At 39.6% G+C, this 288,358-nt stretch overlaps 17 protein-coding genes, 4 long non-coding RNA genes and 1 other non-coding gene across 26 annotated transcripts in view; 15 read left to right on the forward strand and 7 right to left on the reverse strand.

Moving 5' to 3' along the window:
• Positions 1–4,298, forward strand: part of LOC125490769 (achelase-2-like) — a 7,452-nt gene extending 3,154 nt beyond the window's left edge. The window contains exons 3-5 of the mRNA XM_048631037.1: positions 1–121; positions 342–493; positions 3,892–4,298. The exon at positions 1–121 is cut by the window's left edge and continues 15 nt beyond it. Of these exons, the coding sequence (XP_048486994.1) occupies positions 1–121; positions 342–493; positions 3,892–4,029 (411 nt within the window). The 3' untranslated portion in view covers positions 4,030–4,298. The remainder of the gene's footprint in view (positions 122–341; positions 494–3,891) is intronic.
• Positions 4,299–10,238: 5,940 nt separating this feature from the next.
• On the forward strand, positions 10,239–20,221 carry LOC105391644 (trypsin, alkaline B). Of its 2 annotated transcripts, none has more exons than XM_048631031.1 (10): positions 10,239–10,527; positions 12,008–12,141; positions 15,275–15,363; positions 16,086–16,386; positions 16,559–16,703; positions 16,933–17,084; positions 17,320–17,463; positions 17,618–17,680; positions 18,075–18,163; positions 20,110–20,221. In XM_048631031.1, exons 1-7 carry the CDS (start codon positions 10,479–10,481, stop codon positions 17,455–17,457), a joined length of 1,008 nt encoding a protein of 335 aa, XP_048486988.1. In that variant the 5' UTR covers positions 10,239–10,478; the 3' UTR covers positions 17,458–17,463; positions 17,618–17,680; positions 18,075–18,163; positions 20,110–20,221. The 2 variants fall into 2 exon arrangements, with proteins under 2 accessions (XP_048486988.1, XP_048486987.1); XM_048631030.1 differs by lacking the exon at positions 20,110–20,221 and adding an exon at positions 19,873–20,034.
• LOC105396708 (trypsin CFT-1-like) lies at positions 19,488–21,760 on the forward strand. The gene is made up of 6 exons (XM_048631116.1): positions 19,488–19,492; positions 19,955–20,237; positions 20,410–20,545; positions 20,780–20,931; positions 21,280–21,369; positions 21,737–21,760. Exons 1-6 carry the CDS (start codon positions 19,488–19,490, stop codon positions 21,758–21,760), a joined length of 690 nt encoding a protein of 229 aa, XP_048487073.1.
• Positions 21,761–21,905: 145 nt separating this feature from the next.
• Positions 21,906–67,880, reverse strand: LOC125490794 (trypsin CFT-1-like). Its single transcript, XM_048631117.1, has 6 exons — positions 67,848–67,880; positions 67,277–67,359; positions 65,387–65,660; positions 29,956–30,124; positions 29,312–29,463; positions 21,906–22,221 (listed from the first exon to the last, which is right to left on the reverse strand). The coding sequence occupies exons 1-6, from the start codon at positions 67,878–67,880 to the stop codon at positions 22,123–22,125; spliced, it is 810 nt and encodes a 269-aa protein (XP_048487074.1). The 3' UTR covers positions 21,906–22,122.
• Positions 40,001–46,116, forward strand: LOC125490768 (achelase-2-like). The gene is made up of 5 exons (XM_048631036.1): positions 40,001–40,104; positions 41,339–41,639; positions 41,820–41,955; positions 42,176–42,327; positions 45,764–46,116. Exons 1-5 carry the CDS (start codon positions 40,016–40,018, stop codon positions 45,899–45,901), a joined length of 816 nt encoding a protein of 271 aa, XP_048486993.1. The 5' UTR covers positions 40,001–40,015; the 3' UTR covers positions 45,902–46,116.
• Positions 48,640–52,791, forward strand: LOC125488578 (trypsin CFT-1-like). 2 transcript variants are annotated; one of them, XM_048631035.1, is made up of 6 exons: positions 48,640–48,986; positions 49,943–50,051; positions 50,513–50,795; positions 51,237–51,372; positions 51,607–51,758; positions 52,067–52,791. In XM_048631035.1, the coding sequence occupies exons 1-6, from the start codon at positions 48,980–48,982 to the stop codon at positions 52,199–52,201; spliced, it is 822 nt and encodes a 273-aa protein (XP_048486992.1). In that variant the 5' UTR covers positions 48,640–48,979; the 3' UTR covers positions 52,202–52,791. The 2 variants fall into 2 exon arrangements, with proteins under 2 accessions (XP_048486992.1, XP_048486991.1); XM_048631034.1 differs by having other exon boundaries at positions 48,940–48,986; positions 49,943–50,031.
• Positions 53,742–63,640, reverse strand: LOC125490771 (trypsin Blo t 3-like). Its single transcript, XM_048631039.1, has 3 exons — positions 63,519–63,640; positions 56,205–56,356; positions 53,742–53,855 (listed from the first exon to the last, which is right to left on the reverse strand). Exons 1-3 carry the CDS (start codon positions 63,568–63,570, stop codon positions 53,757–53,759), a joined length of 303 nt encoding a protein of 100 aa, XP_048486996.1. The 5' UTR covers positions 63,571–63,640; the 3' UTR covers positions 53,742–53,756.
• LOC125490711 (granzyme B-like) lies at positions 67,846–76,281 on the forward strand. The gene is made up of 3 exons (XM_048630810.1): positions 67,846–68,045; positions 68,453–68,586; positions 76,088–76,281. Exons 1-3 carry the CDS (start codon positions 67,997–67,999, stop codon positions 76,178–76,180), a joined length of 276 nt encoding a protein of 91 aa, XP_048486767.1. The 5' UTR covers positions 67,846–67,996; the 3' UTR covers positions 76,181–76,281.
• A 1,512-nt stretch (positions 76,282–77,793) lies between these two features.
• On the forward strand, positions 77,794–81,210 carry LOC125490713 (trypsin Blo t 3-like). Its single transcript, XM_048630814.1, has 4 exons — positions 77,794–78,373; positions 79,982–80,126; positions 80,320–80,471; positions 80,850–81,210. Exons 2-4 carry the CDS (start codon positions 79,982–79,984, stop codon positions 80,985–80,987), a joined length of 435 nt encoding a protein of 144 aa, XP_048486771.1. The 5' UTR covers positions 77,794–78,373; the 3' UTR covers positions 80,988–81,210.
• Positions 81,211–81,948: 738 nt separating this feature from the next.
• Positions 81,949–86,941, forward strand: LOC125490712 (trypsin, alkaline B-like). Of its 2 annotated transcripts, XM_048630812.1 has the most exons (7): positions 81,949–82,077; positions 82,459–82,583; positions 84,892–84,980; positions 85,463–85,745; positions 85,918–86,053; positions 86,288–86,439; positions 86,800–86,941. In XM_048630812.1, exons 1-7 carry the CDS (start codon positions 82,029–82,031, stop codon positions 86,929–86,931), a joined length of 966 nt encoding a protein of 321 aa, XP_048486769.1. In that variant the 5' UTR covers positions 81,949–82,028; the 3' UTR covers positions 86,932–86,941. The 2 variants fall into 2 exon arrangements, with proteins under 2 accessions (XP_048486769.1, XP_048486768.1); XM_048630811.1 differs by lacking the exon at positions 81,949–82,077 and having other exon boundaries at positions 82,342–82,583.
• A 482-nt stretch (positions 86,942–87,423) lies between these two features.
• On the reverse strand, positions 87,424–103,104 carry LOC119691794 (trypsin CFT-1). The gene is made up of 6 exons (XM_048631118.1): positions 103,072–103,104; positions 101,386–101,465; positions 100,712–100,985; positions 89,456–89,624; positions 88,802–88,953; positions 87,424–87,746 (listed from the first exon to the last, which is right to left on the reverse strand). Exons 1-6 carry the CDS (start codon positions 103,102–103,104, stop codon positions 87,648–87,650), a joined length of 807 nt encoding a protein of 268 aa, XP_048487075.1. The 3' UTR covers positions 87,424–87,647.
• Positions 95,817–97,701, reverse strand: LOC125490715. Its single transcript, XR_007267857.1, has 2 exons — positions 97,546–97,701; positions 95,817–96,152 (listed from the first exon to the last, which is right to left on the reverse strand). It is a non-coding gene; the product is annotated as an uncharacterized LOC125490715 (long non-coding RNA).
• An 82-nt stretch (positions 103,105–103,186) lies between the features above and the next one.
• On the forward strand, positions 103,187–107,820 carry LOC125490795 (trypsin CFT-1-like). Its single transcript, XM_048631119.1, has 6 exons — positions 103,187–103,269; positions 103,898–104,031; positions 105,987–106,075; positions 106,798–107,098; positions 107,271–107,415; positions 107,645–107,820. The coding sequence occupies exons 1-6, from the start codon at positions 103,221–103,223 to the stop codon at positions 107,818–107,820; spliced, it is 894 nt and encodes a 297-aa protein (XP_048487076.1). The 5' UTR covers positions 103,187–103,220.
• An 846-nt stretch (positions 107,821–108,666) lies between these two features.
• LOC125488525 lies at positions 108,667–109,947 on the forward strand. Its single transcript, XR_007267858.1, has 3 exons — positions 108,667–108,875; positions 109,276–109,638; positions 109,811–109,947. It is a non-coding gene; the product is annotated as an uncharacterized LOC125488525 (long non-coding RNA).
• A 50-nt stretch (positions 109,948–109,997) lies between these two features.
• LOC125490714 (trypsin Tyr p 3.0101-like) lies at positions 109,998–110,906 on the forward strand. Its single transcript, XM_048630815.1, has 2 exons — positions 109,998–110,332; positions 110,681–110,906. The coding sequence occupies exons 1-2, from the start codon at positions 110,072–110,074 to the stop codon at positions 110,813–110,815; spliced, it is 396 nt and encodes a 131-aa protein (XP_048486772.1). The 5' UTR covers positions 109,998–110,071; the 3' UTR covers positions 110,816–110,906.
• Positions 110,907–111,306: 400 nt separating this feature from the next.
• On the reverse strand, positions 111,307–118,140 carry LOC105395448 (trypsin CFT-1). The gene is made up of 7 exons (XM_048630813.1): positions 117,981–118,140; positions 116,839–116,966; positions 116,327–116,409; positions 115,673–115,946; positions 114,966–115,134; positions 114,308–114,459; positions 111,307–111,622 (listed from the first exon to the last, which is right to left on the reverse strand). The coding sequence occupies exons 1-7, from the start codon at positions 118,015–118,017 to the stop codon at positions 111,524–111,526; spliced, it is 942 nt and encodes a 313-aa protein (XP_048486770.1). The 5' UTR covers positions 118,018–118,140; the 3' UTR covers positions 111,307–111,523.
• Positions 118,141–122,218: 4,078 nt separating this feature from the next.
• LOC105395447 (inositol 1,4,5-trisphosphate receptor) lies at positions 122,219–212,749 on the reverse strand. The gene is made up of 63 exons (XM_048631075.1): positions 211,812–212,749; positions 203,125–203,221; positions 202,515–202,585; positions 200,829–200,944; positions 188,000–188,119; positions 186,239–186,356; positions 184,995–185,107; positions 184,421–184,537; positions 183,620–183,733; positions 183,164–183,276; positions 181,318–181,464; positions 180,509–180,593; positions 179,959–180,119; positions 179,345–179,510; positions 178,573–178,716; positions 177,996–178,140; positions 177,328–177,484; positions 175,450–175,564; positions 174,194–174,372; positions 172,831–172,986; positions 170,663–170,860; positions 169,969–170,075; positions 169,190–169,275; positions 168,293–168,403; positions 167,897–168,048; positions 167,296–167,343; positions 165,536–165,698; positions 155,305–155,443; positions 152,694–152,821; positions 152,092–152,223; positions 151,083–151,220; positions 150,467–150,600; positions 149,656–149,725; positions 149,101–149,216; positions 148,529–148,664; positions 147,854–147,999; positions 146,742–146,892; positions 145,147–145,267; positions 143,904–144,046; positions 143,418–143,599; positions 142,929–143,040; positions 142,225–142,333; positions 140,724–140,864; positions 140,221–140,312; positions 139,797–139,926; positions 139,136–139,246; positions 138,201–138,343; positions 137,635–137,815; positions 137,084–137,189; positions 136,571–136,694; positions 136,105–136,203; positions 135,695–135,832; positions 134,863–135,055; positions 134,318–134,440; positions 133,567–133,739; positions 131,918–132,082; positions 126,735–126,912; positions 126,141–126,200; positions 125,762–125,931; positions 125,161–125,326; positions 124,552–124,712; positions 124,026–124,190; positions 122,219–122,733 (listed from the first exon to the last, which is right to left on the reverse strand). The coding sequence occupies exons 2-63, from the start codon at positions 203,205–203,207 to the stop codon at positions 122,644–122,646; spliced, it is 8,151 nt and encodes a 2,716-aa protein (XP_048487032.1). The 5' UTR covers positions 203,208–203,221; positions 211,812–212,749; the 3' UTR covers positions 122,219–122,643.
• On the forward strand, positions 157,084–163,520 carry LOC105383543. Its single transcript, XM_038110315.2, has 6 exons — positions 157,084–157,155; positions 158,834–159,022; positions 159,823–160,030; positions 160,576–160,709; positions 161,551–162,558; positions 163,163–163,520. The coding sequence occupies exons 2-6, from the start codon at positions 158,840–158,842 to the stop codon at positions 163,397–163,399; spliced, it is 1,770 nt and encodes a 589-aa protein (XP_037966243.2). The 5' UTR covers positions 157,084–157,155; positions 158,834–158,839; the 3' UTR covers positions 163,400–163,520.
• Positions 182,489–182,627, forward strand: LOC119691865. Its single transcript, XR_005254039.1, has one exon. It is a non-coding gene; the product is annotated as a U4 spliceosomal RNA (small nuclear RNA).
• On the forward strand, positions 191,844–194,829 carry LOC119694753. Its single transcript, XR_007267906.1, has 3 exons — positions 191,844–192,574; positions 193,277–193,486; positions 194,125–194,829. It is a non-coding gene; the product is annotated as an uncharacterized LOC119694753 (long non-coding RNA).
• A 3,104-nt stretch (positions 212,750–215,853) lies between the features above and the next one.
• LOC105385503 (membrane-associated guanylate kinase, WW and PDZ domain-containing protein 2) lies at positions 215,854–243,040 on the reverse strand. Its single transcript, XM_048630877.1, has 23 exons — positions 242,354–243,040; positions 239,788–239,987; positions 239,304–239,401; positions 237,690–237,789; positions 237,088–237,219; positions 236,493–236,619; positions 235,264–235,371; positions 233,447–233,541; positions 233,075–233,199; positions 230,932–231,033; positions 230,125–230,233; positions 228,542–228,655; positions 228,078–228,220; positions 227,100–227,358; positions 226,540–226,623; positions 225,924–226,044; positions 225,384–225,471; positions 224,722–224,857; positions 217,923–218,047; positions 217,364–217,449; positions 216,931–217,017; positions 216,422–216,546; positions 215,854–216,081 (listed from the first exon to the last, which is right to left on the reverse strand). Exons 1-23 carry the CDS (start codon positions 242,566–242,568, stop codon positions 215,912–215,914), a joined length of 2,949 nt encoding a protein of 982 aa, XP_048486834.1. The 5' UTR covers positions 242,569–243,040; the 3' UTR covers positions 215,854–215,911.
• A 31,635-nt stretch (positions 243,041–274,675) lies between these two features.
• LOC105382816 lies at positions 274,676–276,759 on the forward strand. 2 transcript variants are annotated; one of them, XR_007267880.1, is made up of 3 exons: positions 274,676–274,815; positions 275,991–276,247; positions 276,647–276,759. It is a non-coding gene; the product is annotated as an uncharacterized LOC105382816 (long non-coding RNA). The 2 variants fall into 2 exon arrangements; XR_007267881.1 differs by having other exon boundaries at positions 275,991–276,112.
• Positions 276,760–288,358: the final 11,599 nt, after the last annotated feature.

Here is a 288,358-nt window from a genome sequence, read left to right on the forward strand (position 1 = left end):
TCAAGCCCCCTCGGCCTGCGGCGCGTGGGGCTGCGCACGGTGGACCGAGACACCTGCGCCGCGCGTTATTCGATCTTCTCATACAACAACATGCTCTGCGCGGGGCTGCTTGGTGTTGGAGGTAAGCTCGTATATCCGACTCGTCGATAGGCTGGACCGACTTTTGCAGACGATTGACGAGTATTGTCGAGTGCGTTTGAGGTTTGATGAAAAACTGACTCCGCAACGAAGCCAAATGTCGAGTATTTGTGAGATTTGCTGAAGTTTGTGTTCACACACGTTCGATATTTTCCAGACTCGTCATACCTAGCTCGGCTAACAATAAGAGTTTGACCCCACAGGAGCCGGTATTTGTTCGGGTGACTCCGGTGGTCCCCTGGTGTACAACGGGGTGGTGGTGGGGGTGACCTCATTTTCGGTGACATGCGACGATTCCTTCTACCCTCAAGTGTTCATGCGCGTTTCTAGCTACACCAACTGGATCAACAACACTGTAAGTAGTTTAATGAAATATAGAAATAGAACAGCGTACCCTTGCACCCCACGGCTGAGAATGCCCCCCCTTAAAGAGTTTCTTCTCTTAACATTTCTTTAATATGCTCGTTGATTTTAATAGTTGGGTAGATGTACAGCGTGATGGGTATGAAAGTGTATTGGGTAAGTTTGGTGACGTAAGAGTGAATGAGAATGGCAGGTATCTTCTGGATGTTTGCTTAGAAAGAAACCTTGTAGTTTCTAATTCTATGTTCAAGCACAAAAAGATACAAATGTATACATGGCAACGACAAAATGAAAGGAGTATAATAGACTTTGTGATTGTGGATGAAAGATTACGCGTAAACGTTGCTGATACTCGAGCCTATCGGGGTGTCAATGTTGGAACGGACCATTTTCTGGTTGAAAGCCGGATTCGTGGTCTGTTTAATTATTGGCGACACCGACCTCAAGTATCAACAACAAATTTAGAGCGTATCAAAGTAGAAAAATTGCAAGATCATGTTAGTAAGTAAAGAGTATAGAAGAAGTTTGAAAGAAAACTTAGAGAGCACTAATATCTTAGATGAAAATGATTTAGAAGAAAAATGGAAGCGTTTGAAAGACAATTTAGTAAATACGGCGGTGAAATTATGTGGAGTGAATAAAAGAAAGAAGAGTGGTAAGAGGGAGCTTACTTGGTGGGATGATGAATGCAAAAAGGTAGTGAATGAAAAGAAGATGGCATGGTTGGATTTGTTGTCTAAAAAAGCCAACAACAGAATGCAAGGAAATCAGGGAATGGAAGATGAAATGAAAGAAATTCGTGAAAAGTATGTTTTACTAAAGAAAAAAGTAAAAGAAGTGATTGAAAGGAAGAAAAAGGCATTAAAAGATGAATGTGATAGAAAATTCTCTGACAACTTTCGAGCGAACAATAAATTGTTCTGGAAGTTGGTAAGAAAGGCTCGAGGGAAGTCAGAGAATACAAATCTGCATGTGATAAGGGATGAAAATGGAGATGTTTTGAATGATGAAAATAAAGTCCTTAAAAGATGGAAAGAATATTTTGAAAGTTTGTTTGAAAGCACAGATTGTATGACTGTAAGTGATGTAGAGGTAGAAAGTGAAAGAATTATACATGAGGAATACAAGATAAGTATGAAAGAAATTATGGATGCATTAAAAAGAATGAAAGTTGGCAAATCGGCCGGGTATGATAGGGTATCTTTAGAGATGCTAAGAGCGGGAGGTGGAGTGGCTGCAAGTGAGCTTTACCAACTCTTCAATGAGTGCTGGCTTTGCGGTACGGTGCCACGCGACTGGTGCAGAGCGGTCATAGTTCCTTTGTATAAAGGAAAAGAATCACTCCAGACCTGCAACAGTTACCGCGGCATCAGCCTCTTAAGTATAGTTGGTAAATTGTATGCAAAAATATTGATTGAAAGGGTAGTGAAAGAGACCGAAGAAAAGATCTGGGATGTGCAAGGTGGTTTTCGAAAGGGGATGGGATGTACGGATCAAGTCTTTTCTCTACGAAGCGTCACAGAAAAAGTCCTTGCAAAGCAGCAAAAGGTGTTCTGTGGCTTATGATAGAGTGAGGAGGAATGATTTATGGGAGACACTATCCGTTTATGGAGTGTCTGGCCACCTGACGCGGGCACTGGGGTCCCTTTATAGGGAATCTAGTGCGTGTGTCAGGATAAACGGAGCCTACACTGACTGGTTTGGTATCCACAGAGGTGTTAGACAGGGATGTGTGGCTTCGCCTTGGCTGTTTAATTTATTTATGGATAGTTGTCTCAAGGATATGAAAGATGACGAAAGAGGTTTGCGAATAGGAGAGTTGCTTCTTAAGTGTTTCCTGTATGCTGACGATCAAGTCATACTTGCATCGTCGGTAGAACAGCTGCAACAACAAGTAACTCTCATGCATGAAAGTTTTAAAAGGAAAGGAATGAAAGTGAATGTTAATAAGACGAAAGTTATGGTGTTTGAAAGAGAGGAAGAGGTAACTGAATGTAAGATCACGATCGAGAACGAAAAAGTGGAGCAATTGAATGAGTTTGTTTATTTGGGTAGTCTGTTTACGAGGGATGGGAAATGTGAAGGGGATATTGAAAGAAGAGTGAAAGCGGGAAATAAAGTAAATGGGGCCTTCCACTCTTTCATGAGGAGTCAAAACGTGTCTCAAAAGGCTCGTTTGGCTGTTCATGGGGGAGTGTTGGTCCCTACACTAATGTATGGAAGTGAAAGCTGGGTTTGGCAGAAGAAGAATGAAAGTAGGGTAAATGCTGTTGAGATGCGCTCTCTAAGAAGTATGTGTGGACTGAAACTGAATGATAGAATAAGGAATAGTGTTATAAGAGATCGAGTTGGAGTAAAAGAAGACGTAGTGACCAAAATTGAAAAGGGAATGTTGAGATGGTTTGGTCACATTGAAAGGATGGATGAAAGAAGACTGACGAAAGAAATTTATTGTGCGGAGATGTATGGTTGTGTCGGTACGTCCTAGGCGAAAGTATGTCGACCAGATAGGCGACATACTCAAGAAGAGCCAAATTAGGAGTTTCCGAAACCGACGTGCGTGTATGAAGAGACTTATGAATGTGGAGGAAGCGAAAGAAGTATGTCAGGATCGTGGAACGTGGAGATCCATAGTCTCTGCCTACCCCTCTGGGAGACAGGCGTGAGCATATGTATGTATGTGTACATTTCTTTATGACGAACAAGAAAATATTTTTGTTATCATACCTATACCCTACCTAATACGTAAAATTATATCATCATCATCGTGGCCTTGTACGTCTATGACAGACGATTTAGTTAGTGTCTGGAACACGATTTTTCGTGACTATATAAGCCGATACGGGAGCGGCAAGGCCTCCCGCAGGATCTACAAGTGAAAGTGCAGCTAATGGTCGGTACACGACTGTGACGTTTTTGGCGCTTGAGGGCGAGATCAGAAAACCAGGCGTCGTCGTGAATTTTACGGCCGTCGAACACGTGCTTTCGCCATGCATCCCTACCCTCAGCGAGTTTCTCCCAACTTTGATAATCGATGCCAGAAGCAGCCATATCCCGCTTGACGCAATCTTTGAATCGCAGTATGGGTCGCCCCAACCCTCTCTTAGCATTTGCCACAGCGCCAAGCATAACACTCCGCGGCAGACGAGACGTTTCCATTCTGTGCACATGCCCTAAAAAATTATAAACGCGAAAGTTTTTAAGTAAGTACATACCTAAGTATGTTGAGCAAATTTGATGAAATAAGGTAGGTTGATGAAGTAGGAGCTGATACCCTCGATTTACATTATAATTTTAAACTTTCCACTGAGCGCCCCCCAGTAGGCGCGGTGATTTCCGTGATACAGGGTAACTCCTGGCTGGAAGGGTGCATTCATTAATCAATTCCAGGTAAGTCAAAACCAGGTTGTGGTTGTGGACAAGAACAGTCACAACACCGCCGTGGCAGCTGACGTCACCAGGTTGATGCTACTCGTCTTCGCAACGTCAATTGGGATTATGTATTCCAAAATCTCATTATTTTTTTAAGTAGGTAGCTACCGATGATAGTTTTAATGTCTAAATTTAAACTTATTGTGTTTAAATTATAATATTAATATTTTTTATAAATTTATGTTTAAAAAGTGGCTTTTTAGGCAAATACTGTAAGTTTTGCATTTCCGTTTATAATGTTTTTTTTTTCTTATTATACATATAGGATGTTCTCGGAGTGGTAGGTATATTGTTACCTGAAAAGGGGTGACTCAGACTCATTCTGAGAAACTTTTGTCAGGTAGTTTAACTTGATTGTGTTGATGACTTTGAAATTTTGTCTTTTATTGAAATTAAATGTATTTTTAACAACTTATGATTGTTTATAAGTATCTTTCCTTTGCCCCCTTTGGTATATTAATACTATGTAGGTACGAATAGAAATCATAAGTAGGTATATGAAAAAGAAATATGCGAAACGTTTTACATATTTGATGTGTCCTAGAGTCCACTTGCAAAGCTAAGGGTCTTAAGGGGACCATAAATAGCTACGTTTACCTTAAATAAAATTTACACCGCGGTGTTGTAAAAAAACGTTATATTAAGTAACTACTAGCTGTTCCCGCGAGCTTCGCTTCGCCTTAAAAAGTTTTCCCGTGGGAATTCCGGGATAAAAAGTAGCCTATGTACTTTCTCAGGGTCTAGACCATAATGTATACTAAATTTCATTCCAGACATTGTACAGACCTTAGAATAACAATATACGAACGAGACGGTAAAGTAATTTATGTTTACTGGCGTATTCGACGATGTATCTGTGTCAGTTCATTATATACTTATGTACAATACCTAGAAACTTACGTAGCGTAGGACATACAATACAGTGTGTTAAAAAGGATAGACAAGACACTAAGAGATGTAGATGTTGACCTTTACTATAATTATTTACCACTATTGCAACACCTTGTACTTTAACGTCCGTCAACATTGCTTTGCCGTAGACAAGTAAAAAAGCTACAATAAATAATATTGCGATGGCCATGGCTTGGCCATCGCAATTTTTACTTAGGTACTTTTGAGACTGGAAATAAAAAGGAAAGTGATGGTTTTCAGTATGAAGTTACTAATAATGACTGTCCTATTTTACCATGGTAAGCTTTATTATTTACGGTAGTTGCAAGTACGGTAGAGTAAAATTGGATTTATCTATTATCTATGTGTATATGTGGTAGGTACTTTATACTAAGCTCCTTCAGTTTTCAAAGGTAAAAGAATGTAATCTTACTAATTTTTTATTTATATAGTTAGGTAGGTATACTAAATCAAAGTCTATTTAAAAAGTAAAAGAATTGTTATTTCTTTATTACCGATAGGGTACAATCAACCCCCAGTAAAAGATAGAATTATTTTTTTCAACATTATTAGGAAAGGAAAGAATAAGCCAGATGATTGCCGACCTCCGATAGGAGATGGTACCCAAAGAAGAAGAAGAAGAACATTATTAGGCATGTATTAATTACCTACCTTAAGAATGACAATTTTATCTTTATGCGAACCATACATTTTTTGCGATCAGGAATTTCTCATAAAAATTATGGACTACGTGTAGGTAGGTATATAATTATGTTTTCAGGGAGCTGTGAGGACATGGTGACTGTGAGGGAGCCCTCCGCGCCCTCCGCGCCCCCCGCCAACAGGATCGTCGGGGGACGACCCACCACCGTCGAGGCATACCCATACATGGCGTATTTAAGATCATTATATACGGTAGGTAGTTAGGTACTGCTGCTTAACCAGACACACCAAGCACCGAGCAATGAAAAGGTTAAATTTTCATAATACCAACACCAAACAGGGAAGTGATGTTGATGTGACTGTGACCGTAGGTACACACTTGTACGGGTAGGGTCAGTGCGTCTCAGTATGTCTGAGAAATACTTCTCAAATGTTCTAAAAATTAAAATAATGAAGGTTTCAATATCCATAATGATAGTTATTTGTTGGGAGTTCTGATGTAAGTTATCAGATCATATGAAAATTATGTGACATTACTTACTAATGATTTGATTTAGTATAACTAATTAAGTAGATACGTCAGTTTTCAGGGTTTTAAACTTCCACGGTATAATAAAAAAATAATAAAAAAAAAATTATTTAACTCTTCGTTGTACAAATATTAAAAACATAACATTGTACAATTTTATAAGATTTTAACTAAAAAATAATCATTTATAATTTTATGGTTTTATGTTGCAGAATCAGAACATCTCATATGCCATTTAATAAATTTAGTTTTAACATGAAAAAAAGGGACAGTCCGAATTGTACTTTATGTGACAAGGAAGAGAATCTTCTTCACTTTGTTCTTGAGTGTAAAATTAACGTACAACCCCGACTTGATTTCTTACACGACACTCAGTGCACGGCCGGGGAGCTCCTCTTCCTCGTGCACGGCATCCTCAGCTCAAGCCTCACTCTTGATCACAGTGGCCGGTTCCTTAGTTTTATCATTTACTCCCTAACCTTAAGACAATATTATAAATCTGTAGGTTAAGTTCTATTCCCATAGTTGAACTACTAAGTACCTACTATTTTTGATAATTATTTAAGGATTGTTGTTTTTTGTTAGTTTTTAAGCCGACTTAATCTTAGGATGTATGGCTTATAAAATAAATGAGATTATAAAAAAAAATCATTTATAATTTGTTTGACAGCCAACTTTTACCATGTATTTCTGTTTCGATGGTAAGGCCCCAAAACTTTAGTTAAATTTGATTAGGAGGAAGGTTCTACAAATTAAAATTATGAAGTTACCTTTCTTTTTGTCAAACCAGGATGCGTTACTTACGGGCCTTTTCGGTGCTGGACACCATTATATTTTTAATTATTCTTAATGTTCTTTTGTTTGATTCACTTTTAATTTAAATTTCGTTTTTTATTTTATTTTTTTGTGTACTTATGTTATTACTTACTATTTTTTGGTGTGTGGTGCTAGACACCGAATAAAGATTTTTTATATTTTATCTTTACCTAGGCGTCATAGCGCAGCGTCATGTGAGCGCTCTGACGCGCGCTGGTAATACTTTCTGTTTGACGTAGCCTTATGTTATTTTGAATTTGCGGTTAGTTATTATATAGCCCTCATTGTAACGTTCTTTATCACTGTATTTGCAGATGCGTGGTCAGAGGCTGCTGGGGGGTGTCTGTGGGGGCGTGATACTCACACAGCACCACGTGCTCACCGCTGCACACTGCTTATTTCGGTATTAAATTCCAAAATTTTGTAAGTACTTAGTTATTCTCTAAATTATCATGAACGTCTCACTATATTTCCCTTTCATTAATTTACGAGCTGCTCCCAAGAGCTTCGCTGCGCCTTTAAGGCGCTATTATACGCAGAACTAGCGCAACCATTAGATAAAATTCGTAACATCCGTTTGAAAGCGTTAGATTAGGAGGTAGGTACTAAAATTGGCGACGAAGACGCCAGCGGCGGAGCTATAATAGTAAATATAATTTCCTTTACGGTGGAGGCGTACGTACTATACGCTGGCGTCGTGGACGCGGTCCAAAGGAAGTTGTCCCGGCTCTGAGGCTGTTCCTCCACCACCGCCGTTACCGGAAGGTAACGTGGCCATGAAGTGTCCGAGCGCCGTCATCCTTCATGTCGTTCTCGCTGACGGAGCGTCACGGATGGTGATGGTTGTGGTGGACAAACGGCCTAAGGCATCGTGTAGCGCATATATTTACTATTTTAAATATCGAAATAGTCAGTCCAAAAGAGAACCCGATGTGAATTGTGTTACAGGTGTGAACCCTTTGCCACTGCAGTGTCAAGTCATGCGGCGAATGATCTAGGTACTTTACACCATACCATAAAATCTTACCAGAATAATCAATGACACTACAGCTGTTACTGGCACTACTATCTTGAGGGCATCTGAAGTAGTCATTCGCGTCGGATCTACCTGCAATGACCGCGGAGGCTCAGAGCATGCGACGTCCAAGACCGTGGTTCACAAGGACTTCAAACATTCGATGGGTTTCGACAACGAAGTGGCAGTGTTGGTGCTGCCGACCAGTATGAGCAACTACCGGAGCAGCTCGGTGCAGCCAGCCGTCATCCCCCCGGGGGGGTATGTGGTCCCGGACAACGCGTCTGTGGTAGCTGTCGGGTGGGGACTGACTGATGTGAGTATCTAACACTTCACCTTCCGGATTTTATCGACATCTATAGGTAAATAATGACCTAATTTCGTATTTGATAATAAACGGATATAAACCCCATGTTTCGCATGATACCCCAATGAGCCCCTAGGTCATTTCTGTCGGCTTCCTATACCACTACTGTAATACTCCGTAGATGAACTGCAGCAAGTCAAGCCCCCTCAGCCTGCGGCACGTGGGGCTGCGCAAGGTGGACCGAGACACCTGCGCCGCGCGTTATTCGATCTTCTCATACAACAACATGCTCTGCGCGGGGCTGCTTGGTGATGGAGGTAAGCTCGTATATCCGACTCGTCGATAGGCTGGACCGACTTCTGCAGACGATTGACGAGTATTGTCGAGTGCGTTTGAGGTTTGATGAAAAACCGACTCCGCAACGAAGCCAAAAGTCGAGTATTTGTGAGATTTGCTGAAGTTTGTGTTCACACACGTTCGATATTTTCCAGACTCGTCATACCTAGCTCGGCTAACAATAAGAGTTTGACCCCACTGGAGCCGGTATTTGTACGGGTGACTCCGTGACCTCATTTTCGGTAACATGCGACGATTCCTTCTACCCTCAAGTGTTCATGCGCGTTTCTAGCTACACCAACTGGATCAACAACACTGTAAGTAGTTTAATGAAATATATAAATAGAACAGCGAGGTACCCTTGCAGTCCTTGCACCCCAGGGCTGAGAATGCCCCCCCTTAAAGAGTTTCTTCTCTTAACATTTCTTTATGACGAACAATAAAATATTTTTGTTATCATACCTACACCCTACCTAATACGTAAAATTATAAAAGCGAAAGTTTTTAAGTAAGTACATACCTAAGTATGGTGAGCAAATTTGATGAAATAAGGTAGGTAGGAGCTGATACCCTCGATTTACATTATAATTTTAAACTTTTCACTGAGCGCCCCCAGTAGGCGCGGCGATTTCCGTGATACAGGGTAACTCCTGGCTGGAGGGGTGCAATCATTCATCAATTCCAGCTAAGTCAAAACCAGGTTGTGGTCGTGCACAAGAACAGTCACAACACCGCCGTGGCAGCTGACGTCACCAGTTTGATGCTACTCGCCTTCGCAACGTCAATTTGGATAATATATTCCAAAATCTCATGAATTTTTTAAATAAGTACCTACAGAAGATAATTTTAGTGTCTAAATTTAAACACATTATAATTTAACTTATTTTGTAATATATGTATATTTAAAAAGTGGCTTTTTAGGTAAATACTCATGTAAGTTTTGCATTTCTGTTTATAATGTTTTTCTTTTCTTATTATAGGTACACATAGGATGTTGCCGGAGTGGTAGGTATATAGTTACCTGAAAAGGGTTGACTCAGACTCATTCCGTGCAACTTTTGTTAGATAGTTTAACGTGATTATGACTTCGAAATTATGACATTTATTGAAATTAAATGTATTTTTAACATCTTATGATCTTTCCTTTGCCCCCTATTGTAAATTAATACTATGTCGGTACGTATAGAAATCAGAAGTAGGTATATTAAAAAGACGTATGTCGAAATATGCGAGACTTTTTACATATTTGTTGTGCCCTAGAGTTCACTTGCAAAGCTAAGGGTCTTAAGGGGAACATTAATAGCTACATTTACCTTAAATAAAATTTACACAGCGGTGTTGTAAAAAAACATTGTAATATTAAGTACTAGCTATACCCGCGAGCTTCGCTTCGCCTTAAAAAATTATCTATTTTTATTTAAGTGGGAATTCCGGGATAAAAAGAAGCCTAGTTCTTTCTCAGGGTCTAGAGTCTAGACCTTACCTATGTAGGTATACTAAATTTCATTCAAATCCGTTCAGTAGTTTTAGCGTGAAAAGTAACAGACAGACACAGTACTTTTGCATTTATAATATTAAGTTAGGATAATATAAATCATAACAAAATTTCCCATATTTTACTGTACAGACCTTAGATTAACAATAAACGAACAAGACGGTACAGTTATATATTTTTACCTACTGGCATATTCGACGATGTATCTGTATCAGGTGAGTACTTATGTTACAATACCTAGCTAGCAACTAGCAACTTACAAAGCGTAGGAAAATATAGTGTGTTAAAAAGGATAGACAAGACACAAAGAGTTGTAGATTTTCACCTTTACTATAATTATTTACCACTATTGCAACACCTTGTACTGTTATATCCATCCTCATTGCTTCGCCGTAGACAAGCTAAAAAGCTGCAATAAATAAAATTGCGATGGCCATGGCTTGGCCATCCCAATTTTAACTTACTTTTGAGACAGGAAATAAACAGGAAAGTGATGGTTTTCAGGATGAAGTTACTAATTATGACTGTGCTATTTTACTATGGTAAGCTTTATTATTTACGGTAGTTAAGTATGGTAAAGAAAAATTGGGTAGATATCTACATCTATGTGTCTTTGTAGTACTTTATACTTAGCCCCCTTCATTTTTTAAAGGGAAAAAATGTAACCTTGCCGGTTTTTATTTCTATAGGCATTATTCATATACACTTAATCAAAAACTATGTAAAAAGTAGAAGAATCGCTATTTCTTTATTACCTATAGGGTACAGTCAACCCCTAGTAAAAGAGTGAGAATTTTTTCTTCAACATTATAATATATATGTTACTGTAAAAGCCCGAACAACGGTAAAACCTAAGATTTACCAACTCTTAATGGTAAGAGCCCGAAAGATTTTGCTATTCGCACTTTTACCACTATTCACTTGGTAAATCTTAGGATTTACATTAAGGCACGGTAAATGTTGAAAAAGCCAGGTTATAACTTATAACCTCCGTAGTCGAACAAAGCGTCCGTAGTCGAGCGGGCTTCAGTGATCGTAACTGATCACTGAGGTTTAGCAACAACCAGCATGGTCAGCCATTGGATGGGTGACCGATTTCAAGTAGTTCTTTTCTGGATGCTTTCGTACTTCGGACGGCACGTTAAGCCGTGGGTCCCGGTTGCTGCTTCGGCAGCAGTCGTTAAGCCTAGTCAGAGGACTTCGGGCGGCTTGAAAACGTCTGACAGTCGGGTTGCCCACTTACCCGACAACTCGCTCAGCACAAGCTTGCTTGTGTTGGGGCCCACCAACCCGCACTAGGCCAGCGTGGTGGACTAGATCGAAACCCTTACTTCATTAGAAGGAGACCCGTGCCCCAGCAGTGGGGACGTAATGAGTCGTGATGATGATGATAACTTATAACTAACCGAACTTAAGAAATATTTATTATTGCAATCTACTTTACTCGACGCGACGTCAACAATAATAATACGTGAAAATTATTTTACTTCCGGTTTCCGTGTTTAAATTATCGTTCAGTGAATGAGTGAAAATAAAGTTATTTTCCTATAATCCAGCATTCAATGATAATTCGCATCTATTACTATACACATAAATACCATAATCCGGTGAATTACATCGCCCAAAAGTTGATGAATGACCTTGACCTCCGATTTCTTTTCGACAATAATAAATGAATAGGTCATAATTAATCTTTGTTTTATTCCCAAAACCAACTTTTACTAGGTGTCAGTGGTAAAACCTAGCATTTACCAAATTCTAATGGTAAAAGCCCGAAAAAAATGACCCATTTTCACAAATTCATACATTTACCAACTCATGTTGGTAAATCCTAAGATTTACTGGTAAATCCTAGGATTTACCGTTGTTCGGGCTTTTACAGTAACATATATACTGTATTAGCTTACCTGACTTAATGTCAATTTTAACCTTATTATTTACGATCCATACATTTTATGCGATCAGGAAGTTCTCATTAAAAATATGGACTACGTATAGGTTAGTATATAATTATGTTTTCAGGGTGCTGTGAGGACACGGTGACTGTGAGGGAGCCCCCCGCGCGCCCCGCGCCCCCCGCCAACAGGATCGTCAGGGGACACCCCACCACCGTCAAGACATACCCTTACATGGCGTATTTAAGTTCATTTTTTACGGTATTGCTTCTTTACCAGACTCACCGACATAGTATGCAGTAGTAGAGTAGCTTAGTTTGGAGCTGTCGACGACGCGAGCAATGAAAAAGTTAAATTTCATAATACCGACACCAAACAGGGACGTGATGTGACTGTGACCGTAGGTATACAGTTGAACGGGTAGGGTCAGTGCGTCTCAGTATGTCCGTTAATTCTCAAATAATTTTGTTCTAAAAATTAAAATGATAAAGGTATTCAATATCCATAATCAAGTTATTTGTTTGGAGTTCTGATGTAAGTTATCAGATCATTTCAAAATTATGTGACATTACTTACTTATGATTTTGGTTATCAATAATTAAGTAGAAATATAAGCTTTTAGGGATTCAAACTTTTACTGTATATTTGTTTTTAAAAAACCAGTTTTATGTGTTTTAAATTAAAAAAATAATTAATTAGAAAGCGTTTGACAGCCAACTGACAGCGTTTACCATGTGTTTCTGTTTTTGATGGTAAGGGCCCAAGACTCTAGTTAGTCCTATTTATGAGGTAGGTAAGTCCTAAAAATTTAAATTATGAAGTTACCTTTCTAAAGGCTCTGTCAAACCAGGACGCGTTACTAGCGCGCGTCATACGCAACGCGACGCTAGCGCTGGCGCTCTGTTTACCATTGTAGTTGTAGCGGCCTATTTTGCGTATTGAATTTGTCCTATATTTCTGGTGTTTAAAATAAGGAACAACCGCTTTGGAATACTGATATAACGTATATTGATAAATAAGTCAGTTACAATGTAAAATATTCGAGGAATTGGGGTAGGGAACAATTCAACCAATCACAGTGATAATGCTTCACGCCATCTACATCGAATCAGGTGGCAATATTTGTAGTAGTACCAAGCTTGCCACTAGATGGCGCTGTTCCGGTCTTCCTCGACGAGTGGAAATATGCTCGTGTATGCTCGCCGCAGCACTCCCGTCGCAGTCTGGATGTCGGCCACCCTGGAGACGTCGTCCTTACCGCGGATGGACTTGATGATGCGGCCCATATGTCAGTGGGGGGAGATTCTTATCTCTGATGATGACCATCGTGTTAGGTCTCAACTCCTCAGTATGCTCTCGCCATTTAGCGCGGGTCTGCAGCTCGGATATGTACTCGTTAGCCCATCGTGACCAGAAGTGCTGCCTGATCTGCTCCGTCCTCTGCGGTAGCGTGAGAGCCGTGTTGCCGGGATGTCGGTGTAGACGTCGAACAGCGGCGAGATCAGGCTCCGGCCGACCAAGAAGTGTGCAGGACTAAGTGGGAGAAAGTCAGTGGGATCTGTGGACGTAGGTGTTAATGGTCGGGAGTTGAGGATGGCTTCTATTTGCGCTAATAACGTGCTAAACTCTTCGAATGTTAAGTTTACATTGCCAACTACTTGGCGTAGATGGTATTAATTCGGATATCCGTAGTCATTTAAGCGAGTCATATGACCTAACCCACACCTAATCTAAAAGACGTTCTTATTAAGGCGTCGTCGGCATAGTAGGTAGCTCCTAATTAACTATCTAATCTAATATTCCTAAGTTCCTAGCATCTTAAGTGTTTTTCTTACTTTTCGTTTTCGCTTGTAAGTTTTGAGTAGGCTCATTAACAATAAACAGTGTACTTAGACGTGGCGCTTGCTGCTGTTATTATTATGTAATAATTATAGTTTATTTTTATTTTTGATTAGAACTACAAGTCATTACTTTTTGTCACTATAGGTGGGAACCTATTAATGGCATTTCCGTGTTTTGTAGAATTTTATAATTTTGTTACCATATAAGTTGACGCAAATGCTGTTGGTTCTCCATGAACAATATAAATAAATAAATACCTAAATAACCTTTCATACTCGTGTAAAAAATCGCTGTATAACGCTTTATGTTGAGGCGAGCGCTGCAATCGCTTTTCTAGCGCTAAAAATCTACGTTCAGCCTGAAAATACGTGTCTCCCTAGGTCTTAGCCGGTTTTTTCATAGGAATGCGTACTATGCACTGAAAACACGTTATTAGCACAAATGAGGACGAGGTTGGGAAAGGGACAAGATGTCGTGTTTGCTGGGAACGACGATACTTCCTTTGGCTTGACTGCTAGTCCTTGATTGGAATTACGTCTGCGTTACGTCTCCTTCAGGCACCTGGTGTGACCCGCTTGGCTTGACCTTGACCTCGCTGATGCGTAGTTGTGCGAGATGGTTGCGTGGCAGGTACAACTGACCTCCGTTCTTGGTGCGTATTCCGGGGGTTCCAAGGTAATCTTCAGGAATCAGCGTAATCCTTGTAAATATATGGCTCGTAAGGTCCGGAGCATGTAGCGGCCTAATTTGCGTTTTAATTTTTGTCCTATATTTTTCTGGTGTTTGAAATAAGGAACAACCGCTTTGGAATACTGATATAACGTATTTTGATTAAATAAGTCAGTTACAATGTACAATATTCGAGGAATTGTGGTAGGAAACAATTCAACCAATCACAGTGATAATGCTTCACGCCATCTACATCCAATCAGGTGGCAGTATTTGTAGTAGTACCAAGCTTGCCACTAGATGGCGCTGTTCCGGTTTATTTGGGCCCGAACAGTAGTACAACACATCATGGCGTCATAGCACGGCGTCATGTTAGCGCTCTGACGCGCGCTAGTAATGCTTTCTGTTTGACGTAGCATTAAGTTATTGTAAGTTATACATAGCCAGTGGCGGATTAAGAGCATCGGAGATATGTAACATAGCCCTCATTATAACGTACTTTAGAGCGGTGGTGGTGTAATGGATACAATGGATAAGGCCTCGTCCTCTCAATCAAGAGGCCGTGGGTTCAAATCCTGGCCTGTGCCAATGAATTCTTTCAATTAAGGAGTTTAAGTATAATAATACCACGTGCTCTTACGGTGATGGACAACATCGTGAGGAAACCTGCACATCTAGATTCTAGATGTGTATCCTAAGTGCATTGTACTTATCCCAAAACGGCGATATGGTTCGCAACCTATCACGGGAGTACAAAAATGTGCTGCGAAAAGTGGGTGGCTCGCTTGTGAGCCACCTCTGACTACCCCTTCGGGGATTACAGTCGTGAGTGCATATGTATGTATATGTATGTATGTAACGTACTTTATCGCTGTATTTGCAGATGCGTGGTCAGAAGCCGCTGCTGTTAAACTGTGGGGGCGTGATACTCACACAGCACCACGTGCTCACCGCTGCGCACTGCTTAAATCTGTAATAAATTCTTAATTTTTGCACATACTTAGTTACGATTTAGCGGTCAGCTATATTTCACTGTCATTAATTTACATGCTGCCTACAAGAGCTTCGCTATTATACGCAGAACTAGCACCGCCAGTGGATAAAAAATAGTAACTTCCGTTTGAAAGCGTTTATTCCAAAAACTGCCAAGGCCACCCCCTCGTCATGCTAATTCTAATTTTTAGAACGGCCATCGTTAGCAATTTTTAGATTAATTTCTAGATTCAAAGCACAACGGATTAGCCGCAATAGCGACTATAAACTATTATAACTAGGATTATTTCCTTTATGGTGGAGGCTTACTTACTGTACGTAATTCTCCGCTCGCTGGCGTCGTGGACGCGGTCTAAAGGAAGTTGTCCCGGCTCTAAGGCTGTTCCTCCACCACCGCCGTAACCGGGAGGTGATGACGTCGCCAATTTTGTGATATCATTTAACATGGCCATGAAGTGTCCGAGCGCCGTCATCCTTCATGTCGTTCTCGCTGACGGAGCGTCCCGGATGATGACGGCTGTGATGGACAAACGGCCTAAGGCACCGTGTAGCGCATATATTTACTATAATATAAAATATCAAATTAGTCAATCCAAAAGAGAAGCAATGTGAATTGTGTTACAGGCGTGAACCCTTTGCCACTGCAGTATCAAATCATACAGTGAATGATCTATGTAACCATACCTATAAAATCTTTCCAGAAAAATCAATGACACTACAGCTGCTACTGGCACTACCATCTTGAGGGCATCTGAAGTTGTCATTCGCGTCGGATCCACCTACAAAGACCGCGGAGGCTCAGAGCATGCGACGTCCAAGACCGTGGTCCACGAGGACTACCAACATTCGATGGGTTTCGACAACGACGTGGCAGTGTTGGTGCTGCCGACCAGTGTGAGCAACTACCGGAGCAGCTCGGTGCAGCCAGCCGTAATCCCCCCGGGGGGGTATGTGGTCCCGGACAACGCGTCTGTGGTAGCTGTCGGGTGGGGACTGACTGATGTGAGTATCTAACACTTCACCTTCCGGATTTTATCGACATCTATAGGTAAATAATGACCTAATTTCGTATTTGATAATAAACGGATATAAACCCCATGTTTCGCATGATACCCCAATGAGCCCCTGAGTCATTTCTGTCGGCTTCCTATACCACTACTGCAATACCCCGTAGATGAACTGCAACAAGTCAACCCCCCTCGGCCTGCGGCACGTGGGGCTGCGCACGGTGGACCGAGACACCTGCGCCGCGCGGTGGGGGCAGGAGGTCCCAGAACTCCCCGACTCCATGCTCTGCGCGGGGCTGCTTGGTGTTGGAGGTAAGCTCGTATATCCGACTCGTCGACGGGCTGGACCGACTTATGCAGACAATTGACGAGTAATATCAAGTGCGTTTGCGGTTTGAAAAACCGACCCCGCAACGAAGCCACTACAAATCGAGTATTTGTGTGATTTGCTTAAGTTTGTGTCCACACACGTTGGGTAGGTATTTCCCAGACTCGTGAAGTCGTCATAGCTCGGCTAACAATAAGAGTTTGTCCCCTACAGGAGCCGGTATCTGTATGGGTGACTCCGGTGGTCCCCTGGTGTACAACGGGGTGGTGGTGGGGGTGTCCTCGTTTGTTAAGACATGCGACGATTCCTTCTACCCTCAAGTATTCATGCGCGTCTCTAGCTACACCGACTGGATCAACAACACTGTAAGTAGTTTAATTAAATTATAGAATTATACAGCCTTGGGGCGGTGCCCCGCTATACTGAAGCCTTGCACCCCACGGCTGAGAATGCCCCCCCTTGAAGAGTTTCTTCTCTTAACATTTATTTATGACGAACAAGAAAATATTTTTGTTATCATACCTTCCTAATACGTCTAAAATAGGTAGGTAAGTAGGAAGCTGATACCCTAGATTTACATTATAATTTTAAATATCCCAGGTAAGTCAAAACCAGGTTGTGGTTGTGCACAAGAACAGTCACAACACCGCCGTGGCAGCTGACGTCACCAGGTTGATGCTACTCGCCTTCGCAACGTCAATTTGGATAATGTATTCCGAATTCTCATTATTTTTTTAAGTAGGAGTAAGTACGTACCGATGTACATACCACGGTATAATAATAAAAAAAAAATTATATTATTTATTTAACTCTTCGTTGTACAAATATTACAAACATTACATTGTACAATTTTATAAGATTTTTATTAAAAAATAATCATTTATAATTTGTTTGACAGCCAACTTCTACCATGTATTTCTGTTTCGATGGTAAGGCCCCAAAACTTTAGTTAAATTAGGAGGTAAGTTCTAAAAATTAAAAATTATGAAATTACCTTTCTTTTTGTCAAACCAGGATGCGTTACTTACGGGCCTTTTCGGTGCTGGACACCATTATATTTTTTAATTATTCTTAATGTTCTTTTGTTTGATTCACTTTTAATTTAAATTTCGTTTTTTATTTTATTTTTTTGTGTACTTATGTTATTACTTACTATTTTTTGATGTGTGGTGCTAGACACCGAATAAAGATTTTTTATATTTTATCTTTATCTTGGCGTCATAGCTCGGCGTCATGATAGCGCTCTGACGCGCGCTGGTAATGCTTTCTGTTTGACGTAGCCTTATGTTATTTTGAATTTGCGGTTAGTTATTATATAGCGCTCATTGTAACGTACTTTATCACTGTATTTGCAGATGCGTGGTCAGAGGCTGCTGGGGGGTTACTGTGGGGGCGTGATACTCACACAGCACCACGTGCTCACCGCTGCACACTGCTTATTTCGGTATTAAATTCCAAAACAAATTGTTACAATAAAAGGGTTTAAATCTAATGCAGCTGTCATGACTTCTGGTGTTCCACAGGGTTCCCTCCTGGGTCCATTACTTTTCCTAATATTCATTAATGACCTTGCAAGCATCCTTAAATGTAACAGTCTACTCTACGCCGATGATTTGAAAATCTTTAAAAGTATAAAATCTAACAATGACTGTCAGACACTGCAAGCAGACCTTGATACTTTAAGTGCATGGTGCACTGAAAATAAAATGTCCCTCAACGTAAATAAATGTTTTGCCATGTCTTTTACAAAGAAAAAAAATAAAATTAGCTACTCTTATAAAATTAATGACAATTTGCTTGTTACCAAATCGTCAGCCAAAGACCTAGGAATAATCTTTGATACCGAACTTTCCTTTAGAGAACATTTTCAATACATAATAAACAGATGTAACAAACTGATAGGATTTATTTTTAGAATTACAAAAAACTTTAAGAATCCCCGTAGTTTAATTCTCCTGTATAACTCTCTCATTAGAACTATACTTAAATATGGATCTACTATTTGGTCACCCTTTTACCAAAATCACATAAATAGTTTAGAGGCCTTACAACGGCGATTCCTTAGATTTTTGAGTTACAGATATGACCTTAAATATAAATTAACCAACTATGATTTGAGACTCAAACATTTTAATTTTACATCGTTATATAATCGACGGCAAATACTAGATCTTTGTGTACTGCATAAGATAATTCATGGGAAGTTGGATACTAATATTTTACCGAATATACACTTTAATTGCCCTAGACGAACCCCTCGTAACATAAAACCTTTTTTTATACCGGGTCACAGAACAAACTCCACAGTTAATACACCAGTACACAGAATGTGTCAACTATATAATAGTTTAATCAGCAGTCATAATCATATTGATATATTTGGGTCATCATTACCTGGGTTCCGTTATGCAATAAAATTGCTTTACAATAATGAATGAACACTTGTTAAGTACATAATTAAACTACTTATAGTATATACATACCTAATTACGTTGTTTGTAAGCCAATATGTATACTGTCTTAGAATTAAAACTAACCTAATTAACGATTTAGTTTAACTAGTTACCTCATAGATTTAAAATTAAGTTTAAAATATAATTACTAACCTAAACAAATGTTTGTGTAGCAAACTACTCTAGCATGTTTTTGTTACATAGTTTTGGACTGTTATTTACATTAAGATCCACAAGCATGAATTTATAAGAATGTGTTAATAACAATCTGTTTTTGTAACTTTCAATAAATAAATAAATAAATAAATAAATAAAATGTTGTAAGTACTTAGTTACGATTTAGCGGTTGGCCATTCTCTAAATTATCATGAACGTCTCACTATATTTCCCTTTCATTAATTTACGAGCTGCCCCCAAGAGCTTCGCTGCGCCTTTAAGGCGCTATTATACGCAGAACTAGCGCAACCATTAGATAAAATTCATAACATCCGTTTGAAGCGCCAATTTTGTGATATCATTTAACATGGCCATGAAGTGTCCGAGCGCCGTCATCCTTCATGTCGTTCTCGCTGACGGAGCGTCACGGATGGTGACGGTTGTGGTGGACAAACAGCCAAACGCACCGTGTAGCGCATATATTTACTATTTTAAATTTAAAATAGTCAATCCAAAAGAGAACCCGATGTGAATTGTGTTACAGGTGTGAACCCTTTGCCACTGTAGTATCAAGTCATGCGGTGAATGATCTAGGTACTTTACACCATACCATTAAATCTTTCCAGAATAATCAATGACACTACCATCTTGAGGGCATCTAAAGTTGTCATTCGCGTCGGATCCACCTACAATGACCGCGGAGGCTCAAAGCATGAGACGTCCAAGATCTTGGTCCACGAGGATTACAAATATTCGGAGAGTAAAGACAACGACGTTGCAGTGTTGGTGCTGTCGACCAGTGTGAGCAACTACCGGAGCAGCTCGGTGCAGCCAGCCGTCATCCCCCCGGGGGGGTATGTGGTCCCGGACAACGCGTCTGTGGTAGCTGTCGGGTGGGGACGGACTGATGTGAGTATCTAACACTTCACCTTGCGGATTTTATCGGCAACCATAGGTGAATAATGACCTTATATCCTATTTGATAATAAATGGAAATAAACCCCATGTTTGGTATGATACCCCAATGATCCATTTAGTAATTTCTGTCGGCTTCTTATACCACGACTGTAATACCCCGTAGATGAAATGCATCAAGTCAAGCCCCATCGGCCTGCGACTCGTGGGGCTGCGCAAGGTGGACCGAGACACCTGCGCCGCACGTTATCCGAGATTCTCATACAACAACATGCTCTGCGCGGGGCTGCTTGGTGTTGGAGGTAAGCTCGTTTATCTGACTTATGAAGTCGACAGGCTGGACCGACTTATGGAGACGTTTGACGAGTTCTATTGAGTGCGTTTGAGTTTTGATGAAAAAAAGACCCGCTTCAAAGTCACAGGATTCATGAATGTTTGTGAGAAAGTTTGTGTCTGTCCACACACGTTGGATATTTTCCAGACTCGTCAAGTCGTCATTCCTATCTTGGTTAACAATAAGAGTTTGTCCCCTACAGGAGCCGGCACTTGCAAGGGTGACTCCGGTGGTCCCCTGGTGTACAACGGGGTGGTGGTGGGGGTGACCTCATTTGCGATGAGATGCGCCGATTCCTTCTACCCTCACGTGTTCACGCGCGTCTCTAGCTACACCAACTGGATCAACAACACTGTGAGTAGTTATAATAAAATATAGAAAGATAAACTGTATTATCACAAAAACTTGAAACATTGTTTAATAAGTGTTAAAACGATAGTTTGGAGATTTATTATGCGTTTGACAAAACTCTCGTTAAACATCTGTTAAGTACTGTCTTTAGTTCTTGTGGTAAGGCTCACAGACTTGGGTCGCTGCCCCGCTGTACTGCACCCTTGCACCCCACAGGTGAAAATGAAGCCCCATAAATAGTTTTTTTCCCTTAATACTTATTTATGACATTTTTAATCTTCCACGGTAAGCAAGTAAGTAGGAAGCTGATACCCTCGATTTACATTATAATTTTAAAAATAATTTTTCCAGTTACGACAAAACCAGGTTGAGGTTGTGCACAAGCTCAGTCACAACACCGCCGTGGCTGCTGACGTCAGCAGTTTGATGCTACTCGCCTTCGTAACCTCAATATGGATAATGTATTCCGAAATCATTTATTTTTGAATTAAGTACCGTACCGATGATGATTTAGGTACGATTTATTTTCTAAATTTATACAGAATAATTCACAAGTTTGGAAATTCATATTGAAAAAGTGGCTTTTAGGTGAGTAGATATACATATTTTTTGCATTTCCTTTTATTATGTTTTTTGTTCTTCTGAGCAACTTTTGTTAAGTAACTAGTTAACTCGATGATGTTGATTATTCGACATTTTCTCTTATATTAAAATTAAATATATTTTTATAACAGCTTATAAATGTTTTTTTTTATATCTTTCCTTGCGCACCCTTTGTGTATATTAAGTATACCTAATTTTATTTCAGTATGATATGTACTCGAATAATTGAAAATTATATTTAAAAATATGTTACTTAAGAAGAAATATGCGAAACGTTTTGCATACTTGTTGTGCCCTAGAGTTCACACGAGCTAGGAGTCAAAAGGGGCGTTAATAGCTACGTTTACCTTAAATAAAATTTTCACAGGGGTTTTGTAAAAAAGCATTGTTATATTATACTTAATATAAAAAATACAAAATTACCCATATTTTCTTGTTGTAGGTTTATAAATCGACTCTTTGTAACTAGTTAGTGTCAAAAAAGTCGGAATTCCAGTGTCCCAATCTTGAACTTCTAATTAAGAGGAAAGACAGTTCATTTAAAATTTTCAAATTCCCCATAAATTATTATTGCCCTAAACTATTTTAGAATCACATTTTGGTATTATTTGTTAGGATGATGGAAGTCACCAAGGAGACTAGCAGGAGGAAGTTGACGCTCACTGTCGGCGCGCCGTTGTACCTTTGTACCTGAAACAGAATTGTAAATTAGGGACTTGTGACATGGTAGCTTCACTCTTTCGGATTCCAAAACGTTAGAAAGTATCACGTGCTTACGTGGGAAATTCTATACTATTTTCGATACAAAGTGTTGGAATTTAATACAACTATTATTTATTAATTTACTGTGGTAAATACAGAGAAAACTCAATTAAACTTTTAATAGGTTATTTATTACGACCATTACTTGACGCAGAGAAAAATCAAGAGTGACAGTAGTGACATTGACGTGACAGCTGACATTGACATGACAGCTCATTGACGTTGACGTTTTGTTGACGTTTCATGATGAGTTGCGTTCCATTTTTCCATCATCCTCTCCTGAACGCAAACCCATGGCTTTACAGCAAAACTCATGCTTGGTTCGGTGAAGTCCTTTTGTGAGGACGTCAGCAGCCATCTCATCAGTACTTTTGTAGTGGACTTCGATCTTCCGACTGGATACCTTCTCTCGGATGAAGTGGTACCTCACGTCAATATGTTTACTGCGGGCATGGTAAACATCACTACCTGAAAGCTTAATTGTACTTTGATTATCACAATACATGATAAATGGCTGGTCCGTTTGTTCAGACCAGAGCTCACGGTGTAACTGGCCGAGCCACAGTGCCTCTTGTACTGCAGAAGTTAGAGACATGTATTCAGCCTCTGTGGACGATAGGGCCACGGTCAACTGCCTTTTAGAAGCCCAACTTATAGCAGCTCCCTGAAACAGAAAAACATGACCAGTGCACGAACGCCGGTCTTCTATATTCGATGCCCAGTCTGCATCACAGTAACCAACAACATTTTCTTCATTCTTCTTGTATGTTAGTTTCATGTTTGATGTTCCTTTTAGGTATCTGAGCACTCTTTTTAATGCTATCCAGTGTTCTTTAGTGGGCTTGCTATTGAAGCGGCTTAACATATTCACTGCATATGTTATATCTGGTCGTGTACCTTGAGACAGATATAAAAGACATCCAACTGCTTCATGATATGGTATGTCAGTCCTGACTTCATCATCACTCTTGGCCGGTATCAACTTCATGCTGACATCACAAGGTGTGTTGACTGCTTTGCTTTCTGCCATTCCAAAGCGTTGTAATATTTTCTCAATGTACAACGACTGATCTAATGAAATTTCATCTTCTTTTCTTGTTATTTTCAAACCAATACAAAATCTGGCTTCTCCTAGATCTTTCATTTTGAATTTTTGAGTTAATTTTTCTTTTACAGTATTTACTGTTCCTTCTCTGTCCGTGACAAGCCAATATCTTGAAGTGCAGCATTCAATTTTATATTCCACTGTCGGCTCGCTTGTTTCAGACCATAGATGGATTTTTTAAGGTGGCATACACTCTTGCTGTCCTTCTCATACAAGGGTGGCTGGGTCATGTAAAGTTCCTCCTCTACATCTCCTTGCAAAAATGCTGAAATGGCATCCATTTGATGAATTTTGAGATCATACTTAGCTGCTGTAGCTACTAGACATCTGAGGGAAGTGTAACGGACCACTGGGGCAAATACTTCTTGATAATCTATATCTTTTCTTTGCTTATACCCTTTTATTACTAGCCTGGCTTTATATTTTGCAATCTCTCCATTTTCATTTCTCTTAGTTTTATACACCCACTTGCAGGGTATGGCTCTCTTTCCTTTAGGCAAGTCAGTGAGAATCCAAGTATCATTCTCTAACAGTGACTCATATTCTACATCCATGGCATCTCTCCATTGCTGAGCTAGTTCGCTTTTCAATGCTTCTTCAGTACTCTGAGGATCACAGTCCAGCACACTCATTGCGGATTCATTGCTTAAGCACATGTATGACACAGGATCTGATTGATCAGCTTGTTCTCTTAACTGTCTCCGTGTTCTTACTGTGACATTTGTTGATGGTGACAATGGTCTGCTTGGTACATAGTCTGTGTCTTCGAATTCATCTGATGAACTAGAAACTTCTATAGTTGCATCTGCGACTGAAACATTTAATGGGGCTCTATTATCATCATGGGTATGTACAATTTCAACTGCAGCTGGTTTACTCGGTGTACAAGTTGTATTTGACTGATATCTTTCATTAGTGCATGTTTTATCTTTAACGTTGTCTGTTTCTATGGAGATTTTCGTCTGTTGGACCGTATCTTCTAGAAATACAACGTCTCTGCTCATTATAACGCGCTTATTTTTCGGGTCTATGAACCTGTAGCCTTTTGTAGTATCACTGTACCCAACAAAAATTAACTCACGTGATTTGGGGTCCCATTTCTGCCTCCTTTCCTTGGGTACATGTACCATAGCTCGACAGCCAAATACCTTCATGTGACTGATGTTGGGCTTTGATCCGGTCCATACCTCATATGGAGTGGCATCTGACGACAGCCCCCGACAGGGAGAGCGATTTACAATGTATGCAGCAGTCGATATGGCTTCTGCCCAGTATTCTTTCTGTAAACATGCATTAAAAATCATACATTTAGCCTTTTCTACAAGTGTACGGTTCATTCTTTCTGCTAGCCCATTCTGCTCCGGAGTGTATGGGTTTGAAGTTTGATGAATAATACCTGCAGATCTCAGAAAATTATGGAAACTGTGGTTAACATATTCTTTACCATTATCAGACCGAATAATCTTTATCTTTCTGTTTAACTCATTTTCCACCTGATTTTTAAATTCCTTGAACTTTTCTAAGGCTTCACTTTTGTGGGTCAACATGTATACATACACTTTTCTGGAATAATCATCTATAAAGGTGAGAAAATACCTGGAACCTCCAATAGACTTGTTCTCCATCGGTCCACATACGTCTGAGTGGACTAGCTCTAGCAGTTCAGATGCCCGGGAGCCCCCATGGTTGAACGGTTGTCTGGTCTGTTTCCCTTCCAGACAGGAAGTGCATGCTGCGTCTTCTTTCTGCGTGGATAATTTCATACCCTCGGCACAGATCTGTAATTTATCTAGGTCATTGTAATTAATGTGGCCCATTCTTTGGTGCCACAAGAAGTTACTGTCCCCTTTTGAAGTTACTGATGATAGGGCTTGGTGTAGATTGGTGTTAAGTCGATATGTGCCATTTACACGATCAGCTGTTGCTGCAATCTCACCATTGCTATTCCTTATAATACAGCCTTTCTCATTAAACTTGACAGTACAGCCACTTTCAATAATTTTACTGACAGATAGCAAGTTTGTAGCTAAGTCTGGTACATAAAGAACATCTTTTACCTGTATGTTGTTGAGCGAACTGTTTGGGCCCTTCACCCCTATGATAATGTTCCCAGTTGATATAACTTTTAGCACCTTATCATCTGCCACTCGCACATGGGGTACCTTGGGTGCCGTCTCATTTTCCAGCCACACTCGATGTCTAGACATATGTGCAGATGCTCCAGAATCAATATACCAGTTGTTTTCATCGTTAACTGAAACAGCTGAAAAAGCAGCTACAAAACTGGTATTAGTATTTTGATTACCATTCTTTTTGTTCTTGGTTCTACAAAACTTGCTATAGTGACCATATTTGTTGCAATTAAAACAGCGGGGACCTTTTGATTTTCCTCTAGAATTTTCTCCATATTTATGTACAATGAGTGCTGAATTCTCAGTCGGCTTAATGTTTACATCCTGTAAAATCTTAGTTTTGACCAAGTCTGCTGTTATGGAAGTGCCCGAGCTTTCTAATGCCATGAGCATAGGTTTATATGACTCCGGCAGCCCAGCTAGTAACAATGTACCCAGCCATTCATCATCAACTTTGAAGTTTATGTTACGGAGCTTGTGTGCAGTGGACATAATTTTATTTACGTAGTCCTCAACACTTGAACTGCTATCTAAAGTGGTTGTTATCAGAGATTTTAGTAAGCCAACCTTTCGTGTAAGACCTGAGTCGCTAAAAGCTTGTTGCAAATTGAGCCATACCTCCTTAGAAGTGGTGCATTCCTCGATGTGAACATAATTTATCGGGTCAACTAGCAGGATTATCTTCGACTTTGCCTTTTTGTCCTTCTTCTGGTCAACGTTGGTTCCTTCAACACACTCCCAGAGCTCTTCATGCTCTAAATATGTTTGTACTGCAAACTTCCAGGTCGAGTAGTTGTCACGGCCAATTAATTTGTCGATGCTGAATGCACTTGCATTTGACGACATGTCTTGATTGTATTACAACAAATAACTTAAATGTCCTGTTTGCCGAAATTTCGGCAATCAAGTTGTGCCGGCCGGCGGACAATAATGTTATCTCGTGATATTTTTGCAATCACGCACTTAATACCTGAAATTTGTTAAAAACCACGCTCTGCTACCATGTTGGAATTTAATACAACTATTATTTATTAATTTACTGTGGTAAATACAGAGAAAACTCAATTAAACTTTTAATAGGTTATTTATTACGACCATTACTTGACGCAGAGAAAAATCAAGAGTGACAGTAGTGACATTGACGTGACAGCTGACATTGACATGACAGCTCATTGACGTTGACGTTTTGTTGACGTTTCATGATGAGTTGCGTTCCATTTTTCCATCATAACTACACGAACTAAGATGACGTAAACCGAGGTTGGAAAATCCTATAATCGCTGGTTCCTTAAATTATCGCGAACTTGTTTTGACAATGATTTTCGCATACAAACTATGTTAATAGGTAATGTGGTGCCACTCTTGAAAGGCAATGTATTGCGTCTGTCTTGCGTTCCCAACATAAAAAAAATTAAAACTTCTCTTCAGAGGCGTTTTTCCAAAAAGTCAAAATACTAATAAGATCAGCTAGGTAATGCCTATTTGGAGAACCTAGAAACAATAATATTAGGTCCTTACATATGAAATTGGCGTTTTCTATAGGAGGAACATAAAGTCGTTTTTTTTTAAATGAAATATATTAAATTAATCAAAGTATGTACCATTGCTATGTATGCACTTTTGCCATCTCATAGGTAGTTCATTGATCCCCTTACTAAAAAAACTATTCGGGCGGGAATCAATAAAATCTTTGAAGGCGGTTTGGACTGCCCCATCGGAGTTGAATTTTTTTCCTTGCAAGTAGTTATCCAAATTGCGAAAAAAATGGTAATCTGTTGGAGCAAGGTCCGGAGAGTACGGTGGATGTCTAAGACATTCTAATTGAAGCTCCTCTAATTTGGTAGCCGTCTGTTGTGCAGTGTGTGGTCTAGCGTTGTCCTGAAGCAGCAGTGGCCTAGAGCGATTGACCAGCCTCGGTTGTTTAGCAGCTAGCTTTTCCATCATGGTTTGCAGTTGCTGACAATAGATATCTGCCGTAATCGTCTGGCCAGATTTAAGAAAGCTGTAGTGAACGACACCGGCACTAGTCCACCAAACACTTACAAGCAACTTTTTTTTAGTCAATTTTCGCTTAGGGCAGGATTTGGCTGGTTCGCCAGGGTTCAGCCATTGCGATGAGCGCTTCCGATTATCGTAGAGGATCCACTTTTCATCACAGGTAATGATTCGATTTAAAATTCCTTCATTATTGTGCCGGTTGAGTAACGTAACGCAGCAGTCGACGCGCGTTTGTCGGTTTGCTTCACTCAATTCATGAGGTACCCACCTTTCAAGCTTTTTCACCTTCCCAATTTGCTTCAAGTGGATTAGAATAGTTTTATCACTAACACCGGAGCCTGCAGCTAACTCGGACGTGGTTTGCGATGGATCCGCTTCCACAATAGCCTTCAATTCTTCATTATCAACTTTGGTCTCCACGAGGCTTGTTCTGCAGGTCGAAATTTCCAGAACGAAAACGTTGGAACCAAAAACGCACTGTGTTTTCTTTTGCGACACCGTCACCATACACATCATTAATCCTTCGAGCCGTTTCTGCAGCACTGGTGCCACGGTGGAACTCATACTCGTAAATAACGCGATATTTCAAGTTTTCCATTTTGTAAACAGAGTGACACAAAGAAAAAAACAAAAGAAGAAAAAACAAATGAATTAGGGGGTTTGAAACACAAATGCATGAGTAAATAGCTGTATGAATTTGAATTTGGAATTCCTAACCATAAAGGTAATATTTGAGATCAAAGTGGCCAGTACGACAAAACGCCAATTTCATATGTAAGGACCTAATATAATGCCTACAATTTTGAAGTTAACTTGCAGAAAGGCCCAATCTGGCTTTTTCGGTCAAAATTTATTTTTTGATAAAATAAATTCTACATTCTGGGTGGGTATTTAGTATGTACTTATACAGTACAGACCCCCTACTCTTAAAAGGCAATGTATTGCGTCTGTCTTGCGTTGTCAACATTTAAAAAATCATAACTTCTCTTCAAAATCGGTTAAACAAAAAGTAAAAATATTAATATTAATATTAAACATTTAGGTAAGTAAGTACTATGTTTATATATTTATACCTAATGCAGAGCCTTTTATTACGGGTTTACGAAAATCGAAAAAAGTTAAGGTTTTCTTCTATCATATGGGCCCCTAGTAGTTAGTTACGGGTTATGCAATTTACAAAAATGAAAAAAGTTTTGATTAAAAAAGTGTCGTATCATTCTATCGGCGGGACAATCGACTGTTGATGAACCGTTCAGAGAATCAATAAATTTTGTATCTGAGATTGAAAAAAAGACTTTAGTTACTACAAGGTGGACCAAAAGAAGTCATACAATGTTGTTTGCCTCTCATTTTTTTTCTTCACATATGGGCGATATTGCAGGGAATAATGACAGATAAAACGAAAAACAGGCGACCCGAAAACTCAATAAGTATAATACACAATTATTCCGAGTACCTATATCACACACCATGGCTTCTGAACTTGTATTCTGCATTTGTTTTGTCCACAAATATCAAACAGATTTGAAATTGGCAGCCATTTGTACAAATGAGAGTAACTTCCAATAGGGTGATGACTTTCGGCCCACCTTGTAGACGTAAGTGCCAATTTCTCCATTGTCGGTTATCTAACCAACATTGATTGATTTATAAATTAAACCTCATCTCCATAACTATAAAATTCATGACAGATGTGTCAAATGTTAACCACTACTCCCTGGTTATGCTCTAACCGAGAATGGAGAAATTTTCACTAAAGATGACAGAAGGAAATGCCACTCACAGTGCTGGTGATCCAGGTGGTGTAGCTGGCGACCCGTGCGTAGACCCCCGGGTACGAGGGGTTCCCGCAGCCGGCGCCCCACGAGGTCACCCCCACCACCACCCCGTTGTACACTAGTGGGCCCCCGGAGTCACCTTGACACGCGTCCGCACCTGGGGGTCAAACATTGTATTTTACGACGGCCGAAATAAAGACGGTCGGTGTTGATCGGTCTTTAGTTTTAGCTCGTTAGTAAATTGGAATGGGTGTTTTCGGTGGATTTATTAGGCATTGTAGGTACTTTTTACACGGCCACGACCAGTGGTCAGTGAACCTGACTGTCGAAGGTCCTCGATTTAAGGTGAAGTGTGCAGTTTGCGCCCTCATCATGCTACATATTTCCAATTTATACAATCTACAGAGTCTATGGACAGCAAAATTGTCCTACCGTCCAAAAGTTATTTATTGAGAACCTCTCAATATACTTTTATGAACGTAATAGATAAAAAAATAATCCTGCTAGCCGAGGCTGGGCCAAAGAACTCGTTTTTCCACCTAGGATAGCAAGCTACTGTTAATAAGCTAGTAAGTACTTTTGGCTTTGTATAGATAAATCTATCTTCTCTTCTAAACATCGTTAGTACGAAATATGGGTTTGATGTTACCTCCAACATTGAGCAGTCCCGCACACAGCATGCTAGTAGTAACAGGGAACATGTTAGCGTTGCCCTGCTGAGCTCCGAGTGCGCTGTAGCGAGCGGCGCACTCTGAGCGGCTCACTTTACGCACGCTCACGTGGCGGAGGCTCGGCGACACTGACGAAGCTTCGTTCTCCTGGAGATAAGGATACAGTTATAGTGGGATTGGTAAGCTCTTGATGGGTGTAGGGTGGGTAGATATAGGTAGGTACTTAGGAATACTTAAATACGTAACTTGTCCAAAGAAGGATCTTCTGCTTTTTCTTGATATTTTTAGTTATGTACGTATTCATTGATTAAAGGGCATTGGGCAAGGATGAGCATGATATTATTCTTCTTCTTCGATAAGATCGTGTCAACGACAAACTAACAAAGTCGCTAAATAATACATGCCCAGAACTGGGCCACTGATACTGCACCGCTGGTAGCGGTCATGAGCTCTTCCCGCGTACAGGTGTAGGGACACGCGGGGCATGAAGTAAGGTGCACCATAGTTTGTGGCGCTTCACACAAGCAGTTCAGATTTTGTGCATCCGTGAATCCAACTAGCCATATTGTCCTTACTACGACTGACCTGTGTTCGAAGTCGGTTTAAAGACTTCCAGTTCTCCCAAGGCAAGTTATGTCCAGGTGGGAGGTTCTCTGACAGCTGCACAAATGGGGTTGGAAGGGACACTTTTTGACGCCAGAGAGCACACCTCGCTTGCGCTTGGCCAGTGTTCAGTGGATCAACACATTTCATAAAGCTGCGTCGACTTGGCAGCCTTGCATGGGATGTCGTGTGTCGTCCATTTTGGCCCTTTCTGCGGAACTTTCCACAGTCCTGCGGACGTCCGGGGGCGCTATGCCAGCCAGTGGATAAAGCAGCTGTACCGGAGTCGGTTTTAAACAACCAGTTATAATCCGGCACGTTTCATTAAGTGCAGTATCCACCAGTTTGGCGTGGGCAGATCGACCCCATACTGGACACGCATATTCTCCTACGGAGAACGCAAGCGCCAGTCCAGACGTCCGCAGCACCTGTGGTGAGGCTCCCCACTTTGTGGTTGTAAGGCGCTGTAGAATGTTGTTGCGGGAGTGTACCTTCTTTTTGACATTTTCACAGTTCTTGCGATAGGTGAGCGACCTGTCCAGGGTATTCTGATGAAATCGAAGAGAGTCCCAGGGGGCTTGTATACTGAGGTGACGGTGCAGTATCCGAAATCGATGGTGATGACTTCTATCCCATTCTGGGTTGTACATTTAACTGACCTTGTGCTTATGCCGAGAGTAGCAAACACTGCGTTACCGTGTTTCGGGTGAGAAGTCTCGGCAATAAGCTCAAGTCCAGGGATGTGTGGTCGGCTCTGAGTCTCGTCTCTGTGGGTCGCCTGCACACACATCACATCGCACTGCGTTGTACGGTGTAGGTCGGCGAGGATTTCGGACTTATTTGCAGAGAAACCCTCGATGTTAATAGAGACTACCTTCAGAGCCGGCGCTAGAGCTGGACTCGGTTTGTCGTCGTGATGAAAGGATTCGCCAATCTTACGATTGCCCAGGGTGCAGGATTTCTTTCAGCATGATATTAAAAGTTTAACATGAAAGCTTTAATCCAAATTATTCCTTAGAAGAAATGGGAGCAGATCAGGGTGGTTCTGTTTACTTGATTTCTTCTAACTATAAGGCGAAGTAAAGTTACATTAAGTACCTAGGTATGCAAGACTATAGTCAGATTTGCACTGGGATGGCATACATAAAAACTACAGTAGTAAGAGTAACTCTTGTGCTGACTGTAAGTATAGTTAGGTTCATAAAATATACTCACAACAGTCCTGCCCCAGCCAGTAGCGACGACGGACGCGTTATCCGGCACCACATATCCAGATGGCGGCACAATGGCCGGTCTCACAGTCGAGCTATTAAACCTCCGGATCCGGGACGCCAGCACCACCACCACGTCGTTATTACTGGTCGGGTTGTTGTACGACTCGTGCAGGACGATGGTGGACACCTTGTGGACGGATCCACCGGACATGGAGTAGGTGGACCCGACTCGGAGGGTGAAGACTGAGGGGCTGATGGCTGCGCCGTCCGGGCTGGAAAGATTGAAGGATGCGTTTAGGGGGAGGATAAGGTGGGTTGTGTGGTTTGCGTGTGGCCATTCGATGATAATAGGGTAAGTATATTTTGTAGAATGTAGCATGAACCCTACGACGTTTGATTGCAGATCCTTACGTCAGGTAAATAAAGTAGATTTTCCCTTCACAGGCAAGCATAGTGTGGAACACCCTACGGCACGGGCAACAGGACTTTAGACAGTGTGGAAATGGGGTTACCACCACCGACATATAAGCAATTAACAATCGTTAGCAGCATCGCTCGCTTGTTAAATCTCACATAATTTGTATGAATCTGACAGATTTTTCACCGACGCGCGACGCTGCTTATGAATGAGTCGGTGGTGGTACGGTAGCCGGTAGACCCCTCTAAGAAGAAGAAGAAGAATACCTTGATGAAGCAGTGCGCGGCGGAGAGCACGTGGCGCGCCGTCAGCACCATGCCGCCGCAGTTCGGCTGACCGTTCGCCAGCACCTGGAATACATCAACGAATTATTATATTACTTACTAACTAGCTGTGCCGCAAGCTTCTCTTCGACTTAAAAAGTTATCCCGTGGGAATTCCGGGATAAAAAGTAGCCTAGTTCTTTCTCAGGGTATAGAGTCTAGACCTTACCTATGTATACTAAATTTCATTCAAATCCGTTCAGTAGTTTTGGCGTGAAAGAGTAACAGACAGACACAGTACCTAATTTCGCATTTATAATATTAAGTTGGGATAATATAAATCATAACAAAATTTCCCATATTTTACTGTACAGACCTTAGATTAACAATAAACGAACAAGACGTCCCCCCCCCGCGCGCCATCGAACTGTACGGACGTGTTTACATAACGCTCCTATACAATCACAAAAATAAAGTCGTTTATCAACAAATTTTACACCAATAGTTTTATAAACAAGTAAATAATACTTTATTCCTCCTAAATCAAGAATCTGTGTGTGAAATTACAGTGTGTGTGAACCGTGAAGTGCGTTAGTGCTAAAACTAAGGTCTAATTCACCGACCTACCCCACACAAACCAAAGTAAACAACACTAAGCAAGCGCCTGAATTTATAATCATAGACATTCATAATTTCTACGTTATTGCCTGCAACTGGCACTCTTTTCTCCATCTGATCTTCAGCCTGTATTATAACAATGCTTCGCTCACCGCCCAAGGAAACGAGCACCAGCAAGTCCAACACGTCGCCCTCGCGCTCCGACTCTGATATCCCTAAGCTGTGTAAACAATCGCAACCATTGCATAACATAACAGACAATTCTACCAAAGGACGAAATGCAAAACGCCGCCGAGCATCAGGTGAAAGTTCAGCTGACAGTAATAACTTGTCCGATTTTAAAAATGAAATTAAAGACATGATTAAGGAGATGATGTGTGACCAAAATTCCCGATTAGACACTTTCGAGCGTTACATTAAGGAGATTAAATGCCACTACACAAAAATCCAAGATACTAACAACACTATAGAAAAATCCATGAACTACATGTCAGATCAGCTTACCTCATTGGAGGCCAACATTGCCTCCCTGGATAAAGAGCGGAAAACTATGTTACTTCAGCTGTCTTCGCTACAGGACAAAATATACTCGTTGGAGCGAGATGCGATTAAAACTTCGATTGAAATTCGCAATGTGCCGAAACAACCACATGAAACAAAGGATCAGCTCTTCCTTCTTGTACAAAAAGTAACAAAAGCACTAAGCGTCGATCTTCAAAGCACCGAAATACGGGACGTCCTGCGACATCCCTCAAAGAAAGAACAAAAAACCTCCACTGTAACAATTGAGTTTTGTAACACGCTGACGAAACATCGCCTTCTGGATTCAGTAAAGGATTTTAATAGACAAAACTCAACAGAAAAACTTAGTTCTTCAACCATTGGTATCGACAACCAAAAAACCCCAATATACATCGCCGAGAAACTTACGCCACATGAAAAACAGCTCTTCTTCGTCGCATATTGCTGGACATCGAATGGGCGTGTCCTCATTAGGAAAGATAGTACGAGCCCCTACGTTGTAGTTAGAAATGAGTCACAACTGGAAAACATGTCTAATGCTAATAGTAATTCTAGTAAATGACTAACAGATTTATCCAATTGCGTGTATAACCTAAACTATATTTACAAAAAAAAATATGTTATTTGTATTTGTTACCATGTTTAAAACTTGTAAACTATCACACTCACACATTCTTATAACACTCACGATAAAAAACATACTTATTAAAAACTACTCACTACATTATTTGTCTATTTTCACCTACCTAGTTGCTACATATTCATATTGTCAATATTTACACACCTACCTAACTAAGTATACCTACTCACTTGTATACATGCTATACATGCCTACAATACCAGCCTTTTTACCTTTTAACTCTGTCTTTCATCAAAATAATTCGCTATGAATCATACAATGAACTTGAGTACAGATATCGACCTACTGTCTTTATCTGATGTTTTCAGGTGCATTCCGGAAAACTGTCTAAGCCACATAAGTGATCCTAATAAGCTACTAAAAATCTTTACTCAAAATATCCGATCAATAAATCGAAATTTTTCTAGCTTAGAAACTCTATTGCATCGAATACCTTTTGAAAGTGATGTACTAGTTTTGACCGAGTGCTGGTTACCATGTAAAACAAATTCTACTATACCTATCTTAACTAATTATTCTATGCACCAAACTACAAAACACTTAAATCAAAGTGACGGGGTAGTTATTTATATTAAATCACACCTTTCCTTCTCCACTGAAGAGATAAATTTCAATAATAAATGCGCATCTGGCCTCATTATTAAGTTGGGCACATCTACAGCCATAGTGTGTATTTATCGATCCCCTTCAAATGAAAATATTGATGACTTCTTGCTATCCCTAAAATACATACTTCCCTCGCTATCCTCGTTCAAATCAGTAATCTTAACTGGTGACATTAATATCGGTATTGAAACTGCGACAAAAGATTCACGTAGGCACGATTATCTCACAATCCTCGCGTTTCATGGCTACCTACCAGCTCATACCATACCTACACGAGAAAACAGCTGCCTCGATCATCTCATACTACGAACAAAACTACCATCTACCACCCTAGTTATTGAAACAACTGTAACCGACCACTTTGCCACCTTGTTATGCCTTGAGACTAAATATCCTCGTTGTTTTACCGCCTCTGTGATTACGTCAACAAACTATGAAACCCTGGATGAGACCATGAAATGCCTAGATTTATCTCCTATTTTCTCTATTGAAGACCCAAACGTAGCTACAGATGCCATAGTACAACAACTTTCTCAGGCTATTCAGGTAAATAGTACTGAAAAGTCAATAAAAAAAAACAAAAGAATATTTAAGCCATGGATCACACCAGGATTGCTTAGATGTATGCGTAACAGAGATAATATGCATAAAAAAATGAAGAAAACTCCTGAAGACGAGATTCTTAAACTAACATATAAAAGATATATAAATTTCTGTACAAAAATTCTTAAAAAGGTAAAAAGACAGTTTGATACACAGGAACTAAATAAAGCAGGTAAAAATAGCAAACTACTTTGGAAATCCATAAAAAATATTACAAATACTTCGAAAAATAAAGAATCTCCTGTACAACTTCTAGATACTTCATCTTCAAAAACAAACTCGTGTAATTTTATTAATCATTTCTTCGTAAATATTGGCAAAAAACTGGCAGATAATATTGAACATATTAAACCAAATATAACCCCTCCAAAATCTATATATCCAAACAAAAAAACCTCGCTCTCTTTAATGCCAACAGATCCCGATGAAATCATTTCGATTATTCGCTCCCTGAAACCTAATGCCGCCACTGGCCATGACGGTATCTCAACCACTTTTTTAAAAAGATACTCCCCACTTCTTGCTCCGTACCTATCCCACATTTTCAATAACTGTTTCCTCACTGGCATTTTCCCTACTGCCTTTAAAAAGGCTATCATACATCCCATATATAAAAGTGGGGACAGAAGCGATATTAACAATTATAGACCAATTGCCATCCTCACTTCTCTTTCGAAAATTCTTGAACGCCTCATCAACAATAGACTCATCAACTTCCTTGAAAAAAACAACATACTGTCAAGTCAACAATTTGGCTTCAGGAGGAACAAATCAACAAACCATGCAGTCCATGAGCTAATAAATAATATTGTAGAAAACATCAATGGTGGTAAAAAGGTGTTAACTATCTTTGTTGATTTGGCTAAGGCTTTCGACACTGTCCCCATACCTATGTTGCTACTGAAAATGGAGAAAATGGGAGTTCGGGGCCAGCAACTTCATCTTTTTTAGGACTACCTGCCGGGACGTTCTCAAGTTGTTAAAGTATGCGATTATATAAGCAATGAACTACCGATTTCATACGGAGTCCCACAAGGGAGTATCTTGGGCCCAACGCTGTTCCTTCTATTTATTAACGATCTCTGTAATTTGCATCTTCCCCAAGGTACCATTGTCTCTTTTGCTGATGACACCGCCGTAACTTTTTCCGCCAAGTCATGGGAGATGGATGGGATTCAAGTTGTAGCCCAAGAGGGGCTTAATAGTCTTCTAGACTGGCTGGTCTATAATTCTTTAACTATAAACACATCTAAAACTAAATATATAACTTTTTCCCTTCGTCAAACATCACAACCAAAAACGGCAATAGCTCTTAAAGCACACACATGTAAAAATCGTACCCTAAGCCACTGCAACTGCCCGAAAATACTGCAAACAGATAATATCAAGTATTTGGGAGTAATTGTTGATAAATATCTAAATTTTAAACTTCACATAGAACATGTTACTTCTAGAATTCGTAAGTTGATCTATGTATTCAAAACTCTTCGTCATGTAGCGAAACCTATGTTATTGCGCGTGGTTTACTTTGCACTATGCGAATCAGTTATTTCATATTGCATAACAGTATGGGGTGGGGCTGCAAAAACTATACTGAAACCACTGGAAATAGCCCAACGAGCTATTCTTAAAATTGCTACTTTCCGCCCAATTCTCTTCCCCACCGCCGAACTATATAAAAATGTCCAGGTTTTATCAGTTAGAAAGATTTTCATCCTAAACACAATTCTCCTCCAACATTCTGTCACACCTTATTCAGAAATAAAGAAACGTCGCAAAGATAAAATATGTATATTACCACCTTCAAATTTTGCGTTCACAAATAGATTTTTTTATCACCTAGGCCCATTTTTGTATAATAAAATAAATGCATCCCTCCCAATTCATCCTCTAAGCCGCTACGAAGCTAAAACCATAATCAAAAAATACCTTTTACAGATGACTTACGATGAAGTTGAAATCTACCTCTCTGGTTATGCATAGCATGTTTGTTTTTTATAACGTTACAAGTTGACAAATATACACACATACACTTATATCTGTATAATATAACACAACTCACACACACGTACACACACACACACACACACACACACACACACACACACACACACACACACTATTTTATAAATTTAACGCTACTTTGAAATTAATTTGAATTGAATTTGATAATGTAATATTAATCACATAATTATAAAAATCAATAATCTAACTGTAAAATAATGTACAATTCCTTGTTATTCTTCTTTAAATCCCGATACACGGGGTCGGGCCTGTTGTTCCTTAATACAGGTTTTGTGTAAACCTATCAAGGACGACAGCTTATGTACATTTTTTAAAATAATTCTAACATTAACCATAGTTGTTTTAATTAAGTTAAAATAAACTAACAAACTATTTAACTACCTGATTGTGCACGTATTTAAAACTGTACTGTAAAAAATTCAATAAATAAAATTATTAAATTAAATTATTAAATAAAAGGCAGCTCTACGATTTATATATTTTTACCTACTGGCATATTCGACGATGTATCTGTATCAGTTCAGTACTTATGTTACAATACCTAGCAACTAGCAACTTACAAAGCGTAGGAAAATATAGTGTGTTAAAAAGGATAGACAAGACACAAAGAGTTGTAGATTTTCACCTTTACTATAATTATTTACCACTATTGCAACACCTTGTACTGTTATATCCATCCTCATTGCTTCGCCGTAGACAAGCTAAAATGCTGCAATAAATAAAATTGCGATGGCCATGGCTTGGCCATCCCAATTTTAACTTACTTTTGAGACAGGAAATAAACAGGAAAGTGATGGTTTTCAGGATGAAGTTACTAATTATAACTGTGCTATTTTACTATGGTAAGCTTTATTATTTACGGTAGTTAAGTATGGTAAAGAAAAATTGGGTAGATATCTATATCTATGTGTCTTTGTAGTACTTTATACTTAGCCCCCTTCATTTTTTAAAGGGAAAAATGTAACCTTGCCGGTTTTTATTTCTATAGGCATTATTCATATACATACACTTAATCAAAAACTATGTAAAAAGTAGAAGAATCGCTATTTCTTTATTACCTATAGGGTACAGTCAACCCCTAGTAAAAGAGTGAGAATTTTTTCTTCAAAATTATAATATATATACTGTATTAGCTTACCTGACTTAATGTCAATTTTAACCTTATAATTTACGATCCATACATTTTATGCGATCAGGAAGTTCTCATTAAAAATATGGACTACGTAAAGGTTAGTATATAATTATGTTTTCAGGGTGCTGTGAGGACACGGTGACTGTGAGGGAGCCCCCCGCGCGCCCCGCGCCCCCCGCCAACAGGATCGTCAGGGGACACCCCACCACCGTCAAGACATACCCTTACATGGCGTATTTAACTTTATTTTTTACGGTATTGCTTCTTTACCAGACTCACCGACATAGTATGCAGTAGTAGAGTAGCTTAGTTTGGAGCTGTCGACGACGCGAGCAATGAAAAAGTTAAATTTCATAATACCGACACCAAACAGGGACGTGATGTGACTGTGACCGTTAACTTAACGACATTTAACTTTTTCATTGCTCGCGTCGTCGACAGCTCCAAACTAAGCTACTCTACTACTGCATACTATGGGTAGGGTCAGTGCGTCTCAGTATGTCCGTTAATTCTCAAATAATTTTGTTCTAAAAATTAAAATGATAAAGGTATTCAATATCCATAATCAAGTTATTTGTTTGGAGTTCTGATGTAAGTTATCAGATCATTTCAAAATTATGTGACATTACTTACTTATGATTTTGATTATCAATAATTAAGTAGAAATATAAGCTTTTAGGGATTCAAACTTTTACTGTATATTTGTTTTTAAAAAACCAGTTTTATGTGTTTTCAATTAAAAAAATAATTAATTAGAAAGCGTTTGACAGCCAACTGACAGGGTTTACCATGTGTTTCTGTTTTGATGGTAAGGGCCCAAGACTCAAGTTAGTCCTATTTATGAGGTAGGTAAGTCCTAAAAATTTAAATTATGAAGTTACCTTTCTAAAGGCTCTGTCAAACGGACGCGTTACTAGCGCGCGTCATACGCAACGCAACGCTAGCGCTGGCGCTCTGTTTACCATAGTAGTTGTAGCGGCCTAATTTGCGTATTGAATTTGTCCTATATTTCTGGTGTTTAAAATAAGGAACAACCGCTTTGGAATACTGATATAACGTATATTGATTAAATAAGTCAGTTACAATGTACAATATTCGAGGAATTGGGGTAGGGAACAATTCAACCAATCACAGTGATAATGCTTCACGCCATCTACATCCAATCAGGTGGCACTATTTGTAGTAGTACCAAGCTTGCCACTAGATGGCGCTGTTCCGGTTTATTTGGGCCCGAACAGTAGTACAACAAATCTTGGCGTCATAGCGCGGCGTCAAGTTAGCGCTCTTACGCGCTCTAGTAATGCTTTCTGTTTGACGTAGCATTAAGTTATTTTAAATTTCCGGTAAGTTATACATAGCCCTCATTATAACGTACTTTATCACTGTATTTGCAGATGCGTGGTCAGAAACTGCTGCCAGAGGCCTGCGGGGGCGTGATACTCACACAGCACCACGTGCTCACCGCTGCGCACTGCTTACATCGGTAATAAATTCCAAAATGTTGTAAGTACTTAGTTACGATTTTGCGGTCGGCCTTAATTATCATGAAGGTTTCACTATATTTCCCTGTCAGTAATTTATAAGCTACCTCAAAGAGCTTCGCTGCGCCTTTAAGGCGCTATTATACGCAGAACTAGCGCCGCCAGTGGATAAAAAATCATAACTTTCGTTTGAAATTGCCGAAGATACCAGAAACGGCCATCCTTAGCCATTTTTAGATTAACTTCTAGATTCCAAGCACAAGGGATTAGGAGGTAGGCATAGAAGTAGAAAAAAAGACGGAAGGAATCTCGCGAACTAAAAAGTGAGGCACCCAGAGTAAGTCAGTCCGTACTCCATTTAAAATCAACGGCCAATCAATTGAAGATGTTGACACCTTCACCTAGCTGGGAAGCAAAATCACACCAAATGGTGGAACTGACGAGGATATCGGCAACCGCATCAACAAAGCCCGTGGAGCTTTTGCCATGTTAAGCCCAGTGTGGAGGTCTTCCGCATTCCGTCTCCAAACCAAGATCCGCCTGTTCAAGGCGTGCGTAAAGACCGTTCTCCTCTACGGTTGCGAAACTTGGAAGAAAACGGTTCAAACAACGAACAAGCTACAGGTTTTCGTAAACAGATGCTTACGCAATATCCTAGGGATCCGTTGGTTTGACTTTGTCTCCGAACTTTGGCGCAGAACACATCAAAAACCTGTAGCAGAAACCGTAAAAGAACGCAAATGGAGATGGATAGGAGACGTTCTCAGGCGTACTGAAGACGTCCCAAAAGAAGCGCTGACATGGCACCCCGAGGGCGGTAAACGAAGACTCGGCAGACCGCGAGAGACATGGCAGCGCTCTGTGAAAAAGGAAATGGGCCAGGCGGGGATGTCTTGGGCGGATGTCTCTGAGCTGGCCCAAGATCGTAAAGAATGGCGGCGCTTCACTTCGGCCCTTTGATTCCCAGCGGAGATTGGGAATAAGGAAGTAAGTATAAGTAGGTTCTAAAATTGGCGACGAAGACTATCTATAAAATTGAATAGAATATTCTTTATTTTACACTTAAAAATATTACAATTTCAAAATTTTTATATAAAATAGTACAAAAATAACAAATTAGTCAATCCAAAAGAGAAGCCGATGTGAATTGTGTTACAGGTGTGAACCCTTTGCCACTGCAGTATCAAGTCATGCGGTGAATGATCTAGGTACACCATACCTATAAAATCTTTCCAGAAAAATCAATGACACTACAGCTGTTACTGGCAATACCATCTTGAGGGCATCTGAAGTTGTCATTCGCGTCGGATCCTCCTACAATGACCGTGGAGGCTCAGAGCATGTGACGTCCAAGACCGTGGTCCACGAGGACTACAAATTTTTGATCAGTTACGACAACGACGTGGCAGTGTTGGTGCTGCCGACCAGTATGAGCAACTACCGGAGCAGCTCGGTGCAGCCAGCCGCCATCCCCCCGGGGGGGTATGTGGTCCCGGACAACGCGTCTGTGGTAGCTGTCGGGTGGGGACGGACTGATGTGAGTATCAAACACTTCACCTTGTGGATTTTATCGGCATTTATATGTAGGTAAGTAATGACCTAATTTCTTATTTGATAATAAACGGATATATACCTACCCCATGTTTGGCATGATGCCGCAATGAGCCCTTGAATCATTTCTGTCGGCTTCCTATACCACAACTGTAATACTCCGTAGGAGAACTGCAGCAACTCAAGCCCCCTCGGCCTGCGGCACGTGGGGCTGCGCACGGTGGACCGAGACACCTGCGCCGCGCGTTATTCGATCTTCTCATACAACAACATGCTCTGCGCGGGGCTGCTTGGTGTTGGAGGTAAGCTCGTATATCCGACTCGTCGATAGGCTGGACCGACTTTTGCAGACGATTGACGAGTATTATCGAGTGCGTTTGAGGTTTGATGAAAAACTGACTCCGCAACGAAGCCAAATGTCGAATATTTGTGAGATTTGCTGAAGTTTGTGTTCACACACGTTCGATATTTTCCAGACTCGTCATACCTAGCTCGGCTAACAATAAGAGTTTGACCCCACAGGAGCCGGTATTTGTTCGGGTGACTCCGGTGGTCCCCTGGTGTACAACGGGGTGGTGGTGGGGGTGACCTCATTTTCGGTGACATGCGACGATTCCTTCTACCCTCAAGTGTTCATGCGCGTTTCTAGCTACACCAACTGGATCAACAACACTGTAAGTAGTTTAATGAAATATAGAAATAGAACAGCGTACCCTTGCACCCCACGGCTGAGAATGCCCCCCCTTAAAGAGTTTCTTCTCTTAACATTTCTTTATTATGCTCGTTGATTTTAATAGTTGGGTAGATGTACAGCGTGATGGGTATGAAAGTGTATTGGGTAAGTTTGGTGACGTAAGAGTGAATGAGAATGGCAGGTATCTTCTGGATGTTTGCTTAGAAAGAAACCTTGTAGTTTCTAATTCTATGTTCAAGCACAAAAAGATACAAATGTATACATGGCAACGACAAAATGAAAGGAGTATAATAGACTTTGTGATTGTGGATGAAAGATTACGCGTAAACGTTGCTGATACTCGAGCCTATCGGGGTGTCAATGTTGGAACGGACCATTTTCTGGTTGAAAGCCGGATTCGTGGTCTGTTTAATTATTGGCGACACCGACCTCAAGTACTTATCAACAACAAATTTAGAGCGTATCAAAGTAGAAAAATTGCAAGATGATGTAGTAAGTGAAGAGTATAGAAGAAGTTTGAAAGAAAACTTAGAGAGCACTAATATCTTAGATGAAAATGATTTAGAAGAAAAATGGAAGCGTTTGAAAGACAATTTAGTAAATACGGCGGTGAAATTATGTGGAGTGAATAAAAGAAAGAAGAGTGGTAACTCTTCTTTCGCGCGCGCACATAATTTCAGAGGGAGCTTACTTGGTGGGATGATGAATGCAAAAAGGTAGTGAATGAAAAGAAGATGGCATGGTTGGATTTATTGTCTAAAAAAGCCAACAACATAATGCAAGGAAATCAGGGAATGGAAGATAAAATGAAATAAATTCGTGAAAAGTATCTTTTACTAAAGAAAAAAGTAAAGAAGTGATTGAAAGGAAGAAAAAGGCATTAAAAGATGAATGTGATAGAAAATTCTCTGACAACTTTCGAGCGAACATTAAATTGTTCTGGAAGTTGGTAAGAAAGGCTCGAGGGAAGTCAGAGAATACAAATCTGGATGTGATAAGGGATGAAAATGGAGATGTTTTGAATGATGAAAATAAAGTCTTTAAAAGATGGAAAGAATATTTTGAAAGTTTGTTTGAAAGCACAGATTATATGACTGTAAGTGATGTAGAGGTAGAAAGTGAAAGAATTATACATGAGGAATACAAGATAAGTATGAAAAAAATTATGGATGCATTAAAAAGAATGAAAGTTGGCAAATCGGCCGGGTCTGATAGGGTATCTTTAGAGATGCTAAGAGCGGGAGGTGGAGTGGCTGCAAGTGAGCTTTACCAACTCTTCAATGAGTGCTGGCTTTGCGGTACGGTGCCACGCGACTGGTGCAGAGCGGTCATAGTTCCTTTGTATAAAGGAAAAGTATCGCTCCAGACCTGCAACAGTTACCGCGGCATCAGCCTCTTAAGTATAGTTGGTAAATTGTATGCAAAAATATTGATTGAAAGGGTAGTGAAAGAGACCGAAGAAAAGATCTGGGATGTGCAAGGTGGTTTTCGAAAGGGGATGGGATGTACGGATCAAGTCTTTTCTCTACGAAGCGTCACAGAAAAAGTCCTTGCAAAGCAGCAAAAGGTGTTCTGTGGCTTATGATAGAGTGAGGAGGAATGATTTATGGGAGACACTATCCGTTTATGGAGTGTCTGGCCACCTGACGCGGGCACTGGGGTCCCTTTATAGGGAATCTAGTGCGTGTGTCAGGATAAACGGAGCCTACACTGACTGGTTTGGTATCCACAGAGGTGTTAGACAGGGATGTGTGGCTTCGCCTTGGCTGTTTAATTTATTTATGGATAGTTGTCTCAAGGATATGAAAGATGACGAAAGAGGTTTGCGAATAGGAGAGTTGCTTCTTAAGTGTTTCCTGTATGCTGACGATCAAGTCATACTTGCATCGTCGGTAGAACAGCTGCAACAACAAGTAACTCTCATGCATGAAAGTTTTAAAAGGAAAGGAATGAAAGTGAATGTTAATAAGACGAAAGTTATGGTGTTTGAAAGAGAGGAAGAGGTAACTGAATGTAAGATCACGATCGAGAACGAAAAAGTGGAGCAAGTGAATGAGTTTGTTTATTTGGGTAGTCTGTTTACGAGGGATGGGAAATGTGAAGGGGATATTGAAAGAAGAGTGAAAGCGGGAAATAAAGTAAATGGGGCCTTGCACTCTTCCATGAGGAGTCAAAACGTGTCTCAAAAGGCTATTTTGGCTGTTCATGGGGGAGTGTTGGTCCCTACACTAATGTATGGAAGTGAAAGCTGGGTTTGGCAGAAGAAGAATGAAAGTAGGGTAAATGCTGTTGAGATGCGCTCTCTAAGAAGTATGTGTGGACTGAAACTGAATGATAGAATAAGGAATAGTGTTATAAGAGATCGAGTTGGAGTAAAAGAAGACGTAGTGACCAAAATTGAAAAGGGAATGTTGAGATGGTTTGGTCACATTGAAAGGATAGATGAAAGAAGACTGACGAAAGAAATTTATTGTGCGGAGATGTATGGTTGTGTCGGTAGAGGACGTCCTAGGCGAAAGTATGTCGACCAGATAGGCGACATACTCAAGAAGAGCCAAATTAGGAGTTTCCGAAACCGACGTGCGTGTATGAAGAGACTTATTAATGTGGAAGAAGCGAAAGAAGTATGTCAGGATCGTGGAACGTGGAGATCCATAGTCTCTGCCTACCCCTCTGGGAGACAGGCGTGAGCATATGTATGTATGTGTACGTTTCTTTATGACGAACAAGAAAATATTTTTGTTATCATACCTATACCCTACCTAATACGTAAAATTATATCATCATCATTGTGGCCTTGTACGTCTATGACAGACGATTTAGTTAGTGTCTGGAACACGATTTTTCGTGACTATATAAGCCGATACGGGAGCGGCAAGGCCTCTCGCAGTATCTACAAATGAAAGTGCAGCTAGTGGTCGGTACACGACTGTGACGTTTTTGGCGCTTGAGGGCGAGATCAGAAAACCAGGCGTCGTCGTGAATTTTACGGCCGTCGAACACGTGCTTTCGCCATGCATCCCTATTCCCTACCCTCAGCGAGTTTCTCCCAACTTTGATAATCGATGCTAGAAGCAGCCATATCCCGCTTGACGCAATCTTTGAATCGCAGTATGGGTCGCCCCAACCCTCTCTTAGCATTTGCCACAGCGCCAAGCATAACACTCCGCGGCAGACGAGACGTTTCCATTCTGTGCACATGCCCTAAAAAATTATAAACGTGAAAGTTTTTAAGTAAGTACATACCTAAGTATGTTGAGCAAATTTGATGAAATTAGGTAGGTAAGTAGGAGCTGATACCCTCGATTTACATTATAATTTTAAACTTTCCACTGAGCGCCCCCCAGTAGGCGCGGTGATTTCCGTGATACAGGGTAACTCCTGGCTGGAAGGGTGCATTCATTAATCAATTCCAGGTAAGTCAAAACCAGGTTGTGGTTGTGGACAAGAACAGTCACAACACCGCCGTGGCAGCTGACGTCACCAGGTTGATGCTACTCGTCTTCGCAACGTCAATTGGGATTATGTATTCCAAAATCTCATTATTTTTTTAAGTAAGTAGCTACCGATGATAGTTTTAATGTCTAAATTTAAACTTATTGTGTTTAAATTATAATATTAATATTTTTTATAAATTTATGTTTAAAAAGTGGCTTTTTAGGCAAATACTGTAAGTTTTGCATTTCCGTTTATAATGTTTTTTTTTTCTTATTATACATATAGGATGTTCTCGGAGTGGTAGGTATATTGTTACCTGAAAAGGGGTGACTCAGACTCATTCTGAGCAACTTTTGTTTGGTAGTTTAACTTGATTATGTTGATGACTTTGAAATTTTGTCTTTTATTGAAATTAAATGTATTTTTAACAACTTATGATTTTTTATAAGTATCTTTCCTTTGCCCCCTTTGGTATATTAATACTATGTAGGTACGAATAGAAAGCATAAGTAGGTATATGAAAAAGACGTATGTTGAAATATGCGAAACGTTTTACATATTTGTTGTGTCCTAGAGTCCACTTGCAAAGCCAAGGGTCTTAAGAGGACCATTAATAGCTACATTTACCTTAAATAAAATTTACATCGCGGTGTTGTAAAAAAACGTTGTATTAAGTAATACTAGCTGTTCCCGCGCGCTTCGCTTCGCCTTAAAAAGTTTTCCCGTGGGAATTCCGGGATAAAAAGTAGCCTATGTTCTTTCTCAGGGTCTAGACCATAATGTATACTAAATTTCATTCCAGACATTGTACAGACCTTAGAATAACAATATACTAACAAGACGGTAAAGTAATTTATGTTTACTGGCGTATTCGACGATGTATCTGTGTCAGTTCATTATATACTTATGTACAATACCGAGAAACTTACGTAGCGTAGGACATACAATACAGTGTGTTAAAAAGGATAGACAAGACACTAAGAGTTGTAGATTTTGACCTTTACTATAATTATTTAGGGGCCGTCCATTAATCACGTGAGGTCGTTTTTCTCATTTTTTTACCCTCCCCTCCCCTCCCCCTGGTGATATTTGGTGAGGTTTGGGACCAACCCCCCCAACCCTCCCTCCCCCCCCCTGGATCACGTGTATTTTTTTGGAAGTCTATGTAAAGGCAATTTTTGACTAGAAAAAAAATAGGTCATACTACAAATCGTTAAAATTTTTGCGCCGTCCAAAATATCGGTTCAGAAATACCTAATTTTTGACAAAAAATTAATACACGTGATGTCTAACGAGAACCCCCCCTCCCCCCTCGTGATGTTTCGTGAGGTTTTCAGTACCCCCCTCCCCCCCCCCTTTGAGCCTCACGTGATTAATGGACGGCCCCTTACCACTATTGCAACACCTTGTACTTTAACGTCCGTCAACATTGCTTCGCCGTAGACAAGTAAAAAAGCTACAATAAATAATATTGCGATGGCCATGGCTTGGCCATCGCAATTTTTACTTAGGTACTTTTGAGACTGGAAATAAAAAGGAAAGTGATGGTTTTCAGTATAAAGTTACTAATAATGACTGTGCTATTTTACCATGGTAAGCTTTCTTATTTACAGTAGTCATGAGTACGGTAGAGTAAAATTGGATATATCTATTATCTATGTGTATGTCGCAGGCATCTGGTTTAATCTCCTGTTTGATTGAACCGCTAGCCCGTTCATTGGATGACGCTGCTTAGTTGTATGACTAGGCCGAACGTTGATTGCGTTGAAGCGTCACAAAAAGTCCAACTAGGTAGCTGACTTAAAATCAGTCAGGTGGTGAACAAAACGAATATGACGTCTAACAGCTGACACAAAAAGCACCTATATTGTTAGTTTTTTGCAAATAAATTAGCTTTAAAGTGCGTTATTTGTGTTAAAATAGTGTGACAACATGGATTTACCTATAATAACGCCGCGGGCGGATAGTTTCAAAGAAAAAAATGTGGCGTAACTGGCGACGAATTGAGAACCTCCTCCTTTTTTTGAAGTCGGTTAAAAAAAAAAGATCTTTCTGGATAGACGAGTACATTTTAGAACGTTCAGAAGTAAATTTGTGCAGGGCGACTGAGTGAGGCAAAAAAAAAATCTTAAGTTTTCCTACAAAAAAATGCCGAGGCGGATAAAAAATTTACTATTCCACCGGTTCAGAAAAGAACAAAGGCCGGCTTTCGTACTTTAAATCATATTTCTTAAGACATGAAATCAACATGTGAAAAGATGGCTCAGTACCGTTCTAGGCGTACGTCCTAAAATATTTTTATGTAGGTACTTTTTTAATCCTCCAACCTAAAGCCCAAAGCCTGCCGCCCCGGGCTGTAGCCCTTTTAGCCCTAGGGTAAATACGCCCCTGAGTGTGACAACATGGATTTACCTATAATTACGCCGCGGGCGGATAGTTTCAAAGAAAAAAATGTGGCGTAACTGGATAATTATAAACAACAATATGAAGATACGTTTATTGTTATTGTTTAGTTAATTTGTGAGATAAGAGCTTTGTAACATAGTCTTTTTGTTGACTCTTGTCTGTTCATGTTCACCCTAACCAGACATTACAAAGTTGCTATACTATATCCCATTCAACGACTCCGCTGAATGACGTTCAGTCATGACGTCGAACGTTACAATCAACGACTTGACGAGTTGTCCTTTAGTCATACAACTGAATAGCGCCATCCAATGAACGGGCTAGTGGTTCAATCAAACAGGAGATTAAACCAGATGCCTGTGACATTTATATGTGGTACTTTATACTAAGCTCCTTCAGTTTTCAAAGGTAAAAGAATGTAACCTTACCAATTTTTTTATTTATATAGTTAGGTAGGTATATTAAATCAAAGTCTATTTAAAAAGTAAAAAAATTGTTATTTCTTTATTACCGATAGGGTGCAATCAACCCCCAGTAAAAGAGAAAAATTTTTTTTCAACATTATTAGGCATGTATTAATTTTTACCTACCTTAAGAATGTCAATTTTATCAACTAACAAATTTAAAAATTATGGACTACGTGTAGGTAGGTATATAATTACGTTTTCAGGGAGCTGTGAGGACAAGGTGACTGTGAGGAAGCCCCCCGCGCCCCCCGCCAACAGGATCGTTGGGGGACGACCCACCACCGTCGAGGCATACCCATACATGGCGTATTTAAGATCATTATGTACGGTAGGTACTGCTGCTTTACCAGACCCACCGACATAATTATGGAAGCTTCGTTTGGAGCTGTCAACGCGAGCAATGAAAAGGTTAAATTTTCATAATACCGATACCAAACAGGGAAGTAATGTTGATGTGACTGTGACCGTAGGTACACAGTTGTACGGGTAGGGTCAGTGCGTCTCAGTATGTTCGAGAAATAATTCTCAAATGTTCTAAAAATTAAAATAATGAAGGTATTCAATATCCATAATGATAGTTATTTGTTGGGAGTTCTGATGTAAGTTATCAGATCATATCAAAATTATGTGACTTTACTTACTAATTTAACTATAACTTATTAAGTAGATACGTCAGTTTTCAGGGTTTTAAACTTCCACGGTATAATAATAAAAAAATAATAATAATATTTATTTAACTCTTCGTTGTACAAATATTACTAACATTACATTGTACAACTTTATAAGATTTTAATTAAAAAATAATCATTTATAATTTATTGTTTGACAGCCAACTTCTACCATGTATTTCTGTTTCGATGGTAAGGCCCCAAAACTTTAGTTAAATTAGGAGGTAAGTTCTAAAAATTAAAATTATGAAGTTACCTTTCTTTTTGTCAAACCAGGATGCGTTACTTACGGGCCTTTTCGGTGCTGGACACCATTATATTTTTTAATTATTCTTAATGTTCTTTTGTTTGATTCACTTTTAATTTAAATTTCGTTTTTTATTTTATTTTTTTGTGTACTTATGTTATTACTTACTATTTTTGATGTGTGGTGCTAGACACCGAATAAAGATTTTTTATATTTTATCTTTATCTTGGCGTCATAGCTCGGCGTCATGTTAGCGCTCTGACGCGCGCTGGTAATGCTTTCTGTTTGACGTAGCCTTATGTTATTTTGAATTTGCGGTTAGTTATTATATAGCCCTCATTGTAACGTACTTTATCACTGTATTTGCAGATGCGTGGTCAGAGGCTGCTGGGGGGTGCCTGTGGGGGCGTGATACTCACACAGCACCACGTGCTCACCGCTGCACACTGCTTATTTCGGTATTAAATTCCAAAATGTTGTAAGTACTTAGTTACGATTTAGCGGTTGGCCATTCTCTAAATTATCATGAACGTCTCACTATATTTCCCTTTCATTAATTTACGAGCTGCCCCCAAGAGCTTCGCTGCGCCTTTAAGGCGCTATTATACGCAGAACTAGCGCAACCATTAGATAAAATTCGTAACATCCGTTTGAAGCGCCAATTTTGTGATATCATTTAACATGGCCATGAAGTGTCCGAGAGCCGTCATCCTTCATGTCGTTCTCGCTGACGGAGCGTCACGGATGGTGACGGTTGTGGTGGACAAACAGCCAAACGCACCGTGTAGCGCATATATTTACTATTTTAAATTTAAAATAGTCAATCCAAAAGAGAACCCGATGTGAATTGTGTTACAGGTGGAACCCTTTGCCACTGTAGTATCAAGTCATGCGGTGAATGATCTAGGTACTTTACACCATACCACAAAATCTTTCCAGAATAATCAATGACACTACCATCTTGAGGGCATCTAAAGTTGTCATTCGCGTCGGATCCACCTACAATGACCGCGGAGGCTCAAAGCATGAGACGTCCAAGACCTTGGTCCACGAGGATTACAAATATTCGGAGAGTAAAGACAACGACGTTGCAGTGTTGGTGCTGTCGACCAGTGTGAGCAACTACCGGAGCAGCTCGGTGCAGCCAGCCGTCATCCCCCCGGGGGGGTATGTGGTCCCGGACAACGCGTCTGTGGTAGCTGTCGGGTGGGGACGGACTAATGTGAGTATCTAACACTTCACCTTGCGGATTTTATCGGCAACTATAGGTGAATAATGACCTTATATCCTATTTGATAATAAATGGAAATAAACCCCATGTTTGGTATGATACGCCAATGATCCCTTTAGTAATTTCTGTCGGCTTCTTATACTTAGACTTAGACTTGTTTGCCGACTCACTCAACACCGTGTTGAGAGCGTGTAAAAGTATGGCAGAGATCGGAATGAAAGGTTCGTCCATTATGTAAACGTACTTAAGTAATATAGTTAGGTATAGTAAATGATGTTAAGATATAAGTATAATGATAAGTTTACAATTTGTAGTTTGTGTTTTTAGAAATAACCATATGTAACGCCATAGGTCTCTAGCCTGTAATGTTATGTATGATGTGTAAATAAATAAATAAATAAATAAATATACCACGACTGTAATACCCCGTAGATGAAATGCATCAAGTCAAGCCCCATCGGCCTGCGACTCGTGGGGCTGCGCAAGGTGGACCGAGACACCTGCGCCGCACGTTATCCGAGATTCTCATACAACAACATGCTCTGCGCGGGGCTGCTTGGTGTTGGAGGTAAGCTCGTTTATCTGACTTATGAAGTCGACAGGCTGGACCGACTTATGGAGACGTTTGACGAGTTCTATTGAGTGCGTTTGAGTTTTGATGAAAAAAAGACCCGCTTCAAAGTCACAGGATTCATGAATGTTTGTGAGAAAGTTTGTGTCTGTCCACACACGTTGGGTATTTTCCAGACTCGTCAAGTCGTCATTCCTATCTTGGCTAACAATTAGAGTTTGTCCCCTACAGGAGCTGGTACTTGCCTGGGTGACTCAGGTGGTCCCCTGGTGTACAACGGGGTGGTGGTTGGGGTGACCTCATTTGGGAAGGCATGCGACACTTACTTCTACCCTCACGTGTTCACGCGCGTCTCTAGCTACACCAACTGGATCAACAACACTGTGAGTAGTTATAATAAAATAAAGAAAGATAAACTGTATTATCACAAAAACTTGAAACATTGTTTAATAAGTGTTAAAACGATAGTTTGGAGATTTATTATGCGTTTGACAAAACTCTCGTTAAACATCTGTTAAGTACTGTCTTTAGTTCTTGTGGTAAGGCTCACAGACTTGGGCCGCTGCCCCGCTGTACTGCACCCTTGCACCCCACAGGTGAAAATGAAGCCCCATAATCTTCCACGGTAAGCAAGTAAGTAGGAAGCTGATACCCTCGATTCTCATTATAATTTTAAAATTATTTTTTCCAGTTACGACAAAACCAGGTTGAGGTTGTGCACAAGCTCAGTCACAACACCGCCGTGGCTGCTGACGTCAGCAGTTTGATGCTACTCGCCTTCGTAACCTCCATATGGATAATGTATTCCGAAATCATTTATTTTTGAATTAAGTACCGTACCGATGATGATTTAGGTACGATTTATTTTCTAAATTTATACAGAATAATTCACAAGTTTGGAAATTCATATTGAAAAAGTGGCTTTTAGGTGAGTAGATATACATATTTTTTGCATTTCCGTTTATTATGTTTTTTGTTCTTCTGAGAAACTTTTGTTAAGTAACTAGTTAACTCGATGATGTTGATTATTCGACATTTTCTCTTATATTAAAATTAAATATATTTTTATAACAGCTTATAAATGTTTTTTTATATCTTTCCTTGCGCACCTTTTTGGTATATTAAGTATACCTTGTAACGTAGCGCCTTAGGGGCGGCTAGCTCAGGGGGTGCTACGCTAACATAAATGAACCTAATGACTGATCATTTGGGTTACCTATCTGAGTGGAGTTTTGATTGAAACAACTGATTTGGTTTTACGAATACAACGAGGATAAAATCTTTGACTTTTATTTATATATATAATGCTTAACCAACGACACGATATAATTACAACATACGGCCCAGACTATGAATACGACCAAGAACCGATAATCTAGTTTTATTGACAATTCTGACGCGACTCGTTATGCTTTTGGATATGACAATTATGCTTGCGGCTGAAGGCCCTTTTACAGAGAGGTTGAGGAAGCAGGGGTGGAATAAATCCGAATCCGGCAGTTCCTTTTGGTTCTGGGAGCGACGCGATCGATCGAACCGCAACCAGACTTAGTAGACGTGCCAGGTCTTTCGAGAACTCCGTAGTTCCACCAGGCTCTTGCAAACGTGTGCGGGGGAAGACCACAACGCAAGCTTGAGGAAGGCAGACTTACTGAGCCGGTCTATGTCTTAGCGCACTAGACCTCCGGAAGCGACGCGGTCGACCGAACCGCAACCAGAGCTAGGTGTGAGCACTAAGACGACCCCACGAGTATTGCCTTTCTGTCCGCGCGTGCGCCCTTTTATATGCGGCTTCTGTAGTGGGGAGTGGCGGCACGCGGCGGCGGCGAATCTTGTTTACTTCAGTGGCAGTGGAATCTTCCATGACGTCATCGAGTGGAAGCAGCGGCGGCGGCGGATGTTGTTTACTTGCTCGCGGCCGTGGAATTTTCCGTGACGTCGCGCTGTCTTATTGTTTCTATGGTGCGCGGGCGTCACAACCTAATTTAATTTCAGTATGATATGTACTCGAATAATTGAAAATTATATTTAAAAATATGTTACTTAAGTAGAAATATGCGAAACGTTTTGCATACTTGTGCCCTAGAGTTCACACGACAAGCTAGGAGTCAAAAGGGCCGTTAATAGCTACGTTTACCTTAAATAAAATTTTGACAGGAGTTTTATAAAAGCATTGCTATATTACACTTAAATATAAAAAAATACAAAATTACCCATATTTTCTTGTTGTAGGTTTATAAATCGACTCTTTGTAACTAGTTAGTGTCAAAAAAGTCGGAATTCCAGTGTCCCAATCTTGAACTTCTAATCAAGAGGAAAGACAGTTCATTTAAAGTGTTCAAATTCTCCATAAATTATTATTGCCTTAAACTATTTTAGAATCACATTTTGGTACTATTTGTTAGGATGATGGAAGTCACCGTGGAGACTAGCAGGAGGAAGTTGACGCTCACTGTCGGCGCGCCGTTGTACCTTTGTACCTGAAACAGAATTGTAAATTATGGCTCGTTGACACAGTGCGAGCTGCTGCCTGGCCAGTAGACAGCTACTCGGTTTGTGTACTCGTACGCCAGTAGCTCAGCTCGCCTTTGCTGTCTACACGACACCCAGTCCAGTGCGAGTCGAGTCACGGCGTAGTACACAAAATCACGCTACTGTCCAGCTGGCACTGGCGAGCTACTGCCGAACGCGTCCAAACGATGCGAGTGACGGCCGAGCCGCTGTCATGGGCGAGTTGCTGCCGGCGAGCAGGCGAGTGAAAACAAAAAATGATGAAGTAACTCGGATGCGAGCTACTGACCAACTCGCACGTACGAGTTACTCGTAAGTTACGTCCAAACAGTGCGAGTTACTGCAGTGCAAAACGAAAAAAGTTAAGGTTTTCTTCTATCATATGGGCCTCTAGTAACTAGTTAGTTACGGTATGCAATTTAAAAAAACGAAAAAAGTTTTGATTAAAAAAGTGTCGTATGATTTCTATCGGCGGGACAATCGACTGTTCATGAACCGTTCAGAGAATCAATAAATTTTGTATCTGAGATTGAAAAAAAGAGTTTAGTTACTACAAGGTGGATCAAAAGAAGTCATCCAATGTTGTTGGCCTCTCATTTTTAGGGTTCCGTAGCCAAAATGGCAAAAACGGAACCCTTATAGTTTCGTCATGTCCGTCTGTCCGTCTGTCCGTCTGTCCGTCTGTCCGTCTGTCACAGCCGATTTACTCGGAAACTATAAGTACTACAGTGATGAAATTTGATGGGAATATGTGTTGTATGAACCGCTACAAAAATATGACACTAAATAGTAAAAAAAAGAATTGGGGGTGGGGCCCCCCATACATGTAACTGAGGGATGAAATTTTTTTTTTCGATGTACATACCCGTGTGGGGTATCAATGGAAAGGTCTTTTAAAATGATATAAAGTTTTCTAAAAACATTTTTCTTAAAGTGAACGGTTTTTGAGATATCAGCTCTCAAAGTCGTAAAAAGTATGTCCCCCCCCCTCTATTTTTATAACTACGGGGTATAAAATTCTAAAAAAAATAGAGGTGATGCATGCTAATTAACTCTTTCAACGATTTTTGGTTTGATCAAAGTATCTCTTATAGTTTTTGAGATAGGTTGATTTAACTGTAATATTATATTTGCTGCTACGGAACCCTTTGTGCGCGAGCCCGACTCGCACTTGGCCGGTTTTTTTTCTTCACATAATGGGCGATATTGCAGGGAATAATGACAGATAAAACGAAAAACAGGCGACCCAATGATTTCAAAAGGAAGGATAGGCCCTTCAGAACATTTTACTCAAACCTTCTTCATACAAGCAAAATAACTGTTATCTGTCATAATTTGTTTGAACTATGTCAGTGCCTAGCAACTATCTTGACGACGTAACCTTGTACGTGCGTTAATAATTTACCATCCCGGACATTGTTTTATTATTTGCAGGCGCCATATCAATAGTTTAAGACAAATCCAACTACTAAAATTAAAACTGTTTTGGGCTGTAGACCTGTAGAGCGTCCCGTACAAATGGACTAAAAATGACGCTCCAAAACGTATGTGTGCAACAAGAAAATGTTCTCGGAGGATAGTCAAGAAAAAATGACGTCCGCACAAGGTTACAGCGCGCAGCCATTGTAGACTTTGGTAGTAAAATAATTATCACTTTATAATGTGTTTATTACTTAATTTAATGGTAATTACCGATGATACGATATTCGATGTTTCTTTTTGACCTTCGTATAATGGTTTTTGCAGCCTTTCACAACACAACTACATATTTATCACAAGATTCACAAGACCATCTCTCGGCCACAGACAACTGTCGACTGAGGAGCGTTGGCCCTAAAATTACGATTTTAGGGCCAACGCGCGGGTGCCATTTTTTTGAGTGGGAGGCCCTGTCCTTACGCTAGTAATATATATGTCAATGAGGCGACCCGAAAGCTCAATAAGTATTATACACAATTATTCCGAGTTCTTGGGGAGTACCTATATCACACACCATGGCTTCTGAACTTGTATTCTGCATTTGTCTTGTCCACAAATATCAAACCAATATGAAATAGATTTGAAATTGGCACTGATTTGCACAAACGAGAGTAACTTCCAATAGGGTGATGACTTTCGGCCCACCTTGTAGACGTAAGTGCCAATTTCTCCATTGTCGGTCATCTAACCAACAGGGTTTGATTTATAAATTAAACCTCATCTTCATAACTATTAAATTCATGACAGATGTGTCCAAAGTTAACCACTACTTCCTGGTTATGCTCTAACCGAGAATGGAGAAATTTTCACTAAAGATGACAGAAGAAAATGCCACTCACAGTGCTGGTGATCCAGGTGGTGTAGCTGGCGACCCGTGCGTAGACCCCCGGGTACGAGGGGTTCCCGCAGCCGGCGCCCCACGAGGTCACCCCCACCACCACCCCGTTGTACACTAGTGGGCCCCCGGAGTCACCCTGGCAAGCGTCCGCGCCTGGGGGGAGAAATGTCCTCGTCAAACATTGTATTTTACGACGGCCGAAATAAAGACGGTCGGTGTTGATCGGTCTTTAGTTTTAGCTCGTTAGTAAATTGGAATGGGTGTTTTTCGGTGGATTTATTAGGCATTGTAGGTACTTTTTACACGACCACGACCAGTGGCCAGTGAACCTGACTGTCGAAGGTCCTCGATTTAAGGTGAAGTGTGCAGTTTGCGCCCTCATCATGCTACATATTTCCAATTTATACAATCTACAGAGTCTACCGACAGCAAAATTGTCCTACCGTCCAAAAGCTGTTTATTGAGAACCTCTCAATATACTTTTATGAAATCAAAACCTCCGGCAAGCAGGAAGACATGCTTCTAAGAGACCCTGCGGGCAACACGTTATCCCCCCAAGAGTCGGCGGAACTCCTAGCCAAGACATTCTACCCAGATGACTCCGTAAGCACCGACCAACTATTCCATGCGGAACTGAGAGAAAAAACAAAGAACATACCTCAGGATCTTAAAGATGACGATCCACCATTTACTGCCGCAGAAATAGACCTCGTGCTACAAGCAATGAACGCAAAAAAAGCCCCCGGATCCGATGGCTTCACTGCCGATATCTGTGGCGCAGCCATTCAGTGCGATAGGGAGGTGTTCATGGCGATAGCCAATAAGTGCTTATCGTTTAAACATTTCCCATCCCAATGGAAAACGGCCCACGTGGTTATCTTGCGGAAAGCTGGCAAAGAGGACTATACACACCCAAAATCCTACAGACCAATAGGGTTACTCTCAGTTCTCGGAAAAATTGTTGAAAAACTAATGGTCAGTCGCCTCCAGTGGCATATCTTCCCGACGCTTAACATAAAACAGTACGGCTTCATGCCTCAGAGAGGAACCGAGGACGCCCTCTATGACCTCGTAGAACACCTAAGAGAGGGAATAAACAGTAAAAACATCGTCATTCTCATCTCCCTGGACATAGAGGGTGCTTTCGACAACGCATGGTGGCCCGCTTTAAAACATCAACTGACAAAGAAAAGGTGCCCACGAAATCTGTACGAGATGGTATGCTCTTATCTCAGTGACCGAAAAATCAAGGTCAATTACGCTCGTGCAGCATGTGAGAAGGGAACCACTAAAGGATGTGTCCAAGGCTCCATAGGAGGACCGACGTTCTGGAACATCATACTCGACTCACTGCTACACAAACTAGAGGCTGAGGGAGTGTATTGCCAAGCTTTCGCAGATGATGTGGCCCTTGTCTTCACAGGTCAAGCAGTAAACACCCTAGAGGAGTCAGCGAACAAAGTACTAAATGGAATAGTGGAATGGGGAACTCGGAACAAACTCAACTTCGCACCGCATAAGACCAACGCGATGCTACTAACAAAGAAGATGAAGTACGATCTACCCCAACTATCCATGGCTGGCACAAAAATTAATCTCGTAGAGGAAATAAAACTGCTGGGCCTCATCATAGACCGCAGGTTAACTTTTAAAGCTCATATTACCGCTCAGTGTAAAAAGGCAGCGGATATTTACAAACAGCTAGCGCGAGCGGCGAAAGTAACCTGGGGACTTAACGGTGAAATTGTGAGGACAATATACATCGCAGTAGTGGAGCCCATCATGACATACGCCGCAAGCGTCTGGTCGGAAGCCGTTGAACTGGAAATGAACAAAAAACAACTGTTCTCGCTGCAAAGAGGTTTCGCGCAGAAAATATACAAAGCCTACCGAACAGTGTCGCTCACATCTGCACTGGCACTATCGGGATTGCTGCCTCTCGATCTCAGAATACAGGAGGCAGCAAATCTGTACAAATCCAAAAAACTTTTGTCAACCGACTACCTCCCGCCAGGCAAAGAGCTCGAACGGAAAGTAGGGTACCTGGACTTACCACATCCGTCCACACTTACCTCTACCAACTACGAGTTCTTTGAAAACACCAACCCGTTGCATACCGGTTCCCAAATCTTCACGGATGGAAGCAAGATAGAGGGAAAAGTCGGCGCCGCCCTATGTTGGTGGGAGGATGGAAAAGAAAAACTGTCCGAGACTTTTGGTCTCCACCCGTCGTGCACGGTCTTCCAATCGGAACTTTATGCCCTTCACAGGGCAACAAGACTGGTGAGCTCTAGTACGGATAACAAAGTGAACATCTTGAGCGACTCGAGATCATCACTCGATCTGCTCCGAAATCCGAAACTGAGCCACCCCCTGGCAAGAAGCATAAAGGAAAACATTGCGAGGGTCGTGTGCGAGGGCAGGGAGATAAAAATGTTCTGGCTGAGGGCACACATTGGAACTGCCGGGAACGAAAGAGCCGATGAGCTCGCCAAAACGGCAGCTCTACAAAGCACCTCCCACGACTATGACAAAGTCCCCCTGTCCTATGTCAGGAAAAAGATCAGAGAGGAATCGGTCCGGAAATGGCAAGACCGATATGCGACATCCAGTACAGGAGCAGTCACGCGTAAATTCTTACCGGATGTCAACCAAGCTTACCGGATTACGCGAAGTGCCAAACTGACCCCTGCTCACGTACAAATGCTGACTGGACATGGGGGGATGGGAGAGTATTTGTACAGATTTAAACTCAAAGAAAGCCCAGAATGTGAATGCGACCCCAACATCATTGAATCGGTCTGGCATATAATTCTCGACTGCCCCCGTTTCCTTGCTGCAAGACAAGATCTGGAGACATTGATAGACAGGAATTTGGTGGAGTCAGAATTAAAAGATATTCTGGCAGACACCAAGCATAGACCTCATTTTCTATCTTATTCAGATCGTGTCTTCAGAGTAGCAGCCAGGAGAAACAGCACCATACCCCGCCCCGACCCGCAATCAATACCAGTATATCAAGCCTCAGTCACAACCATCACAGCACCACCACAAGCAACTCCTAAAGAAACAGCAACACATCAGCTGTTGGATTGTGGAGAAAAAGGAGAAGCTAGACTAAGACTCCGAAGCGTGGCTCTGTTCATGGACGGAAGCAGTGAAAGACTCGGCATCAGCTTCTGTATCTCAGGGACGCGAAAGAGCGTGGCCATATCACCCGGCCTAGCCTCTCTCCTAAATGGGAGCACATCGAAGGCTACCATGAAGCGTAAAGCCTACGACGCATTGCCAGTAACCCTAGTGGGAAATCAGCCCTGCAGACTAGTGCGATGGCGTAACAAGACCATCGCACTATTCGAGTGGGCCGACGACACCCCGTTCGTTCAGGCATGCTCATGGCTCAGTAAGCTTGGAGAGATAGCGCTAGACAGTAACGTCCCCAGGATAATAAGCGTAGACGCAATGGTGATCGAGTATAGGAAAGGCGAAATTGTTGACCAGCTGGGTTGCCTAAAAGCCTCAAAACATCATGAAATAGTGGTGTACGAGGACAGAGGCGAAGATCTAAGCTTTCTCAAAGGTCATATACTTGCGAGGGGCATTGACAACTGCCACCAACAAGCCGAATACTTGGTCACCGGATCTGAACGCCTACAGGAGAGGATGACCGCTGGGGCTGTCGCCGCTTCAGAACAACAGAACATGGAAAGGAGGATGCACAATTTAACATCGCAAGGGCGTGTCCAAGGGTTCCTCCAGGCTTTTAAAGCAGCTGCCTCAAGCCTTATAGGAAAACCACAGAGGACACCCGAGAGGCGCCAAATCTCCAGAGAACCTAAAACTGGAAAAAGGCTTGCCCAGAGGAAAATTACTCGAGCGGATATGGGCCAGGTGGTCCCACCGAAGCTGAAAACAGCTACCACCTCAAACGACCATCTAGAGAATGCCGCCATCGAATTTATGGCAATTACAACCGCCACAAAGCAGGTAAATCTCTTGTCCTGCAAAACGATCATGCAGACCTACAGGCAAGAGAACGAAAGCCGGCTAAAAGTTTTACTCGAGGAGGCCGAAGCCTGCATATACGATAACAGTAGTTGCCAAGTCCTCAGAGGCAAAATGACTGGAGCGTATATGGCGGCTTATAGCGAGGAATGCGGATTCGTGCCCTGGGAACGCAACATCCCGAAACTCACTCTCCCACACAACAACCAAATGGTGGTCGTAGCTCAGTGTTCCAGGATTATGCTAGAGGACAAAATCCTAGCAAAAGCGGAAACCATTAACGCTACCTGGAATAGCTGGACGATGCCCACCATCGCTTGGGTGAACGGGGTACCTGGATGTGGGAAGACAACCTGGGTGGTAAATAACTTCGATGTGAGCAAAGACACCATTATCACCACGACAACTGAGGCGGCCGTCGATATACGAAACAGGCTAGCCTATAGGATCGGGGACATGGTTAGAACTAGGGTACGTACGATGGCATCAGTCCTAGTAAACGGCTTTAGAGAACATGTCGGATGCCAACGCCTGATAATTGACGAGGCCCTGATGAACCATTTCGGGGCAATCGTAATTGCCGCCCGCCTGTCCCGTGCCAGTGATATTGCTCTAATCGGAGACATCAACCAGCTACCGTAAATAGACAGAGAGAACCTATTCGAACTAAGGTACAGTCGCCCAACACTGGTAGCAAACATCACCCAGGAGCTGTTGTGCTCATACAGAAACCCCATGGATGTTGCATACGCCCTAAGAGAAGTATACTCAGGCATATACGCAGCCACAACGCGTATCCAATCCCTGCAGCTGAAAAGGTTTACAGACGCAGCAATTCCAAAATCCCAAACCAACACTCTATTCCTGACGCATACACAGGAAGAAAAAGAGACCCTGACCAGCCAAGGGTTTGGAGAAGGAACGGGATCACGCGTCTTAACCATACACGAAGCACAGGGATTGACGTACGAATCCGTCATTATCATAAAAACAAAAGATAAAATAAAGTTGCACGATAGCATACCTCACGCAGTAGTGGCGCTGTCGAGGCACACCTCCGCCTGCACCTACTATGCGGATGACACCGAGGACGCTATCGGCAACCTCGCTAGAACGGCAATAACAGCACCGAAGAAACGGATCCTCGAGTACAACCTAAAGATGGCAATAAAAAATCGGGACAAAGAGGTCGTTGCCCAGCAATCAAGGCTTTTGGCAACGCAAAATGGAGCGGAATAGGAGAATTTTGATTTTAATTTTATATTGACGGCCAAACCGTATTGCATGTATTTTATAGTTTTGTTATGTATAGTATATAGCATGTGGGTGATTCTTCGGGGACCGTATTTTCAATACAGTCTTGCTCTATCTCTTATTGTAACCAATCTAATTTTTTCAGTAAATGCTGTTTCAGTACTGGAAAAAATTATTTGAAGTGTGTTATTCTGATTCATATAGGGCGTCCGTTTGCCAGCTTGAGGAACAAAATGTTCTGTATCACATTTCCCTTTTAATTTATTAATATAAATTAAATTTTTATAAAAGTACAATGACATTTCCTTTGACAAAAAAAATATTTAATACTTATAAATACGTAAGTTTTTTAATGAATCAATAATTAAGGAGTGTCCGGCATGTAGTACTGATTCATATGTCGTAACATGTTGATGACCATACTTGGTCATGTAGTGGCAATGGGAGTCTGGCTGTCCACTCGCTGGAAGCCAGCTCTCCAACGCACCGGCCAGTAGATGGAGGTGCTCCTAGTATGCCTACATCCAGGTGAAAAGAAGGTCAATGTCTGATTCATATGGTATTGGTTCAGGTAACCTTCTGATTAATATTCCTCCTGTAAAAATTCTGTTTTCTGAGTATGATTCTTCAATGTGAGTTTCATGTAATGCTCTTGGATTACAGATTTATGAAAAAAATATACAACACTATAGCGTGAATGTATTATGAACTACTTAAGGTTTTATGCAAAATCCTGATTCATGTGTATATGATTCATACGGTAAAAAACCTCATCCTATACAGGATGTTCAAAAAGTTTACGTCTTGCCTTGGAGGGCTGATAGTACAGATTAGGAGTGACCAGAATATCGCTATATGACCTTAGTAAAATGTCGATAGTTTTTGAGATATTGACACTTTTATAAATTTTATGAAAATACTCGCCCCAGATCAACTTTTTGCATGTCACTGGTACAAAATTCAATATTTTAAGTTTTAATTTTATTTTGCGTAACCTTCTATAGTTCTTCTATTGATGACAGTCCAAGAAAATGACGAGAAATGCTATATGTTTAAAACAAAGATGGTTTTCCATGGTGTTCTTTCTTCTTTTTCTGATTCATATGGCAACAAAAAATTGTAACGTCAATAACTCAAAAACTACTTGATAAAAAAGGGTGCCTTTTCCAGTTATATGTTATTTGCTATATCCATTTTCATATCAACATACGTTATAGAGCTAAAAATGAAATTAAAAAATGGCCATATAAATCAGACGAAGAATGGAATTTCGAAGAATCACCCATGTATTGTATAGTTTTGATATGTAGGTATTGTATAGTATATCATGAATTAATATTATCTGTATAAGAACTAACCAATAAAATTAAGATAGTTTTAAGAACACTGTCACACATTAACACCAGGCAAAACAACAGCGATGACAAAAGGAGTGTGTGGCCACTGACAGGCGTCTGTTAAGTTCTCTGAAGACAGCTGACACTGGCCCTACCCTTCAAATGTTTGTTGCCATTATAATTGTAAGTGTGACTGTGTGAAACAAAGAAAAAAAAAAAAAAAAAAAAAAAAACAACTGGGGGTTTTTAGTCGGTTAAAGGCCGACACTACCTGGGTCCCCTTCCCAGGTGTCTGTGTAGATTTTCCTCCAGGAGTGCAAAAAAAAAAAATAAAAAAAAAATTATTAATAATATATAGGTATATATATATAAAAGATAAAATATATATATTATAAGCTTCCACATTGAGTAGTGAGTAGTTAAAAGATGAAGACAAAAAACAACCAAACTCTCACAATATATTGATCTCTCAAAAAGGCACGGACATAAAGTCTGTGGAGTGATAATAAAATCTTTTAAAAAAAAAAAAAAAAAAAATACTTTTATGAACGTAATAGATAAAAAAACATCCTGCTAGCCGAGGCTGGGCCAAAGAACTCGTTTTTCAACCTAGGATAGCAAGCTACTGTTAATAAGCTAGTAAGTACTTTTGGCTTTGTATAGAAAAATCTATCTTCCCTTCTAAACATCGTTAGTACGAAATATGGGTTTGATGTTACCTCCAACATTGAGCAGTCCCGCACACAGCATGCTAGTAGTAACAGGGAACATGTTAGCGTTGCCTTGCTGAGCGCCGAGTGAGCTGTAGCGAGCGGCGCACTCTGAGCGCTCACTTTACGCACGCTCACGTGGCGGAGGTTCGGCGACACTGACGAAGCTATGTTCTCCTGGAGATAAGGATACAGTTATAGTGGGATTGGTAAGCTCTTGATGGGTGTAGGGTGGGTAGATATAGGTAGGTACTTAGGTATACTTAAATACGTAACTTGACCAAAGAAGACGATCTTCTGCTTTTTCTTGATATTATTAGTTATGTACGTATTCATTGATTAAAGGGCATTGGGCAAGGATGAGCATGATATTATTCTTCTTCTTCGATAAGATCGTGTCGACGGCAAACTAACAAAGTCGCTAAATAATACATGCCCAGAACTGGGCCACTGATACTGCACCGCTGGTAGCGGTCATGAGCTCTCCCCGCGTACAGGTGTAGGGACACGCGGGGCATGAAGTAAGGTGCACCATAGTTTGTGGTGCTTCACACAAGCAGTTCAGATTTTGTGCATCCGTGAATCCAACTAGCCATATTGTCCTTACTACGACCGACCTGTATTCGAAGTCGGTTTAAAGTTCCAGGTCTCCCAAGGCAAGTTATGTCCAGGTGGGAGGTTCTCTGACAGCTGCACAAATGGGGTTGGAAGGGACCCTTTTTGACGCCAGAGAGCACACCTCGCTTGCGCTTGGCCAGTGTTCAGTGGATCAACCCATTTCATAAAGCTGCGTCGACTTGGCAGCCTTTGCGGCGCAGCGATGAAGCCATGCATGGGATGTCGTGTGTCGTCCATTTTGGCGGAACTTGCCACAGTCCTGCGGACGTCTGGGGGCGCTATGCCAGCCAGTGGATAAAGCAGCTGTACCGGAGTCGGTTTTAAACAACCAGTTATAATTCGGCACGATTCATTAACTGCAGTATCCACCAGTTTGGCGTGGGCAGATCGACCCCATACTGGACACGCATATTCTCCTACGGAGAACGCTAGCGCCAGTCTAGACGTCCGCAGCACCTGTGGTGAGGCTCCCTAGTTTGTGGTTGTAAGGCGCTGTAGAATGTTGTTGCGGGAGTGTACATACCTTCTTTTTGACATTTTCACAGTTCTTGCGATAGGTGAGTGACCTGTCCAGGGTATTCTGAGGGAAGAACTCGAAGAGTGTCCCAGGGGGCTTGTATACCGAGGTGACGGTGCAATATCCGAAATCGCTGGTGATGACTTCTATCCCATTCTGGGTTGTACATTCAACTGACCTTGTGCTTATGCCGAGAGTAGCAAACACTGCGTTACCGTGTTTTGGGTGAGAAGTCTCGGCAATAAGCTCAAGTCCAGGGATGTGTGGTCGGCTCTGAGTCTCGTCTCTGTGGGTCTCCTGCACACACATCACATCGCACTGCGTTGTACGGTGTAGGTCGGCGAGGATTTCTGACTTGTTTGCAGAGAAACCCTCGATGTTAATAGAGACTACCTTCAGAGCCGGCGCTAGAGCTGGACTCGGTTTGTCGTCGTGATGAAAGGATTCGCCAATCTTACGATTGCCCATGGTGCACCACGGGGAGGTTCCTTTCAGCATGATATTAAAAGTTTAACATGAAAGCTTTAATCCAAATTATTCCTTAGAAGAAATGGGAGTAGATCAGGGTGGTTCTGTTTACTTGATTTCTTCTAACTATAAGCCGAAGTAAAGTTACATTAAGTACCTAGGTATGCAAGACTACAGTCAGATTTGCACTGGGATAGCATACATAAAAACTACAGTAGTAAGAGTAACTCTTGAGCTGACTGTAAGTATAGTTAGGTTCATAAAATATACTCACAACAGTCCTGCCCCAGCCAATGGCGACGACGGACGCATTATCTGGCACCACATATCCAGATGGCGGCACAATGGCCGGTCTCACAGTCGAGCTATTAAAGCTCCGGATCCGGGACGCCAGCACCACCACCGCCACGTCGTTATTACTGGTCGGGTTGTTGTAAGACTCGTGCAGGACGATGGTGGACACCTTGTGGACGGATCCACCGGACATGGAGTAGGTGGACCCGACTCGGACGGTGAAGACTGAAGGGCTGATTGCAGCGCCGTTCTGGCTGGAGGGATTGAAGGATGCGTTTAGGGGGAGGATAAGGTGGGTTGTGTGGTTTGCGTGTGGCCATTCGGTGATAATAGGGTAAGTATATTTTGTAGAATGTAGCATGAACCCTACGACGTTTGATTGCAGATCCTTTCGTCAATTAAAGTAGATTTTCCATGGAAGTAATAAGTACTTACGTACAACAAGATGTACTTTCCCTTGAAAACTAACAAATGTCAAACAAAATATATACATATATATTTGACAACAACAATAAATAAACAACCATTATCACGAACAGGCAAGCATAGTCTGGAACACCCTACGGCACGGTCAATAGGACCTTAGACAGTGAGGAAGACCACAATGGGGTTACCACAACCTAAACATAAGCAATTTTATTAACCCTAGAGTGCTCGCGCTATGAGCATTTTGCCGCCCTCAGCAAATAATGTTTATTATTTTGTGAACTATACACTTCTCAAGGTCCAGCGTCCATGTAGCTGCCCTCTCGGTCTTCTTCTACATGTTACGTAAATTTGGAGAAATTCAGTGCACAGGTTACAGCAGGAAGAGAGAATTGAAGAGAGTGTGTCGCACGGGGCGGCACACTCGCGTCAGTGAAATTAAAGTAATTTTTTTACAATTGTTTTGAAATATTGTTCGTTTTTCAGTGTTTTTTGGTAATAATAATGTAAATTAGATTTAAGTATGTGTCTATTTCAGTTTACATTCGATTTACGATATAACTTTGTTAATTTACTAACAAGTTAATTTTACGAAGAATTTACCTGGAAAAATAGCTCTGCCTATAACTACACCACGTATAACAATAGAATCTTAAATATGGACAGTACATAAGTGTTTTTTATTGGTCCGGTGGTACAAATCTCCCGTTTTGTACCACCGGACCAACAAAAAACACCCTAAAGAAGAGAGGGTACATGCCTATAACTATGTCCATATAAGAAAAATAGCAGGTCAAAAAAAGGTGCAATACATGAAGAAAGTTAATGTGCAACGAAAACTTTGTGTTCATGTTTCAGTACTGTGTTGCTAAAATAAATGCTGTAGATGACGATAACGTCTAATTTTTTTAATAATTTTGAGATTTGTTGATTTTGTGTGGCTTAAGACAAATTTATACCTAAAAGATCAAAATTTTTCCCAAGGCATGAACGATAGCTCATATATTGAACAAATAAAATATAAAAACTATAAATATTACTTTTTCTAACACCATATGATTCATTTTATTCAAATTATATGCATTTATAAGTTTTCCTAATTATTAAGTGTCCAAAAAATACATTTTAATATGGGCGGCAAAATGCCGCCACGCGAGCACTCGCGTCACAAAAAATGGCGCGACTACTCTAGGGTTAACAATCATTAGCAGCATCGCTCGCTTGTTAAATCTCACATAACTTGTACGTACAGTAAAGGGCAGAAAGACCTGACCCCTCTCAGAAACATTGTTACTATGAGAGGGGGGTCAGGTTTCTCTGCACTTGACCGTACCTGACAGATTTTTTACAGACGAGCGGCGCTACTTATGGATTATAAATTGCTAATGTGTCGGTTGTGGTACGGTAGCCGGTAGACCCCACTAAGAAGAAGAAGAAGAATTACTTGATGAAGCAGTGCGCAGCGGAGAGCACGTGCCGCGCCGTCAGCACCATGCCGCCGCGGTTCGGCTGACCGTTCGCCAGCACCTGGAATACATCAACGAATTATTATATTACTTACTAACTAGCTGTGCCGCAAGCTTATCTTCGACTTAAAAAGTTATCCCGTGGGAATTCCGGGATGAAAAGTAGCCTAGTTCTTTCTCAGGGTATAGAGTCTAGACCTTACCTATGTATACTAAATTTCATTCAAATCCGTTCAGTAGTTTTGGCGTGAAAGAGTAACAGACAGACACAGTACCTAATTTCGCATTTATAATATTAAGTTGGGATAATATAAATCATAACAAAATTTCCCATATTTTACTGTACAGACCTTAGATTAACAATAAACGAACAAGACGGTACAGTTATATATTTTTACCTACTGGCATATTCGACGATGTATCTGTATCAGTTCAAGTTACAATACCTAGCAACTAGCAACTTACAAAGCGTAGGAAAATATAGTGTGTTAAAAAGGATAGACAAGACACAAAGAGTAGTAGATTTTCACCTTTACTATAATTATTTACCACTATTGCAACACCTTGTACTGTTATATCCATCCTCATTGCTTCGCCGTAGACAAGCTAAAAAGCTGCAATAAATAAAATTGCGATGGCCATGGCTTGGCCATCCCAATTTTAACTTACTTTTGAGACAGGAAATAAACAGGAAAGTGATGGTTTTCAGGATGAAGTTACTAATTATGACTGTGCTATTTTACTATGGTAAGCTTTATTATTTACGGTAGTTAAGTATGGTAAAGAAAAATTGGGTAGATATCTATATCTATGTGTCTTTGTAGTACTTTATACTTAGCCCCCTTCATTTTTTAAAGGGAAAAATGTAACCTTGCCGGTTTTTATTTCTATAGGCATTATTCATATACACTTAATCAAAAACTATGTAAAAAGTAGAAGAATCGCTATTTCTTTATTACCTATAGGGTACAGTCAACCCCTAGTAAAAGAGTGAGAATTTTTTCTTCAAAATTATAATATATATACTGTATTAGCTGACCTGACTTAATGTCAATTTTAACCTTATAATTTACGATCCATACACTTTATGCGATCAGGAAGTTCTCATTAAAAATATGGACTACGTATAGGTTAGTATATAATTATGTTTTCAGGGTGCTGTGAGGACACGGTGACAGTGAGGGAGCCCCCCGCGCGCCCCGCGCCCCCCGCCAACAGGATCGTCAGGGGACACCCCACCACCGTCAAGACATACCCTTACATGGCGTATTTAACTTTATTTTTTACGGTATTGCTTCTTTATCAGACTCACCGACATAGTATGCAGTAGTAGAGTAGCTTAGTTTGTAGCTGTCGACGACGCGAGCAATGAAAAAGTTAAATTTCATAATACCGACACCAAACAGGGACGTGATGTGACTGTGACCGTAGGTACACAGTTGAACGGGTAGGGTCAGTGCGTCTCAGTAAGTCCGTATGTAAATAATTTTGTTCTAAAAATTAAAATGATAAAGGTATTCAATGTCCATAATCAAGTTATTTGTTTGGAGTTCTGATGTAAGTTATCAGATCATTTCAAAATTATTTGACATTACTTACTTATGATTTTGATTATCAATAATTAAGTAGAAATATAAGCTTTTAGGGATTCAAACTTTTACTGTATACTTGTTTTTAAAAAACCAGTTTTATGTGTTTTCAATTAAAAAAATAATTCATTAGAAAGCGTTTGACAGCCAACTGACATCGTTTACCATGTGTTTCTGTTTTGATGGTAAGGGCCCAAGACTCTAGTGAGTCCTATTTATGAGGTAGGTAAGTCCTAAAAAATTAAATTATGAAGTTACCTTTCTAAAGGCTCTGTCAAACCGACGCGTTACTAGCGCGCGTCACACGCAACGCAACGCTAGCGCTGGCGCTCTGTTTACCATAATAGTTGTAGCGGCCTAATTTGCGTATTGAAGTCCTATATTTCTGGTGTTTAAAATAAGGAACAAACGCTTTGGAATACTGATATAACGTATATTGATTAAATAAGTCAGTTACAATGTACAATATTCGAGGAATTGGGGTAGGGAACAATTCAACCAATCACAGTGATAATGCTTCACGCCATCTACATCCAATCAGGTGGCAGTATTTGTAGTAGTGCCAAGCTTGCCACTAGATGGCGCTGTTCCGGTTTATTTGGGCCCGAACAGTAGTACAACACATCTTGGCGTCATAGCGCGGCGTCAAGTTAGCGCTCTGACGCGCGCTAGTAATGCTTTCTGTTTGACGTAGCATTGAGTTATTTTAAATTTGCGGTAAGTTATACATAGCCCTCATTATAACGTACTTTAGAGCGGTGGTGGTGTAATGGATACAATGGATAAGGCCTCGTCCTCTCAATCAAGAGGCCGTGGGTTCAAATCCTGGCCTGTACCAATGAATTCATTCAATTAAGGAGTTTAAGTATAATAATACCACGTGCTCTTACGGTGATGGACAACATCGTGAGGAAACCTGCACATCTAGATTCTAGATTCTAGCGGTCTTATTCATAAAAAGTTACGGGAGACCTATAGGCCTGCTATAAGCAAATGTCAAAAAAACTTTATTCATAAACGAACAATAGCGCTAAAGAACTCTCCAACTGATTCGTAAAACCTTGATATGCTAAAGTTGGCTGGACCCTACTATACACCTTCCGTAAACCTCCTATTGTACAAAAACATGGCGGCCGGTCAACAGCTGTTCTGCTTTATTGACGATTTGACATTTGTTGTGAGTTAATATTTGCCTATATTTGCTGAAAATATGTTGCCATGGTAACGTAAAAATTTAATATTTTTTTGTGGGTTTTGGCTTGGCCACTGCGCCTTTAAGCCAACGTAAACTTTTTTAAGTGCCGCGCCGTGGCTAACATAGATAATAGAGATTGATAAATGAATGAAAGTTTTCGCTATTTTTGTTTATGGTTTCGTCAGACCGGCAACTTAATAGGGTAAATGTCAAAATGTTTGGTCTGTGAAATCTATTAGCATCACTATAGATATTGAAGGTACGGAACGATTATGAATAGAGATTTTTATGAAACCTCAAATAGGCTTAAAGTGTTCCGTAGCTATTGAGCTCAGTAAACCTACTTTAAGGTTTTTTTATGAACAAGACCGTAGATGTCTATCCTAAGATTTCTAAGTGTATTGTACAGGAGTTATCACGGGAGTAAAAAAATGTGCTGCGAAAAGTTGTCGGCTTGCTCGTGAGCCACCTCTGACTACCCCTTAGGGGATTACAGTCGTGAGTGTATATCGCGGGCTTCATGCCAGAGGGGCGTATCTGCATCGACCCTACTTTTCAGGAGAGCAAAAAAACATCATAACTTTGTTAATAAGTAATCGAGCTTGCTATTATTTTGCATATAGCTTGATTAATTATTCTTTGATTTTATTAAAACTCAATTTTCATAATATTTATGCTTTAAGTACATTTTATGGCGTATACGTCTATCTGACTTGACGGAAATTATTGTATTGCTATCCCATTTTTATCATATTATGTATAGGAATAATGGGCGTATAAACAAACTTTTTTATTTGTTTTCCAATTATATTCTATATACATATTTTATTTGGTTTACGAGTACACTTAAATCATTTAATATACTGATAGAAAAATATGATCAAAAATATAACTGCTTCTATTTTTTTCGAATTTCATACGCCCTTTTGCCATGGCGTAATTTAATGGATGTTCTCAATTTGAGAAAGATGATACGGCTATAAAAAAACAACAAACTATTTAAGGAACTAATAAATACATGGCAAAGCTGTAAATACACAGAATAATTTATTAGAAACAATAAGAGTACAAAATAAAACAAGAATGACTATTAAAAAGAAATTTACTCTATATCAAGTGAACATAAACACAAAAAACTCCTTAAATAAATGATGATGCGGTCACCTCTGCACGTTGTACATATACACAATTATTCAGCAAACAATTTTACTTCTACTTTGCACATTCCTTTTACATAATTTTGCCTTATTTAAACTTATTCATAATATTAAGATGTTTAGTTACTAAAATTATTTAATTAGATGCTTAAGTTTCTCTATGTAACTTTTTAATCTGAAACACAGGAAAAACTATGTTATTTCCTAGTTCAGAGCAGTATTTCACCTACCTTTAGATTTAAGAGTTGACCTATTTTTAAAATATGTATTACCTATAGTTATCTGAATAAATAAATTTATTCTATTCTATTATTCTATTCTAAATAAATAACAGAGGGCTGGGGCTGGAACTTCGCAGAAATGCAGGAGCTTTCCTTGGTGTCGGCATTGATAATATTAGTGCTCACATGGTCAACCCTATATTGGACGTCATTTTACCGCATATCACCAATTTGATGAACCTTTCCCTCCTTTCCAGTTCGTTTCCCAAGATATGGAAGAATGCTTTCATTCTTCCTTTGCCAAAAGTACCTAATCCAACGTCCCTGTCCCAATTCCGACCTATTTCAATTTTACCTTTTCTCTCAAAAGTCCTTGAACGCCTTGTCTTTGAACAGTTTTCCAGTTTCCTTTCCGATATCAGTCTCCTTAATCCCTTCCAGTCTGGCTTTCGTCCTGGCCACGATATCTGGCCGATGATATCCGAGCTAATATAGACAACCGAAATGTTACTGTCCTTACATTGCTGGATTTCAGCAACGCATTTAACACGGTCGACTTTGATTTACTCATTGGGATTCTTCGCTCTCTTAACGTATCTCCGGCAGTCACTAGTTGGTTCGAGTCTTATCTCAAGGGGCGTCAGCAGCGTGTACGTACTGACACCGATTGTTCTTCCTGGTGTTCTGTGCTTGCTGGCGTTCCCCAAGGTGGCGTTCTCTCTCCTTTGCTTTTCTCTTTGTTTATCAACATCTTAGCTAGTAAACTTACCTCTCTCTACCACCTTTATGCAGACGATCTCCAGCTCTATACTGGTGTACCACCTGAAAACTTGGATGCAGCTGTAACCCTCATCAATGACAACTTGGAGATCATCTCTAGGTGGGTTAAGTCATTTGGGCTGTTACTAAACCCTACTAAGTCTCAGGCAATTGTAATCGGCAGCCCTCGCATGTTGAACAAGATAGATTTCACAGCTGCTAGAAAGGTCAGGTATGATCAAACAGACATACCTTACGTATCATCCGTAAAAAATTTAGGCGTGATCATGGACATAACCCTCTCTTGGATCCCACAGGTCGACGCAGTGAGCAGGAAAGTATTTGCATCTTTCCACAGTCTAAGACGCTTGCAGTACTTTCTACCGTTTAACACCAAAATTACGCTGGCACAGTCTTTACTGCTCCCGATTCTCGATTACGCTGACGTAAGCTATCTTGACCTCACTGAAGAGCTGCTCAACAAACTCGAACGTCTCCAGAACTTATGTATCCGATTTATATTCGGTTTACGTAAGTATGATCATATTTCAGAGTATCGTGCTCAATTAAAGTGGCTCCCAATTCGTCTTCGCCGGAATACTCATATTCTCAATTTGCTATTCAATGTATTGAATAATCCAGCTTCCCCTGAATATCTGAAGTCAAAATTTTCTTTCCTAAGTTCGCATGGACGTGCGTTGAGATCTAATGAGAACAAGATGCTCAGTATACCTGAACATAACGCTGCCTCTTATGGCGATTCCTTTGCTATGAAGGCGGCGTGCCTGTGGAACAGCTTACCTGTGAGCGTGAGGATGTCACCATCAATTGCAACTTTTAAGAAGAGTGTGAGGAATCATTATTATCAAACACTAGGTTGGTAGATATTATTATATATTTATGTATTATTATGTTTATGTATTATATTATATTATATATTGTAGGTATAGGTATGTATTATAATTTAAGTATATTAGTAATTATTCTATTTATTGTAACATAGGTAGTTGTTTAAGGTTTAGGCATTAATTAAATTATAGGTAGATATCCCATTTTGTTAGTTTAAATTAAAGTTGTTATTTTTGTTATTGTTTACATACCTAAATTTATTATTGTACATTTTAAGAGCTTACATTACATACTTTCGATAACCACCAATCAAAGGTTGGCTGGTAGAAATTGCTTTTTAGCAATAAGTCCGCCTTTGTGCGCAAATTATAAGCTATGTTTTTTAAAATGCTTCTGTGTAAAAATTGGTTTTGTGTGCAATAAAGTGTATATAAATAAATAAATAAATAAACTCTTTCTTCAATCAAAAAGAAGCCCCAAAGAAGGTGGACCTGCTTAGGAAGGCAGTTTAGACCTTTGGGATATGCACAAAGGTTCCACTCGAGAGAACCAGGTGCAGGTACATTCACCCCCACAGAGAATAGAATAGGAGGTGGACTGGCTGCACCAGCAGGCCGGACTTTGTCACGAAAAATGAAATCGATTTCATCATCATGACTGATGCATATTCAGAGATATCTCAGTGATCAATCGGTTTAATCACCGTATATTCAGAGGAACTCTAAATATCGACCTAAAGCTTGAAAAACGGCGACTGATCAAGTCCACCCTCTGACCAACTCTGCGCCAGACCACTGCCGCGTCCGAATGGATTCAGCTGGAGCTAAAACAATGATTTGACGTATTGGAAACTACTACAGACATTGAAGAAGCCTACAACGAAGTGGTCAATGCAATACAGGAAGAAGGCACTAGGTTCTGTGCAATGTAACACACGGGAAGAAAGTCTAAGCTATCAGGGGAGACTCTTGGACTTACGGACATAAAACGGCTTGTGCTGGACCATTCCGTCAGAACTAGAGGCTCTCAACAAAATGATACGCAAGGCTATTCATCGTGACCTCCGGTGCTTTCAACACACAGCGGATTGAAGAAGCTACAAAACCGGGGATCGAATGTCTTTGCTAAGCAACTTGAAGGGACCCTAATGACAAAATTGTCAACCAGCCGTAGCAAAATCGACGATTCTAAGCTGGAGATACTCGCAGGGATCAAGGACATCTATGCCCGATTGTACGCTTCACATGCGCAACAGCCAGAACCCCGGATGTGTAAAAGAGACAAATTGCTCTTAAAAACCTATAGACTGATCACACTCTTGACCACGTGAATAAGATGTTTATGTACATTCATAACAGTCATCACAAGACTTGATTTGATGAATTTCACCGTCTATTTCTTCAGTTATAGCACCGTAGACCACATACACAGAGTTCGGCAGATTATACAGAACAAGGAAGAATATAATCAGCTTCTGTATCTAGCTTTCGTAGACTACGAAAATTTTGACTCCGTCGAGATCTGGGCTGTTCTGGCATCCTTGCAGATATGTCAAATAAATTGACGATCGAGGCGCTGAAGTGCCTAATGACACTGAAACTATTACTGACCAAGTATAGAACCAGCCACAAGATCTATCCATAGGTAAAGGGCCGTGAGGGAGGAGGACGTAATTTCTCCGATACTGTTCCGTGATGCATTGGAAGATGTATTTAAAACTATGGACTGTAAAGGACAAGGCATCAATATCAACAGTAAAAGCATATTCTCATTATATTTTGTTAGCAATATGCACATACAGTTCTCCCATATTAATAATGCGCATGCAAATCTTCGCAAACTGTCGTATTCCCGGAAACACCCGAATCATTGAATCGTAAGAGCACTTGCATTTTGATCCTTGTTCGAAAGAAATAGTAGTCAATATCATGTGACACATAATCGAAAACAATTTGGGCGGTCGGTGGCTGTCACCGATCAGTCAAGGGTCTCAAGGTCAAGATCAGTATTACTTTTGTGGAATTATAAAGAGCTGCAATTACACATCGTTCTTGTTATTTTTTTCAAATGTGAATTTAATTTCAACTTTAATTATTTTTGACGATGCCATATTATGAGGCACATTTAAGAATAAAATATACGTCACATTGATAGACTTCACTTTGCCAATAAAGCCACACCCAAAAGACCAAGTTTGTAATTGTAATATTATTGTGAATGATCAGCGCTGTAAATACTTTTGAACTGAGATTTTAATGTAAACATTTTTATTAATGTGAAATAATCAGTGCTGTAAAACCTGTATTTGAAATCCATTTCTCCTTATAATATAAATCTTGTGTTATTCAAACCTTTTTTCATCCATCTTTACATCAGTTTCAGTAAGACACTTGAAAAGTACCTACTGTAACATTTTCGAAGTAAATTTTAATATTATGGAATATTATGAATTATCGAATCAAATTTCGTTACTGATAAATCAATTATCTTTTTTAGCACCAATTACATAATTCTACTAAAATTTCATGAAGAAAATGCACTTAACCACTCTAAATACATAATAGTTTTCTAACGCTCGGGAATACGACCGTTGCCGAACAATGACGAAGATTTCTATGTGCATTATCAATTTTGGGGAACTGTACGTCTATATGACATGGCGATAATTATTTGAATGCGCCCCACTGATGTTTATAGTTTATACGCCGTCTATACGCCTCTCTGACATGGCAAAATTATTGAACTGCGTCCTACTGATGTTTATACGCCGTCTATACGCCTTTTTGACACGACACAAAATTATTGTTACATCGTATACGCCTTTATGTTATTTATTAATATCTCAAAATCTAGTTTACTGAAAATTTCAAATAAATTACAGAACGTGTATTACTAGTATAGGAATCGATTGGCATGAAAAACGCCAAATCGATTTTTTGCGCTTACGCCCCCCTGGCATGAAGCCCGCGATATGTATGTATATGTATGTATGTAACGTACTTTATCGCTGTATTTGCAGATGCGTGGTCAGAAGCCGCTGCTGGGTAACTGTGGGGGCGTGATACTCACACAGCACCACGTGCTCACCGCTGCGCACTGCTTAAATCTGTAATAAATTCTTAATTTTTGCATATACTTAGTTACGATTTAGCGGTCAGCTATATTTCACTGTCATTAATTTACATGCTGCCTCCAAGAGCTTCGCTATTATACGCAGAACTAGCACCGCCAGTGGATAAAAAATACATAGTAACTTCCGTTTGAAAGCGTTTATTCCAAAAACTGCCAAGGCCACCCCCTCGTCATGCTAATTCTAATTTTTAGAACGGCCATCGTTAGCGATTTTTAGATTAACTTCTAGATTCCAAGCACAACGGATTAGCCGCAATAGCGACTATAACTATTATAACTAGGATTATTTCCTTTATGGTGGAGGATTACTTACTCTACGTAATTCTCCGCTCGCTGGCGTCGTGGACGCGGTCTAAAGGAAGTTGTCCCGGCTCTAAGGCTGTTCCTCCACCACCGCCGTTACCGGGAGGTGATGACGTCGCCAATTTTGTAATATCATTTAACATGGACATGAAGTTTAGTGTCCGAGCGCCGTCATCCTTTACGTCGTTCTCGCTGACGGATGGTGACGGCTGTGGTGGACAAACGGCCTAAGGCACCGTGTAGCGCATATATTTACTAAGATATTTACTATAGCTGCTGCCTGCCAGCTTCGCTTCGCCTTAAAATTATTTTGCCGTGGATGACTCCCGAACTACCTACCCAATAACATGCCATGGTGGTATTAAATTAGATGAAAGTTGACAAATAAGTACGAAGATACTTGACTAAAAATGATTTTCATGACTTCATTGAGCAAAGACTTGTATAGCAATGGCAGGATAGTAATTTATAAATGTTTAATTTCAAGCATCTAACTTATGCAGTTTTGGTTTTTTCATACCACTTATTTTTTTTCACTTTAACTCCCATTTTTCAAAACAAAACCATAACTTTACTAAGGTGTGCAGACATGTTAGATTGAAAACATCTAGGTATCTTGCAATGTCCCATTGTAACTAAGCTTTACGGCTGTTAATTAACAGCATGCAAATTTAATCACGCACGTGGGATAGCACGCCATTTTCATATTCATATTCATTTATTCAGTTCAATACATCGTCATACATATAATCATAATTAATAATAATAAAATAAAGTAAATCACAAGTAAGTAACAAACTTTTTTGTGATTATGTAGTGCCTAAATACAAAATATAATGTTTTTATCTTCAAAAATGACGAACTTCATACAAAATATGAACCCCTATTTCATCCACTCACAGGTCGAAGTTTCAAAAACGCTAGAACAAAATGTTCAATTATTGCTCATCAAGTGCTTAAATATAAAGTTTATTTAAAAAAGGTCTACCCCGGCCGGGAATCGAACCCGGGAACCTTCGGCTTAGCAGTCAGGGTCACTAACCACTACGCCAATCAGCCGTCATATTTTTTTCTTTTAAAATGAAGTTTTAACCCCTTACAACCTCCGTTTCGCAATAAAAAGTAGCATATGTTCTTTCTCAGGGTCTAGACCATATGTATACCATATTTCATTCAAATCCGTTCAGTAGTTTTGGCGTGAAAGAGTAACAGACAGAAAGACAGACAGACAGTTCCGGATATAACCAACAGATGGCACTAAAAGCGCAATACAGAGAGCTTGTATGGAACCGAGGCCAATTAATATGAAATCCTACATCGCGGTATTAAAGTTTTTCAGTGGTCAGAAATAAATACAAAACCTAATTATGTTAAATCTATTATATAGTAGGAGAGTCAGACAGTGACTTTCGCATTAATAATATTAGTTAGGATTAGGATAATATAAAATATCAAAGTAGTCAATCCAAAAGAGAAGCAATGTGAATTGTGTTACAGGCGTGAACCCTTTGCCACTGCAGTATCAAGTCATACAGTGAATGATCTAGGTACACCATACCTATAAAATCTTTCCAGAAAAATCAATGACACTACAGCTGCTGCTACTGGAACTACAATCTTGAGGGCATCTAAATTTGTCATTCGCGTCGGATCTACCTACAATGACCGCGGAGGCTCAGAGCATGTGACGTCCAAGTTCGTGGTTCACGAGAGCTATACCTTACCTTTTAACGACGTGGCAGTGTTGGTGCTGTCGGACAGTATAAGCAACTACCGGAGCAGCTCGGTGCAGCCAGCCGCCATCCCCCCGGGGGGGTATGTGGTCCCGGACAACGCGTCTGTGGTAGCTGTCGGGTGGGGACTGACTGATGTGAGTATCAAACACTTCACCTTGTGGATTTTATCGGCATTTATATGTAGGTAAGTAATGACGACCGAATGGCGTAGTGGTTAGTGACCTGACTACTGAGCCGATGGTCCCGGGTTCGATTCCCGGCCGGGGCAGATATTTGTTTTAACACATATATTTGTTCTCGGGTCTTGGATAATAATAATAATAATAATAAGGTGGTGGTTGGTGTCACATTTCATATAGAGTAATGCTGTCAAAGGGCCTCTACATGTTGGCTTCGGCCCCATGCACGCCTTCCAAATGTCCGGGACCCCATGGTCCCGAGATGGAAACGACACAACATAATAATAATAATAATAAAGCGGCAGGGCAGCTTGTGGCGAGCTGTTGGGCATTAGCGACCCCACCCACCCGATGCCGGGGAGAACCCCTGTTCCTCATCTCTGGCTTGCCTTTATTGGTTGTCCAGAGTGAACACTGACGAGGAACAGGATCTCCCACCTCTTGCTTGCCTTCATTGGCTGGCTTGAGTGGTGTACCGCTAGAGCAGAAATGCTCGGAGGAAGGAAGTATATCCAGTAAGTGCTTGTAGGGGTCTTGACCGGCATCCGCGATTGCTCTGAGAGCCTTGGTATACCTCTCCACCCTCAGCACCTCATGCCATGTTGCCCCCTTGTTGCTACGTCACTGTAATGTGCTAGCGACTGTTTTGGGGGGCCCATTTAATGTGTGTGCGAGTCACCCCCTGCCTTTTTATCCGTATGTGAAACATATAGGTCCAGGCAGGGGCCATAGTCCTTCCATAGTCCCAGATACCCAGTCCATTTAGCACCCCATTCCATAACCCTGTATTCGTTTTGTCCATATCCTACAATAGTCCTGCACTCACCGGGGATTTTCCTTGGGTTTACTTCTATAGTCTAAACAGGGAAAATCGTCGGTTGGTGTCACATTTCATATAGATTAATGTTGTCAAACGGGCCTCTACATGTTGGCTTCGGCCCCATGCACGCCTTCCAAATGCCCGGGACCCCATGGTCCCGAGATGGAAAAAAAAAAAAAAAAAAAAAAAAAAAAAATAATAATAATAATAATAAATATGTGGGGACATCTCACACACGGCCATCCGACCCCAAGCTAGGCAGAACCTGTGTTATGGGTGTCGGACAGCTGATATATCTACACAAATATATAGATAGATACATACTAAATATAAATATCAACACCCAAGACCCGAGTACAAATATCTGTCATTAAACAAATATCTGCCCCAGCCGGGAATCGAACCCGGGACCTTCGGCTCAGTAGTCAGGGTCACTAACCACTACGCCATTCGGTCGTCAAATGGATGTGCCCGTAAAATGGCAATAGGCCCGCCCCCTATTACATTGGGACTAACATAACACTCTGGCGAAAAGTGGGTGCAGCAATGCACCTCTGCCTACCCCGCAAGGGAGTACATTAGTACAAGGCGTGAGTGCGTGTTTTTTTTTTGTGTAAGTAATGACCTAATTTCTTATTTGATAATAATCGGATATATACTTACTCCATGTTTGGCATGCTGCCGCAATGAGCCCCTGAATCATTTCTGTTTGCTTCCTATAACACTACTGTAATACTCCGTAGATGAACTGCAGCAACTCAAGCCCCCTCGGCCTGCGGCACGTGGGGCTGCGCAAGGTGGACCGAGACACCTGCGCCGCGCGGTGGAGGCAGAAGGTCCCAGAACTCCCCGACTCCATGCTCTGCGCGGGGCTGCTTGGTGTTGGAGGTAAGCTCGTATATCCGACTCGTCGATAGGCTGCACCGACTTTATGCAGACAATTGACGACATTGACGATTATTATAGAGTGCGTTTGCGAGTTGTGAGAAAGTTTGTGTCCGTCCACACACGTTGGGTATTTTCCAGACTCGTCAAGTCGTCATACATATCTCGGCTTACAATAAGAGTTTGTCCCCTACAGGAGCTGGTACTTGCAAGGGTGACTCAGGTGGTCCCTTGGTGTACAACGGGGTGGTGGTGGGAGTGGCCTCGTTTGTTAAGACATGCGACGATTCCTTCTACCCTCATGTGTTCACGCGCGTCGCTAGCTACACCGACTGGATCAACAACACTGTAAGTAGTATAATGAAATATAGAAATAGAATAGAACCTTGGGCCGGTGCCTCGCTGTACTGCACCCTTGCATCCCACGGCTGAGAATGCCCCTTTAAAGAGTTTCTTCCCTTAACATTTCTTTATGGTGAACAAAAAATATTTTTGTTATCATACCTATACCTACCTAATACGTAAAATTATAAACACGAACGTTTTTAAGTAGGTACCTAAGTATGGTGAGAAAATTTGATGAAATTAGGTAGGTAAGCAGGAGCTGATACCTACGATTTACATTATAATTTTAAACTTTCCACTGAGCGCCCCCAGTAGGCGCGGCGATTTCCGTGATACAGGGTAACTCCTGGCTGGAAGGGTGCATTCATTAATCAATTCCAGGTAAGTCAAAACCAGGTTGTGGTCGTGGACAAGAACAGTCACAACACCGCCGTGGCAGCTGACGTCACCAGGTTGATGCTACTCGTCTTCGCAACGTCAATTTGGATTATGTATTCCAATATCTCATTATTTTTTTAAGTAAGTAGCTACCGATGATAGTTATGTCTAAATTTAAACACAATAAGTTAACATATTTTTTTATAAATTTATGTTTAAAAAGTGGCTTTTTAGGCAAATACTCATGTAAGTTTTGCATTTCCGTTTATAATGTTTTTTTTTTCTTTTACATATAGTATGTTCTCGGAGTGGTAGGTATATTGTTACCTGAAAAGGGGTGACTCAGACTCATTCTGAGAAACTTTTGTTGGGTAGTTTAACTTGATTATGTTGATGACTTTGAAATTTTGTCTTTTATTGAAATTAAATGAATGAATTGAAATTATGATTTTTTATAAGTATATTTCCTTTGCCCCCTTTGGTATATTAATACTATGTAGGTACGAATAGAAAGCATAAGTAGGTATATGAAAAAGACGTATGTAGAAATATGCGAAACGTTTTACATATTTGATGTGTCCTAGAGTCCACTTGCAAAGCTAAGGGTCTTAAGGAGACCATCAATAGCTAAGTTTACCTTAAATAAAATTTACACCGCGGTGTTGTAAAAAAAACGTTGTATTAAGTAACTACTAGCTGTTCCCGCGAGCTTCGCTTCGCCTTAAAAAGTTTTCCCGTGGGAATTCCGGGATAAAAAGTAGCCTATGTTCTTTCTCAGGGTCTAGATCATAATGTATACTAAATTTCATTCCAGACATTGTACAGACCTTAGAATAACAATATACGAACAAGACGGTAAAGTAATTTATGTTTACTGGCGTATTCGACGATGTATCTGTGTCAGTTCAATATATACTTATGTACAATACCTAGAAACTTACGTAGCGTAGGACATACAATACAGTGTGTTAAAAAGGATAGACAAGACACTAAGAGTTGTAGATTTTGACCTTTACTATAATTATTTACCACTATTGCAACACCTTGTACTTTAACGTCCATCAACATTGCTTCGTCGTAGACAAGTAAAAAAGCTACAATAAATAATATTGCGATGGCCATGGCTTGGCCATCGCAATTTTTACTTAGGTACTTTTGAGACTGGAAATAAAAAGGAAAGTGATGGTTTTCAGTATGAAGTTACTAATAATGACTGTGCTATTTTACCATGGTAAGCTTTATTATTTACGGTAGTTACAAGTACGGTAGACTAAAATTGGATATATCTATTATCTATGTGTATGTCGCAGGAATCTGGTTTAATCTCCTGTTTGATTGAACCGCTAGCCCGTTCATTGGTAAGAATGTAACCTTACCAATTTTTTATTTATATAGTTAGGTAGGTATATTAAATCAAAGTCTATTTAAAAGTAAAAAAATTGTTATTTCTTTATTACCCAGAGGGTACAATCAACCCCCAGTAAAAGAGAATTTTTTTTTTCAACATTATTAGGCATGTATTAATTACCTACCTTAAGAATGTCAATTTTATCAACTAACAAATTTAAAAATTATGGACTACGTGTAGGTAGGTATATAATTACGTTTTCAGGGAGCTGTGAGGACATGGTGACTGTGAGGGAGCCCTCCGCGCCCCCCGCCAACAGGATCGTCGGGGGACGACCCACCACCGTCGAGGCATACCCATACATGGCGTATTTAAGATCATTATGTACGGTAGGTACTGCTGCTTTACCAGACCCACCGACATAATTATGGAAGCTTCGTTTGGAGCTGTCAACGCGAGCAATGAAAAGGTTAAATTTTCATAATACCAACACCAAACAGGGAAGTAATGTCCCAAGTAACATTTTTGGTTTTAGAAAGGTTTTGAAAAGGTTCTAGAACCTTTGTATGGAAATCAACTCGTAAGTCTTAGAAGGCTCAATAATATAATATTAATAATATTATATTAACCTCCTGAGTGCAAAAAGGGCCCACGTTTTAGAACCTTTCTGAGAGCTACAGCAAAACCTATAGCTCAAACCCAGAACCTTTTGATCTAATTACACAGAACCTAAATATTACCTTCACAACCTTATTATAACGTTAACATAACCTTGGAAGACAGCTTTTAAGTTCTAAATTAGTCTTAGATGTAACTCTACTATAACTTGAAACATATTTGATGGATATTTGTAATGCGTTTCCAGGACTCTCGGGTTTTGAAATGTTTCTGTGAAAGATTTTATAATAATTATAATAAATGGCGCCATTACCTGACACTTTCCAAGATTCAAAATGGCTAACTTGTAAGTGTTGTATTAATAAAGAATATAGTAAGTAGTCAGGCTGAAGTCAGGAAATATGAAAAACTTGTGTGACTAGCACTTTATCGTGATACTTTAGGATAATAGTTCTGTATACGTAACGGGCCTTTTGTAAATAATAAATTTGAAGATATTTTAATTAAAAAAATAGATAAAATTTTATGTTTGGTTTAAAGTTATATTCGAAATAAAAGAACTGTCTATATAAAAAACATATATTTGGAATTATATAGCACACGCTACTGAATTTTCACCTAATTAATTAAAATGTATCTTTTTGCTTAGTTTTTATTTTAAATTTCAGTGAAAAAATATGGCGGCCGTTAGGAAATTACTTAAAAGCATTAAACATATTTTAAGGATGACTCTAAAGCTTTAAAATATTCTTGAAAGACTTAAATCATGCCTTTAGCTCATAGCCAGTGCATAATGCTTTTGGTTTTCACCAAGTAGTCTTAATTTGTTTGCCTAGACAACTCTCATCAGCCTAAAGGTTTAAGATAGGTTTTAAAAATTACTTATAAGTGATTTCAACATTCCATAACTGTATGGTTGTATCGAGGTTAAAAATTTAACCTTAAGCTCTCACTTTAGCATAAATGCTAGCTTTTCTAGAACTTAATCAGGAGTCTACGACAACTATAAGATCCTAGAACTGTATGCTCTTGAAACACAAGTTAAAATAACGTTAATTTAAACTCTTATCAGCAGCTCCAAGGTTGTATTAATAAACAATTGGTTTTAGGACTTATTAATCATTCCCAAGTACTCAATATGACCAGATAGCAAAGCATTAACCTTTTCACAACCCTTATAAAACCTAAAGGCATTTCTTACAACCTAAGCTCGAATGAAATGTTACTTGGGGTTGATGTGACTGTGACCGTAGGTACACAGTTGTACGGGTACGGGTAGGGTCAGTGCGTCTCAGTATGTTCGAGAAATACTTCTCAAATGTTCTAAAAATTAAAATAATGAAGGTATTCAATATCCATAATGATAGTTATTTGTTGGGAGTTCTGATGTAAGTTATCAGATCATATCAAAATTATGTGACATTACTTACTAATGATTTGATTTAGCATAACTAATTAAGTAGCTATACGTCAGTTTTCAGGGTTTTAAACTTCCACGGTATAATAATAAAAATTTAAAATAATATTTAACTCTTCGTTGTACAAATATTACAAACATTACATTGTACAATTTTATAAGATTTTAATTAAAAAATAATCATTTATAATTTGTTTGACAGCCAACTTCTACCATTTATTTCTGTTTCGATGGTAAGGCCCCAAAACTTTAGTTAAATTAGGAGGTAAGTTCTAAAAATTAAAATTATGAAGTTACTTACCTTTCTTTTTGTCAAACCAGGATGCGTTACTTACGGGCCTTTTTGGTGCTGGACACCATTATATTTTTTAATTATTCTTAATGTTCTTTTGTTTGATTCACTTTTAATTTAAATTTCGTTTTTTATTTTATTTTTTTGTGTACTTATGTTATAACTTACTATTTTTTGAATTGTGGTGCTAGACACCGAATAAAGATTTTTTATATTTTATCTTTATCTTGGCGTCATAGCTCGGCGTCATGTTAGCGCTCTGACGCGCGCTGGTAATGCTTTCTGTTTGACGTAGCCTTATGTTATTTTGAATTTGCGGTTAGTTATTATATAGCCCTCATTGTAACGTACTTTATCACTGTATTTGCAGATGCGTGGTCAGAGGCTGCTGGGGGGTTACTGTGGGGGCGTGATACTCACACAGCACCACGTGCTCACCGCTGCACACTGCTTATTTCGGTATTAAATTCCAAAATGTTGGAAGTACTTCGTTACGATTTAGCGGTTGGCCATTCTCTAAATTATCATGAACGTCTCACTATATTTCCCTTTCATTAATTTACGAGCTGCCCCCAAGAGCTTCGCTGCGCCTTTAAGGCGCTGTTATACGCAGAACTAGCGCAACCATTAGATAAAATTCGTAACATCCGTTTGAAGCGCCAATTTTGTGATATCATTTAACATGGCCATGAAGTGTCCGAGCGCCGTCATCCTTCACATCGTTCTCGCTGACGGACCGTCACGGATGGTGACGGTTGTGGTGGACAAACAGCCAAACGCACCGTGTAGCGCATATATTTACTATTTTAAATTTAAAATAGTCAATCCAAAAGAGAACCCGATGTGAATTGTGTTACAGGTGTGAACCCTTTGCCACTGTAGTATCAAGTCATGCGGTGAATGATCTAGGTACTTTACACCATACCATAAAATCTTTCCAGAATAATCAATGACACTACCATCTTGAGGGCATCTAAAGTTGTCATTCGCGTCGGATCCACCTACAATGACCGCGGAGGCTCAAAGCATGAGACGTCCAAGACCTTGGTCCACGAGGATTACAAATATTCGGAGAGTAAAGACAACGACGTTGCAGTGTTGGTGCTGCCGACCAGTGTGAGCAACTACCGGAGCAGCTCGGTGCAGCCAGCCGCCATCCCCCCGGGGGGGTATGTGGTCCCGGACAACGCGTCTGTGGTAGCTGTCGGGTGGGGACGGACTGATGTGAGTATCTAACACTTCACCTTGCGGATTTTATCGGCAACTATAGGTGAATAATGACCTTATATCCTATTTGATAATAAATGAAAATAAACCCCATGTTTGGTATGATACCCCAATGATCCCTTTAGTAATTTCTGTCGGCTTCTTATACCACGACTGTAATACCCCGTAGATGAAATGCATCATGTCAAGCCCCATCGGCCTGCGACTCGTGGGGCTGCGCAAGGTGGACCGAGACACCTGCGCCGCACGTTATCCGAGATTCTCATACAACAACATGCTCTGCGCGGGGCTGCTTGGTGTTGGAGGTAAGCTCGTTTATCTGGCTTATGAAGTCGACAGGCTGGACCGACTTATGGAGATGTTTGACGAGTTCTATTGAGTGCGTTTGAGTTTTGATGAAAAAAAGACCCGCTTCAAAGTCACATGATTCATGAATGTTTGTGAGAAAGTTTGTGTCTGTCCACACACGTTGGGTATTTTCCAGACTCGTCAAGTCGTCATTCCTATCTTGGCTAACAATTAGAGTTTGTCCCATATAGGAGCCGGCACTTGCAAGGGTGACTCCGGTGGTCCCCTGGTGTACAACGGGGTGGTGGTGGGGGTGACCTCATTTGCGATGAGATGCGCCGATTCCTTCTACCCTCACGTGTTCACGCGCGTCTCTAGCTACACCAACTGGATCAACAACACTGTGAGTAGTTATAATAAAATATAGAAAGATAAACTGTATTATCACAAAAACTTGAAACATTGTTTAATAAGTGTTAAAACGATAGTTTGGAGATTTATTATGCGTTTGACAAAACTCTCGTTAAACATCTGTTAAGTACTGTCTTTAGTTCTTGTGGTAAGGCTCACAGACTTGGGCCGCTGCCCCGCTGTACTGCACCCTTGCACCCCACAGGTGAAAATGACAGCCCCCCCCATAAATAGTTTTTTTTCCCTTAATACTTATTTATGACATTTTTAATCTGCCACGGTAAGCAATTAAGTAGGAAGCTGATACCCTCGATTTACGAGTACATTATAATTTTACAAATAATTTTTCCAGTTACGACAAAACCAGGTTGTGGTTGTGCACAAGCTCAGTCACAACACCGCCGTGGCTGACGTCAGCAGTTTGATGCTACTCGCCTTCGTAACCTCAATATGGATAATGTATTCCGAAATCATTTATTTTTGAATTAAGTACCGTACCGATGATGATTTAGGTACGATCTATTTTCTAAATTTATACAGAATAATTCACATGTTTGGAAATTCATATTGAAAAAGTGGCTTTTAGGTGAGTAGATATACTAAACTTATTTTTTGCATTTCCGTTTATTATGTTTTTTGTTCTTCTGAGCAACTTTTGTTAAGTACTTAACTAGTTAACTCGATGATGTTGATTATTCGACATTTTCTCTTATATTAAATTAAATATATTTTTATAACAGCTTATAAATGTTTTTTTATATCTTTCCTTGCGCACCCTTTTGGTATATTAAGTATACCTTATTTAACTTCAGTATGATATGTACTCGAATAATTGAAAATTATATTTAAAAATATGTTACTTAAGTAGAAATATGCGAAACGTTTTGCATACTTGTTGTGCCCTAGAGTTCACACGACAAGCTAGGAGTCAAAAGGGCCGTTAATAGCTACGTTTACCTTAAATAAAATGTTGACAGGAGTTTTGTAAAAGCATTGTTATATAATACTTAATATAAAAAAATACAAAATTACCCATATTTTCTTGTTGTAGGTTTATAAATCGACTCTTTGTAACTAGTTAGTGTCAAAAAAGTCGGAATTCCAGTGTCCCAATCTTGAACTTCTAATTAAGAGGAAAGACAGTTCATTTAAAATTTTCAAATTCCCCATAAATTATTATTGCCCTAAACTATTTTAGAATCACATTTTGGTATTATTTGTTAGGATGATGGAAGTCACCAAGGAGACTAGCAGGAGGAAGTTGACGCTCACTGTCGGCGCGCCGTTGTACCTTTGTACCTGAAACAGAATTGTTAATTATGGCTCGTTGACACAGTGCGAGCTGCTGCCTGGCCAGTAGATAGCTACTCGGTTTGTGTACTCGTACGCCAGTAGCTCAGCTCAGTGCGAGTCGAGTCACGGCGTAGTACACAAAATCACGCTACTGTCCATAGCTGGCACTGGCGAGCTACTGCCGAACGCGTCCAAACGATGCGAGCAACGGCCGAGCCGCTGTCATGGGCGAGTTGTTGCCGGCGAGCAGGCGAGTGAAAACAAAAAATGATGAAGTAACTCGGATGCGAGCTACTGACCAACTCGCACGTACGAGTTACTCGTAAGTTACGTCCAAACAGTGCGAGTTACTGCAGTGCAAAACGAAAAAGTTAAGGTTTTCTTCTATCATATGGGCCTCTAGTAGTTAGTTACGGTATGCAATTTAAAAAAACGAAAAAAGTTTTGATTAAAAAAGTGTCGTATGTCGATTGTCCCGCCGATAGAAATCGGCGGGACAATCGACTGTTCATGAACCGTTAAGAGAATCAATAAATTTTGTATCTGAGATAAAAAAAAAGACTTTAGTTACTACAAGGTGGACCAAAAGAAGTCATCCAATGTTTTTTGCCTCTCATTTTTTTTCTTCACATATGGGCGATATTGCAGGGAATAATGACAGATAAAACGAAAAACAGGCGACCCGAAAACTCAATAAGTATTATACACAATTATTCCGAGTTCTTGGGGAGTACCTATATCACACACCATGGCTTCTGAACTTGTATTCTGCATTTGTCTTGTCCACAAATATCAAACAGATTTGAAATTGGCAGCCATTTGCACAAACGAGAGTAACTTCCAATAGGGTGATGACTTTCGGCCCACCTTGTAGACGTAAGTGCCAATTTCTCCATTGTCGGTTATCTAACCAACAGGGATTGATTTATAAATTAAACCTCATCACCATATCTATAAAATTCATGACAGATGTGTCCAAAGTTAACCACTACTCCCTGGTTATGCTCTAACCGTGAATGGAGAAATTTTCACTAAAGATGACAGAAGGAAATGCCACTCACGGTGCTGGTGATCCAGGTGGTGTAGCTGGCGACCCGTGCGTAGACCCCCGGGTACGAGGGGTTCCCGCAGCCGGCGCCCCACGAGGTCACCCCCACCACCACCCCGTTGTACACTAGTGGGCCCCCGGAGTCACCCTGGCAAGCGTCCGCGCCTGGGGGGAGAAATGTCCTCGTCAAACATTGTATTTTACGACGGCCGAAATAAAGACGGTCGGTGTTGATCGGTCTTTAGTTTTAGCTCGTTAGTAAATTGGAATGGGTTTATCGGTGGATTTATTAGGCATTGTAGGTACTTTTTACACGACCACGACCAGTGGTCAGTGAACCTGACTGTCGAAGGTCCTCGATTTAAGGTGAAGTGTGCAGTTTGCGCCCTCATCATGCTACATATTTCCAATTTATACAATCTACAGAGTCTACCGACAGCAAAATTGTCCTACCGTCCAAAAGTTATTTATTGAGAACCTCTCAATTTACTTTTATGAACGAAATAGATAAAAAATTATCCTGCTAGCCGAGGCTGGCCCAAAGAACTCGTTTTTCAACCTAGGATAGCAAGCTACTGTTAATAAGCTAGTAAGTACTTTTGGCTTTGTATAGAAATCTATCTTCCTTTCTAAACATCGTTAGTACGAAATATCGGTTTGATGTTACCTCCAACATTGAGCAGTCCCGCACACAGCATGCTAGTAGTAACAGGGAACATGTTAGCGTTGCCCTGCTGAGCCCCGAGTGCGCTGTAGCGAGCGGCGCACTCTGAGCGGCTCACTTTACGCACGCTCACGTGGCGGAGGCTCGGCGACACTGACGAAGCTTCGTTCTCCTGGAGATAAGGATACAGTTATAGTGGGATTGGTAAGCTCTTGATGGGTGTAGGGTAGGTAGGTAGGTACTTAGTTATACTTAAATACGTAACTTGACCAAAGAAGACGATCTTCTGCTTTTTCTTGATATTATTAGTTATGTACGTATTCATTGATTAAAGGGCATTGGGCATGAGCATGATATTCTTCTTCTTCTTCTTATCGTATCGACGACAAACCAACAAAGTCGCTAAATAATACATGCCCGGAACTGGGCCACTGATACTGCACCGCTGGTAGCGGTCATGAGCTCTTCCCGCGTACAGGTGTAGGGAAACGCGGGGCATGAAGTAAGGTGCACCATAGTTTGTGGCGCTTCACACAAGCAGTTCAGATTTTGTGCATCCGTGAATCCCCACCTAGCTATATTGTCCTTACTACGACGCGTGTTTTGAAACTATACAAGGCCAGAACGCACCCATAGTGTACTAGCACTGTATAGTTTCAAGTGAAAAAAAAAAATATTGTACTTGAAAATATACACGATTTGTGCGTACTAATCGCGTATACTTTCAAGTTGGGATTTGCTGAATCGTACTTGAAAATATACATTGCTATTACGCATATTGCTTGATTGGCGTACTTGTCGCATATAATTTATACCTACATGCTGATTCTAATTTACTTATCTATTTCGGTAAATGTAAATGACTACAATTGACTTGTTCTGCCTGTCATACCTATAAAATGATAATAAATGAAGATGAACAAGCTCTAATTTGATTGATAAATTGATATTTATAGCAATCATACTTGCAAGTAAGCATACCTACTAATATCTTATTATTTAAATGAATTAAGAGTAATACCTAGGTACTACACTCCTGAACGGATAAGACTAGCTTAATGACGCCGTCGGCAATAGTAAAGTGCATTTAACAGCGCATCAAAATATTATTATAACCAACTAAAATAGTAAATTTTGATCAAATTTTAAATTTAATGGTTTTAAAAAATTAGGGACATTTGGTGTTGACTTTTTGCTACTTGGACTTATTCATTGCTCGTGAGTGTAGTAGGTATTACCCTATAGACCTATTATAGACATATTTTTCATCAAGTTTTGAATTCACCGTAATTGTCTTTTATGAATTGTTCTACACCCTCTTATGAGATAATTTTTACTATTAACAACAGTTCTACAGTTTAATATCAATTTACTTTTTAACTTACGGTGTACTTAAACAAAAAACACGTTACGAAATTAATGCCAAGTGCGGAATGATGATGCAATGTTTAGAAAGCAAAAGACTTATTGCTATTTCGCATGAAAGAAAGAGAGAGCAACAATTCAAAAGGGCTACCTGGTAACTAATCACGTATAGTTTCAAGTACTCGCATTGCCGCTTGGCGCTTGAAAATATACACGATTAGTACGCAGTGGTAACTGCTGCAGTATATTTTCAAGCCATAATTTTGGCTCAACTTACTTGAAAATATACGCGATTAGTGCGTAATGGCCTTGTATACTTTCAAGTAAATCATGGCACCATTTTAATTTGAAAATATACGCGAGCAGTCCCAACCTCTGCGTTCTGGCCTTGTATAGTTTCAAAACACGCTACTACGACCGACCTGGACACCATTATATTTTTTAATTATTCTTAATGTTCTTTTGTTTGATTCACTTTTAATTTAAATTTCGTTTTTTATTTTATTTTTTTGTGTACTTATGTTATAACTTACTATTTTTTGAATTGTGGTGCTAGACACCGAATAAAGATTTTTTATATTTTATCTTTATCTTGGCGTCATAGCTCGGCGATAACCTTTTCATAACTATCACTGTCATATCGACACCGAATAAAGATTTTTTATATTTTATCTTTATCTTGGCGTCATAGCTCGGCGTCATGAACGGCGAATAACTGTGACACTCTTTAAAACAAAAAGGCTTGTTGTTGTCCAGCTAAGGAAGGTTATCTACTTCAGCGACCTGGTATTGCATTCTGAAAGAACTGCGAAGAGTTAATATTATGACTAATAATTATTACTTATTTAGAAAGTTTTCAGCAAACTCTAATAAATCAAGCAGCTACCATGTCACCGCTGCCCGGTTATAACTCTGTACTAGCTTAGTAGATATATATACCAGTTTTAGCCTTCAGCTAGAGGCCAGAGAGCTCCTAAATGAGATGCGAGTACGAGCATGACACAAGTAATTTTTTACTTGGTAACTAGTTACGTAACTAACTGAAAGATCCATAAAACAGTTGAGGATTACTCAAAATGGAATTGTGAAAACGGCACGTCTGCATCTTAACCAGTCAGTCTAAGTAGTTTCAGCAGATACAGTGTTGAAAAATAGTTATGAATCGTTTGCGCCAGAATCGAATTAAAAATACATTTTCATTAGAGAAGCCGTTTAGGCATGAATAGGTACTTCCACCCTTTGGATTGTGCTCCAAATGATGACCTTCGAAATTCATAGAAATTTAATGACGACTGCCATTGTTTATTATCTAGCCCCGTACATTGAGTAGGGCTGCGGCTACACGTGATGTGATACACAGTACACAGTAGGTATATGCATGTTCCCAGAATAGTGGAAGTTATAATTTTACCAAAAGGTAGTCGTCTCGTGCAAGAGCACCGTTACTCGATTTATTCGATACACAACTAGTAGACAGCTGCTGCGTAGGAGGTTCACGCATTTTTCAACAAAGAGCCCGGATACACACTCACAATCCACTGGGACATAAGGAAGACAGCTAATATAGTGCCACTCAGAAACCGCGATGACACTCCGATCATGATCACCCGACAGTAGGATCATAATAAATTCGGTAACTTGTGAAGCGGTATGGTATAGCAACAGCGACTTTCACGAAATCAGGAATTAGCTCAGTGCTTTTAGGTTGAACACTCGCCGGTGGGATTCACTTTGCTCACAGCCGAGAAAAGAAAAGACTCAAAGCTGGAATCTGCCGATGTGTCATGACACTTAAGATAGTGTCTGGGGGGTCACTTTATATGACGAAAAACGAACTTTCAGTGCACTGCGGCGCGAGCCGCTCTATCTGTTTGTATGTATTAAACGTGCCGATTGCACGACAGCTCTCGTTCGTTCGTTTCTCATCAGTATAGAGTAACGCTCCTGTACTTACCGTGCGTCACCATTCCCATGAGCAGTCCAATGATCTTAAGGCAGTTTAGAACAAAAGCTGCATTAGACAGTTTCTTCAGCAGAAACATCGAAATAAAAAATTGATTGCACAACTATCCCCAGGAGCAGTCTACAGGTCACTTTGGGCAGTTCAGAAGAAAGCTGCTTTAATAGAATACCCTACCTCAGCGGAGGCATCAAATCGAAGTGCTATAACACTTTTAGAAGCGGTGCACGTTACCCGATTTGTCGTCATCCATGCCGATGCGGCTACGGCGACTGCAGGTGGTTACTCAGGCTTCGTTGGTGTGCCCTTGTATGGCTAACATGACCAACCTTGGCAGTAAACGTTCGTCTGCATATGCCAAAATCACTGATGAATAGCGCACGTTACTCGATACCTTCTAAATAAGTCACTCATAATGATGGCTGATGATGATGATGACCGTGCTAGCAATAGTGCAGGCGGTTCCGCTGAGCATAAAATCTCTTCCCAGACAGGGGGCGTTTGGATCTGGCAACCAGAACAGGAGTGCCAGGTGTGCGCAGCGATGCAGGTGGGACAACACAGCCGCCAGGGCAGGAGTGCATGGCTGGGTCTATGCAGCGATGCAGGTAGCACAAACCGGTGGCCAGGGCCAGGACCGGGTGTACGCTGCGATGCAGGTGGCACAAAACGGTGGCCAGGGCCAGGACCGGGTGTACAGCCGCCAGGGCAGGCGTGCATGGCTGGGTCTATGCAGCGATGCAGGTACCACAAACCGGTGGCCAGGGCCAGGACCGGGTGTACGCTGCGATGCAGGTGGCACGAGACGGCGGCCAGCGCAGGAGCACAGGACCGGGTGTATGCTGCGATGCAGGTGGCACGAACCGGTGGCCAGGGCAGGAGCGCAGGGCCGGGTGTACGCTGCGATGCAGGTGCCACGAGACGGCGGCCAGCGCAGGAGCACAGGGCCGGGTGCAGGTTACACGAAACTTCAATTTCACCGAATCGGCCTGCCTACCCTCAGCGGGTAGGTACCGGCGGATCACATTACTCGCCGCACATGCCACAATGTCCCAACATACTGAAACTTCTGCTTCCTGTAAAAAATCCTATGACGGTCCTGGAAAGCTCCTGTTTGTAAAGCCTTACATAAGCTATAATCAAGTGCATTATTGTAATAGCAAAGTTTTTATCAACTGTTTTCTAAAAATATTAGAAATTGAGGGTAGAAAAATATATTTTTATTATTTTTTCCTGTATAAAATTAACATATGCTTTACTTAAAGCGGTCATTAATGTAAGTATCTAGCTCAAGCGCCACTAGTAAGACCGGAATATGTGATCAATCATCACCACGACTATTGAATCGGACCCTACTGCGTGGGATAAAAACCCCAAGCGCCGGAGCATTATGACCAGTGGCTGAGCTTTTAAAAGCAGTAAATAATAGCATTTTACTCACGGCTTATCAACTCAAACCTTCGTTGCGAAATCCTCAGCAATGGCTGCGTGCGCAGCAGCCGGCAGGCCCCGCGCCGCCTGGTCCGCATCACGCTACAGCTCCCGGCAGCGAGGACTCCGCAAATTCAATATTATATTTTTCCCCGTCGGAGCGAAGCCGACGAGAACCGTGGCTACATTGAGCCATTTTGCCGAAGTGTTCACTTCAAAAATCAAAAACCAACTGAGGCGCGCGGGCGACTCACTCTATTTATATAGGCACCCGCACCTTGCAAATTAAAGGTGGAGAGAAAAATGGACTTTATTTAACTGTCACTGTGACCCTTATGATGCCGAACACGGAGAAAGTCGAAACGCCATATCTCACAATGTTTAACTAGGTTTCAGATAGGCTCAGACTACATAATAATATTGTGAAAAGTGAAATGTCATTAGCATGGCGAAGACGGCGGCGCGGCGGCGACTGCTTAATGCTTTTCGTCTATGAAACTACGAGGTATTGACGATTGAAAATTTGGAATACTATACATCGGCAGGGTGAGTGATGTCTCTCAAAAACTAAGAGACATGGAGCACTTTTGAAGACCACTTCCTGGCAGTAATTTTGCTTAGTGGGTCTACCTTACTACGATCCACTGATGTCGATAAAGTCGTGAAAGCAAAATTACAGCAAGAATGCCAGAGATGAGAAGTGATAGAAGAATCAGCCACAGCGCTTGTAGAAAAGAAATGTTATAAACTATGAGAATAAGTTTCTCAAGAAAGTACATGGTGATGCTGACATTTTCTAAGTGATGGACTCGGGTTGCACAGCAAATAGCAGAGAGCTGTCATCTGAAGGTTCCGCTGCTAGTGCAAATCCTCCCAGTCAGCAGGTTTTCTCTACAGAGAGGCGAAGCGTGGTTGTTGTTTGTATTTTTGTATCTTTATTTTGTTGTTATTATGCTTCATTAAGGGCCACTATTTAGCACAAAATGGAGTATGTATTATTATATAGATACTGATTATATTTTTGAATGTTTTTAGTTTCTATTATACTTTTGTTTTTGTAGCTTAAGTTTGTGAATTAGTTTCAAGTTTAAGGAGTAAGGTCACAGTACATATTATTATACTAGTTTAAGGGCCACTGTTGGAATAATGATATAAACTAGTACAACCTTATTGTGTGATTGTATTCTATTTAAGAAAAGCAATGTGCTCTATGTATACAACTGACATCTTCCTTTTTATCGTCTTACCTGTCTAACCGTGTACATCCAAACAAAAATCCAAATTACAAAAAGTAATCTAGCTGTTTTCACTTACGCCTACCCAATAGTTACCGCCTGATTTCGTAATAAAAGTTTTTCCCTAACAACGTTTTTGTTATTGCCACTATTGTGTCAACTACTGGGACATTTACCTTAAGTATACCTAATTTTATTTCAGTATGATACTCGAATAATTGAAAATTATATTATTTAAAAATATGTTACTTAAGTAGAAATAATTATGCGAAACGTTTTGCATACTTGTTGTGCCCTAGAGTTCACACGACAAGCTAGGAGTCAAAAGGGCCGTTTTTAGCTACGTTTACCTTAAATAAAATTTTCACAGGAGTTTCGTAAAAAAGCATTGTTGTATTATACTTAATATAAAAAATACAAAATTACCCATATTTTCTTGTTGTATTTATAACAAGTTGTAGGTTTATAAATCGACTCTTTGTAACTAGTTATTGTCAAAAAAGTCGGAATTCCAGTGTCCCAATCTTGAACTTCTAATTAAGAGGAAAGACAGTTCATTTAAAATTTTCAAATTCCCCATAAATTATTATTGCCCTAAACTATTTTAGAATCACATTTTGGTATTATTTGTAAGGATGATGGAAGTCACCAAGGAGACTAGCAGGAGGAAGTTGACGCTCACTGTCGGCGCGCCGTTGTACCTTTGTACCTGAAACAGAATTGTAAATTAGGGACTTGTGACATGGCTCTTTCACATTCCAAAACGTTAGAAAGTATCAAGTGCTTACGTAAGAAATTCGATACTATTTTCGATACTAAGTAACTACACAAACTAAGTTGACGTAAACCGAGGTTAGAAAATCCTATAATCGCTGGTTCCTTAAATTATCGCGAACTTGTTTTGACATTGATTTTCGCATACAAAATATGTTAATAGGTACTGTGGTGCCACTCTTGAAAGGCAATGTATTGCGTCTGTTTTGCGTTCCCAACATTAAAAAAATGATAACTTCTCATCAGAGGCGTTTTTACAAAAAGTAAAAATACTAATATACCTAATCAGCTAGGTAATGCCTATTTGGAGAACCTAGAAACAATAATTTAGCCTACAATTTTGAAGTTAACTTGCAGAAAGGCCAAATCTGGCTTTAAGGTAAAAATCTAAAATAAATTCTACATTCTGGGTGGGTATTTAGTATGTACTTATACAGTACAGCCCCCCTACTCTTGAAAGGCAATGTATTGCGTCTATCTTGCGTTGTCAACATTAAAAAAATCATAACTTCTCTTCAAAATCGGTTAAACAAAAAGTAAAAATATTAATATTAACATTAAACATTTAGGTAAGTAAGTAAGTACTATGTTTATATATTTATACCTAATCCAGAGCCTTTTATTACGGGTTTACGAAAACGAAAAAGTTAAGGTTTTCTTCTATCATATGGGCCTCTAGTAGTTAGTTACGGTATGCAATTTACAAAAACGAAAAAAGGTTTTATTAAAAAAGTGTCATATCATTCTATTGGCGGGATAATCGACTGTTGATGAACCGTTCAGAGAATCAATAAATTTTGTATCTGAGATAAAAAAAAAAGACTTTAGTTACTACAAGGTGGACCAAAAGAAGTCATCCAATGTTGTTTGCCTCTCATTTTTTTTCTTCACATATGGGCGATATTGCAGGGAATAATGACAGATAAAACGAAAAACAGGCGACCCGAAAACTCAATAAGTACGAGTATTATACACAATTATTGCGAGTTCTTGGGGAGTACCTATATCACACACCATGGCTTCTGAACTTGTATTCTGCATTTGTCTTGTCCACAAATATCAAACAGATTTGAAATTGGCAGCCATTTGCACAAACGAGAGTAACTTCCAATAGGGTGATGACTTTCGGCCCACCTTGTAGACGTAAGTGCCAATTTCTCCATTGTCGGTTATCTAACCAACAGGGTTTGATTTATAAATTAAATCTCATCTCCATAACTATAAAATTCATGACAGATGTGTCCAAAGTTAACCACTACTCCCTGGTTATGCTCTAACCGAGAATGGAGAAATTTTCACTAAAGATGACAGAAGGAAATGCCACTCACAGTGCTGGTGATCCAGGTGGTGTAGCTGGCGACCCGTGCGTAGACCCCCGGGTACGAGGGGTTCCCGCAGCCGGCGCCCCACGAGGTCACCCCCACCACCACCCCGTTGTACACTAGTGGGCCCCCGGAGTCACCCTGGCAAGCGTCCGCGCCTGGAGGGAGAAATGTCCTCGTCAAACATTGTATTTTACGACGGCCGAAATAAAGACGGTCGGTGTTGATCGGTCTTTAGTTTTAGCTCGTTAGTAAATTGGAATGGGTGTTTTTCGGTGGATTTATTAGGCATTGTAGGTACTTTTTACACGACCACGACCAGTGGTCAGTAAACCTGACTGTCAAAGGTCCTCGATTTAAGGTGAAGTGTGCAGTTTGCGCACTCATTATGCTACATATTTCCAATTTATACAATCTACAGAGTCTACCGACAGCAAAATTGTCCTACCGTCCAAAAGTTGTTTATTGAGAACCTCTCAATATACTTTTATGAACGTAATAGTAAAGTGTAAAGTAATATGTTAGCGAGAACATTTTCTCAATGCTCGATTCAGGTTCGCATAACCCTTTTTCATGCTTACTGCCAGGCGTTCTACACTGGCCAGCTATGGTGGAACTACACGCAGCGTGCCATGAACACTCTGCGTGTTCAGTATAATAACGCATTTCGATGTATGCTGAAACTCCCCTGGCGGTGTAGTGCCTCTGCCATGTTTGCCACGAATGGGGTCAAAGACTTCTTTGCCTTGATGCGTAATCTTACAACTTCATTTCACAATAGAATTGTTAACTGTAATAATGAAATTATTAAAACTATTTTTGTAACTGTTTACCAAAAAACCACACCGTTCTGTGGCCTTAAGACTAATGATAAAATATGTAAAATGCCTAATCAAACTGTTCAATTTGTACCACACTCTCTCACAAACTAATTCGATTCAATTCTATGACATTAAATAAATCTCGTAATTTTTGTTCATAACAATTTAATAATAATTTAATTTAATTGCTTACTTTATAATTGTAAATTAAGTAACAATTAATGTTAAATGTAAATTTTTATGTTTATTATGTTAAATGTAAATTTTGATGTATTATGTATGTATGTATGTATAACTATGGGACCTGTGCCTGAAATAAAATGATTTTTTTTTTTTTAATAGATAAAAAAAACATCCTGCTAGCCGAGGCTGGGCCAAAGAACTCGTTTTTCAACCTAGGATAGCAAGCTACTGTTAATAAGCTAGTAAAAGTACTTTTGGCTTTGTATAGAAAAATCTATCTTCCCTTCTAAACATCGTTAGTACGAAATATGGGTTTGATGTTACCTCCAACGTTAAGCAGTCCCGCACACAGCATGCTAGTAGTAACAGGGAACATGTTAGCGTTGCCCTGCTGAGCGCCGAGTGCGCTGTAGCGAGCGTCGTACTCTGAGCGGCTCACTTTACGCACGCTCACGTGGCGGAGGCTCGGCGACACTGACGAAGCTATGTTCTCCTGGAGATAAGGATACAGTTATAGTGGGATTGGTAAGCTCTTGATGGGTGTAGGGTGGGTAGATAGGTAGGTACTTAGGTATACTTAAATACGTAACTTGATCTTCTGCTTTTTCTTGATATTATTAGTATTCATTGATTAAAGGGCATTGGGCAAGGATGAGCATGATATTCTTCTTCTTCTTCTTATCGTGTCGACGACAAACCAACAAAGTCGCTAAATAATACATGCCCAGAACTGGGCCACTGATACTGCACCGCTGGTAGCGGTCATAAGCTCTTCCCGCGTACAGGTGTAGGGACACGCGGGGCATGAAGTAAGGTGCACCATAGTTTGTGGCGCTTCAAATATAAGCAGTTCAGATTTTGTGCATCCGTGAATCCCCACCTAGCCATATTGTCCTTACTGCGACCGACCTGTGTTCGAAGTCGGTTTAAAGACTTCCAGGTCTCCCAAGGCAAGTTATGTCCAGGTGGGAGGTTCTCTGACAGCTGCACAAATGGGGTTGGAAGGGACACTTTTTGACGCCAGAGAGCACACCTCGCTTGCGCTTGGCCAGTGTTCAGCGGATCAACACATTTCATAAAGCTGCGTTGACTTGAAAGCCTTTGCGGCGCAGGGACGAAGCCATGCATGGGATGTCGTGTGTCGTCCATTTTGGCCCTTTCTGCGGAACTTGCCACAGTCTTGCGGACGTCCGGGGGCGCTATGCCAGCCAGTGGATAAAGCAGCTGTACCGGAGTCGGTTTTAAACAACCAGTTATAATTCGGCACGTTTCATTAAGTGCAGTATCCACCAGTATGGCGTGGGCAGATCGACCCCATACTGGACACGCATATTCTCCTACGGAGAACGCAAGCGCCAGTCCAGACGTCCACAGCACCTGTGGTGAGGCTCCCCCCTTTGTGGTTGTAAGGCGCTGTAGAATGTTGTTGCGGGAGTGTACCTTCTTTTTGACATTTTCACAGTTCTTGCGATAGGTGAGTGACCTGTCCAGGGTATTCTGATGAACTCGAAGAGTGTCCCAGGGGGCTTGTATACTGAGGTGACGGTGCAGTATCCGAAATCGATGGTGATGACTTCTATCCCATTCTGGGTTGTACATTTAACTGACCTTGTGCTTATGCCGAGAGTAGCAAACACTGCGTTACCGTGTTTCGGGTGAGAAGTCTCGGCAATAAGCTCAAGTCCAGGGATGTGTGGTCGGCTCTGAGTCTCGTCTCTGTGGGTCTCCTGCACACACATCACATCGCACTGCGTTGTACGGTGTAGGTCGGCGAGGATTTCGGACTTGTTTGCAGATAAACCCTCCATGTTAATAGAGACTACCTTCAGAGCCGGCGCTAGAGCTGGACTCGGTTTGTCGTCGTGGTGAAAGGATTCGCCAATCTTACGATTGCCCAGGGTGCACCACGGGGAGGTTCCTTTCAGCATGATATCAAAAGGTTAACATGAAAGCTTTAATCCAAATTATTCCTTAGAGGAAATGGGAGCAGATCAGGGTGGTTCTGTTTACTTGATTTCTTCTAACTATAAGCCAAAGTAAAGTTACATTAAGTACCTAGGTATGCAAGACTACAGTCAGATTTGCACTGGGATGGCATACATAAAAACTACAGTAGTAAGAGTAACTCTTGAGCTGACTGTAAGTATAGGTTCATAAAATATACTCACAACAGTCCTGCCCCAGCCAATAGCGACGACGGACGCATTATCTGGCACCACATATCCAGATGGCGGCACAATGGCCGGTCTCACAGTCGAGCTATTAAAGCTCCGGATGCGGGACGCCAGCACCACCACCGCCACGTCGTTATTACTGGTCGGGTTGTTGTAAGACTCGTGCAGGACGATGGTGGACACCTTGTGGACGGATCCACCGGACATGGAGTAGGTGGACCCGACTCGGACGGTGAAGACTGAGGGGCTGATTGCTGCGCCGTTCTGGCTGGAATTATCGAAGGATGCGTTTAGGGGGAGGATAAGGTGGGTTGTGTGGTTTGCGTGTGGCCATTCGGTGATAATAGGGTAAGTATATTTTGTAGAATGTAGCATGAACCCTACGACGTTTGATTGCAGATCCTTACGTCAGGTAAATAAAGTAGATTTTCCCTTCACAGGCAAGCATAGTGTGGAACACCCTACGGCACGGGCAACAGGACTTTAGACAGTGTGGAAATGGGGTTACCACCACGGAAACATAAGCAATTAACAATCGTTAGCAGCATCGCTCGCTTGTTAAATTTGTATGAATCTGACAGATTTTTCACCGACGCACGACGCTGCTTATGAATGAGTCGGTGGTGGTACGGTAGCCGGTAGACCCCTCTAAGAAGAAGAAGATCTACCTGATGAAGCAGTGCGCGGCGGAGAGAACGTGGCGCGCCGTCAGCACCATGCCGCAGTTCGGCTGACCGTTCGCCAGCACCTGGAATACATCAACGAATTATTATATTACTTACTAACTAGCTGTTCCCGCAAGCTTCGCTTCGACTTAAAAAGTTTTCCCGTGGGAATACGGCGATAAAACGTAGCCTAGATGTGTTAATCCAGGGTGCCAGCAAACTCCATAAGTACCTACCAAATGACAATGGGCGTTTTGGGACCTATGTCCAATAAAGATGAGTCATACATCGTTGGATAGCTCTTTTCAAGTGAGCAAAAAAATATTATGACGACAAATCCGTATAAGTTGTCCATTTTGAAATATATTAGTCGGAAGGAAGTATTTTTCTATGGCATTGCACTCTCTCTCCTGATGACAGTTAGGGCCTAATACACGTAAACACGTATTATTAAAATGGGAGAAAATCATTTCAACTGGTTTTATTTGCCTAGATAATAAACTAATATAATATTTATTATAATTAATGATGATAATTTTGTTATAAAAATTAAAAATGAATGTGAAAATATAACAAAAACATAATAAAAAATAACGAAATACCTATAACAAAATTACAGAAATAAAATATAAAAACTTACAAGACGACGTATCACTCATTTCCATTGGTGCTGGTCCCAGCTTCCATAGATTTGTGTCCATCCTTTTGTAAACAGTTTAATTCAATAATTTTAAGTTTTTTAATTTAACATATTTTTTATATTTTTTTATTAAAAAGTGTCTTTTTAGGTATCTACTTACAAAAGTTTTGCATTTCTGTTTATAATGTTTTTCTTTTCTTATTATAGGTACATATAGAATGTTGCCGGAGTGGTAAGTATATATAGTTACCTGAAAAGGGGTGACTCAGACTCATTCCGTGCAACTTTTGTTAGATAGTTTAACGTGATGATGACTTCGGAATTATGACATTTATTGAAATTAAATGTATTTTTAACAACTTATGATTTTTTATATCTTTTCTTTCCCCTATTGTAAATTGATACTATGTCGGTACGTATAGAAATCATAAGTAGGTATATTAAAAAGACGTATGTAGAAATATGCGAGACTTTTTACATATTTGTTGTGCCCTAGAGTTCACTTGCAAAGCTAAGGGTCTTAAGGGGACCATTAATAGCTACATTTACCTGAAATAAAATTTACACAGCGTTGTTGTAAAAAAACATTGTAATATTAAGTACTAGCTATACCCGCGAGCTTCGCTTCGCCTTAAAAAATTATCCCGTGGGAATTCCGGGATAAAAAGAAGCCTAGTTCTTTCTCAGGGTCTAGAGTCTAGACCTTACCTATGTATACTAAATTTCATTCAAATCCGTTCAGTAGTTTTAGCGTGAAAAGTAACAGACAGACACAGTACTTTTGCATTTATAATATTAAGTTAGGATAATATAAATCATAACAAAATTTCCCATATTTTGCTGTACAGACCTTAGATTAACGAACAAGACGGTACAGTTATATATTTTTACCTACTGGCATATTCGACGATGTATCTGTATCAGTTCAGTACTTATGTTACAATACCTAGCAACTAGCAACTTACAAAGCGTAGGAAAATATAGTGTGTTAAAAAGGATAGACAAGACACAAAGAGTTGTAGATTTTCACCTTTACTATAATTATTTACCACTATTGCAACACCTTGTACTGTTATATCCATGCTCATTGCTTCGCCGTAGACAAGCTAAAAAGCTGCAATAAATAAAATTGCGATGGCCATGGCTTGGCCATCCCAATTTTCACTTACTTTTGAGACAGGAAATAAACAGGAAAGTGATGGTTTTCAGTATGAAGTTACTAATTATGACTGTGCTATTTTACTATGGTAAGCTTTATTATTTACGGTAGTTAAGTATGGTAAAGAAAAATTGGGTAGATATCTATATCTTTCTTTCTCTTTGTGGTACTTTATACTTAGCCCCCTTCATTTTTTAAAGGGAAAAAATGTAACCTTGCCGGTTTTTATTTCTATAGGCATTATTCATATACACTTAATTAAAAACTATGTAAAAAGTAGAAGAATCGCTATTTCTTTATTACCTATAGGGTACAGTCAACCCCTAGTAAAAGAGTGAGAATTTTTTCTTCAAAATTATATATATAGGTACTGTATTACCTTACAGTGCCACAAACTTATCTGTTCCGGTGAGAGCTCACGTAAATGTCTAATATTTCTTAATTCTTTAAGATGTTAAGTTTTACCGTAATGGTAATTTACCCTTGCGGTTTTAATAAACCCATCTAATCTATATCAATATATAATTTATTAGTAAATAATGAGATATGGACCAATTTAGTGAACTGTCACCGGAACAGATAAGTTTGTCGCACTCTACCTGCCTTAAGAATGTCAATTTTAACCTTATAATTACGATCCATACATTTTATGCGATCAGGAAGTTCTCATTAAAAATATGGACTACGTATAGGTTAGTATATAATTATGTTTTCAGGGTGCTGTGAGGACACGGTGACTGTGAGGGAGCCCCCCGCGCGCCCCGCGCCCCCCGCCAACAGGATCGTCAGGGGACACCCCACCACCGTCAAGACATACCCTTACATGGCGTATTTAAGTTCATTTTTTACGGTATTGCTTCTTTACCAGACTCACCGACATAGTATGCAGTAGTGTAGTAGCTTAGTTTGGAGCTGTCGACGACGACGCGAGCAATGAAAAAGTTAAATTTCATAACACCGACGCGTATTTGTGCTGTCTGAAGCGCAACAAAATCGAGAATAGATCACCCTGTAGAGCCGACCATCTGCAAATCATTTATTGATACACCAGTTGAAGATGGTTGATTAGCCTCGAAAGCTACCCTTAATCGCGTACTAGTGCTGTGCTCGCGAAACACACCGTGGCGTGTTAGGAAGTAATTCGGATATCCGTAGTCATTTAAGCGAGTCATATGACCTAACCCACACCTAACCTAAAAGACGTTCTTATTAAGGCGTCGTCGGCATAGTGGGTAGCTCCTAATTAACTACTTATCTAATCTAATATTCCTAAGTTCCTAGCATCTTAAGTGTTTTTCTTACTTTTCGTTTTCGCTTGTAAGTTTTGAGTAGGCTCATTAACAATAAACAGTGTACTTAGACGTGGCGCTTGCTGCTATTATTATTATGTAATAATTATAGTTTATTTTTATTTTTGATTATAACTACAAGTCATTACTTTTTGTCACTATAGGTGGGAACCTATTAATGGCATTTCCGTGTTTTGTAGAATTTTATAATTTTGTTACCATATAAGTTGACGCAAATGCTGTTGGTTCTCCATGAACAATATAAATAAATAAATAAATAAATACCTAAATAACCTTTCATACTCGTGTAAAAAATCGCTGTATAACGCTTTATGTTGAGGCGAGCGCTGCAATCGCTTTTCTAGCGCAAAAAATCTACGTTCAGCCTGAAAATACGTGTCTCCCAAGGTCTTAGCCGGTTTTTTCATAGGAATGCGTACTATGCACTGAAAACACGTTATTAGCACAAATGAGGACGAGGTTGGGAAAGGGACAAGATGTCGTGTTTGCTGGGAACGACGATACTTCCTTTGGCTTGACTGCTAGTCCTTGATTGGAATTACGTCTGCGTTACGTCTCCTTCAGGCACCTGGTGTGACCCGCTTGGCTTGACCTTGACCTCGCTGATGCGTAGTTGTGCGAGATGGTTGCGTGGCAGGTACAACTGACCTCCGTTCTTGGTGCGTATTCCGGGGGTTCCAAGGTAATCTTCAGGAATCAGCGTAATCCTTGTAAATATATGGCTCGTAAGGTCCGGAGCATGTAGCGGCCTAATTTGCGTATTAATTTTTGTCCTATATTTTTCTGGTGTTTAAAATAAGGAACAACAGCTTTGGAATACTGATATAACGTATTTTGATTAAATAAGCCCGTTACAATGTACAATATTCGAGGAATTGTGGTAGGAAACAATTCAACCAATCACAGTGATAATGCTTCACGCCATCTACATCCAATCAGGTGGCAGTATTTGTAGTAGTACCAAGCTTGCCACTAGATGGCGCTGTTCCGGTTTATTTGGGCCCGAACAGTAGTACAACACATCATGGCGTCATAGCACGGCGTCATGTTAGCGCTCTGACGCGCGCTAGTAATGCTTTCTGTTTGACGTAGCATTAAGTTATTGTAAGTTATACATAGCCCTCATTATAACGTACTTTAGAGCGGTGGTGGTGTAATGGATACAATGGATAAGGCCTCGTCCTCTCAATCAAGAGGCCGTGGGTTCAAATCCTGGCCTGTGCCAATGAATTCTTTCAATTAAGGAGTCTAAGTATAATAATACCACGTGCTCTTACGGTGATGGACAACATCGTGAGGAAACCTGCACATCTAGATTCTAGATGTGTATCCTAAGTGCATTGTACTTATCCCAAAACGGCGATATGGTTCGCAACCTATCACGGGAGTACAAAAATGTGCTGCGAAAAGTGGGTGGCTCGCTTGTGGATTACAGTCGTGAGTGCATATGTATGTATATGTATGTATGTAACGTACTTTATCGCTGTATTTGCAGATGCGTGGTCAGAAGCCGCTGCTGTTAAACTGTGGGGGCGTGATACTCACACAGCACCACGTGCTCACCGCTGCGCACTGCTTAAATCTGTAATAAATTCTTAATTTTTGCATATACTTAGTTACGATTTAGCGGTCAGCTATATTTCACTGTCATTAATTTACATGCTGCCTCCAAGAGCTTCGCTATTATACGCAGAACTAGCACCGCCAGTGGATGAAAAATAGTAACTTCCGTTTGAAAGCGTTTATTCCAAAAACTGCCAAGGCCACCCCCTCGTCATGCTAATTCAAATTTTTAGAACGGCCATCGTTAGCGATTTTTAGATTAATTTCTAGATTCCAAGCACAACGGATTAGCCGCAATAGCGACTATAAACTATTATAACTAGGATTATTTCCTTTATGGTGGAGGCTTACTTACTGTACGTAATTCTCCGCTCGCTGGCGTCGTGGACGCGGTCTAAAGGAAGTTGTCCCGGCTCTAAGGCTGTTCCTCCACCACCGCCGTAACCGGGAGGTGATGACGTCGCCAATTTTGTGATATCATTTAACATGGCCATGAAGTGTCCGAGCGCCGTCATCCTACATGTCGTTCTCGCTGACGGAGCGTCCCGGATGATGACGGCTGTGGTGGACAAACGGCCTAAGGCACCGTGTAGCGCATATATTTACTATAATATAAAATATCAAATTAGTCAATCCAAAAGAGAAGCAATGTGAATTGTGTTACAGGCGTGAACCCTTTGCCACTGCAGTATCAAATCATACAGTGAATGATCTATGTAACCATACCTATAAAATCTTTCCAGAAAAATCAATGACACTACAGCTGCTACTGGAACTACCATCTTGAGGGCATCTGAAGTTGTCATTCGCGTCGGATCTACCTACAAAGACCGCGGAGGCTCAGAGCATGCGACGTCCAAGACCGTGGTCCACGAGGACTACCAACATTCGATGGGTTTCGACAACGACGTGGCAGTGTTGGTGCTGCCGACCAGTGTGAGCAACTACCGGAGCAGCTCGGTGCAGCCAGCCGTCATCCCCCCGGGGGGGTATGTGGTCCCGGACAACGCGTCTGTGGTAGCTGTCGGGTGGGGACTGACTGATGTGAGTATCTAACACTTCAACTTCCGGATTTTATCGACATCTATAGGTAAATAATGACCTAATTTCGTATTTGATAATAAACGGATATAAACCCCATGTTTCGCATGATACCCCAATGAGCCCCTGAGTCATTTCTGTCGGCTTCCTATACCACTACTGCAATACCCCGTAGATGAACTGCAACAAGTCAACCCCCCTCGGCCTGCGGCGCGTGGGGCTGCGCACGGTGGACCGAGACACCTGCGCGGCGCGGTGGGGGCAGGAGGTCCCAGAACTCCCCGACTCCATGCTCTGCGCGGGGCTGCTTGGTGCTGGAGGTAAGCTCGTATATCCGACTCGTCGACGGGCTGGACCGACTTATGCAGACAATTGACGAGTAATATCAAGTGCGTTTGCGGTTTGAAAAACCGACCCCGCAACGAAGCCACTACAAATCGAGTATTTGTGTGATTTGCTTAAGTTTGTGTCCACACACGTTGGGTAGGTATTTCCCAGACTCGTGAAGTCGTCATAGCTCGGCTAACAATAAGAGTTTGTCCCCTACAGGAGCCGGTATCTGTATGGGTGACTCCGGTGGTCCCCTGGTGTACAACGGGGTGGTGGTGGGAGTGGCCTCGTTTGTTATGACATGCGACGATTCCTTCTACCCTCATGTGTTCATGCGCGTCTCTAGCTACACCGCCTGGATCAACAACACTGTAAGTAGTTTAATTAAATTATAGAATTATACAGCCTTGGGGCGGTGCCCCGCTGTACTGAAGCCTTGCACCCCACGGCTAAGAATGCCCCCCCTTGAAGAGTTTCTTCTCTTAACATTTATTTATGACGAACAAGAAAATATTTTTGTTATCATACCTTCCTAATACGTCTAAAATAAGTAGGTAAGTAAGAAGCTGATACCCTAGATTTACATTATAATTTTAAATATCCCAGGTAAGTCAAAACCAGGTTGTGGTTGTGCACAAGAACAGTTACAACACCGCCGTGGCAGCTGACGTCACCAGGTTGATGCTACTCGCCTTCGCAACGTCAATTTGGATAATGTATTCCGAATTCTCATTATTTTTTTAAGTAGGAGTAAGTACGTACCGATGTACATACCACGGTATAATAATAAAAAAAAAAATATATTATTTATTTAACTCTTCGTTGTACAAATATTACAAACATTACATTGTACAATTTTATAAGATTTTAATTAAAAAATAATCATTTATAATTTGTTTGACAGCCAACTTCTACCATGTATTTCTGTTTCGATGGTAAGGCCCCAAAACTTTAGTTAAATTAGTAGGTAAGTTCTAAAAATTAAAAATTATGAAATTACCTTTCTTTTTGTCAAACCAGGATGCGTTACTTACGGGCCTTTTCGGTGCCGGACACCATTATATTTTTTAATTATTCTTAATGTTCTTTTGTTTGATTCACTTTTAATTTAAATTTCGTTTTTTATTTTATTTTTTTGTGTACTTATGTTATTACTTACTATTTTTTGATGTGTGGTGCTATACACCGAATAAAGATTTTTTATATTTTATCTTTATCTTGGCGTCATAGCTCCGCGTCATGATAGCGCTCTGACGCGCGCTGGTAATGCTTTCTGTTTGACGTAGCCTTATGTTATTTTGAATTTGCGGTTAGTTATTATATAGCCCTCATTGTAACGTACTTTATCACTGTATTTGCAGATGCGTGGTCAGAGGCTGCTGGGGGGTTACTGTGGGGGCGTGATACTCACACAGCACCACGTGCTCACCGCTGCACACTGCTTATTTCGGTATTAAATTCCAAAATGTTGTAAGTACTTAGTTACGATTTAGCGGTTGGCCATTCTCTAAATTATCATGAACGTCTCACTATATTTCCCTTTCATTAATTTACGAGCTGCCCCCAAGAGCTTCGCTGCGCCTTTAAGGCGCTATTATACGCAGAACTAGCGCAACTATTAGATAAAATTCGTAACATCCGTTTGAAGCGCCAATTTTGTGATATCATTTAACATGGCCATGAAGTGTCCGAGCGCCGTCATCCTTCATGTCGTTCTCGCTGACGGAGCGTCACGGATGGTGACGGTTGTGGTGGACAAACAGCCAAACGCACCGTGTAGCGCATATATTTACTATTTTAAATTTAAAATAGTCAATCCAAAAGAGAGCCCGATGTGAATTGTGTTACAGGTGTGAACCCTTTGCCACTGTAGTATCAAGTCATGCGGTGAATGATCTAGGTACTTTACACCATACCATTAAATCTTTCCAGAACAATCAATGACACTACCATCTTGAGGGCATCTAAAGTTGTCATTCGCGTCGGATCCACCTAATGACCGCGGAGGCTCAAAGCATGAGACGTCCAATACCTTGGTCCACGAGGATTACAAATATTCGGAGAGTAAAGACAACGACGTTGCAGTGTTGGTGCTGTCGACCAGTGTGAGCAACTACCGGAGCAGCTCGGTGCAGCCAGCCGTCATCCCCCCGGGGGGGTATGTGGTCCCGGACAACGCGTCTGTGGTAGCTGTCGGGTGGGGACGGACTGATGTGAGTATCTAACACTTCACCTTGCGGATTTTATCGGCAACTATAGGTGAATAATGACCTTATATCCTATTTGATAATAAATGGAAATAAACCCCATGTTTGGTATGATACCCCAATGATCCATTTAGTAATTTCTGTCGGCTTCTTATACCACGACTGTAATACCCCGTAGATGAAATGCATCAAGTCAAGCCCCATCGGCCTGCGACTCGTGGGGCTGCGCAAGGTGGACCGAGACACCTGCGCCGCACGTTATCCACGATTCTCATACAACAACATGCTCTGCGCGGGGCTGCTTGGTGTTGGAGGTAAGCTCGTTTATCTGACTTATGAAGTCGACAGGCTGGACCGATTTATGGAGACGTTTGACGAGTTCTATTGAGTGCGTTTGAGTTTTGATGAAAAAAAGACCCGCTTCAAAGTCACAGGATTCATGAATGTTTGTGAGAAAGTTTGTGTCTGTCCACACACGTTGGGTATTTTCCAGACTCGTCAAGTCGTCATTCCTATCTTGGTTAACAATAATAGTTTGTCCCCTACAGGAGCCGGCACTTGCAAAGGTGACTCCGGTGGTCCCCTGGTGTACAACGGGGTGGTGGTGGGGGTGACCTCATTTGCGATGAGATGCGCCGATTCCTTCTACCCTCACGTGTTCACGCGCGTCTCTAGCTACACCAACTGGATCAACAACACTGTGAGTAGTTATAATAAAATATAGAAAGATAAACTGTATTATCACAAAAACTTGAAACATTGTTTAATAAGTGTTAAAACGATAGTTTGGAGATTTATTATGCGTTTGACAAAACTCTCGTTAAACATCTGTTAAGTACTGTCTTTAGTTTTTGTGGTAAGGCTCACAGACTTGGGTCGCTGCCCCGCTGTACTGCACCCTTGCACCCCACAGGTGAAAATGAAGCCCCATAAATAGTTTTTTTCCCTTAATACTTATTTATGACATTTTTAATCTTCCACGGTAAGCAAGTAAGTAGGAAGCTGATACCCTCGATTTACATTATAATTTTAAAAATAATTTTTCCAGTTACGACAAAACCAGGTTGAGGTTGTGCACAAGCTCAGTCACAACACCGCCGTGGCTGCTGACGTCAGCAGTTTGATGCTACTCGCCTTCGTAACCTCAATATGGATAATGAATTCCGAAATCATTTATTTTTGAATTAAGTACCGTACCGATGATGATTTAGGTACGATTTATTTTCTAAATTTATACAGAATAATTCACAAGTTTGGAAATTCATATTGAAAAAGTGGCATTTAGGTGAGTAGATATACATATTTTTTGCATTTCCGTTTATTATGTTTTTTGTTCTTCTGAGCAACTTTTGTTAAGTAACTAGTTAACTCGATGATGTTGATTATTCGACATTTTCTCTTATATTAAAATTAAATATATTTTTATAACAGCTTATAAATGTTTTTTTTTATATCTTTCCTTGCGCACCCTTTGTGTATATTAAGTATACCTAATTTTATTTCAGTATGATATGTACTCGAATAATTGAAAATTATATTTAAAAATATGTTACTTAAGAAGAAATATGCGAAACGTTTTGCATACTTGTTGTGCCCTAGAGTTCACACGAGCTAGGAGTCAAAAGGGGCGTTAATAGCTACGTTTACCTTAAATAAAATTTTCACAGGGGTTTTGTAAAAAAGCATTGTTATATTATACTTAATATAAAAAATACAAAATTACCCATATTTTCTTGTTGTAGGTTTATAAATCGACTATTTGTAACTAGTTAGTGTCAAAAAAGTCGGAATTCCAGTGTCCCAATCTTGAACTTCTAATTAAGAGGAAAGACAGTTCATTTAAAATGTTCAAATTCTCCATAAATTATTATTGCCTTAAACTATTTTAGAATCACATTTTGGTATTATTTGTTAGGATGATGGAAGTCACCAAGGAGACTAGCAGGAGGAAGTTGACGCTCACTGTCGGCGCGCCGTTGTACCTTTGTACCTGAAACAGAATTGTAAATTAGGGACTTGTGACATAGTACCTTCCACCATACCTTCACTCTTTCGGATTCCAAAACGTTAGAAAGTATCACGTGCTTACGTGGGAAATTCTATACTATTTTCGATACAAAGTAACTACACGAACTAAGATGACGTAAACCGAGGTTGGAAAATCCTATAATCGCTGTTTCCTTAAATTATCGCGAACTTGTTTTGACAATGATTTTCGCATACAAACTATGTTAATAGGTAATGTGGTGCCACTCTTGAAAGGCAATGTATTGCGTCTGTCTTGCGTTCCCAACATAAAAAAAATGAAAACTTCTCTTCAGAGGCGTTTTTCCAAAAAGTCAAAATACTAATAAGATCAGCTAGGTAATGCCTATTTGGAGAACCTAGAAACAATAATATTAGGTCCTTACATATGAAATTGGCGTTTTCTATAGGAGGAACATAAAGTCGTTTTTTTTTTAAATGAAATATATTAAATTAATCAAAGTATGTACCATTGCTATGTATGCACTTTTGCCATCTCATAGGTAGTTCATTGATCCCCTTACTAAAAAAACCATTCGGGCGGGAATCAATAAAATCTTTGAAGGCGGTTTGGACTGCCCCATCGGAGTTGAATTTTTTTCCTTGCAAGTACTTAGTTATCCAAATTGCGCAAAAAATGGTAATCTGTTGGAGCAAGGTCCGGAGAGTACGGTGGATGTCTAAGACATTCTAATTGAAGCTCCTCTAATTTGGTAGCCGTCTGTTGTGCAGTGTGTGGTCTAGCGTTGTCCTGAAGCAGCAGTGGCCTAGAGCGATTGACCAGCCTCGGTTGTTTAGCAGCTAGCTTTTCCATCATGGTTTGCAGTTGCTGACAATAGATATCTGCCGTAATCGTCTGGCCAGATTTAAGAAAGCTGTAGTGAACGACACCGGCACTAGTCCACCAAACACTTACAAGCAACTTTTTTTTAGTCAATTTTCGTTTAGGGCAGGATTTGGCTGGTTCGCCAGGGTTCAGCCATTGCGATGAGCGCTTCCGATTATCGTAGAGGATCCACTTTTCATCACAGGTAATGATTCGGTTTAAAATTCCTTCATTATTGTGCCGGTTGAGTAACGTAACGCAGCAGTCGACGCGCGTTTGTCGGTTTGCTTCACTCAATTCATGAGGTACCCACCTTTCAAGCTTTTTCACCTTCCCAATTTGCTTCAAGTGGATTAGAATAGTTTTATCACTAACACCGGAGCCTGCAGCTAACTCGGACGTGGTTTGCGATGGATCCGCTTCCACAATAGCCTTCATTATCAACTTTGGTCTCCACGAGGCTTGTTCTGCAGGTCGAAATTTCCAGAACGAAAACGTTGGAACCAAAAACGCACTGTGTTTTCTTTTGCGACACCGTCACCATACACATCATTAATCCTTCGAGCCGTTTCTGCAGCACTGGTGCCACGGTGGAACTCATACTCGTAAATAACGCGATATTTCAAGTTTTCCATTTTGTAAACAGAGTGACACAAAGAAAAAAACAAAAGAAGAAAAAACAAATGAATTAGGGGGTTTGAAACACAAATGCATCAGTAAATAGCTGTATGAATTTGAATTTGGAATTCCTAACCATAAAGGTAATATTTGAGATCAAAGTGGCCAGTACGACAAAACGCCAATTTCATATGTAAGGACCTAATATAATGCCTACAATTTTGAAGTTAACTTGCAGAAAGGCCCAATCTGGCTTTTTCGGTCAAAATTTATTTTTTGATAAAATAAATTCTACATTCTGGGTGGGTATTTAGTATGTACTTATACAGTACAGACCCCCTACTCTTAAAAGGCAATGTATTGAGTCTGTCTTGCGTTGTCAACATTAAAAAAATCATAACTTCTCTTCAAAATCGGTTAAACATAAAGTAAAAATATTAATATTAAACATTTAGGTAAGTAAGTGAGTACTATGTTTATACCTAATGCAGAGCCTTTAATTACGGGTTTACGAAAACGAAAAAAGTTAAGGTTTTCTTCTATCATATGGGCCGCTAGTAGTTAGTTACGGTATGCAATTTACAAAAATGAAAAAAGTTTTGATTAAAAAAGTGTCGTATCATTCTATCGGCGGGACAATCGACTGTTGATGAACCGTTCAGAGAATCAATAAATTTTGTATCTGAGATTAAAAAAAAGACTTTAGTTACTACAAGGTGGATTAAAAGAAGTCATCCAATGTTGTTTGCCTCTCATTTTTTTTCTTCACATATGGGCGATATTGCAGGAAATAATGACAGATAAAACGAAAAACTGGCGACCCAAAAACTCAATAAGTACGAGTATTATACACAATTATTCCGAGTTCTTGGGGAGTACCTATATCACACACCATGGCTTCTGAACTTGTATTCTGCATTTGTCTTGTCCACAAATATCAAACAGATTTGAAATTGGCAGCCATTTGCACAAACGAGAGTAACTTCCAATAGGGTGATGACTTTCGGCCCACCTTGTAGACGTAAGCGCCAATTTCTCCATTGTCGGTTATCTAACCAACAGGGTTTGATTTATAAATTAAACCTCATCTCCATAACTATAAAATTCATGACAGATGTGTCCAAAGTTAACCACTACTCCCTGGTTATGCTCTAACCGAGAATGGAGAAATTGGCACTAAAGATGACAGAAGGAAATGCCACTCACAGTGCTGGTGATCCAGGTGGTGTAGCTGGCGACCCGTGCGTAGACCCCCGGGTACGAGGGGTTCCCGCAGCCGGCGCCCCACGAGGTCACCCCCACCACCACCCCGTTGTACACTAGTGGGCCCCCGGAGTCACCCTGGCAAGCGTCCGCGCCTGGGGGGAGAAATGTCCTCGTCATACATTGTATTTTACGACGGCCGAAATAAAGACGGTCGGTGTTGATCGGTCTTTAGTTTTAGCTCGTTAGTAAATTGGAATGGGTTTATTGGTGGATTTATTAGGAATTGTAGGTACTTTTTACACGACCACGACCAGTGGTCAGCGAACCTGACTGTCGAAGGTCTTCGATTTAAGGTGAAGTGTGCAGTTTGCGCCCTCATCATGCTACATATTTCCAATTTATACAATCTACAGAGTCTACCGACAGCAAAATTGTCCTGCCGTCCAAAAGCTGTTTATTGAGAACCTCTCAATATACTTTTATGAACGTAATAGATAAAAAAAATAATCCTGCTAGCCGAGGCTGGGCCAAAGAACTCGTTTTTCAACCTAGGATAGCAAGCTACTGTTAATAAGCTAGTAAGTACTTTTGGCTTTGTATAGAAAAATCTATCTTCCCTTCTAAACATCGTTAGTACGAAATATGGGTTTGATGTTACCTCCAACATTAAGCAGTCCCGCACACAGCATGCTAGTAGTAACAGGGAACATGTTAGCGTTGCCCTGCTGAGCCCCGAGTGCGCTGTAGCGAGCGGCGCACTCTGAGCGGCTCACTTTACGCACGCTCACGTGGCGGAGGCTCGGCGACACTGACGAAGCTTCGTTCTCCTGGAGATAAGGATACAGTTATAGTGGGATTTGGTAAGCTCTATCTAGCTAGATGGGTGTAGGGTAGGTAGGTAGGTAGGTACTTAGGTATATATATAATACGTAACTTGATCAAAGAAGACGCTTCTCGATCTTCTTCTGCTGATTTCTTGATATGTAGGTATTCATTGATTAAAGAGCATCGGGTATGGATGGGCATGATATTGACAGGTTGTCATGAATGTCAGCTTTATCCATTGACTTATATATTACTAAATCCTTTTGCAATCATTGGCTTTATCCCAAATTATTCCTTAGAAGAGATGGGAGCAGATCAGGGTCGGTGGTTCTATTTACGTAACTACTTGGCTCTACCTATAAGCTGATGTAAAGGTCTACTTTTACTGACTACAGTCCGTATAAAAGATAAATTTATGCCACCCCAGCACAAACGCGGCGAAAGTAGTTACATGAAATGAAAAATAGGAGACAACAGTTTGCACTGGCATACATAAAAACTACTCTTGAGCTGACTGTAAGTATATGAAAATATACTCACAACAGTCCTGCCCCAGCCAATAGCGACGACGGACGCATTATCCGGCACCACATATCCAGATGGCGGCACAATGGCCGGTCTCACAGTCGAGCTATTAAAGCTCCGGATCCGGGACGCCAGCACCACCACCGCCACGTCGTTATTACTGGTCGGGTTGTTGTAAGACTCGTGCAAGACGATGGTGGACACCTTGTGGACGGATCCACCGGACATGGAGTAGGTGGACCCGACTCGGACGGTGAAGACTGACGGGCTGATGGCTGCGCCGTTCTGGCTGGAAAGATTGAAGGATGCGTTTAGGGGGAGGATAAAGTTGGGTTGTGTGTTTTTCTTGTGTTTTCAGCTCCATTAGGGTAAGTTACCTATTTAGTACCTATACTTTGTAAAACACAGCCTTCCTAAGCTTGGACCATTTCCCACCTCGCTTGTCCAGTGCGGGTTGGGGGGTTCACATATCGTGCGCCAAATCTAGATAACTATGCACGATTCCTCACGATGTTTTCCTTCGCCATAAAAGCGATGGTATACATTGTACTTAAATTCAAAGAACTCATTGGTACATGTCAGCGCCGGGATTCGAACCCACATCTCTGGCGTCAGAAGCGGGCGCTTACCCGACTGAGCTACCACCGCTCTAAGAAGAAGAAGAATTACTTGATGAAGCAGTGCGCGGCGGAGAGCACGTGGCGCGCCGTCAGCACCATGCCGCCGCAGTTCGGCTGACCGTTCGCCAGCACCTGGAATACATCAACAAAGAATTAATATAATTAGGGTCATATCTGTAGAAGTAGATGATAGTCACCATAGGAAAACAAACGTCATCATGACTTTTATTCTCAAAGTGGAGATCACAAACCAGTACAAGTACAGCGTGGTATGCTCTCCACCCCGTTGGAACGAAGACCAGCTATACTTTATACTTATAGGTTGTACCAAGTGGTATGAGATGAGTAACTATACCTAACGCTGAGGACAGAGCTCTAGCGCACCTATAGTGATGCGTACCTACATAAATATTATGTTCAGTGGACGATTGTTGGCTATTAGCTAATGGTAACCACTTCTTCGAGAGTCATATTCGGGGCGTACGGAAGGAGCTTGCGAAGCAGGGTGGGGCAAAAGAGGTATAATGGGTCATTTTCAAAAACTATTGTAACAAGACATACCTGTGCCATGTAAGGATATACTTCGATGGTGGTGGGGAGTCCCCCAATAATCCTATTCTGGCTGTCCGCCAGCGGGGCCGCCGCGCCGGCGGTCGGCTCTCTGACAGACACCGTGTCTTCACAGCTCACTGGAAAGGGTTAATTATTGGTAGCAGGTTCATATTATTCTGTTCTGAAGGGCTAGTACGGGGCGCATTTAAGACGTGACCAAAGTTCTCCGTCGCGCTCGCTCTTGAGGCTGCGCGATGTGAGTTAGTGCGATGCAAAACTTATGTCACGTCTTAAGTGCGTCCCATGCTACTAGCCCTGGTCAAATATAATTATATCTAACTACTATTATACATATCCATCTTCTTCCAATGAAATTGCATACATTTAGGTACAATCTACAGTTACCCACATAGGTAACTAAGTATTGTGTTAATTATTTCGACGACAATAAAGATTTGATAAGGATAAATTGATCGTATCATCGATTAGGATTTATGATACCTGCGGCCGCGTATCGTAGGAAGTTTATATATAACTATGTATTTAAGTAGGTAAATGCAGTAAAATCTCATGCTAGATAGAATTAAAGGGCCACTGTACAGTCAACAAATAAGATCAACACCACCCCCAGCGCAAGCAGTCTGATCCGACTGATTGTCGATAAGAGCTGGATGACTAATACAATTTCCTATAATTAATAAACAAAGAATGTGATATAAATAATTATTACTCAGAATTGATAAAAAGAAGATAGATAGGTAAATTACGTTTCTTGAAATTTTGTTATCATCTTAATCTAGTTACTAATTATATGAACTGATAGCCTAGGACGCTAGCACCTACCTACCTACATAATTATCTCTTCGTATGACCAGGAAGGTTCATCTGGCCTGACAAGCTACGTAGGAACGGGTGCTGTGCAATCATACGTTTAACACAACGATATAGAGTGGTGGTTAGGTTACTGTTCGATCGGTAAGTACCTAATTAAACACCTACCCACCTACCTACACTAAGCCCTTTGTTCATGCAGTGTTCGGTGGATCGAGATGTGTCGATTTTTAGGTTAGCAAGTAGGTATTATTACTTATTAAAATTTCAGCGAAAAAATTAAAGATAGGCATAAAGTAGGTATTTGTGTGAGCACTTACCGTAATAAAATAGCACTGTAACAATAAGCCACTTCATTTTTATACAATTTCAGTCTATTACGCTTTGTAAAAAAATAAACACGCAAAAAGATCTCACAAGACACCTAGCTATCGGATGTCCAGCTGTTGACTGCAAATACTGTAAGCCCTTGATTGTACCTACATTAGGTTGTCTTATCAACTGATAAGCTTTTATCGACAGTATCGATATGGGCGTAAAGCCACGAGTACGTACAGTGGAGGACACATCCAGCGTAACATTGGGCGGCGACTCTTATTTCTGGACTGTTAGGGTTTAAATAGCTCTAGACGTTTGACATGTGATTTGGCTTTCACTGTACTTACGCATAAAGTGCGGATCCATTCTTTGTTTTAGGATACAAATCCTAATCCTAACTATCCTAACTAATATTATAAATGCGAAAGTAACTGTGTCTGTCTGTCTGTCTGTTACGCTTTCACGCCAAAACTACTGAACGGATTTGAATGAAATTTGGTATACATGTGGTCTAGACCCCGAGAAAGAATATAGGCTACTTTTTTCCCACGGGAAAACTTTTTAAGGCGGAGCGAAGCGCGCGGGAACAGCTAGTACTATATATAGCTCCATTAGGTACTTAACTACAATAAGGGCCTGTTTCACAATGTCTGTCTAAAAATAATGACAGATTGTGACAGCTTGTATTTTAACCGACAGGTAGCCATTATCCAGAAATTGTGAAACGAAAAAATCTCTCAATTTTTATCTTATTATTAATTATCTTATCGAAATTAGGCAACCAAAAAAATATTTTGTATTTTAGTCATTGTGGAAGTACTTACTAGCAAATATACAAGTGAATCAGTGACCTCCTCTATCAAGGATATACAACAATCTATGAGCAAATATTTTTAAAATATTACCTATATATCGGTAACGGTATATGACATGGCCTTACTATTATACTATACTATTGGTAGGCAGGTTCAGTTTTTATCTGATTCTAAGGCAACAAATTTAAATGAGGACTGTCAAATGTTATTAATTGTTAAAAAGTATGATTTGCAGTGGCAAAATTTATAGCTAAATATTTATAAAAATTGATTTTGTACTTATCATACATAGTCTGAAGTTAGAACCAGAGAGAGATAGAGAGTTATTTTTCAAGTGGATAGTCTTACAAGATGTTTGCAATACTCAAGAGTCAAGACAATGTCTACAGTGCGTCATTAGCTCATGATACTGTGTGAAATATGACTGCATATAACACAGCGTTTTTTTTTCATATTTAAAATATATATATAACAACAACAACACTAATTTTTATTGGTCTACGTAATATAATCACAACCTATCACATCCCCACTGCTGGGGCACGAGTCTTCTTCCAATGAAGGAAGCTTTATAAGCCTTAGTCCACCACACTGGCCTAATGCGGGTTGGTAACTATGTACTTAATATTAAAAAGAAAAAAAAAACTTGTGTGCCATGTCTTTATTTTTGTAAGAAACAAACGAACACATTATTATTGCAACCATCACATAGATTATCAGTAACAATGATAAAGATACACAAACTTAAAAATAAAAAATAAAAGTTACACTAAAGTAGATAAAAAAATATTTATGAGAAAATATGTCAAGATATTTATAGTAAGACAGACAAGAATGGTAAATATTACTGAGGAATGTAGTTTAGAAAATATATTTTTTATCTGTAAATAGGTTTTTTAATTATTTTATGAATTTATTTGGTACACCATTTCTAAGCGAACTTTTTTAAAATAGTAAATACAACACAATCAAATAATAAGAAGTAATGGTCTTGCTTTCTTTAGTTTTCTTTTTACAGCAGTTATTTTTTAAATATGATCATGTTAAAAGGAATGTTATATATAAAATAGTAAATATAAATGCATAAGATAAAAGATCTAGATGATTAAAATTTAACAGTGTAAATAGATTTATGGATTGTATAAAATAAATTACGCAATATTCTCGTAACACAAATGCATATTTTGTAGGTATAATAAAATTGAAATCGTATTTTTTTTGTTTGATTAATGATTAAGTAAATAAATGCCTTTAATAAATATACAACTTAACGACCCAATGTTGATTAATTATTACCGAGTATATAATTTAATTTTATTCAAAAAGTGTGTGTTTCGTTATTTAACTTAATACAGTGAATAAGTAAGTTTGTTCGTTAGAATTTGAAATATATGTATATTAATTCATAATTAGTAAAATAAAGACTTTCAAGTTTAACAAAATTACAGGATTTTTTCAAGACATGATTCAATTAAGTATTTTCAATTCGTACGAGGTGAAAATGGCACTGAATTCTTAGTACTACACTAAGAAATAACGATACAATATTGTAACTTCAGTTAAATGTAAGTATTTGTGCTTCATTATAACGTAATCAAAGAGTTTAACAAACATGTTTTAAATACTTACCACATCTTATCAGCTAAAGATAAAATATTAAGTGTCAATCGAATAGTATATTGTATATACCTTTTATGTACTTATCCCTACATATCTATATCACCCCAAACATGCTTAAAAGAAACAATGACAAAAACAAAGACCAAAAAATCAACGGACTTTAAGTACAAAAACAGATTTAAATCTTAAAAGATAAAGGTTTTCCTAAATAGATTTAACTACAGTATTATAGGTAACATTTTTGAGCTAAATTTATCGCACTTAGGTATTGCCCCTCGGTATAAAAGGGCTTATGTCAGAAAGACGATATGGTTTAATCTCAGAATACAAAATAACTCCAAAACCATTACGTTCAGAATAGCTTATGTTATGTAAAACTGTGGAAATAAAATATTTTTAAAACAAATAACGCAACCAAATTCATAACTTTTCAAGTTATAACTTTTCCAAATGAATATTATTATTATTAAGACCAGTACCGCAATTTTTAGTTCTCTTTTAAGAATACTCCCATGACATTTTTGAGATATTTCATATTTAGAGATTACTACGGGACATAAGCCCTTTTTAAATAACAATTTCATATACTCTATTTTCTAAATACAATGAACACTAGAAGAACATTTGTTCTAAAACACTTCAACCCTTAATAGTTTTAATTTTATTTTATACTAACAGCAGTTATATAATATATTCTTTATGAATTTTGATAATTATTCGAGTCTATGTCTTAAATTAGAATTCAGAAAAAAAAACAAGGAAAGTTATAAAATGCGAACGTTATTGTCAAAATTCATAAATATTTGAAGTTATAGAAGTAACAGTTTTCAGTGTATAAGATTAGATATAAGTACAATATAACATTCTAAGAACATTTTGTATAAAGTTTCTAAATAATTTTCGAGCAAAATTGTTAAGACAAGTGTTGTATATACCCTATTAAACAATATATAAACATAAAAAATGAAAAGAGAGACTGCTAGAGATTCTGTGAACTTTCGGTAAGTATGTATAAGACAGATCAAAAGACAAGAAATAAGTATTTAATATTCATAGTTGTGTGAAATTATTTCAAAAGAATGTGATAGAAAACCTTAAAATAGGTTAAACTGAGCAATAAACATCGCACAAAATTGACATAAAAAGAAGACTTTCACACTGCCATAAATATATGTAGGTATATAGTAAGCGATTACGAAGTTGATGAGAAATCACTTTAAATAGAAAAGTGTATAAAAATGTAGAATGCCGAAGAAGTATAATACAAAAACTTTCGTAACTTTGTGCGTCACTCAACACATCAGCAATCACTTATGTGCAAAGTATAAATTCGACACTACTTTTCGTTTTAAAACTATTTCATTTATGAGCAAATAATAATAAATTAAATTAAAATATATGAATAGTCAATGGAAGGTCTGGATTCTGGATGTGAGTAAATATGGCCGATTCTCATTAAAATATATAAAGATTCTGATGAGAATATAGAAGACAAATAATATATTATTAACACCTGTAAAATCTGAGACATAATTAGGTACGTAATCCTTATATCGATAACGACATCAATGACTCATTCCCGTGTCATACATAGAATGCGTTGTGACTACCATGCCCATCGGAAAGTTATTCAAATAGCTATCTGGACATATGACGGCTTAGGTTTAGGTTCTCATATTAGATCAATCGGCACATTGTTAATATCACTCGCATTCGAGAATACATTGATACCTAGACAATTCCATACGTGTATTATCCTTATAATTATAATATACACCAGATCTATGACTTTTGATTTCAAAACCATTCAATATAGATATCGAAAGTGTGAGTTGACATGATTGTAAACGCAAGGGTCCACCTGACAGCATTGCACAAAACGGACGCATCGCATTCTGTATTCTTTCTATACAAACTCACACAAGTGCGTCCATTTTATCGGCATTGCATACATTTATGACCATCCGTTTGGTGCGATACGTACGATACCAATAGGTGAACGATTACCTGAACTAAATATTATTATTTGTTGGTACACTGATATCTATAATGAGAGACAATGGAGGCGATTCTCAACGCTCCAACTCTAAATTTAAAACTTTTATTTATTTATTACCTATTCGAATTCATGATTTTTTGCGTAGGTAATCTTCCACGTGAAATATTCAAAACAAATATAACACAAGTCTCACAACGAGTAGTGTAACTCACGACCTCCTATTTCTCCGTTCTAAGGCGGCATGTTCATTTGTAGGTTCAAGTAGGCAGACGTGGAATTGAGGAGCCCAATCCTTTGCTTCTGCTTCCGTTGCTCTGTCATCTGTTGAGTAAATACTTATTTAGAAGGGTAGAATACTGATTTATGGTCTTGAACCTATTGTCATGTTGTGTCCGCTATTTAATTAAAATAAAATAAAAAAGCCTTTATTTCTACCATAAAAGATTAACATTAAATTAACAAGTTAGAGTAATATGGCCCTCAAGTTACAAGTAAATCACACTTAATATCATGCTATAGTAAATGTCCGCTATTTAGTGTTAATGTGGTGTAGTAAGCTTGAAGGGGTCTTTTAAACGACTTTATAGGACCGGCTGCACTTTTAAAACTATTCCCGTGAGGTTTCCAGGATAAAAATAGCATATACATCCAGGGTTTCAGCTTCCTGATAACAGAACCTTTTATTATAATCCATTCAGCCGTTTTCCCCTTACAAAGTAACAAGCATCCATCCATAATTACAAACTTTGGCGTTTATAATATTAGCAGGAAGTAGGATTACTGGCTATTTTGGCCATCCTTTATGAGCCCCACTATACCTGTCTCTGTCTGTAGGGTCGAGGAACATACCTTATATTGTGACGGCCGACTGGTGTAGTGGTTAGTGACCCTGACTGCTATGCCGAAGGTCCCGGGTTCACGTAATACAGGCTCTGCCTAGCTTGAGTTCGGATGGCCGTGTGTGAGATATCTCCACATATTATATTACCTAGCCGCGCTGCACGAGCCGCCTGTAGCAACCTACCTGCCCGCGCAGCACGAGCCGTCTGCAGCAACGCACCTATCCGCGCAGCACGAGCCGCCTGTAGCAACCTACCTGCCCGCGCAGCACGAGCCGTCTGCAGCAACGCACCTATCCGCGCAGCACGAGCCGCCTGTAGCAACCTACCTGCCCGCGCAGCACGAGCCGTCTGCAGCAACGCACCTATCCGCGCAGCACGAGCCGTCTGTAGCAACCTACCTGCCCGCGCTGCACGAGCCGTCTGCGGCAACCTACCTGCCCGCGCTGCACGTGCCGTCTGCAGCAACCTACCTGCCCGCGCTGCACGTGCCGTCTGTAGGAACATACCTTATATTTAGACGGCCGACTGGTGTAGTGGTTAGTGACCCTGACTGCTATGCCGAAGGTCCCGGGTTCACATAACACAGGCTGTGCCTAGCTTGGGTTCCGTTCGCCGTGTGTGAGATCTCGTATTATATTACCTGTCCGCGCTGCACGAGCCGCCTGTAGCAACCTACCTGCCCGCGCTGCACGTGCCGCCTGTAGCAACACACCTGCCCGCGCTGCACGAGCCGTCTGTAGCAACCTACCTGCCCGCGCTGCATGAACCTACCTGTCCGCGCAGCTCGGTCAGCAGCCCCGTCAGCGCGTGCACTGCGGCCTGGGCTCGCTCGAGCTGCCCGTGCAGCGCGCGCAGTTCCAGCTCCGCCCCGTCCCCCTCCGCCCCCCGCGCCAGGGATAGGGCGCGCAGGCGCGGGAACCATTCTAGGTTGGAGGTCTGTTGGGGAAAGATTTAGGTCAGATGAAGATAGTTTGTTTACGAAAAATATACATGGTTTTGCCAGTAAAAAGTTTTAAGGGATTTGGACACGGCATTTGAGAGCGCTAATCATGTTATACAATTACTCAGTAGAGTCTATGACTGAGTACCATAAAGTAAGGATAGTGCCACATGATAATATGTTGCTCGATGATATAGACCTGTGACGCCATCTATCATCTTGGGCGTCGCACAATCTGTTTTAATTCGCTAATGGTTAAATTACGAGATCGATGACGTTTATGCACTGTGTGCAAGACTGAATCCAAACAGCATATAGTACGAATGTAAAAAGTGCCGTTATAAATTCGCATCTCACCTTGATACAAGTGTGCACATAGCTCTCGGGGCCAGTAAACTCTGTCGGGTCCTTCACTCTGACCAGCACCATGAAGTAGAGATAGTGCCACATGTTGTGTTCACTCGCGATGTGCTCTTCAAATGATACGGTCTTGTTGTCGAATGCTGAGCGGTTCAGGCCTAAGGGAAAAGATAAATATAGAAAAGATAATAAGAGGTATTATTGTTTTGTCGAACCGAGGTAGCAATATGGGTATTTAAAAACTGAGTGTGTCTGTCTGTGGTCCCGTACATCATTGATTGTTTTATAAATAATGTCACATATAGCTTTATACGAGGGGTTAAACGTAAAATCAACCGTCTCTCTGCATATTTGTCTAAGTAACAGTTTTTATGACAGTACTACACAAAATAAGCATTATTTACAATGTAACTTAGCACGTTCATACTATCTTTAATTCTATCTTAAGGTCCAGCAATCCGCGCTGAGCCCGCGTGGTGGACTAAACCCTTCCTTCATTGGTAGGAGACCCGTGCCCCAGCAGATGGGACGTGATGGGTTGTGATTATACTATATCTTCATTTGTGTACACAAACAAATAACAGAACTTAAACAACTAATACGTACCACAAATGAAGCAAGTATTCTTCAAAATCAGCTCCTTCTGCTGCTTCTCGCTCCTGAGGTCGGCGAACGTGTCGATGATGACACCGAAGATGAGGTTCAGCACGATGATGATGACCACGAAGAAGAAGAGAAGGTCGTAGACTACTCGAGCGACGTATAGCGGCTCCTGTGGAGGGGAATTTTGTGGTTATTCCAAAGGTCCACGATGTATAGTCAAGGGAAAGGATAATTTTGTACTTATTTTAAAAGTGCAGGTTTATAATAATCAATGGTATTTTTGGGGCAAAATATTTATGACGGTCTCAGCACCTTCTTGATTCTAATGCTTTTGCTGCATTTCAACTTGTTGCGTTTAGCTAAACATCAAGGAAAACATACTGTAAATTTTGTGTAGCACACGCACGGCACTGAATAATGGTTTTCTTTCTTTCTTTCATAATATGCAAATGTCTGTTTACAGTCTTTCAAAAGCAGCAGCCTACTGTTTTCCCCAGAGCGCTAAACAAACATTTTCATTATTTTATTAGTTTAGGAAGCGAGACAGATACACAAATTTAACAGGAGTGTAAAACACGCAACAATAAATCCCCAAAACACTCACAAAGCTAGCCGGAGCTCTCAGCACGTCTCCAATACCGCCTCCATTCCTCAGCCCCTGGTTGAGGGTGGTCACGATGCACATGATGAGTGAGTCACAGGACCGCTCCTTCAGCTCGCCCCCGACGGAGACGAAGCGGGGGCCGCGCTTGCATGTGGAGGAGGTCGAGCCGTCTGGGTGTGAAATGTGTGGTTGTAAATTTTATTTATTACATAATTTTTACACAATGTTTTGGTTCGCATACAATTAAATAATAATTAAAACCATATAAAGGTTTGTAAAATTCACGACATTGTGGAAAATTATCGTAAGTGATGACTTCAGGAAAGTGTTAACGAAAGTCGCAAATATCACACGGCTAAAAATGATTTGATGAAATTACCGTTTAAGTATTTTGAAGCTGGATCATCGATACAGTTGTCTATGTTGAACGATTCATCATCTGAAAGTTTTATAATATTAAGTACAGATGAAAATTGAAATAAATTAGAGTTATAAGATATCACAAAACTAGAATATGTCATTAAAGTATTTATACAATTTAGTTTTAACAAGTTTAGGAGTAAATATAGTGTCAGTATTGATTTACTAAAAGACTTGATTCACTAGCACGAAACAAATAAAAGAAGATGAAACTTCCAAAATCTACTTTAGCGTTATTTCATAAAAACATAAAATTATTTCACTGAAATACACTCACGAGCAATGACAAAGTTCCACTCACGAAATGGCGACACCAAACGACACCATTTTGATGATGAGATGAACAACGACAACAAACATTTAATTAAAAGAAATATTAATTTAATTTAATTAAAAGTTTTAAGTAATATTCTGATGCGTCGTTAAAATAATGTATTTAAATATTGCCGAATAAGTTAGCTTTAAAACGTTTAGGAGTAATTTAGTGCTATTAACAATGAAACCTTTTCATTGCTCACAAGTGCAATTTAAAATTCAAAAAAATGCAACTCACCATCCAACTGATCCACTTGCAGAAGAAAGTGATCCCTGAAGAACATGTAGCCAACGATACTGAACATGTAGACCAGCACGAGCGCCAGCACCGCCGTGAGCAGGATCGAGCGGCCGTTGCGCGTCACTGAGCGCATCACGTTCAGCAGCGTCTCTTCACGGTACACTATGTCTAGTAGCTGCGGGGGCGAGCCGTTTACACCCCGAGTACACCCATAGTGTGTGCCGTGTGCCAAATCAACGATAGCTAATTCATCAGGACGAATAGCAAGTACAAGTATCAAGTGTAAGAATTCACCATTCATACCGACGAATAGCAAGTACAAGTATCAAGTGTCGCGAATTGCGAATTCATTGAGACGAATAGCGCATTCTTATATCAAGTGTCTTAATTGCGAATTCATTGAGACGAATAGCGCATTCTTATATCAAGTGTCTTAATTGCGAATTCATTGAGACGAATAGCGCATTCTTATATCAAGTGTCTTAATTGCGAATTCATTGAGACGAATAGCGCGTTCTTATATCAAGTGTCTTAATTGCGAATTCATTGAGACGAATAGCGCATTCTTATATCAAGTGTCTTAATTGCGAATTCATTGAGACGAATAGCGCATTCTTATATCAAGTGTCTTAATTGCTAATTAATTGAGACGAATAGCGCATTCTTATATCAAGTGTCTTAATTGCGAATTCATTGAGACGAATAGCGCATTCTTATATCAAGTGTCTTAATTGCGAATTCATTGAGACGAATAGCGCATTCTTATATCAAGTGTCTTAATTGCGAATTCATTGAGACGAATAGCGCATTCTTATATCAAGTGTCTTAATTGCGAATTCATTGAGACGAATAGCGCATTCTTATATCAAGTGTCTTAATTGCGAATTCATTGAGACGAATAGCGCATTCTTATATCAAGTGTCTTAATTGCGAATTCATTGAGACGAATAGCGCATTCTTATATCAAGTGTCTTAATTGCGAATTCATTGAGACGAATAGCGCATTCTTATATCAAGTGTCTTAATTGCGAATTCATTGAGACGAATAGCGCGTTCTTATATCAAGTGTCTTAATTGCGAATTGATTGGGACGCGTCGCGCATTCCTCTTGCTTTCCCCTGCATCTCTGTTTGCTAGACATCATGGCTGGTGTATCGTACTGCTTCCCCCCTGTGGTCGCTGCGGCTAGTCTCTGTGTGCGTGTCCCTGTGTGTGTGTGTGTCGCGCATCTCTGCACGGGGCTCCTGTGGCTGACACTGCACGTGTAGACCAGCACGAGCGCCAGCACCGCCGTGACGTACCGACGCATCACTGAGCGCATCACGTTCAGCAGCGTCTCTTCACGGTACACTATGTCTAGTAGCTGCGGGGGCGAGCCGTTTACACCCCGAGTACACCCATAGTGTGTGCCGTGTGCCAAATCAACGATAGCTTATTCATCAAGACGAATAGCAAGTACAAGTATCAAGTGTAAGAATTCACCATTCATACCGACGAATAGCAAGTACAAGTATCAAGTGTCGCGAATTGCGAATTCATTGAGACGAATAGCGCATTCTTATATTAAGTGTCTTAATTGCGAATTCATTGAGACGAATAGCGCATTCTTATATCAAGTGTCTTAATTGCGAATTCATTGAGACGAATAGCGCATTCTTATATCAAGTGTCTTAATTGCGAATTCATTGAGACGAATAGCGCATTCTTATATCAAGTGTCTTAATTGCGAATTCATTGAGACGAATAGCGCATTCTTATATTGTGTGTCTTAATTGTCTCGTGATTGGGACGCGTCGCGCATTCCTCTTGCTTTCCCCTGCATCTCTGTTTGCTAGACATCATGGCTGGTGTATCGTACTGCTTCCCCCCTGTGGTCGCTGCGGCTAGTCTCTGTGTGCGTGTCCCTGTGTGTGTGTGTGTGTGTCGTGCATCTCTGCACGGGGCTCCTGTGGCTGACACTGCACGTGTAGACCAGCACGAGCGCCAGCACCGCCGTGAGCAGGATCGAGCGGCCGTTGCGCGTCACTGAGCGCATCACGTTCAGCAGCGTCTCTTCACGGTACACTATGTCTAGTAGCTGCGGGGGCGAGCCGTTTACACCCCGAGTACACCCATAGTGTGTGCCGTGTGCCAAATCAACGATAGCTAATTCATCAGGACGAATAGCAAGTACAACTATCAAGTGTAAGAATTCACCATTCATACCGACGAATAGCAAGTACAAGTATCAAGTGTCGCGAATTGCGAATTCATTGAGACGAATAGCGCATTATTATATCAAGTGTCTTAATTGCGAATTCATTGAGACGAATAGCGCATTCTTATATCAAGTGTCTTAATTGCGAATTCATTGAGACGAATAGCGCGTACTTATATCAAGTGTCTTAATTTAACGCATTCTTATATCAAGTGTCTTAATTGCGAATTCATCTCGACGAATAGCGCATTCTTATATTGTGTGTCTTAATTGCGAATTCATTGAGACGAATAGCGCATTCTTATATCAAGTGTCGCGAATTGCGAATTCATTGAGACGAATAGCGCATTCTTATATCAAGTGTCTTAATTGCGAATTCATTGAGACGAATAGCGCATTCTTATATCAAGTGTCTTAATTGCGAATTGATTGGGACGCGTCGCGCATTCCTCTTGCTTTCCCCTGCATCTCTGTTTGCTAGACATCATGGCTGGTGTATTGTACTGCTTCCCCCCTGTGGTCGCTGCGGCTAGTCTCTGTGTGCGTGTCCCTGTGTGTGTGTGTGTGTCGTGCATCTCTGCACGGGGCTCCTGTGGCTGACACTGCACGTGTAGACCAGCACGAGCGCCAGCACCGCCGTGAGCAGGATCGAGCGGCCGTTGCGCGTCACTGAGCGCATCACGTTCAGCAGCGTCTCTTCACGGTACACTATGTCTAGTAGCTGCGGGGGCGAGCCGTTTACACCCCGAGTACACCCATAGTGTGTGCCGTGTGCCAAATCAACGATAGCTAATTCATCAGGACGAATAGCAAGTACAAGTATCAAGTGTCTTAGTTGCGAATTCATTGAGACGAATAGCGCTACCTAATATCAAGTGTCTTAATTGCGAATTCATTGAGACGAATAGCGCATTCTTATAGAAAGTGTCTTAATTTGACAATTGATAGCGACGAATAGCGCATTCTTATATCAAGTGTCTTAAATTGAGGATTTAGAGTGACGAATAGCGCATCCTCATAAATAGTGTCTTAAATTCAAAGAGACGAATAGCGCATTCTTACAGTAAGTATCTTAAATTGTTGATACGAACAGTGCATTCTTGTAGAAAGTGTCTTAAATTGACAATAACGACGAATAGCGCATTCTAATAGAGTGTCTTAAATTCATATTGACGAATAGCGCGTTCTTATAGAAAGTGTCTTTAATTGGGGATTTAGAGTGACGAATAGCGCATTCTTATAGAAAGTGTCTTAAATTCATATCGACGAATAGCGCATTCTTTAACGAAAAATACTCATTAAAAAACGGCGATACGGCTCGCGACCTATCACGTGAGTACAAATATACAGCGCTTGCGAGTCACCTCTGACTACCGCTTCGGGGATTACAGTCGTGATAAAATGTATCCCCCTTATTCATAGAGAAGTTACAAAACGTTTTAACTAATAAACTGTTTTGTCCCTCTCCAACAAAGAACAATTTGTTCTTTGACAGAGAGGGACAAAACAGTTTATTAGTTAAAACGTATTGTAACTTTTCTATGAATAAGGGGGTATGTGTGTATGTATGTATAAAGGCCAATAGCAAATTGTACTATGTAGATATAAGCAAAAAGTTGAAAAGATGCTCGAGGACTTTCTTTCGCCATTTCTTTCCTCCTTAATCACGGGGCCTTTGTGAAATGGTGGTAGAGTAATATTATGACTATTGACAAGTAATTGTAAAATTATACGTCAAAATAAACGATATTTAATTTCATAGCGCATTGATATGTAGCGTCTTCAGGGTCAACACTCGGCACACGGCAACGGGAGGATTTGGTCTGCGGGCATAAAACTTGCGACGGTGGGGCGGCGCGACGGCGATGTAATCAAATGCATTAAAAACATACCCCCTTAGGGCCAGTTTTTGATCCCTTGTTAACTCAACCATTGGTCAAAAATGCCGATCATTAGTTAAATATCAACAAAATTCGTATGCAGCTGTCATGCTTGACACGTGACTTGACTAATGGTTAAAGTTGACCACGGATAAAAAAACTGGCCCTTATTCGTAAAAAAGTTACTGGACGCTTTAGCTATTGTCCTCTGTCACTTTCTGACAGAGAACAATTTGTTCGTTGATAGAGAGTGACGGAACAGTTCAATAGCTAAAGCGTCCGTTTTTATGAAAAAGAGGGAAAGCCTATATTTTTATTGAGTACGTATGATGTATGATTATCATAAACGGAAGACGGCAGAGCCCTGCCGTCACTCCGCCAGTCGTTAGTTTTGTACCCGCAGAATTAGTTTTACAAACAGGGCATAAATTTGTTCTACTGCATTCATTCTTACTTGGCACAAAAAAAATTGAAAGGTTTGAACTATCAAAAATCATTAATTTCGTGATTGATTTTTGGTTAATCAATTTTGATTTAAAAAAATACTCAAAGACGTTTATCTTTTGCGCCAACTAAGAATGAATGCAGTAAAGGTCACACTTTGTAATTATTAGTATACAGAGTGTTGCAATTGTAGTAATTATAATAAGGGGGGTGAAGGTCAAGGGGATTTTCTGAACAACTTTTGTTTTACTTGGAATTTCGCGTAAATAATAATTTAATGTCCATAGAAACTTTGTTGATCACGTGACTTTAATTTGACAAAAATTGTTCAGATGACCCTTTGAGTCACCCACTTTCACCATAGTAAACCACTTTTGCAACACTATAAAGAGTGTTGCAATTGCAAAAGTGGATTCATCATCAGCCAATAATCACCTACTGCTGGACATGCCTCTTACATGGAACGCCAATCCCTCGGGGCCTTACCACATAAACCTAGACACTATTTAACATATGTTTAGCGCTGTCAAACGCCTACAAAATCTGGCAAATTTAGTTTTAAACACTAGTTAAACAGTATTTAAGGTTGGTAGTACAATCGGTGATTTACTAAGTTGTGTCAAAACCACAGTATCCAAATCATCAAACATCACACTCACCAGCACAGAGAAGAAGAAGGGGTGGCTCGCGATGGCCATCAGACAGAAGAGTAGATAGGCACAGTGGTAAAGCAGCTCGCGGTCGCCCAATACGGCCCGGGGTGACTTCCAGAGGGTGCCCTGGTTGCCCATTATGCTGACCAGGTGGATGCCCTTCACTATTATCTGGAAGGGGAAAGGTGTGTGTTATGAATCGGCAGATGTGTTGGTCATTATTAAGTCAACAAGTTGCGGTATCCGGTGCCCTAAAAGTGGTGGGATTAATTCTGAAATCACGGAAAAATCTACGCAATTCATGAAGGAAAAGCAGTTTTCAATTTGTTTCTATAATTATTTTTCTTAATAATTTAAAATTTTAAACGGTACAATGAACTAAAGTGGTTTGCAATGGAAACCAGCAATCATGTAAACAAACCAAATTGTCACGATTACTCCGTAATCACATACATTTTCGATCAATTTATGAACATAGTCTGATTTCAACGAACACACCATTGTTTTCACATTATCTTCAACACGATTTAACTTGTATTTATAAGTTAAATTTGTTAACGCAACGTAAAAATTTCGAAGTATTTGACAAGCTGTCATCTTAGTTTTTTACTCATCGAACTCTATTAGTCATTGAAAAGTTAGTGTTGTTCGTAATCTGAAGTTATCTTTTATTTTTAATTTAATAAATTATTTTAATTTAATATTATTTGAATACAATTTTAAAAAAAATCAAGAGCTTAATATAATTAACCAAAACGAAAAAAGGAAGAGGAAGAAATGAAAAAGCTCGACGGCATTTTAGACATGGCAAGCGATGACATAGTGGTTCCATTTATAATTACGGTCACCGGCGACACTTCTGATAGTGATGATGACGAAGACGAAGATTTAAATTTGTTTTAATAAACACTTTTTTTTATATATAATCAGTTTTATTTTATAGTCTATGGCTTATATATTTAATCTAATTAGAACACTATGACATCACTATGGGCATAAACAATACGCTGTCAATGTCAGTCCGCCATATTTGTTTACATGATTGTTGGTTTCTATTGCAAACGACTGTACTTTCACTTTTACAGCGTAGCGTGCTAGCTAGACCAAACTTAGTCAGGTACCCGGTGCGCCTTGCGTTGCCGGTAATACTTCACTTGAGTCAGTTTCTTTCATGCTCCCATAATGAAAGTCGATTACAGGACCTGCTGTCTACAGGTCCACTGATAAACTCCCCACTCACAGTGAGCATCCCCAGGGTCCACAGTGCGGGCTCGGGCCCCGCGCAGTAGATCAGCCGCACCACCAGGCTCGCCAGCAGGGTGCGTACTCCGGACGCCCTCGGCAGCAGGGTCACCAGCGCGCCGCCGGCCAGATACTCATAACACAGGCTCTGCCTAGCTTGGGGTCGGATGGCCGTGTGAGATGTCCCCACATGTTTATTTTATTTGCTTCGCTCCGCCTTAAATAGTTTTCCCGAGGGTATTCCGGGATTAAAAGTAGCCTATGCTCTTTACCAGGGTCTAGACTAGACCATATGTATACCATATTTCATTCAAATCCGTGCAGTAGTTTTGGCGTGAAAGAGTAACAGACAGACAGACAGACAGACACAGTTACTTTCGCATTTATAATATTAGTTAGGATAGTACACTCACAGTGAGCATCCCCAGGGTCCACAGTGCGGGCTCGGGCCCCGCGCAGTAGATCAGCCGCACCACCAGGCTCGCCAGCAGGGTGCGTACTCCGGATGCTCTGGGCAGCAGGGTCACCAGCGCGCCGCCGGCTAGGAACACCAGCCACACGACTAGGGATGCGTGCTGGCCGAGTTCTGGAAGAAAATGATATTAGTAAGATAGTATATACCTATTCGTACAGGGTATTATTAGACCTACTCGGACTTAAATTACACTTAGGGCCTGTTCCACAATGTCTGGGTAGTGGCTACCTGTCGGGTAAAATACATGCTGTCACTCTCTGTTATTATTTTTTTGACAGTGACAACATGTATTTTACCCGACAGGTAGCCACTACCCAGACATTGTGGAACAGGCCCTTAGAGGACTTTAAATTGGGCTATAATGAAAAAGGTATACATGGGACTAGTGATGCACCTATTATAGGCATAATATGAAAAACATACTTTCATAATTATTGTCAAGGAATTCTTCTTCTGAATGTTTCAACTGCCGGTTTTTGGTTAGACTAATCGTTTTGGTATATTATCATGTATCTCAGCTTGGCATGTAAGGTGGAATTTTATAATGGCTAGAATGCGGAGCAGTATTTTTTCATCAGAAGAGACCCACAATAAAAGTGGCTCAGTATGTCGAACACATTAACCTAGCAACGGAATCGCCAGTGATAAAATTCCATCCTGAAAAGTGCATTTAAATAGTAGCTACTCACTCGGCGTCTCCTCTTGAAAGGGATAGAAGAAGGCGACGATGACGTTGATGAGAACAGCGAAGTTGAACAGGATGTTGCTCCAGAGGGACATGTACGACGACACCCAGAAGAGGAGCGGCTGGCCTGTGGGTGCAATTGTAGTCATTAGTTGAGTGTGAGTACAGTTTGAGTACAATGCACTATCACGGTAGTTTAATATCTGTAGAGTCGTAATAAGATGAGTAGTTGTACAGTTTATCTATTTAAAATAAATTCTAAATAAATAACACAGGTTGTCTGTGACAGTTTGGATCTACGAAGTGGGATGACTTGTTAATTTAAGATTGTTGGAAATTCGTGAAATTAATACTTTATAATAAGTAGGTACTTTATTGAACATGAGATCAATTATGTAGGTATATTATTGATCTTTTAATTTATTTTTCAGACGAATGTTTATCTAACACTCAGTTTGTCGTACAAATATCTGTACCGTAAAAACAAATATTAATAATTTTTATAATTTTGGCGCCTGAAAGACATGAAAAGTCGTAAAACCCAAGTACCTCTGAGTTTCTTCTGCCACTTCATCTCATGATGCAGATGCTCCAGTCTGCTGAAGAAGTCTGCCACCTTGCTGCCCTGGTCATCTCTCTCCGCTGTGGCTAGAACCCGGTGTTTACTCTCCGTGGGGAGGTACTCGCATATCTCCGGGATCGGGAAGACGATTTGTTCCATGCTGCGGTCTGTTCGGACTATCTGTTGGAGGTGGGTTGGAGGTTAGGTTAGATTCGTGATTTTAATCATGAATATTATACAGGGTGTTGCAAAAAGGGTATACTAAGCCGAAACTTACATGTGCAGCATGTTATATCTAAGCCCGAAACTGAAATCAGAATTTCAAAATTCGCGAAAAAAAAAAACCATTGTCCATAGTAAAAAAGTCACGTGACCAACAAAGTTTCTATGGAAAATGATTTTTTTTCGCGAATTTTGAAATTCTGATTTCAGTTTCGGGCTTAGATATACCATGCTGCACATGTAGGTTTCGGCTTAGTATACCCTTTTTGCAACACCCTGTATATCATCCTTGGGGCAAGTTGTTCAGTTTGACAAGTAAGACCGTGTCAACAGCTTCACATACGACTCGGTTAGATATTATGACTTACTTCTGAGATTTAGTTAACCCATGCTACTTTGGGTATGTAATTCATCTATGTTTGCATTTTGGTTTGTAGCGGTGTATCATTTTATCATGGCGTCATATAGCTCTTGGAATATCATTCTTTAAATATTTTGTGAGAGGGCGAAGTTTCTGTACGTGACTCTCTCGCGTGGAACTTTTGTTGGTAGGTATTTTATTCATTTATGACCCTAGCTGGACATAGGGCTCGTCACCTCGATCTGCGCGGTGTGTGTGCGATAGTATTGCAGCGCATGCGCGTGGGGCCCGGCCGGCGCGGCGCGGACGAGGCGGGACAGCTCCTTGTTGTGGGCCGCCAGCTGGTGGCAGAGGATGTAGATGTTGTGGCCCACCTGGGGAGGAATATAGGTGTAAGTATAGCCAGCTGCATAAGAAAGGGTACACTTTTGGACCATTTAAAAGCACACTTCACAAAGTATTAACAAATAAAGAAGGTCAAAATCACACACATGAAATACTTAGTTACAGTTATATGAACTAAACTGTTGAATCAAACACTCGGGGCGGTTATAAGTAATATTACAACAGAGGAACTGAAACATGGCGGAAACGCGTCGATAATTACTAAAGAGTACAGCGAAAAATAGTCATTTTTATATATTACTTCTTTAGGCGACACCCCCTGCACGGGTGAGTCGTCATCAGAGTCGGAGTCGGCGTCCATAGAGTTCTCTTGATGGAACGCGGAACACGCCACGTCCACCTGTAAAAAAATACTATTAGATGTAGGGTCTTTACACATGAAGTGAATTAGAAGTAAGTTTTGAAAATATTTTTATACATTTGCTGTCTAAAACAGCTTCACCAATACACAAGTATTTTGAGAAGTCATAGGCAGCCTAGGCTTGTTAGAATTTTACGTAGATCTTCGGGGATGACCCAAACCGACTGGACCAACGACCTAAGACAGGTGGCCGTAGTGGCTGAATGAGGAAAGCTGAGGACGGTGTTGTGGCACTCCTTGCCAGTAACCTATGTCCAGTAGCTGACGACTATGGATCGATTGCTGTGGCACTCCTTAGGAACTGCCTATGTCTACTTACGGGCTGATAATGATAAAGTGAACATACCAACTGTTTAGGGTCCATATTGTACAGTATTCTCTCGGCATTATTCTCAGAGTCGTTACGGGATTCCATGATGGCGAGGAGCAGTTTAGACGCGTTGTTCTTTAGCTCCAGTACTAGATCCATCCTGTAAGGGTAAGATAGTGGTTGGGTTATAAAGGAGAGTGGATTTCGTCACTGTAAGAGCGATACTAGAGATGAACCTTATTTGCAACAAACACGGCACACCGGCATGTTTTGAATTACTTATTGTACTGAAAACATAACTAAGTATAACTGCCAGTAATTCCGGCATCATCTAGATTCAAAATGTTTTCATAACTACACCTAAAATTGGTACGGTAAACCTTTATGTGGTCTGCATTATAATGAGGTTAAAATGTTCGTTGACGCTGATTGATGTAGCAAGAAGTCAATAGAAATATGTAGGTAAGTATTTTTCTCTAGGTAAATTCCCCATCCAACAGACGTATACTCTTCCGCATTTAATTGTAACGCAAATTTAGAATATCCTACCTAGTCTTCCCGAGCGGGTTGATGTCGTTCAGTATGAGCGCGGTGATGATGTCGAGCCCGTTGCTCTCGTGCGTCGCGATGCAGTTCTGGTTCTCGTGGCATGGGCCTGAAACAAGCATTGTTTTATTAAAGTGTACAAAAAAATATTATAATTTTAAATTGGTTTATAACTTTTGCAGGGCTAAACCGATTTTGATGAAAAATATACCAAAATAAGGAGTATTTTGGTATATTTTTTATTATGAAGTCGCCTAAAAAAACCAGACCAACAAAATAACACCCATCCATTAATGTGATAAACTATCGTAATATTCAGTAATTTGAGCATAACTTTTGAACGGCTGAACCGATTTCGTTGAAAAATATACAGAATGATTTTTTATGAACTCACCTTTCTAACTAAAGAACACCCATTCCAATGGCTTCTTCCATTTCGGACCTATATATGATCTATCAAAACTCATATTATAGACACTTGGTAATCCTAAACGCCACACACGACACTATTCAGCTTCACGTGACATAGCCAGTCTGTAATCCTAGCCACTCACCCTGGCAGTACTCGGTGAGCGTCTCCAGCGTCTGGTCGATGAGCGCCACGTTGCCCTCGTTGATGTAGAGCCCCAGCAGCCCCAGCCCGCCCGTGGTGGAGCCGCAGATGCAGTCCAGGAACACGAGGCTCTCGGAGACCAGGTTGTAGTTGGACTTGTTGTTTTGGTTGCGGAGGAGGTTCTGGAAGAGGGGAGGGGAATTTTTAGAAGCAATAATACTTATGATGTTGTGTTGGGAGGCTTTCAGGAAAATGAATCATTTTCATGATATAAACGACATGAATGAAAGCCAGAGCGGATAATTTGAAGCGCAGGAATACGCATTCAATACGTGCATATTTGTGCAATAAAGTATTAAATAAATAAAAACAAGGTCATTTTTGCGGGTTAGGAAAACTATCCTTTAGTTTAATCAAGAATGATGAATGTTAACGATGTTCCAACGCTGATCAGCTATTTTATGTTCAAAAACATTGCGTTATTCCAAGTTTTATTTTCATAAACACATAGCATAATTATTGCAAAGTTTTTTTCATAAATACACAATAATAAATGCTACAACTTACTTGTAAGTCCGGATTATGGTTCTCACAAAGAAGCTGAAGGAATCTCAATATCGGCTTCATGACGGCAACCTTCGCTGGCAACACGTCCGAGTTGCCTGGAGCACACTTCTTTTCGGCCATAATCTCCTCCAAAACTGATGTTCCTATAGAGAAAACGGCTTTAGTAACATCTATCTTACAGTTCCAAAGTTGCTAGAAATTTCATTCTACCCACTACTAAACATTGTATTGTGTTTTGTGTGTTTTAGTAAAATAAAAATATAAAAGTGTATAAAATACTTAAAATAATAAGCATACCTGCTATAAACAAAATACCTGCAAATAAAATAATTCGAAAATTGTACTGTGTTTTTTATATTGTGAATAATTATGACGTGCAAACATGAGTGTGATGTGAGTGTATGGGGTAGATAAAATATATGGTATGGTGGCTTAAGACCAAGGTATTGGATTGCATGAACGGAGCGTCCTCAAATGTCAACCTTCCCTGAACAGACCGCAACAGCTAATCTGACTGATTAATCCTTTCACCACGGTGGCAAAGCCTACTCCAGATATATAAGTGATGTTTGGATAAGTTTCCAAAATATGGTGCCACTTTAACTTGCACTTGTAAGAATTTCGTCGAAGAATTCACGGGGCGGCAGTCATAATATATTTTTTTATGTAACAGTAAAACAATATATTCTAAAATTATCATTAACCGTTAGCTATTATTCATAAAGAAGCCGTCAAATAAATACATTTTATTTGTCACTTGTTCGTTTTCAAGGAAAAATATCTTTATTTATAAGGCAAGAATGTGTAAATCAAATATCATGATATATTTTACAAAATAAAGTGATAAGATTAGCGCGCGGACCCGAGATCACGAGCGACTCGTCTTTTGCCTCGTCTTATCGTGCTTGTCTTGCGCCCCATGCTAGTCTACTGACCGTGCGTCATGGTGTGTATGTCGGAGTAGGCGTGCAGGGCGGAGCCGCACGCGCCGGCCACCTCCTCGTCCATCTCTTCACCGACCACTAGCGGGCCCGGGGACAGCTTGCCTGCAAATATTATTATACATGTATTATTGTTATTAGCCCGTTCACAATTCGATATGTGGGGTTAATTACCAACTCCTGAATTACAAATCCTTAAGCACCGTCGCTCGCTTGTTAAATCTGACGTAACTTTACGTATCTGACAGATGTTTGACAGGCGAGCGACGCTGCTTATAGATTGTTAATTTCGAATTTGACGGTGGTTGTACCGTAGCGGAATCACTGTATGTAAAATCGCGTGTCCGCGTTCCCTTGCTGTCAATTTGGTTAACTAAAAGAATTAAATAAAAAAAAACTCTAGTTAATTTACAACGGGTGCGTCTTTTACACCCTGTATTATTTACATTGGAAATGGTGTAACTGTAACTGTGATATCTGCACATGTTGCATTTATGAAAGAATGATAAAGAGCGACCGAGCGAAATAGCGCGCGATGTCGTCGTGTGGTTTTGACACATATTTCTATAGAATTGGTAAGTATAGAAAAGAAATAAAAAGAGCATTCGTCAAAATGCATGATATCTAGTGTAACTGTAGAACATCCTCATCTCACCATCAACACTAATATGCTTGGTCTTCTCAGCTAAACTAGCTCGCTGCTTGTCGGGCGCGGCGGCGGCCGTGCTGTTGGTGGCTGAAGACTTGATCTCCTGTTGGGCCTCGCGCATCTTGTCGTAGAATACCTGGGGATTTATAGGAGCATGTTTTACACTTGTGTTACACGTGTTGACGTAGACTAGGTGTGGATTGATATAAGCATGTTTTACACTCGTGTTACACATGGCTCATGAATCTTGTCGTAGAACACCTGCAGCTTGCAGATTTTACACTCGTGTTATAATGGCCATTTACGCATCTTGTTGTGGACAGCTGCGGATTTATACGGACATGTTTTACACACGTGTTACTGTGGCCATGGTGTGATTATAATAATTTTTTAGGTCAAGGTAAAGATAAAAAAAAACTGAAATAAGTACCTTGAAAAATGCTTGAGATATTTCGCCGTTTTGCAGCTTCTTGAAGATGCTGTGTTGGATCGTTGGGTTTCCACCTTCCAGCAACGCAATGCCTGCAAAAGATATTAAAATTTAATTACTACGACTTTTGTACGAATCATCCTACGGGTGTTGGCTACTCTCTCATTGAAAAACCGCTCTAGACCGTTTTTTTTTTTAATTTAGCGTGTAGCAAGCTAAGTCCCAGTATTAACACTTAGGATACTTTTATCCCGGAATTCCCACAGGAATACCTTCCTCGGGGAAAGCTAATCCTCAATAAGGGCTCACCCAGCTGTATAGCCCTGCGACAGCGTCTATCACGCGCGCTAGGAGGGTTAAAGACACAACTCCAGAAGGGATAACAACACCAGTTTAGTTATAACTTACCCAGTTGTATAGCCTCCAGAAAAATGGCGCATTCTATGGTACTCGCGCGGTTGAAGGGTTAACACCACAACGCTTGAAGGGTTACCACCACTCACCCAGCTGTATAGCCTCGAGGAAGATGGCGGGTCGGTTGGTGCTCTTGATGACCAGGTCCACCACCAGGTCCGAGGCCCCCTCCTTGTCCAGCCGCGTCTGGACTTGAGACAACGTCTGCCCTGTGCGCAGGAGCACGCGCGCTGGAAGGGTTAAGGTTTATTGTAGTAGGTGACAAAGAATTTGATAGATGTTGTGTTTGTTGGAGAGTGTGACGTAGTAGGAAGAATTTGATGAATGTTATTGTTAGCTAAATTAGACTTGTCATGGTCATGTCACGTCTAAGTGTACCGTATTTTTGGCCAAATGGGGCTACAAATAAAACTAGACTATAGTGCATATCTAAGATTATTTCTAGTTATTCTAAACAAACGTTTTGAACTAATAAGCATCTAGTGCCTAAGTGTGTATGGTATATACATATAACGTGTTGTTTATGAACATGGTATGTGTTTATGGGATGTTATTTAATATGTATAACAAACCTCTTTTCGGTGCGTGATGACTGTCTGAGTCGCATGCGCAAGAAAAAAAATGTAATTCTAAATCTAATCTAAAATCTAAACAATTTTATCATTATTATACACTAATTTAGTAACATAATGAATTAAATATAAATTTATTTATAATATGCTAAAGATATAAACCTTCTGCTGCATATATTTAGGTGCTAAGGTTGTCTAAATCTATATTTAGTTGTGTTACTAGGACTAAATCTAAGTAGTGCTTTACTATTTTGTAAACAGCTGTGTATGATTCGCATCGCTCTAAGATTAATTTATGTCACATATTTAAAATAATAATCATTTATAAAAGTCATTTCACGAGCAATGAAAAAGTTCCACACAACAGGTAAGTTATTGTTACTAGAACTTTTACATTGCTCGCCAGTGTAGTATGAAACGCCTGAATTAAAATTACACAGCACTTTATATAAGGCAGCAACTACACTATTCTCTATTGCCACCTCTATGAACCTTTAATTTTATTTAAAATTCTACAGTGAACAATAGTTTTTATAAAAAAGTAACTGAGACATATTGTAAGGCCGCTGTTCCTTATAAATACTATACGTGATTTCATTGATTTAGGCAAAAATGAACGGCGTCTATGTACATGTACAGTATATAAACCCTTAAGCCGAGGGTCCACTGCGAGCTGAACTAAATTAGTTCGCATAGTTGAGAAACACAGTTTTTCATACATGTGCGTTCACCGCAAACTATGCACTAGCTATGAATGAATAACTGTCAAAAGTATGCGAACTAACTTAGTTTAGCTCGTAGTGGACGCTCAGCTTTATTGTAAATGCTATAAAGCCTATCGTCGCCTTGGAGGTCAATTAGTCAAACCCAAAAAAAATAAGGCTAACAATGATTGTCCACCGTAGACTTTAATTCTGAATCGTTTTGTATACCTAACTCATTTTCGCACAAAATTTGTGCGTTAGACTAGTTGACCTCCAAGCTCCAAGGTGACGCTATATCCCTGTTCCAGTCATACCTCCAGGCCCATGAGTGACGGCGGAGGGCGCGGACGGCGGCTGTATCTTGGGCTCGGACTTGCGACTCACGAAGTATTGTGAGAGCAGCTTGTTGCGTAGCTGGTTGCCCTGTTGATGTGGAATTATGGAGTTTATTTATTATTTCCTTCATCATCAGCCAATAATCATCCACTGCTGGACATAGGCCTCTTATTTCCTTACATATTTTAAAAATAGCCATCATGTGGAATCAAGTGAACTTGAAAATTTGAAACTGAACATTCGATGCAATATTGCTTCGAATGATGCACAGTGCACACCCAGCTGCACTCGGATTGCTGTGGGTTCTAATCCTGGGATATATCATTGAATTCTTTAGAAATTTTAATATATTTCTACCATGTGCTTTTATGGTGAAAGAAAACAACGTGAGGAAACCTGTACAGGGTACACAAAAATGCAGATTCTAGGTGTGTATCCTGAGTGCATTAGTAAGTAGATAGCAGGGCTCGCGACCTACATGTACTATAGAAAAAATAAGTTGGGACCACCCTAGGGATCATTTTCCTTTGCAGACATCAGCCATAATAGCTCGCTCTGGACAGGAGGCGCAGGGAGAAAGGAATTTCAACGTTTTTTTTTCGATAGTACGTAAGTACAATAATGTCCCTACTATGTATGCATATAGTACTTGTTCACAGCTTAACCCAGGGAAAACACTTACCTTCTCCCCATATTCGGGGTCGACGGCCATCATCTCCCGGAGCGTGCGCAGAACCTTCACGCACAGCTTCTCCTCCTTCTCTTCTAGAAGCTTCTCCGTGTGCTGGATCAGTCTGGAAACAAGGTATTCTGCTTAGGATGTCGGTGAGGAATACTAACTTATCGGAAAGGCTAGCACGAGGCGCAATTAAGACGTGACAAAAGTGCTAGACCATCAGGCCTAGGATTTGTCATCGCCGTGAAAGGATTAAAAAGTCATCTGACCAACAAATTTTAAATTTTTACCGAGTTTGTTTTGAATTATTTGCGGATAAAGAATCTATGATTAAATGGCGAATAGACTCGGTCTGGTCCGTTGCAATTAACAATATTCAGTCGACATTTTTGGTCGTGTTTCGCAGTACAACTCACCTAGATATAAACACATTAGTGGTATGGTTCTCTCTGTAGAACGGCTTGTACAAGATGTCCACCAGGAGGGACAACTCACCTAGATATAAACACATTAGTGGTATGGTTCTCTCCCTGCGCGTGGAACAGTAGATGCGGCTTGTACAAGATGTCCACTAGGAGGGACAACTCGGCCTGCAGTAGCGGGCGCAGTTGTTCCTCTAGCAACGCCACTATTTCCTGGAGGCCCTCCATCACTGAACGGTCGTTGTGGAGGTTCGACTGTAAGGGAAAACACATAGAAATAGATTATTTTACTGTTGAGAGAGTTGCCATCGCGATAATATCAGAAAAAGCTAGTTATGTCGATGATTTAAGCAAGGTAATTAGTTTAGTTTAGACTGTGTAAACAGAATTTCTTGAGGAGTCCTAGGCTGATTGCCTGCTCCATGTCAAAATTATTTATTGTTATGAGACTACACTGATATCGATTCTGTAGGCACACATTCTAATTTTAGAGCTGTGTAACTAAAAATTCTAACATTATAAATTAGAACACTGAGTCCAAAAAATGTGAGTAAATCACCTGTGAAGCCATTTTTTCCAGTTTCGAAGTCTTGGAAGCTAACAGCCACTTGCTGGTCTGCCGCGAAAGTGTTGCCGCCTTCTCGAACACACCCTGTATTTTCGCTTCTAGCTCCAGGGGGATCGCTATGCCGCGGGTCTTTGCTGTAATTAATGATGTTTTGGGTATTAATGAATTCATATTCTAGAATTGCAGCTCCAAGTGATACTGGAGATGGGCTGGCTTTTTATTGCTGGCTGGAACAATGTACAAAATTGAAAAAAAATATTATTATTCGAGGCATTTCATATTGAGGTAGGTATTTCATACAATATTGCCATAGCTTATAAACAATAGAGAAAGACATTTGCTTTCTATTCGAGTTGAAGGGAGATAATAATAATAATTATATCAGAGACTCATCAAAGAGCGAAAAAATAACAATATAAGTTACATAGAGATACAGGGAGAGGCTGTAGAAATATAAGGATTTCATTGGACTTAATCGGTCATAGATATCAATTTTCGTACATTTTTATCCGGCTACTAAAAAGGAGGTTCCCAGTTGAACATGTTTGTATGTATGTATGTAAATTTGTTCGCGATTATCTCGCGTTTTGGTGAGCCGATTTTGATTCGGTTTTCTATAAAATGTTTACATACATATACGCATTCAGTTTAGTCTTTAGCAGTAGGCTTTGATCATTATGAAAGTATTTCCTCACCGACTTCGCTGAGCGTGCGTATGCACTTCTCGACGTTGAGTTTCTGCGCGGGCGACAGCCACGGGCACTGGTAGATCTGGAACGTGGTCTGCAGCAGGCTCACGAACACCGACCGACGTCTCACAGACGAAGGATTACCCAGTCACTCAGTACAAAATGACAATACCTACTTAGATAATACACTGTAGATAGAGTAAGCAAGCGCTGCATGTTAAAATATGCTAAAACGCTGAAGCCGAATCGTACCGTACAGCGAGCGTTAGCTTCGTCAAGAAAACCGAACCAGGACGCTTGGCCGGGAGATAGTTATAAGGCGCAAGTAAATAGAGTGACGGAGGCGTGTCCGGACGTTTATAAGGAACAGTTGATACGTCAGTCGTGGAAGCTTCTTTCTTGCATCCGACCTAGCTATTCTTAATCCTATTAAAACATGTTTCCTTTGTACAGTATAAGGCAGAGAAATCTGACCCCTCTCAGAAGCATTGTTACTACGAGAGGGGGGTCAGGTTTCTCTGCACATGACCGTACACTATACTCACCGACTTCGCTGAGCGTGCGTATGCACTTCTCGACGTTGAGTTTCTGCGCGGGCGACAGCCACGGGCACTGGTAGATCTGAAACGTTGTCTGCAGTAGGCTCACGAAGATCGACTGACGGGTCTGGAACACGGGAAATATATTAATGATGATGTAAAAAGTCAGATGTCAAAATGATATTTCATTATCTTTTAACCGAGTTTTTCTGGCTTAGCAGCGTAGAGAAAGATATTTAAAAAATACACAAATTGTTGGCAACACCGACAGATTGCCATAAAATAAAGTTGAACCGGGTTTTTTGTGTCTCGCGCTATATCGCGCTTCGGGAGCTCACAGATTAATGGAACCATAAACGGATATGCCAAAGAATGATTAACTTAACTTACTTGCCGATTGATATCCATAGTAGAAAGGAGGCAGTAAAGAGAATAGTATTATCAGTTATATCCTTTAAATCACATGTTAATGTAGGTAGGACTTATGACAAAAACCTCCAGTCAGTTTTGTAACGTGACTTTAGTAGACAAGCGTACATGATCATACTTTAATTGCCCTGTGTTGGATAAAGACCACCTTATAAATACGCCAAATTACCCGTTCCTATGCTGCTGTTACCCATAGAGAAAAGAACACTACGTTATACTGTTACCTACCAGAAGGCGCAGAATTAACATTTTTCAAACAATAAAAATTATGCTATCACATCTCTTTTTGTAGATCTTTCAATACTTCTTCCTACTCCCACTAAGGTATCGGTCGCCATCTTCACATTGTTTATTTGTCACACCAGCTACAAACCTGCACAGTGGTGCTCTGGTCGCTGAAGGGAGAGTTGAAGAACGTGCATATAGTATGCACCAGCACGTCCGTCACGTAGTTGAGCCACGCCTGCTGCTCCGCGTCCAGCACTGATGATGGACAGGACCCTGGTGTGATGATGGACAGGACCCTGGTGTGATGATGGACAGGACCCTGGTGTGATGATGGAGAGGAGCCTGGTGTGATGATGGAGAGGACCCTGGTGTGATGATGGAGAGGACCCTGGAGATAGGAAGACAGGGGTGCTGTGACACGCCAGCTACAAACCTGCACAGTGGTGCTCTGGTCGCTGAAGGGAGAGTTGAAGAACGTGCATATAGTATGCACCAGCACGTCCGTCACGTAGTTGAGCCACGCCTGCTGCTCCGCGTCCAGCACTGATGATGGACAGGACCCTGGTGTGATGATGGACAGGACCCTGGTGTGATGATGGACAGGACCCTGGTGTGATGATGGAGAGGAGCCTGGTGTGATGATGGAGAGGAGCCTGGTGTGATGATGGAGAGGACCCTGGTGTGATGATGGAGAGGACCCTGGTGTGATGATGGAGAGGACCCTGGTGTGATGATTAAGAGGACCCTGGTGTGATGATGGAGAGGACCCTGGTGTGATGATGGAGAGGACCCTGGTGTGATGATGGAGAGGACCCTGGTGTGATGATGGAGAGGACCCTGGAGGTAGGAAGAGAGGGCTGCTGTGACCACACCAGCTACCCCTGATGCTGGAGAGGAACCTGGAGGTAGGAAGACAGGGGTGCTGTGACACGCCAGCTACAAACCTGCACAGTGGTGCTCTGGTCGCTGAAGGGAGAGTTGAAGAACGTGCATATAGTGTGCACCAGCACGTCCGTCACGTAATTGAGCCACGCCTGCTGCTCCGCGTCCAGCGCTGATGATGGACAGGACCCTGGTGTGATGATGGACAGGACCCTGGTGTGATGATGGACAGGACCCTGGTGTGATGATGGAGAGGACCCTGGTGTGATGATGGAGAGGACCCTGGTGTGATGATGGAGAGGACCCTGGAGATAGGAAGACAGGCGGGATGTGCCCACACCAGCTACCCCTGATGATGGAGAGGAACCTGGAGGTATATATGAACAGAGGGGTGCTGTGACCACACCAGCTACCCCTGATGCTGAAGAGGACCCTGGAGTAAGAAGAGAGGGGTGCTGTGACACACCAGCTACAAACCTGCACAGTGGTGCTCTGGTCGCTGAAGGGAGAGTTGAAGAACGTGCATATAGTGTGCACCAGCACGTCCGTCACGTAGTTGAGCCACGCCTGCTGCTCCGCGTCCAGCGCTGATGATGGACAGCACCCTGGTGTGATGATGGAGAGGACCCTGGTGTGATGATGGAGAGGACCTGGTGTGATGATGGAGAGGACCCTGGTGTGATGATGGAGACGACTCTGGAGGTAGGAAGAGACGGGTGCTGTGACCACACCAGCTACAAACCTGCACAGTGGTGCTCTGGTCGCTGAAGGGGGAGTTGAAGAACGTGCATATAGTGTGCACCAGCACGTCCGTCACGTAGTTGAGCCACGCCTGCTGCTCCGCGTCCAGCGCTGATGATGATGAGGAGGAGGATCCTGGGGGAAACATACAGGGTGTTGCAAAAAAGGTGATGAAAGGGAAAGAAAAAAAAACATTTTCCGTAGAAACTTTGTTGACGGATCCATTACAAGTTATATCTGCCAAAAAACCGGATACTATTGGACTTTATTTTATAACTATCATAGCATTATGCTGAGTCAAAAACCCTTTGCAATTAATACACATGTTGCTTGTCTGTATCTTAGCGTCTTCCTGTCTGTGCGTTATATTACAATGGTATGTATATTTTGTTAAGTAAATAAACCTTTCATCTATCTATCTAGTATACCTGACGGCGCGACCCTCGTGACACCCGCCATGTCTTGCAGGAAGGACCGCTCGAACAGCTGCCACATGTAGTTGGACGAGTAGATGTCCTTCATCTCCACCTCGGTGTCGATGTAGCAGTGGTTCAGGAACCCTACGTAGGCTTCTTTCACCTGGAGAAGTATCATTTATAGAGCCGCCAATTAAAAAACATCTAAATCGTCGCGTCTGGTACAGTATAAGGCAGAGAAATCAGACCCCTATCAGTAGCATTGTCACTATGAGAGGAGGGTCAGGTTTTTCTGACCGTATATCTAAATTGTAGGTATATTAAATGAAATGAAAATAATTATAAGGAGGTAGGTTCTGTAAATTGGAATTAGCATTATGAATAAAAAGTTACGAGTACCAAGCAGTTTCTAGTGTTATTTATGGGAGGATAAAAGTGATACTCTCAATGAACTGATAATAACACAGTTTGTAAATTATTATACACAGTACCCAAGTGTGTGCACAGAACTCTCTGTTCTATAGATATCAGAGCCCCATGGGACGGATGTCCAATACGACTAGCGAGAGCTAGGGGCAGGGTCCCTTAGATTGGCCGCCATGGCCGAAATTCGGCTTGGAGGACATTATTAACACTATTGGAATCTAACTTGTCAATTAAATGAGAGTTAATAAATTAAATTATTAATTTACCTCAGGTATACAGTCGGGGTTGGTGACAGTGTTGACGATGTCATCTAGCGGCAATAAGCTGTGACACTTGATCTCAGTGTAGACATTCTTGCCCATCGTGCAGCATGTCAGCAGCTTTACTAGCTCGATGTGGTATCTGAAATAAAATGCACATTTTACTTTACAAGAATAAATGGTCCCATTGATGTAATGTTCATGTGGAAAGAGGCTACCGCCACTAATGGGTCTGTTTTATCCATACTGAAATCCTTTCATATTTTAATCTTCTGTAAAAAAAATACACGTTTCTATGTGTATATTATTTACGGACCACAAAATCATGACGTCGCTGCCAATATAATGACGAAGAATCGTTATCTCATTTATATTTGAAGTTTTTGCAAAAGCTGCACCTGACACTGCTTTTAGCTTTTATTCCACCTGATTGCACATCCACCCATCACGTCCCCACTGCTGGGGTACGGGTCTCCTTCCAAAGAATAAAGGAGCGGCGGTACTGGCGCATCATCTTGCCTGACAGACACAGAGACTCATAACACCACTCGTTTCACGTCTGTGGCTAACACACTGACCTGAGAGCTTCAGGCATCTGCTTGGAGCGGCGGTACTGGCGCATCATCTCGCGGAAGTTGTTGAACGACACCTTGTCGTTGTAGAACACCAGCACGTCTTCACCGGCGTTCACCATCTGATAGAAAACAGATAGAATTCTTATCAACTAGCCTTTGACAAACAATATGAACAAGATGGATTGTGACGTAAACAAAGACGCTAAATACTGTCCGCATTTTGTTTACTTTTAAACCGAGATAAACGTTTTAAGTCCCAGCTAATAACAACCATTGCACCAATGAATAAAGTCACAAATCTTCTAACCGAACAAATTCAAAATAAGAGGTCGTTTGGAAAGTGAGGTGTTATTTGTCGAGAAGTTTCTTTTGCACCAGCACTCCAGCACTCTTCGTTTATTGTTTTATGCTTCCTCTTAAATCTCTTTCTCTATTAAAAAAAGCGCATCACTGTCCGTTGTGTAGTTTTAAAGATCTATAAGCATAGCCTATAACAGACAGACGCGGGAAGCGACTTTACTTTATACTATGAAGGTGATAGTGAAAATGTGACCTTACCTCCTGCATCACAAGGTCCTGACTTCTCCTGATGTAGTGGTTGTCTGCCCTTACGACTGTGTGAAGGAATCTGAAATTTACCACACAAATGTTTCAATAATGCATGCGCTTCATAGTCAGCAAGGCCCTAGAGAAAAAGAAGTCCTAGCCAGGGATCAACTGGCCACTGTAATACCGCCAATGTTTTAATCCAGGGTGTCAGCTTACTACACACTAAACATAGAAAAATTACCAGCCGTTTTCTTATGAAAGAGTAACAAACGGGTATACTAAGCCGAAAGCTACATGTGCAGCATGGTATACCTTAGCCTGAAACTGAAATCAGAATTTGGAAATTCGCGAAAAAAAAAACCATAGAAACTTTGTTGGTCACGTGACTTTTTACTTAGAAGATGGTAGGTAGACAGGTGACTCACTGTAGGTAGGCGGGCCGGCGCCCCCGGGACTCGATGCAGTGCACGAAGTGAGCCACCACCTTGTCGTTGTTCTTGTGAGCGCATAATACAGCGTTGTCTTTGAATATGGCTTACTAACTATTCCCGCAACTTTCTTATCGCCATAAAAAGTATTATTTTGGGAATTTTAAGGTTAAAAGTAGCCTATGTGTTAATCCAGGGTACCAGCTTGCTACATTTCAAATTTTACCAAAATTGGTCCAGTCGTTTTCCCGTTAAAGGGTAACAAATGTTCTAACCAACTTTCACATGTATTAAGTATAAAGATTTGTAGGATTTTTCAAGGCTACAATCTGCCTTTTTAGCCTTAGTTACTCGGTCTTGGTACTTGGTAGGCAGGTATTTAGGTGACTCACTGTAGGTAGGCGGGCCGGCGCCCCCGGGACTCGATGCAGTGCACGAAGTGAGCCACCACCTTGTCGTTGTTCTCGTGAGCGCACAACACGGCGTTGTCTTTGAATATGGCGCACACTGTCTCAGCGTCGCGGACCTGTGGAGAGGAAAATATGTTGTAGAGAACTAGCCTGCGAGCTTCGCCTTAAGAGCTTTTCCCGTGGGAATATAGGGATTAAACGTAGTGAATTTACTCAATAAGTCTTTCATTCACCCAAAAAGTTGCCTGGAAGAGATCGCTTTTAGCAAAAAGGCCTATTGGGCTTACTCTTTCTTTGTAATGTAATTTATGTTGTGTGTTTTTCAATAACGTTATATTGTATTGTATTGAATATTTAAATCTAGGGTGACATTTTCCTGCATTCCAAATTTCGCTTTAATAATATGAGTAGAAGGGGAAGTTATTAGGTAGGATACTGGGTTTTGGACGGATAGATGGTACTTACTCAGATATTATTCTTATTTAGGGTAGTCTATGTATTGTGTTTTAGGTCACTTTATTTTTTACATAACCTCTCTCACCAACATAAAACGTGACTCATCATACCGGATAGTGACCGGATATCCGTCTCGACTCACCCCGATGTTGAGGAACAGGTCCAAGTGTCGGTGAAGAAGCGCCTGGTTCTGCTGGTTGCGCAGACAGAAGTGCTGAAGGAACGAGTGAGCGAGAGAGAGGAGCTCGTCCATTAGCATGTCGTCTTCGTCGTGCGGGACCTGGGGAAAGGAAAATGAGGCAATTATAAGCTATATGTATCTATAAAAGGGACAGTTTTAACTTGCAAAGTATAACGTTGCAAACAAGACATGTGAACACTAAATAAAAACATCCTAAGTATACAGCTTATGCTTAATTAAGCTTAATGAAGTTAAGTTTTATAGTGCTTAATTTTGTGTAGGTAATGTGGTAATCGTCTGTTATTACACCTTTTTGAATAAAATACTTCAGGCTATACCACTCATTTAGATAGTGAGCTATCTTTAACCATTTACTACCAATGTGCGAACCACTAATACTATCTCTATCTCTATCTCGGTCTAATTCAATAGGCGGTTCACCGGATTTTCAGATTCATTCGGATGTATGCGTTTTATTAGTTTACAGATATCATTTGTTACAGATATCAGTTCCAGACAGTACCTGTAGTAAGTCCAGCACCACATTGTGAACCCCGATATTGCGCAACAGACGCTGCTCCTGTCTCCGCGGCTTGCGGGGGTCGCCCGGTATCTGTAGCTATCTATACGACATGTCGCACCCTCAGCACAATAATAAACTAACTCGAAAAACTGACATTATCAAAATCGCAGAATTTTGAGTTGAGTCGATATTGTACTAAAGGTGCGATGTGTTCCGGACAGTGCCTGTTGCTATGTATACAACATGTCGCAAACCTTAGTACAATAACGACCTAACTCAAAAACTGACATTATCAAAATCGGAAAATTTTGAGTTGAGTCCATATTGTACTATAGGTGCGACGCACCCTTAGCACAATAATGACCTAACTCAAAAAACTTACATTATCAAAATCACAAAATTTTGAGTTGGGTCCATATTGTACTGAGTAATTTTTTTTTATTGTACCTGTAACAAGTCCAGCACAACATTGTGCACCCCGATATTGCGCAACAACCGCTGCTCGTGGCGCCGCGGCTTGCGGGGGTCGCCCGCGCCGCTGTTGCCGTGCGTGCAGTAGCGGATCATGCGTTCCAGTATCTGTTGGGACGAGAGAGTGATCAGTTGGGACATGTGTGTTGAAATGAGATATTGATCAGTACGTTCGAATGAGAGATAATATCTTGATCAATCGGTTTAATATATGTTGGGACGAGAGAGTGATCAGTTGGGACATGTGTGGTGAGATGAGAGATAGTAGTTGGGGTCACAGGAAAAAGACGCGGTGCTGAAAACTTAGAACATGTTATTTAACGAGTGTCAAATCAGGTTAGGTTCCAAAATTCGATTATTTCCAAGAATCCATTACTAACAGATAATTGCTTTATTTGACCTCAAGTATGTATGATGACATACACATTATCTACTACAGCAAGGTATAGCTTGATTCTTTTTTACACATTTTTTAATGAGTTCTGTTGCGCTTCTTGGTAGACACGTATATCCAGTATACACTACTGGAAAGAGGATTGTTGACCAAGATTATCTTCAACAGTAGAATGTAACCTCACCTCCTTGATCTTCCGATACTCGTTGATGTGTTCGCTCTTGCTCGCTCGTCCGGGGTCGAGTACGTTGTCGAGCGACGCGTTACGTTCTAGCGTCGCGCCGCCCGCGCCCGGCGCGCCCGTACGCACATCTACACAGAATTACATAGAATAGAAAATATAATAGAATATATTTATTGACAAAAACTTAAAATAAGAGGGAGGTAATTTTATGAGTATATAGCTGGGAGAAATATCCCAGGACAGGAAATTCTGGAAAAGAACTGTGGAGGTCATATGCTCGTGGAGTTAGAGGAATAATCATCATCATCAAATATAGCAGTACTGAGATCACGGAAAACAGAAACAAACGATGTAATAATGGCGGTCGCTTCATAAGTGGGGCAACGAAGGCGTATTGACCGGCCTACCATTAGCATTCGTCACGTCAGGACGATATAATAATTGTGTGTCCACCAAAACTTCTAATTTTTAGCTCTTTTTATGCCATATTTATCTATGAAAAGAGCTACGACCTTCATTCCGCTTATCAGGCCGCTTCTGGCCTCCTTTCAGAACCAGCGCTCTAAAACTTACAATAATCCTGTAGGCTTTACAGGACGAAACTAAGTCAGTACCTACCTAATATAAAGTAACCCTCTTGTTGTTTAATTTAAAGTAGGTAAATTATCTCGTTACCGCTCTCATCGGCTATGTCGCCGCGTCCCTTGTTGAAGACCCACAGCTCGGACTTCTCCACGCTCTGCCGCAGCAGCTCCAGTCACCGACACATTAGCAATCAACAATCCAGAAGCAGTATCGCTTTATCTGTCAAACATCTGTTAGATCCATACAAGTTACATCAGATTTGACAAGCGAGCGACGCTGCTTAGGGACTGTTGATAGATAGATTAATTGCTAAAGTTCAGTGATGGCACACTTTCATTTCATCAAGCATGCGGGATCGCTTCATGCTTCTACCACCAGTCATCCAATCATATGGCTACCAAGGCTTTTTATGGTCCTTCGAGACGGATCCAGGTGGATGTGACAAACTGCATTAAACTGCATAATCTTTCGTTCTACCCTTACCGCTCTCATCGGCTATCCCGGCGCGTCCCTTGTTGAAGACCCACAGCTCTGACTTCTCCACGCTCTGGCGCAGCAGGTCCAGGTCCTCCTAGCACCCGCACCCATTACAAACACGACTAGCACCTACCTACCTGATTAAGTATTATTGTAGGGGAGCGGGGGGCTAGTTGTAACAGGGGTAAGTAGTAACAAGCATTTTTTACCTACATAATAGAAGAATATTAATTTAATTTTCAATCCAATGTACTACTTAATACGCAATGTATCATTTAAGCGTGGTAAGCATCCCGCCGGACGGCGCAGGAAGCGGTGCTGTGCAGGCGCTCCGAAAAAGCCAGGTTTCGGACTTTTTTTCGTTTATACGAAATTGACTAGCATAAAATTCATATTGTTTAGCAGTTTTTGTTTAACAAAAATACATTTAGAATTTGTTTAGTTTCATTATAATTAATTTTAATTTTACAACAATTAAGCGGTTTAATTTTTAAAAATATTATTTTAAAAACCTGTCCTATGGGGTATGTTGTAACAGTTTTGCGGGGCTAGTTGTAACATGTTATAAATTACCCCCTTATGTATTTATTAGTTATGAAATTTCGCGTCCGTACTTAAATTTATTCTTTTAGTATTTTGAATACTTCTTCGTTTAAATTCCTTAATTTTTATTTTAGAATGATACACTACTAAAGAAAATCTACACGTGCTACCCAAAGTCAAGATGTTTACGAATTGGCCTCTGCTGAAGGCTTAGAAAATAAAATCAGTGTACGAAAAGCCGCAAAAACTTTTAATTTATGTCATGCATTTTTATATAGATATGTGAAAAAGAAGAAAAGTAACAATTCTTTATCAGTCGGCTATATATCAAACCCAGATTGGTTTTTCAAGAGGAAGAAGAAGCTAAAATATCTTAGTACTTGCTTACTTGCTTTAACATTTACTTTGGATTGCTTGATTACTTGAACATTTAAAACCTGTTAAGTGTCTGAAGTATTTTTATGCCTAAATCTTTAAAAAATGTAAAACTGGTATTCTATTCCTAATGTTACAATTTGCCCCCAGCTTGTTACAACTAGCCCCAATCAGGGGGCAAGTTGTAACGCCCGCCACTTTTTTTTCAAAAGCGTTTTTACAAAAAGCCTTGACAGTTTTGATTATAATTTTCTTTGAAATTGATAGATGGATAGTTGTTAATTGGAATAGTATTGCTAGATTTCCTGAATACTAAACAAGTAAGTTTTCATAGCCAAGAAACCAAAAAATGTTACAACTAGCCCCCCGCTCCCCTACTGTCACATCTAGTTCTACGCTTTCGAAGCTTGGGGCCGCGGGTTCGAATCCCACTCAGAGCAAACATTATCGTGTGACGAACACTTCTGTCTGATTGTCGTTTATCTATTTAATATGCATCTATCTATGTATTTGTGTAGATATAGCAGATATCCGACTCTCATATCACATGCTCTGCCTAGTTTGGGGTCGGATGGCCGTGTGTGAGATGTCCCCACAATCCCACATATTTATTAATTTTATTTTAATTTACCGCTCTCATCGGCTATCCCAGCACGTCCCTTGTTGAAGACCCACAGCTCGGACTTCTCCACGCTCTGGCGCAGCAGGTCCAGGTCCGCCTTGATCTGCTTGTACGACTCCACGTCCGCGTCCGACACCAGCAGTTGCACCTGGAACCAGAGGTTAAGGGTCAAATCAGACGTACCACAACCACACCACAGCCACAACCACGCCGTGTGGTCGGGAGTATATTTTGTATTGAAAATGAATAATCCAATTCACACGTGCCACATTTTGCCGTTGTTATCGACCACCTGTGTAATACGACCACATCGCAACCACATCGCGACGGCAACGCCGCCATGTGGCGGCGGCACCGCGGCCACCTGTTCTCCGTATTAACTGCACACCGTATTAACCACAGCTTGACCACATTATTTCGCTGCGACGTGGTGTGGTTGTGATACGTGTGAATTGACCCTAAGATTAAGCCCCAGTTTCACCATACTCTGTTAGGTCATAACAAGGGATTAGTTGTTGACTTTTGACACATCTGTCAAGAATTTGATATGGAGATGACTTATAATTGATGAACCAATACCTGGGGTTAAAGCCCCAGTTTCACCATACTCTGTTAGATCATAACAAGGGATTATTCGTTGGCTTTTGACACATGTGTTAAGAATTTAATATGGAGATGACATGTAATTGATGACATTACAATGTAACAGGGGTCTTAATGATCTAGCAGACTATGGTGAAACTAGGCATTAGTCATTTGAAATCAGAAAAAGACGTTTTTTGCGTTATTTACTTATACCCGATTTCAATGACACTTTAAAATACATTTAAAATAGACGTGGTGTCACACGAATTTCAACATTTTTATTGATGTACAGAATCGAAGCTCGTGTGTTTCAAAGTTAATTTTAATCTTGTTGTATATTTACAATACGGTCTATGAATTTCAGGGTTAGACTTATTATACACATTACTTGAAGTATACCCACAAAAAGTAGTAAACAATCAACCTTATCAAATGATGATTCGGAGAATTTATCTAAATATAAACATCCCATATTGGCAGTGGCTGGCATACATACACACACATTCAAACATACCTAACTTCAAAACCACAATGTAGCCGATTTCGAAGCAAAGCTCCTGCTACCCTAGCACGGGGCGCAAGACGCGCAAGACAAGACGCGGCTAAAGTTTTGCGTTTCGCTCACTCACATCGCGCGGCTTCGAGAGTGAGTGTAACGGAATACTTTTCTCATGTCTTGACATGCGCGTCTTGCGCCCCGTGCTAGGCCTTCTGGTTAAACAAAAATTTGTCCACAGAAAAAGCGACAGGAATTCGGTATTGGCGGTACTAAATTTCATAATCAAACGTGTAAGTAAACCGATTTATTTTTATTTTTTGAGGACAAATAAATAAAAACAAACAAAAATTATAAAAGTTTCAAGACCCTATAGTCCCGTTTCCCCGCAGAAGCTACTTTAGGTACCTACCCCAACAACTACTGTATACAATATAAAAAAATTACCTAATCCAGGATATTCTATAAAAAAACAACAATGATAAGAATATTATTAAGTACATTCATTAGTTAAATAGCTACAGCATGTGGCTCAAAGTTTCTAATAAATAATCTCAACTATAATAATCAATATACAAAAAAACTCAGTGTGACCATTTTTTTCGCCTATTATTAGTAAATTACCAAAAAACTGCAGTGACTTATAATCTCTGTAAGTGGATATAAGTGACAGTTGGGTCGGGAATCCACGTCCTTGCATTAATCACTCACTATCAGATTCAGTCGTGAGTGCAAAGTGGAATCAAGTACTCGTCACGTCGCTTCGATAAGGAAAACAAGTAAGTCTTTGTTCAACTGACTAATATTATAGTGACGGAGTTTTTGGCTTGTTTGTGTATATTAATTATACAGTTGACGACCGAATGGCGTAATGGTTAGTGACCCTGACTATTGAGCCGAAGGTCCCGGGTTCGATTCCCGGCTGGGGCAGATATTTGTTTAAACACAGATATTTGTTCTCGGGTCTTGGATGTGCCCGTAAAATGGCAATAGCCCCCTATTACATTAGGACTAACATAAACACTGGCGAAAAGTGGGTGCAGCAATGCACCTCTGCCTACCCCGCAAGGGAGTACATTAGTACAAGGTGTGAGTGTTTATATTATATTAATTATACTGTTCGGGTTAGGGTAAAGTTTAGGTTTTGACCCTGTTTGCTTAACTTTTTCATTTGTTTTATACGTTTGGATTCTAAAGTCATCAAAACATTGGTCTAAAATAACAAAAACTATCCCACCGTTTGTTTATTTTACCCACAAATATTAATACAAACTTGCTAAAATATGTATAGCAGTATACAGGGTGTTGCAAAATTGGTATACTAAGCCGAAACGTACATGTGCAGCATGGTATATCTAAGCCCGAATCTGAAATCAGAATTTGGAAATTCGCGAAAAAAAAAATATTTTCCCATAGTAAAAAGTCACGTGACCAACTAAGTTTCTATGGAAAATGAAAATTTTTTTTCGCGAATTTTCAAATTCTGATTTCAGTTTCAGGCTTAGATATACCATGCTGCACATGTAGGTTTCGGCTTAGTATACCCTTTTTGCAACACCCTGTATAAAGTCAGTGTATATAAATACAAACTCGCTTGTAAAATTCTACAGTGTATTGAAAAAGTGGTTTAGTAAACCGACTCGGGTAGTATATTGTTGTTTATTTTACAACTTTTGAAGGAAGGCTATGGATCGCATCCAGTGGCGTGCTTTGGGAGAGGCCTACGTCCAGTGCACTGCTTATAGGCTGATGACGATGATGATTATAACTTGTATGAAAAATCGTAACCTCATAAACCTAATTATAGGTTACATTTTTTTTCCTTGATTTTTTCTGAAACAGTTCTACGAAAAGTAGAACATTAGAAAAATATTTTCGTTTACAATGTCATAAATACCGCCCTATCCCCTATATCAAACCCCCTCCTCTCCACCCACCCTGTATCCTACTTCCTACTAATATTATAAATGCGAAAGTTTGTAAGTATGTTGGTGTGTATATGTCGCAGGCATCTGGTTGAATCTCCTTTTTGGTTGAATCACTAGCGCGTTCATTGGATGGCGCAAAGGACAACTCGTCAAGTCCTTGATTGTAACGTTCGACGTCTTAACTGAAAGTTATTCAGCGAAGTCGTTGAATGGGATATAGTATAGCAACTTTGTCCAATTTTAATTAAATTCGGTATGGAGTAAGCTGACACCCTGGATTAACACATACGCTACTTTTTATCGCGGAATCACCACGGAAAACTTTTTAAGGCGATGCGAAGCTCGCGGGATTTCCGGGATAAAAAGTAGCCTATGTTCTTTCTCAGGGTCTAGACCATATGTATACCAAATTCCATTCAAATCCGTTCAGTAGTTTTGGCGTGAAAGAGGGGAAAACTTTTTAAGGCGAAGCGAAGTTCGCGGGAACAGCTAGTTTTAAATAAATAAATATCATGTTTGTCCCCTCCAGTCCCCGATGCTGTCAAAGTTCCACCAGCAGGCCGTCATGGCCGGCAGCGTGGACTACTTCTGCCTGGCGTGTGATGACGTCATCCGGAGCGCCGCCGCCGCCGCCAGGCACGTCAGGAAACCGGTGCACGGAAAGAACTTGAGCGGGACCGGCTATGTGAGTGTTGGCGGGTCGGAGCGCATACGGAAGGTTAGTGTGTGAACAGAGCTTAGATAGTCTGTCTCTTAATAACTACCAGTTATCGGTAGAGAGAGTTCTCAAAACCTACGGCAAACAAAGCGAAAAAATGCCTGCTCATTACTTATTAGGTTGCCGCTGAGCTATCGCTGTATGTTTAAACAAACATATCAGCTGTGGTTTGGTCGGTTATCCTATCAGCTGTCACTAAGCACTTACTACTACTACATCCGGCGTTCAACAATTATACGTAGATGTTATTATTGTTTATATATCAGTTGTCCGATACCCATACCCACAGGCCCTGCATAGTTTGGGGTCGGATGGCCGTGTGTGAAATGTGTCTACAAAATATTGAAGTGTATCTATATACTATATTTATTATAATCTTGTATTTTATTTACTCTCTATAAAGGCCGATTTACACACTGTTTAGTGCGAGTGTTAAGTAGACGTGCATTGCTGAGTATGTATGGCAGATTCAAAAGTTTTGCAAATATTATATACTTACAACAAGCCCAGCAATGTACGTCTACTTAACACTCGCACTAAACAGTGTGTGAATCGGCCTTAACATATTTCTGTCTGTATCAGTGAGTGAGTGAACGATGAACTGAAAACTGTTGTTTTCCTAAAACTATCATACGTCAATATTATAGAGTTTATTTATAGATAGATTCTCTGGTAGAGATTGCTATAACCAATAAGGCCGCCTTTTTGTACTGTTCTTATTTTTAAGTTTTTTTTTGTATTGTTTCTGTTTTTTTTTGTGCAAATAAAGAGGATTGTATTGTATTGTGTATTTCTTTCAGGTGAAAAAAGGCTATTACTGCGAATTCTGCAACATTCTCGTCGCGACCATCACAAAGACCAACTCACACATAAAGGAGGAGACACACTTGTTCAACAAATCGCACCCGTCAGCAGCTGAAGCGGTCAAGGAGTCAGCGTTCCTCAGGAGAGTGAAGACTACAGTCGTAGCGTTTGACGACATCGCTATAGCAGACTTGGCGTGGGAAGGTATCATTCATTACCTGCGGCCGCTACACGGGTTCGTTATCGACATAGTTAAACGTCACTATATCGCGATTCGCTGTAAATACGACGCTGTGATTGGTAGCGTATTAAACGAGTTTGTCGACGTCGATAACGGACCCGTTTAGCGGCCGCTGTCCCTTATACAGGCTTTTAAAAAGGGTACGGCGAAAGGGTGTGACGTATTTATAGTAAAAAGGCCAGGGACCAACAAAGCTTCTATCGATAAGTAATTTTTTTTCACGGACTGCCGAAAGTTTCACTATCTATGGAGTTTTTTGTTCCGGTTCTTCTTCTTATACAGCCGCGTACACACCGGCCCAACGAACGCCCAACGAATGCCCAACGATGGATATTTATCATACATAGTACAGGGCAGATTGCAGCAACGAAACCCGTTCGTTGGTGTTCGTTGGGCCGGTCTGTACACAGCTTACAACATACATATCCTTCCCAAATGTATTTTTAATTAGTGTCAAGAATGATGCCATCTTACAACGAAGACGAATTAATTTTATATTAAATTTCAGGAATAATTGAAAACTCCTGCGTAGTATGCGATGTGGAGGTGGATAACGCCAATATACATAAGAGCAAAGTGGAACATACCCTTAATGTTATTAAAGCTAAATTACAAATTGGCCCAGATAATATTTCTCGTAAGGTACGTATTTTTTATATTAATTTGTCTGTTTTTTTAATTTAACTTTGCTTCGTATAATATGACCCGTAAATTCATCATCAGTCTACTTACAGAAGTCCACTGCTGGACGTGGGCCTCTCCCAAAGCACGCCACTGGATGCGATCTATACCTTTCCGCATCCAATCATTACCGGCCACCAGTCTAGCCAATAAAAACCGGCCAAGTGCGAGTCGGGCTCGCGCACAAAGGGTTCCGTAGCAGCAAAATTACAGTTAAATCAACCTATCTCAAAAACTATAAGAGATACTTTGATCAAACCAAAAATCGTTGAAAGAGTTAATTAGCATGCATCACCTCTATTTTTTTTAGAATTTTATACCCCGTAGTTATAAAAATAGAGGGGGGGGGACATACTTTTTACGACTTTGAGAGCTGATATCTCAAAAACCGTTCACTTTAAGAAAAATGTTTTTTAGAAAACTTTATATCATTTTAAAAGACCTTTCCATTGATACCCCACACGGGTATGTACATCGAAAAAAAAAATTTCATCCCTCAGTTACATGTATGGGGGGCCCCACCCCCAATTCTTTTTTTTACTATTTAGTGTCATATTTTTGTAGCGGTTCATACAACACATATTCCCATCAAATTTCATCACTGTAGTACTTATAGTTTCCGAGTAAATCGGCTGTGACAGACGGACAGACGGACAGACGGACAGACGGACATGACGAAACTATAAGGGTTCCGTTTTTGCCATTTTGGCTACGGAACCCTAAAAACAAATAAGTATACCACTCGACGACGATTATGTCGTTCAAGAACGTTTCTGATTGGACAATTCATATTTTTTCTCAGATTGACGATTCTACGTATCAATGCCTTACATGTAACACGATTGTGGCAGCCGAGGATATAATCCCACACTTCGACCAACCGGAGCATTCCAGACTTTATCTCGAGCGTCGTAAAGCGAAACGTGCTCTCATCAAAAAAACTGATGCCGATAGTCGACAAACTACAACAACTATAAGCGACGCAGTTAACGCTGAATCAGAAAAGAAGAATGACAAACATAATGCAACAAAAGATACTAAACTTAATGCTGAAACAGTAAACAATAATGAAAAACATAAAGCAATAGCAAAAATAACCAAAAAAGAAACCGATGAAACTGCAAAACTACCTACATCTAGTCAGAACAGAACCATGATAATAGAATCTATAGAAGGTTTTCACAAAGAGAATATTCTTATCGACCTGATTGGTGACAAGGCGTTCTGTAGGGTATGCGCAAAAAACGTTAGCTTTGCGTTTGATGCAATTGTCATACACATAGAGGAGCACCGACAGCAGAACAGAGCCGGCCCCTCGACATCAGCTAAAACATCAGCACAGCCAAGCAAGGCAGACGACACTAGCGCAATCCAAGTTGCGGAGAATCCAGACGAAAAGAAAGCAAAGCAAGAATTTGGGAAAGATAACGTCATAAGGTTCGAGAGCGACGGGTCCACTTTCTGTCTGCTGTGTAAGATGAAAGTATCCTCATCTTTGGAGCTCCTCAAGAAGCACGTTGAAGGGCACAAAACGGGCATGCCCACTGTCCAGTACATCGAAAAGTTCATAATTTTTAAAGTCCCGGAAAGGCATGGGGTGATTATTAACAACCAGATTTGTTTGGAGTACCGCAGTTTCTTATTCTTGAGACAAATGGATCGCGAGGGCGTTCTGAGATGCGTTGCGTGTCAAGTGAATGTTTACAAGCACAGAGTGGAGGAGCACAGAGAGACCCACAGGCATCGACGCATTATGGAGGATACACCAGTGCTTACTACAACTTCAGCCACTTCAGAGTTCATAAGGAAGGTAAATATATTGATGTTTCTGTTCCACCTCTTTACAATGTTAGTATACAGGGTATCTAGTACAGTTTAGGTTTTCTTCTGTCATCTGCATACATTATCTGTCAAAAGTTTCACGACAGTTTCCACTAGAGGCGGCACTTTGTATGCGAGAAAACTTAAGCTTTTTTAGTTTTCGACCAACTATGAAACTAGTACTAGACGCCCAGGTTGATGCAAAATGTGGTATAGGTGAAATGGAGTCATTCTGAACAACCTTTTCTCTATGATTTTAAAAAAATCGCTAAATATTTTTTTCTTCTACATAACAACTTTTTGGTCTCGTAACCTTTTGAGAGCGTTTTTTTGGTAATTCCCAAAGGACTTAAAACAAAAGTAGTAGTAGTACAACTGGTACAAGGCGTGACCGTGAGTTTATATTACAAATGTGTATTATCGAATGAAATAGAAGTATTTCAGGATTTTACTAGATTTACAAGGTTTTAGCTGTTGCGGTTACAATTTTATTTTATTTTAAGTATCACTTGACCTAGTGTTAAATGCGGTACGAAGAACTATGATATTTCTCAACACTTTCTAAAAATAAAAAATCTCTCTTTCAACTCCAGGTAAGGCCGGACACCTACCACTGCGGTTTCTGCAACCAACTGGAGATAGGCCTCGCCAGCCTCAGCGACCACCTGCAGAGCTCATCGCATCAAGAACAGAAGGAGCTAAGCACACGGATCCTACATGACGTTCTAATGGTGGAGAATTTACGGGCAGCACGAGATCGAAGACTAATGAATGCTTTAGCTTCTATGAATCTTTTTGGCATGTACTCAGATATATGGGATTCTGACTAGTGACTTATGACTTATGATTTTAATTTTGAACATTGGGCACGAAAAGATATTATCGAAAATATTTAGTAGGTATAAGTTTATCTTTGTAATTAATCAAATAAAGTTGATTCTAGCGTTTGCCTTTCAAGTGTTTTAATGTTATGTCGTAGGTATAAGTACTTATAACAATCAGTCAATTTATTAAACATCATACCTGCCATTATTGTTTGTAAAAAAATGACTGAATTTTAATATGTACTTAACTACTTACACAATTTTTACCAAAAATCATAGACCACCATTGCATACCTAGTGAAATATTATTTAAATAGTCCAATCAAGGAATGAGGTGTAGAGTGCGTGAGCAGGTAACTAAGCGATTTCTTCAGAAACTTGTTCAGGGGGCTTAGGTTGTTAACATACCAAAAGTCCTGACTCCTAGGTGATGAGCGGGGGGGAGGAGAGGGGGGTAAAGGTACGAATTTTTGGTTTTTCGCTTATATCTCGAAAATGGTGCATCGCAGAGAAATATTTTCCAAGCATAAAATGGAGTTCTTTAAATTACCTAAAACTTTTATATCATATGTATTTTTCTAATTCCTAACCGTTTTCGAGTTATTACCCTCAAAAAAGGTAAAATTTACAAGAAAAATCTATTCAAGTCAAAACATTTATAAACATTGCATCATATTTTCTAAACCGTTTCATATAGAAAAAAGTGAATAGGAAAGAAGTTGTAGATTTTTTAATTTCCTTCTAGAATATATATAGATAAGCTGGTTAATGTCCAACCCATCTAAAGTTACAGCTATTTTAAACTTGCATTTTGCTAAAGTTACTGACATAACTCACCGAGTTAGTAAGGTTAAGTGTAAGTAAAATAGCTGTAACTTTAGGCGGGTTGGACATTAACCAGAATATCTATATATATTCTAAAAGGAAATTTAAAAATCTACAACTTCTTTCCTATTCATTTTTTTCGTTTATGAAACAGTTCCGAAAATATGATGCAATGTTTATAAATGTTTTGACTTGAATAGATTTTTCTTGTAAATTTTAACTTTTTCCGAGGGTAATAACTCGAAAACGGTTAGGAATTAGAAAAATACATATGATATAAAAGTTTTAGGTAATTTAAAGAACTCCATTTTATGCTTTGAAAATATTTCTCTGCGGTGCACCATTTTCGAGATATAAGCGAAAAACCAAAAATTCATACCTTTACCCCCCTCTCCTCCCTCCCGCTCATCACCTAGGAGTCAGGACTTTTGGTATGTTAACAACCTAAGCCCCCTGAACAAGTTTCTGAAGGAATCGCTTAGTTACCTGCTCACGCACTCTACACCTCATTTTGGGTCATTTATTGACTGGACTAAAAGTGAAGTGCAAGGCCAAGTAGAGCTGCAATTAAAAAAAATCATAGCTTCTGTTTGAAAGCGTTTTTTTTTTCAATTGGCGACGCTATAAACATTTTCAACACAGTAAAATGGTAAAAAAATTCAAATGCAACACATAAAGGTCATGCAATTTAACCGAAATACTATAATCACACCAAAGACTAACGTTTAACCACAAATAGATACAACAACGTCAAAAGAGTGTTTAGCTTGACATTCGAAAGCACTAAGCATCTCTTAGCAATAATAACTGGGCTGAGAGTGCACAGGATTGAACGGTGTGGAAGGAAAAAGGAGAGGCCTTTGCCCAGCAGTTGGAAACTAAATAGGCATTAAAAAAAAACATCTCTTAAACATTATTTACCTACGTTTTAGTGCTTATGCTTGGGCCACGCTAACGGGAAATGCCATTCATTATCGCGGTAAATGACGTTAATCGTAGGTTGTGTAATTTGATCACCAAACAAATTATTTTATGTTTTCGCGATAATTATTGACATTTCCCGCTAGTGTGGACTAAACATTATCTAAGTTTGATTCATTGAAGTGGAAAAAAAGGCGGAAGTACTGAGGCATCCTAAGTAATTCGATTTCATTGTTACGACGAGCCCGACACACACACATTCACACTCAAAGTAAGTCAGTTTGCCGCCATTAAACAATACGCACCACACTCTCATGTCGCCGCCATTGTTGTGCCTCAGTTAGCGAGATTCCTTCCGCCTTTTTTCTACTTCGATGGTTCTAGTGCGTCCCTCACCTGTTTAAACGCTTGCAACACCTCCTGGCGTTGGCTGAAGTGTCGGAACAGTAGGGTGAGAGCCCCCGACACTAGCGCCGCCGACGCGCCCTGCGAGCGAGCGAACTGGAGCAGCACACGTAGCACCATGCGACCGCCGCACGAGTCTAGGTCTAGACCGTCCCTGTGGGTTTAGGGCATAGGGTTAGGTCATAAAAGACGGGTGTCGACTTCTGCCTCTGTTTACCCTACTGGCTGTTATGTCGTATCTTTTTTGCACATGAACAGGAACAGATTCATATACATATACCTAACAGAAAATAAATAGAACTCGATCAATCGGCGGTATTATTACTAAAAGTAATATCTTTCTGACATCCACATACATAGAGAAAATACGGTTAAGATGAAGACCAGACACATTTATGTATGATGATAAATGTTCGAATCTGTAGGTAGGTTCGATAAAGGTTTTTCTTTTTTTTTATTATTTGCCGTAGGTATTCATACAACACACAATCGTTTTGCCACAAATTTTTAGGAAAAGTGATACACGAATTTCCACTTTATTACTAACACAAAACGCTAAAATTATTTATTTATTTGATACTTTATTGCACAAATATGAAATATAAATATGAAATAAAAATTAGTGTCTTTCTAGTTGATTTACAAACCATTTGTAAGTTTTATGAAAGTATGGATGGAAGGGTGCAACTATATGTTTACAAAACTATCAAAACTAGTGTAAAGTGTGAAAGTGAGTGTCAGCTTATGAAATAAACAAATATTATCTGTTGTATCCCCAAATAACTGTAGTTGTTTCATTCCCCTACACAAAGTTTTTCTTAAGAATCGCCTCAAAAATTTGGTAATTCGCAATACTAATCTAAAAACGAACGAACAAAATTTGTTACACAGACGTGGTGGGCGCAGAAGTTTAGTTTTCCTAAGCTTCGGTGCGCAGTGGTAACCTCTACTCTATCTAGTTGAATCCACAAAGCAATTGCTTTGTGGTTGTATCAAGCGAACCGATTGCATGACAGGTCTCGTTCGTTCGTTCATATGACATCAGTATCGAGAATTTATTAGACAGGACAGGCCGGTAGTGGCTGGATGAGGAAGGCCGAGGACTGAGTGTTGTGGCGCTCCTTGGGAGTGGCCTATGTCCAGCAGTGGACGATAACGGGTTAATGATTATGGTTATAGATATTGGTAGGAAGCAATGTTGACAAATCCCTGTATGTATTTCCATGCATATGATTACTTAGTTTCGAATGGAATAGCTGTAGAGTGGTAAGCTTTTATATAAGTAAGCTACAATTTTTAGTATTATTCTTTAAAGAAAAGTATTTCTATACGTAAAACCAACATGTTTCATTAATGTTTAATGTTTTCCACGATCGCTGTAAATATTAAATGCGCAAATATGTAGGTAAGTACATAATTAATAAATAGAAAATCTGGGGATGGCAGTTTATGTGAAAGCCACACTATTTAAGCAGATCCAGAAGGCCTAGCACGGAACGCAAGACGCGCAGACCAAAAAGTGATATAAGTTTTGCGTCGCGCTCACTCACGTCCCGCGGCTTCTAGAGCGTGTGCGACGGAAATCCTTTGTCACGTCTTGACGTGCGCGTCTTGCGCCCCGTGCTAGGCCTTGTTTTTGTTGAGGGTTCACACAGCTAAGTATCTACGGCTGCAACGTACACTGCATGCCACACAACTGGGGGCACAAACAACATCCGTGCAAGGCAGTGTAAATAGTAAATCTTACTAACAAATCTACATTTTTTGGTAGACAGCTGTCGGGAACAGTTTGTATACTTCTGAAATAGGCGTAAATAGAAAACACTATTAGTACAAGAGGAATTGTAGTAAAGATATTCAAACTAAATGTGTCAGCTAGTTTGGTATAACAACAATAGACTAAAATCTAAATTCAGTTCAATCTAAGAGTAATAAAAGGTATCGTCTGCCTACATAGTTATAAAAATGTGCAAGAAAAATCTACAATACATTTTTTTTTACAATTTAGCTATAGTATACATACTTCGGGTTCTATGTATACTTAGATTTTTATAATTTATATTACAGTGGCAACAATCATAATAAGAAGGGCTAGTACAAACCGGATACACATATAAATCTAAAGGCTGATTCATTTCAATAGTCAGATAAAAGTTACCTGAAGAACAAGTGTCTGGTGCGTCTGGCTGAATGATTATATTAGACAGTGACAGCGACAATTTTATTCCTCAGATAACGATTATCTGACCATTGAAAAATCAGCCCTTAATCGTAACAATTTCAAATAAATTATCATTTACGCCTAGTACCTATAAAACATTTAATTCACCAACAAACAACAACCCCACGTACCGACAACTGAAGATCCCCTCAGCCTGCAGCCCTATCGCCTCCACGTCGGCGCGGCCGATGTTGTCGGCCCCGGGGTCTCCTTGGGAGAACTGCTTCTTGAAGATGGAGAGGAGGCAGCTGATGCGGTAGTCTAACCGGACGTCGAGGATGAACTGTGGGCGGGATGGGGTTTTGTTAAAGACTTAAAAAGATCAGCAACAATTATATATACAGGGTATTGCAAAAAGGGTATACTAAGCCGAAACCTACGTGTACAGCAGTGAATTTTTCGCGAATTTGAGTGTGAATGTGTGTGTTTCGGGCTCGTCGCAACAATGAAATCGACTTACTATGGGTGCCTCACTTTTTAGTTAGAGAGATTCCTTCCGTCTTTTTTTCTACTTCCATGGTCCTCACCTGCAATATCTCAATGATCTTCAGCTTGGTTTCCATGACCAGCGGGTGTTCACGAGCCAGCATCAGAGCTGAAGTGCTGTGCTGCATCGCCGCCGCCGCCGTCGCTCCAAACTTACAAGCAATGAACAAGTTCCAGTGACATATGGCACGGTGGAACTTTTCCCTTGTTATGTATAGAGTACTAGCTGTTACCGCGAGCTTCGCTTCGCCTTAAAAAGTTTTCCCGTGGGAATTCTGGGATAAAAAGTAGCCTATGTTCTTTCTCAGGGTCTAGACCATCTTTATACCAAATTTCATTCAAATACGTTCAGTAGTATTGGCGTGAAAGAGTAACAGACAGACACAGTTACTTTCGCATTTATAATATTAGTTAGGATGTCCTCACCTGCAATATCTCAATGATCTTCAGCTTGGTGTCCATGACTAGCGGGTGTTCTCGAGCCAGCATCAGAGCTGAAGTGCTGTGCTGCATCGCCGCCGCCGTCGCGCCGCTAGCCGCCGCGGAGGCCGTCTGTGGGCGTGTGGAATTGTATACAGGGTGTTTGCTGAAGTGGTATGGTAAGTCGAACGGGGATGGCTCATAAGTTAAATAAAATCTATGTTTACGCTAAGAGTTTTGAAAATTAGCAAAAAGATAAAATAATTCAAAAGCGAATTTCCATGTGTTACAAACTAATTTCATAATGTTATAGTTAAGTATAGTATTGTAAAACATAAGTTTTTCAGAATGGCCTCAAACCACAATAGTATTTAAAGGATATTGGGCAGTTTTCGACGACATACTAAGCAGTTGTGCACAAAAAGCAAAATCACGGAATATTTCCTTTGAATTAAAATTACTTCGACTATCGAATTCAACTTTAAATTTAATTTAATATTATGTAGGTTTGTACTTACATTTCTAACTGAGCCCACGGAGCCCAGCGTGATGGAGGTCATGACGGCTCCCATGTCGCCAATACTCCTCAGCACTCCGCCTTCAGCTGGCAGTGAAGAAAATATATGACAATCATCATCATTTTAAACACTAACTTATTAGTGTACTGTTCATTCACACACATCCATGTAAATTTTATTCTATACTCGTATGTTTTCATTCGGTGTGGACTTCTTTGAACGAGTTTAAGTACATAAATTAATGTAGGGATCTAAATGGCTGAATAATTTGTTGATACAGATTATGCAGATGTAGTAACTTACGTTTCTTTGCCTCCGTTTCAGTGGCAGCTTGTAAATAAAATAATAATGATCAAATTGATTATAAATCTGCTACAAGATCAACCAAGAAAAGTATTTATGCGGTCAGCACGTACATGATTTGTTGGATTGAAAGTTTACCATTTATGACGCCTCTAGCAGAAATTACAATACAATACAATACAATACAAAACACTTTATTTGCACCAAGAACAAAAATTACAAAAAAAAAAACAAAACTTAAAAATAAAACAGTACAAAGAGGCGGCCTTATTGCTTATAGCAATCTCTACCAGACAACCTTTGGATGGAAGAGAGTAAGTCTATACCCCGTAACGAGTAACAAGAAAATATAAACCGAAGAATACGTAAGCTATTTTCGTTTCTTCCACTATAAAAATATATTAGTGTACCCATCTTATATTACCACCGTGACTATACGGACACAAACTATAAAAACCCAGTTGTAAGTGACTCACATTCGACCTCGCCGGCAAGTCCACTATTATCATTGATGGTGTCGATGGCGGAGACACAGTCCAGGATGCTCAGCAGCGTCTTCGTGAGACGGAGCAGGTCGCTGAAGCTGAAATGATTAGTTAAATCATTGTTACTGCAGTGTGATTTGGATGAGGAAGGCCGGTGGGGTATTGCTTTGCTTCTTGTGAATATACTGATGATGATGGCGACAACATTGAATAAATAAAGTTTCAAACGACGCAACCAACCACTAAACCATTATATCTTCAATTTATCTTCACCAAAAAATTCCACAACGACACATTTCACACTCATCCTACTACAATCAAACTCGCCTATTAAATACAAAGGACATCAGCTCCCTGGCAAATTTTACAACGTCAAACATGAGTTTTCTTCAGTTCGGGTCACAAGGTTACCGAGGTTTGAATTTTAAAACTTTCGAATGCCATACATTCTTCTCATTAAATTCGACAACTTGACATTTCACACTCCCCTTTAAAACCCTAAATATATCAACTCCCAGGCCAACTTGGCACTTTGAATGTGAGTTATCTTCAGATCGTGGTCACTGTAGTACCTACCATGTTCGAATCACGACGTTGCACAAGTATGAATTTTAAAACTTTCGAAATCCACACATTTTTCTCACCAAAATCCACCAAATTCGACAACTTCACATTTCACACTCACCTATAAAACCCGAAGTAAATCAGCTCTCTCGCCAGCTTCACCACTTCGAACGTGAGCTTGTTCTGGTCGTGGTCGCTGAAGTACCAGGTTCGAGTCACGACGTTGCACAGGTAGTCCTCTACGAAGCGGATGGTGGACGCGAATTGTTGTTTAACTTTTTCCCGGGTCGGATGAGGCCCGCCTTTCACGCATTGATAGCTGGGAAAGAGCAAGTATATTATTGTATTGAAAAAAAAATGTGATAAATACATTTTGTAGGTAACTACACTCACGAGCAATGAAAAAGTTCGACCTGCCATTGTCGTTTCATATGTCACTGGAAATGTTTAACTGCTATAGCTTGACAACTTCGTGCGCGACCCTCCTTGCGGGGTGAGAGACGTGGCGGGGGCGAGGTAGCACGACATGCTACACACGTAGAAAAGTGTGCCCGGGTTAATCTCGCGATAGCTTGTAACTATTTCTGACGTAATGTAAGAGTAAGTAAAATTTTATTCTATGAGTGTTCCCGTAAAAGTCAAAAAAAAAAAAAAAAAACACGCACTCGCCTTGTACTAATGTACTCCCTTGCGGGGTAGGCAGAGGTGCATTGCTGCACCCACTTTTCGCCAGAGTGTTATGTTAGTCCCAATGTAATAGGGGGCGGGCCTATTGGCATTTTACGGGCACATCCAAGACCCGAGAACAAATATCTGTGTTTAAACAAATATCTGCCCCAGCCGGGAATCGAACCCGGGACCATCGGCTCAGTAGTCAGGTCACTAACCACTACGCCATTCGGTCGTCCGTAAATGTCATATTTAGCTTAAAATTTATAGTTTGACAGAATTAAAATTAGGATGTCTACCTTAAGAATATCTACCAATTTGATTTTATTTATGTAAAAGTGTTTTATTTTATAAATCAATTTCCATGTCACTTTCATGTTCACTCTCTGTTTGAACTTGTTCATCGTCGTCGTCATCCTCATTTTCATCATCGTTTTCATTAACTTCAAATTATAAATCTAAAACAAAAACAAAAAAAACATTATACCTACTTTGAAGTATAATATACTAGAGTACGCCAGTCATATTAGTTCAGTGTATACCTAACTATAATATTTTATGTTTAATTTACATTATATTATAAATAAACAATAACATACCTGTCCAAAACATCGTCAAATACTCTATCAGATTTATAATATTCGTCTTCATTTTTTATGACATGGTCGTCACAATTTCTCCACTTTTCAGTCGAATAATTAGAGAAAAGCAACTCTAAGTCTTTTATCTTTTTATCTAAGTTAGAGTCAATCGACGTTCTTGCGAGCTCGCCTAATACGCCTCGACGAATTATAGATACCTAATAATAATATAATGATAATATTAAAAAGATACCTAAATATTCCAACGATTGTGGAGGCTCCGGCCTCAACACTCATCTTAAGACTAATGGTCTCAGGATCAGTGGTCTCATGTGCGTCGAACTCAGATTATGACAGATTTTACAACACATGTGGCCGCCTCGACTGCTCGGCCGAGACTGCCGTAATAATGACGTGCAGTGCACGCGTTGCCCTTCCCCGCTACCTAGCCGCTACCCGCTGTCGTCTTGGGTACCTCGTCCCCTCCGCGTCTTTCACCCCGCAAGGAGGGTCGCGCACGAAGTTGTCGAGCTATAGTGAGTGTATTTTGGAGGCGATTGTGCCGTCTTGGTGCAAAACGGGTTTAAAATATCTAATAAACGTGATCTACACTGATTTCAGACTGCTCTTATTCTCGTCGTCGACTCGTCGATTGTCTTTCTGCGTGGTCAACTCACTCGTGTAACATGTGTATGACGGGCGGCACCTCGGTCCACAGTTAACGAGTAGGACATGCATCTGGAATGTCAACAGGGCCTCAAGTCTGCTAATGAATGGCGGCTCAATGCTGTGTCGTCTGAATGGTTTTCCGACTTTAGGTATCTGTTTTCTCTTCGTTAGTGAGTCCCAGTAGTGCAATATGAAACACTTAACACTTTATTACTGTTTATTAACGTTAGTTCTTTAAAAAAGATGCAACAAATATTTCCTAAAACGCAGATAATGAAAACCTACAGTGCGAAACCCATGCTGCCGACACACAACTGTGCCGCCATTCCTTAGCAGACTTGGGGCCCTGGTCTCTCTCCGGTCAACTCACTCGTGTATGTGTATGACGGGCGGCACCTCGGTCCACAGACGCGCGTACTTGACCGGCGTGACGGGCTCCTGCGGGTCGCGGTCCACGTGAAGGTGCAGCATGAGGCGGCAGAATGACGCTCGGAGTGAGTGGGAGAGGGTTGAGTTGGACATGCATCTGGAACGGAAAATATGTTTAAACTAATGTATAGAAGGATGAGAAAGCTAAAATGGACTTCAATCATTCAGCGGATGGTGTATAATTATATTAAACTACGTTTACAGGCTCTTTCTGCGTTTGCTAAAATAGACATGCCCCTTATCCTCTCTTAACCGCTTGAAAGCCGGGAAATCAAACACTATAGAAAATTATTGTCTTCACACGCGAGACGCAAAAGATTAAAATTCATTAATAAATACAATGCAAATGGTCGTATTTTTTCTGAAGTTACATAAATTTTGTGTTCAATACATACGAAAGAATACATCTGGACCCAACTAAACTGCCTAGAACAAATATAAACCCTACTGCCACTTACTTGAGAATCAAGTTAACATGCAGATGGGCCGACAGATTGTTCAGCGCCAGGTACTGTCGGTTGAGACACATGTTGCTGAATAAGTCGAGTTGGTGTCGGTAGTAGTCGAGGATCTTGAACGACTTACTGACATTCCACACCATTTTAAGCTAGTATAGACACTAATGCAACTCATTTAAGAATCAGATTCACATGCAGATGGATCTAGCTCTAGATTCCCGATCTAGATCTAGCTTTTATCGATAGTAGTCCAGGGTCTTGACCGACTAAATCACATTACACACTATTTTATAGAAAATTTTAAGCTAATATTGAATCTAACGCAACTTACTTAAGAATCAAGTTAACATGCAGATGCGCGGAGAGATTTTTCAGTGCCAAGTACTGTCGGTTGAGACACACGTTGCAGAACAGATCCAGCTTTAATCGATATTCGTCCTGGATCTTGACATTACACACTATTATACAGAACGTTTCCAGCCAATATTGACTCTAATATTGACCACTTCAGAATCAAATTCACATGCAGATGGGCCGATAAATTATTCAAGGCCAAGTAGTGTCGGTTGAGACGCCATGTTGTATAACAGACCCAGTTTTTACGGTAGTAGTCCAAGATCTTTCCCGACTCACTGACATTACACACTATTTTATAGAACATATCAACCAACATAGACCCTACTTAAGAATCAAATTAACGTGCAGATGGGCAGACAGATTGTTCAAGGCCAGGTACTGTCGGTTGAGACACATGTTGCTGAACAGATCCAGCTTTTATCAATAGCAGTCCAGGATATTGACATAACACACTATTATACAGAATATTTCAATCCAGAAAAGACTTACTTTAGAATCAAGTTAACATGCAGATGAGCAGACAGATTGTTAAGCGCCAGGTACTGTCGGTTGAGACACATGTTGCTGAACAGGTCGAGCTGGTGTCGGTAGTAATCCAGGATCTTGGCGGACTCGCAGTTGGGGTCGGTGCGAGCCTCTGCGGCTAGCTCGGAGAGGAGACGGGAGCGCTGAGGGAAATAACCACAGATTAGTGGTATTATGTAGGAATAAGGGGAAGTTATGAAATTGAGTTGCAAACTTCAAATTCAGACTAACCATATACAAACAGACACTAACCATAGGGGTTATTTTGGGTTGATAGATATTTATACGTGTATCGTAGAGTTAGGGTTTATATTTTAATCGTGTAGACGTGGAACTATTTAACCCGCGGATAGTCGCGCGTGGGTCGAAAAGACCCAGCACTCTATTTATACCTCGATAACTTATAAAATATTCGATATTACTAATTGGCGTGCTTAGTACCTTTAAGTTACCATATAGGCTAGCCGCACTGCGCACCCCGACCAGATTGCCCGCGGCACATGGACAGGACGGACATTCAAAGTGAGTATGGGTCTTTTCGACCCAAGAGCGACGCTTTGTGTAAGTATAATTTTTTTGATATTTTTTTTATTTTATCATTTTTTCTTTTCAGAAATGTCACGTAACCTTTTAGACGATCGTTGTAGAGATCAAACTACATTTTTATGCAATAATTGTAATGCGAATATGTGAAAATACCGAAGAAAATACCGAATTATATACTTAATCAATACAATTAAGAAGTAATTTTATATGTAAATTTATGTTAACTTTGAAGATTGATTGTTGATTATTTTTTCATATAAAAAGTTAATTTATTTTTTGTATCTCAGAAGAATGGTTATTAGTTTAGATAAAAATACTTAAGTTTTTTTTATTCATAAATATAAAATTAATAATAATAAGCTGTAATTTATGTTCCTATGTAGATAAATATGAAAATGAAGCATACAATTAAGTAAGTTACTTTTGAAACTGTCAAAACATATTTTTTTATACATAAATTCAATAATAATTTTGATTTGAATATAGTTTGATTACTAACCTTACGTTTAATGTACAATAATATCTAAATTTCCTTTTGTTTCGAGAAAATAGAGCAATTTACTTTCGGGTCGAAAAGACCCACATGCGACTGTTTGTGTCACGAAATTTGACACGAGCACTGGCGGGTTAAATATACATTACGAGTATGTTGAAGATTGGATAAATTGACTTACCTCTTTCTTATTCCAGAACAGTATAACTTCGTCCTCAACGGTCACCTTCGAGGGGCTCTTACTGTCTTCATATTTCGACGACATTAATCTGCAAACAAAAAAATCATTATTTAGACTGCGAGAGAAATCGTTTACGTTTGTACGTTATAATTCTTCATAAGCCCATAATTATCTACTGGTGAATATAAACGTCTCCTAAAGAGCGTCACAACAATATCATCTCAATTAATATAGTCTAAGGGCTTGTACACAAAACTGCATTGCGACATCGCATCGCAAAAAACTGCGACGGTTTTGTCAGTTTTTCAGGGCAAATGCTTGATTACTGTAGCAGTTTTTTGCGACAGTTTTGTGTACAGGAGGTGAAGGTTTACCACTCTACATTTCCCATTTTATGGTCACCACCCCAACGGCTATCGGTTCTTCAACAGATATGACCGACTATCTCTCACCTGGTCTCGATGAGTATGTCCTGGTTGGCGGGGGACAGCACGCTCTTGCACATGAGCTCCTGCGTGACCGCGATGGCCTTCTTGTTGGAGATGCACAGGTCGCTCAGGTAGTCCAAGAAGCGGGAGTGCCACTTCACTAGCCCTGGCTGTCTATAGCATACTCTACACTAGCCTAGGCTACCTATAGCTGTATAGAGGCAGCGGCGAATCAAGCTGCGAGCCTTCTGATGAAGCGCGGTCGCTAACCACAGCGGAAAACGGCCATTAACCTTTTTATATTTGTCTCTGTAGCACAAGTAACCTTGATGGCCACGGCAGAGATTGTAATTGGTTGGAGCTGCAAAGGTCAACGCTCGATTTTCTCCGTGTATGCCGACCGACCTTTAGTCACCATGCCTTCCTATGCCTCCTGGGCTAAATCCTTTTGCCATGCTATGGCTAAAAAGAGATAGATAGCTACCTGGTCTCAATAAGTATATCCTGGTTGGCTCTTGCAGATGAGCTCCTGCGTGACCACGATGGCCTTCTTGTTGGAGATTCACAGGTCGCTCAGGTAGTCCAGGAGTCAGTGCCACTACACTGGCTGCTGGAGCACCTACTAGCCTAGGCTATCTATAGCTGTATAGAGGCAGCGGCGAATCAAGCTGCAATACCTCTGATAAAGCACGGTCGCTAAGCACAGCGAAAATCGAGCATTGTCCTTTTATATTCGTAGCACACGCATGCACAGTAACCTTGATGGCCGGCAATAGATATTGTAATTGGTTGCAGATGCAAAGGTCAACGCTCGATTTTCTCTGTGTTTGCCGACCGGCCTTTAATCACCATGCCTCCCTATTTCTCCTGGGCTAAATCCTTTTGATATGCTATGGCTAAAAACATACATACAGATGAATTGAGAACCTTCTCCTTTTTTAGAAGTTGGTTAAAAAGAGATAGATATCTACCTGGTCTCAATAAGTATGTCCTGGTTGGCGGGAGACAGCACGCTCTTGCAGATGAGCTCCTGCGTGACCGCGATGGCCTTCTTGTTGGAGATGCACAGGTCGCTCAGGTAGTCCAAGAAGCGGGAGTGCCACTTCACTAGCCCTGGCTGTCTATAGCATACACTACACTAGCCTAGGCTGCCTATGTGTATAGAGGCAGCTGCGAATCAAGCTGCAAGCCCTCTGATAAAGCACGGTCGCTAAGCACAGAGAAAAACGGGCGTTGCCCTTTTTTGTTTGTCTCTGTCGCACCCGCACAGTAATAGTCCCTTTAACCTTGATGGCGGCGGCAGAGGCTGTGATTGGTTGTAGCTGCAAAGGTCAACGCTCGATTTTCTCTGTGTTTGCCGACCGGCCTTTAGTCACCAGCAGCATGCGTCCTATGCCTCCTGGGCTAAATCCTTTGGATATGCTATGGCTAAAAAGAGATAGATAGCTACCTGGTCTCGATGAGTATGTCCTGGTTGGCGGGAGACAGCACGCTCTTGCAGATGAGCTCCTGCGTGACCGCGATGGCCTTCTTGTTGGAGATGCACAGGTCGCTCAGGTAGTCTAGGAAGCGCGAGTGCCACTTCTCCATGTTCTTGCGGACTAGGCCTGGGGAGGGGAAGAGGGGTTAGATCTGCTGCCATAATACCATTGCACATTAGCTATCAACAATATTTAATCAGCATTGTTTATACATTATGAGTTCGTAGATGTTCATCCGAAAGTGGGTGACAGAGTTCAGTAATTTTTTCGTGACATTCCAAAGTCATTATAACCAAAGGTGGTTCAGAATGAAGAGCTCTGTCACCTACTTTATCATGTGCATCTACGAGACTCACCCTAAATATCAGTTTCGATCTAGTGTGGCAACTTTCGACTTTGACATCACTTAAGACCTTTTTTACAAGGGAAAACCTTCTTAAAAAAAAAAAAATTTCCCACTAAAACCCCCTCTGTGGAGGCTCCGGGATAAAAACTCAAGTAGGTATCACGATGACGCTTGTAAGTGTGCAAGTAAACTGACAGTAAAGTTCGTTCGTCCTACAATAAAATCAGTCGTTAACTTGTACGGGGATCACATTTGAAGTACACAGAGTGACGGAGGCCTGGCTGAACTAACCCACAAAAGTATCGATCTCAGCAGCTCCTATATGTTTCTCGAGCAGTTTCCTGTTGTTGTGTAGCAGCGCCGTGATCGTGTCTTCAGCTAAGATGTCGTAGCCGATCTGCTTCTGCATGAAGCCGAAGTGTTTGGCGATGTATTCCTGAAATAATAAATAGGATATAAATTATAATTATACTTAATACCTATCGATATAAATTCACACTCATGGATGAAGAAAATAATAAAAAATACATAAGCGGGAGTCGAGCGCGACCGTATTGTCAGTCAGTAATTTTCATAATTTATAAATTGTAAATTTTTTCACGTGTGTTTTAAGTTATAAATAAAAGATCAAGAATATTTACAAACACTGCTCAAATACGCCTTGATTTGATTGCCTAGATATTGCTGTGCTAAGGTCGGTTTAATTTGCTTGAAATGCAAGAAATAGATGAAAAATTGCTCAGATGTTTCGTCTTATACACTCACGAGCAATGAAATAGTTCCAGTGACATGTCAATGGCAGGTGGAACTTTTTGATTGCCCATGACTGTATTACGCCTTTAATCTAACATGTACTTAAGTAACTCACTTGATTCTTCCTATAATCCTGCTGGCTGAGCTTCAGTATCCTATAACACAGTCTAAATATGTTCTTATACGGGGCGTATCTCGGGTCCGTCAGCTCTTCGATCTTGAGGAACGCATCGCTGTCTGGCGTCTCCTGGAATGGACCCTGAAATATGTATAGCTAAGGTCGTTAATTGAATGGTTGATGCATGCTGTGTAGTGCCGTGGGATTTGGGGATTTTAGTGTTATCTTGTGGAATAGGGTAAGGTGCAATATACAAATATATTATCCGTAGGCAAGTGCGAAAGCAGGTGTGGTATTAAAATTAAGCTGAAAGCCCTTTTCGACAAATTGCACGCAATTTGTTCCGATAAAAATATGCAAAAAAAAACATAAACTTTACTGTACAAAAAACAAAAAATTCAAGGTTATAAAATAAGTGTATTCATTATCAGAAAAAACTGCCAGTACACCTACAGTCAGAATAATGAACATCAAATAACATGCATCACTATCAGCACCAACACAAAATCAAAGACCAAACCCGCAAACGTGATCGTCACTGAAGTCACTTTAAAAGGGCCAGCTGAAAACCAGCGCTGTAGCCTTATCGTGCACAGCATATGTTGAGATGGCGCCTTTTTGACAAACAGCAACCCGTTGCGTTATTGTTTTGTATGTTGACAGCATTTTTTACTTTTTGTTCTCTCATTTTCTGTATTTTTGTTGTTGTTGCTGTCTATGTGTCAAATAAACGTTTGTTTATCAAACTGCATCTATCTCACTCACTCACCTGCAGTATCTTGAACAGCTGCCTCAGTATGTACTGCTCTCGCAGCAGCTTCTGTCTATCTCGGTTCGGGTTCTCGACAATCAGGTCCAGAGCCTCGGACTTGTTCGGCTCGTTCTCGAAGCCGGCGATGAAGTAGACTATGTCTTGGAGCAGGCAGGTTAGCGCTCTGGGGACAGGAAGTGTTGTATAGGGTGTTAGAAAAAATTTAGTGTACTTAAAATGGAGTGAAATTACTCGAGAGGTCGATATCAAAATCGTTGGTAAATTAATATACGGAGATATTACGAGTAGTATCAACCGTACGTTAAGTTACGTAGGGCTGCTAGACTACTTTTTATACAGCTTTAAGAAAATAATTAAAAAAAAATGTTTTTTGTCGTTTTGAAGTCACAGCCTGTTAATACAAACTTCCAACCAACAATATTTTCATATTTTAGACTTTAGGGGCCAAATAAAAACTGTACTACCACTTTAAATTTAAAACTACGCTCAGAGGATGCTTGACACATTTAAAATGCATTTGAAAAATTAACATCTGATAAACATTCCTAGTCCTTATTTCCGCCAAAAATAAATACACACAAATATAACAAATAATCTAAAACCGCACTTACTTCCTCTCATTATGCTCTATATTCCCGTTCTGTAGCTTAGTGCTGAGCGTGGACAGAACTTTGCACGCGTCGTTCGCGAAGTCGAGGTCCCTCACTTCGCTGGGAGACACTGATATTAGCGCGAAGGCCTCCTTGTCTTCCTTCACCAGGGAACATCCCACCTGGAAGGTAATTCAATAGTGTGAGTACGTGTGTAAAGCATGGTTTACACTTGCAATAAATATAGCTGAAGTCTACGTCTGCAAGTTTACATGATAAAATATTATGCATTTTTACTTGCAGAAACAATCTTAACACACCTGTTTCAAGTGGACTTCTGCATTTTTGATGCCAGTTGAAAACACTTTATTAATGGCGGACTGTGTATCTTACCTTTTCATATTCAATTATTATAATGTAGAAAAGGAGACTGTAACCAAATCTGTGTAGGTACATTGTGCGTTACTCGTACGATAACCAGATTGAACATTCAAGAAAAGTGAGCAAAATAGAGGGTCTTATTGTTGAGGGTTATTATTTCTTTATAATAAAATACGGCTGTCATACTTACTTTAGACATGACCGGTTTCTCTTCATCTTTATCAATAGGTATCGACGTTGAGTGGACCCATGTGTGTGTGCATAAGTGACGTAATCTGAAACAGGAAGAATGCGTTTATTGCACTGTCCTATCACTCTTGAAGCAGGTATACTCTTGCATGAGTGTGCTGTAAGTAGATATAGAATATGAGACAAAACGTGGCGTCGATGAATATGCTATGTGTAATAAGAACGTACAAGTCTATGCCATAGGAATGTCTCGATGAGTGTGCTATTTGTAAAAATAAGTACTGCACATAGCTGTCCTTTATGAGTATGCTATTATGGGTAACAATAAAATTCACTTATAATTATGGAATACACTCGCTCATGACACAACTGAATGAGTATGCTATATTAAACACCGCAAATAGGTAGTCGGTGGGGATTCATATAATAAATAATAAGACTAGCGTTGTACCCATCAATGTATTAAACGTATCAACAACTTTCACTCATAAAAGCATGAGTGTGCTATATGCAACATTAAGTCCCACTCACCGCACATAGCTGGTCTGTGGCACGGGCGCGTCGGAATGCGTCATGGTAGTCGGGTCCAGCTCGAATAGCGTGGCTATTTCTTATAAATTTCACTTACAATGGCACACAACTGAATGAGTTTCCTATATTAAACACCCGAAATAGGTAGTCGGTGGGAATTAGGCATACCAAGACTATTTAAGCACAGCCTACCACGCTGTTTACACCGCCCCTTATAGAACAAATAACCCTATTGTAGTATCCACGAGTGTGCTATATGTAACAATAAGTCCCACTCACCGCACATAGCTGGTCTGGGGCACGGGCGCGTCAGAGTGCGTCATTGTCGTCGGGTCCAACTCGAATAGCGTGGCTATTTCCGAAGAATGAGGGTGCGACACGGAGACCAGTTGGTACGCGGGCTCCCCTGACTCTATGGTGTCGTCACTGTGAAAAATATACAATATAAAATAGTCTGCAATGTTAGTGGACCGACCGGTACCGATATGTAGAAATTATTAGAACCATAAGACTAAACATAATATCACAAAGGGGGTGACTCAGTGGATCATTTTCATTTTCCATAGAAACTTTGTTGGTCACGTTACTTTTTACTTTGGACATTTTTTTTCGCGAATTTTCAAAACTCGTAGAGCAAAAGTTGTTCAGAATGACCCCTGAGTCACACCCTCTTTCGGTTTATTTAACCCTTTTTGCAAAACCCTGTACAGCATTAATAATCTCATTATGTACACACATACGTAGATAATCTATTGAGGTACATTTCAAAAAGTTTATTTATGTTAGTACTACAAATTTACTTCATGTACAAATTTATTTCTGTGCAAGTTCAGAAAACAATACAGGGTATTACAAAAAGGTAGTTGTCAAGACGGGCGTGAATCAAAGACGAGACGGTGACTGGGGTTAGACTGGTTTATTCTATAAGTGCATGCTACCCACATCAATACAATATCGACAGTAGTAAGGCCTTATACTTTTACAACAACCTGTAGGTATATCTGTTGATTTATTTAATAAAAACTGACGCATGCCAAAGTGGTTTATAAAGAGAAGAAAGATAGTCTCTCAGTTGTAAAGAAGATAATTCTCATTTTACAGGGTGTTCCGTAATTGTTCCATCAGATAAAAAAATAATTACATAATTATCTCAATGGACTCTTTAACCAAAGGTCCAGAAATCATTTTTTTAAACAGATCAACCAATAATTTTAAAAAAATACTATTCCGGCCCTCTATTATGTTGAACTTCATCATATTATTATTGTATTGCAAATTCTTTTGTACGTTGACCCCTTTACAAAACTAAGATGGCCTTGAGATGTTGAGCATCTGCCCATATTTAGTTCAGAGGTATTTTGCTAGATGGCGCTTTACACTCGCTTCTACATCGCGGTATGGTTTCGTTTTAGCGATGAGTACATATAGTTTTCTTGCAAATAATGAAATTAACTTTGCGCAGAGGCAATATCGTAACCAATGAGGTTTATCCGAGGTGCGATTATTGCTAGTTGAAAACTTTACCAATACCCCGCCATGTGGACGTGAAATACCGTCCGCTACGGCAATTTTTGAACGGCCGTCAAGGCCTATTACTGAACTAATTTATAAACTAGTAAATAAATAAAATAACTTATCAAGGAAAATCTATTTCATTTACGGCACACCCTGTAAGCACTGTATGTAATGCAATACAATTGCTTTTCTTTTCATATATTGAACTGTGACACTACTGATTATTGTTGGCTAGAGATAACAATAATATTAGTTACGAGGAGTAAAATACACTTCTGAACAAAGGATGAAAAAGGTGTCTGATTAGGCTACGGTACGAATTAGAGTTCTTGAGTGCGTTGTTATCCTTTCAAAGACAAAGCACTCTTTACGAACGGAGATTTTACTTAGAACCTTCATCAACAGAAAGTATTTGTTCCATTAATAAAACGTATACCAACTTTGTAAAATTTAGCAAGTCCTAAATGACGTTTCATTGACAGATGCTTATGTCGGGCAATTATAAAGTTAATTTTTCTATTATATTCGACATTCTTATATAGATTCGATAGCTGTCACAGGGGGCTCGTGCTATATTCTATAAAGTATAAATAAGTGGTATAATACTCACGGCCCCTTGATGGTCGCCTCAGCGGCGAGATAGTTGCCTGTAGCGAGATGCTTGAACCGGAATATGGAGTTCCAGTGGCCCGCGCCGCCGCGACACGGGTCGTGCTGGACCACCTGTTTATTAGAAAATTTAATAATAAATACAGTATTATTCACATACAGTATTTTCTGGGAGATATATCCTCTAACACCTCGGTTTTTCAAAAGAAGTATAGTAAGCCAGCAGAAGTTCGAGATTCATTCCCTTTTGGCTTGCCACTGTTGGAACACCATGTAAACGTAATATATACTGACACCGACCTGAATATCACACTGCACCTTAGACAGGTGGCCGGTAGTGACTATCTGAGGAAAACCGGAAAGGAGGACAGAGAGTTGTGGCGCTCCTTAGGCCTGTGTCCAGCAGTTTTCGATTACGGTCTGATGACGATGATGATGATGATAGACAGAAACCCACCTCGATCTCCCACAGAGCTTTGCTGCTAGTCGCGGCGGTGGCGGAGGAGCGGCCGGTGGTGCGCAGGAACACGTGCTGGCGCTTCTGGTACTCATCCATGGTTAGGAATTTCTCCTGTGAAAAAATTATAATAGTCGAATACATATAAATCATATGACACAGTAAACAGCTACATAACAAGAAAAGTACGGACAGGAACTAACAAATACGTTTTAGACCTGCTAGATTTTCTGATTGTATATTTGAGATATCTATGCTAGAAGGATGTAAAGTTGGAGACAAAAGTCGATTTCTTTACATAGGTCCAACTTTCAGAAAATAAAGCGTTTTCAGATCTTTCAGGTCGGCTGGGTCAAGCTAGGCGAAAAAATCTGTCTTTTTAGTCTGAAGTAGACACAACATACTAGTCAAAAAATTCAACCATGTTTAACGGGTGTTCAGAACGGAATTGGCCACATTTATAAGGTGTTACCAGCATCTTGAAGCGTTTAGCATGGGAGTGATATATTAAACAAAGCGTTTTCAGATCTTTCAGGTCGGCTGGGTCAAGCTAGGCGAAAAAATCTGTCTTTTTAGTCTGAAGTAGACACAACATACTAGTCAAAAAATTCAACCATGTTTAACGGGTGTTCAGAACGAAATTGGCCACATTTATAAGGTGTTACCAGCATCTTGAAGCGTTTAGCATGTATCTAAGTTTCGATCAATATTTTAATACATACATACTAAAAAGTGATAATTAAATACCAACAGTATATTATAGCAGTAACATAAGAGCGGAAGAGACAGCACTACACCCACCTGCTCAGCGTGAAAGAGACGCACGACATCCCCTCCCACCAGAATGTCCTCCTGGTTTTCCTTGTGCTCCAAGAATAGAGACACCTTCCATGACGTTGAAGAGTTGACTACGTTCACCTGAAATTAATAAAACAAGATACTATACTGATAATTTAACTGGTTTTATTAGTAGAGTGAGGAATTGAGCAGAAAACTAGCAAACATAATTTTATTAAAACACTTATTTTTAGCTAGTCGATGGGAAGCAGATTGCTAAAACTCACAACACAGCTTTGTCCTACAGGATGTGTGTATTCTAATGCCACAGGAGGGACCTCACTAAGCTGCTAGAGCAATATTGGTTCAAAATTCCCATAGATGGGAACCTTCATATTTTATTATTCTGATTTCTGACAATACCCAGCTAGCCTAGCACCGGGCGCAAAACACGCATACCAATATGTGACAAAAGTTTTCCGTCGCGCTCACATCGTGCGGCCGCGAGATCTAGCGCGACGGAATTTTTCTGTCACATCTTGACACGTCTTGCGCCCTGTGCTAGGCTAGCTGTAGATAAATATAATATATAACGTACCTCCATGCACCCAGAGTTGTCGGGCAGCTCGTGACTACTGGACACGTGCAGGACTTGCTGCCCCGCGTTCACCGGATTCATTATCACCTTGTCGCCGACCACCACGTTGTCATCTGCGGAAGAAGACATTATTTAAAAAAAAAAACATTACACACAAAAAACACTAGCATTACATTTTTGCAAGCATTTTTTGCGAGTTCCTGTTCAACGTAAAAAGTTTTCTTGTTGGACTTTCGGGAAATAACATGGTCTATAGCTTAATCTAATGTGTCAGCTTCCTACATACACACAGCTTTCCATCCATCCATATAAACAAACTTTCGCCTTTAGGTATGCCCCCCAATACATTAGTAGGATAGGAGTAACATAAGGAGCCGGCTGGACCGACTACCTTCAGGTGTAAGTCGGAATCTAAGGTCGGATGAACCAGTCCAGTAACGGCTGTGGATCATTGAAATATTACAAAGAACGCTAATAGAAGGTCTCCATTTCCAGCCGAGGATGATAATTCCATCGAAATCAAAGAATAGTTTTTTTCGAAAATATCAAAGTCTTACTTCATAATTAACAAGCCTATAACCCATCGATCTAACATACCCACACATGATCGTATAGAACGTAAACTAGTTAATTGAGAGGCTCGCCAGCCTATAATGGGCTGGCTGAGTGCAGCCACTTCGCGTCTTATTAAATTATTCCAGCCTCCGTCGCGGCCCGTTTAGCGGGAGGCGAGTTATGATGCGAAAGTTTAAAAAGTTTCGAAGTCAGGTGAAGGTTTTAAGGAAGAACATGTGCTTTTTGCGTACAGACGGACTACAATCTACGTGACTGTAAGATGTAGAAAAGACTATGTAAAATTCAATATAGCATAAAAGTTAGTCCTTTAAATTAATATTTATCCAAATATTAGATTCTAAAGAATAGTTTGGTAGTTTATCTAGGCAGACACCTCCTGAGGTAATGAGTGTGAATAGAATACACACGTATTCATAAAAGAAATTCAATTGCAATTTGATACAGGGTTTTCGGCGAATGGACCGACTTTTGTATGGCGATTGATTACCTCTTTTTGGCGGCCATGCAAACAATTGTTGATACAATTTTCAACATATATACGAAGTCTTTGGCGAATTTTACAATGTATATCTACGTTCTAAAATAAGAATCATTCCCAACGAGACCTCCTCTATCACCCCAAAAAACAGTCCATGTATCGAACACCCTGTAAAACCTCCACAACAAACCTCTGGAGCGCAGCTTGTAGAACGGCATGACATAGAACCAGGAGCCCTCGTTGCCGTTGGCGTCCAGAGACACTCGCATCGCGTTCTTCTCTAGCAGGGCTGGCAGCCGCTTGTTCACCTGTGGACATTGTTATTACGTTAGAAAAACATTCCATTTTATTATGCAAAAAAAAAAATTGGCACTCGCCTCAAAAGTCTTGCGGTCTAGAAGTGGGGTCCACGTCTTTGATCATTAATAAAATATGATACACTCACACACACATGGGCGAAGGTATTATTCAAGAATGATACCTTACAAAAGGGAAATCACAAGATCGCCAAAACAATACAATATTTTATACATCTAAGTATCTAGTTAAAAAGTTGCCTGCAGGCAGATCGCTAATAAAATTCCGTCCTGTATATAGTGAACTTAAATACTTCTTGATAAGATTTATAGCAGATTCAATAACGACGGAAGCTGTAAGTATTCAGATTTCAATATCCAATAGGGGATTATTGAGAGTGACTTCAATTTCGCTCGGGACTCATAAAATAAAATGCATTTATTGAGCTTCGAAACTTTGAACGAAGGCAGAAAAATTCTGATATGCACAAGATTTTACGGTCAAAGAAGCCGAGTATGGATCTAAATGTACATATTAATAGGAAAAAAAATCTTCATGATTATGATAAAGTCCAGATCCAAGTTTCATTTCCGGTTTAGTTATGTGGCGCCAAAAATCATGCTTGATAATGCAGTACCGCTGGCGTTATCACTATGATCCGTGAATTCACTAATAGAGCCATCATTGCACATGATGCTTCATGTGCAGCAGTGAACGCTCATTGGCCACTGTGTCTAGCGGCGACCGCTCATTGGCTCCCGCGTCTAGCGGCGCCCGCCCATTGGCTGCACACACTCACCGTGAGGAACTTGTTGGACTTGACGTGCAGCAGTGAACGCTCATTGGCTCCTGCGTCTAGCGGCGCCCGCTCATTGGCTCCTGCGTCTAGCGGCGACCGCTCATTGGCTGCAGACACTCACCGTGAGGAACTTGTTGGACTTGACGTGTGTTCTTCTCTACACGTGCAGCAGTGAACGCTCATTGGCTCCTGCGTCTATGGGCGCCCGCTCATTGGCTCCTGCGTCTAGCGGCGCCCGCTCATTGGCTCCTACGTCTAGCGGCGACCGCTCATTGGCTCCTGCGTCTAGCGGCGACCGCTCATTGGCTCCTGCGTCTAGCGGCGACCGCTCATTGGCTCCTGCGTCTAGCGGCGGTCGCTCATTGGCTGCAGACACTCACCGTGAGGAACTTGTTGGACTTGACGTGTGTTCTTCTCTACATGTGCAGCAGTGAACGCTCATTGGCTCCTACATCTAGCGGCGCCCGCTCATTGGCTACACACTCACCGTGAGGAACTTGTTGGACTTGACGTGCAGCAGTGAACGCTCATTGGCCACTGCGTCTAGCGGCGCCCGCTCATTGGCTGCAGACACTCACCGTGAGGAACTTGTTGGACTTGACGTGTGTTCTTCTTCTATTGGCTCCTGAGTCTAGCGGCGACCGCTCATTGGCTCCTGCGTCTAGCGACGTCCGCTCATTGGCTACAGACACTCACTGTCAGGTCGTCGGTCCATAGTTAGCGAGGCCCGAGAGAAAGGGAAGTCGTGGCCAGAGCTCAACTTGCTGGCCCCCGACAGAGAAGGATGGAAGCGCCAGGAGTCAGCCCCAGACTCCTCGGAGGAGTAGCGGGAATGAAGAAGAAGAAGACACTCACCGTGAGGAACTTGTTAGACTTGACGTGCAGCAGCTGCACCACGCTGCCGTACTTCACGTCGCTGCCGAGCAGCTTGCGCGTCTCCAGCTCGTTCTGCTTCTTTTCGATTTCGGCCGCATGCTGGAATGGTGATAATAGCATTAGATTCTTCTTAGCTTTATGTACGCAAGAGAGTTGGAGTGCGTTGACACGGCAACAGTTTGTTATTAAATTGTCGTTTGTGAACAAGACGCCTTTATTTATTTTATTTATTTATTTTAACACTTTATTGTATACAAAATACATACTTAGTTACAATAAAAGATGAAGAGAAATAAACTTAACTACCTAGTATACAAGGGCGGACTTATCGCCTAAACGCGATCTCTTCCAGTCAACCCTGAAGGTAAGGAGACAAGTGTCTAAACTCTTAATAACTAAATTTATGTTTGCATACAAAAGTAACATAACCTAATATTTACACATAACATCTTATAGAATTTAATTAGAATTAACTATACCTATTACACGTCTATAATAAAATATATATTTACAAAATTAACAATATATATCCAGATAATAATATATATTTACATACATGATAAATAAATAATAAAATATAAACATACATAAATATTATAGTAAATTTCTACCAACCTAAGGTCGTGAAGTAATATTTTTTCAAATTGTTTTAATTTCCATATACCCCCTATACCTAACACTTAGAATGACGGTGATTCGAGGTAGCAGAGCAGTTAAAGGATTAGCATCAAGGGGGGTCAGTCTCTAAATCGACGAACGAACGGACGAAAATTGTCACGCAAAATATAACGAGATAGAGTAATGGTTAACGCAGCGCTACGAAGCCTCGGAAAAAACTGTAACGCTTTTTCAACATTAACTGTATGCACCTACATCTTATTTATACAGTATTTTGTGAAATAAATAAATTAAAAAAATAAAAGTATTATTATTATTATCTTATTTAATTCTACATGAATACCTACTTTGATCTTGATTAAGTATATCCATTTCAAAGTTGTTTCTTTTATGGATAACGATTTAACGATTGTTTGTGATTTCTGTAACTTAAAATATGATAAAATAGTAGAATTTTCCCCTAGTTTGTTGACCGCCAAACGATATAGTGGCTTCACTGTTGACATATAAATGAATTAACACACGTTTCTATATCAAAGGATGTAGGTTAATTAGCGTGGCGGAGATAATAATTTTATTAGCTTTGGAAATTATATGTATTTTAAATTTATTTGTAGCCTGTATTAGTGTTTCGCTCCTGAGAAAATGGCTCTCCCCCAATTAATAAAAAAACACAAACCAATACGATTACTAGTATAAGTTATAAACTTAATAAATACGTTTGAAATGTGTTTAAATGAACTGGACCAAGTTTGTTTTTAAATGAACTGGACCAAGCATGTCGAATCTTCAAAGATTAAAGGTATACAAGCCTTAAATGCACTGAGCCCGATCCTTAACAGGCGGAGTAACCTTAGCGCCAAAACTAAGCTGAGCATATACTCCACTCTCGTACGCCCATGTATGACGTATGCTGCCCCGGTCTGGAGCAGTACATGCCAATCTAACTATAACAAACTACAGGTTATTCAAAACAAAGCTATCAAAATATCTTACAACACTCCCTTCAAAACCAATTTAAAGAGATTGCACCAAAACATTAAATTCCCACTCATCAATGAATTTATTTTAAAACTAACAAAAAAATTCTACCTAGAAAAAAATCCCTATCACCAAAACAGTCTGGTTTCATCTATCGGTCGCTCTCGAATGCGAAACTTACCTTATGTCGATAGTTACAATCGCTACCGCTTACCCCATCACTACGTGCTCCACGTCTAGTAGACAAAGCGTCCACACGCACTGCGCGTGATCTGTCGTCATTCCACTATTCCTATTTTAACTGCCTACCTATGTTAGCTAGGTAGTTGCTTAATGTATATTGGATATAGCTTACGGTATAAGAATTAAGATCCTAACATTATTGTTCATACTAAAAGCAGGTGTAAAATATAATAAAATATGAAAGTTATTGTATAATATCCTGTAGGTAAAATTTTATATTGTATAAAACTATAATAATTACTTATATAAATAAATTAGCATTATAATATTGGTTCCGATTTCATTAAATGTATAACTTTATAATATCATATGTAACTAATATCTGCAATAGTTTTGTTTTGGAGTTAAGAACTTCACTCTCAATTCATTAATTAGTAGAATCGTGACATGACTACACCGTTACGATTCACGATCGCAGTTTGGTATTTTGTGCAAGTACCCTAAGTTACAATGTAACAAAACTTTAATAATATTTATTTATTCTCTTCTCTTTTCTTTTTAATGCCTTAATGTAACTAAAAAACTAATAGTACATGTGTAATAAATATTAATAAACAGTGCAACCGCTTAGTAAGTTAAAACAGTTATTGTTATTTAAGTTGTTAGGTCATGTTCATGTTATAAGTTTTTTGTAGGTGCCTAGCCTGGTAAAAACAATCATTTTGAAGTTGTGTGTCGACTCACTTTGTATTTTTTTTGTGTGTCAACTGTATTTATATTTATTTAATAAAGAATTCCAAAAATCAATCAATCAAATCAAATACGTTTATAAAACGTAATATACTGTGCAAACGGCCAATGTCCGGCAGAGGTGCAAATTATTAATATCACAGTAAATAAGCTTATGTATTTACTAAGTACGGTGGCCTGCGCCTAAAAGTATACAGGCGGAGTTTTTAAAATAGCGATCCCTGATGATGATAAGTACATAGTTGTTTAAATATGTAACAACGTGGTGGAGCGGCTAGGTCATTAAACATTTAAGTTTAATTCCAGCCCAAGGAATTCAGTCGCAAGTCAAATAGAGAACACCAAGGTTAGAAAAACCTAGATCCATCCATGATTTAGCAACCTAAATACATTATTTTGTGACCTAAGCGTCCAATCAGGTAACCCAACGATGTCGCAAAGACAGCCAGCTGTTTTTTTTTCGGGATTATAAATTGGTATAGTGACTTGATCGTCTTTTTTAGTTTCAGTAAAGGGCTTCTTGCTCGTTTGTTACTTGAAAGTACTTCGAACGACATACAAGCTTCCACTCTGAAATACAAACACATTTTGAAGAATTTTTAGGTTTTGACAGCCCCATATTTAACTGTGGTTACTTCAGAATCTCTCCCAAAACATAATCCAACCAAACATTATCAAGTGTTATGATTTATCTCACTGTTTAACGCTATAAGAAAGCACCATTAGTTCCATGTTTATAAATATTCATTTTTTGTTCTTCTAATGTTATCCAAAATCCGAAATACGCTAAACAAATAAATCTTTTAAACAAACATAATTAAGACTATACACAATCGTTGTGTATCATAGTAATGGAGTCATCAATCAGATGTGATGGGCTTTAATGTCGGGAAACGGATTCCACTTCAAAGATAGATGTGGGGTAAAGTTCAGGTGTTTATGGCAACACTGAATTATGCATTTTGAAGCCGGCTGGGAGGACTCATGTCTTGAAAGCTTATGGCTGTGGTGTCGGAAATATGCATAGGAGATTTGTTTAAACATAATCAGAGAGTTAGCATAAGGATTAGGATAATAATCCCAGCCCAGGGGATTTAGAGAGCTAATTTTCAAAACTCGTAGAACACCTCCAGAATGACACCCTGAGTCACCCCCTTTCGGCTTAGTTTAACCTTTTTGCAAAACCCTGTAGAAAAAACGCCTACCCTGCCGCCGCGGTGCAGTGTGTTAACCGCCTAATAAGTGGTTAGCGCAGCCACCCAACAAAACTTTGTATTTCTACAATTGTTGGCTAGCAACATTAATTATCTATGATTATTGTCTATGTTTTCTATATTTCATGTCATTGTCTATGTTCAACTTCCTCTTCCGTTTCTGCTCTTCACACGAAAATACACGGATCAATCACAATTCCCGTTTATTATTACTCCCACGAGCTTCAAGCACCCCCAGGGCCTACAAACCAACCACATACAGTCCACTCCGCTCCATGGTCCTTCTCGGATCGAGGGGTAAGCTGGGAAGTACGACAAACGCAAAATCCGTGCGAACTATTTTCGAGCTTCGCGCCATACAAGTTCAAAAAGGGCGCCATCTTGCAGCTCCACGCAAATTATCCATCGTGGTGTGCAACAAGAACGCAGCGGAAGGTGCAATTTCGATCGTCGAGGTTGGCAAGACTGCGCTGAGATCAGCGCCACCAACAACCAATCAGCGAGCGCGAATCAGCGAGTCTGCGCTGAGAACAGTGCCATCGACCAATCGGCGCGCGCGATTCTGCGGGCCGAGTGCATCCGGCGCACGAAGATACCGCCGACTGTCAGCCGAGCCGCCGCAGCCGTCAAAGTCGCAAACGCAAAGTGCAAATCAGAAAAAATTCAACTCACGCCGCCATTTTTCGGTTGACATCGAACAATATTTTAGTATTAGTGACTATAAGTGCTAAAAGTTAAGTGGTGCAATTGTATTTACAACCAAAAATGGATTTAAAAAAGCTAAAATCCGCAAGGGGCTTCGTAAAAGGTACCATTACACGTTTATATAGCTTCGTTAGAAATGAGTTGTCACAGTTGCCGCTAGAAACTTTGAAACTTAAATTGGAGAAAGTAAATAGTGCATTTCTGGAGTACGAATCCCTCAGCAAAGAAATCTTGTGCATAGATCACGAAGATTCTGAGGATTTCGCAATTGTAGAAGACCAGTTTTGTACGATTGCCACGATTTTAAACAAAGAGATAAATTCACGGTCACCACCTCAGATTCCAGCGGCAACTGTATCTTCAACTCCAGCTACAAGTGCAATAAAGTTACCTCCTATAGATATACAAACTTTCACAGGTAAATTCATAGATTATGTACCCTTTATAAACATATTCATGTCACTAATTGACAACAACAATAGTCTAGATAACATCCAAAAACTGTATTACCTCAGATCATTTGTGAGAGAAGAGCCTTTTGATCTCATCAAGAACCTGCCATTGGTAGGTGAAAGCTATCAGGAAGCTCTTAAACTCCTTAAAAATAGATATGAGAATAAGAACAGAATTGTCAATGAACATATATGCAACCTTCTAGATTTGAGGACAGTAGGAAAGTCAACAGCAGGCAACTTAAGAGAGTTTGTATCAGCTATTAGGCAACAAGTAGCTGCCATAAAAAACCACAATCCAAACATCATATACTGGGATCACATACTAACATGTATAATTCTACGCAAATTAGATGGTTATACGTCTCGGGCATATCAACTCGAGCGGGACCTGGACGCCGAACCCAGCCTGGAGGATTTGCTCTGCTATCTGGAAAAAAGGGCTCTGGCGCTGGAGGGCACCGACCAGAGTCACCACCAACCACCCCAAGCAAGATGGTCGAACTACGGGAAGGTAGCAGCACATGCAGCCGCAGCTGACAAGCCGCCAACCTGCTTAAATTGTAAGTCGACAAATCATAAGCTATTTAATTGCAAAAAATTTCAGTTAATGGCGAGCAAGGAGAGGATAGATTTTGTTAAACAAAATAAGCTGTGCAATGTCTGTCTTGGTGCGCATTTTTCAAAGTGTAGGTTTCACTTCAGATGTGCTGAGTGCAAAGGACCCCACAACACTCTGGTGCATTACAATGAGCCTGCCCTCGCACCTCCTGTTACTTTAACAGGCAATAATAACAGTAATGTACTTTTACCCACAGCTAGAGTGAAGGCTATTGCAAAGGATGGTACAGAGGTTCATTTCAAAGCACTACTGGACAGTGGATCTCAAGTTTCAATAGTCACCTCAAAACTAGTCCAGCTCTTGGGTTTAACTCCCAAACAAAGTGCCACAAATATAATAGGCATATCAAATGCAAAGAACCATTTGAAATACTGCGTCCCGTTGGAGATTCATTCACTGAAATCAGCCTTCAAGACCACAGTAACCTGTCACGTCACCGATCAGATTACCTCTCAACTGCCCCAATCTAAAATCAATTTAGATGAGTTACAGCTTCCATCTAACATTGAATGGGCAGACGAGCAATTCAATGTGCCAAGTGACATTCACATGTTAATGGGTGCCAACATAATGTTTCAGGTGCTATTGCCGGAGAAGAGCAGTGTGACTCCTGCCAACAACAGCGGGAAGCAGTCGCCAGCTCAGAATGATCTGCACATCTTTAACACACACTTCGGCCACATCATCGGAGGGAGTCTGCCGACAGGTTCCATTAAGGGTCAAATATTATGTAATAAGGTAGTGCTAAAATGTGAAATGGATCTCAATGAAACACTAGGCCAATTTTGGACAAATGAAAAAGTACCTGAAATATTTTCAGAGAAGTCTCCAGAACATGAGCTCTGTGAGCAAATATTCCAAAATTCAGTAGAACTCAAAGATAAACAGTTTCAAGTTCCATTGCCCTTGAAATTACCTCTGTCTGAAGTAAAAGAGACACTAGGTGATTCATTTAATTTGGCTCTGAAAAGATTTCATAACTTAGAAAAGAAATTAATGGCAAACCCAGAGCTATTCATGCAATATAAACAATTCATACATGAATTTTTATCTCTTGGTCATGGTCACTATGTCGACATTGAGATGTATGACATCAATAAACAGGCAGCTTACTACATGCCTCACCATGCAATAATTAAGCCAGAGAGTAAAACAACAAAAGTACGCTCGGTGTTTGATGCGAGCATGAAAACAAACAAAAAAGTATCATTGAATGACTTACAGTTGAATGGTCCTGTGGTTCAGAGAGATCTATTTGATATTATGCTGTTGTTCAGATTAGGTAGGTATCCCAAGTAACATTTTTGGTTTTAGAAAGGTTTTGAAAAGGTTCTAGAACCTTTGTATGGAAATCAACTCGTGAGACTTAGAAGTCTCGATAACCTTATATTAACCTTATATTAACCTCCTGAGTGCAAAAAGGGCCCACGTTTTAGAACCTTTCTGAGAGCTACAGCAAAACCTATAGCTCAAACCCAGAACCTTTTGAACTACTTACACAGAACCTAAATACAACCTGCACAACCTTAATTTAACGTTAACATAACCTTGGAAGACAGCTTTTAAGTTCTAAATTAGTCCTGGATGTAACTCTTCTATAACTTGAAACATATTTGATGGATATTTGTAATGCCTTTCCAGGACTCTCGGGTTTTAAAATGTTTCTGTGTAAGATTTTATAATAATTATAATAAATGGCGCCATTACCTGACACTTTCCAAGATTCAAAATGGCTAACTTGTAAGTGTTGTATTAATACAAAATATAGTAAGTAGTTAGGCTGAGGTCAGGAAATATGAAAAACTTGTGCGACTAGCACTTTATCGTGGTACTTTTGAATAATAGTTCTGTATACGTGACGGGCCTTTTGTAAATAATAAATTTGAAGATATTTTAATTTAAAAAAATAGAAAAAAAATTATGTTTGGTGTAAAGTTATATAAGAAATAAAAGTACTGTCTATATAAAAAAACATATATTTGGAATAGTATAGCATACGCTACTGAATTTTCCCCTACTTAATTAAAATGTATCTTTTTGCCAAGTTTTTTTTTTTATTTCAGTGAAAAAATATGGCGGCCGTTAGGAAATTACTAAAAAGCATTAAACATATTTTGAGGATGCCTCTAAAGCTTTAAAATATTCTTGAAAGACTTAAATCATGCGTTTAGCTCATAGCCAGTGCTCAATGCTTTTGGTTTTCACCAAGTAGTCCTAATTTTTTTGCCTAGACAACTCTCATCAGCCTAAAGGTTTAAGATAGGTTTTAAAAATTACTTATAAGTGATTTCAACATTCCATAACTTTATGGTTGTATTGAGGTTAAAAATTTAACCTTAAGCTCTCACTTTAGCATAAATGCTAGCTTTTCTAGAACCTTATCAGGAGTCTACGACAACTATAAGATCCTAGAACTATATGCTCTTGAAATACAAGTTAAAATAACGTTAATTTAAACTCTTATTAGCAGCTCCAAGGTTGTATTAATAAACAATTGGTTTTAGGACTTATTAATCATTCTCAAGTACTCAATATGACCAGATAGCAAAGCATTAACCTTTTCACAACCCTTATAAAACCTAAAGGCATTTCTTACAACCTAAGCTCGAATGAAATGTTACTTGGGATACCATTACCTCAGACATCAAGCGCATGTTCAGGAACATCCTGGTAGATCCAGCGTTCACATCGCTGCAAAACATTCTCTGGAGGGACGATCCCAGTCAACCAATAAAATGCATTAGACTAGATAGGGTAACCTATGGTCTCAAGAGTTCGAGTTATTTAGCTACTAGATGTTTAATAGAACTAGCTAACAGATATGAGAATGAATATCCCTTAGCTGCATTCATACTAAGGAACAACACTTATGTCGACGACGTGTTGTATTCTCACAATGATTTAGCCACAGTACGTGAAGCTAAACAACAATTATGCTCGTTATTGAGTTTAGGCAGTTTTAACACTCATAAGTGGTCCTCCAACAACGAGTTGGTTTTGTCAGACATACCATTGGAGGATCAACACTTTGACAGTATTGATTTGCAAAAAGACAACTACAATATGAAAACCCTAGGTCTTCAGATTAATACTAAAGAGGATAATTTTATCATAACTTCACCAGGAACGTTCGATACAAATCTACTCACAAAAAGAAGCATACTTAGTTATATAGGTAGGTGCTACGATCCGATCGGTTTCATAAATCCGATAATAGTAGTAACAAAATCAATAATGCAGAAGTTATGGATCAACAACACAGATTGGAATTCATGCCCTCCAACTGATGTAGAAAGGGAATGGATCCAATTCACCGAAGACTTAAGAGTCATGGAACCAATTCAAATCAATAGAAATGTAAGGTTTTCAGACGAAGACACAGTGGAGTTGATCGGGTTTGCAGATGCATCCAGTTCCACGGCACACGGTTGTTGCATCTATCTGCGAGTAACCACCCCAACAGGTAATACCACGTTACATCTACTCTGTTCTAAGTCTAGAATAAACCCTATACAAAAAAAGGGGATGACAGTGCCAAGGCTCGAATTGAATGCCGCACTATTGTTATCTAAATTAATGTCGAAAACATACGACACATTAAAATTAAAAGTTAATGTGAGCAAAGTTTACTTATTTAGTGACTCACAGATTGTCCTAGCATGGCTCAAAATGGAATTAACGAATTTACAAGCATATGTCGCAAACAGAGTAAATGTAATCCGTCAGCACACCGTCAGCTGGCAATGGTTGTATATTAGTACTGATAATAACCCAGCTGACCTCGTAAGCAGAGGCGTCAGGCCGCATGAGCTGTCAAGTTGCGAGCAATGGTGGCACGGCCCACGTTTCCTGAATGACAGTGAGTATAACTTTCCTATTACTGAAACGAACACTTCATCTGATTTACCAGAAGTGAAGCACTGCTTGGTGCTCTCCAGCGACCACGGGTCTCACACAGGCCCGCTCGAGTATGTATTGGAGCGCTTAGTCAGCAATTGTTCTGATCTTAGAAAGATGGTTAGACTCTTAGCATACATATTGCGATTTCTAAACAATATGAATAAAAATAAAACTAAAATAAATCACGACTATTTGTCTAGTGCTGAATTAAATTCCGCTTTGATGCTTATAATAAAGTACGAACAACATAAATATTTCGAAACAGAGATAGATTCTTTGTGCAAAAATTACAATCTAAAAGGAAACTTGTCAAATTTACATCCTTTTGTAGATAACGAAGGCCTCCTGCGCGTAGGTGGTAGACTCGACCATGCTGATATAACTTACAACCAAAAACATCCAGTTATATTACCAAGAGAATCTCACATTACTACACTGCTTATTAGAAGTGAGCATGAAAGACTACTGCACGCAGGCCCTAAGCTATTATTATCTAGTTTAAATCAAAGATTTTGGATTTGTAATGGATTATCAGAAGTTAAAAAAATAACTCACAAATGTATTACATGTTTCAGACAAAAGGCTACAGTAGCCAAACAACTCATGGGTTCATTACCGGCTAGTAGAGTAACCTCTACCAATAGAGCTTTCGTGCGAGTAGGTGTAGACTTCGCTGGACCTATCGATGTTAAATTGTCACGCGTAAGACGCTCAGTAATTGGAAAAGGTTACATCTGCGTTTTTGTATGTTTTACAACAAAAGCTATTCACCTCGAGCTAGCTTCAGATTTAACCACCGACACGTTTCTCGCTTGCCTGCGAAGACAAATTTCGAGGAGAGGTCTTATGACTGAAATACATTGTGACAATGCTAGCACATTCAAAGGTGCCAATAATCAATTAAACGAACTCTATAAGTTGCAAAGCTCACAAAATCACCGTCAGCAAGTTTATAATTTCGCTTCTCAACAGGGTATTCAATTCCATTACATACCATGTTATTCACCGACGTACGGAGGGATATGGGAATCGTCCGTGAAAAGTACAAAGTACCACCTGAAAAGGGTGATAGGTAAAAATGTGTTAACCTACGAACAGTTAAGTACTGTGCTGTGTGAAATCGAAGCAGTCCTCAACTCTAGACCGTTGCTACCCTTGACCGCTGACCCAACTGACTACTCTTACCTTACACCAGGTCATTTTTTAATTGGTAACGCCTTAATGATGTACCCTGAAAGCGATATCACTAATATCCCACAAAATAGATTAAAGTTTTGGCAAATTTGTACTCAAATCAAACAATCATTTTGGAAAGTCTGGCACAAAAACTATTTAAATGTATTACAAAATAGACCTAAGTGGAAATTTGATGTATGTAATGTTAAACTAGGTAGTCTAGTTATTTTAAAAGAGGACAACGCACCTCCAATGATGTGGCCCATGGCCAGGATTGTAAAACTCTTCCCCGGGCATGACAGCAAGGTTAGAGCTGTAGAAGTGAGAACTCCTAATAATAAGTCTCACATTAGGGCTATAAATAAAATTTGCATATTACCTATTGAGGATAATATTTAGTAAGTAATTAATTTTAAGTACTTGTTAATGTAGTTATAATTCAACCTAACTTTGATGTTATTGTTAAACTGTTTTGTTAACACCATTGTTATCATTGTGTTTTATTAGATAACTACATGTGTAATTTCCCTTTGTTGTTAATATAGTATAACATCAGTTGTTAATATACTTAATGTTGTGTTTTGAATGTTATTTTCAAATACGTATAGGTATATTATTAAAAAACCATTATTGTAAAAGTAAATTGATACCTAAAGGTGTTAAGTACATAGGCACAGAGTTATATTTCATACATTTATTAAGAAAAATGTTATTTGTTTTCTCATCTTGTGAGGCCGCAGCATGTTGGCTAGCAACATTAATTATCTATGATTATTGTCTATGTTTTCTATATTTCATGTCATTGTCTATGTTCAACTTCCTCTTCCGTTTCTGCTCTTCACACGAAAATACACGGATCAATCACAATTCCCGTTTATTATTACTCCCACGAGCTTCAAGCACCCCCAGGGCCTACAAACCAACCACATACAGTCCACTCCGCTCCAACAATTATGCTAAAAAGCTATGTAATGTTTCTTCTATCATGTCCTATTTCACAAATTCTAAATTCCTTTTATTAACATTGATGAGATCCACTACAATTAACCTACCGTCATCTATTACCGTGACCTTACAGACAATTGAGTATGTAACAGCTTGCCATTCTTTAATCCAGCTACAACTATTCTTAAAATAGCGCCATTTAATAACACACAAACACTAATCCTCCGGAGAACTAGATAGCAATTAAAGTCCTAGTCCATTCATAAACAAACTCCATTAAAATGTGCATTAATACCAGTGTCATAAGGTGCATTTTGCCACTGTATTTTCTTCCAGTTTCTGGCATATAGCCAGAGCATTTACGGAAACTGTTATCATATAGATCAAAATAAATCTCTTAAAGAAATGCTTTTTCTGTAGAAAAGTTTCAGGTGTTGGGTTAAATGTGAAAAAAGTTCCTTTCATCTCCCAAATGTGATTGATTTATTTCTAGAGAGACAACGCAACACATCTGAATTAATCGAATTTTTTTATCTTCCTGGCATTTTTTATGTAGGTACTTTCATTTAGTTTTTATTGAATTAAAAATCATTTTTATATTTCCTTTTTAAAGGTGCAAAATGTTGGCCGGCGACATGAATTTGCAAAAGCTGACGACGTATCATCTATTATATTCTGAGAGGGGGCGAAGTTCCTGTACGTGGCTCTCTCGAGTGGAACCTTTGTACATATCCACTTGATTTCAGCTCAGCCAGCCTAGCTCCCGAGTAATCCACCGAAATAATCCCAGATAAATGCATAGAAACTTGCAGTGACCTAGGGAAACGTCAGGTGCCAACTAGATCCACTTTTTCCATTGGTTTTCGCTATTAAATCAATCAAATCAAAATATTATCAATAAATTAAAGTTAAAAATTATGTTAGATCCATATTATTTACCCGTACACTGTCTGGTCAAGACCTAGTTTCACCATACTCTAATAGATCATTACCACCCCTGTAACATTTTAAGGGCGTCTTGCACAACAAAGTTAAATAAAATTAAATAGTTTTTCTCTTGCTCTGACAGTATAATGTCAGAGCAAGAGGTCATAGATTTAATTTTGATTAACTTTGTTGTGCAAGACACCCTAAGTGTCATCTAAAATATAATTTCCATATTGACAGATGTGACTAAAGTCAACAACTAATCTCTTGTTATGATCTAACAGAGTATGGTGAAACTAGGCCTAAGGGTAAGTGTCACCAGCCATCACACTCACATGCAGTCTCTTGAGCAGGCTGGTGTCGGCGTGGTTGTTGGCCGACTGGCGCGCCGTGTTCCAGAACTGGTTCTGAGCGGAGTAGCGGTTGGTCGGGCATATCTTGAACAGGCAGTCTGGTGAAAAGAAAAGAAAGAAAGAAAGAAAATACATTTATTTCACACACACACACGGAAACAACACAAAAAATAAATAATAAAACAAATAATAAAAAAAAGGCAAAGGAAAATGAGCAAGGGTGTTGCTTCCCGGTGCAGAAACGGATTCTAGCTCAGCTTGGTGCTATGATAAACCATAGCGCTGGTTTTCAGCTAGAACCCTGGTGGAAGAAGAAACATGTGCATGAGCTGATTGATCGTCATCATGGTGAACAGGAGGGCGAGGGTGAAGAGAAGTGGTCACTGGACAGGGCTTGGTAGATTATTTTAGGTGTAGAAGTACCTAAATATGTATAAGTAGAAGAAAATAAAAGTAATAATAGAATTTTCACTACTGTTGCAGAACGGAAGAGGAAATATTTTCCATAAATTATTTGTGATGAATACATTTCAGTATTGCTAGCCAACCGAGGGCTACGTACGCTTGACGAAATACAAAGTTTTGCAGGATATAATGAAAACCGTCATATTCAACGTAGGTAATAGAGTACATTTGGCTCTGAAATATTGATTTCGTGAAGCCAGAGTGTAGTTAGGTCAAACATACACTTTGTCGCCGTTCTATCTCATCTTACCGGCGTCTTATCTGCGTTTATAAGTTCGTCGGACTAATTTGTTTATATCAAAAACTATGCTTAGGTGCTAAAATTAACCTTATGACAAAAGAAATCTGTTTCATCCCGGACGTTATTGAACTATTGATATCAGAAAATAATGAATTAATGAACAGGAATATGTAAATTTCGCAAGTTGAATCTTATGAATATGTATGCGAAAAGTTATTTTAATGTCTGTAGTTAAATCCTAATTGTAACCAATGCACACCTCATTCACGTAAACAAAACAGACAACAGTCTATTCTATGCATATATGCATACGAGAGGTGTAAAGTTAATCCTATTGTAAGGTAAACACTTTCACTGCGGGCACTCGGCGTCTGAATGAAAGGAAAGTCGGCGACAATTCCCATTCAAAAGGCAGCGTAAAATGACATGAATGACCGTATTAGGTGATCATTATGTTAATTTCCTTAGACATACGGAGATCATAGTATAGTGGGCTTGGGATAGCTTATAAGCGTATGATTTCTGTACTAACGTAGAGTGATTAGTTAGAGTATAAGTAACTTAAATCAAGACCAATTTAGGTGTGACATTGCATAGGAAGATACATACTTACATGCCAGGCATATTACATAATCTGACTACTATATTATGTATTACTGAGGAGAAACATGTAAAAATACATGCTAGCCCGATTTCAAAACAATACTGCGTGCAACTCGTCGTGCAAGCTGTTCTAGGCTTTTAGATGGTTCTGACCCCCTAGCACGGGAAGCAAGACGCGCACATCAAGAAGTGACAAACTTTTACATCAAGCTCACCCACATCGCTCGGCCTCAAGAGCGACCGCGACGGATAACTTTCGTCGCCCTTCAGATAGTAGTTACCATATTAGTATGCTGCCTTATTTCTAAGGGCGATCTTTCACTGTCGACATAGTTACTGTGTCTCACTGTCCTACTTACCTCTGAATTTCTTCGGAGGCTCCTTGAGGTCTCCCGCCTCTGGACACACCACACATCGGTCGTCCACCAACCTGCAAATAGACATTAGACACTCAGTTAGTAATCAAACCCAACCTTTTATTATTACTTTTGAACGGCAGCACTCCAATTCTAAGCAGAACTACTGTCAAGGAGTTGCATAATTAATGCAAAATATTATGAACTATGAATCAAGGATAACTTTCTGCGTACGGTCCGGTATATGTATGCTGGGCCGTACGTACGTACAACCTAGCGAATAAGAGAATTGCAGAGTAGTTCGGTAGGTATGTGTTGGAAAAATCAGATTTAGTTATTTACACAAGCTTTAGTTAAATCAGATTTAGTTATTTAGCAAGACAGAGAGACAGGCCTACGAAGAAACTTCTTATCATTTCGGTGACAAACACAAAAGCTTGTCTGGAGATTTTTACTGTGGTGAAAGGTAAAGGAAGGATGTCAGTCATGTGAACGTCAGTCGATAACAGCCCATGGCGCGCCGGACGTATACGGTACGGTACCGTGGAGTATACTTCACTCGAGGACGACGGTCTTATCGCCTTCCCATTCTTTCATGATGATGGAGACTCACCCCAAGGTGCTGAGGAAGCCGCAGACGGTGCCCTCGGCGTACAGAGAGACGATGTCCCCCAGCCGCAGCAGGCTGTCCCCCATCGCGGCGGCACCACCTGGTGGGGGGACAACAGGTCAGAGTGGGTGAGGAAAGTGGGGGAAGAAAGGATTAAAAATATTAGCTCGCGTATTATTATACTCAGAGCAGACCCGGGTTCTAGATAATTAATGCAATAGACGATTAATGCCATAACCAATTACATAGGCGTATTTAAAGCGAATCGCGATATAGAAACGTTAATCTGCTACGACTACACGGGTTCGTTAATAAACGTCACTATATCGTGATTCGCCGTAAATACGGCACTGTGATTGGTGGAACGCGCGTTATACGAGTTTATCGACGTCGATAACGATCCCGTGTACCGGCAGCTGCTTCGATAACTGTGCTTTCTAGCCCCGTCAGAGCTTTCGAGGCATCATCACCCGAAATTCATTGCAAAATAATCGTCATCATTATTATTTTCCCCATCCATCTACAATCCTTCTAGCTACAAAATAGCACAGAGGAAGGAGAGACCTGCTACACAAATCTCAAAGGCTTATCTGTTTTATTCATAAGGCTGCATCCAGCCAATCCCTAGTCGTAATGATATTCTGAAGAGGACGCACGTACTTAACTACTGATTTTGTTACATGTTAACCTATAGGTTACCTATCCTATAGGTACCGGTAGTAACTATATTATTTGTAGCTAATAAAGAACACTAATTCTTATAAATATGAGACGCATTTAAATTTTAACAAAAAAGTATGTGTACGTGTAGTTACTTTAGGTAATAATGGTTGTTAAAACTGTAGGTATGTTTATGTTAATTCTGACGAAATGTGCACATCGACGGAATCGTTACAACCTTTTTAATCAGCAGTGTACGGCACTCATCGTGCGGGCATATTTATTGTTTTAGGACTATTTATAACGAAGAACTTATACAAATGGTCTGGATACTTTAGATTTTCAAGATCACGATAGGTTGGTACCTACTATACTTGTTCAAATATAGGGCAGGTTATAAAGATAATACAAGATCACCGCATGAGGCAATGCGTAGTAAATCTAAGTGGTGCAATGGTTTAATATATAGTAGTCTTTGGTGCAATGGGCATGTCCAAGGAACGCAATGGACATATCTGCGGAAGAACCGATAACCGTTGGGCTACACTAGTTCTCAAAACGATGGTCCCCTGCAGATTCCTCGGGTCACACGCACCGCAAGTGCATTTTTTTATAAATAAGCGAGACCACTAAATGATCAATATTGTGAATCAATGTTAAGCAGCTCCCCAAGAACATAATCCTTATATCTAACAAGGGCTTAACAGCTTTGACCAAACAGGCATAACTAACAACAGATTAAATCATTAAACGGATCACCTCCAGATTACCACAAACCACTCACGGCTCAATACAGCTCTATCAACTCAATGAGCAAACAGAACATGTCACTGGAGAAGTAGAACAGATGCAGCAGCACCCTGTAGCACAGCCTCTGCACGTCCAGGAGCTGGTAGCTGATGAACAGAAGGATGACCAGGAGCAACCCCCAGCCAGCTGTGTGGCGGTCTATCACCATCTGGACGCATTGGTTTCGGAATGCCGACACTAGATTTCACGACACATCGATCTGGCACTAGCGAATTTCTGAACGGTTTTTTCGAAACTTTTTGCGCGCGGAAATTTGAATTTCGAATTGGTTTTTTTTATATAGAAGTGCGGCACGGGTTGTTAAGAGTTTTAAGCCATGATTCTAATGTTTTATTTGTTTATACGAATCCATTATTTTTGGCTTCTGGCTCCGCCGAAGCTACCGCAGGGGTATGGGTAATGTCCAACACTATTCCCCAGTATATGTGGATAAAGATAAACGTTAATCAGGCAATCAATAGCGCGTTAAGTGGGTGAGTGCGTTAGCCAATCAGGCATTATCAAAGCCTGCGAGAGGACAGTATATAAAAATAATTTATTGGCTTATCCGGCCAGTGATTATATCTTCTTGTTCAATGGAGTATTTAGTTAGAAGGTCGCTGAACATTCTATTTGTGATTTAAAGATCATAGCAGGCATGTGTAGGTTGGTAACTAATAAACTGAAACTCCACTATGATAATGAAATTTTGAAATTAAACAAGTCGTTAGTATAATAACTTATACTTATTAAAAATACATTATTTACTGAAAATATATTTTTTTCCAACATAACCACTGCTGAACAAGGCTTTAATAAAAAGGCAGTTTGAAACATTTGCTTTTCCATGAGTAGGTCATTAGTGTTGTTTCTGTGCACAGAAAGAATGCAAATTGTAGCGTTTGCTTTCATTACTTTTGTGCCTCACGCTCTTTGGCAAAGTCCTGATTATCAAAAAATACTCTAGTTTTTTCGTATTTTTATTGTTTTAACAAAAGTCCTAATTATCCAAAAAACTTTTTTTCTGTATTATATTTAACTTTTAAAAAACCAGTTCAATAAAGTCTAATTAAACTTAAAACCGATAGACTTCCAATGAAGCAAATACATTTATATATAGCATTAACACTGTGTGACTGCTAGTTGGTTACAGTCCAGGGGCACTAGACAACACTAACTAGAGTAGCAATCTAGATTTTCGGGTAAACCATTTTGTTTACCCTCCAAACAAACCTTGTGCCGGGTTTCTCTAAAGCATTTCTGCATTCATGCAAAAATATCACATGAAATACTGTGATCCGCTCCTACAGTATAATATTTTCTGCTGCAATAATCCTTACTAATATTATAAATGCGAAAGTAACTGTGTCTGTCTGTCTGTCTGTCTGTCTGTCTGTTACTCTTTCACGCCAAAACTACTGAACGGATTTGGATGAAATTTGGTATATACCCTGTATATATGTATATGGTCTAGACCCTGGGAAAGAACATAGGCTACTTTTTATCCCGGAATTCCCACGGGAAAACTTTTTAAGGCGAAGCGAAGCTCGCGGGAACAGCTATATGAGATAATTCTATGTTAAGTTTGTGTGTTCAATCTACAGGTGTTAGAAAAAAACGATATAGGTAATAGTATAACAAAAGTGCTTCAGAAGTACACCCTGAGTCACTTGGCATAGCACTTTTGCAACATCACTCTGTAAGGTAAGATGGAACCGTAAGGCTCTATTCTACCACAGTAGACGTATATTGTACCCTCAATCAATAATGTCCCTTAATAAACAAGGGGACAGTCATTCTATGCGTGACACGTGACCCAATTTATAAACAACCCCCTGAACTACTTTACGTTTCACAACTGAGAATTTTCAAGTAATGCGGAAATTATGTATTACTAGCAGCGATGTGATTGGCTGAGAGTGCGTCGGATGTACAGACAGCTGCATAAGTAGCTATACACTTTTGTACCTTGTCAAACTACCAATTAAACAGAACGTCAATGTTTGAATGAATGAATAGGCAGTTAGTGAGTTTGACAAGGTTCAAAAGTGTATATAGCTACTTATGCAGCTGACTGTACATAAGGTACACCCTTCGACCATTTACAACCCTAGACGGACTCATCTCATACATCGCCTACATTGTAAACAGGCCAATATTTTATTACTTTTTTGCGTGACTGTACTGTCATTCCCTCCTGTCATGTCATCGAGTGCATGAAAAAATGTGGCAACGTAAGTAAATTGTTACTAAGTTGGTAGAAAATGGAAACACTATAATAATGTGGTACTTATTTGTTGTACTTATGTGTTATGTTTATGTGGAACAAATAACTGATTTATCTATGTATCTAATGTGGTGATATTTTTTAAGGAAATTTCAATTAGTTAAAATACGTTTCCAGTAGTCCTCTCCGCAGCTTTTTTTAATTATTTCTATCCATTTGCTTCGTATAAAATAGGATCATTCGGTATCCTGATAATACATGTATATTAGAATTTAAGCTGTTAATGATAAAATTACCTTTTGTACCTATAATAAATTATGTTAGATTTAGTTGTGTAAATGTTTACGTTTTCTCGAATACAATTTCGCCTCAGCGGAAACTATCACGAAAATTTTAACAGATGATCTAGGTAGGTACTTATAAATTTGACAAAAGAATACCGAAACTTTTTTCGTTTTCGTAAATTGCAAAACCAACAACCATAGAAACGCAGAAAATATAATATTTTAATAAATGCGTAGGATTTGCAAATTCCATCCATAATTGAAGGCGTAGAATAGAATTAATAATAAATAATTAAATATGTAGGGACATCTCACACACGGCCATCCGACCCCAAGCTAGGCAGAACCTGTGTTATGGGTGTCGAACAGCTGATATATCTTACACAAATACATAGATAGATACATACTAAATAGGTATAAATATCAAAGAAAGAAAGAAAGAAATAGTTTATTCGCCGTTTATTCAACACCCAAGACCCGAGCACAAATATATTCTGCCATTAAATAAATATCTGCCCCAGCCGGGAATCGAACCCGGGACCTTGGGCATCAGTCATGGTCACTAACCACACACACACACACTACACCAGTCGCCGAATAGAATAGAATACTATTTATTTTGCACCATTAAAGAAAATTTATATTAAATGAATTCATGGTAAGTACCTAATTTCAATTTTAAGAATCCAATCACGAAACAATTTATGGTACACTTTTCATGTCGACCGGGTGTCGACAGGACATTCAAGCGGTTCATATAAATTATCATCACTTTTTGGTATTTATTTTCAAGAAAAAACTGGCATCACCGACGAAAATTATATCAATATTTACTTTATTAAATTATTTATATTAATACATTATTTACAGATGGTAGGTGACCTTGTATGGCGTTTTTAGTCGACCTTTGTAGTTTCTGCACACTTTTAAAGCACATACACGCATTTTAAAAGGACAAAACAGAAATTAATGCTAACTGTCAAATATGTGTAGCACCGGCGATGACACAATAGACACTGCTAGAGCGAAATTTGTAGCGGGGCAGTAGTGCCCCAGTTTATGTATGGCAGCAATTGCTTCTTCTATGGGGAATCTAGGGTTGTATATAATCAAAGGGTACACCGTACAAACCCAAATTATGCGTGACCGAAACTTAAATGTTATGATCGTTTTTTTTTATGCACGTCAATATTTTACAAACTTATCTTTATTCGGTAAGGGCGTAAGGGCCTTTCAGTGGTCTTTGGAGACGTCCTCACATAATCCATACGTTTTTAATGAAAAAAACATAGGTAATATGAAATGCAATTATATAAATCAGCTGGTTTTGACTCCTAGATGCAATTTCATTTCCGTGTGGGTGTTTAAAATAGGACGGACGGAAGATCTCATTATAGTAATCCGAAATTAACACACTGACATAGTTTATCCCCCGACACCCGATAAATTATAACGACTCTCGTTTTGTCAACGGATAAATCAAATCACAATTTATTATACGACACAAGATACAAACACAAACAGACAAACAATTCCTTAGTCCGGAAAAGCTAACATTGCAACAGAAAAAAAAATATAACCCCCTTATTCATAGAAAAGCTATAGCAAGTTTTAGCTATTGAACGGTAAGACGGTAACAAGATACGGGCAAAGCCTAGTTTGGGGACCACTTTATTAACTAAGATTATAACTTAAATAAGACATGTGCAAATTATAGTGTAATATTAGTGTACCTAACGGAAAATGTATGTACCTAAACTGTTTTTTGTGCAATAATTTTTTTTTATTTTTTTATTATTAAACTATTAACTGTAACTTTTCTATGAATAAGGGTTAAATCTTTTACCCTTTGCCAAGTTAGCGCTGTCACATTCTTCATATACCTAGTACTTTAGCAGCAGTATTTCCATAAACTCATTCTGTGTGCCTAATTCCGCAATCTAACTTTGCTACAAACTTTTTAAACTTTTCTGTTCTTACAAAGAATAATAAATATGTATGAGGAATGAGGAAAAATGTGTCCCATTACCAGTCACGGTTCTCATTAAACATGAACAGAAAGAAAGCGTCCTATTTATCCTAACTAATATTATAAATGCGAAAGTAACTGTGTCTGTCTGTCTGTCTGTTACTCTTTCACGCCAAAACTACTGAACGGATTTGAATGAAATTTGGTATACATATGGTCTAGACCCTGGGAAAGAACATAGGCTACTTTTTATCCCGGAATTCCCACGGGAAAACTTTTTAAGGCGAAGCGAAGCGCGCGGGAACAGCTATGTTCTATAAAGGTGGTTTATTATAAGGGTGATATCACACATCTCTACATAATTACTGACACTAACGACTGTAAACCCCGGTAGAGATTTCTATCCGCAGCTGATATACATGGCACCTTTATCTCGTAGATAAACTCTCACAATGCATGCCCACCCAGTGATGTTGAAATGGACTAAATACAGAGAACAACGCGGACTCGGGTATACCTTAGTTTACTAAGATAAAGATGCCATGCAACGAGGGCTGGGTATAAACTGGCTGCCAAATTAGAGCTTTGGTGATTCGCAGATATTTTAGCACCCTACTTATTTAATCGAAAAGTTAATGTGTAGTTGTCGCAGCATTTGATATGCAGCTCACTTCTTTCTATCTCTTTATTTAGATTTTTACGACAGCATTTCTTAGTCACGTAGCTATCTCATATAAAGCAAATTCTACCCAAAACAAGTCAAATTAAAATGCACTGTAAAAGCTCTGGCTGTTGCGACAGAATGGCTTGACGAGGCGGCTTTTTGCTAACAAGGCTTATCTCCTGACGAGCTCTCACGAAAATAATGCTATAAACTTTTTTTGTCTTTCACGTAGATACTCACGTCTACCTACTTGTGTAAGTAGTTCATAGAAAAGTAGAGAAGTTTCTTGTTATGTTTCAATTCAACAAAGGAACAGACAGCAGTTATCGTGTCATGCATATTATTCTCTACTAGCGGTAGCCAAAGCCCCCACCCGCAGCCATAGTGCGGATTTACTCACGCACGCGGGATCACTCCGCATGCGTGACAAGCTCAAGTGTTCTTTTCATACAAGTATTCATTGTAACGCGCGGAATATACAGGCGGGACGCGGGGAAATGGCGTGAAATCCCGCGTGCGTGAGTAAATCCGCACGATGAAACACCTATACAATTCGTTCCATCAAATGTTTTGTTTACCTACATATGAGAATTAAGCAGACAGATTTGTACGTTATACATGTACTTGTACATATTATAAATAAAACATAGCATTGGTGTAACTGGAGATCTTACATGTGTAATGTATCTCAATAATATAATCAGTGTAAATGTAAACTAGACATGCCGGCGGTTGCTAGCCAGAACAAACAGTAGTAAAGCCGTGGTAGCATAACGGATAAGATTCCATCATCTCAGTCAAGAGGCCATGGGTTCCAGGGTTTGAACGCAAGCATGTATGTATGTCTTTTGTGTTATGTGGCTTCATTTGACCCACAGTGGACCAGTGTGGTGTTAAATGGTCCTACTTTAGAAAGACAGTCGGGACCTCAAGTCAATATGCACAATGGCATTCAAGAGATTCATGCTGGAATGGGGAAATCTTTCAAAGTGATGTGAAGCCCGCGGGAAAGGTGCCATTTGTAAATTGGTATCTTTTACATGAATAACCAATAGAAGCTCTATAGGTCCAAGAGGCACAGGCCAGACATAATGGATAATAACATTTATTAAAAGCAGGATTGAAGTATAGCGTATGATGTGTAAATCCCGGGTGACAGCATACATACAGTGACATACCAAATTTCATAATAATTTGTTGGGTCCCTTTCCCATGAAGTAGTAACAAATGTTCCCACACACATACTTAAGTTTTTACTGTAATATTAGTGTGATTTACACTACAGCAAGAATTGATCTGAGGCAACAAGATACAATAGTTTAGTATCTCAACAATCCAATGTAACCTTTATAACCAATTAGCATCAATAACCAAACTCAAAACAAACTGAAATAGCTCTTAAATTGTAAGCATTATGATTCAATAATAATATTGACATTCAATGGTCAATGAAATGGTCTATTAACTAGGTATTTGCTAAGAGTTTTATAACAATAATAATTAAATAAGCTCCAACTTTAAGAGATTTTGTAAAAAAAAGGGAATATTCTTTCTTGCTTGTTTAATTAAAGTTGTATAATATTTGTTCCAGGTTAAATATGAGATTTAGTGTTCAGAAGTAGTGGAGGAAAAGTAGTAGGTATTTACTATAATTTTAGAGTCCATCAAAAATAATTTAAAAAACTTTGTTGTAATACCCATTCTGGCTACGGTGTTGGTTGGTGTACTTGGAAAATTGATTAAATATTTCTGTGGTCAAAGTTCACACTAAAAACTACAGATCCATGTAAAAGTTACCTAATGGTTAATTAGAATAGTCAAAAACCGGTCCTAAATGACCAACTATTAGTCAAGTTACCAGTCCAATGTCACTGATAGTGATAACATCTGAAAAAACATAAAAATATAACCAACTCTTTGTAGAGGTTAAACGCACACAAGGCGGTTTCCAAAGACCGTACGGGTGAAACAATGATTTACCATACGTGTATAAGTTAGTATTCAAGTTGTATTCTAATAAGAACTCGGAAAACATGCAAAATCTTCGAGAGTTGTAGTGGTCATGGTCAATATTATCGCATATAAACAAATACTTACACTTATCTTGCGATTGTGAAGAGTAATGAATGATAACACATAATCACTGCAACGTACACAAGCGGGTTTTATGCGTAATCACAAGTAAATTTGATAAAAACATGAAAACTTTAATTTTTAGAATGACACAGACACGACCGACTTTATCACGACAGCGCGCCACGTGGTGTTGCCATGTTAACTCTCAAAATTATACTAAATTTACCAAAATTAAATTACTACAAAAAAAACAACATTTTCAACAACACATTAATATTTTAACATAGTATTAATAAACTCTTTTTTACATACGTTCACAGTAGTTATGCCATTAATAATAATAACTGTGTATTTTTCTCTTGCTGATCTTCTTGAATTTTTTGTAACATAGGTTGCAAATGACATGACCTCTATGTCTACTAGTTCGATAACTACGACCACAATTTTTCGTAGAAATATTCTCAAATCTATTGTTACATCTGCTGCAAATCATTTGGCCTTTTATTCCCCTGGGAAATTTGTTACGATTTCTGCGAAGTTTTTGCGCTAGGACCTCTACGGAATCATACAATTTCGATAATCTTTGCCATTCTGGTACTACTAGTTCAACATACTTTCTAAATTCATTTTGATTTTCCATATGATCTAAAATAAGATCTCTGAATTTGATAAACTCTTCATATAACAGCTTTACTTGATTTTTTCTATCCCTCTTCTTCCGGAACTGCAAGCAGCCCTTTGTTTTGTTTTTGGGAACCTCATCTTTAATCGGGGGATCTTTAATAGACAAAAGGGAACTAGAATTTTGTATTTCCGCACTGTTTATGTTGCCCATTTTATACAGTTTTTTTGTAAATTCAACTTTTTGATAATTTGGCTAACTAATAATTTGTTTCAGTGCTCTAAAGTTTGACATAGTGTTATTTATTTTCCTCTGTGTTTGGCATTACGGATTCTCCATGGATTTTATTTCTCTTTGTAAACCACTGTGAACGTGCTGTAAACAATGATTCTATTCAGCCACTTTCACAAAACTTTATAGAATTTCTTAATATAATATGGCAACCCAAGTAGGTTGCTCAAACAAATTTGATACTTGCAAGAAATGTAGGTACTATACATATACGCATATTTCTACACAATAACCAGCACATCTATGAGAACCCACCAACCCCCAGTGCATAGAGTAAGTATTTAATATCGCAGTGGACCAGCGTGCTGGGAAATGGTGCAAGCTTAGAAAGGCAGTTTAAACTTGGGGATATGGGGACAACAAAGGTTCCATTCGAGATAGCCAGGTGCAACTACCTACACCCCCACAGAAATCGTACTGATACTGGTGTATTGTAAATGCTCATTAAAGTACTGTACACTATTAATCCTATGGTATACTCATACACCCTGTATACGTAGCAGTCCTCTGCATTCTGCTACAGCATTCCCTTGCCGTCCGCAATATAGATAAGTACCTCTAGTGTCAGAGGGCTTAGGCCCGGGTCTCCTATTTACGCCGTAGGTCGCGTTCAGCGTCACGATGCTCACTGGCCCGGGTCTCCTATTTACGCCATAGGTCGCGTCCAGCGTCACGCGTGTGTACCGCTAGGTGGCGCCATACAAGTTCACGTTTACTCGCCGCTTCTCGAACGGTGTATAAACTCGCACACCCCTTGCAGAATAATACTTTGCTATCAATGCACGGAAAATAAAACAATATTTAAGAAATTAAATAGTTTATTGACTAATAATCCTGCCTTTTAATTTAACAAAAACTATGTTTATGAAGATAAAGTTACTCAGATAAAATTGTAGTACTTAACTAAATAAGTATTTTACTAGCTGCTAAACTTATCTCGGCACTGGAATAATAATAAGTAAGTACCTAATTAATGTACAGAGTCAAGATAAGACAGATAGGCAAGTACCTACATAATAAGGAAAGTAAAAGGTATTACTTAACTATTAGTTATTGCAAAAATATGAGGAATGTTTGCACGAATTATTCTTTGGAATTACAATGGAAAACATTTAGTTTCAAATTTAACAGTTTATACAAGGCACTTTTTATATTGCTTAAATAAATTTGTAAATTTATATAAAATTAACATTAAACACTATAATAATCCCATATTCGGTGGTCCCATATAATAATGTCTTAACTTTGTCATAAGTATAAAAATATGATTCTAAAATCGATATATCTAAGGTAAATTACAAAATATTTTATTTAGAAATAGTTACATGTTGACCTAATATGTTTTAATTAAAATTACATCGAATTATGCATAGAAATTAAATATTAGGCGGGAAACCTGTAAATACTCAAAATCTATTTCTAACTTATTTTAAGCCAGGCGGTTATTATAGAGATTTTTTATATCTTATTTAATGTTTAGACATTTTAACTTGAGCAAAATCGAAATGCTTATGATTGCAGTTCATAAAATGCTATTTAACATATTTTATCTGGAAATATAATACAACACATGAAATATAATATAACATAATGCTAAATGCATAATGTATATGCTTTAGCGAAGTCGATATATTTACGTAGAAATGCGTGTAAGGTACCATAATGTACCTTATTTAATATTAACATGCATGAGACTACAAAAACATCGATACAACGAGAGTAGGACGGTGTGGAGTACCTTAGAGATAGGCAGTAATATCTACACTTTTTGGAGTTTCTTTTTATACATTTATGTGATGGAAAGCTTATTCTCGAAATCTCAGTGAAAAAAAAAGTTTTGTTAAAAAGTGGACTGTTTGCCTCTGAGATAATATACTGATTAATACTGTAATGTTAGGCGCACTTCCCAATAAGGCTCACGGTGCTTCCAATTCAGTTTTATCTGGGTTTATTCCCATAGCGCTAATATACATCTCTATAAATATGTTTATGGCATAATATATATACGTACTGTAAATTATACAGGAAGGACTCAGACATATTCAGCTCCGCCAATGATAATATTCTACCCTGTTGACTGACAGAGTCTGGCTGTGAGTCTTATCAGGATGAAAATATAATTAAGTGCAAGTATTCGACTGGCAAGGTTTCGCACAACCTTAAAATAAGAGATAATAACTACGGACAAAACTTAACCATACTCAACCATATTACACCCTTAACTATTTAAATGTATTAAAGCTATACTTACATAATAATTTGTTTTGAAAATGATTCTTATGCTATGTAATTATTGTATATTTACTTTTCTTTATCTAACTTAAGATTACAACCAATTTTGTTCGCTTTTTTTGTAAATAATTGTGACTCATCAGTAATCAATCACTCTAATTTTATTTATGTAGGTATTACTTCAATAGGTGATATATTATATCATTGTGTATACCTACAATATTAATTCATTAGAACACTTTATTTACCTTTCATTTATGTTTAAATAATGTAATAATTTATAGAACATTGTAAAAAATGGCATACATGTTTGGCGTTCTGAATAAGTTGCATAAGTGTATACAGGATTTGTGATAACATAAGTTATCCAAAATTTCAAGTGAATCTTACACCGTTTTTCCTTACTATGCCACATTTGCAACCCTCAATAGTGTAAATGAGTTCTTGACAAAGAGATTCGTAGATATCAATCCTTTACATCGCGCAGCTTTTGGTCACTTGCTTGTGTTTAGAAGTTCTGAGTATGGTGTGAATAATTAGTATGATAAACCCTTCCAGTCAGTGACAACATCAAAAGTGGATTGTATAATACAAAACCGCGTTGAAAGTACGTTTAAAAGAGATTCTGTAAGAGAGTACCCTCTCCGACATTTCACAAACTTTCATAGGTGAGTGATTGATGAGTAGAAGACTCACGCCCTGTGCACCTACCCCGTGAATTCGAAGGCTAATACTATGCACTTTACGTCTTAGTACAGGTTTGATAGTTTGTCGAAAACTATAAAAGTTTACGTTTCGCATACAAAGTGGCGCCCCTAGCGGAAACTATTAAAAACTTTTGACAGATAAAACTTATGCAGAAGACAGAAGAAAACGTAAACTTTTCGTTTCCGTAAATCGCAAAACCCGTACCTATAGGCTCTGTGCACAGTGATGCCTACAAATTAGCCTCGTGCACAGTGAGCGGTGTCGGCCACTACTGCGCCCTGTGCACAGTGAGCGTGAGCGCCAGGCCGGAGTGCTTGATGAGCGCGACCACGTCCGGGTGCGGCAGGGAGCGCACCCGCTGCTGGTTGATGGAGATGATGGTGTCGCCCACTTGTAGGAGGCCGCAGCGCGCGGCTGGCGAGTTGGGGATCAGTTGGCCTGGGGGAGGGAAACCAAAAGTTATACATCTGAGTACCATGCAAATTACCTATTTAACAAACCCGTCAATGTGTTTAACATACTGTCAATGTTTGAATGACAGTATGAAGACGCTGGAGATGGTAGCGCATTCCCACGCAAAGGGAAGAACCTCCGACCAGGCCGTGTGGTGTGGCCTAGCGGGCAGCTGCCCAACGGTTGCGTTGGGGCTTTGTATTTATTGCAGGGTAGCTGAGGAACTTTGATACCGCGATGTAGGATTTCCTAGTAATTTGCTCCGGTTGCATACATGTTCTGTGTATTGCGCTTCTAGTGCCATCTGTTGGTTGATAAAACTCACCGATAGTGCTAGTAGCCTTGTTGGTGGAGGAGATGACGACGAAGCCGAAGCCTTCACCTTCACTGCGGGTGAGGGTCACGTCGAACGGCATCGACCAGCCGTTGGGCTCGTATTGCGTTCCGTACCTGTAGGGAATTAGTGGATATAATAAAATGTTACTTTATAAACGGGATGGAAGTAAACAACCACAAAAGATTAATAAGCAGTGAATAGAAGTCGCCACCTTGCGGTATTTAGAAACACTATCATGGTCCCATCCAGCGTCTCTTTGTGTGTCGAAGAAGACTACAAAGCATTAACATTTTACAGGTCACCGCAGGTCATGTTTTTTTAGTACCTACAGGGTTTTAAAATACAGTTATAGTAAGCCGAAAGTTCACTCAGCTTCACTCAGCTCATCATTCTTAACAGCACATTTTTTCTTAAGTTATCTAGAATTACACCCTGAGTGCACCCTTTCGGCTTACTGCACCCTTTTTGAAAACCCCGTAGAAATCCAGTGTACTCACATGGGTCCCTGCGCGGGCGGGTACACGGGCGCGGGGTGTAAGATGTTGTATGATGCTGGCGCCATGTGATGCATTGTTGGCTCCGTACTGGAATTATAGTTGTAGCTGGTTTAGGAAGATGATAGTAATGTAGTTTCGGTGATGACTCTTGCCCCTGAACAAAGTATTCCTTGAAAGTCTGATGATGATTGATTAAATTATCAATTAATACATAGTAGACAAAACTGTAGGTCAGGCTGTATTGAACTACACTCAGGGCCATTGGTTCGGACCCGTCCAGGACCAACATTCGTGTGAAGAGTGTTGTGTTTGGTTTGTTCCTGTTTTTTATATTAACTACATATTTATCTAAGTATCAGTGTATGTATATCAGCTGTCTTACTCATGTTCAAGTCAAGTCAATTGTTAATTTATCATAATACTAGTGACTCACTTGAGTAATGGCTGGTGCTGGTGCGGCGGCATGCCCTGGTCTAGCGGCTGGATGTCGGCGCGGTTGTGTCTCACGCCCAGGGTCACCTGCGTATTGTATAGGAGGTTAGTGGTATAAGGTGTTTTAGGTGAATATAAGATTTTTCACCGTACTTTTCATTTAGAGACCGAATGGCTTTTTCGACAGGTATCGCTAGAAAATGATGATGGCTTGGGGAAAGACGGCACAAGACTGTCAGTCAAAAGTCACGCTCGCTTCTAGCGTATCTGCAACAAACTAGGTCTGTCCTAGGGTCTGTCACCGTGATGAAAGGAGAAGGTAGTCAGACTCATTATAAGTAATTGATGCGTCGCTAACTGCACAGGATGCGTGCACCCTATATGCGTGTTAAAAAGGGCCGAAAGGTGGTGATACGTCAGTCGGGGAAGCTCCTGTGGTGTGCTATCTACTACTCTCATTTGTACTCTGATAAACGTAAAGTTTCGTAGTGTTTAACAAAGGCTTGGAGCATATATGTTTGTGCAATATATAAAGTGCTGTTTTTGTGCAATCTACTCACGTGTCCCTTGCTAGCGGCGTGGCACACGTGCGCGACGGCGCGCGCGTGCGTGGCTCCGGAGAGAGGGATGCCGTCCACTGAGGTTAGCAAGTCGCCGGGTCGGAGTAGACCGTCTGCTGGACCACCTGGGGGAGGGTAAGGGTTATATTAGACATCACAATTTAGCAATTTAACAGATACGTCAGATTGGAACTGGAGACAGACGAAAGAGGGCCATTGTCATAAGTGGAAGACACAACCAGTGAATAGACCGTAAGGCAGCGTTCCCACTACGCCGGACCGGCAGATCTGCCGAAAACCGGACACCGGACAGAGTGTTCACATTACATCGGATCCCGGAAGAAATTCAGACAGTCCTCAGTTGAATTTGGACCTGCGCGCACAATGGACGACGAAATTGTTGTGTTGTGGTGGTATCTTAATAGACGGCAAAATAAAAGAAAACATTGGGTACACGCTATTTTACGGGAAAGATTTTCCATTCTTTTCATTTTACATCCAGGGGCGAGGGGAGCACGAGCGGGGCGAGCGGGGGACAGATACCGGCACAAACTCGTTCACATTACTCCGGGCCCGGTCGTTCTACCGGCAATTCGTAGTGACAAAACGTTCGGTAGAAATGCCGGGCTCGGCAAAAATGCCGGACCCGGGATAATGTGAATAGCTTCATATAAATTGTACAGCCACTAGCTCTTCCGGCAGATTTACCGGCGCGGCAGATCTGCCGGTCCGGCGTAGTGGGAACGCTGCCTAAGCTGTAACATAGTTCGTTACGTAGCATACCATTTACTGATCGCCATCTGTATTAATGAAATTCAGTATGAAATGCCTATATCCGCTTCTGTTACGACCTGTCAGGTCGTTCCGTGGTTAAGAATACCAGATGAACTCCAGGTATTGGTTTCATAATATTTGTATATCTTTAGGTACGTGATAGACATACCCACAGATAAGATAAGATAAGAGACAACAAACCCGGCACGACGTATCCGACGGCGACGCGGCTGCCGTCCTCGGTGCCGCCCACGATGCGGAAGCCGAAGCCCGCGGCGCCGCGAGCTAGACGCACCACCACGTCCGCCGCGGGGTCGCCCGCGCCCGCCGCCCCCGCCTGCTGTCTCTCCGCTACAGGAGCTCTGTACTGTACCAACTCCTCTCTATACTACGCCAAGCGTGTCATACTGCTGTCTATACTACGCCAAGCGCTCTTCATTAATGTAGGGTCTGCATACTCCTCTCTATACTACGCCAAGCGTGTCATTGTATTATGTTGCGGACGCCACGTCTATCCTTCTGCACACTAGGGCATGCAATACCGGAACTATTTTCAATACCGGTATTGAGTTCCGGTATTGCAACTCAATACCGGGATCCCGGTATCAATACCCGTATTAGATTTCCTTGTAATAAATGGCAAATATTGTGATTAAAGGTCGTATAGGTCAAAATAAAACGGGAAAAAGCAATGAAATTCAGTTTTTTGTAATAGATTTTTGACGAGAATTGAGTATTAGAGTTTAAATTTTACAATAATTATTATTTTTACATGCAGTGTCCGTTTACGCATAGACAACAGTAGATATCAAACGGCCGAAAACTGCATGAAACGGTTGGAAACAAGTGCGCTTTCACAGTACATAGGAATAATATATCTTAATCGCTTTATTATAGCCTAAAAAAGTCCGATTCCGGTATTACTTCAATACCGGTATTAACTTTCAATACCGGTATTGAAAAAAGCGTGAATTTTGTCCCTAATACCGGTATTACGAATACCGGTATTGCGGTATTGCATGCCCTACTGCACACGCGTCTTTTATTTTTATTTATATTTCGTTTATTTTCCAAAAACATTTTATAATAGGTACATAAGAGTTTACAACAAAAACCTGCCGCTTAAACCACGCAGGGTTACCTCACCCATTAAAATTACCTGAAGAAGTCGGTATCGATCGATTCCTATAAAGCTGATCTTGCGTATAATATTGGAGTTTTACCTACCATTAAAACTCTTATTATGTTTCCAGCGACATCTGAAATCCATGTTATGAGATAGCATCTCCCTTATCATCGTAGCAGCTTGCAGTTTTCAAATTTTCGCGCCAAAATCCCACGCTTTCTACGATTGGTCAAGCCTCGGGCGCGGGCGGCGTCGCTTTCTAGCTGTCAGATTAGTGACTTTTCCACCATTATATTCCCGAATAATAATAGCAGCGCCAGGTAGCGCTTGCTGGATTTCAGATGTCGCTGGAAACATAATAAGAGTTTTAATGGTAGGTAAAACTCCAATATTATGTGTTCCGTAGCGACATCTGAAATCCATGTTATGAGAAATGTCTGTTATCACCTGGCAGCTAGAGATGACGCAATAATGTGAAGTAGGTAACTTACTTTGATCATCAGATATAAATCCGTGATGAGAAATATAGGTACTAACTATGGAAATACCAATGAAATGGAGGTGACCATATTAAAATACCTTATACTAATTTATTAAAAAATAAATTGGCCATGAACCTAATAGACCTAATCACAACAAACTTAGAATAATTATATACCTATTTAGGCATGTATATCACACAATAATTCATTTAGCAGATTTTATTATTTTTTTATTTTTTTTTAATTACATCTATATTATTATCTGCCCCCGATAGCAGCTTCTAACCTGACTGTGGATATGAGTTTGTATCTGGTTTTGAACCAAACACAGGAACTATGACTATACTCTTACCATCGTCAATTAAATGATCATTGTCACAATGCAGCAAAGTTAAATCATGTACCCTGCGCCCCGATTACTCGTATAATAGGAGTAAAGTAGCTGTTCTCTTAGTTACTCCAAAAAATTTATCTACCAGCGGAGAAGAATGCTGTAGATATTCTATGAGCACACGTGCATTCCACATGGGTGGCTTCATGGGCACAGGTTTTGCTACTGAAATAGCCTTTAAAACGTGTTTTACGACCAGATTCTGTGATATTTTTATAGAAATTACAGATTTATGAACAAGAACAGATCGATAAGCTACACCATAGAACAACGCGGACTCGCTACACCATCATTAAGAAATATAGAAGCTAAATATTTTGCGACCATTACTGACGAAGGAATAAACTTGTTTATATGTAGCTTAGACAATGATTTCAAAAGGAAGGATACGCCCTTCAGAACATTTTACTCAAACCTTCTTCATACAAGCAAAATATCTGCCTTCTGTCATAATTTGTTGGAACTATGTCAGAGAGAGCCGAGCTACTTATCCTGACGACGCAACCTTGTACGTGCGTTCATATTTTACCGTCACCGGACAGTAGGTAAGTACATAATAATATGAGTGAGTTGCATGCGGACGTCCGTACAAGGTTACATCGTGCGGCCATTGTAGACTTTGGTAGTAAAATAATTATCGCTTTAAAATGTGTTTATTTATTAATTAAGGATGATACGATATTCCATATTCCTTTTTGACCTTTGTATCATAGTTTTTTAGCCTTTCACAACAAAAATAGGCATATTTATCACAAGAAACAAAGACTCATCTCTCCGTCACAGACAACTGTCGATGAGGACCGTTGGCCCTAAAATGTCTATTTTAGGGCCAACGTGCGGGTGCCATTTTCTTGAGTGGTTGGGCCTGTCCTTACGCAGTAATATATATGTCAATGAGCTTAGAGCACCAAACCGACCATTTATTCCAAATAGGTGTGTAGGTATTTCCTTGTTGACATTTGAGGTATGTATGCCCCAAAAGCTGACGATCCGTTCTACTGCTGGGCTGAGTAAGTGTCACTCTGGAGTTGGTCCACGTGACAAGCAGTTTGCATTGTAACGCCTGGAAGGTACTGTGGTGTCAGCATACTGTGGTGTCAGCATACTGTGGTGTCAGCATACTGTCGAGCTCGTCGATGAGGTCCAGTAATGTCTTGGCTAGGCAATGTAGGGTCAACGACCTGGTCCCTCCTTCTTGTTTGATGTAGGCCATAACTGTCCTGTTGTCCCTCTGTAGTAGTAATACTGTTGTCTGTCTGAGTGTCTTGTATTTCATGCTTATGGCACCTATAACAGTGAACATTTCCTTCAAATTACAATGTCATGACATCTGTAAACTCTCCCACTGGCCGAAACCTTTGAATCGTTTATTTGGGGAACCCATGCCTGGTCTGAGGCATCTGTGGTCAGGTAATTCATCACTCGTTGTGGTTCGTGGATCAAGTACAGGATGTGCAGATTCTGTAGCCACCACTTTAGCTCTGTTGAAACCTCTTCTGGAATCAATAACTCTGTCTGGCGGCATAGACAAGATTTTTGACAGTGTCTTTGCATAAAACGGCAATGCAGCCTTCCCCGATGGATGATGAAGGCTACAAAGTTGAATTTCCCTATGAGGCGTTGTGCCTGCTTCAGGTTCCAACTGCCACATGTCAGCATACCAGTAATTGACTGTTGAATACCACCACTTTAGCTCTGATGTAATCTCTTCTGGAATCAATAATTCTGTCTGGGGGCATAGTGGATTTTTTGACAGTGTCTTTGCATAAAACGGCAATGTAGCCTTCCCCGGTGGGTGATGAAGGCTACAAAGTTGAATTTCCCTAAGAGGCGTTGTGCCTGCTTTAGGTTCCAACTGCCACATGTCAGCATACCAATAATTGACTGTTGAATACTGTCTGTCTTTGACGGTGGGAGGAACTTGCGGTTTGCATGTGTGTCCCAACCCACACCCAAGAATTCCAGGCTCTTTTTGATGGAGTCGTTATGGACTTTTGATGATCCATCATAAGCTTTGTAGAAGATCAATGGTCTATTGTTGCTCTTGTGTGTTTAAGAGGTTCTCTTTGGACTGACTGACAAGGCAATAATCGTTGAGATACTCAATCATGCGAATTCCTCGAGTCCTGAGGGTTTCCGCTATCCAATTGGTGATTGTTGTGAACATTTGGTTTATCTGAGCGAGCATTCTTTGCGACACCAGTATGGAATCTTATTATGTTTTCTGCTGAAGGTAAAATCAGTGGTGGTTTTGTAAAATGGGAAGCTGATTTTATTACTTTTAAGTAGGTAGGTAGGTACTACAGGTGGTGCTATGAGTGATTCCCAAACGTAGTAAAGGTAGTATTGAAGGCAGCCTACAAATGGCAATTAGTAATTTTTTATAAGATTCTTTGAATTTATTGTAAGGGGCTTGTATTTGTTATTGATCTTTTTGTCTCCTCCCCCTGCTTGAAAACCAGGAAAGGACATTGGCTTATTAGACAGTTGAGCAGAGTAGGTATGCTGGGGCAACTGTACCTACCTACCGACTGTAACGGCATAGCACTGCGCGCGGGTTGTCTTGTCGGCTGTGTAAAGACCGATAACCTTGACCTAGACGTCGAAGGTTGTGGTTCAGTGTTATATATTACGGTAGCACGTTATAACTTGTCAATACCGCCTAGTGCAGAGTTAACGGCAACATGGGAGTGACGATAAATTTACAAAAGTACCATCAAAAACCAATGTTATTGTTAGTTTGTTTAAGTAACCATTTTGTACATGCTAAGTAATTATTTTGTGTCACTTGTAATTTACTTTCTATAATAAACATATTTGTATCTTATGGATGTACTCTGCCAGCATTAGTGGATTAAATAAATATTCAGATGACAGAGGAATATTGCCTACGCCCTGTCTGATATATTTATCGCCAAGAAGTTTCAAAAGTGCCCCCCTACGAGCTGCAATACATTCGTTCCGTATTTTCGCTTTCTGCAAATAATCTGTAATATATCCTGAGACTAGTTCATGCTTAGAATCTTTATCAAAAATTTCTTTTATTTTCGAATACAAGGTAGTAGCTGTTATCGGTTCATTGACCTTTGACCCCCAGTCAATAACATTTTGCAGTGAAGAATTAACTATTTTATTTTGAGTTAAAAATGCATTAGATAATTCTGCAACACCACGCTGCATACGAGGCCAGTTAATACAGGAATTCGACTCGTTGGCCAACTCTTTGTTAACTTTAAAGTCTACGAACGCGGGACATGTCACATGCTAAGTATTTCTTATGGGTGTCCGCATATCCCTAAGACTTCCAGACACTTTTGTTAAAGTGTTGGTGTTCCTCAATTTTAGCCACTCTAAAAGATGGTGCCGCCGGAACTAACGGTTCTTTTATGAAAATTGATAAATTACACACCTCGTCATTTGATTGTGGTGTAAGTAAAAAGTCTTGTGGCCTTAGTTGGTTTTCCTTATTAGCACTCACTAAGTCAGATAGGTAATTGACTTACCGGCTGCTGCGACAGAACTTCAAACCTTGTGTATCAAGCTCCGAAAAACTCGATGAGCGGACCCGGGCGGCGGCGGCGGCGGAGGCGCGGGCGCGAGCGCGCGTGACGGCGGAGGGACGCGCGGCGCGTGCCGCGGCGATCCTTGGGGCTGCGGCGCGCGCACTCAAAGTCACTAATCTGACAGCTAGAAAGCGACGCCGCCCGCGCCCGAGGCTTAACCAATCGTAGAAAGCGTGGGATTTTGGCGCGAAAATTTGAAAACTGCAAGCTGCTACGATGATAAGGGAGATGCTATCTCATAACATGGATTTCAGATGTCGCTACGGAACACATAATAGCTTGTTTTCTTCTGTTTTTGAATCCTTGGGCTTATAGTAACAAGAACAAGAAGCATGGTTCACAAACCTGGCACGACGGTATCGATTGTTTCCTAAATACCTTATCTTCTTCTGCTATTGAGTTCTCGGGATCTTCCACCTGCTTACAGTATGTAGAGCCTAGAAGACTACATGAGGCCACACACCCGGCACGACGTATCCGACGGCGACGCGGCTGCCGTCCTCGGTGCCGCCCACGATGCGGAAGCCGAAGCCCGCGGCGCCGCGAGCTAGACGAACCACCACGTCTGCTGCTGGGTCAGCCGCGCCTGCTGCTTCCACCTGGTGATGGCAATAATAATGATAAAATAATACATTTATACACATTGTAAGGGCTCAAAGAACAAATTACTTCGATAGATAGATAGATAGATGAAATAATTGTAAGGTTAGCTTCGACTACAACATTTTGCCGAGCATTTCTGTGTCTTATGAATGTTACAATATAGGCAAAAGCATGCTAAAAAGTTCGTAAATGTATGATACACTAGAGCATATCAGCGAGCGACTCGTTGTTCTGTTACAACAAGTAAATGTTGTAGTCTATACTCACCTGTAAACAAAAAAATTAAGCAACATATAGCGCAATGCGTAGAAATATGAGAACCGCCTAAAAATAAAGATTTTCATATCTTATCTACCGGCTACAGGATGTTGCAAAAAGTGTATACTAAACTGAAAAGCGTCACGTCAGGTCGTCATTCTGCCCAGCTTTTGTTCTACGATTTTCTGAAATTCACGAAAAGTACACCATTTTTGCAACATCCTGTATAATTAATATAATAATATATATATATATTATATTTACCGTTGGGTAGTTCCCTCCGTAGGGCTGCATGCCGTCCTGCGAGTAGTACGGGGAGTGCATGCGCCGCATGGGAGATGTCTCGCGGAGCCTGACGGGAAAACAATTACATTTATTAATAAAATTCATTTTCATGACAATGCGCGGTGGCTTGATCATGATCGCAAGGATAGATGAAATATGTTTCAAATGTTTTTTTCTTATAAATAAGGAATTTAATAACTAATACTTGGTCGGTGAAGGAAAACCTGATGGGGAAACCTGCTTATTTAGATTCTAAAGATGTGTATACCCTACGAGTATTATACTCATTTATAAAACGGTGATATGACTCGCGTTGGTGACCTATCAAGTCAGTACAGATAGGTACAGAGAAGAGCGAGTCACTTATGACTAGGGGATTACTGTCGTGAACTCATGTATCTCTCGTCATATCTGATATCTCCTCTCGTTCACTCTTGTACATCCGTCCTTTTTATTCATCACATGTATGTGGTCACATTAGAAGAGATGCTTCTCTCTCTTATATTATAAGCTATATACCTATGCGGAGATCCCTTGAGCCGTCCACTGGAGGAGTTGTTGTCAGGCGACTGGCTCTGCATACGCGCGGCGCCCAGCTCGCTGGCGCTGGTGGTGGGCGGCGAGTGGCTGCGGAGGCGCCCTGGAAATGGCAGGTGATTAGTGAGGTGTACGAAAGTATACTGACAACGATAGACCTGACCTGAGATATGGTTAACCTGTCACAACCCAGGAAAATAGAGTAGGTTAGTTAAAAATTTATTGTGTCTGGTTTAAGAATGCATCGTTGAGACGTGAGTGGGTAAATGCATTTGTCATCAACTAATAAAGTTCTACTGTTTGTCACCGATTCGCTAAGAAGGAGCTTGCAACGTATTTTAAAATCAGAAAAAGTTTTTGTAACTTCACTGTACTTTTGCTCTTTTACCGGAATGTTGGCTGTCAGAGATATTTTTTTGCGAATGCCGCAATGCAAAATGCAACGCAAAGCAATGTACGTTCATAATCTGTAAAGTAAAGCTGGTAACTTGTAAAAATTAAATACTTTATTTCTATAAAGTGCACCTGAATTTGTGTTGATAATTTTTGTGGTGTTTCATAAACCTATATTTTATTCTATTGTTTGTCTAGTACTGACCATTAGAGTGGTTGTTGTTGGGCGGCTGCAGCCCGCTGACGGCCGCCGTGGTGGGCGAGTGCAGCATGCCGTCTTCAGGGAAACCTTCAGGATACGACAAATTAGTGAGTTAAGTTTAGAGTACATTAAGCTACTAAGTTTGGCAAAAAAAGATAAGCCGAAAGAAGAAGTTCCAGTGGGTCAAATAGGTTAAGTGCCAATTTCTCCCTTGTCGGTTATCTAACAGACCGGGATTGATTTATGAATTAAACGACATCTCCATATAAAATTCATGACAGATGTGTCAAAAGATAACCTCTACTCCCTGGTTATGCTCTAACCGAGAATGGAGAAATTGGCACTAAGCCACTTTAAAAAGACTCTGAATTCACTTTGATAAAAAATAGAGGTAAAGATAAGCTCGTCATTGTGAGCAACTAATACTAATGGATCCATATAAATTGTAGTTGCTCAGACTGACGAGCAGGCACACCCCTTACAATAAACAAATTGAAAAGTTTAATACTTAATCTTTAATGTAGATTAACAAGAAAAATCTGTAATAAAATATTTACACTCACCGCCATTATCACTAGAATCAGCTACACTAGCGTTCCCCCTCCAATACGCAGCATTCATATCCACATGCACAGTGGGCGTGGGGACTTCCCCCCAGTTCCCATTGCTGGGCCACTGCCCACCGTTCTCCCACCCGTTGCCGTTCCGAGCGTCCCACTTCTGACTACTGCCGTCCCACTTCTGACTCTCTCCGTCCCACTTTTGACTGTTTTCCGCCCAGTTGCGGATGTTGGATGAGTTGTCGAGCCAGGTTTCTTGTTCCTGTAATATAATGAAACATATGATGAATAAGTGATTAAGTTTTACAAGTTTTAGAAGTAATTAAGTTCCAGAATTAACAAACAAAAGGAGAGTAGATAAAGTTTGCACAATAAAAACAACCAAACATGCGTTAACATCTAGGTTTTACTTGTTCTTGGGACCAATCCTTTACAATAGGTTAAATGCTAAATTGGTCCTCTACCCGTTAACTTACACCAAGTGTAAGAACGTTCTCCAGAAATCTCTACAAGAGATGTCCTACGAAGATACAGAGAACTTATTAACTATTGTTAAGTGAGAATTGTTACCGATTAATTTAACTTATTATTATTACTGTATAACTAAACAACATAAATTGCCTTGTTTATAATAAATCTAACATAAAATATTTAGAAAGTAAGATTACTTAATATTTTCTGTTCTAAGATTATTTATTTTGATTCTAAAATTGTTTAATTTAGAGCTTTTCCATCTGAAATACAGGAAAAACTCTGGTATTTCCTAGTTCAGATCAGCATTTTAAACGACCTTTAGCATTAAGAGTTGACCTATTATTGTAAATCACATTTAGCATTAAGTATTTTCTGAACGTGACCTCCAACGTTTTTAAGAAGGCCGATTCCCCCGATAAGGCTTTTAGCACCCTAAAAGAAGGAATTTAGGGTCGTTTCTCAAGAACCCTCATACCTGGTGCTGCCACTGGCTGGTGTCCCACATACCTGGTGCTGCCACTGGCTGGTGTCGGGCTGCGGGTTGGGCCAGGCGGCCACGGGCACGGTGAGCGGCGCGCCGGGGGTGCTGCTGCGGCGGCGACGCTCGATTATGCTCTCGCGCTTGTGTTCTGGCACGGCGTAGGTCGCTTCTGTTGGTGGAGGTTTGGGGTAAGTAATATGGGTTATAGGCGTTAATTGTATACGTAATAAATTATCGCGTTTCTTTGGTAGACGTCGCTTCTTTGCTTATTCCTTGGTAGCGGATTTTTTAATTTCGGGGAAGTGGTAGCAGATGAAGAATTCAAATCATTGCAATTTTCAAAATAAGGGACAGGAATCTCTACATCAACCCTACTCATTAAATCTCCAGCGACGACGCCGAGTAGGCTACTCAATTCTGTAAAGGTTACTATTAAGCTTTGAATTTCTTTGCAATTCACATGCTAAGAAGAAGCCTAGTAGAAACTCACCCGAGTTCATGCCGTTGAGTCTATCGTGTATGTCTTCATGAGCGTGGAGAGCCGGCGAGCGCAGCTGCTCCGCTGTGGGCGTCTTACTGCGACTTAACGTGCTCGCGTTTATACCTGCAAGGGTTATACCGATAAGTTAGATAGTTAGAATAATCTTTATATGTACACACACAAGAACAGAATTTACAAAGCTTATATATGTCGCAGGCAACTGGTTTAATCTCCTGTTTGATTGAACCACTAGCCCGTTCATTGGATGGCGCTGTTCAGTTGTATGACTATGCCGAACGTTGATTGTACAAGCGTCACAAAACGTCCAACTAGTTAGCTGACTTAAAATCAGTCAGGTGGTGAATAAAACAAATATGGCGTCTAACAGCTAACAGCTGACACAAAAAGCACCTATTTTGTTAGTTTTTTGCAAATAAATTAGCTTTAAAGTGCGTTATTTGTGTTAAAATAGTGTGACAAGTTGACAACATGGATTTACCTATTATTACGCCGCGGGCGGATAGTTTCAAAGAAAAAAAGTGGCGAAGCTGGATAATTATGAACAACAATATGAAGGTACGTTTATTGTTATTGTTTAGTTAATTTGTGAGATAAGAGCTTTGTAACATAGTATTTTTGTTGACTCTTGTCTGGTGATGTTCACCCTAACCAGACATTGCAAAGTTGCTATACTATATCCCATTCAACGACTTGGCTGAATGACGTTCAGTCAAGACGTCGAACGTTACAATCAACGACTTGACGAGTTGTCCTTTAGTCATACAACTGAATAGCGCCATCCAATGAACGGGCTAGTGGTTCAATCAAACAGGAGATTAAACCAGTTGCCTGCGACATATACAAACACATAGGTACAAAAAAGGAGGTTTCATCACTAAAAGCGAAGTTCTTGAATGCATACTCTAACTCACTAGTTTATATTTCCAACATTATACCATCCTTGAGTGGATACTCTAACTCGCAAGTTTATGGGCGAAAAGGTCGCTGGATGAATTATTCGGGCTCAGTGGACCATTGTCGTTCAGACTTCTCAACGACAAGATGGCGTAATGGTTTGTGGATCTAACTTTTATGCCATGAGTCCCGGATAATCCCTGATTTGGGCACGAAACAAATACAGGATGTTGCAAAAAGGTTATACAAAGCCGAAACCTACATTTATTTATTTATTTATTTATTTAATAACTTAAACCTATCATTACAGCTACTCCAATGCGATAGGCAAGCAAACAGTTTTTAGTTAAAATTAAACCCTATATCTTATTACATGTGCAGCATGGTATATCTAAGCCCGAAACCGAAATCAGAATTTCAAAATTCGCGAAAAAAAAGTCATTCTCCATAGTAAAAAAGTCACGTGACCAACATAGTTTCTATGAAAAATTATTTTAAAAAAACGCGAATTTTGAAATTCTGATTTCATTTTTAGGCTTAGATATACCATGCTGCACATGTAGGTTTCGGCTTAGTATACCCTTTTTGCAACACCCTGTATAGATACTTCACTGGTTTCTTTACAAGGTGTGTGAATGGACATAATGATTATGTATTAATAATGTCAATTAGCATACTGCTAGTGGGCTGCACGCGCGTGGCGGAGCGGCTTCGCGGCGCGCGCGTGGTATCAGGGCGCCACACGCGAAGGATTGTTTCGTGCATCGCCGGACATTCTTTTAGAGCCTGCAATAATAATAAATAATTATTCTGAGAGTGCAATGGAATGATGATGATGATGATGATGATTGGTCCGACCGATTTCGGCCATGGCGACCACTTCGACCCCTAGTTCTGTTGGCGCGCTGCGCCCTAAGATGGCTTATATATAGGCGATCTTTGCGGCGAACCTCCTTGCACAATGTGGGCATGTGAGTACGCCGCCGACATAATTATAGTTGATGGCGGCAGGTGGACGAGCTTTTAACTGCAATGGAATGGGGTTAGTACGAAAGACATATTGAGCTTGCACTTATAAACTAAAGATGAGAGGATTCGGAGCGCGTCCTCACAACAATAAAATAATGTTTCTTGAACGGCACAGCGGACAGCAATATCGTCGCAAGTTTTTGACACATTCTACGTACCTCACTCATCACTTCCAATCCATAAGCCACGTGACCAACAAAGGACTATGGATAAACAATTTATTTTCGTGAATTTTCTAAAACCGTAGCACTAAATTTGCCAAGAATGTCCCCTTGTGCCACTTTTTTGCAACACCCTGTATTTATTACACGACTGTCACAGTCACTGGACTGACGACCTTAGGCGGGTGGCGGGTAGTGGTTGGATGAGGAAGGCCGAGGACCGAGTGTTGTGGCGCTCCTTGGGAGAGGCCTATGTCCAGCAGTGGATGATTATTGGCTGATGATGATGATGACCTGCACGACCAGCTGGTGCGGCGCGTGGCTCACGTCGGTGTCTCCTATCTGCAGCAGCAGGTCGCCCTCGCGCAGCCCGCAGCAGCGACTGCGGTCTAGCACCTGGGGGAGATGTGTATTATTTATTAGGGATTTTCAAAACAAACAATGTATCGGCAATACCATGTGTATGATTGACAGAAAACAAGGCTATGATCATATTGCTAACAACTATATACCATAATCCCTCCTGTTCCACTCTATAATCCCTGACCATACATACAGCGACTAGACTATCGATGGCATTAGTGCCGAACCACCGTCCGTTGAGGAGATTGTAAGGGCTGTAAGGGAGTTAAAGAACAACAAAGCACCGGGATCCGATAACATACCCGCCGAACTTTTGAAAACCGACCCAACTGCAGCTGCGCACTTCCTCCAACCACTACTAAATGATGTGTGGCAGCAAGAACACCTACCAGCTGATTGGAAAGAAGGCCTCCTCATAAAATTACCGAAAAAAGGTAACCGCACAGATTGCAACAATTGGAGAGGGATCACACTCCTCAGTACAGTAAGCAAGGTGCTTTCGAAAATAATACTGTACCGTATCCAGGGTGCAATCGAAGACACAATCCGCGGAGAACAGGCTGGATTTCGTAGGGGAACATCATGTGTGGACCAAATAACTTCCCTCAGAATTATTGTTGAGGAATCTGTCGAGTGGAGAAAGCCCTTATTCATGACTTTTGTCGACTTTGAAAAGGCATTCGATAGCATTAATAGACAATTTATTTGGGACGCACTTATGCACAAAGGAGTACCCGAAAAAATCGTTAACATCATAAAGGAGGCTTATGACGGGTTCAATTGCAGAGTCGTTCATAATGGCAAGCTCACAGAGCCATTCAATGTGACAACCGGAGTTAGACAGGGATGCTTGCTGTCCCCGCTTATCTTTATAGTGGTCATGGATGCAATCATGCTGAAAATCACCCACGAGAAAAATAGAGGGATACCATGGACAGCGTCATCATCACTGGAAGACCTAGACTTCGCGGACGACATCTGCCTACTGAGTAACACCCATGATGATATGCAGCGCAAAATTACAGCCTTGGATAAAACCGCAAACATGGCTGGCCTCAAGATCAGTAGAAAAAAGACGGAAGAAATGCGCGTGTGCAGCGATAAAAACCCACCGCTCCTATTGGAAAACCACCGCATCACCCAGGCTGCCGATTTCTGCTATCTTGGAAGCATCATCACCCCTCAGGGAGGAACAGAACGGGATGTCGAAAGTCGCATCAACAAAGCAAGAGGAGCCTTCTCGCAGCTAAAAAGCCTATGGAGGTCGTCCAACATATCTCGTACCACGAAAATCCGCATCTTCAACACAAATGTGAAGACTGTCCTCCTATACGGATGCGAGACGTGGAAGGTCACTAAGGGCATATCACACAAACTCCAGGTCTTCGTCAACAACTGTCTACGAACCATCATACGTAGACACTGGCCGAACACCATCACCAATGTCGAGCTATGGAAGGTTACAAACCAAAAGCCTATAGACATAGACATCCAAGAGCGGAAATGGCGATGGATGGGCCACACACTGCGAAGACCTGATGACCATATCCCAAAAGTGGCCCTACAATGGAAACCCCAGGGCGGTTCAAGGCGACCCGGTCGACCAGCACATACTTGGAAGCGGTCCATATACAGCGAGGCCCAAGAGAAAGGGAAGTCGTGGCCGGAGCTCAACTTGCTGGCCCACGACAGAGAAGCATGGAAGCGCCTGGTGTCAGCCCCAGACTCCTCGGAGGAGTAACGGGATTAAAGAAGAAGAAGATACATACAGCCAACCATGGGTTCAGGGTGCAGTTTAAATAATATTAGGAAACCGCGTAAAACTCGGAACAAGGACGAATCGACCCCTGTTCCGCTGGCTTTACCATCCTCACCCTCTATATTGCTACTCCCAATGACCCAGACCACATTTAACACCTGGATGTAGAATCCTTTTTTAAGATCACTATCATCATTCATCACAGCGAGCAAAACTAGCTCTTGACTTTATGTCTGAAGAACAAGGATAGAAGGCCATAGGCCTAAAGGCCTTTGGGGTGGCATACACATTACACATCTCTTTAGCCAACCGTACCTTCTTGACCTTCTGTCCGTGCGTGCTGTCGGCGATGGTGAAGCCGAAGCCGCCGGCGCCGCGCCGCAGACTCACGGCCAGCGCGCGCCCGCCTTCTAGCTGTTGCGAGCGGCGGGAGGTGTGCTCTGTGGAGATGAGGGTAGTATTACTACAGATCACTACATAGGTAGTATTTAAAATATTCGCTTTGGGCGTCTTTTTGTTTAGGTCGAGGCCCCATTGCTGCAGTGCGGTGCGGCTGGACCATGTTAAGCAAATAGGGGATAGTGGCCGTATGAGGAAAGCCGAAGTTACCTCCAGAGAAGCTTATATCCAGCCGTGGGCTAATAATGGCAGAGGCAATTCTTTTATAAATGGATATTTCATACTAACCGGGAGCTAATGACAATAGGTGATCAGCGGACGGGCATCTCGGTGGGACGGGGTTCGACTCGCTGCTTGTACCCAACTCGTCCAGGTCGAACGATCTGTAATGTAGAATTATGTTAGTTTGCTGTTGTTATAGTTATTTTGTTTAATTAGACAAAGATGGCATGGAGATGGCGATGGCGGGGGCATGTGCATCGGATGGATGCCACTCGTTTACCAAGACGTACTCTGCTAAGCCAAATCGCTTTCGCTAAGAGAAAGGTGGGACGTCCAATGCTACGTTTCAAGGACTGCTGCAAGCGCGACATGACTTCCTTTGGAATCGATCCTGACACATGGGAGACTGTGGCGCACGACAGATCGAAATGGCGGAGCGTATTAAAGCAGGGAGTTAAAAAACACGACGATGTCTGGCTAAACAATATAAAGCGGAAAAGACTTCGTACCAATCAAGTACCTTGTGCGGTTTCGCAATTCACCTGCGATATCTGTGGGAGAAAGTGTGGTGCCGCGATTGGACTTTACAGCCACCGGAAGAGATGTGGTGTGCCATCCTCCACCTAGTGCCTCTCTGGATATGCTGTAACTATCATCTGTTAAGATGCTGTGGCCACTGATGATGAGACAAAGATGCCTTAGAAACACGTTTGTCCAGCAGTGGGATAAATGTACGGTGGCCTGCGCCTAAAAGTATACAGGCGGAGTTTTTAAAATAGCGATCCCTGATGATGAAGGGACCAGCTACATCTGTTATAAATCCGGGGACGTGCTGTGTGTGATATGTGTAGCAGTGGTGTTTATGTGGATGTGCTTGAGCAGCATGTGAGCTTGAGATCGCTATTTTAAAAACTCCGCCTGTATACTTTTAGGCGCAGGCCACGTACATAGTTAACCAAAAACTCAAATACAATACCTATAGTGTTGCCCAAATTCAGTCTTGGTCTTGCAGTCTTGGTCTTGTTCTTGCGTTTTTGCAAGACCAAGACCAAGAACAAGACCGCGTATTTTTAGCAAGACCAAGACCAAGACTGACCGTGCAAGACTTGAGCAAGAACAAGACATAGCCTGCAAGACTCTTGCGTCTTGCAGAGCGCTATTTCACTGAGTAGTTAGGTGTAACAGTTCGGTGTATAGGTAAGTACGCTTAGGAATTCTATGAGATGCAAAAAACTGTATCAAAGAAAATGAAAAACTGGACCTATGCGCATTACGACTAATACCATAAACATAGCGAATAAAAAAATATCTATTAAAATCAAAAAGTAAACTTTAATAAATAGTAATAGACTAATAGGTAATTGCAAGACTTGCAAGACTCTTGCTGCAAGACCAAGACCAAGACCAAGACTGGGAGCGCAAGACCAAGACCAAGACCAAGACCAGGTGTATTGGCGCAAGACCAAGACCAAGACCAAGACCAGGTGTATTGGCGCAAGACCAAGACCAAGACTGGCTAAGTCTCGTCTTGTTCTTGCATTTGGGCAACACTAAATACCTATATGAATTAAAAGTTTTCTATGAAGCTGCGAAATCTATCCTGCTAGTTACATTCGCCGCTATACTTCAATCACAAAAAAAGGCTGAAAGAGCGTGAAATCGTAAGTGTGATGTGAGATACAAGTGCAGATACTTACAAGTTACACCCCCACACAGAGTAGAATAGAGCCTACCTGGACATGAGTCTGCGTTGGCGCGGGCTGTGCGGCGCATCTGGAGATGCGTCTGTCTCATCGCGGCTCGGGCTCGTGTCGCCGCGCTCGGGGGACTCCAGGTTGAACCTGAGGTACATACACCCCCACACAGAGTAGAATAGAGCCTACCTGGACATGAGTCTGCGCTGGCGCGGGCTGTGCGGCGCATCGGGGGAGGCGTCTGTTTCGTCGCGGCTCGGGCTCGTGTCGCCGCGCTCCGGGGACTCCAGGTTGAACCTGAGACGTGGAAGTTGAGCATTAAATTTAGTATTATACACAAGAAAGGGGCCTCTCCTAGTGACATATCAACTGTAATCTATGTACTTTACAGTTAAAACTTTTAATGGCTTTGTTTACTTTAATATGTAACTGCTTACTGTTATGATAGTCGCTAGTTTTCCGAAAGAAATAAATGGCAGTCTGGTGTGTGGTCAACGTCCGACGCTAACCTAACTGGCTGAATCTCTGACAACGGTGACCAATTCTAGTCCCGCTCTAGTGTCCCGTGTTAGCCACCGACACGCTAAGAAGAAGACTCAATTGTGTTGGGCGAGGCTTCTTACGATTATCCGTTATTTATGAGTAGCAATAAGGCTGTTTTAATAGCATGCGTATTAACTGTTGTATGAGGGCAATCCCGCGTGCGTGATCAAATCCGCATGCTATTAAACAAATCCCTATAGCCAAAGTTCATCATACCTGGTCCTCAAAGCCCTGGTGAGGTGCTGCATGGCCCGGGCGGAGGGCGCGGGGTCGCTCGCGTCCACCGCCAGAGTGCTGAGCACGCGAGTGTGCGGGTCCGCCGAGTCGAATGATAGCGGGTAGCGGGTCGCTCGCATCCAATTTACATAGCTATACCGATGTGACAGGAGACAAGACATCGTGTGATATTGCCCGATATAGTAAAGAGATACAAAATACAAGCCGCTCGACATTTATTTAGACCTCTAGCTAGTAGGCTTTAGACTTTTACGGTGGAAGTTACTATTTGATTTACTCCGGTGTTACTGTTACCTGGTCATCAAAGCCCAAAGTCCAATTTACAAGACTATACCGATGTGACAGGAGACAAGACATCATGTGATATTGCCCGATATCCATAGTAGCACAATATTTATATATCTGTAAGCTACTAGTAGTGACGTCAGACTGTTCAATGAGTCTCTTACCTGCCGGAGGGATCTCAATTCCCGTGCAATTTGCAAGACTAAACTCATTAACAGATGAACGAGTGTTATTGGCCGATATCCGGAGAAACAAGCCGCTCGACTTTAGACTTGTATGGTGGGTGTTGCTATTTGGTATACCTCGGTCTAACTCTATCTATCTATCTATTACTACTCCGGTGTCACTGTTACCTGGTCCTCAAAGCCCTGGTGAGGTGCTGCATGGCCCGGGCGGAGGGCGCGGGGTCGCTCGCGTCCACCGCCAGAGTGCTGAGCACGCGAGTGTGCGGGTCCGCCGAGTCGAACGACAGCGGGTAGCCTGCGGATGAGAATTATGTGTATTACTAGCTGTTCTTTTAAAAAGTTTTCCCGAGGGAATACCACGATAAAAGTAGATTACTTATGTGTTAATCCAGGGTGTCAGCTAACTCCATGCCAAATTTCATTAAAAATCGGTTGAGCCGTTATGATGTGACGAAGTAACAAACATACACACATACTCACAAACTTTCGCCTCTATAATATTGGTACGATGGATGAGGAAGATGGTTGTTGGAGTTTGTAGGTTTATAGGCTTATAGGAGCGGTGGTAGGTGGATGCTCGGTAGTGAGTCTCCTCTGACCACCTCTTGGGGGATAACAGTAAAATCAGAGATCAGAGATGCAATCATCAAACAGTGGCTCTACTACTAGATGTTGTAGTCGGTGACCAAATACATCTGGATCCGGCTCGAAGGACCAATAAAAGGCTTGGTAGCCTCTGTTGCTGTTTCTATGTATATAGTACCTCTAACAAGATGCAGGGTGACCGTGCTGCCGGCTGCGATGCTCGCGAAGATCTGCGCCACTTGGGCGTGGGACAGCCCGCGCACGCCGCGCGCCCCCACCGCCACTAGCACGTCGCCGGGGCGGAGGCCGCCTGGGGAATAAAGCGGGTGTTCAGTTATAAATTGACAGAACGTGGTTGGTGGTACAGATATCGAGTTTGTGGATGAATAGTCAGCTTGTAGATTTTAAGAGCTGTTGAGAATTTTTGTAGGTATGGCATCTTTCAGATACAGTTGAAGGGCCATACATACACATCGAATTATCACTATACGAGTATAGTCATAAGACGCCAGTTCGTTGAACCTATGTAGGTATAACATTAGACGAGTAGTTTGTCGAGTCTAGCTAGGCGAAGATCGATGTCAGAGCGCTTTTTCGTATGTTTTTTGTTTAACTTTTGATATACTTACAAGGTGTTGCAAAAAGGCATACTAAGCCGAAAGGGGGGAACATTCTGATTCTGGACAACTTTATGTTTAGAATGACCCCCTGAGTCACCCCTTTTCGGCTTCGGATTAGTATAAGTACCCTTTTTGAAACACCCTGTATAAAGTGACATACCGTCGATCCAGGCGGGGCTGTGCGGCACGATGCTGCGTATCTGCAGGTACCCCTCCGTCTCGGGGACGCCCTCCGCGCCGATCAGCGTGAACCCGAGACCCTGGGGATGAGGGGGTAGAGTTAGAAATTTTGGGGTAAATATTATGTAAAATACACAGGGTGGAATTTCAACTTCTACAATGTACAATACAAGGCATAGAAATCTGACCCCTCACAGAAGCATTGTTACTATGAGAGGGAGGTCAGGTTTCTCTGCACATGACCGTACCTATAGGAGTAAGAATGACTATTTAAGTCGTGCGTGATTTTAGAGTTGGTTGTTAACAAGCGACGAAGTATAATTTCGTTGATAACAAGGTATTTGGTTTATATTTCATTAAATAACAAAGAAGATGTTAACCCTGTTTACTTTTTATCGTTGTGTTACATAGTTCTTAATAAAACGATCTTAATACACAAACCGAAATGCATTTTGTTTGACTCGAATTGATAAACATAATATTTATGTAAAAAACACCCCTATTTATGGTAAATAGTATAGAATTTTCATATGGCTTTGCTTTGAACACCTTTAAATGGCCCTGATAAGTGTGGACGCAATGTATCTAACTATAAGCGGATTGTGAACTTATAAAATACCTACACATATATACATAATTATTTTAGCTTACGAATTAATTAAAAGATCGCTTGTGAGCCAGCTAAGTACAGATAATCTACAAAATTTACATGTTAAGTAGATCACCCGACATCATTGACTAAACTATACTCTACTATAATACGCACTTATAGGTACCGTGAACATAATATTATGCTTTATAAGTCAATGAAGCATTCATTAAATGCGACTGGTTTAAGTATATTATGCTTATTAATTATTATGCACACAAAAAAAAATTACACCTATATGGGATAGTACTTTCTTTGCAGAAACAATAGTATACAATATAGGATAGCCCTTTCTTTACAGGATTCGAAAGTTGTCCTGTTAAAAAACAAACAGAGCGTAGTATAACCTGATCATTCTAGGTACTCCTAGGCTATGTAGGCCATGCAACACTGAAAATGCAGAGTCAAATTACACAGCCATTGTTCAAGATAAATGCTAATTTGAACCAAAATGAATTCTTACTTAACATGTAAATGGGAAACTTTTCAGTGAAAATTATGTAACTGATTCAGAGGTTATTATGCATAGAAGAACCATGGTATGAGGTTCTTGGTAAGGTAAGAACGTCCAAAGGGAACTAAAGAGTGATTCACTTATTTAAATATTTATCTAAACACTACAAACTTATTGCAGACTAATTGCCAATAACCAATTCCTTCCCTCCTTTGGCAATTTTGCGGTCAAGTTACGTGGGTCCTAGTGTACGGTGACCTTGCATTAGTTAATTCTGGAAGGGGCCTCCAGAGTGACGTATGAATTGTACCTAACTTCGGGCGCACCATGGGCAGTCAGCTACTGATACCTAATCTGACTAATCCTTTCACCAGGATGACACACGCAAGTCCAGCTCCAATGTTTGTCTATGTGTACTTGAACCACGTGTCCTGACATATGCGCTGTCAATTTAAGTGGTTCCTACTGTACAACCAGTGACCCTGACTCACCTGTGTCCCCTTCGTGAGCTGCCTGGTGAAGCGGTCGCCGCGCAGCTCGCCGGTGGGCGTGGGCCCGTCGAGCCCGCCCTCTGAAGACAGCTTCTCTGCTGCAAGTGGAAGGAGGCTGTTAGTGGATGTGGGAGGAGAGGACGCTCAAGTTGTTTATACACTAGTGGAATAGGCTGCGGGATAAGTGGTATAGTAATAAGCTGAAAGAGGATGGCTGAGCTCAGCTTTTTGAAGAATATTTGTTTCACATCTTCGGAAAATTTGTGAAAAAAACTTTCAGCTCTTCATACTTTATCTTAAACTAACAGAAGGTAGGTGATATCTCCTGTACATATTCCGATTTTGCAACTGACAGCATTCTTTTGATCTCAGTGAGAAACCAAAGCTGCAGCTCTGTAAGTATTAGGTAATACATAATCTTATGATTTTTCTCTATAACACTAGCCTGTTTATTAAACTTATCTAAACTACAACAAAAACTCACCTCGCAGCCTCCTAGCCTGCAGCACAGGGTTCTCATACTGCGTCCGTCTATTTATATGATCCACATAGTAGGAGCCGTATCTCTCGTCCGTGACCCGCTCCCAGCCGTAAGGCAGCTCATCCTCACCGCACTCTCCGAGGGAATGCTTGCGGACCCGGGCCAGGCGCGGATCCAGCCAGTGGGACGTGCCAGTGTTGTTGCTGGAAAAGACAGGATAAAGATATACTCTTTGTTGCACTCAAACAAAAGTTCACAAACATAAAGCAGAAAATAAATAGTACAATTGGCAGACCTATATACTTAATTATTATTATAGATTTATTGTTTTTTAAGTGAATTTATGCTGGTGCTAGCTAGGTAAATTAAATTTATTAGTACTAAGTTATTAGAAACATGTTAAATAGGTGAAGATCTTCAGATACAACAAAATATTATTATTAATTTAAAGTGAGGCTGATTTCAAAATCATGATTTTTGAAAATTATGAATATAAGAGTTATTCATATTACATAGTCCAAAAGTAGGAAATATACATAAGTAATGGATACTATTGTATTGTATCTATGAATATTATATTACACATTAGGACTCATGTAATCCACACTTCGAGGATAAACTATAATGTGAGATGAGTGGTCTACCACAAATTGTAATTTTTTTTAAATAGATTAATACATAATATATTAAGGGGAATTATAAAACGAGCGAACGAAAAAAAACTTTGCGACTGATGATGACATACTGTTTTAATAACTTGAGCGGTATGAATTTTAGTAAGCGAAAAATTAACTAAACTGACGACGAATATTGATTTATAATAAAATCCAAAACGAGGTTACAAAAAGTGGATTATGATAAATCCATTTCAGATATTAAAATTTTATCCGAGCGACTTAATTACTAAGTGAGCGACTGGAAATACAGAGAGGGCAACTTCAATATTAAGATAGATTCGATTTTTCTAAGTGAGGTTATACTTACTAACGAACTACTAAAAAGTTCACTTTGAGCAAAGTTTTGTATGCTGCTTTATTAATGATTATTGGTTACTGATATTCTATTTGAGGGCTTATGTTTTTTTTTATTTTGATACGCTTCTTTTTGCTTTGCTTTGCAACGAAAATGCTACAGATTTAAACTATACTATAAGTTTAGTCATATAAGTTCTTTTGTTTTATTTGTTGTTTCCTTGTGTATTTTTGGTGTGTGGTGCTGGTCACCGAATAAATATTTTTTATCTTTTTTCTGACTACTGAGCCGATGGTCCCGGGTTCGATTGCCCGGCTGGGGCAGATATTTGTTTAAATACAGATATTTGTTCTCGGGTCTTGGATGTGCCCCTAAAATGGCAATAGGCCCGCCCCCTATTACATTGGGACTGGGACTAACATAACGCTCTGGCGAAAAGTGGGTGCAGCAATGCACCTCTGCCTACCCCGCAAGGGAGTACATTAGTACAAGGCGTGAGTGTATGTTTTTTATACTCTGCTCATTAGTGTATTTTTCAAAGTGGTTTTTGTATTCGAAACACTTCATTTAAGATAAAATGCCGCTCAGTATAAATAATACATTTGCCAAATATTGAAAAAAATGCAGGACGTAACGTTGACACTCAAACAAATATTAGGTCGCTCAAATATTATGAAGCTGCTCATTTTGTATTTTAAGTAACTCAAATTAATGTTTGTAAGTTGCTGTTCTGTTGATTTCTCGTCACTCGCAGTCAGTCGCTCACTTAGTAATTCTATAACCCAAATTAATTAATTTTGACACTTAGAACTGTATTTTACAGTCACTCGTTTTATTGCTACCCATATATTAATACCAATTTCAATCAATTTTGTGCTTCTAATACATAATACTAACTCAAAAGTCTTTAATAATCCCTAAGGTAACTGAAGGGAACATATTGTACTAGGTACACCAACCTTTTGAATGGATAATCATAGCACAGTAAAATAATTTTATAATGTAACTTTTTAAACTTCATAATAATCAATAAACAGTTCACAAAATACACAATGCAAGATATTTACACCACGGCTACTGTCAGGAAACAAAACAGATTCTTGTTTGTTATGAAAAAGTGTTTTGTAACTAAAACAAGTAGGTTATGTAGGTAAGGTGTTACAATACTATGACAGTAATTTTTAACCCCCAATGGAAATGGAGGGGTGTTATAAGTTTAATGTGTCTGTAGGTATATCATGTCTGTGGTAGCATAGCTCCCAAATATCTGTACTTCCCTATGTCCATTTTAATTTTTTAGGCTGATTGGTAATTTAATGCTTTTTTACATAGTCATAAATATTTTATTACATGATTGAAGAAATGAATACCTGTACAAGTGACCTAATAAAAAAAAGCAATAAGTAGGATAAGATCCAATCAGGATTTAGAAACATGTATTAACAAATTACAATTACAAAAACCATCACTATTGAAGCAATGATAATAGAAATTGATTTTATGCTTGTTATTGTTACACTGACATAATTATATTTATTAAGTAACCCACACCATTATTATGTATAGATAATAGATAAGAAATATGTAAGCAACTTACTCAATAAAATAAGTTTCCCCTGTGGGAGTAAATGCCTTTTCCCACATTGGAGGTAGTGGGCCTAGGTTGTAGTCATCTTCATCATCTCTCTTGTGGTTCTGTTCCCCAACCCTGACTCCGACCACGGAACCCCCGACAGTGCCAGCAGTCCCCGAGCTGTGTGTAGATATGCCAGCAGAAGACAGTCTGTCAGAATCCATGGAGTTTTGAGCCATTTTCTCCAAGTTTAACTCATTTTACTGCACAAACTTTTGAATCCCCTCCAAAAGTCAAATTTAGAACACTCAACTTTAAAGCTACACTGATTGGCCCTTTCCTAGGATCCTGCTTTGTTTATTCATGCGAATGGTATTCCAAACAAAACATTTACAACGTGCCAGTATCCAAAAAGTATGAGTCATTTTGCGCATTGATGACTCCTCAAACTTGTTGGGGCTCGTGTTTCTACCTGGAGTACGACATCACAACACGAAGCGGTTTCAACGTAACTAACTGGATTTAAGTACAGTATGTCCGTCCGTCGTATAATGATCACTGTGTAACAAATGCATTGCCGCAATCAACGTATCATCTGCACTGCGGTGCAGGTGCATAATAAAATAACGACTTTTTATCGTTAATGAACACAACACTAATTTCCCACGATCTTACGCAAACATTCACCGTAACGACTATCTGAGACACTGTTCATGACTAAACTAGATATTAAGTTCACTTTCTCACAGAAACAGGAAAATTAAACAAAGTTTTTGAAAGTACCTAGGTGCAACAAGTGGCTAGGCAACCCACAGCTGTTTATAGCTATGTATAAAAGGTCGTCTCTCAGTAATTAAATTAACACCACGTAAGCCGTTCCTGGAATGCGTAACCGTATGTAATGTGTGTCAGACTTCACTGGTTTCATACGTAAATAGAATTAACTTGTTGTAAACATCTTTCAGTGTGAAAAATCGAGAAATATTAATAAATTCAGTACACATTCCATAGCACAACACACGCACACTAATGCAATCGTTTTTTTTTAACATTTAGTGATGTACCTACCTTCTTCCTGCCTCATCAAATTAATCCATCCTTAATTTTAATATTATAAATAATTTAATCCTTGCTTTATCCTTACCTGTTTATTTATTTTTTTCTGTACAAAATATATAAAAATTAAAACAAAGTGCTTATTAAATTAGTGTACTTAAGGTGGACTTCAATTTGAAAGTATTTTCTACCAGGAAACCTGCATAATAAGTAGGTGCTAATATCGAAATAAGTAGATTTTATACTATTGCTTTGTTTATCCATTAAATAAATTACATATCTCTAACCAATAAATCTTGCTTGACAAAGATGGCCACGCGACCAAGTGGTCCTTCATTCTTTGCAGTGCCTACAAATTAAAAGCGTGGAGGCAGGAATCGATTTTGCAGTCACTGGAAAACCAATCTCTATAAATAAGTGAGAATCAGAAGAAGAAGAAATAAACATTTTATTTTGAAACTAATAACAATAATTTAATTTAATAATATAAACATCGAACAATCGATAACCATAATTAATTGCACAATATGCACAACACTATCTACGACCGTTGTTAGTGTTACCAGCGTAAAAATATATAAATGCCTTTGGCAGTACTGCCAGTAATATGACATGCATCCATCAAGGTTTATTTAAGAAAAATAGATGGCGCTGTTATGTTTTTCTCAAATAAGCAGTATTAATGGGCTTAATAGTTAATGAGATAAATAAAAAAACTAATTTCAATATTACTATAAATTAATAAATAATTGAATTTTGGCATAAATCCTATTTGAGAGCACACAATAACTGTATTTGCCTTTTTTAAAAACTAATCCGTAGGTATATGGCACCAACTTAAAAAAAATTGTAACTACGTAGGTACTTCTTACCTTTACTCAGGTAGGTACTTCCGTTTGAAAGTGTTTTGATCTGAATTTGAAAGAGAAACGTGGTATTTTGGGAAAATTTGTAATATTATATGTAGGTACCTATATTATTATGTCGCAGTAAGGTAGTTAAAGCCGTAATATAGGGATAACCTACAGTGGGTGATCAAATTATTATGATCACTTGCAGAAAAATCATTTTTATGTTTCAAAAGGGCTTGTTCTTTTAAAATTTTTTCTTTATATTATTGACTTTTGACTGAGTAACACTGCACTTTTCAGCTATCTGACGTTGTGAGAGACTTTTGTTGAGTAGTAATGTTTTGATTTCAACTATTTTTATCTGAGGGATGTCTTTACCTTTACCCCTTATATAAATTTTATAAATTAACAAAAACCGAAATATATATATTAGATCGTAGTCATCGTCGTTTTCTTCATAAAAAATCAACTGATCATAATAATTTGATCACCCACTGTAACTATATTCTAGGAACTTAATCTAGTAATATACACACACACACACGCACTCACGCCTTGTACTAATGTACTCCCTTGCGGGGTAGGCAGAGGTGCATTGCTGCACCCACTTTTCGCCAGACTGTTATGTTAGTCCCAATCTAATAGGGGGCGGGCCTATTGCCATTTTACGGGCACATCCAAGACCCGAGAACAAATATCTGTGTTTAAACAAATATCTGCCCCAGCCGGGAATCGAACCCGGGACCATCGGCGCAGTAGTCAGGTCACTAACCACTACGCCATTCGGTCGTCGCTAGTAATATAGTTATGTATATTACTAAACTTGGACCGTTTTATAACTATATTACTATTGAGATGGTAATGAATCACTTTTTATAAAACTATGTTACGGTATTATAAATTATATCCCTAGGAATGTTACTTACCATATTATAGATTTATCTATCTTATACGCGACATATTATACACCCGAGTCCGCGTTGTTCCATGTATTGTATCAATGTCAAGCTGCAAATTCATGATACCTTCCAATAAGTCCTAAGTTAATACGAATCATTTAAGCCTAAAGAAACACGAGGTACCTAGTTGCTACACTGATGCTACAGCCATGTTTAAAAAAATATCGTTGTCGGATTTTGTGAGAAAAAATTAACGAATACTTAACAACTTAAATCCAATAACATGAAAAATAACCAGTGGCTAACCAAAGCAACTGGCTAATGGTGGGTCGTGCTGCCTAGTGGTGCCTGTAGGAACCGATCGATCTTTGATATAAGTACCTACTTATTTGGTGTCACCTCCGTGAGAAAGCTCAAAGTTCAGCAGAAAGTTCAAAAGCGCGCTGAAATTCAGCGAACAGTGCAAATTTGAACCTAGGCAGTTATTAGTTAGCCCTAGGTTGTCGCGGCTTGAGCTACGTGTGTCGAGTTTCCAAAATACACAGAATATTTCCGTCCATCCACCTAAATTTTATATCAAAGCACGTGCCGCGGCTTAGTCACGACTGTCCGCTGCCCGGGTACGCCGCCTCGGTGTTAAAAAAACCCTCCGAACTGATATAAATTCCATAATTACATAATAAAAGTATCAATTTTTTTGTTCGCACCCGCAGTAGCTCGCGCGCTTCGCACTTGACGTTTCAGTTGAGCGCCTCCTCCGCCAACCGCGATCGTTCCCGCCTTCTTTTGTGACAGCTACTTTTTTCTTTCACCGGAAGTAAGTGTTTGGAACTCATTTTATCGCCAGCCTGTAATTATTTTTGTGCCGTGTGTTGCAATCAGTTTGAGTGTTTAAAAAGTTTCTGTTTACTTTCAATATATTTGTGTACGAGTCAGGAGGTAAGGATTATTGTAAAAAAATCACGCATAAGATAAGCTAGGAACTACAGGAGCGCATTAGGAATCGGGTTTCAATGGCGCTAAAGTGTCGAGACGATTCGAGAACGAGTGAAATTGTTAGGCCTGTAGCGAATCATAACGGATGAAGGATAAATGTGTCAGCATGGAACAGAGCTAGAACTCTTCAATACTCTCTGCATGTTTGCCAAATTGTTAACATTGGGAAGAGTAATTATTACGCAGAAAGACGACTTTAAATCGAGCTTGGCAGTATACGTGCGATTCGTTTGCATGATATAAAACGGTATTCCAGGATTGTAAATGTCGCGATGCCTGACGCAACGCTTAGCAGGCACAATCTGCTATTTCTGAAACATCTTTCTGACTGTTTCGTAAACTCACGCTAACTCGGAGATAAGATCGTAACATTCATTGTCCTCTAAAATGTAATACTTATTCCCATGTGTCGTTATACATACCTACTTAATGGCCCAATTCCTCAGGATCCGAATGATATACTGTAGAGATGACTTTGACTACTTTTTGAACATCGACCCATAGAGATAGCCCAAAACGCGTGCTATAGAAACGGGTACATAATATATAAGGTGAAGTGCCGTAATTGCAACTATCCGGTAATTGCAACTAACTTCAATAACTATTTCTGCCTTTGCCGGAACTTTTGGCAATAGCTCTTTATTCTTCAGAGTTTTTCTTTGTCATGATAGTAGAATAAAATCTACATAAAATTTTGACTTTGGCATGATTTTACAGTAATACTATTTCCTTATATATAAAGAATTATCAGATGATGAAGTTACGACTTCAATATTTTTAGTTGCAATTACCGCACTTCACCTTAGATTTGCACATACCTATCTCAGTTTGACCTTTTATTTGAAATAAATGTGATAGATTCATCTTAATAAAATAATAATAGATCATAATCTTATCATAAAAATCTAGACTCTACCTAGGTACTTACGTAAAACAGTGTTTAACGCGGATAAGTTAAGTATTATATTCTTGACTTTACATCTAACTAGTATGACTTAACTTGTTTGGGGTTATAATAATAATATTATGTGGATATCTCACACTCAGCCATCCGACCCAAGCTAGGCAGAGCAAGAGAGGTTAATTCTTATCATTAACTTATCCTTTGATTGTGAATTTACCACATCTCATCTAGATTTCTAGCGTTGCGAATGTTGCTTTGCTGAAGCTCAATACATAATATGCTAAGGTGTATTCGTTACATAGACGCCAAAGTAAATAGCGACCGTATTCCTGGACATAGACTACATTAATTACATAGCCAATTAGGTACTGGGGGTCTATAGGTTTGATAGTTTGTCGAAAACTATAAAAGTTTACGTTTCTCGCATACTAAGTGGCGCCTCTAATGGAAACTATCATGAAACTTTTAACAGATAATGTATGCAGATGACAGGAGAAAACGTAAACTTTTTTCGTTTTCATAAATAGCAACACACACTATCACAGATGTGACAGATAGACATCGTTGCACAGGACAAGATCATTAGATGTGTTGTGTGTGTATTTATCATTATCATCGGCCAACAGAAGTGCTGCTGGACTTAGCAGGTCTCTCCCAAAGTATAGTCCATCTATACTTAGTGAAAGTCATGAAAATGAAGAGTGCGATACAGTTTTTTTATCAGTTTTAGTTATTTACTAATAGTTATTTAGGTACATGTTAAAATTAAGTATCGATTGACAGTGTCTTTAACAGATTTTTGTGTTAAAATAAGGATAAGTACATCTATTAAATGCCGGCTTAAACAATTAGTTAGAAATTCATTTCCAATGATAAATTTGCAACTGGTAGAATAATGGTTTACCTCAGAGTATGAATTTACAAGGAACCATTGTTTGGAAGATTTTTTTTTAGATAGTGTCATTTAGTTTCTGTGACAAAGTCATGTACAGTAGTAGTATTGTAGTTGTTTTTGGAACCAACAAATGATTGGGTAATTCTACCGTACGGATTAAAAAAATAAATAAAAACAAAATCAACTTTTACGCATATTGAAGTAGATTTTTAACTTTTACATAATGATGGGAACATTAAATAAAAAAATCAGAGATATAGTAGAATTATTTTAGGAAAAAATATGAACTTTTTGTTTTATTAAATAGACACGAGTGACTATGAAGTCGACATGGGTGATACAATCCATGTTTTTTATCATAAAATAATCATTTAAGGTTCTCAACTTTATTCTATAATATTATTCTCATTACATATAAACCATAATATGTTTTTGTCTATTGAAATTATATATTGAAAAAAGTTTAAAAAATATATTAAAAATTTCGACAAAAGTGTCTTCACAAATGTCGAAATTTTTTGATGGTGGAAATTTAGGTTTTATTAGGTGACCACAAAATAAATATGAATCAAGGTCATCGGAATCATATTAAATGAAAATAATACATTATTTGGGACTATTATTCCAAATATTTTATTTTTATTTAGATCAATAATCTCAGAATCGCTTTTTTCATCCTTGTCTTTTCCTTAGCACATTTTGTAATAAGTTTGATTTGATAATCGTAAACCTTTAATGGTCTAAAATAATCTGCATTAATCCTGGTGCCTCCTTTTTTTTAAAAACTTTATTTTTTTAAAGTATTTTCCATAATTACTGTATTGTTTTTGTCAAATTTCTTATTCTAGCATTAATTTACTCATTTTTAATATTTATTACTTAAACCGTGTATTTCTTGTGCTTTAACTTCGTCTTTACCCCTATTTTGGTAAAAACCCTAAACCTAGGTAAAAAGATCGGTACATTATATAGTATAATTAACAGAAATTTCACAACACACTACAAGCTACAGTCACTTGTGTCGATCAAATAAAATCACAAGTGTCGACAAGACATATAATAACGCCTGCATCGCATGTTTGATACATCTGTTAACTTTTTTGACATATTTATCTCGGTAAACAATTATATTAGTGAATGCAATAAGCAATAGAAAAAAAAATACACAGTTAATAGATATTTGACCAAAGTCCTAGAAGCATCTGTCACCTCGTGTCGAACATAATCACAATTGTCGAACAATTTTTCATCACGCGTGACATCGACATTAGTGAGAACATCGACAAAATACGCCATATCAGCTTCAATATGATGTTAAACTTGTGCATGTTTTAAAAATGTGCTAAGTACTCTCATACTCACTAAGTCAAGTAACAAAAATTGTAATTGAATGATCCATTTATTTTTTATAGCATCCTCATTTGTGACAGGTCAACTTTGACACAGGTGTAGAACGTATATTGAATTTTGAATTACAAAAAAACTATTCATTCCCCACGAAAATTTTAGACTTGGCAATGACAGGTGTGGTTTAGAGTTGCCATTAATAAAAAAATATGTTCACAGAGTAAAATATTTACCTTCATAAAATCGTGATTTATGAACGTCGACATTTGTGACTATTTTTTTATAACGGTTGTAGAATGGTCTGTATTTTTTTAATTAATTGTTGGAAAAATATAATATTTAACTATGAATAAGTAAAAGTATTGTAATTTATTTTATTATGTGAAATATAATCCTATCTCTACACAATATTTTTTTATAGCTGCTCAAACCGTGCTACCACGCTCGCGAACAATCGACACGACGTGACAAATCACATAGTGTCGATATGGTTTTTTCAATAAATAATGAAAATTTTCATTATATTTTATGGAGAACACATAGAACACGATCCCGGCTTGATTGTGATAGTACATTATTAACGTCTAGGTATTATATTTTAAGAGTTATTTCACGCGAACATAAAAATCGATGTTTGGTAGAATTACCCGATTATGATACTGAAAGCCCCGGAAAGTGCAAGGTATATTGTAGAATGATTTAGCCATTTAGCAAAGTCTTCCATCGCGTCCCCACTGCTGGGGCACGGGTCTCCTTCTAATGAAGGAAGTGTTTTTAGTTTTTAGACTTTTTAGGCATAGTCCATCACGCTGGCCTAGTGGGAACGAAGCAAAGTATTTGCAACAAGAAATTATTTCTTCATCAATGAATTCTACTTCTGTTTAACTTACACAGCGTAGGTATATAAGGAATGTCGGTCGATTCTTAATTATATCGTATTTAATTATATAGGTACATCCAGCTCAGTTTATTTATAAAGTTATTTTATTATAGTGTAGCGCCATTCCCCGTCGTCAGTGTGCTGTAAAAACTGAAAATATCACGAGAAAAGTACTTAACTATTATTATATTCTCGATTTTGACGACTGTAATATACAGGTTAGGATATGGGAAAAGTAGTACTTAAGTGAGAAATATTGATCATCATCATCAACCAGGACATACATGCCTCTCCCAAGGAGCGCCACAACACTCGGTCCTCGGCTTTCCTCATCCAGCCACTACCGGCTACCCGCCTAAGGTCGTCGGTCCAGCATCAGTTATTGAGCTTGTAATTTACCCTAAATGCATTTAAGATATAAGATTTCGAAAGCTACATAAGTAGATACCTACGTGTATGAATGAATAATATTTCTCTTTACCTACTTACATTACATACATATTTACAGCATAATTACGTGTAATAATAGTAAAATCTGAGCCCGGTTGATTTAGCTCAGTTCCTCCTTAGAAGTCAACATGTTTGGAATAATTTAATGTCTTAGAAATTTATTGAGCATACACTGAAGTGCAAGGAAAAGGGAACACCAAGAGTATAATATTTACAGGACCAGTGGCTTCCAAACTGAGGGCTTACTTATATTGAACAATACTTTGTCGTTGACCTACCTCGACTGACCACTACCAGTTAGGTACTAGTCTAAGTTTGTTCTTACAGTGGTCTACAGGATGTTGCAAAAAAGGTATACTAAGCCGAATCCTATATGTTCAGCATGTTATATCTAAGTCCGAAAATGAAATCAGAATTTCAAAATTCGCGAAAAAAGTCATTCTCCATAGTAAAAAAGTCACGTGACCAACAAAGTTTCTATGGAAAACGAACATTTTTTTTAAAGACGAAAAACGAACGTCATTCATCGTCATATTGTCAACGTGTTTCGTCATATGACCCGCCTGGCGTTCTAGTAAAAAGGTTTTATGATATCTTTATTACCTCGTAAGCTATAAATCCTACAACCGCCCTAAAACCAGGTGGTTAAACCAGGTCTAGCCTGTGTTTTACACAATATTTGACAGATGTATACGGTACTTAAGTATTTGTCAAAGCTAAACGTTATCTAGATTATGTTTTAAGACTTACTACACTAAACACCCTCATGCACTGTGTTTCCCTATGACATTTAGGCAAAACCATCCTGGCTTGCCGCCATATTCCAATTATTTCACTCTATGCGAGTTTACGAATATTTGTCATATTGTTATTTACTTGCTGTAATACCCCCTATTACATTGGGACTGACATAACACTGGCGAAAAGTGGGTGCAGCAATGCACCTCTGCCTACCCCGCAAGGGAGTACATTAGTACAAGGTGTGAGTGTTTGTGTGTATGTGTGTGTTATTTACTTTTGCTTTAACCTATAGATATGGCAGATTAGCACCAGTATTATAACTCTGGAACATTGTAAGGGGTTGGCAACCTTTCGGTAAATGTGCATCTAATAATTTGGCAGCAACCGTACGTTCTCATTAGAGATATTATGTTAAGTATTGTTTTGGGATTAATTATCACGTGCACTACGCCTACTTCTGAGGCAGATGACCGGATGCTGAGCTTTTCTACACCTACCTATATTATGTACCTAACTGTCAGCTGCAAAAGTCGTTATACAGATCCTAAGTTGCAAAACATCGATGCACTATAAGACGAAAAAAGTCACTGCACAATTTTTCTAATATGAACAAGCTTGTCACCATAACACTTCAGAAGTCGCTGTGCACGTCTTCTATTAGTTGGTTAACAAATGTAGTGTCAGAAATTGGTTATCAAAATAAATCGCCTAAAATTGGCGCATCAGAATACATATTTTGTTTTCAAAGTTTTGTTGGTGGAACTTTTTCATTGCCCACGAGTGTACTAAGTGGTATCCAAACAATCTATTTTCATACGCTGATCGCTGAAAACAATTCGCACTCAGTCAAATGCAAAACAAAACACGGTAATTAATCAGCCGGCATTTTGATCCTTCACTTCGCAATGCCGAATTACAAATGTGTCTCTTTAACCTTAGCAATTTAAAACGAAAGAATTATTGGATTAATTGAAGATTAATTGTAATGGCGGATTCGTCTTGGCTTTTGCTGTCCTTCATTCAATATCTATCTATCATTGTGTTGTCTTTTAGTAATTTCAGGGCTTATTTTTCAATGGTGAGATTAAGTGTTATCTAAAGAATAAAATTATATTGTCTAATACAAACCTTCAGATGCGACAACAACAATTATATTCCACAGATAACTCTTATGTGACTTTGAAAAATCGGTTCAGTTTATAAACGACAATTTGTGATTTATTTGTCTGTTAAAAAGGAGGAGAATAGACCGACAGTATGTTGGTTACATTGACCTAGCTGTCAATGACACTGAAAATAATCCACCCTGTATAAAGATTTAATGACCGGTATGAAACACTGCAGTCCTCTCTCATCGCAGTTATATTCACGTTGTTGAGTCAACTCAACTATTTCTAGATTTCCCGCCGAACCTAGCTAGTTAGTTATGCACTAAACGCTTTGCTAGATCTTAGCCAGTCCTTGCATAGACAGATCTATCAATCTTCCTAGTGTACAGTCTGTCGAACGAAACTTGGTTTGTGCAGTACCCGTATCACGAAAAATCGAGCTAACGAATAGAATCGAATGCGAGTGCGACTATTGTCAACTTGACAGCACTTTCGAACACTTTTTACCTTTCGAATGAGTTTCGAAAAGAATGACCACAGAGTACATAATATTATTCTGACAATGACCTATGGAATGATAGCTGTCAAACTTTCGCAAATCTATACACCGCCATTTTGTTGTTGACAGGTTGACAGCACTTTCGAATAGACTATCGAATAGAATGTGCTGCGTTTTTTTCGGATCGCTCTACTGTCCTACTAATAATACTTACCTATACTCGTGAGCAATGAAAAAGTTTCACTTCGCAAATTTCGATACGAAATTACTCTAATTTTATAGAACACTAGCTGTTCCCGCGAGCTTCGCTTCGCCTTAAAAAGTTTTCCCGTGGGAATTCCGGGATAAATAGTAGCCTATTTAATAGTATCAAATTTCATTAAAATCCGTTTATTAGTTTTGGCGTGAAAGAGTAACAGACAGACAGACAGAGACAGACACAGTTACTTTCACATTTGTAATATTAGTTAGGATTAGGATTTAAAAAAAAAAAAAAAAAAAAAAAACACGCACTCACGCCTTGTACTTATGTACTCCCTTGCGGGGTAGGCAGAGGTGCATTGCTGCACCCACTTTTCGCCAGAGTGTATGTTAGTCCCAATGTAATAGGGGGCGGGCCTATTGCCATTTTACGGGCACATCCAAGACCTGAGAACAAATAGGTATCTGTGTTTAAACAAATATCTGCCCCAGCCGGGAATCGAACCCGGGACCATCGGCTCAGTAGTCAGGGTCACTAACCACTACGCCATTCGGTCGATTAGGATTTGGGGTTGATTTTTCAATAGTCAGGTAAATGAAATGTTATATGAGGAATAAAGTAGTTGCTGTCACTGTTACTTTAATCAATCTCTGTAATTATTTTTTTGACAGTGACAGCATGTATTTTATCTCACAGGTAGCCACTTACCAGACATTGTGAAAAAAGGCCATGCTCACAAACATTCAGTAGCGACCGCTACAGTTTCAGAATAATTATTTTTCAGATAAATTTTATCTGACTATTGAAAAATTATCCCCTGACCATTAATAATAATAAACCTTTATTTCAGGCATCAGTGGCCCATATTATAAACTAAACACATACATTTTAAAACATACAAAATAATAAATAAATAAAATGCAGCCCTTAATTAAGACATTGATCAAAATAGTGTTTATAGCAGCCATGGTCACTAACTATAGCACCATCCGGTTGTCTCAGCAAAACCCATTACAATTACTTAATCTAAAATATTATCATATAATTCTTTTCCTCATCATGACCCATCACGTCCCCACTGCTGGGGCACGGGTCTCCTTCCAATAAAGGAAGGGTTTAGGCCTAGTCCACCACGCTGGCCTAGTGCGGGTTGGTGGCTTATAATATCAACATTTCATACCATCTTTCCTAGCGCAATTACATTTTACTGCCAATGCCAAACTTCATTCGACCTTTCCTCCGACCCTGCGCCCTTGACCTTTCGCCCCTGACCTTGAGTTGAAGGCTTCATCCCTGACGGGAAGGCCGAGGCCTACATCCAAGGACAGACCTTGAGAGGTCAAGGTCCCCGGTACCCGGATAAATAACAAATACAGTCCAAATCAATTGGGAATTTTGCATCATTATATTTTTTATGACTGAAACTTTCTTAGGTTGGTATTTGGTATGTAACTATTACATAATCTGTAGATCCATGTGTATGTAGATCCATCAACATCAAGTGTAAATTTTCTGTCTGAGCACCATCTTTTCTGAAGCTTCACAGAGCAAGACTATACTTACTTAGTTCTGTATTATATTGAAATGCTTTTGTTATACATGCATCTTTCATCGATACATAGGTGCTTAAAACATGAAAGTGCACCAAAAAATCTCCAAAAGTGAATCGCTGAAAGTTTAAAACCGTTTGGGCGGGGATTAATCATCACTTCAAAACGAATCCTTTAGTATTACCCCGGCATACTGGATTGGAGTAAGTATTTCAGTTGCATGAGTCAGAAAAAGCGGTTGGGAATAATATTTTTCATACTTATGCTTGTTTACAGGGTTACATTTTAACAGTTGAATTCTTCTTAGCGTGTCGGTGCAAACGCTAGAGCTGGTTTATGGGTGGAAGTATTAGCAAATCAGAATAGCATCAACCGTTGTCTCCAACCAATAAGACTTTAGTACGGGTTTTTAGTATGGAACAGCTGTTTTTCCATACATTTTACATTCGCCTACATGACGGTATCTTAACTGAAAAAAAAAAACACTCTGTATACCGCAAAAGTTAAGGAAGCGACGGTCAAGGTGGTCCCAAGGGATATGCTCTGGAATATTATATTTAGCATAAATTATGGGTGGCGCGCGCACATTTTATGACTTGTTAATGTCCACTAGTACAAGGTTTAGCGCGAATGTGGAATATTTATTTAATAAATTGTGAAAGTATTTAGATAATTAATAATGAGATTGAGGGAGTGAAAAAGTTCCACCCACAAAATGCCAACATACGAGTACATGACCCAAATTTTGATGTCTGTTAAAATGTACTTTAATATTGGAGGCGGTGTCATTAAGCCAGTCTTTTCCGTTTAGAAGTCATTTGGTGCTATCTTACTGGAACTTTTTAATTGATCGTGTGTGAATTCACACACGATCAATGTTAGTGGGTTAGTGGCCCTGACTGCTATGCCGAAGGTCCCGGCTTCGAACCCCGGCTGGGGCAGATATTTGTTTAAAGATAAATATTTGTACTCGGGTCTCGGGTTTTTATATATGTATCTATGTATGTATTTGTGTAGATATATCAGCTGTCCGACACCCATAACACAGGTTCTGCCTACTTTGGGGTCGGATGGCCGTGTGTGAGATGTCCCCACATATTTGTATTATTTTGTATTTTATACTTTCAGCGTTTAGTCTCGTATTGTGTTTGGCACAACACAGGGTGTTTTCTCGCTACAATATAAATGTCAGAGCTCCTATTAGACGCGAATAAATCACTCTATATAGTGTTGGGTGATAGCAATATGTAGTACTTAAATTATATTTATTAAATTATGAGATGCTAGATCTATTTCCTCACTACAGATTAGTGCAAGTATGCGACATTAGGTTTTACAAAGTAGTGAAGTGACGGCAGAATTATAGACAACGGACTATTTTGGTTATAAGAGTAGACTATCCTAACTAATATTATAAATGCGAAAGTAACTGTGTCTGTCTGTCTGTTACGGTTTCACGCCAAAACTATTGAGCGCATTTAAATGAAATTTGGTATACATATATGGTCTAGACCCTGAGAAAGAACATAGGCTACTTTTTATGCCGGAACTCCCACGGGAAAACTAGCTATAAAATAAGGAGTAACTAGACGGGGCGGAAAATAAACGAATTTCTTACAAACTGAGATAAAATCTAAAATCACTAGAATCTCTAGCCGTAGTAGACTTGGCATGTACACAAATAATTGAATGAACACATTAATAATTAATCTCTTTGTTAATTTAACATAATGCACGCGTGCACAGTCTTGGCATGCGTAGTGTAATGAACAGAAGGGTCACTCTATTTAACGAAAAACTAAATCTCAGACCGCTGCTATGCGAGCCACAACTCTATGTCATTATTTTAAACGTGCCGTTTGTATGAAAGCTCTCGTTCGTTCGCTTTTCATTTTTTATTTTATTTTATTTATTTTATTCAGGAAACAAACAGTCACTTACTAATAATTTAACAAACATTTTTGTAAATAGACCTGGAGTTCCATAAAAAGATACACTAATATTACATTAATTCACACTACATACCTACGTTTACACTTAAAGAATAATAATAAAAGTTTAAGTTTAAGGTTAACAATAAATTTGGAAAATATAGGTAGCTATAATATATTATAATAAGCTTTGTATAATCTATTCTTGTGTACAAATAAAGAATATTCTATCTATCTATCTATAATTTTTCGTCTGTGTATAAACTAGAGATGCCACGAATATTCGGCAACTATTCGGTATTCGGCCTATTCGGCCAGTTTTTTCAGTATTCGGTATTCGGCCGAATAGTGGGTACTATTCGGGCCGAATACCGAATAGTAAATCATGTAAAAAATGACTTGTTATTTTAATCAAAATTGTGTATTTATTTCCAAATCACAACATTTTAGTACTTAAAATAAATCAGTAGTAAGTTGTGCTGGATAAAAACGAGCATTTAAGTATTTTTTGGTAGCCCACGATTACGCTTTTCATTGTAACCACCCTCAGAAAATAACCTCTAACTATAAACGCTACTTCCAGGTGAAGACAGATAAGTTTTTGCAAATTTCAAAAGGTTCGGGTATTGTTTTTTGTTTGCTGACCACCACTTGTAAGGATCGGCCATCCGATCTAAGCAAACTATTATCAAATAAAAATTCAACATCTTTGCCACAGCATTCTGCCTCCCAATAATTAGCATTTCTCATATAATCTGTAGCGACTTCTTCAAAGCAGTTCCAGGAACAAAAAAAACAGGTTGTAGCGCCGAATATTCGGCGGCCGAATATTCGGTATTCGGTATTCGGCCAATTCACTATTCGTGGCAACACTAGTATAAACTGTATAGAGTGACCCTCCTAAGCCTCAATGTAACGTGTCGGAGTACATTTGTACAATATGACGGGACAACTTTGTTAATCCACGGTCTGAGAGCCTGACGCAGAACATACCCCTATACATAACATGGGACGCAAGACAAGCACGACTATCTATTCTATTCTCTAGGGGGGTCGTGTAGCAAATGTTGTATTTCATTCGCGTAAAATCAAAATCGATAAAAATAATACACTTGACATATTGTAAGCGTCCATCTTTCGGCATCGTATGCAACGAACGCAGTTTTATTTGTTATGTATAATATAATGATAAGTGCGCCCACTTCATCGGCAATGCCGATGCCGTCATCATCATCACGACGCATCACGTCCTCACTGCTGGGGCACGGGTCTCCTTCTAATGAAGGAAGGGTTTAGGCGAAGTCCACCACGCTAGCCTAGTGCGGGTTGGTGGACGGCCGACGACTTACATATTTATTAAAATCCGTTTGCTCCGATACATACTATACCGATGGACGCTTACCTTAATGCAGCAATGGACGGGGATTGAATCGTATTTAAATCGTTGTTTAAACTGATTGGACACACGCAGTGTTGCAAACAACGCGATCTCAGACACGCCCCGCTGACAGTCTTTACTGCATCCGGTCAGGGCTGCCACTCGTTTAAAAATAAAAATGATTGCTCCCCGATTTCAAGTGGTACCTAGTTCTCTGGGCGCTTCCGTACTTCGGACGGCAGGTTAAGCCGTTGGTTCCGGTTGCTATTTCGGCAGTAGTCGTAAAACCAAGACAGACAGACCTTCGGGCAGCTTGAAAACATAAGTCAGTCGGGTTGACCACTTACTAGACAGTTCTCTCAGCACAAGCTTGCTTGTGTTGGGGTCCAGTCCACCAATCCGCTCTGGGCCCGTGTGGTGGATTGGGCCATTGATGCCCCAGCAGTGGGGACGTGATGGGTTGTGATGATGTGGCGTTCCTTTGGAGGCAAGTGCAGCAGTGGACGATAACAAACCGATGATAATAATCAGCAAGTGAGCCAGAGACTATCATCAATTTCGCGCGTAGAGCGAGTGTTTAAGTAACTGTAGAAAGCGCCAGCCCTAACAGAAGTACTAGGAAACTATGAAATGGAAGGGATTGACACTGACAGGTGGGCTGGCGTCGCGCCCGGCGGCGGCGGCGGCGGCGGCGGCTGGTTTATTGTGCCCAGCTGATGACACGGGGGGCATAGCTGGTGAAAGTGGTTCGTGGTATAAGCTTTATAGGCTTTATCATATTATGGAAAACCAAGGAAAAATCTGTCATTTGTTTCAGTTGACCGTATGACTGAGGAGCTGCATCATAAAGATAAATACAAATATGAATAGAGCTTATAGTGCCGTAGTTTGATTTATCGCTCGTTGTATTAAGCGTGTCGATTGCATGCCAATTCTCGTTTGTACGTTGATTTAGTGACCTCCCTGTAACTACAGACAAAAATATATCTTATAAGATACTAGCGCTATTTACTCATTATCTTCTTATACCTTATATAGTATGATGATAATGATGATGATAAGTATAGGTACTATGATGATGATGAGACTACCGCTTCCTATGAGCCGCTTCGTTTCCCACATTTTATTACCCGCGGGTTTCCGAAACAGAGATCTAAAATATCAATATCAAGGCTAATAACACCGTTAATTTTTTATAGTTACAGTTTCCTGTATTGCGTTTTGCATGCTATAACAGATGCTCACAGCTATTTTTCGGTTATTTTTTACAGACAATCGGTGAGTTAGAATGCGGATGTTGTGATACGGTTTTTATAGTGCCAGTTACGCTGTGCATTAGTATCCTACAGCCTGAGTTGAAAAAGGGTAGTGTACAATTTCATAGAGGGTACTTTGTCATTGTAAAGTTACCTTTCGCCCTTACGTAGCGTAGAAATTCACACAAGTCTGTCACTTCATCGGTATTTCCGACGCCGTTTCTACATACAATTATGAAAATCCGTTTGGTCCGATACGTACGATACCAATAGGTGGACTTGGCAATACCAGAGCCGATTTAACGAGCACAATTCCCATAATTTAAGTACTTGTTTAATAGCGTAAAGTACGTCCTAGTACTCGTAAATGGAAATCAAAACGCAGTTTTGGATTTATACTAACAAATGCATCGTTTCAACATTTATCTTTAGAACTGTTTGTACTAATTTTAAGTATGTTTACTTTTAAACACATTACGAGTACCTATTAATAATAACTTCGGGTATGTGTAGTTGTGCACAATTTTCATCCAAAAGCCTTTAAAGTCGCCTAATAAGAGATACAGTCATTTGCGCGTAATAAGAGAAGTCAATAGGATCATTATATCAACACATCATCACAACCCATCACGTCCCCACTGCTGGGGCACGGGTCTCCTTCCAAAGAAAGCACGGTTTTAGGCCTAGTCCACAACGCTGGCCTAGTGCGGGTTGGTGGACATAGATCGTATTTATAAATATTAATTGGAAATAATTCACGCGAAATGCTTAAATAGCAGAACGTACAACAAAACCAAAATATTGTTCATAATGTATATGTCGCAGGCATCTGGTTTAATCTCCTGTTTGATTGAACCGCTAGCCCGTTCATTGGATGACGCTATTCAGTTGTATGACTAGGCCGAACGTTGATTGTACAAGCGTCACAAAACGTTCAACTAGTTAGCGGACTTAAAATCAGTCAGGTGGTGAATAAAACAAATATGGCGTCTAACAGCGAACAGCTGACACAAAAAGCACTTGTATTGTTATTTTTTGCAAATAAATTAGCTTTAATGTGCGTTATTTATGTTAAAATAGTGTGACAACATGGATTTACCTATTATTACACCGCCGGCGGATAGTTTCAAAGAAAAAAATGTGCTGAAACTGGATAATTATGAACAACAATATCAAGGTACGTTTATTGTTATTGTTTAGTTAATTTGTGAGATGAGAGCTTTGTAACATAGTCTTTTTGTTGACTCTTGTCTGGTCATGTTCATCCTAACCAGACATTACAAAGTTGCTATACTATATCCCATTTAACGACTTCGCTGAATAACGTTCAGTCAAGACGCTGGACGTTACAGTCAACCACTTGACGAGTTGTTCTTCAGTCATTCAACTGAGTAGCGTCATCCAATGAACGGGCTAGCGGTTCAATCAAACAGGAGATTAAACCAGATGCCTGCGACATATACATAGAATCACTAGTTATGTAGCAAAAGGTGTACTTACTTAATTGAAAGACTATAAGTACGTAGATCACAACCTTAAAGTTTTAGCAAACGTCCATATCTCGGGCATTTTCTTGACTCAGGAAATATGACCGTAATAAATAGGACACTGGAAGTGGAAACCCTCTGCTCGTGGACCATAATCATAGCTTCTCTAGAATTGAAATCTAAAAACAAACTCACAAATGTGACTGGGTCATTAGGACATTCATTCAATAATAATTAGTGATCCACAAAAAACATTGGCACGATCAATGAAGAGTGGATCGCACAAATAACCAGTGAATTAGCTTGTTGAGATTGAGAAAAACAAATGTTTAATTAAAGATTGCGTTATGGCTGACATTTGACGGCTAATTGGTCGTGTTTTGTTTTGAAATTTATCTGTAATCCAAAGATTTATTGGGGATTTGAAAAATAATACCGGGAACAGCTCGCACCCAAGTAATTAATGTTTTAATCGTATCGTGTGTGAGATGTCCCCACATATTTATATTTATTTTATTTATTTATTTATTTATTCTGTCCAAAAGTGTTGAAAAATAATTTAATTATACATAACTTGGTATTTATACATGTATCACAGTATTCACAGTCTTCTTATGCATAATTCCTCTACTTAAGTATACTTAAGTTAGTAAGTAATCCGTAATATTGTTTCATGTCTGTAAATATTTCCTCTTACTCGTAATATCTTTTACCTAATTCTTGCTATAAGTAATCTTTACATCCATACATACATGACGATAGTAGCCTGTGGTGGCTGAATGAGGAAGGCCGAGGACAGATTGATGAGGCCGCTCCTTAGGAGGGGCCTATGTCCAGTAGTGGATCGATTACAGACTGATTATGAAGCGCGAATTCCGTCCCTGTAGTAACGTTTCAATACAATTAGAAATTAACAAGATATTACACACTCACGGGCAATGAAAAGGTTCCACTGAGAAAAACACCAAATTACTTCTAATCGAAGAATGCTAGCTAAATGAAGCCTTCTGCAACATGTGATCCAATTTAACATAGAATCAGGATATTACCAACTAAAAACGGTAATATTTTGTTCAAATTTTAAATTAAACCTTTGAAAAAATTGGGGTCATTTGATGTCGGCATTTTGTGAGTGGAAAAAGTTCCACAAGTACGCATTACAGAAGCAGCGGGTGTCCTTCAGTACTCGTAGCAGACAGAAAATGTCTGACGCACTCCACAAGTACTTACAGTCCACAAAACTGACATTTAAAATTACAGCATCGTTATCACACAGTACAATAAAGTACAGAATAAAACGGCTATTTCTAAAAACAATTCAATAATAATAAAGTACGTTCAACTTTCGACCGTGACGACAGAGAGATTTCGTCTTAAATTTATTTTTATTCAAGTCTTCTCCCAATTAATTTGGTACTGTTATTTTTGGCTCAAAGCAGCTGTATCTATGATAGTGCTCACTAAGATACTCCTCTGAGATATCATGTTTCTTGTGTTTTCACAAGTATCCGACTTATGATAGGGTACAATCTTTATTTGCCGGTCATTTTGTAATAATACTAATGTAGGTGGTTGGTACTCATAAGTGTGTTTTCGTCACTTGGGTTTATTTTGTCACCAAAAATCTTTGATAGCTATACGTTTTTTAATACTATGGGTTTATTAGGATTTAAGATTGATGTAAATCTAAAAGACTGGCGTTAAATAATGTTGTTTTGATGTCCATGTCGCAGACGGATCGTATAATCCGCCGTATTACATTATGGCTAGCCGCATTACAAGACAGGGCCTCTTTGTAATGCGGCGGATCAACGTTTAGCCGTATTGAATATGGCTGAATGAAATTGCGCCGGATTGTATTCGACATCATACGTCATTCAATATGGCTGGCCGTTATGTAATACGGCGAGAGATTAGCCGCCGCATCAAAAGATTTTAGTTTCGTTTTTTTAACACTCGTGACGCTGCTTGACATAACAACAATACTGGCGTTGGATACAGATATTTGATGATTATTAAAACAAAGAAATCGAGTTAAATATGTTAGTAAACAGTGAATTCAAGAAGAATTTTCACGTGAAATGAAATAATATCTATTTCGATCAATGCGGAACAGTGAAAAACGTACAAAAGTTATAACGCACATCAAACAGCTAAAGTGACCATGGATTCTGCTGGTCGGCGGATTTCCACACAGTATTACTGGGTCAAAAAATACAATTGTGGCCGGCAAAGATTATTTGATCTTGAAGAGACTGCGACTAGGCAAACGTAGTGTGGGACGCCCTCCGGCTAGATGAAATGACGACTTACGAAAGGTGGTTGGTTATGATTGGATGTGGAAAGCTATAGATCGCATCCAGTGGTGTGCTTGGGAGAGGCCTACGTCCAGAAGTGATGATGATGATGAAGAATAATAATTTCGAAGATCCTACAATACGAGTAGTGCACTTGCACAGTATTTTGATACTTTAACGGAAGTCCATATGATAGCATATTTACTCTATTATGATTACAAAATGTTTGTCAAACTACCGAAACCGCAAAATTCCTTCAGCAGTAATTTCATGGACATGGTCACCCTACAATTTAGCAGTAGTACGATGCGGCTAAACGTGGGCCGCCGTAATGAAGAACGTATCGAAATGACAATCCGGCTAAACGTTGATACGCCGTATTACAAAGCGGCCCTGTTTTGTAATGCGGCCAGCCGTAATGTAATACGGCGGATTATACGATCCGGCTGCGACATCCACACCTAATCTAACTGCCTTTATAGTAAACTAAAATGTTATAACCTGCTTTTTATACTTAGTACTCACGTGATTAGTCGCGAGTCTCGAGCCTTATCACCGTTTTAAAAAGAGTGCAATGGTATATTTCATGCTGGTTTCCTCACGATGATTTCCTTCACCGTAACAGTATATGGTATAAAAGTACTTAAATTCCTTATTTCTAAAGAATTCACTGGTACACTTACAATACTCATGTAAATAATGACAGATATTTACAGTGACAAATGTTTTTATGACTACCCTCTTTACACGCCCGACAAAGTATCTATCTGACGCCATTTATTTTAGTTGCGATGACACGTATGTGAGTCATTTTTGTATTTTTACTTTGATTAAGAATGTCCAACGCTTCTTTTATTTTCAATCAGCATTGTGTTGTGTTGTTTTAAGCTAGTTTCATTGCTAGACCAACTTGGGAAAGGACCTACCTACGTGTCTTCGAAACGCCTTTTTTCAAAAATATCGTACATCGAGAACCTTAAACCGAAACTTTCATAGCGGCTTGTTGCTGCGAAGTATTTTTTGTACGAAGTGTCTGAACATCGAACATGTACTATACTACGGCACATTGTTTCTAAAGAACCAAAGAAGCTAAGAAATATCATAAACAATGGTCTATCGACCAGAATGTCTATCGTCCAGTGATGGTAGGAGTTCGGCAGCTGTGTAAGCAAACATTGTTGGTATTTATATCCATCTTCAATATTGGCTAAATGGCTAATAATTATTACGCTTTATTGTTTGAAATCACGTAGAAAATTGATGATAACGAAAGAAGGAGGACAAATTTAGGAATAATATGAATTTTAAATAAAGAATTTTACGTTTTGACATTACCTACATATTATTTCATCCACAAACCGGAAGAAATATATAAACTGGTCCGCCCGCCCATAGTATTGTTTTCTCTATGCGCCCGCCCTATTTCCCCACTTCCGTTTCCATACTAGCGCCATCTGGCGACGAGTAGCAGAACTGCATGAAGCTTAATCAATACCGACAATAACGCCATCTAGTAAAATTTCCTAGTACTACACAGTCGGCTAATCGAAGAGATGCTGAAGCTGAAAAGCGCGCGGTTTGCACTAGACAAAATATCCGTTTCTTCACGATATATTTATGTTTTCATCCAACCAACGTGAACTTGGTGGCCAGAAATAGTTTAGTTTGACATATGAACGTGGGAACATGTAGTTTTTATTTTGAAATATCTGTGGCGAATCTTATTTCTCATAGATATCGTGATTTTCAATGACCATCGAAATGGATTTCGGGTAAATACTAATATTCTCTACGTTTCTGTGTGTTGTTTTACGAGTTTTTTCAGTCAGTAGCCAAATTAAAGCTATTGTTTTGGTTGGGCATAACCTCTTTTGTTTATTTCGCTGACTTTGCATTTTTGTTGTTTTTTTATTAACCCTTACTTATGTACTTCTATGGATTTCACGTGTGTGCTGGAGTGTTATGTAGAGTTTATTTCCAAGAACAGTTCTGTTTGTCTCTTATATTCCTATGTTGATTATGTATACTTAGGTACGTACATAAGTATGTATGTTATAAGCGCTTTTATTGGCAGTCGATAGGTAAACAAAACAACGACACAATGAATCGGTCAGTCTAGTGGGATGAAGGGCGTCCCACGCTTCGTTAGTCTGTTCGTGGTTTACACTTAAGAACTCGTCTACTCCAACTATCATCGGCAATTATGACCACTCTAGCTTACAAGAAATTAGCTCTAATTTTCAGGAATAAACTCAGCAAAAGCAACCCATAATGTTTAATTTTATTGAAGACATTAAATTGTTGACTGTTGATGATCCGTTCCAGACTCCCAAGAATTCTGCCAATATAATATAATAAGATATAATATGTGGGGACATCTCACACACGGCCTTCCGACCCCAAGCTAGGCAGAGCCTGTGTTTTGGGTATCGGACAGCTGATATATCTACACAAATACATAGATAGATATCAACACCCAAGACCCGAGTACAAATATCTGTCTTTAAACAAATATCTGCCCCAGCCGGGAATCGAACCCGGGACCTTCGGCATAGCAGTCAGGGCCACTAACCACTACGCCATTCGACCGTCACATCTCCCACAAGCTCCAGTCTCTTCTCTAAACGTATCGTATGCAGCGATATTTTAATACGGACTAGATGGAGTGTCAGTGCAAAAGAAACGTCTCGACTAATAACACCCAACTTCTATAACTGAGCTCTTATATTGAACTAGCTGTCCCCGCGCGCTTCGCTTCGCCTTAAAAAGTTTTCCCGTGGGAATTCCGGGATAAAAAGTAGCCTATGTTCTTTCCCAGGGTCTTAACCGTATGTATGCCAAATTTCATTCAAATCCGTTCAGTAGTTTTGGCGTGAAAGAGTAACAGACAGACAGACACAGTTACTTTCGCATTTATAATATTAGTTAGGATTAGTTCGGTTACAAGATTTGTGACTTTACTCATTGGTATAATAAATGTCATTAGGTGGAACATGAAACGGTTTGACAGTAAACAAAATTCGGTCAGTTTTTTTATTCTTCTTTGTATGTGATACGACATCTTGTTCGTATATTGTTAGTCTAAGATCGTATGGATCCGTAAACATGTATTCTTGCTGTGAAATCGTAAATTTGTAATTTACAGCCAGCGTCTCCCTCCATGTTTTCCATAAAATTAAACGTTTGTTGCTTTTCGTGTTGGTACTTATCTACTGCCGAGTTAATTTCGTAAACTTAATCGTTTTCAAAATTCTTTCGCAAAACAAAATGTTTATTTGAGGTTGTAAACTTACAGCTGTAACGTTAGCAGTAGAAATAAAATTTAAATTTAATTGAAAGTATCGAAAGTGACGCAGACAAGGGAATGTGAAGTTAAATGTCTGCTTTGCCTGATAAAGTTAATAATGACTAATTTATAACAACAAAAGCTCCATGTTTTGAAGGAAGTGAAATTAAATGATTTCCAACAAATTGTCAGTACAGTCGGTAATAAACTTTAGATCGTTAGGTTTCGTATGGTTTTTGTTTTAATATTGTTAAGTAAGTATGAACAATATTAAGTATGTTTACTTAAGCTTACTGAATCGTTCCGATTCTCGACCAACGTCTATTTATAATTCGTCTTTGTTATTACCTACAAAAAAAATGGATATATCATGTATTTTTTACACGTTGATTAACCTATTGATAGATATAAATAAAACGTTTATTTGTTCCACTTTCTTACATATACAAAAATCACTATGACAGAATTGCATCCCGAAGTCACGATATCGCACGACTCACAATACATTTTTTTTTGTGTCCGGATAAGGGTACTAAATTGAAAGCCTTTAAGAATTCATTCGGGCACAGATAATGTAAAACATATTTATAAAGGGATAAGTGGAATGTTCAGGGAGAGACCTTTGCCCAGCAGTGGGACAATAGAGGTTAAGAAAAAAATTATGTAAGTAGCTATTAAAGCTACCGTATAACCATTGACACATTAGCAATTAACAATCCATAAGCAGCGAGCGTCGCTAGCCTGTCAAACATCAGTCAGATCCATACAAGTTACTTCAGATTTTACAAGCGTTTTTGCTAATATTTGGTGGTGGTAACATCGCTGTACCCTACGTCCTTAACCACCTGTTCTGTATCCTGCAGAGGCCGCGGCAGTAGGCTGGGTGGCAGGGACCCGCGCTGGTACATCGACTCCGCATACGCTTCCTCGCTCAAGGTCTCGCTCCAGCTTCCCACCAGCCAGTTCTTAGAAGGTAAGTCTACAGAGAGAGGAGGTATACACTGAAGAGCAATGAAAAAGTTTCAGTTACAATAGCACCAAAATACCTACTCCTAAACGATAAAGATCTGCAATATAATATTGGAGATCTTTATCGAAGTTTTACTGGAGAGCTGTTAAATGTACTTCAATATTGCCAATATTTCAATGTACTTCAGTACATTTTACAGCTTTCGAGTAAAACTACACCATCCCCAACTAAGAAAGTAATAAAAGGTAAACAAACGTAAACTGGAAATGAATGGTTTTTAAAAGTTGGGATCATTTGATATGATCGACTGTTTGTAAGTGGATCTTTTTCATTGCTCGTGAGTGTTGGCAGATGGACAATGGACGGAATAGATAGATAGAGCTAAAAGTAGCTATATAAGTAGTTTATAGGTTGGAATTCTGTGGTTAGTAATTTGGGAAGAGAACAAAATTCCATAAAAGAAAGGGTATCACCTAATTTTCAGGTAAGATATAAAATTCTAAATAGCATAACCATCAGTATTGTGACAGAAAAACTCATATTAGGGAACAATAAAGACTTGATCGTCGTTTAAAACTTATAACGATTTGCGACAATGAAGAAAGAGAGGGGACTAAGGAGAGACCCCTGAGGTACTTACCACGAACGTTTTTATCAAAGGACGATGACAAGTCGTTAATGTTAAATTAATAACTAATAGCCACATAATAATCGTAAGTATATAAAAAGAGAAACTGAAAAAGACACAATATTAGTAATTAAAGAGGTTATTGACTCTAACCAATAACTAAATTAGTACTTAATCTACCTTAGGCTGGGATAGATTATTTAATTTAAGTACTTAAAAGATCATAAAAACTTGCAGATTTCTACCAATCGCGCCTACAATCACGTTACGATTTGAGGAAGCACATTATGGGTATGATATTCATTTTGTGAAACTCATAACATGAAATGTCCCTTGTGGTCGTCTTTGTCTCTTTACATTATAATAAAAACCTCCATCCATGAATGTGTTTGTATCCTATCAAATGGAAAACGACATTCTACCATTTTCACTATATCAGCGCCATCTATTAACTTTACTGCAAACTACGTTCTACTTTGACATTCTACTACTACAAGACGTTTGCCTCGTACATCTATTACCCGCTAGAGGGCGCTGTTTTCGTATTTTATTTAGTTTTGCTTCTTGCCGCACTAGCGTAGAGCAAGTGAATAAACAAGCATCTTTAAAACAATTTAGTTAGTCTTTTTACGAAATTGACCATCACGTCCGATTACTACGGGTAAAGGTATAACAGTGATAAGTATAGGAATGTCAATGCGTACGACTGAATAGTAAATTTTCTTCAATTATCCTGAAGCCCACTTACATTATGTAGGTAATAATATTTTCTTCCTGAAACTTGGCGCCCATATCAAGCAGAAAATCAAAACAATGTTAGTAAAAGAAACAAAACATCAAGGTTTTAATAATTTTATGAATATAAAAAGACTATAATTATGTGAGTTTGACAAGGTAGGCATAAAAGTGTATAGCTATTAGCTACTAAGACTTATAAAGCCATTTAGTTTCTCTTACCCCGTATGCCCATCTTACCCCGCTGACCTTATACGATAGAAAAAAACTTACCAAACTTTCTAAATAACAGTTTTATCTTGACATTGCCTCCACTCCACAGCCGATAGATCCAAGCCACCTGCCGTAATAAACCAACTCTTGCGCATGTCTGCGTAATTCACATCATGTGTTTTATCATTTTCATCATATTTTTATAAACCGTCATGACTGAGGCCGGTTTATTTATTCAGAGCTTTCGGCCGTCTGCCACCTCAAAGATTTTTGAATACGAACAGGATGGAGTGTCAGTGCAAAAAAAAAACGACTCTACAAATAACACCCCACTTTATCACTGAGCTCTTGTTTTGAATTAATTCGGTTACGAAATTTGTGACTTTATACATTGGTACAATGGTTTTCATTATACTCGTACTTACTACTTAGTATCCTATGTCCCCTGGATGGGGCAGAAGGCGTCCACAGTGACTCTCCATCGCAACCTGTCTTGAGCTTCGCGTTTGATTTCACTCCAAGACTTCCCGATCTTTTTCGCTTCGTCCACTAGCGTGCGTCGCCAGGTCTGCTGGGGACGGCCACGCTTTCTCTTTCCTTGCGGATTCCAATCCATCGCCTGTTTGGGTATGTGGTCAGAATTTCTTCGGAGGGTGTGGCCAATCCAGTTCCACTTGCGTCGCTTGATCTGCTGGTCGATCAGGGTATCGTGGCACCGTTCTCGTTGGAGATTTTATTGGTTTTTGTTATGTTGAACTTAAAATGGTTTGACAGTAAACAAAATGCGGACAGCTTTTTGCTTTGTTTTTGTATGTAACATACCATCTTATTCGTATATCGTTAATCTAAGACCCACAACATGTAGGTAGGTATACTGTTTATAAAGTTTTGTGGTTTTCTTGTCTTGGTAAGTTTAGGTTACCACGTATTCTACACAGACTAGGCACAAATCACAAAGTTTATTATGTTATAATTCAGTTTTAACCGGATAGACCTTTTCAACGAAACTCTAACTTGAATTAAAAATAATGGTTTTACTGTCAACCTGAAAGGCTTTTTCAGGAGTAAGAAAAATTAAATTAAACAGGTATGGGCGATCATTTGCGTCACTATATGTCGTTGGAAAAGGTAGGAAATCCGTCTGTCCAAACCTATTTCAATTGAATTCCCAACCTCTTTTCATCCATGACCTACGGTTACCAACTTGACGAGACGAAATTCAGCCAGTTGTCCCGTCACATGAGAGAACGAGTGTGCAGAAATAAAAAAAAATACTAAACAGTAAATTAACGCGAAGATACGGACATTAATGTTGTCATTTTCAAGTATTTTCGAGTGCGTTGATAGGCACGGGCCTGCCAAATGGATAGAGAACCAGAAATATAAATACAACCGGTAGTGTGAACACGAAAAATATTACAGTTTTGAGTTTTGAATCGATTGCGAAATTGAATTTAAATAACGATTGTTTAAACAATTAACTAGATGAGAAGGAGGGTATCACACAAGTCGTCAGGGGATGCAAAAATGAGTATTTTTGATCGTTACTTAAATTTTTCAAAATAGTAAGCAGGTATATTAAAAACAAATAATACTACAACGGAACTTATACCCATATAATTATACTCAACGGAGCCATTACGTGCATTAGGGTGCTTACATAAAGAATCGGGTTCCTTGTATCTACCCGTACCGGTAACTTGATTAGGTAGCGCTCACTGAGAGATTTAAAACCGGGAAATACTCTAGCGTACTCGCAGAAAGATAAACAGCAGGTACGGGTAGATATAGGGAACCCAGTCTCTCTATGTATGCACCCTTATATTATAGAGGTAGGAACAATAACAAAAATACATTAGGTATAGGATAGGTCATAGGTACACTCGGAAAAAAATAAGTACACACAACTGATAAAACACAACCGCAGACCACGGAGTGTGTCACCAAACTTTCGAATAGAATCGAAATCGTAAAATTCCTCACGATACGCCCACATTTCGCATCCACGTCAATTAAATGCTATGCCATTTTTTGTGTAAGTATGTATGACTCAGATAATGGGAGATTTTCAACCATAGACAAAACCCAATTATAGATGTCGCTAGTAAAATTTCATACTCAACACCACGGCATATTATTTTTTAGCTGGCATGTATTGCAGTCCTTTCCGCCAATACAGAAACCCAATGGATGTGAATTCAACCTTATGCCATAACTAGCTGTTATATAATGCATAATATTAAGTGTTAACTAGTTTAAGACAGTTTTGTACCATTTATGACATCTTCCGTCCCGGCAGGACAGGCCGGATACCATCTATTGGTCGATTTTCGAACTTTTAAACGTCAAAAGAAAATCTCCCATTCTTATTATTATTTTAATAGTTGAGGCTACAATAAAACGCGGTGCAGTATTGATATGACGTTTTTGATTTGACAGCAAATTTTTGCCGCGGAATTTTTATGATGTGGCCGAGATATGAAGGAATGCGCCACATTAAAAGTGTATGAAGTGTTTTGTGTAATGTGCTTGTAGTTATGACATTAATAGTCTAGTATAGCTGATGCTAATGATAGTCTGAGTACTTTTCCATAGATTCCGACATCTTTGCAACAAATAAAGGATGAGAGATATTTTTTTTCTTTTAACTGTTAGCCCTGAACTTAGGCACTGAAGCTTAGAGTATATTGAAGGGGTTAAAATATCAGTGTCAACTGACGATGTCAGTATCAATGTTAGTGTTGTAGGATCTAGCCGGAGTACTTTTCCAAATTACACACTACTTTCTACTGAAGGCTATTTTGCGTTACCTAAATAATAAAGGCTCAAAGGTCCCAATTACACTGGCTGCATTGCCACGCTGAATAGCAAGTGAGATTCTTTGAGCCAGGTACGATCCGGTGCGGCTGTCATTGCTGCGTTCTCTTAGGCGCCTACTTAAGCCTGACATGAATCGCTTAGCCTCTAGGCCCCAGAATCTGGTCGTCTCCACGGCAAACAGAACAAAAAGATAGCCTTGTTCTAACCCGCTGTATTTGACGACCGAATGGCGTAGTGGTTAGTGACCCTGACTACTGAGCCGATGGTCCCGGGTTCGATTACCGGCTGGGGCAAATATTTGTTTAAACACAGATATTTGTTCTCAGGTCTTGGATGTGCCCGTAAAATGGCAATAGGCTCGCCCCCTATTACATTGGGACTAACATAACACTCTGGCGAAAAGGGGGTGCAGAAATGCACCTCTGCCTACCCCGCAAGGGAGTACATTAGTACAAGGCGTGAGTGCGTGTTTTTTTATTTTATTTATTTTACATGCTTAGCTCTTGCCGCACTTCCAGCAGCGGAACCGGCCGCCTGCATCGCATTTTGCAGATGAGAAGCAGCAAATGTGCTGATACAGGTGGCATCCCAGATAAGGCATCGACCACGCTCCCACGGAACCAATTTCAGGCCATCTGGCCGCTTTCCATCCGGACGACTCAGCCTCGGGGGCTCTAATACTCCGTTGTCTGGGAGAGATAGATTTAAGCAATATAGGTAAAGCACTCAATAAAAAAAAATATTCACTAAAACATGACAGATTTTACTGTATATTTGCATTACTGATACTCATGGTTAAAGCATAGAATAAACCTAAAACTAGGGTAATTTTGTCATTTTAGGTTTAAATTATGATTACTGTGAAACTTTCATTATAACTGAAACGTGGAACACAGTACTTTTCTTATTTCTTCATAATCATGAATAATATTTGGCCGTATTGAGTGTCCATATAATTAATAATTTTGACTAATTTCGAGCACACTGTTAAATGTGTAATATGTATATAGGTTCATTGCAGCATCCCCTAGCATGTAGTGATAACAGAATTTTGCTACTTTTTCTTATTTCTTCATGATCATGAAAACAAATTCACTCATACAAAAAATTTGCTTCTGCTGCTATGTTCACGGCGGTCTACGCAGAACAACCGCCGTGAACATAGCAGCAGAAGCAAATGAACCTATATACATATTACACATTTAACAGTGTGCTCGAAATTAGTCAAAATTATTAATTATAAGGACACTCAATACGGCCAAATATTATTCATGATTATGAAGAAATAAGAAAAAGTAGCAAAATTCTGTTATCACTACATGCTAGGGGATGCTGCAATTAACTTACTAACTACTATTACACCATTCAGAGTGCTCCGGCAGATTAATTACATTACAAGTTAATGACACTCATTAAAAAAAAAATTACAACTAAATCTACCCACATGAGTGTGTAAATAACGGATAGACGATGGTAAATACATTATAAATCTATATATGTCATCTTTGTGTTTGCTCAATTGACTTCAAAATAATCAATCAAAGAGAAAGCGCCTGAATACATTGTACAGCAAATTGCGCAAAGAAGCCGTAAATTTATCGTGGTGTAATTAATCTCTCGGAGCACGTTGGTAAATGTGATATATGTCTATAAGTTCATTGAAATATTCTCTAGCATCTAGTGCTAACAGAATTTGGGTAGATTTGCTTGTTCTTCAAAATCATGAAAAAATTGTCGCTCATATTTGCGGTTATGTCGCTATATAATGTAATTGTGACGTAATTAATCTCTCGGAGCACGTTAGTAAATGTGTTGTACGTCTATAAGTTCATTGAAGTATTCTCTAGCATGTAGTGCTAACAGTATCCCGCCACAATGGGTTATTTCTTCATAATCATGAAAAAATAGTCGCCCATTTAGGAAAATATTATGTTATGTTAATCAAGTTAAAACTTGATAAGAACTAAATCTACCACTCATCGAGTGTATGTAATGGATAGACGATGGTATATAGTTCGTAGCAATAACTACTTTATGTACGTATATGGTCAAGGGACTTCAAAATAATGAAAAGTGTAAGCATCTGAAATATGTATTAAGTAAGTTGTCGGCTAGGGAAGAAAGTGAAGGAATTTTTCACTAAAACAATTATCAGCATCTCAGCCCAGTTGGTTACAGCCTCGAACTAGATCCCTGTGATCTGTGGATCGAATCTAACTAAAGCAACTAAAGATCTTTTTTATTTTTTTTTATTTTAATGATGGTTACTTTTAAAAATACATACAGTAATGAATGTAACCAGTTATATTACAGACTTATTTTGGGTTCTTAATATGTAGGTAAATAAAAGATGCCAAGACAAATTTATTTTATTTTAAGTATACAAATCCACATTAGAAACTACATCAACACAATCATGTTAAATTATTTTATATTGTTATAATTAGGTATGATTAAAATCACAATGATATTTCTAAATTTATTATTTATCAATCAGAATATGGATACAAGTAACAGTTAAAATCGATAGCTTGAATTATATCATAGCTCTTTTAAGTAAGAGCATACTTTATTAAATAAAACAGAATAAAATGTGATCTACTAATAAACCTAAACTTAAATAGAACCTATAAATATTAAAATATATATAAATAATATAATTGTTACGTTCACTTCACTCTCACTGCACTAACTCATTGTTACTACTACTCGACAACAGGTGTCGCTATTATTACCGCTACTCGGCAACAGATGGCGCCATGTGTCCAAAGAGTTAAAATAAATACAGCTGTTTTCATTTTTATAAACATACGTATTCTTTAGGGTTTTAATTTCTGTCTTGTTAAATATTCTGCTAATTCAATTATTAAACTACAATATTGGAAATAATTAGTGCGCATGGCATTAATGAAGGTCAATGCGCATAGTCAAAACATTGCGCATTCCGTGGCTAACCTCTCCGAGTCGATCGACCTGCGAACGGAACGGAACTGTCAGTGCTAACAAGAGCCTCTTCGTTTCGTTGTGCTGTTTTTGGTGCTGAGTGTTTGTAAAAAGTTACTAGCTTTTGGTTTTGTTTTGGTGCTTGTGTACAATAGAATTACAGGTAAGTCAATACAAAACTTAATAGATAATATCCAATTTTTACATAGCATTGATAAGATCTTTGTAATTTCTCCCGGTTTAATTTTTGAGAAATGCCACATCAGTTTCGGCTATTGTGGTTATAAACAGTCATTCCCTTTCTTATATGACTGTCTCTGAATATGTAGGACTTGAGATATGTGTAGGAATTTGTTTACCTACGTTGTAAATGCTCCATCAATTCTGACTGTCCCTTTTAATTCCGTGCCTTATCATTAGCAAGCAATTTGTTCACCAACTATAAATACAGGCTACTCCCACTATTGTACCCATAGGTAGAAATACATTATAACAATAACATGCAATGATAAAAGATGGATAAATTATTTTTCATTATTACTTGCCTTATCTGGTAACCTGTATGATATATTTTGTTGATTATGTTTCTACCATTTCTTTTGGGATAGGTGTTGGTTTGTTTTATTTAACATGCTCTCGGTTTTATTTTCTAGTAACTGTTAAAATAAAACTTAGAGCTAAAAAGTTTTCTGGTAGTGATTCTAGGATTTTTAAAAAGTTGCCTATCCAGGTTGTCTGTTGATCAAAATCCATTTAGTAGTTTTGTCGTCACATTCGCTGGGTACTTCGACATGTCGATGTTGCATCGTCATCTTCACCCAGGTGATCTGTTGGCAAGAAACGATACATTAGTAAATAGGCGTGCCAAATAAATAACATTGCTGTGTGAACTAAAAACTATAAAAGATTCAGTTTTCTCGCATACAAAGTGGCGCCTCTAGCGGAAACTATCATGAAACTTTTGACAGATAATCTATGGAGGTGACAGAAGAAAACAAAAAATTTTTCGTTTACGTAAATTGCAAAACCCGTACTAGAGGCCCTGATACAGCTGGTCCACTGCGGGTTGGTAGAGAGGAACAGATCACATATCTAGATGAGCTAAATCTAGATATGCAGGTTTCCTCACGATGTTTTTCTTCACCGTAAGAGCGATGGTATACATTGTACTTAAATTCAAAGAACTCATTGGCACATGTGGGTGTTGACCCCCGTATCTCTGGCGTGAGAAGCGGGCGCTTATCCGACTGAGCTACACTGGTCTATCAGTTTCAATATCATTTAAATGACTTTATTGTTTTAAAATAATGTATTTCTACACTTACCTTCTCATTATAGAGGCATGGCCCGGGGGCAGCGGCGGTATTCCCGAAAAAATAGGAAAGCTGAAATTTAGAAGAAAAAAAATATTAAATAAAGATATAAGAAGAGATGTAAGAAGGCAAGCAGACAATGGGATGGTATGTCTGCAAAGCCAATCATAAAGAACCAAATAAACTGCTTATGGGCTTATGGTTATATTAAACCGATTGCATGTATCTATATACTCTAAGCATGTATCATATTTGTTTTCTCAGCCTCACACTTTAACTCAGGTAAGTTCTGAGGCACATTTACTGATTCTACACTATGTTTGAATTCAGTTTCATGAAATTGATTATTCAGTAGACTGTGAGGATCTACACCTCTTGACAGACAGTCAGCTGGATTTAATTCAGTAGGAATATAGTTCCCTTTTTCAGGTACCTTCTCACATTCCCAGAACCTATCTATTTTCCTATTTAAAGACTCTGTTGAGACAGCCTCAGATACTGACTTGCAAAAGTTACTTGGTAGTGATGAACATCCCTCGCTGTTCAATGGTGCAGTGCCAGCAACAATGTAGCCGAACTGAGTGTTGTGTAGAAACAGCTGACCTGGTATCACTGGCAGTCTCTCACGCAGTAGGATCTGAAACATGATGTCACACCCAAGTAAAATATCTATATTTCTAGGTTCGCTGAAGCATCGGCAAGCTGAATGTGAGATGGTATGTTGATGTCCTGTACATTGACACGGAAATGAGGCATTGAAGATGTTATGTTGGGGACAATGCATGATAGAACAGTGAGTTTATAATCACTGTTGGCTGACTGGATAGCAAATCGAGCCTTTTGGTTGTGTTGGAAGCATTGCACACACCAACAATTGTTTTCTTCATCGAAGAACTCAGTATTAATTTGCTTAGCTAGATCCTTTAGGATAAAATTTACAGAGCTCCCTGAATCTAGTAGAGCTCTAGCATAGATATGCTCACCATTTTTAGCTTGAAGCTTGACAGATATTGTAGGCAATAATACCTCACTCTGTATGTTAGACATCAATGAAACATGATTAGTAGCAGCAGCGGCAGCGGGTTGGCTTGCCTTTGTAGATACCACACTTAAAGAAAAATCTGCATTTTTGGTGGTTGTTGAGGCATATAGTGCATAGCTTATTGTTGGCCACATATGAAATCCTTTCATGCACTGCAGCTAGTTTAAACTTTTCACATCTAAATAGTTTGTGATTAGAAGCATGACAGTACTTACATGTGGGTTCTTCAGTGATGGGTTTGATGTTGTTAGCTATGTATGACGGCTTTTTTGGAGTGTCCTTACTCACACTCTGGCCTGTAGACTCGCAGGATGTGATGTTTCCCATTGCTGCAGCTCTTTTTTCTAGAAAAGTCAAAGAAAGTGAAACCCTTGCAATGTATATTGATCTAGTTTCCGCTGAATGATCGCAATTATTATTAAGTCGCATGAGTCAACCGGTATATTTAAGCCTTTCAACGCACTACTATGCTGTCTGACTGTAGCTATGAATTCCCTTATATTCTGTGCTGTACATTTAGTGATCGGTTTCATATCTAATATTGAGTTTATGTGGTGGTTTATAACAATCAATTTATTGTCATAACGCTTGGCTAGTAGTTCCAGAGCAATCACATAGTTAGAACTGTCCAGAGATAGATGTTTTATTAGATCTAACGCCTCCCCATAAACAAGAGAACGCAGATAGTAAAACTTATCACATCGGGATAACCTATCATGTGCCAATTACACTTTGGAACAAGTTCATAAACGCATAGTATTCACTAACTGTGCCACCGAATTTTGGTATCTCAATAGGAGGAAGCCTGTTGTGGTTTGTGTGAGAGTTAGTAGAGTTACGTACCTTTTCAGATGTCTGTACCATCTGTTGTCATTTGGACGCTTGCGCTGTTATCCAAGTAGGTAAAAGTCTTGTTTACTGTAATTCTTCACTTGCTGCTGTCTGTTTGTTTGGATAACATTTTGTTTACATTGAGATTTGAAATGCCCAAATAGGTTGCTGTCATAGACAATTCACCGATTCATGATGATTTTTGACCGATTTTGACTTTGATTGGTCCAGTTAGGTAGTTAAAATAATTTTATTTATTATAGCGTTCGTTTTTTTCTGTGATGAAAATAGATTTACAAATCTGTTAAAACCAGAAGGAAAAGGTGACACAAAAAGTAAACTCATTTGTGAAATAGGTTTGTTTTACCATAAATCATTAATACAACTTGAAAACATGAGGATTTATATTGATAACAAACAAATTAAATCAGAAAATACAAGAACACGACTCCATATTCAAATCAACTCCCCCCTTCCTTGACAATGACATTGACATCTCCTTTTTGACGTTTCCCGCCATGGCTTATCTGCCGACCACAGAGTACGTCGTCGCGGTGTAAATACGATTGCTTCCTGTTATTATTCTGAGGTTCGGAGTTATATTTGTAACACGGCCTTTCCTGATGGCGTGACGTCCTCGACCGCAACGTCTTCTCAAAGTCTTCAACACCACGCTCTAGGCAATCCAAAACTCAGCACTTCAAAATCTGTAAACAATTGATGTGATTAGAAGGGTATTTTTGCATTTTGTTCTAATGAGGCGTTTGTTAAAAAAAAAAAAGTTCCTTTTTGGAGAAATAGATGGCGTTGTCTGGGGTGGTACCAACTTTCAAACCCTCAGAACACACTCAGATCACAATATGTTATTCTGTGAGGCTAACGAAATGTGAAAGTGACGTAGGTAGGTAGAATTGTAGTATTATTTTCTCTATGATGTCGATGTCACTGTTGCTTCGGCGTTCAGCATAGAGAAAAGAACACTACGTTCAGTGCGATTGTGCGTACAGCCGTTCTTTTCAAGTTTTCTCAGTTTCCTTGTGTTTCTCCTGTATTAATTGAGTTGTAGTTGAGCTATCTGCTCCTCCTCCCTTGATACTGTAGAGTTAGTGCACTTGAGATAGTGACTCTTTTGAGATAGTGACTCTTGTGAGATAGTGACTCTTGTGATAGTGACTGTGTGATATTTATCATTAGTACGCACAGCTCATCAATCAGAACAACTTTTGTCAACTAGTTTTAAATTAGCGAAAATCAAATTCGGATCTCCATACCAAAATTACCAGTGACTTTTATTATACCTACTTAAATAATATTTAATTGTTTAATAATAATTATAAAAATTTTGTTTGCAGATGTAAACAGTGGGTTAAGATGACCGGTAAGGAGGATCTGGTTTATGTGCCTATTGAAAAGCTACCACAACATTTTAAGAACACAATTGAAAAAAAAAACAATTCCATGTGTGGGACTTACTGCAGACACTTTTTTTATAATAAATAAATATAATTATATTTTTCCTCGTTTATTTTATTTCAACATTATATCATAGCACTTACGTCAACGGAAAATCTCGAGTTTATTTTATGGATTATATTTTTGTGTTCAAATAGGAACATAACATAACGTTGAACCGAGACTTAACGTTGGTGTCATTGTGTAACACTGAAATCCTATTGTGTAAAACTGAAATTAAAGTAATACATACACTCGCACTTTTTTTTTAACTAGTTATCGATAAAAAATATCCATAAGAAGCACATCACTATTTCAGCGGGGCTATGTTGGCAGTTTTGTACGTCATAATTTTTGTTTTGTTGGTACCCTCTGTTTAATACAAGTATTTTTTTCTTTTTTTTCCCCTTGTACTCCCATCTCTTAAAACGTAGTGTTCTTTTCTCTATGCAAACGGCGCGGGTAGAACTATTCACAGAATACTTAGCACTATCCCAAGCCACATGCAGTCTGAGCCTCGGAAGGATGGCTCGCGCTACCACCCGACATTTAATCACAACTAGTGAGTTCTTATTCTGAGTTTAGTACTCTTTGCTCTCTATGTAATTTTTGACAGTTGGTACACTGCGTTTTCACGCCATCTATCGGCTTACCCAAAAGCTCAACTGACAGCTGTCAAGGAAAACGGCTCATTGGGCAGAGGCACACGAGTCGGCTTGCCACCCTCACCACTGGCAGAGGCACACGAGTCGGCTTGCCACCCTAACCACTGTATGTAGTTTATTGGCTCAGTGTTTATGAACGTTCTTTTTTCTCTGCGATGAAAATAGATTTATGAACGTTCTGTGATTTCAAAAAATTTTTTTTTACTGGCAACACTACTACTATTGTAGTGATGTACACACGGTCTGTCTTGTTCGTCAATCGAGTTAACCTGTAATAATATAATATTGTCCCACTAATGAGCCGTTTTACTTGACAACTGTCAGTTGAGTTTTTGTACAAGCCTTTATTTTGTACAATATTCTTCTTACTTCTATTTAGTAAAATTTACAAGTTCAGAATGTTTATTTTTCAAGCGTCGTTGCTGTAGAGAACGCATGAGGGCAGATATAGAATTTCCTCTCTGGAAATAAGATGTGAGCTGACACAAAATCTGTGTTCTGAGGGTTTGACAGTTCAGTACAACTCAGACACTGTATAACGTTCGAATAGACGACAACTGTCAAAGAGGAGAAAAAGTAAAACATAATAATTTTAATAATACCTGATTCCCCAGTGGCCCTATCGTGAAGTCGAAACAAATTCAATACAAGTTCGGTATAAGGGGTCAGTTCTTAAAATAAAATTATGCTTCCAAAATTGTTCCCCAATGATTTATACATTGTAATTTTCGTATTATGTAGACTAACGACTTCAAATATATAGTTTTTTTGAATGAATCGAGTACCTGAATGTGCTATCGAATCGAGTGACAGACAACCAAAGTGATGATCGAACATCCCTACTTTGGAATATTTTTATCCCCCAAAGAGAACGCACGCTAAAAATTGAATTTTAATCAATTTAAATCGCACGCATAAGTGTATTTTTTTCAATAAATATCTGTAATTGTATGTATTGTATTATATTTTGTATATGTTTCACACACGGATAAAAAGGCAGGGGGTGACTCGCACGCACATTAAATGGGCCCCCCAAAACAGTAGCTAGTACATTACAGTGGCGTAGCAACAAGGGGGCAACATGGCATGAGGTGGTAAGGAAGGAGAGGTATTCCACGGCTCTCAGAGCAATCGCGTTATCGGTCAAGACCCCTACAAGCACCTTACTGGGTAATACATCCTACCTCGAGCATTTCTGCTCTAGCGGTACACCACTCAAGCCAGCCAATGAAGGCAAGCAAGAGGTGGGAAATCCTGTTCCTCGTCAGTTTTCTCTCTGGACAACCAATAAAGGCAAGACAGAGATGAGGAACAGGGGTTCTCTCCGGCATCGGGTGGGTGGTATTATTATTTTTTATTATTAAGATATCAGTAACGCCATCTGTTGGTCAGTAGCGTGCAACAACACTCATCGCAATAAAATAAAAATAATTTAGTATGCTGATGTAGTTTCTAATGTGGATTTGAACAATATAAATACATTTTGTCTTGGTAACTTTTATTTGCATACACTGATAAATAAAATTATTTTAACTAGCTACTGGATCAATATATAATACTTAAATGTAATTATTATTTCAAAGTAAGTTGTCATTCGGTATAGTTGATTTATGATGTTTATTGATACACTTAGTAGTTCATAGCATCATGATGCGTCATCAATTCATAATCAAATACGTAGGTTAGGCCTAATGCTAATTATCATTGCGTCTGCGTCATTTTACACATAATATTACCTATGTATTAAAGAGTACAAGATAGTTAATTAAAATGTATATAGATGGCGCTTTTATGAGATGTGTCACCTATAAGTTATACTTAATATATAATTATGTTTGTACACACCCAGCTTGCTGATTTTTATTCTTATCAAGGTTTAACTTTATTTACAAAACATAATATTTTCCTATCTGCACCCATTAGCAAAATTAAATTTAATGTTGAGCAGTTTAACATGTCAAACATCCATCAAAAACATTAAACGTTAAATCCCAAAACACTGCACACTATCAAAATAAAATAAAAGAAGAAAAACGCTTTACACTATCAAAATAAATAAAATACAAAAAGAAAAACGCTTCACACTAATAACATAAAACAAAAGAAAGATCCGCGGTGTGTCGCGAACCAACGACTGTTAAGGACATACGTATAGATCTCTTAACCAACTAGACTACAGTACTGATAATTGATTCAGTGAAAAACTCCTTCACATTCTTTCCTAGCCTGACTATTTTTCAGTTACTTACAATTTAATTCATTATTTTGAAGTCCCTTGACCATGTACGTATGTAAAGTAGTTATTGCTACGATCTATATACCATCGTCTATCCATTACATACACTCGGTGAGTGGTAGATTTAGTTCTTATCAAGTTTTAACTTGATTAACATAAAATTTTCCTATATGGGCGACTATTTTTTCATAATTATTAAGAAAAATACCAATTCTACACGATACGCTTAGCACTACTAACTTATGGGCATACAAAACATTTAACAGCGTGCTCCCGGAGATTAATTACATTACAATTACTTCGGCGTTATTAAAATCGCTGCCAGCCAGCAGCGATTTTGGATGACATGACGTCATCGTCACACACCCGCGCCTTAGGACACGCAGCTAGCAGTTTAGCAAAACTGGTAACTGCTGCTAGCTGCACTTTATAAGGCGCACGCCACGCCGTAAAGTAATTGTGACGTAATTCATCTCCCGGAGCACGTTGGTAAATGTGATATATGTCTATAAGTTCATTGATATATTCTCTAGCATGTAGTGCTAACAGAATTCTGCTACAATTGCCTTTTTTTAAAACATATTCGGCCATACAAAAATTGCTGCTAGTTTCTGCTGCTATATTCACAGACCTCGCAGAACAATACGCTACGGCGTAGCGCGTAGCACGCTACGAGAACCGTAGCCGTAGCCTATTGTAGTCATGGCAAGGTCTGTGAATATAGCAGCAGAAACTAGCAGCAATTTTTGTATGGCCAAAAAAAGGCAATTGTAGCAGAATTCTGTTAGCACTACATGCTAGAGAATATATCAATGAACTTATAGACATATATCACATTTACCAACGTGCTCCGGGAGATTAATTACGTCACAATTACTTTACGGCGTGGCGTGCGCCTTATAAAGTGCAGCTAGCAGCAGTTACCAGTTTTGCTAAACTGCTAGCTGCGTGTCCTAAGGCGCGGGTGTGTGACGACGATGACGTCATGTCATCCAAAATTGCTGCTGGCTGGCAGCGATTTTAATAACGCCGAAGTAATTGTAATGTAATTAATCTCCGGGAGCACGCTGTTAAATGTTTTGTATGCCCATAAGTTCATTGCAGTGTCCTCTATCATGTAGTGCTAAGCGTATCGTGTAGAATTGGTATTTTTCTTAATAATTATGAAAAAATAGTCGCCCATATAGGAAAATTTTATGTTAATCAAGTTAAAACTTGATAAGAACTAAATCTACCACTCACCGAGTGTATGTAATGGATAGACGATGGTATATAGATCGTAGCAATAACTACTTTACATGCGTACATGGTCAAGGGACTTCAAAATAATGAATTAAATTGTAAGTAACTGAAAAATAGTCAGGCTAGGAAAGAATGTGAAGGAGTTTTTCACTGAATCAATTATCAGTACCGTGGTCTAGTTGGTTAAGAGATCTATACGTTTGTCCTTAAAAGTCGTTGGTTCGCGACACACCGCGGATCTTTCTTTTGTTTTATGTTATTAGTGTGAAGCGTTTTTCTTTTTGTATTTTATTTATTTTGATAGTGTAAAGCGTTTTTCTTCTTTTATTTTATTTTGATAGTGTGCAGTGTTTTGGGATTTAACGTTTAATGTTTTTGATGGATGTTCGACATGTTAAACTGCTCAACATTAAATTTAATTTTGCTAATGGGTGCAGATAGGAAAATATTATGTTTTGTAAATAAAGTTAAACCTTGATAAGAATAAAAATCAGCAAGCTGGGTGTGTACAAACATAATTATATATTAAGTATAACTTATAGGTGACACATCTCATAAAAGCGCCATCTATATACATTTTAATTAACTATCTTGTACTCTTTAATACATATTATGTGTAAAATGACGCAGACGCAATGATAATTAGCATTAGGCCTAACCTACGTATTTGATTATGAATTGATGACGCATCATGATGCTATGAACTACTAAGTGTATCAATAAACATCATAAATCAACTATACCGAATGACAACTTACTTTGAAATAATAATTACATTTAAGTATTATATATTGATCCAGTAGCTAGTTAAAATAATTTTATTTATCAGTGTATGTAAATAAAAGTTACCAAGACAAAATGTATTTATATTGTTCAAATCCACATTAGAAACTACATCAGCATATTAAATTATTTTTATTTTATTGCGATGAGTGTTGTTGCACGCTACTGACCAACAGATGGCGTTACTGGTATCTTAATAATAAAAAATAATAATACCACCCACCCGATGCCGGGGAGAACCCCTGTTCCTCATCTCTGTCTTGCCTTTATTGGTTGTCCAGAGAGAAAACTGACGAGGAACAGGATTTCCCACCTCTTGCTTGCCTTCATTGGCTGGCTTGAGTGGTGTACCGCTAGAGCAGAAATGCTCGAGGTAGGATGTATTACCCAGTAAGGTGCTTGTAGGGGTCTTGACCGATAACGCGATTGCTCTGAGAGCCGTGGAATACCTCTCCTTCCTTACCACCTCATGCCATGTTGCCCCCTTGTTGCTACGCCACTGTAATGTACTAGCGACTGTTTTGGGGGGCCCATTTAATGTGCGTGCGAGTCACCCCCTGCCTTTTTATCCGTGTGTGAAACATATACAAAATATAATACAATACATACAATTACAGATATTTATTGAAAAAAATACACTTATGCGTGCGATTTAAATTGATTAAAATTCAATAAGGAGAACGGCAGTGGGCGTACCGCCTTTTTTTTGGAGCGTTTCAGAACCATGTTTTCACCATTTATTAATACAGTGTAGATAAGGTATTTTCAGTAATTACAATATTTTTAGAAGTCGGGGGAAAAGAAAAAATGATAAATGAAGAATATTTAAATCTAAGGATAATGGAACGTAAAAACAAACATATAGAGAACGGAACGTAACAATAGTGGTGCCAGACCTCGGAATATAACCAGCAAATCCGAGCAAAAAAGTAATCGAATCGAATAGAAATATCGATACATTCTTAAATACAAAAGATATTTTATTTATCAATAAATTACATGTTCTGGTACTATTTGTGCCAAAACTAGTACATTTGGTTTATAAAATATGATTATATTTAAGTCTTGAAGACTTTTATCCATAGTAAACCATTTTCTTTTTCTCTTTATTCGATTCACTATCATCGATATTTTTTTAATATTTAAATCTAGTAACACTGAATCTTGCTTGTCAATCTTGTCATAGTAGTTGTTATTTCATTTTCCATTACCTAACCTAATTATTTAATATTTTGAATACCGCTGAAACTGCTGAAGATATAGAACAAATGTGACAAAGGGGAGAACCAGACCCGGTTCCTGTTCCACCTCCCCGGCAGGCTCCCGTCCCACTTCTTCATCAGGAACCTGCAGAAGCAGCAGAACAAGAACACGCAAAATTCTGACAATATTTTCTTTGAACCATAGGATGATAAATACCTAAGTCAAATATGAGAAGAGCAACTGCGTTCTGCAGTTCGAATCCCGGCGCTGACATGTACCAATGTGTTCTTTGAATTTAATTAAAATGTATACCATCACACTTACAGTGAAGGAAACCTGCATACCTATCTAGATTTAGCACATCTAGAGAGCCAGGTGCAGGTACTTACACCCCAACAGAGAATAGAATAGAGTAGGTAATAGGAACATAAAATTCCTAAAGTTGATTCCAGGCAAATTATGTTATGTAAATAAAACAATGATCTTTTAAACAGTATATTTTATTTCATTACATTACTCGCCAAATGCATACCCATATAGTAGAACCTTTACATATAGCATTTCGAAATGGCATAGCAGATCCCTGTTGCGGAATGGCAATTTAAAACTTCAGAAGTTGGATAAGTATAACATTATTCCATAATGAAAGTAGTAGCCTGATCTAGTCGATAATATTAATAAAATCATTTTATTTATTATGTACGTTGCACGTCCCGTATTTATTTAAACGTAAACATACAACTTGATATACCTAACATAATAATATTATTATCAAATTATTATTCACGTTGTTCGTCTTATGTTGTTCAAGTGTTGACGTTTAGTTGTTGACATGATACATTTTTTTATCATTTCAATTTTTCTGCTCTGGTTTTGTCAATTTTTATCATTATACTGAGATCCAACCTAGACATTTATGACGTAAATCACAGAGTACTTGGCATAAACATTACTTCACTTGACGTTCCATTCTTCCTGTATGAATGTTTACGTTCCATTGCGACTACATTTTAAAGATTCTTTTTTTCCGTTTTTCTCTTTTCTCCCAGCTTCTAAAAATCTAGTTATTTATTTATTTGTGTACCTATACAGTGACTCTCTAAACATGGTACTTTCATTACGGAACCCGTCATTTTCATAGGGGTACCAAACGTCCTTAGAACTCTGCCATTGTCCAATTAGCGTGCGTTCTCTTTGGGGGATAAAAATATTCCAAAGTAGGGATGTTCGATCATCACTTTGGTTGTCTGTCACTCGATTCGATAGCACATTCAGGTACTCGATTCATTCAAAAAAACTATATATTTGAAGTCGTTAGTCTACATAATACGAAAATTACAATGTATAAATCATTGGGGAACAATTTTGGAAGCATAATTTTATTTTAAGAACTGACCCCTTATACCGAACTTGTATTGAATTTGTTTCGACTTCACGATAGGGGACTGGGGAATCAGGTATTATTAAAATTATTATGTTTTACTTTTTCTCCTCTTTGACAGTTGTCGTCTATTCGAACGTTATACAGTGTCTGAGTTGTACTGAACTGTCAAACCCTCAGAACACAGATTTTGTGTCAGCTCACATCTTATTTCCAGAGAGGAAATTCTATATCTGCCCTCATGCGTTCTCTACAGCAACGACGCTTGAAAAATAAACATTCTGAACTTGTAAATTTTACTAAATAGAAGTAAGAAGAATATTGTACAAAATAAAGGCTTGTACAAAAACTCAACTGACAGTTGTCAAGTAAAACGGCTCATTAGTGGGACAATATTATATTATTACAGGTTAACTCGATTGACGAACAAGACAGACCGTGTGTACATCACTACAATAGTAGTAGTGTTGCCAGTAAAAAAAATATTTTTGAAATCACAGAACGTTCATAAATCTATTTTCATCGCAGAGAAAAAAGAACGTTCATAAACACTGAGCCAATAAACTACATACAGTGGTTAGGGTGGCAAGCCGACTCGTGTGCCTCTGCCAGTGGTGAGGGTGGCAAGCCGACTCGTGTGCCTCTGCCCAATTAGAACAAAATGCAAAAATACCCTTCTAATCACATCAATTGTTTACAGATTTTGAAGTGCTGAGTTTTGGATTGCCTAGAGCGTTGATGACTTTGAGAAGACGTTGCGGTCGAGGACGTCACGCCATCAGGAAAGGCCGTGTTACAAATATAACTCCGAACCTCAGAATAATAACAGGAAGCAATCGTAATTACACCGCGACGACTTACTCTGTGGTCGGCAGATAAGCCATGGCGTGAAACGTCAAAAAGGAGATGTCAATGTCATTGTCAAGGAAGGGGGGAGTTGATTTGAATATGGAGTCGTGTTCTTGTATTTTCTGATTTAATTTGTTTGTTATCGATATAAATCCTCATGTTTTCAAGTTGTATTAATGATTTATGGTAAAACAAACCTATTTCACAAATGAGTTTACTTTTTGTGTCACCTTTTCCTTCTGGTTTTAACAGATTTGTAAATCTATTTTCATCACAGAAAAAAACGAACGCTATAATAAATAAAATTATTTTACTACCTAACTGGACCAATCAAAGTCAAAATCGGTCAAAAATCATCATGAATCGGTGAATTGTCTATGACAGCAACCTATTTGGGCATTTCAAATCTCAATGTAAACAAAATGTTATCCAAACAAACAGACAGCAGCAAGTGAAGAATTACAGTAAACAAGACTTTTACCTACTTGGATAACAGCGCAAGCGTCCAAATGACAACAGATGGTACAGACATCTGAAAAGGTACGTAACTCTACTAACTCTCACACAAACCACAACAGGCTTCCTCCTATTGAGATACCAAAATTCGGTGGCACAGTTAGTGAATACTATGCGTTTATGAACTTGTTCCGAAGTGTAATTGGCACATGGTAGGTTATCCCGATGTGATAAGTTTTACTATCTGCGTTCT

This window comes from Plutella xylostella, chromosome 27 (genome assembly GCF_932276165.1).
Source record: "Plutella xylostella chromosome 27, ilPluXylo3.1, whole genome shotgun sequence".
Classification (NCBI taxonomy): Eukaryota; Metazoa; Arthropoda; class Insecta; order Lepidoptera; family Plutellidae; genus Plutella; species Plutella xylostella.

What these genes read in the sequence shown, in the direction of transcription:
- LOC105391644 (XM_048631031.1), top strand. Translation starts at nt 10,479, where the DNA reads ATGGTTTTCAGGATGAAGTTACTAATTATGACTGTGCTATTTTACTAT. An exon ending in GCTGCGCACTGCTTAAATCT is followed by an intron (nt 15,364 to 16,085) that starts GTAATAAATTCT and finishes AAATCTTTCCAG; the next exon opens with AAAAATCAATGACACTACAG. An exon ending in TCGGGTGGGGACTGACTGAT is followed by an intron (nt 16,387 to 16,558) that starts GTGAGTATCTAA and finishes AATACCCCGTAG; the next exon opens with ATGAACTGCAACAAGTCAAC.
- LOC105396708 (XM_048631116.1), top strand. An exon ending in CCAACTGGATCAACAACACT is followed by an intron (nt 20,932 to 21,279) that starts GTGAGTAGTTAT and finishes TAATTTTTCCAG; the next exon opens with TTACGACAAAACCAGGTTGA. An exon ending in GTTTGATGCTACTCGCCTTC is followed by an intron (nt 21,370 to 21,736) that starts GTAACCTCAATA and finishes ATTTTATTTCAG; the next exon opens with TATGATATGTACTCGAATAA.
- LOC125490768 (XM_048631036.1), top strand. Translation starts at nt 40,016, where the DNA reads ATGCGTGGTCAGAAACTGCTGCCAGAGGCCTGCGGGGGCGTGATACTC. An exon ending in TCGGGTGGGGACGGACTGAT is followed by an intron (nt 41,640 to 41,819) that starts GTGAGTATCAAA and finishes AATACTCCGTAG; the next exon opens with GAGAACTGCAGCAACTCAAG. An exon ending in GGGGCTGCTTGGTGTTGGAG is followed by an intron (nt 41,956 to 42,175) that starts GTAAGCTCGTAT and finishes TTGACCCCACAG; the next exon opens with GAGCCGGTATTTGTTCGGGT.
- LOC125488578 (XM_048631035.1), top strand. An exon ending in GTATTAAATTCCAAAATGTT is followed by an intron (nt 50,052 to 50,512) that starts GTAAGTACTTAG and finishes AAATCTTTCCAG; the next exon opens with AATAATCAATGACACTACCA. An exon ending in TCGGGTGGGGACGGACTAAT is followed by an intron (nt 50,796 to 51,236) that starts GTGAGTATCTAA and finishes AATACCCCGTAG; the next exon opens with ATGAAATGCATCAAGTCAAG.
- LOC125490771 (XM_048631039.1), bottom strand. Translation starts at nt 63,570, where the DNA reads ATGTTCCCTGTTACTACTAGCATGCTGTGTGCGGGACTGCTCAATGTT. An exon ending in GGGACTGCTCAATGTTGGAG is followed by an intron (nt 56,357 to 63,518) that starts GTAACATCAAAC and finishes TTCTCCCCCCAG; the next exon opens with GCGCGGACGCTTGCCAGGGT. An exon ending in CCACCTGGATCACCAGCACT is followed by an intron (nt 53,856 to 56,204) that starts GTGAGTGGCATT and finishes ATTCTGTTTCAG; the next exon opens with GTACAAAGGTACAACGGCGC.
- LOC125490794 (XM_048631117.1), bottom strand. Translation starts at nt 67,880, where the DNA reads ATGGATATAACAGTACAAGGTGTTGCAATAGTG. An exon ending in GGGACTGCTCAATGTTGGAG is followed by an intron (nt 29,464 to 29,955) that starts GTAACATCAAAC and finishes TTTGACCCCCAG; the next exon opens with GTGCGGACGCGTGTCAAGGT. An exon ending in CCACCTGGATCACCAGCACT is followed by an intron (nt 22,222 to 29,311) that starts GTGAGTGGCATT and finishes ATTCTGTTTCAG; the next exon opens with GTACAAAGGTACAACGGCGC.
- LOC125490711 (XM_048630810.1), top strand. Translation starts at nt 67,997, where the DNA reads ATGGTTTTCAGGATGAAGTTACTAATTATGACTGTGCTATTTTACTAT. An exon ending in GACTGTGCTATTTTACTATG is followed by an intron (nt 68,046 to 68,452) that starts GTAAGCTTTATT and finishes TTATGTTTTCAG; the next exon opens with GGTGCTGTGAGGACACGGTG. An exon ending in ATTTAACTTTATTTTTTACG is followed by an intron (nt 68,587 to 76,087) that starts GTATTGCTTCTT and finishes CTGTATTTGCAG; the next exon opens with ATGCGTGGTCAGAAGCCGCT.
- LOC125490713 (XM_048630814.1), top strand. Translation starts at nt 79,982, where the DNA reads ATGAACTGCAGCAACTCAAGCCCCCTCGGCCTGCGGCACGTGGGGCTG. An exon ending in GGGGCTGCTTGGTGTTGGAG is followed by an intron (nt 80,127 to 80,319) that starts GTAAGCTCGTAT and finishes TGTCCCCTACAG; the next exon opens with GAGCTGGTACTTGCAAGGGT. An exon ending in CCGACTGGATCAACAACACT is followed by an intron (nt 80,472 to 80,849) that starts GTAAGTAGTATA and finishes AATCAATTCCAG; the next exon opens with GTAAGTCAAAACCAGGTTGT.
- LOC125490712 (XM_048630811.1), top strand. Translation starts at nt 82,386, where the DNA reads ATGTCAATTTTATCAACTAACAAATTTAAAAATTATGGACTACGTGTA. An exon ending in GCTGCACACTGCTTATTTCG is followed by an intron (nt 84,981 to 85,462) that starts GTATTAAATTCC and finishes AAATCTTTCCAG; the next exon opens with AATAATCAATGACACTACCA. An exon ending in TCGGGTGGGGACGGACTGAT is followed by an intron (nt 85,746 to 85,917) that starts GTGAGTATCTAA and finishes AATACCCCGTAG; the next exon opens with ATGAAATGCATCATGTCAAG.
- LOC119691794 (XM_048631118.1), bottom strand. Translation starts at nt 103,104, where the DNA reads ATGGATATAACAGTACAAGGTGTTGCAATAGTG. An exon ending in TACAAGGTGTTGCAATAGTG is followed by an intron (nt 101,466 to 103,071) that starts GTAAATAATTAT and finishes GATGTATTCCAG; the next exon opens with GTGCTGGCGAACGGTCAGCC. An exon ending in TTGGCTGGGGCAGGACTGTT is followed by an intron (nt 89,625 to 100,711) that starts GTGAGTATATTT and finishes CCTTATCTCCAG; the next exon opens with GAGAACGAAGCTTCGTCAGT.
- LOC125490795 (XM_048631119.1), top strand. Translation starts at nt 103,221, where the DNA reads ATGGTTTTCAGTATGAAGTTACTAATTATGACTGTGCTATTTTACTAT. An exon ending in ATTTAAGTTCATTTTTTACG is followed by an intron (nt 104,032 to 105,986) that starts GTATTGCTTCTT and finishes CTGTATTTGCAG; the next exon opens with ATGCGTGGTCAGAAGCCGCT. An exon ending in GGGGCTGCTTGGTGCTGGAG is followed by an intron (nt 107,416 to 107,644) that starts GTAAGCTCGTAT and finishes TGTCCCCTACAG; the next exon opens with GAGCCGGTATCTGTATGGGT.
- LOC125490714 (XM_048630815.1), top strand. Translation starts at nt 110,072, where the DNA reads ATGAATGTTTGTGAGAAAGTTTGTGTCTGTCCACACACGTTGGGTATT. An exon ending in CCAACTGGATCAACAACACT is followed by an intron (nt 110,333 to 110,680) that starts GTGAGTAGTTAT and finishes TAATTTTTCCAG; the next exon opens with TTACGACAAAACCAGGTTGA.
- LOC105395448 (XM_048630813.1), bottom strand. Translation starts at nt 118,017, where the DNA reads ATGAAGTGGCTTATTGTTACAGTGCTATTTTATTACG. An exon ending in GCCGCGCACTGCTTCATCAA is followed by an intron (nt 115,947 to 116,326) that starts GTAATTCTTCTT and finishes CAATCTTTCCAG; the next exon opens with CCAGAACGGCGCAGCCATCA. An exon ending in TTGGCTGGGGCAGGACTGTT is followed by an intron (nt 115,135 to 115,672) that starts GTGAGTATATTT and finishes CCTTATCTCCAG; the next exon opens with GAGAACGAAGCTTCGTCAGT.
- LOC105383543 (XM_038110315.2), top strand. Translation starts at nt 158,840, where the DNA reads ATGCTGTCAAAGTTCCACCAGCAGGCCGTCATGGCCGGCAGCGTGGAC. An exon ending in AGCAGACTTGGCGTGGGAAG is followed by an intron (nt 160,031 to 160,575) that starts GTATCATTCATT and finishes ATTAAATTTCAG; the next exon opens with GAATAATTGAAAACTCCTGC. An exon ending in CTTCAGAGTTCATAAGGAAG is followed by an intron (nt 162,559 to 163,162) that starts GTAAATATATTG and finishes TTTCAACTCCAG; the next exon opens with GTAAGGCCGGACACCTACCA.
- LOC105395447 (XM_048631075.1), bottom strand. Translation starts at nt 203,207, where the DNA reads ATGGGGGACAGCCTGCTGCGGCTGGGGGACATCGTCTCTCTGTACGCC. An exon ending in AGTATCGGAAGATCAAGGAG is followed by an intron (nt 152,224 to 152,693) that starts GTGAGGTTACAT and finishes TCGTCCCAACAG; the next exon opens with ATACTGGAACGCATGATCCG. An exon ending in TATCTCAAGCATTTTTCAAG is followed by an intron (nt 139,927 to 140,220) that starts GTACTTATTTCA and finishes ATAAATCCCCAG; the next exon opens with GTATTCTACGACAAGATGCG.
- LOC105385503 (XM_048630877.1), bottom strand. Translation starts at nt 242,568, where the DNA reads ATGGCTCAAAACTCCATGGATTCTGACAGACTGTCTTCTGCTGGCATA. An exon ending in CAGCCCCGCCTGGATCGACG is followed by an intron (nt 237,220 to 237,689) that starts GTATGTCACTTT and finishes TTTATTCCCCAG; the next exon opens with GCGGCCTCCGCCCCGGCGAC. An exon ending in CAGCACCAGCCATTACTCAA is followed by an intron (nt 217,018 to 217,363) that starts GTGAGTCACTAG and finishes CTATAATTCCAG; the next exon opens with TACGGAGCCAACAATGCATC.